The sequence below is a fragment of the Myotis daubentonii genome, chromosome 8 (genome assembly GCF_963259705.1).
Source record: "Myotis daubentonii chromosome 8, mMyoDau2.1, whole genome shotgun sequence".
In the NCBI taxonomy this organism is placed as follows: Eukaryota; Metazoa; Chordata; class Mammalia; order Chiroptera; family Vespertilionidae; genus Myotis; species Myotis daubentonii.
Window position 1 is genome coordinate 7,346,884 of NC_081847.1, and position 282,496 is coordinate 7,629,379.

Genomic DNA, 282,496 nt, shown 5'->3' on the forward strand with positions numbered 1-282,496 from the left:
ACGCATTTCAAGGATGGACAACTGAGGCTCCAAGTAGCAAAGTGCTGGGTGGAACCCTGGCAGGCGGACTTGGGAGCCCCATGCCCCATAGCAGCCTCCGAGATACCACAAGCCTCTGGCCCCAGGTCATGCCCATCGGTCCCCCGCCTGCAGGGTGCTCCTCCCAGGTGCTACTCCAGCTGATTGGGGATGGGGGACGGGGGGGGGGGGGCGGTCCTCCCCCTTTAGCTGGTGCTCACACCCCCTCCTGCCAGGGGACCTGTCACTGTCCAGGGGACCTGTTTTCTCTGGAGCCCCTGGCTGCCTACCTAGCCCCTTGGCCAGTCTTCCCTTTGACCTCACCGACCAGGCCCTGGAAGGGACTGACTGGCGTGACTGGTGACCCACAGATGATGCTGAGCAGCGGGATGCCCTGGAGACGTGGGAGCAGTGGGTGTGTGCCCTGTGGGGAGGGCGGCTGGGGATCCGGGAACCCCTGTCCGCCTAGCCTCCTCTCTGCTCTGGTTCTGAGTGGTGCTCGCTGAATGTTCCCCATGGAACTCTCCAAAGGTTCGAAATGGAGGCTCCTCTTCCCCGGGGATGCTCACCAGCACGGCCCCTTCTGGGCCCCAGTTTCCTGATCCGAAAGTAGAGCGTACAGTGGGGCTCCTTGGGGTGGGTGGGCCTCAGAGCCTCGGCGGCACTTTGCTAGGCGCGACCCCACGGTAGGTGTCTGAGCCGGTGCAGGCCCAGCGGCCCGGGCCTTATTTGGTAAGAGCCTGAGTTGGCAGCAAGCTGATGGGATGCCGGGGGCCCTGCATAGGCCGAGCCCTGCAGCCTGGCAGCCCGCTCTGCCCACCTGGCCTCCTTAGCCCACCCCTGACCCATTGGCAGACCGTGTTGGATTTGAAGGCGGGAGATGCGGGGTCAGGCCCAGGCCCGGCGGCCCCCTGGAGCCCAGCCCAGGGCCGGCGAGGGATTCCCCGGCTTTTGCCTATATATGGCCGAGGAGAGGCCGCAGCACTCAGCTAGAGGTATTGTTTTAAGAGGGTGTTTGGCATCGGGCAGTGATTCTTGGGTTCTTGTAAAACCCTGGCAGGGACATTGTTTGACAGCCTTGACAATGTGCTGGAGTCTGCAGGGGTGCACGCCCGCCCCTGGGGGCGGAAGGCATGTGACGCGTCAGCTGCCTGCTTGGCAGCTCTGGCAGCCGGGCCCCTCCTGGCCGGAGCACTGGGCAGCCTTGCTTGGGAGACAGCAGCAAGCTCGGAGCTGCTGTGCTGGGCAACCGGGCAGCACGGCCCCTTCTGGGCCCCAGTTTCCTGGTCCGAAAGTAGTGAGTACACTGGTACCCACCGTACATGGGGTCCTAGGACACAGGAGTGGGGGGTGGAGGGTGCAGTGGGGTCTCTGTCAGCAGAAGTGCCAGTCCCTGAGTCTTACTCTGTACAGTCACGGTTGCTCCTCTCATCCCTGCTGACAGATGCGGAACCTGAGGCTGGGAGAAGAAAAGGGGTTTAAGACCCTGGGCTCTGTCTCCGGGGGGCTCTCCGCAGACCAGCACTGATTCATTTATCCACTGGCCAAATGTCTAAGCTCTGCTCAGAGCCAGGCTTCGTCCTAGGCCCTGGGACACCACAGCGAACCAGCTAAGACATGACCTGTCCCCAAGACGACAAATATGCCTTCGAATTAGGTAGACAGGGAGGGCCGCTCTGTGTAGACGACTTTTAAACTAAGGCCCAAAGATGAGGAGGAGGCCGTTCCAGGAAAGGTGCTACAGGCAGAGGACACAGCACGTGCCAAGGCCCTGAGGCAGAGAGAGGTTGGTTGGGTCTAGGCCAGCCAGGCGGCCAGTATGGCTGGAGCAAAGTGAGCAGAGGGGAGCAGACAATGCAGCCAGAGATCACAGGGGCAGACTACAGGGTCCACGGGGGAGGGGTTGGGCTTTATTCTACAGGTGGCGGCAAGCTGGGTTTTGAGAAGAAATCTAATAATATAATCCTGCATGCTCTTCTGTATCAGATGTCTATGCCCGTGAGGGGAGAGGACTCGTATCCCCATTTTACAGGTGAGGAAGCTGGGGCTCTGAGAGTTAAAATGACTTTCTCGACTCTGATAGGGACAATGAGACAGTTTCAGGGGCTAGCAATCGGAATTAGTCCCAGTAACCTGCCGTCCACCGCAGGCAGCACTTGCTGGCCGATAATTAACTCCATTTGTGAAAGAACGTGGGAGACGGGTCTGGCCCGTCCTTGGTTCCTCCCGTGCCAGGTGTCTCCTGGTTATCTGAGCTGTGCTGTGCTGTGCTCAAGGCTGCAGCTTTCTACAGGATATCTGTAGCACAACAAGTCTTTCTCTGACCCGTTTTGTTCTCTTTAACCCCTTCGATATATAGAGAGAGAATCTCATTGTCCAGGCTGTTCAGGATCTGGATCTTAGAGGCCCCTGAACCAGCAGCGCTGCTTTAATTAAAGGCTCTTTCCTGAACCTCACAGTGTCCGACTGTCACTTCCGTGACAATTTCACAAATTCCACAATCCGTAACAACTCATTACTATGGGACAGGACAGGGACTCTTCACTCAGTGCTGCCTGATGTCGCAGCCAGGCCAGGTATAGGACCCCCAGGCAGCTGGGCTGAAAGGAGCAGCTCGGTGCCCTCAGGGGACTGGCCTGTCCCCTTTCACCTGCTCTCCCACCCACAGCCCACCCACACTGTCTCCTGCCGGGTGGGTGATCGACGTGCCCTGGTGTGCCCAGGCCGCTCCTGGCTTTAGCATTGGAAGTCCTGCTTCCCGGGAAACGCCTCAGTCCCGGACGGACGAAGACAGTTGGTCACTTGTGCTGCAGGTGGCCCAGCCAGGGGCTCCAGGCACCACCAGGAGCTTAGAGAGAGGGGAGTGGACAGCCAGATGCCCTTCCTTGCCAAACCCTCCCGCCTGCACGCCTGGCCCCATGCCCACCTGCGCCCAGGCCTGGAAGGAACCATGGAGAGGAAAGTAAATAACAACCTGTGTGTACCGCCTCACCCTCCCTCTGAGGAGGGCGACGCCACCTGCCCCGCACCGCCGGCTACAGCAGAACAAAGGGAGGACCAGGGCTGCCCGCCAGGAAAGCAGAGCGCGGGAGCTGGCCCGGGAACTGGCCCAGCGGGGAGGGCGAGGCCCCGGGGGGAGACTCAGAATCGCACAGCCTGCCTTTGAGTCCAGAGGCTCTGTGACCTGGAGCATCTCTGGGCCTCAGTTGTTAATCCATAAAATGGGGGGAACAATAGTTGGCAATAGCCAAGAGTGTGCCAGCTGCCAAGCTCTGTGCTCTTAGAGATGGAGAGCAGGGACCACAAGAACAGGAGCCACTGTTCCCTGAGAGCTGGTAGCACAGCAACACGCCCACCAGCCTCAGACTGCCACCGAGACGTGTCCCCTCCAGCCCCTTCCCAGAGGATCGCCAAGCCTGCCCCATGCCATGGGCCTCTCCAAAATGTCACCACCTCCTTGAGGCTGCAGGTCCCTGGAACTGTCCTCTACCCTCCCATTCCTCCAACCACGAGGCCACACACCGCTGCCCATAGGGCAGGGGTGGGCAAACTTTTTGACTCGAGGGCCACAATGGGTTCTTAAACTGGACCGGAGGGCCGGAACAAAAGCATGGATGGAGTGTTTGTGTGAACTAATATAAATTCAAAGTAAACATCATTACATAAAAGGGTACGGTCTTTTTTTTTTTTTTTTTTAGTTTTATTCATTTCAAACGGGCTGGATCCGGCCCGCGGGCCGTAGTTTGCCCATGGCTGCCCTAGGGAAACACGGGTTTGGGGCATCAGTTCAACTGCTGGCTCCGGTCAAGGAGCGTGAAGGGTGCTGGCTCTGTAGCTTGGGCCTGCCCGCCTCGAGACCAGCCACCAATGGCAGGTCCCAGAGATGGTGGCCCTCCCGCACTCTAGAACCGTGGCCAGGGCGTGCCTGCCGGGCAGCAGGCTCCCTTTACCACCCGGAAGAAGCAGAAAGAAGCCCTGGGTTTATTTTTAATCTTCAGGTCACATCCTGGTGACAGAATAGCCCCCCCCACCACCACCACCACACACACACAGCTGAACGTCACTTCTGCCTTCATGGTACAGGGCAATCGCATGGGTGGGGAGCCCCCACATGTCAGATGGGGCAGCCTGGGGTCAAGCCTCAGCTCCGCGTCCCAGCTGAGGACGGCTGGCTGCTGCACCTCCTGGTCTTCATCTGTGAGGTGGGCCCGTAAGACACACACTGGCAGAGGGGTTGTAAGAACTAAGGAGCCCCTGCCTGCTGGGCATCTCAGGTCGTGTGAGCTGCCCACAGGTGTTAGCACAGGCATCTGGGTGTTTGCTTGTTTGTTTTGTTTTATCCGCCTCCCGCTTTCAAATAGCGCCCCTATGGATGTTTCTGTCCCCGAAGACACCGGCAAAGCATTTCGCCAAAAGACAACCTGCTGGGCCCAAGGGGCGTGGGGTTCACAGCTCCTGTTTCAGTCAGACGACTGGTCTCCAGCCTGCGTCGGATCTGCCGTTTCCCCACACCCCTACCAGCACCGGCCCCACACCCCTACCAGCACCGGCCCCACACCCCTACCAGCACCGGCCCCACACCCCTACCAGCACCGGCCCCACACCCCTACCAGCACTGGGCTTTTCCCCTTCGTAATTGTGTCTCATTTCATCGGCGTGGCATAGGGCTTCTGGTCCATGTCTTTTTTGCCTACAAGGCTGGGCATTCGTCCATGTAACAGTTAACTGTCTGTTTCCTCAGGGATCCGTGGCTTGGTCCCTCCTTTGAATGCTTCTCCAGTGGCATCTGCCACGGTGTCGTGGCAGGCAGGTCCAGCAGGAAGGGAGCTGGGAGAGGATGCAGCTTGGAGAGGCAACGCAAGCCTCCGCCCCACCACCCCGCCTGCCTCCCACTCACCTGAGTGTCGTCAGAGCTTCCCCAGCTGAGGAAGTCCTTTCCCGGGACCAGGATGGCAGGCCCTGGGCCTGGGGGAGGGACAAGAGAGGAGCCAGTGGAAATGACCACATTTTTGGAGCAGCAAGCTGGTCAGTGAGGCACCAGCACCCTCCTGCCCCCCAATGTCTCATGGCTGGCCTTTTACACCCTCCAGCGGCCGGCGGAGGGGCACCTCTGACCACACTCCGCCCCCCACTCCACACCCCTCTCCCATCCGTCCGTCTCCCCGATTGAGGCCCCTCCCTGCCTTTTCGTAAATGCCCTGTTTTCTGGTTTTGCTGACAGACGTGCCTATTTCCTCCTCAGCTCCACGGTACAGGGGTCTTGCCTGTCCTGTTCGCCCTTGTCCCCCAGAGGCCAGAAGACACTCAGGACACCCGCGTCCCACGACTGAGCGAAGGAGACGGTGGGCTTCTCTCGGGTCCTGAGAAACGGATCTTGTCCACCCACGTGGCTGCAGAGGGGAGGGGCCGCCAGGGCGGCCGAGGAGGCCCTTCCGTGGGCTCAGGCCCTGCGCACCCCCACACCCACGGCCCACAGGCTCCTCAGGGCCTTTGGGAAACGGTGGAAACCCCTCCCAGGGCCGGAAGCAGCCGGACCCAGATGGGAGGGCGAGGCCAGGTCTAATTATAGAAGGCAGGGTGTGAGAGGCCCCGCTCCTCCGGTGAGAGGAAGTGGCACCCCAGCTCTGATTAACACCCACGGTTTGTTCACTCCACGTTGAGACAGTCCCCACGGCGAGAGGAAATGTGGTGAAATGAATTCAGCTGCGGGGGGAGGTGGCCCTGACGGGACAGGGGACGCTGGCTCCTGGGTGGGGATGGCCCGGAGCCTGGCTGTGCGTCACAAGGGCCTCGTCCGCTTGAGCCAGTCTCTGTGCCTTGGTTTGAAAAGAAAGGGGGCTTGGTCCAGGTTCAAAGTGGGTGTCGCATGTAGTTTCAGGTGAGTCAGGAGCTCTCCGAGCCTCAGTTTTCCCACCTGCAGAATGGACTGATGAGGACAGTGGTTCTCACAGACTCTTTGGGAGGACTCATTGAGACCCAGGTCAGCCTGGCACAGGGCAAGGCACAGGGCAAGGCTCCAGAGGTGTTCGGTGTTGTCAGATGGCTGCGCGATGGGGTGGAGGGCTGTCAAAATGAAAACGTGGGGCCCCTTGTTCAAGAGTTACCAAGTATTTTAACACACAGACAGCCGAGTGTTAAACCTGGCGAGGGGCCCTTCTGAGCCCCATGTGGCCGCCAGGCCATCCGCCCATGAGTGCCGTGGGTGGATGCCCGGGGTTGGGTGGGGGCTGCCGAACGGAAACACACCATCAGAGCACCCCTCACAGAGGGGACTGTCCACATACAAGCTGCCTAAGCCGGACACAATGTAGGGAACATCCGAGCAGGGCTCTAGCTCCCACTCCCTCTCCCACTGGGTTGGTTCTGGTGGAAATTACAGAATTTCTGTGACCTTTTATTTCTTAAAGGAGAAAAAAAGTTAGTGACAAATGCTCATGTTTCATTCTGGGTAATGCTCAATTCCAGGTACTGGTAGTAGGGGGTTCATCGATTCTCTGAAGTTTTCTGTATATTTTAAAAAGTAGGCTCCAGGCTCTGGCTGATTTGGTTCAGTGGGTAGAGTGTTGACCTGTGGACTGAGGGGTCCCGGGTTTGATTCCGGTCAGGGACATGTGCCGGGGTCACTGGCTCAATACCCAGTGTAGGGTGTGCAGGAGGCAGCCGATCAATGATGTTTCATCTCTCTCTCCCTCTCCCTTCCTCTCTGAAATCAATAAAAGTATATAAGAAGAAAAAAAAAACAGGCTCCAGTGTTTTTAAAAGCTTGAAAGCCCGAGAAACGAGCCGTTCTCGACTAAGCTCCTACGAGTCGGGGGCCTTGGGACGCAGTGTTAGCTGAGCACCCGCTCTGTGCCTGGCACCGGGCTGGGTCCCAGGAAAGAAAAAGCAGGCATTTTCCCTCCAGGTGCCCAGAGCCTGGCGAGAGGGACAGAAAACAGACCTGCACATCCTGTTTGCTGCGACCCGCTCCCAGCGACCCCAACTCTGGCCTGGGGCTGCGTGTTGCCATCTCCCCAGGGAAGCAGGACCTCGGGTGTTTTTCCCTCCTGCAGAAGGGCGGCCGTAGCCCTGCAGGAGTCAGGGTGGCACTGGCAGGTGCATTCGGGCACTGTCCTAGGTGGAGGGGAACTCCCAGGGCCCTCCCAGCCACTACTGAGCCCCTTAGATCCGTGGTCGGCAAACTGAGGCTCTCGAGCCACATGCGGCTCTTTGGCCCCTTGAGTGTGGCTCTTCCTAAGCCTTAGGAGTACCCTAATTAAGTTAATAACAATGTACCTACCTATGTAGTTTAAGATTAAAAAATTTGGCTCTCAAAAGAAATTTCAGTTGTTGTACTGTTGGTATTTGGCTCTGTTGACTAATGAGTTTGCCGACCACGGCCTTAGATGAACAAGGAGAGGCGCTGCCCTGAATTTCCCGCAGCCCCTGCGGGCAGGCGCCCAGGTCCTGGCCAGCGTGGGCGGGAAGGGCTTCAGCGGGAGCCCTTGCCCTGCTGCCGGGCTGTTCTCTCGTCACTTTGTCTCTCTTGCTTGTTTTAACTTTTTATTTTGAAATAATTTTAGACCTACAGAAAATATGCAAAGATAGTCTGAGTTTCCATGCCCCCCACCAACTCCCCCTGCTATCAATATCTTACAGCATAGCACAGCTAGCACACTGTGAGATCTTAGGTGCAACGCCATGAGCTGAACTACAGACAGCCCTTGGATCTCCTCCCTGTGTCCTTCGCGTGGCGTTTGGGCCTTGTCCCCTCAGTCTCCTGCAGCCGGGGGAGGCCCCCACACTCTCCTGGTCTTCCTTGGTCTCGCCGTGTGTGATGAGTATCAGTCAGGTATTTTGTAGATTGTACGTCAATTTGGGTTTGTCGGATGTCCTCTCACGTTTTAAAATGCAAACTTTAAACGTGTACAATTCCCTGGCTTGGAGTGCAACCGGCACCGGGATCTAGCTCCAGACATTCCCATCACCCAGAAGGAAGCCCAGGCCGGCTCCTGTTCCACTCTCGCCCCTCTTGTCCCCGGTGTCTCCGTCCCCATCTCTCTCTATCTGTGACTCCATTTCCGTTTTTTCTTTCAGTTTCTCTTTGTATCTCTGCCTCTAAGCCCCTGTTTCTCTCCCACGCATTCTATTCCTACATCTGTCCGTCTCTCCCTCTCTCCCCCTCTCTCTAACTTGCCTTCTATTTTCTCCCTTCTCATTCTATTTTGCTCTATCTCTCTGTGTGCATCTTTGTCCCTCTTTTATCCTAAAGGGGACACCGGCAATTCCCAAGAAAACAAACAAGAAGCACTGGTCAGGCAGCCTTAGCGCTCAGAGACAGCCGGGATAGGGACGATATCTGAGGGCTCCATGGTCAGGAGCCTCAGTTGGTTGGAGCATCGTCCCGTACATCAAAAGATTGTGGGTTCAATTCCCGGTCAGGGAACATTCCTACATTGTGGGTTCGAGCCCCAATGGGAACACATCCAGGAGGCAACCAACCTCTCAACCTCTCTCTCTCTCCTCTCTCTCTCTCTCTCTCTCTCTCTGTCTCTCTCTCTCTCTCTCTCTCTCTCTCTGTCTCTCCCTCCTCTCTCTCTAAAATCAATAAAAACATATCCTAGGAAGAATAGCTGAGGGCTCTGGCTAGATGAGGCAGCATGAGAGCCCTCTCAGGAGGGGATGAGGATGCCAAATCTGGAACGAAAGCAGCCGGCCTAGAAGAGCTGCTGAGAGGTGTCCAGGCAAGAGGGCAGTAGGAGCAAAGGCCCTGGGGCGGGAAGGAATCCCCGAAGCTGAGCCAGGGAGCGATGGGAAGCTGGACAGAGGTCTCTCGATGGCCAGACTCCCTTAGGGGGAGCCCACATGCCTCCCCGGGCCGGGCTCGCAGGCTCTGAGGCAGAAGCCCCAGCCGGCTCAGGACAGGGCTTGTGGTAAGTCATAGCTGAACCTCCGAGACATTTCCAGCAGCCCCGCTGGGGGCCAGGCCACAGGCTCAGCACTGGGGGCCCTGAGCTGGACCCGCCCCGCCTCTGCCTTCGAAGGATCCTGCAGTGGGAAAGCACAACCCAGGCTCAATAAACAAACAAACGTGTGTGCATTGATTTATTCAACTATTTACTCCAGAAGCACTTAATGAGCGCCTGCTGCATGCCCGAACCATAGACAGGCACGGGCAGTGCCCCGACTTCCCGGCTCAGAGTTTAGACAGAGAACAGCCTACCAGCCGCTCACCCTGACCGGCAGGGGAGAAGGCTCGCGCTCAGATGGTCACTTACACAGGGGCACGCAGCTCGTGGTGCCCACCGCATGGTGGACAAACACAGATGGCCCCGAGGAGATGACCCATGCTCACAGCAGAGCTCCTAGAGCAGAATGACATGGGTTCAAGTCCCCGCTCTGCAGGGTGTTAGCTGAGTCACCGTGAGCATATTCCTCACCCTCCCTGGGCCTCAGTTTCCCCTTCTGCACAGTGAGAGCTGAATGAGAGACTGTCGGTGCTGAGCCCCTCCCCCACACACTCAGAGAGCCCTCCTTGACCCGAGTTGAGTTCATTAGCCCCGTGACTATTGTTCTTCCAGGCTCGGGGGGGGGGGGGGGGCGGGGGGGCGGCGGGCCGGGTCAAGAGGATCCCAAGCAGGCTGGGGACCTACCAGGCATCGACACCCAGGAGTGTAGTTTAGGCAGCTGCCGGAGGGGCAGCTTTTGCAACAGCTGAATACTGGCTTGTGTCCTTAAGTCACCCAGGGCAGCAGCAGGCTAGCTGGCCAAGTCCAACAGCCTGACCCAGCCTCATTTGTGATGCAAATGGCTGGCAGTGGCTTGCTGCCAGGGCACATGGTCCTCATCCAGGGCCCTGAGCTTTTATTCTGAGAGAGCAAAGCCGGGGAAGGATGGGGCGGTGGGGGGATCCTCCAGCCTGCTCCCTTGCCATGGGGCTTCTGTGGCCATTTGCTGACTGACTCCAGATACAGTGTGACCCTAGTGGGTCCTCAGCTTGAGGTGGTGGAAAACCTGCAGGGCTGGGATCCTTGCCGGAGGCCCCGGGGAAGAATCGGCGTCCAGGCTCATGCCGATTGCGGGCTAAATGCAGATCCTTGTGGCTTCAGGACTGCGGCCTCCATTCCCTGATGACGGACGTCAGGGCGCAGGTCTTTGCTCCCAGAGCAGCGGTTCTCAACCTGTGGGTCGAGACCCCTTTGGCGGTCGCACGACCCTTTCACAGGGGTCGCCTAAGACCATCCTGCATATCAGATATTTACATTATGATTCATAACAGTAGCAACATTACAGTTATGAAGTAGCAACGAAAATAATGTTATGGTTGGGTCACAACATGAGGAACTGTATTTAAAGGGCCAGAAGGTTGAGAACCACTACCCTAGAGGATATCCACCTTCCTTCTTCTCACAGGGCCCCTTCGGCAAGAGCGGGCCAGGCCTTCTCACTCTGAATCTCTCCACCTCCCCTTCTGCTGCCTCTCTGCCTCCAGCTGAAGGCAGTTCTCTGCTTTTAACGGTGCTTATACTGAATCCAGGCGAGACCCTGCCTACGCTGAGGTTCTAACCCTCATCCATCGGCAAAGTCCCTTTTGCCCTGTCATTTAACCCGTCACAAGTGGCAGGGACAACAGCGCTCTGACTTGGTTTCCTGGTTTTCTCTCCTTGGCAAAGGAGAGCCTTTTGACTGATCTGTCCTCTGGAAAATGGCGACGTGGATGCGGTTGGCACACGCAGCTGAAAATCGCTGGCTTCACAGAAATTTTACTTGGTTTTACTTTCTGGGGGTGAAGCGCTGTATGCGAGTCCCCAGGAATGTGCCTAAGAGCCCCCAGAAAACTCCTGCCCAGCCCAGCCCCTTGGACTGTCCCCTGCCCAGGGCCATGCTTCCAAATTTGTGCACCAGCCACCAGGGGAGCATGCTTTGCTGGGACGCTGAGTAAATAAACCAATACTTACCCCAGAGCCCCACAGGCGGCCACTCGGCTCAGGGACAGATATGGTCAAACTTGAATTCCTCCGCCCTTGGAGGAGGGCCAGGCTGCCCAGGAGGAGCCGGGCGGGAGGCATCCCATCCCACACTCCCACGGGTGACTCTAATGATCCCAGAGGGCTCGGGTGGGGAGGGAGGTCACCCAGCCGCCTGTCCCCCTCATCAGTCTAGGTGGCCTCCTCCCCCTGGGCCTGGAGTCCTGCAGGCCTTTCCCAGGTCAGCGCCAAGCCTGTGCCCAGGGCACCCACCTCTTCCTCCGCGTGCATTCTCCCATGAAGATGCAGCCCTCGCTGCCTCAGATGACTTCTCAGCCTGGAAGCTCTTTTCATTAGAACTCTTTGGAATTCATATGTTCAGCAAGTATTAAAGTGCCCCTGCTCTGTGCCCGGCACTGGGCACCATGGCTGGGTACCATCAAGGATAAGGATGGGTATGACACGCTTCTGCCCCTCCCAGCTCACAGTCCAGGATGGGAGACAGGAAAATGCATCGAGAAGTACAAAACCTAATAGATGCTTTGAAGGAGGCAGGTGAGCAGGGTGCAGAGGGGAGGCGGCCTGGAGGCAGCAGAGACGGGCACACGGCCTGCATGTCTGCAGGAAGGCACTGTAAGCAGAGGGCACCAGCCTGGGTCTCAGACAAGCATGGCTCTGCAGAGAGGCAGCAGAGAGGTGGCAGGACAAGCTCACCCAGCCATGGAGGCCGTGGCAAGGACCTGGCATTTAATTCTAGGGCAATGGGGAGCCACAGAGGCTACTATGCCTGGAGCAGCACATTCTGAGTTCCCTTTTTAGAGGATGGAGTGAGTTGCCATAGTCAAGAGACTGGAGGCAGCAAGAACAGCCTCTGGACCCCACCCGGCTCAGGCCCATCAGAGACGCCAGGAGACCGTATACCAGGCCCGAATGAGGAAAACACCCACCCTGCTCGCATTTGGCTGTGTCCACACAACTGCAACATGGAACACGCGCCAAACATCATTTCCCAGCTTTTACTGCTCAGCTGTAAACCACAGAGAGCTGTGCTGAGAGAAGCTGAACTCCTGTAGCCCACTACTGCTCCTGCCTGCTCTGTTTCCTTCCTGCCGCGTCTTATACGCATATGGAGGTGATTTAACACAGTCCTCTTATTTTGAAAATTTCCCCCCAGCAGTGTTAATTTTATAATTTAGGGGGGAAAAAACCACCTTTATATTTAATTTCTCTAAAAATGCCCCACCAGGGGCCAGGGAACAGGGGAGCCAGTAGGAGGCCCCAGTAGCTCCGAGTTGTCTTGATGCATCCAGTTCAGCTGTCTGGGGGGCAGGCTGTGGGGGTTCCCCCCCTTGATCTCCAGGCTGCTGTGCACCCCAGTGTGTACACAGGTTTGGGGTAGAGCAGGCGAGAGAGTGGGGCTGATAAGCAGAGCCGGGCACTTATCAGGCCCCGCAGGAGGCCCGGGAGGTATCTGGAAGGCCAGGTGCCCACCCCGTGCCATGCCCCATGCAGACACCCAGCCCAGAGCACGCTGAGCAGCTGCCTGGCTATTTTCACTGTATCTGGATGGTCCCCAACCCCAGGGGGTTCCCGGTTGGGTGTTTATGTCTCTGGGGGACAAACACAGTGTGACTCAGCAGCTGAGGCGAGCTGGCTTGGGGTGAGGGAGGTGGTGGGGGTGGAGCCCTGAGCCGAGGCCCTGGGGAAGGGCAGCAGGCGGCCTCCAGATTCGGGATTCTCGGGTCCACATTCTGACTCCAGCTCTCTGGACGTGGGAAGGGGCTGAGCCTCCCCAGCCTCCGTTTTTCCATCCGTGAACTGGACTCAATCAACCTCCCACCAGTTGCTGGGAGCATTCAGGGAAAGAATAGACATAAAGCCACAGAAAGCACCCCATAAATGCCGGTTTCATGAGCTGACATTTAGCTCCAGGGGTGAGAGACTAAAGCAAGCGGGGTGGTGATTGTCCTGTTTGGCTGGAAACACGGGGTCCTTCACCCACAGGTGGACCCGGGTGGGTTTCACAGGAATGAGGGTGGCTTTCTCACCTCCACCCTCACTTCCTTGCCCAGCTTTCCCTCTGGGCCCTGCGGGCCACCTCTCCTCGGGGGCTCAGGAATAGTGACTCCCTTCCTTGGGGTCGCCATTCCTCCATTTGTGCAATGGGGACACAGTGTTCCCCCTCACAGATAGCGGAGGCCACCCTGAGAAATGCTGGGCACAGTGCCTGCTTGGGCCAGTGCCAAGCTAAAGCCTGTGGTCATTGTCGAAGTCTATGACGACTGCTGCAGCGACTGGTGGCTGCCTCCGGTGCTCACTGGCAAGGGCGACGTTGGAAGCTCTCTCCTGGCCTCACCACCATCCAGCGCCCTCAATCCCAGGCCCCAGGAGGATGTTTTTTTGAGGCCTCAAGGCATGTCCCAGAGGCTGCCACCGGCCGATAGCGACAGGAAATGGGCTGGCCGAGAGTGGCCCTCCAGATAACCCTGGCAGCACCCGCAACCCCCTCCCCGCCCCCAAACCCTTATCAGTTGCAGCAAATTTCTCTTCTGAGCCAGGAGCCCCACGAGGACCTCCCTGACCCTTGCCAGTGTTTGCAAACTGAGGCCCAGCCGGCAGGAGAGGACAGGCAGGGCAGGGCGGGCAAGGGTCCCAGTAAAGAGGGAACCCTGCCTGGCAGGACCTCACCTGCCTTGACACGGAGAACCCCGACCCTTCCTAGGCAGGGGCTGGGAGCCTGGACCACTGAAGTGGGGGTTTGCAAATCCCAAAGTCAAAGTGACTGGAAAAGGCCCCAGGAGGCCCCTGGAGGGTCCCCGGACATGGTACAGGGAAGGTCCCAGGTCCACCACGAACCCCTCCCGCCTCAGGGTGACTCCATCTCACTTCAATGCCAAGGGCTGACCACGTGGAGTTGTCGTGGGGTCAGACTCGGTTGCCCAGCTCTGCGTGGCTGCTCCACTCTCCAGGAGTCCCTCTGCCCCGTTCCAGGTGGACACCGCAGTGACTCTGGTCTCGGTCCCCTCTCTCCGTTCCAGGCCCCAGCCTCTCCAGGGTCAGATCTGCACAGCACACTCCAACCTGAATGGATGGTCCCAAAACTCCCACTTGTGTCCTCTGCTAGAAATCTCTGATGCCCACTGGCCATCGGCTGAACCAAGTTCAGAATGTTTGCAGGCCTCAGCTTCTCTGCTGGGCCTGGCACGGCACTAGATTCAGGGGAACATGGCAGAAACCCCCACCCTTCTGGAGTCAGTGTTTCAATGAGGTGAGGGGCACAGAGACAGATGAGGACACAAATTAAAGGGAGGCTCAGTTCTGTTGCCTGAACCGAGGCCTGGTCAGAGGAGGCTTCTGGAACAAAGAAACTTTTGCGCTGCAAGCTGAAGGAGTTCAGCTGGTGAAAGCTAGAGGATTCAACAGCAAGTGCAAAGGCCCTGGGGTGAGTTGTGCCAGGTGTGGGCAGAAGGCAACAAGGCCAGGGCCTCACAGGCCACAGGGACCACTTTGGCTTTTCCTTTAAGGACAACGGGGAGCCCCGGAGGGCTCTGAGCTGGGGGAGATGTGGATGTGAGGGAGAGAGGGAATTCAGAGCAGCTTGAATCTCTCTGGCTTGGCCACTGTGTGAAAGGGGAGTGAGACGGCGACAGATTGCATGTTATGGGGCCCAGCCCTGTTCTGCAGGGTCAGGGGAGAACAAGCGTGATGCCTGGACAGTGACCACCCCCAAGTAGGTCATACCCAGGACCTCTGAGCCTCTGCTCAGACTGACCTTAACAGGAGCGCCCATTCCATTCCCGGAGATCACTTGGAACCCTCACCCTGCAGTCCAGCTGCCATCCCCTCCCCGTCCCCCAGGTTCAGGGGACTTCCCACTGACAGAATCAGTCACACTGCACTGAGCTTGCCAGTGGCATCTGTGTGCTGCTATCCCTCCCCAGACTGCGCTCACAGCAGACTGTCCTCTGGGTCTCCGCTGTCTCCCCAGCTCCAGCAACCACCTCCTAAAGTTCATCTACCTCTTCCCCTCACTGCTCCTTCTCCAGCTACCCTGGCCTCCTTGTCCTGTTCACCCTACCCCAGGACCTTTGCACTTGCTGTGCCCTCTGCCTAGAATCCAGTCATTCTCCATCACCTGTGATATTTCCTTCACAGTGTGAGCGGTATTTGAAATTACTCCATTTGCATGTCTGTTGTGTCTATCCCACCAGACTGTTTAAAACTATCCCCAATGCTCTGCATGTGACCCAGCACACATTTCTTAGAATGAATGAATGAGCAATTTAAAAAAGTGACTGAATTAATATCCTCTCCAGCCTTAACACCTCCTCTGTGTGGCCTCTGCGATTTCCCCAGCACTGAGTGGGGCTCCAGCTAAGTTCTGGGAGATGCTGGGTCTATCCCCAGGTTGGGGCTCCTCAGCCCCAGACCAAGACCTGCCTTCCTAACTCTGACCTTGTGCCCCATCTGGCTGCCAGCACCCACCTGCTTCCTCTCAGCAGCCCTTACTCAGCGCCTTCCTTAGGTCTCTGGGGGGGGGCTGTCTCCCTATTCCATGGGGTTCTGCTGGAGCCATCAATCACAACACTGAGCCATGGCCCTCCGGGCCCTGCTCTGAGCACGCGCCTTCACTGAGCCAGTGTGCTCTCCTGGGATTTTAGGCGACCGCTGAGCGGGGAAGCACCTGGGGGAGGGGTGGGTTCCTTCCTGCCTCAGCGGGTGGTAATGGGGGCTGTGTCTGTCCCAGCACTCTGGATGCCTGCAGGCCGGCTCAGGAGACACTCTATGAACCCGTCAAAGTCCCGGCCAGGACGGTCCCGGGTGTGACTGCCACCACACGGCCCTGACTTGCTCAGGACCACTCTATGCAGGGAATCGAAGGCGCCCACGTCGAGAATTATTACAGACCAGCTTCTCTTTAAAGAAAACGAGTTTTATTTTTATAATCAGAACATTCTAATAAAAATATTATTATAACATTAGCTACCGGTATTTCCTGGGACTTGACTGCGGACCAAGCGCACCGCAAAGCGCTTGCCTGCGCCAGTCAGCCCTGAGGCCTCCCGCTTCCCTGAGGTAGGTCTGAAGGAATACCCCCAGCGCCCCCTAACCTTCTGTCCACTCTCCCCAAACCCCCTCGGCCAGGCTGCCCCTCACCTCCCCCTCCCGCCTCCTCAGGAGCCGTCACTGCGTGCTGGGCCTCTCGCCTCCCTCTGCACTGAGCCCAAGGCAGGCAGTACGTGTCAGGCTGGTCTCACCCAGGCGGGGGTGCAACAGGGGACCAAGGAGAGAGGGTGGGGGCGCTCTCAGCCAGCATCACCTAGGGCCCCCTCCCTCTGTCCCTGCAGGGGCAGCAGGGGTGGAGACAGGCTTCTGAGACAACTTACTGTCGCTGAGAGAGACCTGAAGACGCCCGCCCTCCGAGGGACTCCTGGTGCTCCAGCGACAGACACTTTTTCAAACAGAAATGCTGTCCGGCTCCTTGGGCGGAGCCATGGACATAAGTGAGTCTCAAAGTCAAAAACAGGTTCCGCTTTCCTGGGGGCAGGAGCCTCCGCTGAAAAAATAAACTGAAGTTCTGAAACATCTTAGTAGCAAAACAAGGACGGTAAGGAAAAGGCTGCAGTGCCCGGCGGGCTGGGGAGCGGCCGGCTGGTGGCCCTGCTGCACTGAGCCCCGGGGCCTGCGGAAGAGCCCGTGCCGTCACCAGAAACGAGAATTCCACGAGGCGGCTTCCCGCACACGGTCTCCCGCGTTCACAGCTTGTGCGGATGGAGCAACAATAAACAGTCAATTCACGTGCTCCTTCAGGTTTCCCTGGAGTAAGGCATCTCTGAGCAGGACAGTTTCCGCAGAGCCCGAAGGGTGCCCGGGCTCTGTGGAGGGTGGGGAGGCGTCACGGATGCTGAGGAGATGCCGGGAGACCTCAGCCCGGAGCTCGGGCGGGAGGGAGGGGAGGAGGGAGGTGAAGGGAGAAGGCAGGTGTGTGCGCGGGGAGGTCCGGCTGCATCTTCTAGAGCTCCCGCCCACTCTTTCTCTCAAAGTCCTCCCTCGAGATGTGTGGGGGCCTGGATTTAAAGGGATTTGGTCTCCAGGCCATCCTGGGTGCAGGTGGGGGTCCTGCGGGATCCCAGAGGCACAGGTGCTGGTGTGCACCCCGAGCTCGGCCGGCCACTTGCCTGGTGGGTGTGGGTGACGGGCCTCGAGGGGGCAGTGGCCTCATTGCATCCTGTCGGGCTGCAGCTGCGGAGGCTGGTACTGCACAAAGGTGGTGCCCGTGGGGGCCGAGGCCGAGAGGCCAGGGGGCACGGCAGCCGGGTAGCTATAGCCCACGAAGCTGGTGACGGAGGCAGGCGAGGCGGCGTACGGGTACTGGTCGTAGGTGGCTGGTGGGTACTGGGTATAGGCTGGGCTGGCCGGCGTGTACTCAAGGAACGGCGAGGACAGAGATGGGACGGGGGCAGCCGGGATCACCACGCTGGGCTGGACGATGGCTTGAGGGTAGATGTAGTGGGGGGTCAGCCTGTGGGGCCAAACAGAGGGGGTTGAGGTGGGACCCGGAGAGCCGGGTGCCGCTGTGTCCCTGTCCCCAGTCTATTTTTCTGTGGCTGGAACACGTCAACTGTGCAGGCCGGTGCCCTGGCTGTGCCTGCCACCCTCCCCTCCTCCAAGTTTGTATGCAAACATGCCCACTTCAGTGGTCCTTTCCCAGGCACCCCTCCCAACCCTGCACCCCACAGGACCACCAACATGATTGGGGGACCCTGTTGGAAAGTGATTTAGAATCCTAGGAGGGTGACAGCAGGCATCGAGGCCAGCTCGGGCCCTTCTGCGCATGGTACCATGTGACTGCCCAGGCTGCCGGCCCAGGAAGCCCGCCCTATATTCGCAGTCTTCCCTGTTCACCTTCCCAGCATCTGCCCCCACAACGCACACCTATAGTGCGCCGATTTACCACGCCTCCCTCCCTCCCCACCAGTGTTAGCTCCCCTGGGGGTGCTCATTCCTTTCATGGACGGCGGGCCTGGCTCCCAGGAGCCCAGTGAGTGCAGGGTGGATGGATACATAAACGCGGGAGGAAAAGCGTGCAGCAATGACGATGGTGAGGTTCGGGAAGGAGCAGCCAACAGCCTGGCGCTGCACTGCCCAGCACCCCTGACCTGTGGTGACCGTGAGGTCCAGCCCTCAGGTCAGCCTTCGCATTGGTACCTCATTTTACAACAGAAACACGGAGCTCAGTAGCTGGCCCATGGCCCCATGGCGACGGAGAGGAGGGGCCGAGACCCCCAGACCCTCTTAACTGCCATGCTGGTCCCACCAAGGCCTCGCCACTGCACACCCGGCCTTCCAGGGTAGGGATCAACTCAGTAGGTCGCAGATGAGAAACTGAGGCTAGGAAAGGCAGTATCAGCACGTGCTCACTCTGCCAACCAGCCGCTGGGCTGCCCTGGGTAAGTGGCTGAGCCGCTCTGAGCCTCACAGCTCATTGGACACAGAGGGGCCTCATGGGGTAGACAATGAGGCTGTAGGCATCTCCTCCTCCTCCTCCACCTCCACCTCCTCCACACACCAGCACAAGTTACACAGGACAGGGCCACCAAGGGGGTGAGGTGGGACCCCAACTTCCTTGCACTGTGAGATGGGCTCGGGATCCCTGCCCTGCCCCTGCTCCAAAGAGAAGCTGCTTTGAAAAGAGAAGGGAAATGTTCCCTTGGATGCTCTCGTGCACCTGGCACGGGCAGAAACAGAGACAGCGGCCTGGAGGGCAACTGGGCAGCAAGCGGGCCACCCAGGGCGTGTGCTCCGTCCCCTGGGCAGGCTCCCTCCGCACCCAAGAGAAGCCCTCACTCCGCAATGAAGACAGACGCACTCAGTACAGCACAGCAGCACCCACAGAACTGACGAAAAAAAACAGAAAAGCCCAAGCATCGTGCCCCGCGGACAAGGCAGTCCAATGTCCCCCAGACCACTCCGCACGTGGCAGGGAGATGAGCCCCTGCTCAGCCCACGCCTCTCCCCTCCATGTCAGGACAGAGAGCCGAGCGGCAGAGCAGAGCTGCTGTATATGAAAAAGGGAGGGATTTACGCTAAATGGTGAAAGTGTTTATGCTAAAAACACAAACATGTGTTTATACACATGCTAAGGACAGGTGAGGCTGTACCGCACGAAGCTACCATTTTCATGGGTGCACGAGCTGGCTGACAGCAGCTTTACACGGTATTATGTTCTGATGCGCTGGAAAGGGCTTCAGGATCACACGTGGGTTTGAACATCCTTAGAAGGCGAATGGACTCACGCGTGCCATCAGGAATAAAGCACACGAGTCATGACAGCCCGGAGGTAGAAACATCCCAAGTGTCTGTGCACTGGAGTGGGAGGGGGGTAAGCAGGCTGTGGTGGCTCAGGCCACGGAATATTATTTGGCCACAAAAAGGAATGCCGTGCTGACGCTGCTACAATGTTGGATGAACCCTGAGGACACTGCTGGGTGAAACCAGCCAAACAAAAGGCCACACACTGTGCGATTCTATCAACAGGAAACACCTACAACAGGCGAATCCAGAGCGGGAGGGAGCCTGGGCTGCGGGGCTGCGGGGCTGCGGGGCTGCGGGGCTGCGGGAGGTGCAGGGGAGGGCTGCAGGGGTTGCTCAGGGTCTCCTGGGGGTGAGGGGGATTCCGGATTACACACAGTGGTGATGGCTGCCCACCTTTGTAAAGGGGCTTAACGCCTTCAAATGAGATTCGCGGTCAGGTGGACGTCACCACCTAGAGCACATAGGTAGGGGCACCCTGAGCAGGAGCCAGCATCGGGGGTCAGTGCTGCTGGACGCGGCGTGGGCAGAGCTGACGCGAATGACAGCGCTGGGGGCCCCCGGACCAGCAGCAAACACCTGAGGGATGAGAGTCTGGGGCACACCTGGCTCCATGCCCCAGGTGCGCCCAGATCCCTGGTCTGGGCCACGATGCCGGCTTCCCCCCAATCCTTTCAGAAGCCTCTGCTGCCCACCCCATGGGAACGAGAACCTTGAACAGAGCCAGGCTGGGTTCGAATCCCACCTCGGCTCTCACCTGCCAAGGCTGTGCTCTGGGCCAGGATGTGGTGCTGAGCAGACCGTACAACCGCTGGCCTCTTGGGGCCTGGCTTCCAGGAGGGGAAGAGTCACAACAACACGCCAACCCGTGAGCCAGTCCTGAGACTCAGGGGAGGCTTTTTGGAAGGGCGACTGCACAGAGCTGGAGCTCCATGGCCTCTCCCTCACCGAATCCCAGTGAGCAGCTGGAGGGGTGAGCTCCAAAGCCCTCAGGCACTCACCTCTCCAGACAGGTGAGGGGCTCTGCGGCCCTCAGGCCTCCTGGGAAGGAGCAAACAGACACAGGATAGAGCATGCCGTGGGGCAGTGCCCACCAGGCCACCGTCCTGGCCGTCATCAGTGTGGTGCCACCCACCACAGGAATCCACACCCACCTTCCAGGACCTTGGAACACTCCTTAACTTGAGGTTATGGAAGCTTTGAGCCCAGAACTTCTCCAGGCACAGGCAGCGATGGCCCTACCCCAACATCCCACGTACTGGCTAAAAGCATGGATCCTCACAGCCTGAAGGTGGATGGGTGGGTCCAGGACCCTGCAACTGACAGCCCCCAAAGACTCTACCACGCACCGCACTCAGGAACCACTGCCTAGACCAGGGCCTCACACTGTCCACAGCAGAAGTACCTGGGGCTTTACAATGACAGGTTCATGGCCACACCTGTCTCAAGGTACGGCCGGCTCAGGCAGCTGTCACACCAGGTTTCAACCCCCCTTCCCCCCACCAGTGTCAGGACCAGAGCTCTGCCCCGGCGACCGGAGCTGCCCTGCTGGCGGCACTCAGACACCATCAGGGTGAACAATGTTCAAGTTGGGGAGGAAAGGGACCCCGTTTCCTGTCCCTTGGGGATACTGTCTGCATGTATTTACCTGCTTCCCTCAGGTGCTCTGCCCCACCACTCAGTATGTGAAACCCCAAGGCAACTTACAAAGCTTTTCACAGCCATGGAAAAGGTGCTGTTGTTATCCCATTTCCAAGAGAGACAAACTGAGGCTCAAAGAGAGGCCTGAGTGACTGTGCAGTCCCACAGCCAGGGCACAGCAAAGCAGAGTCTGCCCCCACCCGCCCGCCGCCTGGTACCTAGGCCCACAAGCACTGGCGGCAGGCTGGGGTGCGGACCCAGACCCACTCCGGGGCCCACCCAGACGGGAGCGGCCTGGGCACCACGAGCACCTGTCCAAGACACGGCCTTCCTGGTGGTTCTGTCCGGCTGCACGGAGGCCAGGACACAACAGAAGACAAGCCGAGGGGAGGGGCGAGGAGGCGGCAGAGCCCGCCAGGCAGGCCCCCCACCGCCCCGCAGCTGTGCACGGGGCAGTCAGGGGCTCTTCCTGTCTGTGGAATGGGTCCTGAGGAGGATGGCCTAGAGTTCGCTGTGAGCACCAAGACCCTCCCCTGGGACAGCGGTTCTCAGCACAGTGCCTGCCCTCAGGGGACATGGCCACATCGGGGACATTCTGGCTGTCGCGTTGGTGTGCTGCTGGCATCCAGTGGGTGGAAGCCAGGGGTGCTGCCAACATCTGCACTTCCCAGGCCGGCCCGCCCGAGAATTCCCTAGCACCACAGAGAGGCGAGACCCTGCAGGAGACTACAAAGCCACGGCAAATACAAGGACTTCTCACCTCCATGACCACAGGCCAGACAACCACAGCCTCCCAACACTCAAAGCAAAACTCGCAGTGAAAAGCACTCGGCCACAGTCCGGAGGACCCGTTTTCTGAATGCAAAGCTACCTCCAAAAGTAAAAATAAAAAAGGCAAATGGGCTGGTTTCACTTTTTTCTGCTCTCTGGAGACGTGACCTCAGGCCCTGCCAGGCCTCCGGGCACCCCAGGCTCGCTGGGGCCATCAGACAATAGGCAAGTGCGAGGGGTGGCGGGCCGAGATGCCCTTCCTGGGACCCCGCCAGGCCCTGGCACAGCATCTCCACCAGAACCTGCTCTTCACCCAAAAGGGCACCCACACCAGCCTCCCCTCACCGCCAAGACCAACCCGACCTTCCGCCCATCTGCTCAGGCCCAAAGCTCTGGAATCTTCTCGGATTCCTCTTTCTCTGACATATCCCTTAAAATGTATTCAGAATCCCACCCTTCTCACCCCTGCGCTGTTCGGAGCAGCCGCCATGGCCGCGAGCCTGATGTGTTACTTGGACCCCCTCCACTCTAGCCTGGCGCCCAGCGCACCCAGCCGCCAGAGGGGCACTGTACAGACCAAGTGACCCGGCCTCATCGCTCAGGGCCACCTTGGCACTCAGAGTAAATCCCAAAAGCTCCCCCGGGCCCCATGGCCACCCTGCTGGGCCCTGCACACCCATCTCCCACTTCCTCCCCTGCCTGGGGCTCCTTTCTCCCCACAGCGCCTGCTGCCAGCAGAGACACGATTATTCCCTTTTCCGTTCGTCCCCATCCCCAGGACCACTCTGCGGCAGAATGCTCTGTAACCACAGCAGGGAACCAACCGTCTCACGCGTACGGAGCCCCCAGCCTGGCACAGAGCCAGGGGGTACCTGCTGAATGAACTGGCTGACTGAGCGCCCGGCTTCCTTCCTGCACCACACGGGAGGGGTCGGGAGGATGACCGGACGCCCCAGCACGCTGCAGAGCACCTGTCACGTCTGCATGGCAGATGGGGAAACTGAGGCTCAACAGGAAAGTCACGAGGACAAGGAAGTCAAGAGGGGCCTCCAGACTCGTCACCCAGCTGTGGCATGAAGGGGCTGGCCCACCCAGCCCACTCCCCCTTTGCGGGCATGTGGAGCCTGCACCAGCCTGTCTGTGGCCTGGCCTCCCCCTGGGCTGAGGCTTGTGGACGAGGCTCTCCAGCCAGAGAAGGGGCTCTCTTGCCGGACCAGTGGGGCGGGCGAGGGGCTCCTCCTCCCAGAGGATGGTGGAGCTGCTTTCTGTTAGGGCAGACAGGGACAAACAGCAGGTGTGCACGGGCCACACGGGCCACCCGCCGCCCCCGTTCACTCCAGTGAGTGACAAACAGGAAGTGCCAGTCACCCAGACACCCTGAAAGTAACAACAAGCCACGTGATGCCCCACAGCGGGGAGAGGGCACAGACCTCCTCCCAGCACCCTCAGCTCCTGGCTCTGACCTCACTTCCTTCTGTGCCCTCAAGGCACTGACTCCCCAACGCACGGCCCCTCCCCGCCCCCAGCTTTATTTACTTCATATTATGAAATAGTCAAAGACTCCCAAGAAGTTGCAAAAATAGTACAGAGAGGTCCCCGGATGTGAGGTCTTATAACCCAGTGCGTTACCTAAGCCAGGAACCAACACACACGACTATTAACCAGGCTCCAGGCCTGGTGGGGTTTCACCAGTTTTTGACGTGTCCTGGTGTGTAAGTCCCACACTGTCACACAGCCCATGCAGGGCTGTGCCAGGCCAAGAGGAACGCCCTGCGCAGCTGCACCCCCAGGAGCTCTCGGGCCCTCGCGTGCCCTGCTGGCTTTGTGAGTCTGGCTACCCCATTGGAGTGAGCCCCTGCGACGGGGACCGGGTCTTTCTTATTCTAAGTGTCCGGGCACAGGGCCTGGTATACAAGAGGCGTTCAACAAGCACTCAATGAATGAACGATTCTGGGAACAGCCCTGTGCGTGCGGCCCAGGCCCGAGTGCTCCACATCTCCGTCACCCCCGGCCCCTCTCCTGTCCTGGTGGTGGGGAGCTCCATGCAGACCCTGCACATGCACATTCGCGGCTGCAGGTCTCCATGTGGGCAGCCCCCACACAGAGATGCAGGGCCCCTACACTACAGGCCAGGTGGTCTGTGCAATGCCTGGGAGAAGGTCCCATGGGGTTGTCAGTCCCAGGGAGTCTGGGTTTGTCCAAGGCTGGCCAGAGGGAGGGGCTGGGCCTCATGGAAGGAACCAGGGTGCCGGAGCCCCTAACTTAGGGCCCCCACACCCACACTGTGAGAGCTTAGGCAAGTTTCTCCTCTGGTGCCTGCACTGAGGCTGGAGTGACACCCTGTCAAGGGCTGCCGTGCGACTCGTCACTGACAAATCCCAGGCCTTCCCATGGGCCAGGCCCCCATTGACCGCTCAGCACACAGGCGCTCACTCGGCTGGGAGGCATTCCCACCAGCCAAACGGGGAGAAGAACCCAGAGAGAAGGGGCTGGCCTGGCCTCGAACCCAGGCAGACCCCAGGGTCCTCGCTCCAGCACCCAGCACACCTGACACCCAGCTGCCCCAAGACTCCCTCTTGTCATCTGGGCCCCCAGGGCCTGGCCCCACGCCTGGCACAGAGCAGGGCTCACGGAAAACGGGTGTGGGGTCCACAGCATGGCCCTCTTAAGAATGGGGCGGGTAGGCTGTGCCCAGGGAAGCAGCTGGCCCTTCAAAAATAACCCGGGGGGCGTTCCAAGTGCAGGCAGGCCCAGGACCAGCCTCAGATCCTGGCAGGCCTTAGGCCCAAGCGTGAACAAACACCATTGGACACCAGGAGGCCCCTTCCAGGCCAGACCCAAGGCTCTCCAAACTGCTCTGACCCTCACTCCTGCCTGCAGCTGGCTGACTGTCCCACCAGCCAGCAAAGGGACGCGCTCCTGCCTTGATCAAGCCACTCATCACCTGGCCTCGGCCCCGTATGTGGGTACGTGAAGGAAATGCAGTCGGCGAGTCAGGTCCTGAAAGAGCCCAACAACCTACTTCTTTGGTGACTCTTCCCACACTGACATGTACGGCCCCGCCAGGGGAGGAATTCCAGAAGCCTTGCCCAAAAGCGGGGCCGAGGGATCCTTCGAGTGTCCGGGCCTATGGGGACCAGGAAGTCCAGCCAGGCAGGGGAGGGGTTAACCGGTTTACAAACTGAGCTGCCCGGGCTCCGGCTCCCACAGTGCCCTCAGCCAACAACAGGCCTGGCCTCGCTGCCAGCCCGGAGCTGACAAAACTGACCGCTGAGTCAGGCCCGGCCACACTCCCAAGCCCGATTGTTTGCAAAGACAAAAGGGACGCTGACAGACCAACTCCCGGCTGGGCAGGCGGGCACTGGGAGAGGCAGCTGACCCCGCAGCCCAGCCGGCTGCCTCTCCTGGGTAACGCACCCAAGGGCCTCCCCCAGGCCTGGACCTCACTGAGGCCTGGTCGGGGGGAGGCGGCGAGATTCTGAGAGACTTCAGTCCCCCCGCCGATGGACAGTCCTTCTAATCCCTTGTCCCTGTTTGGGTGTCCACCCCCTGGCAACCAACAAATAGCTGGAGGCCTCTTCCCCGTCGTCACAGGTATTAAATGGCCAGCCAGCAGGTTCAGTTACAAAACATTGTCACCAGAGGTGGGGAACGCCTGGCGGCAAGATCTGTGACCGACCCCAACTACCTTCACAGGGGTGACGCTCTGGGGACCCCAAGGGGCACGGTCAGGCATCCCTCTCATCCCCCACCCCCACCCGAGAACAGGGGTTGAGAATGTGGATTCTAGAGCTGGCCTGGGTTCAAATCCTGCCACTCCAGCCACCCTAGACCGGTTGTTAACCTTTCCTCAACCTTTCCTCAACCTTTCTTTGCCCCGGTTTCCCTATCTGTGAAGAGAGGATGTATCAATCCCCATTTCAGAGGGCAGGCGTGAGGACAGGAGAGACGTGGCAGGAGCACCCAGCCCCACGTGCCGGCACCGTGTCAGAGGAAGCTGGAGGCTCAGGAAGAGGACATCACTTGCCAAGACGGATCCAGCTGGTAAGTGACAGAATCAGGATTTGAACGTGGGTCTGCAGGATCCAGAGACCAGGCACCGACAGTTACTAGAGTCCCAGAGACAGCTGCGATGGATCAGACTTGGGTGGGGAAGGCATTGTTGCATTTTAAGCAGGAAAGAGCTGCATGTGCCCGAGGCTCACGCCCTGATCTTTGTGCAGCTGGCCCTGCCCCGGGGCACCTGGTGTGGATCCCGGGAACACAGCCAGGGCTATGAAAATGAGGAACGCCCTCCTCGTGTGGCCTGAACCCCAGAGAGGAAGAACCTGGGGTGATGGCAGGAAGACTGAGGTGTCTCCAAAACCCTTCCAAGACAGCTGCAGACCTTTACGCAGGAAACCCAGAACCACCTGTTCTCGGCCACCCTCCAGGCTCCCCCCCAGGAGGGCAGACTGAAGCTGAGCTCACACACATGTGCAATCCACACCGAAACCACGTGCAGGCACCCCCGAGTCTGGGCACGGAGCAGTTCCTCCGTCATCTGGCTGACCTGCGCAGTCCACTGGAGCCTGGCTGTATCCCTGCTCTGGTCCTTGGTCCACACGGCCTGCCCCAGTGCGCCTGGATGCTCCTCAGGCTGTGCCGCTCTCCAGGGCAGGGGCACACACGAATGCGCACAACTGGTCTCTAATAGCCTAAGAAGTGCTAATGTTCTAAAAGGAGCTGCCTGTTTTGCAACGGTCCTCCCGCCTCCCACAAAGAAACAACCTCCCAACCCCAACAACAAGCTCCCTGCACGGGGCGCACAGCCGACATCAATCACGGGGCTGGAAAGTCAGACGGCATAGCAAGCTCCTTTGTGCCCCTGAAGTGTGCATGTCCTTCCCCAAGCAGCTGCCAGGCTTTATATGTTCTAAGAAAAAAAGCGAAGTGGGGGCGGGGGGGGGGTGCTTTTTTGGACAGAGGAGGGTGGGACACACTGCTCCAAAGCATGTCAGACAAAAGGCCCACCGGCCAGCCCACTGGGGCCAGGGACATCTGGCCTGATCCTGGCTCACCTGCTCCAGCTTCACAAACCTCGGACCCCAGCTGGCAGTGACCTGCTGCCACCATCTGTTGGGCACTTGGAGGTCAGAGGGGCTCCCCGAGAAGAGCCCAGCTTGCCAGTTCCTAAGAACATTAGCAATACTTCCAGAGACTCACCGCCCCAAGCCACACGGTCCTCACGCCGGCACTCACAGCAATCAGAGGTGCTGCTCCTGTCCCCATCGCGGTGAGGACACAGGCAGAGGCGCCTCTGTCAGCTGCTGGAGGCCACGCCGCTCGTAAGGGGGAAGCCGGGATCTGAACCCAGGCTGCAGGCTCCAGCCCATGCTCCCCACTCTGAGGTGTGGCCTCTGCCAGGGGTGGAGAACTGAAACCAGTCTTCTCTCAGTTCTCCCAGCTTGTCCCCACCCTCTCCCACCCCAAAAACACAATCATGTTTCTGAAAAGTTGGAGATGACCAATGGTTCTCTAGACACAGAAAGGGGGCTGCTGATGGCACAACCAAGGCAGTGGGGTTGGCGGTCCTAGGATGAAATGGGCACCCACACTGGGAGGCCCAGGAAACCCCCCACCCCCGTCTCCAGCCAGCCAGTCCACTCACCCATAGGTCCGCTGGATCAAGGTGGGGTGCAGCTGCTGTACCCCGATGGCAAAACCTACAACGAGACCAGTTAGGGGTTAGGCCAGCCGTGGGCAAACTACGTTTGAAATGAATAAAACTATTGAAAAAAAAGACCGTACCCTTTTATGTAATGATGTTTACTTTGAATTTATACTAGTTCACACAAACACTCCATCCATGTTTTTGTTCCGGCCCTCCGGTCCAGTTTAAGAACCTATTGTGGCCCTCGAGTCAAAAAGTTTGCCCACCCCTGGGCTAGGCCTTACCGGGGATGCAGAACAACCCAGCCATACAAGTCCAACCAAAAAGGATAATCCACTTCCTTGCCCCTCCCAGGCTACCCCCACGTGAACACCAAAGCTCCCAGCCAAACAGGTCAAGGGACCTGGGGGGTAGCAGCCTCTAGGCTTTGGTCCTTCTGACCTCAGGTCCCAGAGACCAACTTCCTGTCTCCTGAGAGGACAGCTAACAACGGGGTGACGCACCCTCCTCACCCTGTCCTACAGGCACATGCAGCTAGACCGGCTAGATGCAGGGGTCCAGCTCCCAAGCTAGGGGATGACTGTCCTGTGATGGCTCTGCAGGCACATGACACCGACTGCCACTCCTGGGGCGGGCAGAGCAGGGCAGGTCAGGGGGGGTGTCACTAGGCAGATACCCATGCTGAATATAGCAGCTGACAAAAGCCTGGGAAGGGAAACAGCCTCTCACCAGAATGGAGGCTCCTCGGCTTGGCGCCCAGATAGGCCAGGTTCACGTTGGCCTTGCGGCCGTCGATGTTGGGGTTCGGGTCTTTGCAAGCCCTCTCCGCTGCCGCCCGGTCGGCCATCGTCACCTGGAGAAGCAGAGGCGTCAGAGGCTTCCCCTGTAGGGTGCAGGGCAGCGGGCTCCACCCCCCACCCCCGTGACCCCACACCTGGGGCCCTCCCACAAAGCTGCCCCCTGGGTTCCAGCTCCTCCCTCCAAGTTCAAGTGCGAGGGGCAGCTTGGGCTCCAAGGACAGAAACAACCCCCAGAGAGAGGCAGGGGCCTATCTATCCATTTCCCATGGCAGGGGTCTGGGGACACGTCGTTAGGAGGACGAACTGTTCACTTAAATTGATGCTCCCGGGTGGCGGCCCAGGGGACGGTTGGAAACTATGGGGGGAGGGGCGCCAAAGGGCTCAAAGCGCCCGGGGAGGCTCCGCTTCTCCCTGGCTAGCTGCTCCAGAAAGTCCCGAGAACAGTCGTCTGACCCCCAAACCTCGCCACAAACTCCGAAGTTCTAACTGAACACAGCGGGTCCCCTTTTAAGCCGGGCGTGGGGTGGGGGCAGGTAGACCCAGCCGCGGGTAGTGGGGGCGGAACCGGCTGGCGCGTGAACCGCCGCCCCCGGAGTCCGAGAGGGGGCAGCAGGTGCCGGCGCCGGCTGAGGGCGCCCCGAGCGGCCGCGGGGCGGCTGGGCGTGCGCCCGCCGGTGGACTCAGCGCCCCGGGCCAAGATAAGTGCAGGTTGGGGTGCGCGCCCGGCCGCGGGGGCCACTTACGAAGCCGTAGCCGCGGGACTTGCCCGTCTGACGGTCGGTGATGACCACGGCCTCCTCGATGTCCCCGAAGCCCTCGAAGTACTTCCTGAGCGAGGCGTCGGTGGTGTGGTAGGGCAGGCCGCCCACGAAGATCTTGGTGAACGTGGTGTCCTTCTGAGAGCCGTGCATGGCGCCGGGGGCGGCCGGGGGCCGCGGGAAGCCCGCGCTCGGGGCGCACGGCGCGGGCTGCAGCAGCATGGGGGGCGCCCTGCGGCCTACGGACCCCGGCCGCGCGGGGGTGCGCTCATGGGCGACGGCGCGGGGAGAGCTGGGCAGCAGGGGCGCCTCCGGGCCGGTCCACTCGAGGGCCGCTCCCGCCGTGCACGCCGCGCTAAGCTGCGCCGCGCTCCAGCCGGCGCTGCGGGCACTCTGCGCCCCGGCGCCTGCCCCCGGGCTTTGTAGCCGGCTCCGCCCCCAGGCAGCCTCGGGCCCGCCCCCGTCCGGCCCCTGGCGCGCGGGGTCCGCCGGGAAGCGTAGTCCGGGCCCCGCCCCGCCGCGCCCGGAGCGCAGGGGGAAGCATTGGGGTGGGGTCTGACGCCGCGGGAGCCCGCGCATCCGGACGTTTCCGGAGGTCCTACTACGTGCCCGCGTGGTTCCAGGCCTCTGCCCTCGTGGAACGCAGAATCTAATGAATTAGATATGGGCAATTATTAGACCATGGTTACTGAGTCAATATTTATCCCATTGCTACTAGAGTACAGCGACATATGCTAAAGGTGAAATGATTTTTTAAAAAATCTATAGATATAATTCATTCGACAAATATTAATCAGGACATGGGGGCTGCAGGGATGCACAAAACACACTCTAGCCCCACGGAGCATCTATGACTAAGACAATCCAACAAGTAAAAATATACAATATATAATCTGGAAAGAAATAAATCAGGTTGCTGCTGCAGGAGGGGCTCGAGTGGTCCCGGAGGCCCCCCTCCACAGAAGGTGATGGGTCAGGGGAGGTAGTTGTGGGCTCGTCAGAAGTCTGTCCCCAGCCAAAACCGGTTTGGCTCAGTGGATAGAGCGTCGGCCTGCGGACTGAAAGGTCTCAGGTTCGATTCCGGTCAAGGGCATGTACCTGGGTTGCGGGCACATCCCCAGTAGGAGATGTGCAGGAGGCAGCTGATCGATGTTTCTAACTCTCTATCTCTCTCCCTTCCTCTCTGTAAAAAAATCAATAAAATATATTTGAAAAAAAAAAAAAAAAGTCTGTCCCCAACCTCTGCTGCTGTCAGAGATTCCTCCTTGTGTGTGGGCCACCCTTGGAAGAGAACAAGCAGAGGCTGTCCACCTTGCCTTTGTTCCTGTCTCCCACAGAAACAGGCCCATCAGGCAGGTTGGCTACAGAGTTTGCAGAGTTCAAAGTTATTAGGAAATTCACATTTGATGGGAGAGCACTTAACCAAGTGTGGGGCCTTTCTGAGCAACCAGCCGTGGGGCTGTGCAGGTCACTGCCCTCAAAGCTGGCCCTGGCACCAACTTCCCCTACCAGTAGGTCACACCATGATGCCAGGCCAGCTCTGGGGGCCTCAGACCTTCTGCATGTCCGGGCACCATTGTGACCCCTGTACTGTTGGGAACTGGAACTCGAAGTGGGGTCACTTCTGGCCCCAAACCTATGGACTTCTCTCTGGACAATGGGACACAGTCTGGGGTCTGTGGGGACACTAGTGACACCAGGCAGGCTGAAGAGGAAGGGATGCAGGCGAAATGTTTGCCAGTTATTGAGGCTGTGTTTGAACCCAGGTCCACTCAAACCTGTCTCAAGCCCTTGGACTCCCTCACCCCAAGATCCACTGGCAGCCACTGAAGTCTGATCCCTCCTTCCCAAGCCCCTGGCCCTAACCGCCTTCCACTGGGTATGGAACCCTGTCTTCAAAGAGCCTACAGGGAACACACTTTTCTGTGTCAACTCATTTCCCCCTTCTCTTGTCACTCACTGTCCCTCCGACTCGCTGGGCACAACACTGCCTCCAGGCCTTTGCCACATCACCTGGCAAGCAGAGGGCCCTCGGGAAATACATGAGTGAACGCACAACGGAGTGAAGGAGGCGAGGAGAGCTCTCAACCGGGAAAGGGCCCCTCCGACCGCCCTTTTTGAAAACTTTGATTACAGTGTGACTGGCACTTTTCCTCCCTGGCTGCTGGAAAATCAGCCACCATCCGTGAACGACACAGTAACGATCGAGTCCAGGAAGTTCGTGAACAGACGACTTCGGGGAAAACAAATGGCCATTGCCGTCCTTTGCCCTGGGAAGGTAGCAGTCCAGTACCTAAGACAGAAATTCAGGGGAAACTAGCCTAAACGCAGTATAAGACCACGCCGAAGTCACCTCTGCATCTGGGTTCAGAACCCATTTTGGTGGTGGCAAGACAAACTGGCTTTGTGATTCCTTGGATTAGGAACTGAAGCACGAACCCACACACGGACTCACAAGACATGGCCTGTATGAAAAGAAGACTCAGGAAACAGAGGAAGGAACGCAAGAACAGAATGAATAAAGTCAGGGATCTGCGAAGCCAGTGATGGAGCAGGCAAAGAAAAAAGAGTAAAGATTCTCCCGTGACTTCATCTGTGGCGACTGTGCAGATTTTTCGCGAGAGGATTAATACACTAAGAACTTTTAACAAATAAAATAAAGTGTGACCTACACTTGTTGCGCCAGGGAGGACGGCCACTGCTCGATCACGTGATCTTTTGCAAGCTGGGTTCTTTCGCTGGGCCTCAGTTTCCCCTTTTGTGCCAGACAGGTTCTGAAGCCTCGGCCAGGAAGGGCTGGGGCAGGAGCCGCGGCGCCCTTGGCACACTCCCGGGCGGGGGGTGGGGCGCGGGCGGCGGCGACCCCGGAACTACAACTCCCAGCGCCGCCCGCGCCGGCCCCACCCTGCCCCCCTGCAGCCGGGGAGGTGCTCCCGCGGGGCGCGCGGCTACGGGCGCGCGGGCGTCTGTGGAGCACGTGCTGGCGCCGGGGTCCGGAGGTGTCCGCCAAGGTCCCGGCCCTGGGCGGCCGCCAGTGCGGGGCCACAGGGTCAGAAAGCGGGAAGCACGGGGCTCGGCGGGATGTCGGTCCAGCTCCGGGCGGTGGGCTCCCTGCGTGCACCTCGCCGCCCGCCCCGCCCGGAAGTCGCGGGGTATAGGGGGAGGTGGGGGCTGCAGTGTCTTAAGAAGCGGATGCCCAGGTACGGGTTCGTTAACCCATTCATCCCCTGATCCCTTAAGCTTCGGCATCGTCAGCCTCTCCGACTGTCCGGTAGCCCCACGGCCCCAAGTGTCACCAACTTCTCCCTGAGCCATTTATTTACCCAATTCATACTTAATTTAACGAATGGGCTATCATGGGCTGGCAGGCAGGCGGGCTTCTGGGCCCCAGGGATACTGCACGTAGGAAACAAACGCGCCTGCCCGCTTCCCGCAGCGAGCTCACATTTCAGGAGGAGAAAGAATGAATTAAGTTGAATATTGCATTTAGGCAAGTTTTCCAGGCAGTTGCTGAGAAGGGACCAAGGAAGAGGGGAGAAGGGACAGGTGTACTTAGCTTCTTGAAAGGCCCCTGGGAAATGGTGAGAACCAGAGCCATGAGAGTAAAGGGAACAGCAGAGGGAACAGGAAAGATGAAGGCTCTGCGGTGGGAGATACAGCCACCAACATTTATCGGCTACTTTCGAGTGCTGGGCGCTTGCATGTGGCTAATTCTCACCACTGGGAGTAATGGAGGCCAGTTGCCTTGGAGTGCCCGATTTGGGCCAGGCCCTTGTCTGGGTTACTTACTGAGATTAGGTGGTTTAATCGCAAAACAGCCTTTGTGGTCGGTGGTACTCTTAGCCCAGTTTTAAGCTCAGAGTGGCTTCCCCAAGGCCACCAAGGGTAGTAACAGACCGGCCAATCCATGATGCCAGTTTGTCCCGCCCACGGCCTTTAAGGAGGCCTTGTCTCCCCACTTGCCGGTGGGACCTCAGAGAGGTTAAGTGATGTGAGACCCAAGCGGAAATCCGTTGGGCTTCTGTGAAAGCGTCCAATTTCTTCTAAAAGAAACCGTTGCAGCTGGGATTAGCCCCTCATGCTCCTGCTGCTCTGAAGGCGGGTGGCATGTCTGGAGCTGGGCAGCCTCTGCCACATGAGGCAGAGTCCAGGAGACTCACAGACACCAGTCCTGATCCCACTAAACACAGGCCATTTGGCAACGTCTGGAGATATTTTTGGTTGTCAATAGGGAAGGAATGGTATTGGCATCTAGGATGCGGAGGCCAGGGAAGCTGCTAAATATCCTACAGGACACAGGATGCCCCACCACAAAGACCTATCTGGCCCCAAACGTCAACAATGTCAACAATGCTGAGACTGAGAAACGTGTGCTAAACTGATGCCAACGACGAGGCGCCTTGTTATGGATGAAGAAACCCCTGAGGAGTCCTCCTTCCGCTCCCCAGCCCTGGAGGCCCGGTGGTTTGGGCGGTCAGCCTGGAGGGTGATCTTGGTCCTGTCATTTGTGACATTGGGCTGGGCTCTCCCTCTAAAGCCCCAGCCCCTTCCTCACAGGGCGACCAGGTGCCTTCTGCATTGGGGGCTTGGGAGGGCTGGGGGGGGGGGAGAGCACAGGCGGAGTCGCTGGGGGCCAGCACCCAGAAACTGTGTCTGCCCTATACACATACTGCCCTTCGTCCCCCGCGGACGGTGTGCCGGGCTCCCAGCTCTGGGTGTGGCAGATGGAACAGCCCCGTCCCCTGCCTGCTGCCCACACGGGATGTCTGACACTGAGTCCCACTGCACAGACTTTGTCCCTGTCCCCATGGGGAGAGCCTGGACTCAGGACCCTGCTCTGGAAGGTTGGCCTTTGTCTGAGACAGTGCCTGGAGGCAGGTGTGTGTGTGTGTGTGTGTGTGTGAGAGAGAGAGAGAGAGAGAGAGAGAGAGCATTTGCCATGGGTTGAAAAGTGTCCTCCAAAAAGTAGGTTCAAGTCCTAACCCCTGGTAGCCATGGATGTGACTTTATTTGAAAACAGTTTTTGTAATATAATCAACTTAAGACGAAGTAATATTGAATTAGTATGGGCCTAATCCAAGGACTGTAGTTTGTATAAGAAGGCCACATGAAGAAAAGGACACACAGGGAGAACGCCATGTAACAACAGAGCGGAGGCTGGAGTGATGCAGCTACAAGCCAAGGCAGGTCATGGTGCTGCCACACCAGGAGCTGAGAAAGGCCTGGGACAGGCCCTCTCCTCCTGGTGCCGTCAGGAGGAGCACAGCCTGGCCGACACCTGGAGTTTGGACTTCTGGTCTCCAGAACTGTGGCAGAACCAAGTCCTGATGTCAAGCCACCCAGATCAGGGTCATTTGCTGCATTAGACCCAGGAGGCTAACGCTGGTGGGAGAAGAGCAGGACAGAGCCCTGGGCAGAGGGAACCACTGCTCAGCCTGGAAAGGGGTCCAGCTAAGGACCCTTCCACTTAAAACATCCCCCCGCCCCCGGTTTAATTCCATTCCCGGGCTCTCTACCCCATCCCGCCTTCCCCGGAGCCCTCCTGCCTGCTCCTGCATCAGGGCCTTTGGCTCAGCCAGCGGCCAGGCCAGGTTCCACAATCCCCACCTGCATCTCCTAGGCACCATCTGGCTGCATCTCCAGGATGGTCTGTCTCCCCACTAACTGTCAGGTCAGGGAGGATGGGCTGCCGATGGCTTTCACTGCGTGTTCCCGGTGCCCGGCACATGGAAGCGCTCAGTAGATGGGTGCTGAGTGAATGAATGAACTGAAAAGCACCTTCCAGAAAACTGACATTGGGCGAAGCCCGCCTCTCTTACGGGAGACGTGAGCAATGCGGGGCTCCTGTGGATTTAAGCCAGAGCGGCCGCCTCTTCGTCTCAGAGCTAGGCTGCAGGCGGGTCCCATCATCCCCACCTGCACCCTCCTCACCAAACCAGAGGCCGGAGGAGCCTCCACTAAAACATCACCATAGCAGAGAAGAAGCGCGAGAGGCGTGGGGCCGGCAGGCTTTCCCACGGCAGCCCGCCGTTTCAGCTCTGCAGGGACCTGCCTCCTACGTTCCCTTCTGCTGCTCCGTTAGGAGGTAAACATCACTGACCTTCTGTGCCGGCAGCGCTGGGCTGGCTGAGAGGGCGGAGGGCAGGCCAAGACCAGACAGCCCTGCGTTTGTGCCCTGCACCTGTCACACGTGTTAGCGACATCCTCTCGGGGCCTCAGCTGCCTCAGCTATAAAATGGGCATAATGACAGTCACTTCTTCACAGGGCTTTTGTGGAGATGAAACTAGACAGTACACAGAAAGTGCTGAGCGCGCCTGGCGGCGCGGAGCTCGGTAATGCAGAGCCCGCAGTTTTCATGTTTTTACTGGAGCGCATCTGCTTCAGCCTGCACAGCCGCTGCGCAGGTGGGGAGGTGGCAGCCTCGCCAGCCCTCCCACACGTGCTGTCAGAGGTTCAGTGGCTCAAATCCCTTCCTTCCCCACCTCCCCAAACCAGGGCCGAAGGGCCCAGCGCCGTCACACTGAGAAAAGCCGCCAGAGCTGATAGGATTACAAACGCAGGTCCTGATCCAAAGGCTACAGGCTGTTCAGTTCTGGCCACTCCACAGGGAGGCAGGGGTGTTGGGAAGCCCCTTTGCCCAGTACATGTGCGACTAATACCTGGGCTTCGAAAAGTCTGTGACCCAGCGCCTGTCCCTGCGTTGGAGGGAGGGCGGCCATCTGCCGGCCGGTCTTCCTGTGCGCGCTGCTGAGACCCTGCCCCAGCAGGTGCAGCCTGGCCGGCGAGTCAGACCCCCGGGAGCCTGGTAGTGTTTCTGAAGGCTCCTGTAGACACAGCGTGGGCATGGAATGTGTCCCGAGGTGGGGAAGGAGGTGGGACAGCACGTTACACCGGGGAATACTGTGTTAGCTTGGGCTGCTGTAACAAAAGACCCCAGACGGGGCAGCTTCCACAACAGAATTTACCTCCTCACACAGTTTGGGAGGCCAGAAGTCTAAGATCAAGGTGTTGGGAAGGTCACGCTGCATGAAATCCGAGCAGGTAAAGAGCCTCTGGCACCAGGAGCTGCGAATCTTACAGTGGGAAGTGCCGATCATCAAGACATTTTTCTCAGAAAATACCAGCTTCCATTGCTACAAAGGCCAACCCAGGAGCCAGGAAGATCCACGCAGGAAGGAAAACAAAGGGAGGGAAATGATGGCAAACTTGGTGCATGAGGAGGTGCCCGAGGTCAGGAGCGGCCAGGGCTCGACCTGCAGGGGAAAGGTGGCCAGTCGTGGCCAGAAGTCCGGGTCAGAGTAAGGAAAAGCCAGCCTCTCCCAGCCCCCAGGCAGCCCAGTGGAATCGTGTTGGAGTGATATGGACACAGTATGACAGGCAATCGGGCCACATCTGACCACGGAGACTCACACATAGGAAGAGGCCCACACTGGCTGGTGGTAGAGAAGAGAGAGATGTGCGGGCACTGCCATGGCCCTGATGACCCAAAGGGCAGCGTGGATTTGGACAGTTTCTCCTTAGTACTTTGTCCGCTTCCTCCCCCGCCCCCTCTCCTGCCCCGCACCCATGGGGAGAACCTACAAGAATGCATGCCAGTTATTTTTTTAAGGGGCTGACTTACTTTAAGCAAATGTGCAAGGTTTTTATTTGCTTTGTAAACAGTCCTCACCTTAAAAAGTGTTTCTCAATACACTGAGGCGAAATTCACAATAGACTTACATACAATAGGCTATAGAATGATTTACTCTGTTGTATTTGCCTTGTGGTAACACCACCTATTATAATAAAAACTCTCAAAACTGCAGTCACAGGGTTCTCCCACCTTCTCCTGCCTCCTGTGCCCAGCTCTGTGCGATGGGGAGCCTTACTTATAGCAGGAAGTCCTGCAGCGCGGAGTTGCTGGCAGCCTCTGGCTGTCCCCAGCACCTCTCCAGGACATAGGTGGCTTGTGTTGAACTACCTTTCTAAGCGCTGCCCGGACAGACTTCCACCAGGAGCTCTGGACCCAAGGTCTGGGGCTTATATAGGGGGCTTGTCTAAAGGTCTCCAAGAGAGAGGGAGGGAGAGGAAATTGGCTTCAAAGTATAAAAACAAGAATCCCAAACGGACCAGTTTCATTAAACGTCTACAAATGCAGTATGTAGATCTCACTAGTGTTCGAACACATTCAATACATTTGAAAACAATTTGTCACGTAACACTTTTGAGAAATTCCCCAGTATTCAAGGTGACTGTTAATAAATCATTGTCAAGTGTAGAAGTTGCCAAATAATTTCAGAAGTAAAACATGAAAAAATCTGCAGAGAATGTGCCTGTATGGTGGGATGAGGGTGCATGTTAGTATTTGATGTGATGAGTGCAGAACCTTCAAACGCCAGGCCTAGGGCAGCAAGGTCCCAGGGAGAGGTCCTGCCAGCCAGTGCAGCTGCACATCTAGTAGCCATGGTTACAAAAGTATGATCAGGTGAATTCATTTTATTATTCAAAATATCACTCTCTTCTTTTATACCAAGTCTTTGAAGTCTGCTGTGCATTTTACATTTACTTACACCTCAATTCCCACGTAAGCCTAGAGCTTCAAATTAAAACTCGGCTTAAAATAGCCATTTGCCATCAATCCCCATCTGGGGCGATTTGGGTTTCATCATCTTTCCCAAACCAGGGGCAGGAACCGTGCTAAAGGGTGAGCGGGTGTTCCGTGTCTCCTACACCACCAGCAACCAGGCCTCCAGGTCCAAGAAGGAAACCAACGGGGACATTAACTTCTTAAGTAGGAAAATCAGGACTCTGGCCTCTGAAATATTGTTGCTTTCTGCTTTCCCAAAGGCCATCAATTTTTCTAAAGATAAAAATGTATTATTTTAAAGAATATTCTTCTCACAGGATAAATAATCCCTCCATTTCACTTTCCAAGTATCTTACAAACTCAGTAACAAGAGCAAGCCGGGAGCCTACATTCATTTCCTCTAATAAAGTCCCTGAAATTGAATACAGAACCTGTCCCCCAATAGCGGTATTGAAGTCATTGGCGCCACCTGCTGGCTGCACCAAAGCACAGCATCCCTCTTGGGGAATCCTCTTAGATGTGGTGCCCATCCGCATTTCTCAGGAGGGGACAGCAAGGACTCTGCAGTCAGCGGGCACCCACAACGCCCCACCAAATCCCACCCTGGCATCCTTTCGTCCAGGGTCCAAGGCCATGACAGATGGGGTCAGGCAGGCGGGACTCAGCACACCCCCAACGGAGGTGGGCTCAGACACATGCTGCACCCCAGAGGGCAGACTCGAAGACACGCATGCTCACACAGAACACCGTTTCCACGCAGTTACCAGGAACAGTCAGACGTGCACCTTCCTGTGGACAGCTCCTACATCCCTAATGATACGTTTCAGCATCGTCTCAGTACGTCGTCCATCCCACCAGTTCACGTCCACTCAGTAACCGAGAAAGCCTATTACCACGGATGGGAAAAAGCCTGGAGGACCAGACGGAAAAGGCAAGTGAAAGCAGAATCCAGGGGCTAGGCTAATGTCCACTATAAAACCTTCTCAGCTCTTCTGTATGTTGAAAATTCATTTTTATTTATTTTTATTTTTATTGACTTGAGAGAGGAAGCGAGAGGGAGATAGAAACATCAATGATGAGAATCATTGATCAGCTATCTCCTGCATGCCCCCCACTGGGGATCAAGCCTGCAACCCGGGCATGTGCCCTTGACTGGAATAGAACCTGAGATCCTTCAGTCCACAGGCCAACACTCTATCCACTGAGCCAAACCAGCTAGGGCTGTATGTTAAAAATTCTTACAGTAAAATGGGGTAAGCGTGGGGAGCACTAATGTGTCTTCGCCATGAGCTTTATAGACCCCCTTTTTATTAACTGGGTATACAGATTTTAAATGGCAGAATGATGACATTTCTTAGAGTCAAGATTACTTATTTCTTTTTGAATAGAAGATGCCATTAAATTTACCAGTAGTTACTGAGCACCTACTGAATGTAACATACGTACTAGCGTCTGCAGGGACAGGGAGGTTTAAGGCAGAGAGTTCCTCAAGGCTCCGTTTTTTTGTTTGTTTTTAGAGCAAGAGACAACGGGTGGAGAGCTCCCTGGGTTTTTGAGGAAACATGAAAACAAATATCTTAGAAGTTTAATGATTTCAACAAAAACCTCCTGGTTGACCATCAGCAAATAAGTGGTAATCTTTTACGTTCCTGGTGGGCAACAGCGGCAAACTCACTCCCGGTTCCTGGCAGCCCAAGTCCAACCTTGGACTTGTGCAAATGTTTCCAATTTACCAGTTACAAAAACTACCCCCTTGGCAATGTGGCAAGGTCCAGTCTTGGAAAAGAGCACTTCCGAAAGCTCATGGCTTAGACTCATTATTTTGCGGCCATGTTCAGCTTTGGCTCGTAGAGAATGTGGGCGTGGGGCTAAGCGAAAGCTGTAAATCTACTCCACTCCCGTGAAAGGGGCTCCTGAGCTAACCAAGCTCGACTCCCTCACTGCCATCTTTTCCACCTCTGTCTCCCGTCCAGAAAGCCACAGGGCTAATTCATAAAAGGGAAAATGAGATGCAAAAGATTAACTTGAAAATTCAAGTTTCCTTTTCTAGTGCGCATGCCTTTTTCTCTCGCAAAAAATCACTTTTCAGGGTAAGACAGAGCTGAAGAGTTAATGGATCCGAATTCATTTGTGCTCCACGTAGCAAAGAACTTAAACGGAGGGCAGATAGTCTCTTCCAGTAGAAAATTTTATTGTCATTGCTTTTGGTGAGTAGGCAAACACATTGCTTACATGATGACACTAGATTTCCACACTCAGCAAGTTAGTTTACACACCAGCCCCAGACAGTAAAGTGTAAGAAGCATTTGGGATCACAGGGTAAAAACACAATAAGCTCCACAGTCAAACATCAACTTGAATTTCATTTGGTACTTACCAATCAGGAATTGTAAATTACACGAAATAAAAAAGCAGCACCCCATAACTATCACTAGGGCATGAGTAAAGAGCACTGCCCTTGCAGGGAAGTGGGGTTCTAACTTGGCCACACACACAGCACCCACTCGGGCTTTGCCTAAAAAGGCCCGTCCCTCAGTCTCCAGGACAGCTGCCCAGCAGAGGAAAAGCACTGGGATGTTAAAGACGGGAGCGGAAGGACAAGGAAAGCGCATAGCAACTCTGCTGGCCATGCTGGCAGGACTGTTGCTAGACATTCCACTTGGTAGAAGGCATTCGCAGCCCAGGATTCCCACCTTTCCCAAGTTTTGAGATCCTGGCATTTCCCAAAGGGCGTCGGAAGTCACAAATCAAAACCCACAACGATGCTGAACAGGAATGATCACTTCAGAGCTCACTGGGCGCTCTCTGGGCAAGGGAGGAGGTGGACAAAGGGAGCTCGGCAGGCAGTCTTTAAAATGTTTTATTACAAAGTACAGTACAGTGTTTGTAAAACATGGCCCAGTGTCTCTAGAACACACTGCTGAACTGAGCACTGCAGACCAGGGGCCCGCACGACTCTACCTCGGTAATGGCCTCGGTCCCCGGAGTCAGAGGACTCCTGTAACAGGCAGTGGAATGGAGAGACCCACAGTCACTGCGGCCCGGGGCCCAAATGCTAACCCAGGACACTGTCTCCCCAGGGGCAGAATCCACACCCACGGCTCACACCCACCCAAGCCGGCCCGACCCGCACACATCGGGCCGAGCAGAGAGCGGCTCCGGCCACAGGCGTCTCCACTACTTCTTGTTCCTGGGCTTGAGCTCCTCGGCCGCGTTCCGCAGGAAGATGTAGTTTTTCTTCTGAGGATTATAGAACTCATGGCCCTGATGGGGACACACAACAATCTTATTAGGAGGAAGCAGAAGTTAGCACTCTGTGGGCGCTCCTCACGCCGGGCCCAGCGCTCCGTGCATGAAGCACAGCCTCTGGGGAAGGAATGGAGAGAAAAGCCAACTGTTCAACAGGAACCTCCGTCCGCGGAGGAGGCTGGGACTTGGTGGGATTTGCCTTCCATGTCCACCTGGAGGAACCACCCTGTACATGCTTGTCTTGTAGGTGCCGAGACGCTAAGCTGCCACCCCTGCAATAAGCCAAGATGGCCAGGCTGGTGTGGCTCAGTGTCCACCTATGAACCAGGAGGTCACGATTCGATTCCCAGTCAGGGCATTTGCCCAGGTTGTAGGCTCGATCCCCAGTGTGGGATGTGCAGGAGGCAGCCGATCAATGATTTTCTCTCATCATTGATGTTTCTCTCTCCCTCCCCCTTCCTCTCTAAAATCAATAAAAATATATTTTTAAAAAAGCCAAGATGACCACCCTCAGAGAGCAAGGCCCCGGGAGGGCGGTGGACAATTAGCTCCGACGTGCGGTTTCATGCAAGAGGTCCTCTCATCCATGACCTCACCGGGACAAGGGCTTGGCCCAGGGCGAGCTGCCCAGACCCAGAAGGAAGGGAAGTGGAAGTGGTCAGTGTGCCTGCCGTGCGTGGAGGGGTGCGGCGGGCTGGGAACGCTCACCTTGGACCAGTCGTAGCTGGAAGCGTAGGCAAATATGTTTCCGTTGTGATTGAAGCAGCAAGCCGATATGGGCTGATCTAACTGTTCCGAAGTTTTCAGTTTTGTTCTAGCATCTTTGTCCCAGAAGCTGAATCTACCATCAGATCCCACCGTGGCAAGGGTGCCATGCACAGGATGGAACGCGATTCCATTGACCTGCAGGGGTCGACACGCACAATTAGAGGTGGACGGAGGAGAAACCTGCTTTCGCCAGCTCGTGCTTCCTGCTTGGAGCTGCTGCGCCTGGTCACAAGGACAACTAGCCATGCTCCCTGAGCCACCGCCAGCCCAGGACCGATCGTGGCTCTTGTTACCACACAAGTCAACAGAAGGTAACCAGTGCGCAGCTAGTGACCCAAGGCACGGCCTCAGAAAACGCTCTTCTTTCTCAGCAAACAGCAATTTCTCAGTATAAGTCAAGTGTATCCACTGTCTACCAGCACCTTGAAGGGGGGGTACGCTCCCTCAGCAGCCCTGAGCTTGCATTCGGAAGTAAAGTCAGAGGATGAAGACAGTCAACATGTTCACAAAAACAGAAAACAGCCCCACGGAGGCAGCTGTTTCCCTCGAGCCGTGAGCCCCACATCGTCTTTAATACTATAATGACTCAGCCACCCACCTCCCTGTCTGGTTTCTAGGCGCATTCCGTTCTCAAGGTTAAGTTTCCAAAAACGTACCGCATAGATGTCCTGAGGAGCTGAAGTGTTGGTTCCGTTAGATCGGTGACATTTAAAGGTAAAGTTATCTTTGGCACTGAAAAACAAAGGCCCCAGTTAAGTTTCCCTTTTTCAGAAAAAGTCTTGGTTGAAAATGCACCACCGACTGAGCCCACTCACGGGTTTGGGGGGTTGATGTAGTGGATGGCCACTCTGCCCTCGATGCTTCCCAGCGCGAACCCCGTCGGCTTGTTCTGCTTGTCTTTAAAGATGGCCACACATCGGTGCTGTAGTTTGAAAAAACAAGACAAGCACATCCTCACAGTGTAAAATAAAACATTTCATATATTCCTCCAGTAAGCACTATTTTCTGACTTTCTTCTGAAGAAACCGCAGGCCATGTGCTTTGATCCAGTTGCTCGTTCTCTGCCACCCCCGAGGCCTGGCCGCCACTCCAGCAACGCTCACGACCCTCAGGACCCCATCTGACCCTTCTCTGGTGCTGGCCTCTCATGGGGAGGGAGGAAGACATGTCAGTGTGATTCTTAGCCCAGCACTGCCTGGTGGGCGCCCTTCATCGTGACCCAATGTTCTGTGCCTCTGCCCCTCACTGGAAAAGGGAAGCAGTAACCACCTGGCTATCACTGGGGACCAAGGGTCCAGTGGGACAGTGGCCGAGCCAGCGCTTTCTAAACCAGAAAGGGCAATGCCGAAGCAAGTCACTGCACCTGACCCAACCCTGCATCTGGGGACCCAAAGGAGCAGGGCTGGGCACCTCTGGGTCTTCCCTTCCTCCTACTACTCATGACAACCTGGCCTAACCCAGAGGACCACCCACCCTGGCCAAGCTGGACACTTTAGCTTCTGCGGAGGTCAGCAGGTACGGCCCTGAGCAGCATGAGATGATGGGAAAGAGCAGTTTGTTATTGTGATGATGCAGAACACACAAATGCCCCACAAAAATGGAAAGTGAATGCTGGTTCCCTTTTGGTGCCATTTGCTCTTTAACCCTTTGTATGCCATAAGGTTCTGTAGACGCAAGCGGCAGACCTCCACACACGCCATGCGTGTCCATAAAAAAAAATGTTTTCCCTAAGTGGCAGCCCTGACCAACATTAAAATCATTTTTCGTGAGAATTTTCAGCTGAAAATATTCAAGAACACCCAAATTGTGAGTAATATATTTATTTTTATAATGTTCATTGCAAATTGATTTTTTAAAATTCAAACTATCGTGGCATGTGGGGATGGTTTCCGTTTTGGATGCGTGGCAGTTAACTGGTTAAAAACAAATGAACAAAATAGCAACCCCATTACTTCTGTGAGTAAAAAAAGTTAACAAAAAGAGACAAAGGTCTGTAAGTACTTAGAGGACAGGAGGAACCACAGCTGGTCAAGCGGTACCCCTGCCTGCCCCACCAGCTCGGCACAGGGTCTAATGCCCGCACACAGACGGCAACCACACAACTGGGGTACGATTTACAAGAACACATCTGCACAGTGACCCGGGGAAGACAGGCGGCATTCCTCAACAAGTGAATGAGCAGGCGCCTGCAAGTGAAGCCAGACCAGACTAGGTTGTACCAAGGAGTTTGAATTTACCCAAAGGGCAACGAATGTCAGTTAGGGGGTTGAAGCCAGGGCACCGCAGGGTCATATGTGCCGAGGTAGAGTCCGCACACTCAGGTACAGAGGATGGACTGAAGGACCGAAACTCTTCTTGTCACTCAACTGGTTAGGGAGAGGGGTCCAGGTGGTGGGGTCAAAACAAAGTTTGTTTCCTAGGATGAGTGAGGCTTGTTGTATGCTCATGTTGCACTAAGCATACGCGGGGGAGAGACGGAAGGTACAGGAAGGAGCTGGCTGATCAGTGGCTGGAGGTTCCCGAGAAGGCCGCAGGGCACGGGTCCTGCCCTGAAACCGGCCCTGTCTCCACCTGACAGTTGGGGATGGGCAGGAAAAGGTGCAGGCAGGTTTCTGGATTCACAGGAGGAAGATAAGGAAGCTCCCAACCACCAGCTTGTTTTCTGAGTAGAAGCTGATCTGAGCCTGAGACAAAGGGGAAAAGAGAGGGAGAGGGGACCCAAGAGAGTGAAGATCTAAGAGCCCGTGGCTAGTGGAAGACAGCAGGAGACAAAAACCTAAGCAGCATCTGGGCATGACAAAGGCACTGTGGAAGGTGGAAGCTATGAGCTTACCATGGAGCCAGTCCACTGGGAAGTGCAGTTTTATTCAGTAGCACCCAGCTATCAGGGGGAAGTTTAGGGGAGACAGGTAAGCTGGGCTCATCCAGCAAAGAAGAGTTTTCACTCGCTAGACATTTGTTTCCTTAAATTGACTCCCTTTGAAAATACTTACAGGTGTTTAAAACCATACGCGGGCACAGGATGGGTCTAAACCCCGGCTTCTTGATCTGACTTCCGACTCACCTGATGTTTCAGGGGAGATTCTATCCTCCTGAATTCAGAAGGCTGGTTCTCTAACTGATAGACTATCAGTCCCCTCTCCGCAGTTGCCACCACAGCCATAGGATAGATCTGGGGAATGGCAGAGAGCAGAAACGTGACTGAGCAGAGGCAGGACTAAACAGAGGACTGTGCTTTTAAAAGAAGTCCACTGCCCCCCACCCCAGGAGTGTGCTGTCTTTATACCCAAATATTATATCAAAGTTTTTTACAGTCATAAAAATAAGTCTGAATTTTTTCTAAGTTTAAAACCCAATGATATCAACATGCTTTAAGAAAACATAAAATCACATTTGGATAAAATCATTTTTTAAAAGACTAGTTTCTTTAAAACTATCCTATATAATAAAAGGCTAATATGCAAATTGTCCCTTCGACTGGGAGTTCAAACAGGGGGCAGGGCTGGCCGTACAACTGCCCACGGCCCCGCCTCGATCGGGCGGACCGCACCTATGCACGAATTCGTGCACTGTGCTCCCGGGCCTCTAGTAAAATATATGAATATTTAGAAAATATACTTAGGAGTAGAGAAGAAATAAAAATCACCTATGGCTCTTCAAATAGTAACAGTCGTTAATGTTATGACAGTTTTACTCCAGTCTTTTTTCTGAGCATTATACATGTATGCATGTGAATGTATGTTTCTATATAATCCGTATCATTAACTCAAAGTGTGTATTCTAAGAATACTAATGACTGTCTAATATTCTCTCAAATAAACCTACCCCAGGGATCACTTAACCATGTCTGTCTTGCTTGCCCTTTAGATCACTTTCCATGTTTCACAGTTTTATAACAACAGAGACCATGTGCAACCTTCTTGTTCTCATGACAAATTTCTGTAAGTGGACTTGCTGGGCAGTTGGTACAAAGCTTGAAGACTGATGACTAAAAGGATGGAGAAAGTTCTTCATTTTCTCACCCACAGAGACAGTCCCCACAAATCTAAAACACAGAGTTACTGCCCGCTTTCCTACAGCCACACGATAAAGGTCATACCCTGATGGCACATAGCTCTCTGCATATATTCAAATGACAAGTGACCAAAAACCTGACACCCACTATTTAGTAATTCTGGAACAAATGCAGCACAAGATTCAGATTTAAGATGACTGAGGCAATCTGGACTATATCCCCCTCTAATTGCAAGATGTCATAAGGTCAGAAAAGCTTTTCTCTTTTAAAAGGAAATATATATAAAGTTAGAAACGCCTTACCATGTCGGCACAATAACACCTCTCAGGGAGCTGCAAAACCATCATGGGATTTGATGATCGTGTATCCCAAAACTAAAAGAAAAAAAGCCAGAAAGCGACTATTCAGAGCTAAAGCCCAAACACTGTAAGAACAATGAATGCATGTTGACCTGGTTGGGCCACAGGGCCCCTCAGCGGAGTGTACCTTCAAAGTCTTATCCCAGCTCCCGGTCATCACGCAGTTGTAGTTCGGGGCTTTGATCCAATGAATGGTTTTCACAGGAGCATCATGCTTTCAACAAGACAGAACCAAAACAGATGAAGGTAAATGTAACTAGTGCTAACAGCTTTAGTTCTGAAAATCCAAAGAGAAGGAATTAATTTAAATATTGAGGTCAAACCAAACAAAAACTGAAGGGTATTTTAGCCCTTCACCATGACCAAAACATTCAAGTAACGTAAGAGCCCATGTCTCCCTTCCATTCGCATGAACTTAATTGGATTTTACCCACAATTAGCTAGCATGTGAGAGTGAGGGAGTCCCTCCCGGGAAATCATCAGAAATAGCTAGTAGGGGACTCCACCAAGGTTTTATTTACTTACTGAGGTGACACAAACTGAGAGATCAGGAGCTGCCTCTTGCACACAGCACTGTGGCCCGAGTGCGGAACACCTTCCTGACACCATCTCAGTGTCCTCACAGGTTCCTGGCTCTAGGTTCTCTCATCCTCGTCGCTTCCACCTTTCTTAGCAGACTTCACACAAGAGCCTGCCTTGTCCCTAGTGGACTACAAAGCTCTGGGGCGTGTGGAAGCATCTCCTCACCGTTGTACCTCCCGCTGACAGTACCTGGCATACATCAGGTATCGGATAAATGCTGGCCCAATGAACGAGTGAGCATATGTAGCTGGTAAAAGACAAGCCACCCACGGGTGCTGAGTGTCAAGCGAGTGAATGTTGAGGGTCACCTGTCACATGTGTCCTTTACATATTTAACATCACTAACTCCTCATGACGCTCTCATCTACACATACATGGGAGACCCTTCACAGAGCATCTGTGGAGCACGAGTAAGAATGGTCACAAACGGTCTGTTGTGCTAACCAGGGGGTTTCTGTCTAAAGCCTAAGTGAGTTGGTACAGTCAAACCGCATCTTTTCTGTAAGAGAATTCTAGAAATGGAATTCTAGAACTTGCAGAGGGCAAGCTCTCCTTACCTGTGCGATCTGTATTGCTTGGTTACTGTTAAGGTCCCACATTTTGGCAGTTTTATCACATGAAGCCGTAAAAACTTTGCTCCCATCCTACAATAAACGGGAGAGAACCTGTCATGCTAAGAAAAAGAAAATCTCTGTCTATATGTATAATTAGAAGGGGCTGACTGTATTCAGGCAGGTTTTGCTCTGAAATTTTTACTTTTCCAATTATATGGGGCCACTATACTATAGACGACAATGTCATATACAAAACACATTTTCAGCTCCATTTTTATTATTGATTTATTTTTTATAAGACATGCTATGTACACAGGATGAACAAATTCAAAGGCACAGTGAGGACTCTGCCTCTCCCACTGACCCAGCTCTCCTCTCAGAGGCAGCCAGGGCCCTGACACGTCCTCCAGGAACAGACAGCGTAGCTGGTATCTGTGTCAGTTAACCAGGAGCCACTTACACTTTTTTCTTATTTTAATCAATTTCAAGCCTTCACGAAAGTTGCAAGAATAAAACAATGAACACCCATAAACCCTCCACTTAGATCCACCAATTACAAAAATTTGCCGTATTTCCTTCTTCTTTTTATATACACATATGTCTATACTCATTACTACTTTTGTTCAGCTCCATATCTAATAGGATTCCAAAGGGCATGCCGTAAAACGACACTAATGTTCAATAATCAGTGGTCCTATGTCAATTACAGGATATCTTAAAAAATAGCAGTTCTTGTAAATGGTTTTTAAAATATTCACATACAGAACTCAAAGTAGGCCATTCAAGTATGAAGCACAAGATAATTTTTACTGCTTGGCTGGCAAGGCTAAGTGATTGAACTTTGACCTAGGAGCCAGGAGGTCATGGTTCGATTCCCAGTCAGGGAACATGCCAGGTTACAGGCTCGATCCCCAGTGCGGGGCGTGCAGGAGGCAGCTGATCAATGATTCTCCCTTATCATTAATGTTTCTATCTCTCTCGCCTGCTCCCTTCCTCTCTGAAATTAAAATATACATACAGCTCTAACTGGTTTGGCTCAGTGGATAGAGCGTCAGCCTGCAGACTGAAGGGTCCCAAGTTCGATTCCGGTCAAGGGCATGTACCTTGGTTGCGGGCACATCCCCAGTGGGGGGTGTGCAGGAGGCAGCTGATTGATGTTTCTCTCTCATCAATGTTTCTTACTCTCTATCCCTTTCCCTTCTTCTCTGTAAAAAATCACTAAAATATATTTTAAAAAAATACACACACACACACACTAGCATGCAGTGGTGGGGTCCTTAGGCCTGGCCTGCGGACATCCCCTGAGGGGTCCCAGAATGCAAGAGGGTGCAGGTCAGGCTGAGGGACCCCACCGGTGCATGATCGGGGCTGGGGAGGGACCACGGGAGGGCTCCAAGGAGTGTCTGGCCCATGTCACCCAATGTTGCCCAGTCCCCATTGGGCCCGGCCAACCAGGGAGTGACCGCGGGAGGGCTCCAGGGCATGTCTGGCCCATCTCACCCACTCCCCATTGGCCGGACCCCAGCAGCAAGCCAACCTACCAGTCGGAGTGTCTGCCCCATGGTGGTCAGTGCGTGTCATAGCTACCAGTTGAACGGTCATTTAGGCTTTTATATATATAGATATGTCCTATATATGTAAAAGCCTAATATGCTAAGTGTCCGGTCATCCAGTCAACCAATCAAAGCGTAATGTGCTAATGATATGCTAAGGCCACTCAACCACTCTCTATGACAATCACTGGCCACCAGGGGGCAGACACTCCAACTGGTAGGTTAGCTTGCTGCTGGGGTCCGGCTGATCGGGACTGAGCGAGAAGATCGGGACAGAGCGAGATGGGCTGGACACGCCCTGGAGCCCTCCTGCACCCCTCCCTGGCCCTAATTGTGCACCAGTGGGGTCCCTCGGCCTGGCCTGAGCCTTCTCACAATCCGGGCTGAGGGACAGCACCCCCCCCCCGAGTGCACGAATTTTGTGCACCGGGCCTCTAGTATATATACATAAAAGGTAATTTTTACTAAAAAGAGAAAGCACTAATTGGAAAGTCTAGACCAGTGGTTGGCAAATTTTGTCTTAAAGTGCTGGCTATTTGTTTAGTAAATATTTCAGTCTTTGTAGTTCACCGTTGCAGCTCCTTAGCTCTGCTGCTGCTGCAGCATGAAAGCAGCTGCCACACCACATAATGAATGAGTGTGGCTGTGTTCTGACAGAACTGTTTACAAACACAGGCAACGGCCCCATTTGGCCACAGTTGGCTATTCTGTTGTAATTATTATCTTCATTTCATATGGGAGCACCATGCAGATAAAGCAGCTGTCACAAACGTTCGCTACCTGAAATTCTCATCTGTTTCTATGTTGGTCCTAAGAGGTCACGAGTCCCGCGAGCACAGGACCTGCCGACCTTGCCTCCTCTGAGTGCCACTACATCTTGGTGCTCCGGCGTGCTAGAGGGCCTGGTCACTATATGCTGAATTAAATGCTATTCTCTGTTTAGTTATTATTATCTTTATTTGATATGTGAGGAAACAGACACAGACATTATGTATCTTGCCACAGTAAAAAAGCTGGAGGAGATAAAGACAAAATTTGAACCTACGCCTGAACGAGACAATGCTCACAGCTCACTTTTCCTTTAAAATTCAGCTCAATTCTTGCCTCTTTAGTGACACATTCACAGCACCCTTTCAAATTCTTTAGGCTCCCTGTGTTCACACCCACCCCAACCAAGACATCCTGCCTCTAGAACAGCTCACTGTCAGAACTCCTCACTCCGAGGTTTGAGTCCTCCACGAGATGAGGCACAACTTGGGAAAGGGAACGGACTGCATCATTTGGTAAATGCCAACAGCCACTCAGTAACATCTGGGCAGCAGAATTCCTGTCAGTTACCTCTACTCCTTACCACACTTAAAAGAAAGTTTACAATTCTGAACCATTACCCAATCAGTTAAGAAAGACAGGCAGCCGACACCAGTTTGGCTCAGTGGATAGAGCGTCGGCCTGCGGACTGAAAGGTCTCAGGTTCGATTCCGGTCAAGGGCATGTACCTTGGTTGCGGGCACATGCCCAGTAGGAGGTGTGCAGGAGGCAGCTGATCGATGTTTCTCTCTCACCGATGTTTCTAACTCTCTCTCTCTCCCCCTTCCTCTCTGTAAGAAAAAAAAACAAACAGAAAAATAAAAACAAACAGGCAAATTAACTTAGAAATAATTATATCTGTAACAAAGTCATCACTTTTCAGAATGTTGCATCTACCTATTGGCACATCTATCAATTTCCTACTCAGTCAGGCCCCTCTGTTTTCTTTGTACCGGTGTAGCCACCAGGCAGGAGAGGGAGAAGGGCTGGGCTGTCAGCTCTCCCCCGCCCCCTGCTACTCCTTCATCCAGGGGGCAGGCCCTCCACAGCTGCAGCTCTCTCTGTGCCTTGCCACCTATCCTTCACCTTCATTCAGTTCTCCTCAATTAATAGCAACAACAAACAACAACAACAACAACCTTGAACACGCTTGCTTATGTAGCTGATAGTCAGGATCTGGGAGGGAAAGGGAATCCCAAAAAAACCAAATGTCTTCAAATGTCTAATAACAGAAAAGATTTTATTTTCTAGATAGTAAATTTCTAATTTTAAAACAACCCAAGCTCATGGAATATTTAGAAGTAGGAAAGGCCTCAAGAAAAATCCTCTGTTCAAGGTAACATGTCAATAAAACAATGGATTTTTTATGCAACAAAGCTTTCATAGAGATTAACTAAAGCCAACAATGATAACATCAGGAACATCAATAAATTACTATATTTACACTCAGAAATCTGTAATTCCTTCAATGTGTACACATACCCATTATTTGTGTTTGGGGTTATATAAAAACAGAAACATACAAACATTCTGAATACACTACTTATGTAGAAGAAAACATGAAAAATCGAATGACACTTACATCACTCCAGCAGACGTCGAGGACAGGCCCTGTGTGCATCTGCTGGGCTTTAGGAATAGTCTGTCCACTGTCCTGAACTTCCCAGCAGCGAACCTATGGTAGTAAGACATGTTAATGCAAACATAACAATTTATGATAAATTATATGCATTTAAAACTAATAACTAATGGAGTACAAAATATATATGGACTTTGATCAATCTACTTATTAAAATCTTAGAATAAAGTAATTGAAAAGTATACACAAGTAGTTACTTTCCTATTCCTAATCCATTTAAACATACAAATTCGTTTGCTTCCACCTAAAACCGCAGACAGTTTTCTCAACATAGCTATGAGCTACATCTGTCTTCTAAGGCAGAATGTCATCATTACCATTCAGAGAATCAAAACCAAAGTGGAAACTTAACCTTTCTTCTCTGAATACTTCACTTTGACTTTTTATATCATTTTCCCCAGTTACAAAAGTAATGCATTTACTTAGAGATTTTGTAAATATGACAAAACAAAAATCACCCTCATCCCATGGACAACTAGTTGGCAGCTGTGTGCTTTCAGTCTTTCTAGGCACACGTATTTTCTTCGAAAAACGAGGCTGCAGAGTATCTTCATTTTTGTAATTGCAGTTCCCCTCAACTGCATTAGTTGCCAATAAACATTCTTACATTTTTTTGGCAGAGAATCAACTGAAGTCTTTCTAGAAACTCCATGTAAAAACCAAACCTGCTCAACCTTGACAACCTCCTCCCCAACTACTTTCCTCCCCTCATCCCCTCACTGCCTGCTTCCCTGTTGCAGAAACCTTTTCAAAAGCTTTAAAAATGGCATCCCATCATTCCGACATATCATAAATTACCATTACTATTAGATAGTGCAATTCTAAAGTTTTCCTGCATGAAGGCCCTCAAGGGTCTACGCTTAGATCCTCCTCAGGCCCCAGGGGAATCGCTGAGAAGGATTGCTTAAGAACTGTACCAACACACACACCTACCAGCACACCACCTAAGGCTTCAGCTTAGTGTTGTCAGCACCAAGTGTAATTCCTTTAACCTTCTTATTTTTGTTAATTTGATAGAAAAACAAGTCAATTGTGTAAATGCGTGTTTACCTATTTTAGGTGTGGCTGAGTGGTTGAAGTTTAATGGATCACTTGAACCTCTTTGTGAAGTACCTCTTCATCCCCTTTGCTTATTTTTCTACCAGTTTTATTCCTTTTTGTATGCTATGATTTTGTCTCTTTTTTGTACACAACAGGTAAGTACAAGGCCTCTGCAGAAGCTGCGCTCTATCTAAAGTTAAGAGAAGTTGCCATGTGCTGAAGAACATGCTCAGGAAGCCTAGGTGCACGGTCGTGGACAACACGCACCCCCAACGAACACCAGCTGATCTGGGAATACACTTCCAGATTCTGACCTGAGCCAGCTGTGTAATTGTGCTTCAACAAAACTCAGTGTACCAAGAACTGACGTCTGCCCACTCAGAAGGGTTTACACCAGTGGTTCCCAACGTGGGGCACATGCCCCACAGGGGGGCAATCAAGAATGAGTAATTAACAGTAAATTTTTTGCATTTCTTATGGTTCTAGGGCCTCATATACAGTATATCTATAATAATAATAAAAGCGTAATATGCTAATTAGACCGGACGTTCTTCCAGGTGAAGTCAGGGCTGCGAGGGAAGCCTGGGTCCCGGGTGCCAGAGGGAAGCCGGTGCCGGCAGCCAGGGGAAGGAAGGCCTACTCTTGCAGGAATTTTGTGCATCAGGCCTCTAGTAAATATATGTTGTGACATACTTATGCATTTCAGTTATTATGTCTTGAAACTTTATTTGCTATTATTTTCATATTACTTCATATTTTTTTTAACAATTTCTTAGTGATTTCTTCCTCAGTACTTAAACTGTCCTTTTGGTCTTTTCTTTTTCTTTTCCACGGAAGCCATGCTCTTTGGACGCTTGTTTAGACCAAGTTAATGGCCTTTTAGGCTTCCTCCACAGGAACAGAAGTCATTTTTTAATAATAAGAATTACATGTCGCAGGGGGGCAGCAGGATTTCAGAGATGCTCAGGTGGGGCATGGCCAAAAAAAGGGTGGGAACCACTGGTTGATACCTTTCGGACCTCACGGACCACTGGTTGGCAACCACTGATCTAATTTATCTAAAATTTATTTATTTAAATACAGAAAATTGTAAAAACAGGAGAGTTCCCATCACTCCACACCCAGTTTCCTTCTTACATTTGTCAACATGGATAAGTCTTAACTGAGCTTCAACCGCTTGGGAGAGGATGGAGCCAAAAGGAAAGCTAATTCCACCCATTCAAAGAGGCATGACATACAGAACACACACATAAGGAGCACTTACATCGTTAGCCCACGATCCTGCAATAAGAAAGTTCCCTGGCAAGGTTGGTGGGCTAAAAGATAGACAACCAATGCTATCATCAGGAGAGGAGGTCACTTCAATATCCTGGTGGGGGAAAGGTCAACGTTAAAATGTATGCATCATCCCAGTTTCCTTCAAAATTGCTTTCTTTCTCACTGAACCTCAGGGTGGAATTCCCTTGTGCTCAAGAACTAATGGAATCAGACCTGTCTTACTTTGCTCAAAAAGGGTGATGAGAAAGAAGCCAGTGAAGGCACCAGCACAACCACGTTTCCAGATGAGGGCCCACCATCTTGCCCTTAAGTGCTGATCACAGCTACTGCCTGCCCTCCCTCCCTCCCTGCAGAGATTCTGATTCAACAGTGTAGGCCAGGCCCCAGGTGATTCTGGTGACTGGGGCAGTGAGGGGGACAGGACAGCAGGTCCCTATGCTCCAATGTTTGAGAAAGCAACCCGACAAATTTTCAGAGCTTCCACCCCAAAGGAGGCCCCCCACTATCAGTTTCTCCTGCTGCCACTGCTGTGGGAGACCCTGCCCTGCCCTCTTCAGGACAACTCCAGGATGTCCAATGTGGTACCTTCATAGGGTTGTGGTTATCTGTAGTTGTGCTGCCAAACATGCTGGTCCCACCAGTTCCAAAACCAGAGGTTGTTCCAAACAGACTCATTTTGGCTCTAAAACAAATAATGGAAAATGTTAAGGACAGGTCCTTTTTTAAGTTATAAATACCACCGAGAGGCAATGCAAAGCTAATTAAGGTGCAGAAGGGAAACAAAGAGTACATGGCTTGATGCTAGGTCTCTCTCTATTGAAGAGATCTAAATATGTGAGAGTGCTTTTTAAAAATAAACTTCCTATTTTAGATTTATAGACACTGTAAAGACAGGAGAGTTCCTATACACCCACAGCCAGTTTCCTTACACTTGTCACTACGGATAAACCAACGCTGACACATCCCCAGTGCTTCAGTCCCAGCTAGAACTCAACTTGCTCAGGCTTTACAGCGACGCCGCGCTGAGCACCAGGATACAACCGCAAACCAGCAGCAGGTCCCCTCTTCCCGGTTCCCACTGAGTGAGAATCCACTTTCTTACTAATCTCTGCTCGTTGGTTTAGGTCAAGATCTCCATGTGAAGTTACTTAGATAAGCAACCAGTCCTGGCTGCGATTTCTTTGTAGGAGTTTTTCAAAGTAATCCACTTTGGTCTACGTGAGCACCAGCCTCGCATATGGGTGGATATCTGCCAGCAAGAATCTCCCATTACGAGTTTTTTTAGTAAACTCACCAGGTGTTGGACCCTGCTCTCACCAGGCCTTACTTTCCTGCTTTATAAATACAAAATACTTTCTCCAGGAGTACTCTGAGGATCACACTGGGCAGTACCTCAGACTTAGTGGGTACAATGAACTACTTTCCTTTGCAAGGAGAAAGTCTGTGGACTGTAACTCCCTGGTGACTCACGCGTGCTGAAGCCACTTTTTCAATTCTGTCATCGGCTAGCAAAATTTTAAGCCACGAAGCCTACCATGTCAGTCACCTCTCCCAAAGGAGTCAGGGAGCTGAGTGGCATACTTGCCAACAAGGGTAACATCTCTAAAAAAAAGACAACACAGAACGGGAAACTACTAGGCATTTTGGAAAGACATTTGCGTTTCCCCAGCTCCATGAACAATAAGCAGGCGCAGACATGCTGGGTAAAAGCAACAGCTCAGAAAGCAACTTGGCGAGAGGCCGTGGAGCGAGCGGCTACCGCTGCCTGACGTGGAACGCCAGTTACCTGCACGGGCGAACAAAGCCGTGGCCAGGCTGCTGCCATCGAGCCCAGGAACTAGCCATATCGCTTTGGCCGTGTTATTTAACCTTGACTTTCTCATCCATAATACAGTCACTGACATCCATTTCATAGGGTTATGACAACCCAGTGAGCACACACAGGGCCTGAAACTTGACTCCCGTTCCCTCCCCCGCTTCAACCATCAAGATGGGAGAGAACACTCCTGCCATTAGGAAGGAGCACAGGCCATTCCAGTACGTGTTGGCCTTTGTGGACCACGTGGTATGCAGGACACTGGGAGCCCTGAGTCCAGAAGGCACCCGCCCGCCTTCACCTCCCCCACCGCCCCCCACACTGCCCTCCTCCCGCTCTGCACCCACACGCTCCCTGCCGGCTTCCTTTCTGCCCCCGATGGCGTGCTCGCCCCTCGCCGTGGCTGGGGTAACTCCCCCTCCCCCCAACCTCCAGCTGTCTGTCAAAAGGTGCCCCTGGGGAACTTTGTGAGGGGACGGGATGTTCTAAAACGGCACCGAGGTGGTGTTTGCACAACTATATTAAAGTCCCCAAGCTCATCAACAGGTACACACAGGTCTAACTTACAATAAAGCTCTCAAACCTATGTTTTTTAAGAAAGGTCACCTCCTCGGGGGCCTCTCTGCCTTCCTAATTTAACATCGCCAACCTCCGATCACCGCCCCCCCCCCCGTGCCCCCTTCCCGTCCCCGTTTCCTTCATAACACCTGTCACGACCTGGGATGTCTTTGCAATCAACCTCTGTCCCAGGAGAATGCCAGCTGCAACGCGCGGAGACCTGTCTGCGTTCTTGCCTCGCACACACCTGGCGCTCAGCACAGGGCCTGGCCGGGGCAGAGTGTGAGTGTGACCAACACCTGGCGGAGGAAGATAGAAACAAAAGACTTCGTTTCAGAGTGGTAAGCGCAACGGGGCAATGAGGCAGGCTGACGCGGGGTCTAAAGGTGATGGCCTTGGGTAGCAGCGCCGTCAGGCAAGGTCTCTGAGGGGGTGCAATGCGTTTGACGAGAAGCCAGGGTCGTGCAGGGAGGGGCGGGGGCGACTGACGCTGCCTTCAACTCTGTGGCCCTGCCCGTGCCTCAGTTTCCCCACCAGAGACATGAGGGGGTTAGACGCGAGGTGACCGCCGCGGCCCCTTCCAGCTATGACGTCACTCCCTGGATCACTAGGGGGGCTTTTCAACAGGCCGGCTCGTCGCGGGCGCCCTGGGCCGGGGAGTGGGGGCCCGGCCTCGGCGGCGCCATGGCGGCGGTAACGAGGGGAAGCGGCACGGGGACTACCTGAGAGTCGCACGGCGGCGAGACGCCGGCTGCAGGGACCGGAGGGACTCGGGAGCTTGCGACCCCGCTCCGGCACGAAGGGGGCAGGGGCGAGGTGGCGCGAACAAGAATGCTGGGAGCCCGGGATCTCCCACGCCGGCGGAGGAAACTGCCCCTAGAGCTGTGGGGACGTCGTGCGTGCGCACCCGAGCCACTTCCTGTATCGCCCGGAAGGCAAGAGATAAAAGGCTCCTCCTCCCGCCAGGCGACGACACATGCGCACAAACGCCATTGACGCTGCGAGGAGATCCTCGTGCCAGCAGCTGGCGGATTGGTGGAAAGTTCCTGTGCCGAATCAAGTAACCTAGCGACCTCTGTTAAGCCCGCCTCCGGCCGGTGGAGGGTAGTGTTTTCTCCTGTGAGTTAAAAGTCAGGCACAGTTCTGATTGCCGTCCAAGGCCATCCTCCCAGAAACGGATGGGACTCTGCGCGGGTTCCTGCCATGACTTCCCAGTTTGCGAGAGGGTATCCTGAGCCGTCCTAGCTCTCTGGACTTCAATTTCCAGCTGCAAAATGTCTAACTGAATTCAGGGCTGTTCTTAATTTGGTTCAAGTGAAGTAATACACGTGGAAGGCTTTGGGTAAATGTAAGGTTCCATAAGAATGTTAAGGGGCTGTTATGACACCGGTGCCAACTGTGAATTTTTCAGCTGCTTTTCTTCCCCTTTCAGGGATGTCCAAAGTCGGGGGGCCGGGGGAGGGGGCGATGAGACCTTGTTATAAAATGCACTTTCAGACAGTACATGGTGGCCCCAAGAACCCACATTTCTAGCAAATGCCCAGCTGGGGTTTCGGGACCTTGCACTTCAGTCCAGTACCAAGGATCGAGACATGAGATCAAGTATTCAGAATCCCTTCAGGGAACTTGAGAAAGCTTTGATGCCTGGGCCTCATGTTCGGATTCTGATTTAGTTGCTCTGGGGTGGAACTGAAGGAATTAATTTTTTTTTTAAAAAGCTCCCAAGTGATTCTAAGATGCAGCCAGATTGAGAACCTCTCCTCTAGATAATAATAGTTCTTTTGAGCACTAGATGTCCCCTCTCCTGTCATTTCCCGAGCAGCCCTATAAGGTCGGTATTCTAACAATCCTCATTTTACAGAAAAGGGAAATGTGGCCGAGAGAGGTGACGTGACTTGTCAGAGACGACACAGCTGTTAAGCAGTAGAGCCAATGATGTCTACCCTGTGCCTAACTCTTCTACCTACAAAACGTCAGAACCTTCTCCAAGTCCTCCCTCTTCAACCACACCTTTCCTCATTCTTTCCCAAATGAATCATCTTGTTCCAGCTCTCTTTAAACTCAGAGCCTTCTCAAAGCTCAGTGCTTCTATTTGGCCTAGCAAAACTGTATTTGCCTTGTCCAGCTTCCTAGGTCTTAAACATTGTGTCTTGCTCCCATGTACATCTTTTGCAGCACCAAGCACAGTATCTTACATACATTCAGTGTTAATATTTGTTGAATGATATTGTTCTGCTAGTATGTACAAAGAATCTTCCATAAGTATAATACTGGTAGATCCAGCATACTTTAAAAATCTTTCTGCTACTTAGGGTTCTTTTTTTATTATTAATCCTCACCCCAGGATATTTTTTTCCATTGCTTTTTAAAGAGAGTGGAAAGAAAGGGAGGAAAGGGGGGGAGGGGGGGGGGAGAAACATTGATGTGAAAGGGACACATCCATTGGTTACACATCCTGCATGAGCTTCAACTGGGCCAGAATCCAACCTGCAACTCAGGTCCATGCCCTTGACCTTGACTGAGAATTGAACGCATTGTCCTTCAGTGCTCAGGCAGACACATCACTGAGCCATACCAGCCAGGGCTACTTAGGATTCTAATTGACAAATTACTTTTGCACAGACTCTCAGTGGAGCAACAGCAGCAGCATGCTCACCAAAATATAATAGTAACTACTTTCCTTGACTCTTCCTAAAAGGTATTATTCAGCCACATACTTTTTATGAAATATCTCATTAAGTCATCCCAATGACTCTATAGGATAGATATTGTTATCCCATTTTAAGGTTGATAAAACCAAGGCCAAGAAAAGAAAAAAAAAAGTAAACAACAAAAAAAACCAAGGCCAGGTGCTAACTTGTCCCAGCCACTGAGGCAGTGAGTAGAAGTGGATGTGGGATCCAAGCAGCCTGCTTCCCAAATCTGACTCTGCACCTCCAGAGGGCAGGTTGTGGGGAGTATCACACTTTCCCTCCTTAGAAACAAGGGGGTCACCACCGTTTACACCCAGGGGTATGATTACTGAGCCATAGATTATAAGTGAAAAGTTAGTTAAAGTAAACAATAATTAAAATTAAGTTTTGGTCATGGCTATCATTCACACTGGTAAACCTTTTACACAGGGATAGTATGAATGACTGCAGTTTATATTCCATTGCCATGTGAATAAAATTGGAGTATGTTTGTAATTTTGTGTTAGTTCCTTTGTATTTGAAGTGATCTTTAATTCTTAAATTTTAATTAAAAATTTTAACGTTTAAGCTTTTGTAAATAGCTCAGTTGCAAAGAGGCACACGTTACGTGTAGCTTTACAAGGAATTAGGGGCATCCAAAGCTGGAGATAAGAAATGGATCCCTGCCAAATACTCAGTGTCACACACAACTCCTCCCAGTTTTCCCCAACCTCTTCTGTTGTGTCTCAGACTTTCACCCCATCCCTTAAAACAATGACTTGAAGAATGTTTTAAAGAAATGCGGTAGGATTTGAGAGAACTGTAGAGCGTAGGCCAGCAGAGGGCGACACAGGATTGTTTCCTTGGGGTGTATACCTTTACTGGTCAACAGAGGTAATGTTTCTCAATACTTTCTACAAAAAAATTCCATTGAAAATATTTTTTAGTGTACAGGCACATGTGGCTTAGCTTTGAAAGCATTTTCTTTTCAGCACCACTGAACAGGTATCTATATCAAACAGTTCAACTAGACACTCATTTAAGGAAGTATTTTTTTTTTTGGCCTATTTTGTAGAAAGTGCAATCATGGTTTCTGAAATAATTTAGCATCATCAATGATGACAGTTAAATTTCCCAGAAACGTGAAACTTTCATTTACTAGGGTGATTATGAGCCTTCAAGGAAAAAAGATTCTCTGAACATCTTTTTGTTACACAAGTTTTTATTACTTTAATTATAAACAGATTCCAATTCAAATGTTCTTCTTGATTAAAATTATGGAAATATTTAAAATAAATGCAGTAGATGATGGTAGAGGGGATGTCTGTTGTCAGTTGCCATTTAAAAAAGCTACCTATTTTACAATAATCCTTTTTGGAAACAAATCTTAAGAATTAGAATTCTAGATCAGAGGTTGCCAGTTGGTGGTCCACGGACCACTGGTGATCCATGAGGTCCAAAAGGTTGGCGACCGCTGGTTTAAGGAAACCTTTGGAGCTGTGGTCACCAACCGGTGGTCCACGGACCACTGGTGGTCCATGAGATCCAAAAAGTTGGCAATTGCTGTTCTAGATGATTCCCAAATAGCTATTAACATTAATTTTTCATCTGTATCTAATAAAGATGGATAATGATGCCAAATTATGGTGTATTTTTCTCTTTCCATTTTCACTTCCCAAATAAAGATCATTATTTTTAATCCTCACCTGAAGAGAAGTTTTCATTGATTTTAGAGAAAGGAAGTGGGGAGGAGAGAGAGAGAAACATCTGTGTGAGAGGGCAACGTCAGTTGCCTCCTGCATGAGCTCTGACCAGGAATCGAGCCTGCAACCTTTTGGTGTATGGGACAACATTCCAACCAGTTGAACCACCCAGCCAGGGCAGTAAAGATTATTTTAAGTAAATTTCCAATCATAAACTTGAGATGAATGTAGTTATCCAGACTGAATATATCTGCAAGCCTTTTTCAATTTTACTTTTGAATTTTAATAACTAGTGTAGATTTTCTCATTCCTTCCCATTTTGACAGTATATACTGATCCAGAGATTCTGAGGCTTAACCATGTATTTCTAAGGTAATAATCTTCTTTACAAAAAGTGAAGTTTAATGATATAATTAAATGTTAGCCGAAGATATATGGTTTGAATCCAAAGAAAAATATTATGATTTATAAAATTTTTTCCTAGAATTTTTAATAGTCTCACAAAGCAAGTCAACAGTATATCAGAATGTTCTCAAAATGAAATATTTAGTTCTGATGTGACCAGGGAATATAATAAAATTGTTAACACCACAGGCTTGGCATGGGGGGGCCTTGATTTGACATCAAACCAGCAATAATAATTGTAGACCTTTCCCAAGCAGTGTGCACGCCTGGCCACATGGAGCACTTTACGTGTGCCAGTGTCATGGTTAAAGCATGAGTTCTGGAGCCAGACCCTCTGGGTTAAGTCCAAGCTCTACTGCTGAGCAGTTGTGACCTTGGTGAAGTTAATTAACCTCTCTGTGCCTTTGTCGTCTTATCTGTAAAATAAGGATGATAAGAAAGCTACCTAGCTTACAGGATTCCCATGACCATGACATTAATGTTTATAAAGCAACTAGAAAAATACCTGGCACAGAATGTGTTATGGGAGGTATTTTCTTTTATTATTATCGTACCTTATTTAACTGTTACTAGAACCTCTGGAGTAGGACCACCTTTCTGGGTGTGCAACCTGTGCAGTCACACAGGCCCTGTGCTCTGAAAGGCCCCATATATGGCTTAATCATCTGCTACTTTTATCTTGAAATTCTTAATAACTTTTGAAGATGGGACCCTACGCTTATATTTAGCATTGGGCCCTGCATATTCTGTCACTGGTCCTACTCTTGAGGTAAACAGGATTATTGTCCCATTCAGCCATGTTCTGTCTACGTGGCTTTGGACAAGCAACATCCTCAGTGTTCTCATCTATAAACTACAGGTGTAATAGGTTCTTGGGAAAGTTAAATAGGATAATGTGTAAGCAGTGACTGGTGGGTATAAATTCTTAGAAATGGTATCTGTTATTAACACTAGAGGCCCGGTGCACAACAATTTGTGCACTCGGGGCAGGGGGAGGGGACCCTCAGCCCAGCCTGTGCCCTCTCGCAGTCTGGGACCCCTCGGGGGATGACCACCTGCTGGCTTAGGCCTGCTCCCTGGGGGATTGGGCCTAAGCTGGCAATCAGACATCCCTCTGGCAGCCCGGAAGCCCTCGGGGGATGTCCACTTGCCAGCGGGGAGCAGACCTAAGCTGCAGTCAGACATCCTTAGCGCTGCTGAGGAGGCAGGAGAGGCTCCCACCACCACTGCTGTACTGGCAGCCATCAGCCTGGCTTGTGGCTGAGCAGAGCTCCCCCATGTGGGAGCGCACTGACCACCAGAGGGCAGCTTCTGCATTGAGTGTCTGCCCCCTGGTGGTCAGTGTGTGTCATAGTGACCAGTCATTCCCAGTCTTTCTGCTATTAGGGTCAGTTTGCATATTACCCTTTTACTATATAGGATAGAGGCCTGGTGCATGGGTGGGGGCCGGCTGGTTTGCCCTGAAGGGTCTCCCGGATCAGGGTGGGGGTCCCGTTTGGGTGCCTGGCCAGCCTGGGTGAGGGGCTGATGGCTGTTTGCAGCTGGTCACACTCCCTTCAGGGTGGGGGTCCCCACTGGGGTGCCTGGCCAGTCAGGGTGAGGGGCTGAGGGCCATTTTCAGGCTGGCCAGCAACTGAAGCTCCCAGCCTCTCTTTTTTTCTTTTTTTTTAATTCTGGGATTTATTTACCTTCTATAATTAAAACGTTGTTGCCGTCACTTGAGCTGAGAGCAGGCTCCTGCTCGCTCCAGCTCTGAGGCCACGGCCTGCTGAAAGCAGGTATCTGGGGTTTGTTTAGCTTCTATAATTGAAACTCTGTTGCTTTTGGAGCTCAGAGCCAGGCCGGGGCAGGTGGGGAACCTTGGCTTCCTCCATCACTGGAGCAAGCAAGCCTCCTGCTCGCTTCAGCTGCGTAGCCGCTGGCCGCCATCTTGGTTGGATTAATTTGCATATCATGCTGATTAGCCAATGGGAGGTGTAGCGAAGGTATGGTCAATTACCATGTTTGTCTATTATTAGATAGGATTCACCTTGGTAAAATAAACAGCCCAACATTTCTGTACTTCTATAAATACATATTCTTGCTCACAATTACAAGGAACTTCTCAGTGCAGTTAACAGTTTATTGAAAGTACAGAATAAAATCGTAAAACTCATCTAGAAAAATTAAGATAGGTTTACAAGGGTGAAAGATCATATCTTGACTGTTACAGAAGGGCCTTATTAAAATTTTAGACTTCTGTAAATATTAAAACTGGATAAGTTTTTTGTTCTATAAACTTAGAGTAGAGAATTTAGCTGACTTGAACTTGGGTGAGAACTGATAAACCCTTGAGAACATTTAAAAATACATATTATTAATAAAAAGTATGCTCAAAAACAAAATAAAGCACTGAAGACTACACACACCCAAATATTTATTCACAATAAATTGTACTAATTTCACAAGTGGATGAATGAGGTCTGACCCCTAAACTATGAAAACAAAGGGAAATGTAACTAAGAAGAAACTGCTGTAAAACCCTTCCAAATTTAGGTTATTATTAATTTTTGTTGCTAATAAAATCCTTTAACATTAGTTTATTGTAGACAGTAAATCAAATATATATTTTAAAATATATCTTTATTGATTCCAGAGAGGAAGGGAGAGGGAGAGACAGAAACATCCTGCATGTCTCACATTGGGGATTGAGCCCGCAACCCGGGCATGTGCCCCGATTGAGAATTGAACTACGACCTCCTGGTTCACAGGTTGATACTCAACCACCAAGCAGCCGGACAAATAAAATATTTTTGTACACTTTGATTACATGTATAACATATTTTTTCAAATAAAATTTAAAAATCAAAATAACATGTTTTTTTTTTTAATAATTTAGAACATAGGATAGAAATCAGTCTCTATAGAAAAAGGTAAGATGAAGCCTTCTAAAGAAAATTAGAATATAGCATTTGTTGAATATACAATTCAACAAAAAATATACGAATGAAAAATTATTTTACATCTATGAAATTAAGAATATATGTTTTTTGGAGAAACAAGATGGTGGCGTTGGTAAATGCAGGTACTCATTACCTCCCCAACCACATCAAAATTACAACTAAAATAAGGAATAACTATCATTCAGAACCACCTGGAAGCTGGATGAATGGAAGTCCTACAACTAGAGAAGTAAAGAAAAACACACATTGAGGCTGGTAGGAGGGGCAGAAGCGTGGAACGGGCTGGTCTAACACCCATGTGTGCTATTTTTTAAATTGGGAGGGAAATCATCCCTGTGGAGGTTGCCAGTGAGGAGCAAGGGGTCCCAGCCTCACACCAGACCCCCAACCCAGGATCCCAGAGCTGGGAAGAAAAGTCACATAACTTCAGGATGTATAAACCAGCGGGGCTTGTGGCTGTGTGACATGCAGGCTGCGGAGACCAGGTGTCCCTCTTAAAGGGCAAATGCACGAACTTACTTGGACTCAATCTCTCTGAGCTCCAGTGCCAGGAAGCGTTGGGGGACCCAGACACATATGGGGAGGAACTGGACTGTTTGGCATTGTTGCAGAACCTCAGGGGTGGCTTTCTCCCAGACAAGGGTGCTCACAGGGCCATTGTTCCTATGTTCCTTGTTATAGGGCTGATTGGCAGGCATATCTGAGTCTCCATCAGCCTGGCTCATACTGTTTGCTCCACTGTGGTGATTCCCTGAGACCCCATCCCATCCAATTTGCAGCCCCACCCAAGCTATTTGCAGCAGCTTTTCCATATGAATGGCCTGTCCTGGCTTAGGCTTCAGACTTTGCTAAAACAAACACAGGGAAGCAGCCAAAATGCAGACAAAAAGAAACGTCACAAATGAAAGAAATGGAAGAAAGCAAACTACTAGATACAGAATTCAAAACCACAGTTATAAAGTTACTCAAGGATCTTCATGAGAGCTTCAAGGGACTTAGTGAGACTTTCAAGGATCTTAGTGAGAATATCAAAGACATGAACAAGAACCAATCAGAAATTAAGCATTCATTAACTGAAATAAAGAATAATTTACAGGGATTCAATAGTAGAGGATTTCAGGAATCAAATCAATAATTTGAAATATGAGGAAGCAAAAAACACCCAATCAGAAGAGCAAAAAGAAAAAAGAATCCAAAAATATGAAGAAAGTGTAAGGAGCCTCTGGGACAACTTCAAGTGTACCAACACTCACATTATGGGGATGCCAGAAGGATAAGAGAAAGAACAAGATATTGAAAACCTATTTGAAGAAATAATGACAGAAAACTTCCCCTACCTGGTGAAAGAAATAGATTTACAAGTCCAGGAATTGCAGAGTCCCAAACAAAAGGAACCCAAAAAAGGTCCATACCAAGACACATCATAATTAAAATGCAAAGGGTTAAAGACAAAGAATCTTAAAAGCAGCAAGAGAAAAGCAGTTAGTTACCTACAAAGGAGTGCCCATATGACTATCAGCTGATTTCTCAACAGAAACTTTGCAGGCCAGAAGGGAGTGGCAAGAAATATTCAAAGTGATGAACAGCAAGGACCTACTACCAAGATTATTCTATCCAGCAAAGCTATCAATTAGAATTGAAGGTCAGATAAAGAGCTTCACAGACAAGAAAAAGCTAGAGGAGTTTATTACCACCAAACCAGTATTATATTAGGAGGAGAAGGAGAAGGAGAAAGGAGGAGGAGTAAGAGGAAGAGGAGGAGGTGGAAGAGGAGGGGGAGGAGGAGGAGGAAGAGGAAGAGAAAAAATATGAATAAAATGGCAATGAATACATATCAACATTTGAATCTAAAAATCAAAATAAATGAGCAAGACATCTAATGAACAAAATATCTCATATTATGGGGGTGCCAGAAGGAGAAGAGAGAGAACAAGGTAACCTGTGAATAAAATAGAATCAGGAGCATGGAAACATGGAACAGACTGACGAATCTCCGAAGGAAGGGGGTGTAGGAAGAGGGTAACAAAAGAACTTATCTGCATATATGCATTACCTATGGACACAGACAATAGAGTGGTGAAGGCTTAGGGCGGGGTGGGAACCTGGTGGAGGGGGGTAATGGGGGGAAAAAAGGGACATCTGTAATACTCTCAAACAATAAAGATTTTTTACAAAAGAAAAATGTTTTTTTTCTCACAACAGTATTCTACTGAAAAAAACTTAGAATCCTCTTAAAATTGTAAGATATATTCTGATACATTTTTATATCCACCCTCCAAATTTTAATTTGTTAGGTAAGTATACTCTGGAAAGATAATCTGATGATAGGAAGGTCAAAGCTTGAATTTCTGCCTTCATTTTAGAGTCTGCCATTATTTCCATCTGTCAATAAAAGTAAAATATAGTCATACCAGAGTTCTTTGCTACAGTTCTGGCAACTCAACAAATTGGTAAATCTAGACTTGTTTTATTCTCCAAAACTATGGACAATAGTCTTTAGAGTCAGCCAGAATATTCTAGAGCTGCAACAACTAAGAATATGAAGGGACTAACCAGTATGGATGCCTTCAATAACCAGGAAAAGTCTGGCGTCTTTCTAACTACTTTCTCTTTTTTCCTTTCATAAACTATGATACAGCCATAAACAATGGGTACATAACTATGATGAGGATAAAAATAGACCAGCTCCACTGAGGTGATCTTATCTATTAGCATCCATGATTTGATGTTTCAACAATCATGTATTATCAAACAATACCCACCTTAGTTGTTGGTTACATGGATTTCAAGGAGGATGTTTTCAAAATATTGTGTGAATGACTGCTACTATAGTAAAAGGCAATCAAACATAAAGCACTCGAATTTAAAAACAACAACATACTTCTTTTCTCCAAAATGGTTGGCAAGTAACATAAGGTCTCTTCAGGATACTGTCAAGTTTCATTTGGTCCCGTTTTGTCAATGGAATTAAAGTATCTTTAGGTATATTTAACCTAGAAAAAAACAGATGAAAAAAAATTAGTAAAAAAATAGTATTCCTATCACTTGAAGGTCATGTTTCATTCATATTTACTGTACTATTCCAAGAAATTCAGAAATTATGGATAAGAAAATTAATACAGATACACCCTTTAAGTCCAAAATTTTGGGGTTCTGGCATGTCCTAGACCAAGAAGTGATCAAGTTCACGGTGGAAGTCTGTTCTAAGTTGTTGGTTTTCTTCATGCCATACTCACAGGATGATAGGAAGGCAAACATTGGTTATAAAACAAATGATGCCCTGCTGTTATGGTCTCAGTGGTTAGAGTATGGCCTGAGCACTGAAGGGTTGAGGGTTAGGGCACATAACTGGGTTGCAGGTTTGATCCCTGGTTCCAGTAAGGGTGCATGTGGGAGGCAATCAATGGATGTGTCTCTCAGACACATTGATGTTTCTCTCTCTCTCTCTCTCTCTCTCTCTCTCTCTCTCTCTCTCTCTCTCTCTCTCCCCCTCCCTCCCCTTCTACTCTCTCTAAAAAAATCAGTGGAAAAAATATCCTTGGGTGAGGATTAACAAAAAAACAAACATCCTGGCTGTGGTGGCTCAGTGGTTGAGTGTCAACCTGTGAACCAGGAGGTCACAGTTCAATTTCTGGTCAGAGCATGTGCCTGGTTGCAGGCTAGGTCCCCAGTGTGGGGCATGCACGAGGCAGCCGATCAATGACTCTCTCTCATCATTGATGTTTCTATCTTTCTCTCCCTTTATCTCTAAAATTAATAAAAATATTAAAACAAACAAACAATAAATGACGATAGCACTAACATCACATATATGCACACCAAGGCAGCTCCAGAGCGCCACAGTTTTGAGCAGTGAGGTCCAATACGTGTGCCACAGTGAGACTCACTGTGGGATTTTAGTTTCCACTGAGTACTTGATTCTTTGTAATCACTGAGAATTTTCTGGTCCATGGAAGTTAATCATTTTTCACTTATGTGCAATGTATGCACACACATACAGGCACACCTACCTAGTTTTAAATTAAAAAAAGTAAAATACAATTTTATCTTGCTATGTGTTTAAAAAAATAGACCATGAGAGGTCTGGATTTGTGGTGTGGACTACTTTTGAAGTCATAAATCCTGGATTTCCTGGGAGAGCTCCAGTCGTTTTCAATGTCCCCATAATTATGACCACTTGCCAGTGGCAGCTCATGGAAAGGGTGACAATTTGATTGAAAGGAGGCCTAGAGGATTTCCCTTGAAGCCATGTTTGTGTAGCTACTACACTGTTTTTATCTCTGATTGTACATTTACTTGGAGTGACTTTTGACGGCACTAAAGGAATTATGAGTCACAGCAAGTTCTTCTCCAAGCCCTCCACCTTAATACTTATCAGATCATTTGTCCTAAATTTGTGTTAGAAATAATATCCATACAAATACATCTCCTTCCTAAGGGATTTGGACCATGACATAATACACTAAACTGAACAGAACTTTGATTCACTAGAGTGTAAATATTCAAAGATCAAAAATTAAATGTTTTCTCTTGTGCCCTTGTTTTATAACAAGTGGCAATCACCCAAAACCTGTTCATATTCCATATTTAGAAAACAAGTGCCCATAACCAAAGTTCACTCACTGTTTAAAGAAATCCAATCCACGTTAAAGTTCATTCTCACTGGCCAATTATAGTAATAATTAAATATTTTAAAATATCCCATTAGCAGAAATGAATAGTGATTGTCTTATGCTGAGGGACAGGTGGGATTATACTCTCCAGGGAAAGCAAAATCATTAACCCATCCAGAGGGCAGTCAAAGCCTGGAAAGTGTGCATACCCTTTGACCCAGCCATCCTGGGAATTCAGCCTGTGGGACTCATTAAAGCTGGAGGCAAAGATTCAGTTACAAGAGGGTCCATCACAGCGCTATCAGAAGAGATTTGGAAACAACCCAAATCTCTGACTTTGAGGGATTGGCTGAGCAAGCACATGTAGAATGTGAACTCAGTAATGTAAGACATTAAACTGAGGCTGGGGAAGAGAAATGTATTTATTGATAGGGAAAAGTGATCTCAGCGTGTTGTGTGAGAAAAGGAGATTACAAGGTAATATTAGAGTTTGAGTCCATTTTTGTGAAAAGCTATAATTATGCACAGAAAATAATCTACAAGGGTAAAGCTGTTCACCTGTAGGTGATTTTTATCTTGTTAGTGAATATTTTTTTCTATAATGAATGTATATATTAGACGTGATAAACGAGGTTCTCAAACTGTATGAATTCTAAAATTGAAGTTTTTTATGACATTAAAAATTTAAATCTATGATAAAACTGATTCATGTCAAATGATGTTGTCAGTGATGACCATTTAACCAGATTCAATGTCTTATGCTTTCTAAGTATAATAAATTTCAAAATATTTTAATAGTAAAGGCAAAACAAAAAATGTTTTCTAGCTAGCTGAAGGTTCAATTAACCAAATTAAGTTGGGCAGTTTAGTAGATGAAACAGAAACATTGATGAATTTAATTCATAATTATATAGTACTTAGTCCCAGTGAACAATGTAAATAAAAGGCATTAAGGACTTTTCCCTTGTAGTGTGACTTTTGAGGCTTATTGTGACATGTTACAATGAGTCATTATTTTAAAGATCCCAGTTTTACAAACCCATCTAACCTTTTTATATCTGAAGGGAGGAGACCAAGCCATCTAATAGCTGGGACTGTGAGATTATGTGCTTCAAAAGACATAGACTAAAATAAAGAGCAAAAGTGCATTAGGTAAAGCTAAATTTCAGAGAACTAGCATACTCATTTTGCAGCCAAATTTTTTACTTAGCAATAACGAATACTAAAGGCTTCACTCCTCAGAGCCCGCAGAAGTGAGAAAATCACTGAAGCTTCGCTGAAGGGTTTCAAACTGCTCTGTAGTATTTCTGGATTGATTTTCTATAAAGTAAAGCTACAAAGGGATCCCCTGACCTGCACTTATTACTGTGTTACTCTGATTTCATATGTCAGCACCTTGCTCCCACATCCTTTTCATCTGCTCTAGACAGACGTCAGGGACACGACACTCACGGAGCGCACCAGTGGCTCCCAAACTCGACTATGCGTCAGAACCACTTGGAGGGGCCACCCCCAGAGACACGGATTCAGTGGATTCAGTAGGTCTGGAGAGGGGCTGAGATTTGCATTTCTAACAAGTTCCCGAATGACACTGATGATTCACTAGTGTGGTCCAGGGCCACAATTTGAAAACCACTGGTGTATGATAGTTCAGACTCTAGTGGTGAAATTGGTCCTTACGGCAGGGGAAAGGGAACTGGCTAGGTCCGAATTCAAGGCTACATATAATGTTCAGAGTATTCTTTGCGATCAGACATGTTGTTACCCTGAGGCCCAAGGTTACTTTAGCAGCCAGGAGAGTGGATAGTAATGCCTCCTGTCCACAGCTAATCACACTCTGTCATCTGTGGTTGCACTGGTCATGCTGGAAGCTGGAATCACAGCCACAGAAACAGACTGGCCCTAGACCAGGACAGTAGCTCCCCTGGAAACTAGTGAGGGAGCGCCACTTACTAGGGCTGATAAGTAAATGCAGAAATAACCCCAATGAATATAAAATACCTTAATAGTGAAACTAAAACAGCAACTTTTCTCTACTTACCATAGATCCGTACTTATAAATGCACATTATTTCTATGCCTGTTAAAAGAGTTAACTTTAAAATTAGACTTTTTGTCTATTATAGGTTAGATAATTTGCACTCTCAAATTATGTCTAACATCTGAAAATTTTATTTTTGTGGACATTACCAAAGAAGAATTTATTGTTCAGTTTAATATGGCTAAAATAGCAATACATCACCTCAAATGATAACAGTCATTAAGTTTAATCTAATAATCATATTCTTTAAAAATATTTATGGGCCCTAACTGGTTTGGCTCAATGGATAGAGCATCGGCCTGCGGACTGAAGGGTCCCAGGTTCGATTCCGGTCAAGGGCATGTACCCTGGTTGTGGGCACATCCCCAGTAGGGGGTGTGCAGGAGGCAGTTGATCGATGTTTCTCTCTCATGGATGTTTCTAACTCTCTATACCTCTCCCTTCCTCTCTGTAAAAAATCAATAAAAATATAAAAAAAAATTATGGAAGAGTTCTAAGAGCAAAACAACACAAAACTACAAATATGATTTAATTCTAACTGTTTCAAAATATAAACCATAAATCACCGTGTGGATCAGCATCTACAAGAGTGAAAATGGGGATGTGAAATGTGTCCCACAGCTTCTTGACTAAAAGTCTGGTGTTCAGATCAGGCACTCCCTTCCCCTAAAAGCAAGATAAAAATTATGCATTTTAATTACAGTAGAATGGAATCTATAAAACAATATCCTTATCTTACCAATCATGTAAAAGTTAGATTCCTCACCTTAAATTTCAGATGGTGGAAGATTAGTGTTGACTGTGAAAAATGCACAATATGTACAACAGGGTGAAAAAGCCCATATACATTCATACCTTTGATTCAGTTACTCCAGTCCTCGGAAATATTTCAGTAGAAACAGGAATAATGAAAATTCTACATACTTGACGGTGTTCACTGCAGTGTAATTTAAAATGACAAAAATACTATAAATAGCCAAAATATCTAACAGGGACATGGAGAGGCAGCATTGCACAGTGGTGATATATGTACCAGGTGCGGGGCCAGCAGCCTGGGCTGGCATCTCGGCTCTGCCACTTTGTAGTATGAACCTGAGTAAGTCCTCAAACCTCTGCGGCTTAGGGCTCTGTAACACCTTACAAGGTTATAGAAATTATTTAGTAACTATAAAGCACTTAGGAGAGAACCTGTCTAAACTTTAGGATTTAATAAACCTAAGTGGTGGAATAATATGAAGTTATTAAATACTGTAGGAAAGTAGCTTACTAAGCATTGCAATAGTGTTAAGAGAGAAAAGCAGGAAACCAAAGGGGTCAGAGCGGGAAGATAGTAGAGAGATACTAGGATGTGCTTCCCATTGGACAGCTTTGCGTTTGAATTCCCTCTGCCATTCACTGGGGGGGGACATCGGGCCAGTTTCTTACGTTTCATTGAGCTGTGGCTTTATTTATAAAATTTGGGTAAACATGCCTGCCACACAGAGTTGCTGCACTATATCAATGTGAGCTGGACTGTCGGAATCCGAGTTCTGGTTTTAACCAGCCATAGCCTTGTGGTGAATACCCTCCTGCATCCCAGTGACCTGATATTAAAATGGGGATGACTAGAATACCTACCTCACAGAGCGGCTGAGAGACTTTACAAGTTGCTATGTGACAGATAGCGAAAGTGGACTCTATGTTAAGTACTCAGTAGGATCACTTAGTAGATAGTAGCGTATTTTTATTCTTTTCTTTGGGAAAAGAAAACAGGGGTGTGTGGTGGAGAAGTCAAAGAGTACCACAGGGCATCCAGTGAAAAATGACCCCTTCCTAGCCTGACCGCCCATTTCAGCTCCCCTCTTCACAGGCAACCACTATGGGTCCACCTGTGGGTGTTACCTGGGCGCATACATTCTAGTCCTTGTAAGCTCTACCACCACTATTATATTATCTTTTCAACCCAGATGTGACAGAGCCGTGCTTTCCGTGCGCCTCCTAAGCAGTAGGACCAGATGTGAACGGGGACCCAGGCCACTTCAGCTTTCTTTGTCTGCAGTGGATTGGCTTCCAGGCAGCCCAGGAGGTGTGAAAGGGGAAGGGGGCGGGGCCAAAGAGAGCACCACAGAACACCCCTAGCAAGAGATCACTCCCGGGGTTTAAATACAACCTCTATTATTTATGAGGTCCTAGTCTGCATTTTCCATCTCCACTTTCAACTAGGTACCACTAGGATTCCCTATCATCTCGTATTTCTAAAACTACACTCAAAATTTTTCTTCCACAAAGAACTGAGCCTTCCTACCACTTGTCCTGTGGCTGTCTATTGATAATGTGGCTTCCATACATCACATCAGGGTCACTTTGACTCATTCCTCTATCCTGTGGTCACCAATTCCTTTTGAATTGGCATTAGAAATGCCCTTTGTTTCAGTCCTTTCTCCTTAACCATATCTTACTCCTGACGGCCTCCTGACAGGCTCCCTGACTCCAGAGCTCTCTGTCTCCATCTAGTTCAGCGGTTCTCAATCGGTGGGTTGCGACCCCTTTGGCGGTCGAACGACCCTTTCACAGGGGTTGCCTAAGACCATCCTGCATATCAGATATTTACATTACGATTCATAACAGTAGCAACATTACAGTTGTGAAATAGCAATGAAAATAATTTTATGGTTGGGTCACAACATGAGGAACTGTATTTAAAGGGCCAGAAGGTTGAGAACCACTGATGTAGTTGATGAAGCTGCCACAAGAATCCTCATCATATCCTTTCTCACCAACCCCAAACCTTCTGTTTGGATGCCACTAAGTCAGGATGCCTCCTTGGGTGTGGCCAGGCCTCCCAAGCCTCCCTACAGCTGCCTGACATCCTGCTTCCACAAACACAGCTCACAAACATCACAATTATTGTTAATCTAATAAGCCAGAATAATTTTGAATAGATGAGCTTTTTTCCCTTTATAAACCTAGGTTTTTATAAAGTAGGAGAAAGCCGGGACAGCAGAGGGGAACCTGATCTATTTTGTTATTCTGTCATCATTCCACCTACCCACACCCCAAACTTCCTTTATTCTAATCTCTTTCTTTCTTACTCCAGCCCATATCATCCATCAAGTTTTACAAACTCCTCCCACATTACCCTGTAGCAGGAAGTTTACTACCCTTTGCTAACTGATGTCGGTAGTTCCCTGTGTGTTAACTCAATGTAGTCTCTTGTGTTCTTTGCTGTTCTTTAAACATTCAGCTTTTTTTAAAAAGCAGGTTCCTTTTGACTGACTTGATGAAATCACTTGGTACACAAACCTGTATTAGGAAAACGAGGAGTAGCCCTTGTCCATTCAACCCTGCCCCAAGCTCCGCTGTTACTGTATTACAGTTGAGACAAGTAGCCCTTGTCAAGCAGCATCATACTGATAAGAGAATGTTGTCCAAGCTGTATAGATGACATCATAAACCCCTCTTATCAATCACCAAAATACTATGCTAATCTTGGAATTGTAGTAAAGGCATATAATATACCGTAACCATGATGCATGGAGACATTCTGTTGCAAAAGTTGTCATCTAGCAGTCGCTGAAATGTTGCATCTTTTTCTACAATTAGTAGAAATTTCCCATTTGTAATTAAATCTGCGAAGTTAAGGCAAATTTAAGGAAAGAGTATTTCATTTAACCAGTAACTAATAATGGTGCCTACAGATCAATTCAACAGCAGCTAGAGGTGTAGTATTTTTATTTTACCTTGAAATATGTAACATATCTATTCATATACATAGTTGTCTGTCTCTCGTACTAATGGTGAGTTCCTAAAAGAATCCTATAGAAGGGACCATGGAGTGTTCATCTTGACCACTATAGGGTCGCTTGTTGGTTATACATCAGAAAGCTTGATTTACCAAAGTAACGAATGCATAAACATTCTAGAAGTTTAAATAGTTTTCCCATTCAAAGGATACTCCGAATTCCTTGAATATTAGATGGCACAGCAACAGCCTACATTAACAAAACAAGACAGTTTTTTAGATACAAAGAAAGTATAACTACATTTTAAAATTTATCACAAAAATCCAATATTTTCATTTAAAGAAAATATATCTGTCATCAGAAGTTTACACCTCAGTAAGAAAACAATAGGAAACAGATTTATTCTTCAGTAAGAAAACAGACATGATCCAAACTACTTTCCAGAATTTCTTGGAAACTTTGGGGATATGTGCCTTCAAGGGCAGAAATGGATGAAGGAAAGACTTCCTGACGCAGGTTCTCATAGGCATCAGCTTCCTCCTTTCCAAACTGGTGAGCTGGCCCTTTCAAACTGCTGTGCTTGTTTAGTGTTGCGGGCCTTCTATGCACCAGAGCCGAGCAAAATAGTTTAGGTTTAAATAAATTAATTTCAGAACCAGAAAACTTTATGAAGATTACCTAAATAACCATGCTAAAAGGGTCAAGTCACACTCTACCTCACAACAACAGTACGTTTTTGAAAGAAATGTGTACATTTATTTCAATGACATTTAACAAATGACATATTTTAAAACTATACCTATTCATATACCTATTCATCCTTCAGTTTTATTTTGTTTTTTGTTTTGTTAATCCTTACCCAAGAATATTTTGTCCATTGATTTTTGGGGAGAGTAGAAAAAAGGGAGGGAGGAAAGGAGGGGAGGGGGAACAGCCGGGAGGAGAGAGAGAAAGGGAGAGAGAGAAGGAGAGGGAGAGGGAGGGAGCGAGGGGGAAAGAGAGAGAAACATCAATGTGAAACAGACACATGGATTGGTTGCCTCCAGCAGGTGACCCAACCAGGGCTGGGATCAAATCTATGCCCTTGACTGGAATCAAACCCTAGAACCTTTGGTGTGTTGTGGGCTGACACTCTAACCACCGAGCGAGCAACACTAGCCATGGCCTTCGGTTTTATTTTAAAATCTTAAGCTCCAAATTACATAACAAGCAGGAAATAAAATACATTTCTAAAACAAGGGATCTGAAAGGGCGTTAAAGTATGTGAAAACATTACAGATACTTACTGTTGCACAGCTACAATTTACTTTGGTGCCATCTTCCTCTATATACCCTAAATTGCCAGCAATTAAACCCTTTGATGTAGATAACTAAAAAAAAAAAAAATTTGAAAACGTTTTTATGACTGTATTTTATGCTTCAAAGTATGTACATTCCTCGTGTATACCTAAAGTATATGTATTTTTACCTCAGATTGTACTTTAAGAGATAAAGGAAAAATATGTCAGAGTATTTAGGATTGAAAAACATTTGGTAATTCATCTATTTTGGTTCATTCATCCAAGGAAAAACATTGAGACTAGATATTTAAATTTATAGTGAGAAAAATATAGTATCAAAATTTATCAAAAGAAGGCACAGATCACATTTATTTTTTTATTACAATTTTTATACAAACATTTTGTCTTAAAATAAGATGCTTTGTCCGGCTGGTATGGCTCAGTGGTTGAGTGTCAACCTATGAACCAGGAGGTCATGGCTGGATTCTGGGTCAGGGCACATGCCTGGGTTGGGGGCTCAATCCTCAGTAGGGGGCATGCAGGAGGATTCTCTCTCATCATTGATGTTTTTTTGTCTCTCTCCCTCTCCCTTCCTCTCTGAAATCAATAAAAATATATTTTAAAAAAAGATGTTTTGTATTAAATGGTACTTACTATATGTAAACACCTCCTCGGCACTTTTAACATACAGGAAATGTCATTGATGATGCTGTCCACAACAGTCTGGTTACCAAAGAGCTGGCTGTCAGTGTAATATATGTCTCTATAACAATTTTAAAAACATTTTTTAATTAACCATATTCCCTTTGAATATAACAAGGATTGGAGTATTATTTAAAGAAAGCTTTAACTGGATGAAACACACATATAAAGGAAGTAATCTATTACCTATACTCTAGTTTGACGTAACTTTTCAAAACATATAATGAAAGTCAATTTAAGTCTCACATTGCATTTTAAAAAGTAATTTACCAGAAAGTATACTTACCTTTTGGTTGCGTAAGTGTTGCTCTGCACTAATTTATAAATCATGGACAATATTTTAAGAATTAGAGCTGGAAAAAAAAGATGCAATAAACAAGTTACTCATCATTTCTCTGACTAATTCAAAACATTTAACTGTCGCCAGTTACTTTCCATAACATTACAAAAAGTAATCTTTCCAAAACAGAAGTGTTAAATACAGAATATAATTGCCTGAAGAATCAGATAAAATTAATTGCTCAATGAACAGCAAAACTGAGAGAATACTTTTCCACTGAGTCATGTACCTTGAAAATTTATTTTGGAATTACAATTAACTTCCATGGTTAATGACAATGTAAAATTCTATACATTTATTTCAAGTACAAGGATGGTCTATGAAAGAAGAAGTAAAATTATTTAACTAGGAATAATGAAAATCCTTAAGATAACCAAATCCATTTAATCCTAAAAGCTAAGAAAGATTAACTTACCAAAATTTTTAACTGATTTTAGTGAATCACTTTTGATTTTTCTTGTGGCACAAGGAGATACCATGTGAAGACCCACAGAATCTTCAAATCTGTCATTTTGTTTAAAGGGAATAAAAAGAATTAATTTCCGAATACCAAACAATATACACTTAATGGCCTCGTCTGCATATAATTTAAATTCACATTTCTTTGTAATGTAAGCACTAAAGCTTTAGGATAATCTGATTATAAGCTTAAATAATTCCAGGTGATAATTGGGTAACTGGTCTTGTGACATATAGAGGCACTAAAAAAAAGTGTTTAAACTAAATGAATTATAGACCTTTGATTATGATGTGTGTGTGTCTGTGAATTTCTTTCCTGGGAAGACATTTAGTGTATGTGAACTACTTTCAAATATTTCACAATTTTATTAGCGTTTTGATAATTTTAACAATTTATTCATTTAATAATGTTACTCAATTTAATAAGTTTTGAAGTATTTAATTTCTGATTTACCTCCAAAGTTACATTAAATGAAATGATTTATATTAGGTTGTTAAATTGAACTACCAAGCCTGTCCTAAAGGGGGCAGAAAGCATCAGGCAAATAGGCCAGTTGTCAGGGGGCTTCTTACTTTGTAAAATATGATTCAAAAGCTTACATTTTATATTAATTATATTAATTATAAAATAATAGTGACACTGGGCCTCAAAATTACTTTTATTCTGTTTCTGTAACTCACTGATAACTATTTTGGTAGTGTTTTTCATTACTTAGTGGAAAGATTTTACAGGCTGAGGAACTCAAAAAAAACAAACTATGTATCTAAGTTCCAGGATTTCAATAAAGCTCTTCGCTGATTTTACCCACTGGGACACATGCCTTAGCAGGGGAAGATCTGTTGGGAGAAAGAGCCTTTGAAACATGCTCTATGTTGAGGACACATTTATTTTGGTCTCTGTATCAGGACTAGTTGTAGGTCCCCTGCACAAGTGGTTTACTTTCTCAATATAGATGAGAATTGCCCCCTTCGAGTGCTGGGAAGCTTAGATCTCAGTTTGGAGCCTATTTTTAGCAGAACTGTAAGACTTTATCATATGCATTTTGAACTCTAACCTCTTTCAGAGCTCCATTCTTTCTTCCTAGCATTATTTTCCTTTTGCCTTATCTTTCACTCCTACTTCTAGTTTATATAACCTGTCTAAATGGTATGTATTTTGTAAACTTCCTCATATCCTCTTTGGCATGGTAAAAGCAACAAAAAAATGAAATCTGACTAGACCTCTAACTTCAATAAATTCAAATAATGACATTTACAAATTTTAAAATGCAAAATGCCCACTTTATATTTTCCCAGCTTGATCTGTTGTCTATCGTGAATGCAGGTGCTTCGTTTCTTGCCAAGCTTGTGATTACGTCTTGGATAACCTTTTCTATAGATGCAAGAACCTCAGAACTGAAACAATAAACACACTATGATTCAATCTTACTTCTAAATTACGCCTTTACAATATGTAACATTTCCCCAGATCAACATGGAAATCATTTTTTGTTTCATTGGTTGTTTTTGAAGACTAGTTAACCCATGTCAATAATGACATCTCTCACTAAATTCTAATGTCAGTACTGCATTCAAACAACAACATTACTTATAGTGGTTACTTAAGAGAAACTTCATTTGCTTGTAATTTTACTTTACAAACAATTACCTACTGAAGTAATATCTCGCTTTTAGATTAACGACTAGACAATACAACTTATAAATATACTATAGGCCCGGTGCACAAATTCATGCTTGGGTGGGGTCCAGCCTGCTCGCCCGGATCAGGGCCAATCGGGCTGGGCTGGGGGGAGGGGACACAGGCGTTTGGCCGGCTGGCTGGCCCCGCCCCCTGGTCAAACTTCCAGTTGAACTCCCAGTAGATCTGGTTGAGGGGACAACTTGCATGTTAGCCTTTTATTATATAGGATTTTAATCTACTTTTCATGTTAACTTACTTAAATACAAATTCATTGGCTTAAAATAATACTGTTTCAATTAAAAATGATGTCATATTGACTTTGATTTTAAATTTTCCCCCCAAAACGGCAGTGCAAAAGTATTTCAAAAGAAACAACGTCTTTTTGTAGCATATTTCCCTAATTGATCTCGTGCCTTAGGTCAGCCCATTTGAATTTCAGTGATACTAAGAAGAAGAAAAAGTTTAATCACTACTACAGAAAGACTTGGCAACTCTTACGCCACTTTACAGCAAACTTTACAGCAGTTTTCTGCCAGCTGACTTTTAATTTCACACACCATCAGCTTCAAAAAAACGCTGTTCAGTTACAAGCACAGTTAGCATATTGCCTAGGATGGCAAATAAAATCTAGCCAATGGGCAAAATGTAGATAATTATAATTTCCACAGGAACTTGCTGTCTTCTGAAACGCAAGTATCAGAAAATAAATTTTAAAACATTTAATATTTTCTAATCTCGACAGGTAAAAACTGACTCAAATATCTCATTAATTTTTTCCAGTTTGCAAAAAATGTTGCAGGACAATACTGTGACCAACTCTGAGATACAATCAGATTAAATTACATCTTAAATGTAAACAAGGGACTTCACTCCCTACTTCCCCTCATCCTCATAAATTCTCCCCTCAAACTAAATCCTTATGTAAAAAATGGTTTGCTTGTGGGTTTTTCTTTCTTTCTTATCTTGTGTGTGTGTGTGTGTGTGTGTGTGTTTGATAGTTGGTTTGGCTTACCAAAAAACCCCACAAAAAACAAAAAAAACACCAGCCATTTGCTTGGGCTGAAAAACTGCCGATAAACCAGAAAAGCAGATCAAGGAAGCAAAACAACAGCGCATTTGAAGTAAAAGTTGGCAATAACAAACATATTTTCTGTAGTTAATTCCAAGTTGGGTGGCTGCAGGATCGCTTTAATTGATCTTATCAGCACCATACTCTGAGCTTTATTGATATTAAAATCATTTAAAATATGTGTCCTGTCTTCACTTCCAAGAAAACTGTCGTTTTGCTATAAAACACTTAAAACGTGTTGGCTTCCTTGTTCACTTTTATAAAACACACTTAGAGTGAGAATTCACATTTATTTTCTCTCACTTGCTTTGAGAAAGAAAATCCTGAAAACGGAGGTGAAAATGTTTATCCCCCCCAAGTTTTCTTTCTTAACTGTGCCCTGAACTTCCCGACCCAGAGGATCTCGGGAGACCCGGAAGCCCAGTGGGGGTGCTCCCAGAAGGGTCCAGAGTGGGAACATTCTAGAAGGCTTGGGGGGGGGGGGGGAGCGTGGTCACTAGGCTTTGGGAGTCCAAAATAAGAATTAAAAGCTGAAAAGGGAAGGAGCGCTAAGGAAGGCGCCTTCTCGGGGTTCTGGGCTGGCCGCAGGCCAAGGCCCGCCCCCGCGGCCTCAATACCGGAGAGGCAGCCTTTGGCCTAAATGGGAAAGACCGGAAGGTGGAACGGGGCATTTCCCTACAGAGCACCTCGCGCCCCCGGCAGGCCATGGAACCTTCTCGCTTTCCACGTCTCCAGCGCATGCGCCCCAGCAGAACCCTTGTACCTGGAGGCCAGGTGGGTCCCCCTGCCTGAGGTCTCCCCGCCACCTCTCTTCAGGGCGGCCAGCAGGGAAGCCCTATGCTGGTCCAAAACCTCGAAAAACGAGGCCTCCGGCCCCATGGGCGCAAAGGCCATGAAGACGGACGCCACTGAAAATCCCCAGGTGCACGAATCCAGCTGGGCCCCAAATGGCTCCTCCCTGCCTGGGCAGCGCGCGCGCTTGAGGCTGGCCCTTTCATGCGCTTCCGGGTCGAGGCCTCCTGCACATGCGCACACTTTACGCCCCCCCCCCCCCCCCCCGGCGGGCTGTACGGCACATGCGCATAGCACCCGCCTTTGAGTGGCCTGCGCCGGCCTGCAGGACAGTCAGGCCCGGCCACACCCGAGGTGGGGAGTGCTGGGTCCTTCCTGGAGCGCCGTCTGGCAAGCAGCGGGGACCAGCAAGGTATGCTTGGGATGTTGGACCTAGATTTCATTGAAATCGTTGTGTGGGTTTTTGTTGTTTTGTTGGCCTGTTTAGGGAAATAGTACCAGAGATTTGTCATTATGGCACATAGTTATGGCAGCTCAGCTGTGTGGCAGATGCAGTGCTAGGCCCCGGGCTCAGCTGTGCGCAGAGCAAACCACGTTCCTGCCCTCAGGACGCCGATGTAGGAAGCGCGGGCTTGCAGAGCCCGGTTCACCCAGCCTCTCTCTGTTGTCTCCTGACCACCCGGAAGGTTCCTCCTGGGCCCAGGGCAGTTTGTTGTTGTTATTGTTGTTTTTAATATAGTTTATTGATTTTTTTACCGAGAGGAAGGGAGAGGGATAGAGAGTTACAAACATCGATGAGAGAGGAACATCATCAGCTGTCTTCTGCACACTCCCCACTGGGAATGTGCCCGAAACCAAGGTACATGCCCTTGATCGGAATCGAACCTGGGACCCTTCAGTCCGGAGGCCGACGCTCTATCCAAGGAGCCAAACCGGTCAGGGCGCCCAGGGCAGGTTTGAAGGTGAGGGTAAAGTGAGGTCCCCAAGTGCAGGCAGGACTGGGTCAACATTTAGCGGATTAAAATACGGGACACAGATAATTTCGAATCCCAGATCAACACCAAATACTTTCGTTTTCTTTTTTTTTTTAGGGTAACTAGATCTCATGTAATTTCTAGGACATGCTTTTTATTAAAAAAATGTTTTTATTGCTTTCAAAGAGATGAAGGGAGAGGTAGAGAAAGGTAAAAACATCAGTGATGAGAGAGAATCATTGATGGCTACCTCCTGCAAGCCCCCCACTGGGGATTGAGCCCACAACCGGGACATGTGCCCTGACGAGGAATGAAACCGGGACCTCCTGAGTCATGGATGGACGCTCAAACACTGAGCCACACGGGCTGGGCTCCGGGACATACTTTTACAGATAATGTATTGTTCTGAAATTCAAATTTAGCTGACCTGGGGCATTCCATCTAGCAGTCCTGCCATCAGACGCCTTGCACACTGGGCGACCTGCGCCTTTCTCCCTGCCCTCACCGGGCACAGGAGAGGGATTTTGAAGTCTCAGGGAAGGAGTCCTTTGTCTGGGGGATGACATCCTTGAGAGAGGACCGTGGGCAGAGACCCTGGAGCAAGTTGGCTCCCAGGCTTGTGGGGGCCTGGTCCTGCCTGGCGGGGGCCTGGGGACTTTGCCCCAGAAAAGCCACCGACGGCAGGCCCACTAAAATACCTAGTCTGTTTTCTCAGTTCCTAGTTATTGGGTAGTTTTGAAACCTGCTTTTTCATCATCAATAATGGCCTTCCTCTGTTCATAATGATGGCTGCCTGCCAGTGCCAAGCGCTGTGCCAAGGGCCTTTGTTATCCCATGTACTTGCTCACCATGTACCCCGTGCGAGGAAATGTTCGGTACTGAGGGCACAGCTGTGAACAAGGCAGGCAGAGTCCTGCCCTTCGAGGTGGGGGTGGGGGGGGCCTGGGATTAGTAGATAAACACGGAATAAAGAAGTGATAGGATCAGAAGTAGATTTACATTAACAATCCTAAGCTGTATACATTTTTATCTCCATTTCACAGATGAAGAAACTGAGGCATGGAGAGGTTGAGCCATTTGTGCAAGATTGTACCACAGTAAGTGATGGAGCCAAGAGGCAAATTTGGACTCCAAATTTGAGCTCTTACTGCTGGGATAGGAGGCACTGCAGATGGTCTGGTTGGGAACACATCATAATATTGTGCAGGTTTCTGGTGTTGGGATAATGAAAGGGCCTGAGTTGGGTGGGGGCACAGGGAGGAGATAAAAAACATTGGCCTCCGTGTTTTCATCTTTCAGATGAGGGCATTGCAACAGGTGGGCTCTCCTTTATTATCGTCAATGAGGAACAATGAGGCTCTCCTTTGAAGGGAGAGGCCAAGTCAATGACATCTGCGAGATTTGTTCTCTGGGAGGTGCTTTTTTCCTGGGACCAGAACCATCCGTCCACTTGTCTCTCTCTCTCATGAAGACAGACCCTTCAGTATCACATGTCACTACACTCAGCTAGGAACCAGTGGCCTCACTAAATCTGCCATGAAATGAAAGGGCCTGAGCTGGGTGGGGGCACAGGGAGGAGATTAAAACAGTGAAGGGAATAGATGCATCATAAACCTGGCATTCCTGCAGGAGAAACCACAAGGTGCGGACTTGAAAGGTTCCCACTGTGGCAGGGCGAAGTTGGAGGCGTCAGCGCATCCTCCCAGGCAGCTGTGGCTCTGCCTCCAGGTATCCAGCCCACTCAGGTAACTTGCATGCACGGTGTGTGCACTCCCTCCACATCAAAGTCAGCCGCCCCCGGCTCTGAGAGGAAACCAGAAAAACATATTCCACCCCTAGCAACAGACTGCAGCTGAAACCGGCAGATGCCACTTTGCAGCGCACGATACTGAGTTTTTTCTTCCTGTGGACCAACCACTGTCCCTGCTGCAGCCACTCACTGCTCTACCTTGATCTGTCCCCTCTGGACTTGGCAATCCTTCAGATCCTGAAGTTGTTCCTTTTTGTCCTGGGCCTTTGCACTTGCTCTTCCCTTAGCAGCTTGGAATGCTTTCTCCTTTTTCTCTCCCTGCTCTCTGCCTCCCTCCCCACATCCAGCCTGGCTCATTCTCCTGTGTCCTTCAGATCCCGTCTCCCTGGACCTCCCCTAAGGAAGTCTTGACCCCCTGGTTTCCCCTGTCTCAACATGTCTTCATTCCTCTACCCCGTCAGCCCCAGGAGGGCAGGAGCTGACTCATCCTCTGCTCCATAGGCCCACTGCGCTTGCACACTCGAGGCACTCAGTGGTATTTGTTGAATGAATGAATGATTCCCATGGGGTTATCTTTGTTCTCTATTTCTAATATTCCAGGCATCTTTCTACAATGCCTGAAGAAACATAATTTTTTATATGAATAAGACCCTACTCTACATCTTCTGATATTGCTGCCCCTGGTCATAATAGTGACTGCAGTTTGCTGACCCTGGGCCAACACTGCACACATAAAAATCTCATTTACTCCCCCTCCCCATTCTACAGGGGAGAAAGCTGAGGCTCTGAGAACTAGAAATACAATTGCTGAGTGTTCTAGAGATGCAAATGACAGCACTGACAGTTTCTCTGCTCTCAGTTCCCATATGGTATTGCCTCAAAGTCAGAGTAATTTAGTGTTGATGAATTAATTTGCCCATGTTTCATAGCCAGTGATTATATAGCTGGGCATATGATGTAAAGCAGATCAATTAGAGAAAGTTAAATTGAATTTTAATAAGATCACCTAAATATTTGTAAGCCTGTAGGTCATCTTACTGATGAAGGTATATTTGTTTGTTTTTATAGAGGAATTGCTATGCTGCATCATCATGGACCCATCACCAGTTTCCATGACTGGAAACTCCTAGTCAAACCTTTCCATCTATATCTATCCCCTTTCTTGCCCTCCCTTAAAAAAAGGGGACTCTTTTAAAAATAGCCATAATCCCATTATCATGCTGAAACATATGTTCACAATCATCTCTTAATATCATCAGATATTCCATCATTGTTGAAATATCCCTAATTAATTCATGAATTGTTTTTATAGGTTGTTCTTTCAAAGTGCAGATAAGGTCCACCCATTCATGGCTGTTAATTGATAAGTCTCTTGAATTCTACAGGTTCCTCTCTTTTCTTTCCTTGCAATTTATTTTTTAAAATATATTTTTATTGATTTCAGAGAGGAAGAGAGAGGGAGAAATAGATAGACACATCAATGATGAGAGAGAATCATTGATCAGCTGCCTCCCAAATGCCCTATAGTAGGGACCCAGCCCACAACCTGGGCATGTGCTCTGACCAGGAATCGAACTGTGACCTCCTGGTTCATAGGTTGACGTTCAACCACTAAGCCATGCTGGCTGGGCCTTTCCTTGCATTTATTTGTTAAAGGCACTGAGTCATTTGTCCTAGAGGGTTTTGTGTGATTATGAGTTTATGGATTGCCCAGCCAGTATTGCACAGTGGTTGAACGTCGACCTATGAACCAAGAGGTCACGGTTCGATTCCTGGTCAGGGCACATGCCTAGGTTGCAGGCTCGATCCCCAGTGTGGGGCATGCAGGAAGCAGCCAATAAGTGATTCTCTCTCATCATTGATGTGTCGATTTCTCTTTCCCTTCCCCTTCCTTCCTGAAATCAATAAAAAAATATATTTTTTAAAAAGAGTTTATGGATTTTGCCCTGGCCTATGTGGCTAAGTGGGTTGAGCATTATCCCGTGCACCGAGAGGTCGCTGGTTTGATTCCAGGTCAGGGCACATATCTATGTTGCAGGCTTGATCCCAGTAGGGGGCGTGCAGTAGGCAACCGATGAAGTTTCTCTCTTTCCCTCTCCCTTCCTTCCTCTCTCTAAAATCAATAAGAACATATTTAAAACTTAAAAAAAGATGGCTGGCCAGTGTGGCTCAGTGATTGAGCATCGACTTATGAACCAGGAGGTCATGGTTCCATTCACAGTCAGGGTACATGTCCAGGTTGCAGGCTCAATCCCCATTAGGGAGCATGCAGGAGGCAGTGAATCAATGATTCTCTCTCATCATTGATGTTTCTCTCTCTCTCTCCCTTCCTCTCTGAAATCAATAAAATATATATCAATATATATAAAAGCCTAAGCAACCGTCCAACTGTTTGACCGTCTGACCGGTAGCTATGATATGCACTGACCACCAGGGGGCAGATGCTCAATGCAGGAGCTGCTGAGCTGAGGTGACTTGGCAGCTGTGGTTCTTGGATGACGCACCCAGAACCAGAGAGGAGGGAGCCTCATTCTGGGGTGCGTCACCTAAGAACCACCCTTTCGCAATCCGGGATCCCTCAGAGGATGTTAGAGAGTCGGTTTTGGCCCGATCCCCGCAGGCCAGGCCGAAGGTCCCTATTGGTGCATGAATCCGTAGATATGGCCTCTAGTCTATAATAAAAGTGCAATATGCTAATGAGACTGGACAGCCAAACAACCTTCCGGATGTCCTTCTGGACATCCTTCCTGACAAAGCTGCAGGGGCCAAGGCAGAGGCAGTTAGGGGCAATCAGGCAGTCAAGTGAGCAGTTAGGGGCAATCAGGCAGGCAGGTGATTGGTTAGGATTGCGAGAGGGTGCAGGCCGGGCTGAGAGACCACCCCGTACACGAATTTCATGCACTGGGCCTCTAGTATATATATAAAGGAATTTGTGGATTGCAACCCTGTAGTATCATCTAACATGTTTTCCCATTCCTGGTAGTTCCTGTAAATTGGTGGTTAGATAGGGGCTTGACTGTTTCTGGTTTGATTTTTTTTCTTTAGTAAAAATATTTCATAGGTGGTGTGAAATATTCATGACCTCCAGTAGAACCCTCCAGGACTTCTACAGCTGGGGCCTCCAAGTGGAGAAGTTCTGAGTAAGCCTGAGCCTCTCATTAGCAGAAGGAGAAGCCAAGCCCTGGAAGTTCAATGGTGTTCACCAAAACCCCAGCATAGAAAACCAGCCCAGAGGAGGAAATCTGGGGAGAGCTTTAGAGTTGTCCTATGGATTTGCAGGGAAGGTCCCTTCTCTGATTGCTAGCACACTGGGTGGCTTCTTGCCACCAGCCTGAGTCATCCTCTCTGCTTTTTATTTCTCTTTTCCTCACATCCCAACTGGGCTGCTAATTGCCTCGTCACACCCCTTCTTTGTTAGAATTGTTAAAGCAGTGACCTGGAGACACCCTACCACAACTGTCTTCCAGGCCTGCTCCAGTGTCTAGTCTCTACTTTATTTGAAAAATCAGTTGACACTAAATAGAGACTTGATTTAATTGAAGGAGACTTGAAAATATTGCAGTTCATTCTTGTCCTCCCCTCTGCTGCTGCTTTTTCTTCTTTTCTTGTTTGTTTTCCATTTTAAAAACTTCTTGGCAACTGGTTTTGATAGAAAGAGACCTTTTACAAAAGACCAGAAGGCATATCTGATACCCAAAGTCAAGGTGATAAAAAGTCCTAAAGTGTTTCCCCTCCTTTTCCCAATCGTTACTGGGCACAGGCACACAGCAGAGGGCTTTCTGATTTACATAGTGACAAAGTTGTGATTCTTCCAGCGCACAGGGACAAGCACCGTTCTAGTGCCCAGGGCTCTTCTTGGCACCGGAGGTTCAATAGAGAGCAAGACCACCAAGTGCCCACACACAGATGGAGAAGTCAGATTATAAAGAAAAACTACATACATGACACGAATTCAATGAATTTAAGGATGTGTTTCAGGGAGAAAGAATGCAGGTATTAGGAGAGCAAGTGAGTGAGTGGACAGAAACAGCAAAGAAGGTGGACAGAAGTCTGAATAATGAGGAAGAGCCAGACACGGGATGGTGTGTGTGTGTGTGGGGGGGGGAGGACGGGGGACGGGGGAAGCACATGCACAGGTCCTGAGGAGGATGTGCTTGGAGAGTTTAAAGATCAGAGAGCAGGCCAGTGCTGCAGAGGGCGTGGGTACAACAAGGTGGTCAGAGAGGACAAGGGCAAGGGCCACCCTGGGGCCTATCAGCCAGGAGGAGGAATTAGGACTATATTCTAAGGCAGATTCCAACTGGGGCAATTTCATCCTCACAGGACATTTGGCAATGTTTGGGGACATTTTTGGCTGTCACAACATGGTGGCAGGGAGAGCTATTGACATCTAGTGGGTAGAGGTCATTGCTGTTAAACATCTTATAGTGCACAGGGAAGCCCCATAGCAGAAAGTGAGCTGATCCCAAATGTTTACCAGTAAAGTGCCAAGGCTAGGAAAGCCTGGTGTAAAGGCAGCAGGAGGCCATCAGAGAATTTGAAGCAAGGGAATGATGTAATCTGTGCTAAAAAAGGAGAATGGATGGCAGGGAGTGACTGGGGAAAGGAAATCCATTTGTTCAGTTGACAGTGCATCAGGGCACTGCCCTCAAAGCTGGAGAGAAGGCAAATGTTTTGAAATTCTTTTTATTAAAGTAAGCTATGGTCAAACATGTTTTGGAAATGCTGTATACTACATTAAGATAAGCAATCTAGCATGAATTTCAGAGCAAGACTACCTGGGTTCACATCTTGGCTTTGCCACTTTCTTTTTTTTTTTTTTTAAATATATTTAATTGATTTTTTACAGAGAGGAAGGGAGAGAGATAGAGAGTTAGAAACATCAATGAGAGAAACACCGATCAGCTGCCTCCTGCACACCTCCTACTGGGGATGTGCCCACAACCAAGGTACATGCCCTTGACTGGAATCGAACCCGGGACCCTCCAGTCCACAGGCCAACGCTCCATCCACTGAGCCAAACCAGTTGCAGCGGCTTTGCCACTTTCTAGCTGCATCGTTGTCTCTGTGTCTCACTATCGTCATTTGTGAAATGGGGCTACTCATAGTGTTAGTGTGAGGAGTGAATGAGTTAATATATGCCTGTCACATTGTGAATACTCAATAAGCATTATCCATTATCAAAATACGTTCCTCTCAGGAGTTTTACCATGCATTGCTACAAATTGAAGGCTCTGAGAAGTCAGAAAAGATATTACTGATTTACTTATTGATGTGAACTTGCTTAACCTGCATTCGCCAAACCTGTATTTATTTTTTCATGAATACAACTCACAAACACTCAGAAAATCAGATCCCTAGAACACATTTTAAAAACAGCTTTATTGATAGCTGCAGAGTAAGTGGATGCTTCATGGACATGCTTCCAGGACCAAACTGGAATTACAACTAAAATACAGAAAAACTTTCTGAATAATCAACGGAAGACTTGCTAGAGAGAACCTGGATAACCGAGGATGAGGATGGAAAGTGGAGACCGCATAGAGACTGGTAGGAGGGGTAGAGGCACAAAAGGGCTGGCCAGGCTCCCACAGACAGCAACTGAAGTTCTGGAGAGATACCTCAGCTGTGGGGGGTTGCCACTGAGAACTCTGGGGTCTGTTCCCCAGCAGAGAGCACCAGATCTGAGAAGGATAATCACATAACATCTGGCTGTGAAAAGCAGCAGGGTTGCTGTCTGCCAGGGAGAGACAGCTGGAAATGCAGACACCCTCTTAAAGGGCCAACACACAAAATTCCTTATGGAGCCACTCACCTTGTGCTCCGGCAGAGGGAAGGCAGAGTGGACTGGAGCTGTGTGAGCAAAAGTCAGGCTCTGGGGCTCTGGGGTCAGAGCTCAGAAAGCAAACACCCTGGTTCCCTGTACTGAGTCATTCCCTCACACTGCGGAGGTCTTTCTGACACAGACAGTTGCTATACAGGTGGCTTTGCCTTGGGAGAAGACAGTTGATTCATTCTATTGGAAAACCCTCTTGCCCCGTGGTGCTGAGTTGCTCAGGCCCATTAAGAGACTGAAAATAACAATTAGCCTCTAGGAAGAAGTAATTTCCTCACCCTGTTGAAAAAAACTCTTGCCACACCTGTGGACACCTGCCTGAGGGCAATTCAAGATGGCATTCTATCAGTCTATAGGCAGAGGTGGCCTCTGGAGGATTTGAGTCTCTGCCTGACCTAATTAGTCAGAAACAGCATTTGACACTGTCCTCCACCAGAGTTTGAGAGGTGTAGCAGATCTACTTAATACTAAATCACAAACCCAAAAAGGCAGCCAAAATGAGGAGACAAAGAAACAACCCCCAAATGAAAGAACAAGAGAATTCTCCAGAAAAAGAAATGAAATGGAGATAAGAAATTTATCTGATATGGCGTTCAGAATAAGATGGTAAAGATGCTCAACAGCATGAGAAAATATATAGTAACTATGAAAACATAAATAGAGAATGACGTAGCACAAATAAAGAACACATTGGAAGGAATACATAGCAGATTAGGGGAAGCAGAGGATCAAATCAGTGAATTAGAAGACAGGGTTGAAAAAAATCACTCAATCAGAGAACCAAAAAGAAAAAACAAAAACAGGAGGACAGCATAAGGGAGCTGTGGGACAACATGAAACTTAACAATATTCGAATAGCAGGTATGCCAGAAGAGGCAGAAAGGGAGAAGGGACAGAAAACATATTTGAAGAAATAATGGCAGAAAACTTTCCTAACCTGGTAAAGAAAAAGGTCACATAAGTTCAGGAGGCACAGAGAACCCCAAGCAAGAAGAACGCAAATAGGCCCACACCCAGATACATCATAATGAAAATGCCAGAAATTAAAGACAAAGAGAGAATCTAAAAGGCAGCAAGAGAAAAGCAAACTGTTACCTTCAAAGGAGCTCCCATAAGGCTGACACCTGATTTCTCATCAGAAACTCTACAGGCCAGAAAGCAATGGCATGAACTACTCAAGGTAATGGAAAGCAAGGATCTGAAACCAAGATTACACTATCCAACAAGGCTATCATTCAAAATAGATGGTCAAATATAGAGTTTCCTGGACAAAAAAGGCTAAAGGAGTACATCACCACCAAGCCAGCATTACAAGAAACATTAAAGAGACTGCTATAATAGGAGAAGTAATAGAGAAACCTAGGCATACAGAATTAAAATGGCAATAAGTAAGTACCTATCAATAATAACCTTAAATGTAAATGGATTAAATGCTCCCATAGGGTAGCTGAATGGATACAAAAACATGACCCTACTATATGTTGTCTACAGGAGATCCACCTCAGAACAAAAGAGACACACACACACAGGATGAGAGTGAAGGGATGGAAAAAAATTTTCCATGCTGATGGAGAAGAGAAAAAAGCTGGAGTAGCAATACTCATATCTAAAAAAATAGACCAAAATGAAAGCCATCACAAGAGACAACAAAGATCACTACATAATACTAAAGAGATCCAACAAGAGGATATAACCCTAAACATATATGCACCCAATATGGGAGCACCTAAATGTATTTTTTAAAAAAAACTTCTAGATGACTTTAAGGAGAGATCAACAACAATATAGTCATAGAAGAACTAACACCTATACTCCTCAAACTATTTCAGAAAATCCAAGAGGAAGGAACACTTTCAAGCTCTTTTTATGAGGACATCATTATCCTAATTCCAAAACCAGATAAAGGCACTACAAGAAAGAGAATTACAGGCCAATATCCCTGATGAACATAGATGCCAAAATTCTCAACAAAACATTAGCAAATTGGATCCAGCAATATATTAAAAAGATCATACACCACGACCAAGTGGGATTTATTCCAGGGATGCAAGGCTGGTACAATATTTGCAAATCAATAAACATAATACATCACATAAATAAATTGAAAGACAAAAATCACATGATCATATTAATAGATGCAGAAAAAGCATTTAACAAAATCCAACACCCATTTATGATAAAAACTCTCAGAAAAGTGGGAATAGAGGGAGCATATCTCAGCATGATAAAGGCCATATATGAAAAACCTACAGCGAATGTCATACTCAATGGACAAAAACTAAAATCATTTCCTCTAAGAACAGGAATAAGACAGGGATGTCCATTTTCACCATTCTTATTCAACCTAGTACTGAAAGCGATCAGACAAGAAAAAGAAAGAAAAGGCATCCAAATTGGGAAGGAGGAAATAAAACTCTCATTATTTGCACATGACATGATATTATACATAGAAAACCCTAAAGACCCCACCAAAAAACTCCTATATTTAAGAAATGAATTTGCCAATGTAGCAGGATACAAAATCAATTCCCAAAAATTGATGGCTTTTTTATACACCAACTAGAGGCCCAGTGCACGAATTCATGCACAGGTGGGGTTCCTCAGGGTGACCTGCGTGGATAGGGCCCCAGCTCATGCCCCCAGGCTTGCAGCCCCGCAGCCCCACCTGACACCCTGCTGTGGCCTGGCACTACCCCCTCACCTGCTCCACCATCTCCCCTGTGGGATGATTTGATTGGGCCAGGCCCCCTGCCCAGCTCCCTCAGTGCCTGGGAGCTGGGCGACAGTCCTATCCCCCGCCATCACTGTTGGTTGGTGTGTGTGGGTAGATCAGCTGGGTGATCTGGCCCCCTGTTCTCACCCGCCTTAGCCTGGTACTGCCCGCTGACTTACCATTCCGCCACAGTCCTGCTCTCACTGGGGCCCTTGGGGGCTGGCAGCGCCTCCACTGTTGCCTGCTGCCAGTGCCACGTTGCTGACACCGGCCATGTTCCGCACCGTCCCCTGGTGATCAGTGTACATCATAGTGAGCGGTCAAACTCTCAGTTGAACAATTTGCATATTAGGCTTTTATTATATAGGATAGGATAATGAATTCTCAGAAAGAGAAACTAAACAAACTATCCCATTTACCATTGCAACAACAAAATTAAGATACTTAGAAATAAACAACCAAGGAGGCAAAAGACCTGTACTCAAAAAAATATAGGACATTGAAAAAAGAGAAAATATAAACAAGTGGAAGAATATACTGTGTTCATGGATTTGTAGAATCAACATTAAAATGTCCATACACCCAGGGTAATCTACTGATCCAATGCAATCCTCATTAAAATACCAATAGCATATTTCACAGATCTAGAAAAAATACTCCAAAAATTTATGTGGTATCAAAAATGAGCCCAAATAGCTGCAGCAATCTTGAGAAAGAAAAACAGAGGAATCACAATACCAGATTTCAAGTTATACTACAAAGCCACCGTAATCGAAACAGCCTGGTGCTGGCACAATAACAGGCATTTAGATCAATGGAACAGAACAGAGACCCCAGAAATTGACCCAAGCCATTACACTCAATATTTGGCAAAGAAGGCAAGAGCACACAATGGAGTCAAGACAGTCTCTTCAATAAATGATGTTGGGAAAATTGGAAGGCTACCATCAACAAATGACAAGTGCTGGTGAGGATGTGGAGAAAAGGGAACCCTAGTACACTGCTGGTGGGAATGCAGACTGGTACAACTATTATGGAAAACAGTGTGGAGTTTCCTCAAAAAATTAAAATGAAACTGATACTTGACCCAGTGATCCCACTTCTAGGAATATATCCTAAGAACCCTGAAACACCACTCAGAAAGAATGTATGCACCCCTATGTTCATAGCAGCACAATTTACAATAGCTAAGATCTGTAAACAGCTCAAGTGCCCATCAGTAGATGAGTGGATAAAAAAGCTGTGGCACATTTACACCAAGCATGTCAAACTCAAAGGCTAACACAGGCCAAATAAACAAGGTTTAAGTTTATGTGGGCTGCAAAAAAACAAAAGCTTCAATTTTCATAGAAACGTAGGTTTATTTCGATAGAGACATGCTGAATACAAGGGGCTGAAATAAATGAGTAATCATTAACAAAATAACATTTTAATAAAAATTAACATTTTTCCTGAACATTAACTTACCAGTCATTAGCAAATGTTATAGTTCATTATTAATAACTAGGGGCCCAGTGCACGAAATTCATGCACTGGGGGGTGTTGGTCCCTCAGCCCAGCCTGCCCCCTCTCACATACTGGGAGCCCTCAGGGGATGTCCTACTCCCTGCTCCCCTTGGGAAGCGGGCCTAAGCCACAGTCTGGCCTCCCTTTGTGGGAGGCCACCGGGCTGATCAGGGGAAGGCTCCACCCCCATCACCCCGCTGCTGCAGCCACTGCCAGTCACTGCAGCCACCAAGGTGTTTTCATCAACACGGACTCCAGTCCCTTCACCATGAAAAAATGACAACTTTCTTTATGCATTTTCAAGATGTGTCTTTCATAGATATGACATTTCTTCATTTATTTTTTATCCTCATCTGAGGATATGTTTCCATTGATTTTTAGAGAATGTGGAAGAGAAAGGGAAAGACAGAAACATCAAAGTTAGAGGAACACTTTGATTGGTTGCCTCCTGCATGAGCCCTGACCTGGGCCCCAGCCAGCAAGGAGCCTGCAACCTAGGTACATGCCCTTGGTCAGAATTGAACCCAGACCCTGCAGTCAGCAGGCCAAGGCATTATTTACTGAGCCAAACCGGCTAGGGCAGGATATGACGTTTCTTAGCCCTCCAGCAGCGGACCTTCGTTTTTCTCTCCAGGAGTGTGGTAGAAAAACCTAGATCACCTTCTTGGATTCTTATTACCCAAGTTACTAAGAATATTACCAGTGGCATATAGGGAGCTTAGCCAATGAATGGTCAGAAAAGGTGTTTCCTCTGTAGTTCACACTGATCCCCAGCTCGGCCCCTGCCCAGGACTCAGGCCTCTGGCCGGGTGTTATGCCTGGGCAGGGGACCCCCAGCCCGCTCTGATGGCCGGCTTCGCCCCTTCCCAGGCCTCAGGCCTCTAGCTGGGGCATTAGGCCTGGGCAGGGGACCGCCAGCCCTCTCTGATCGCAGGCTCCACCCCTGCCCAGGCCAGGGGTACATTAGGCCGGGGCAGGGGACCCCCAGCCTGCTCCAATCGCCGACTTCGCCCCTGCCCAGACCTCAGGCCTCTGGCCGGGGCATTAGGCTTGGGCCAGGGACCCCCAGCCCCATGTGATTGCCGGCTCCACCCCTGCCCAGACCTCAGGCCTAGGCTGGGGCATTAGGCCTGGGCAGGGGACCCCCAGCCCGCTCTGATTGCCTACCCAGGCCTAAGGCCTCTGGCTAGGGTGTTAGGCCTGGGAAGAGGACCCCCAGCCTGCTCTGATCACAGGCTCCGCCCCTACACCGGACAGAGGGGTGTTAGACCGGGCCAGGGGACCCCCAGCCTGCTCTGATAGCCTGCCCAGGCCTCAGGCCTCTGGCCAGGGCATTAGGCCTGGGCAGGGGACCCCCAGCCTGCTCCAATCCCAGGCTCCGCCCCTGCCCAGGCTTTAAGCCTCTGGCCGAGCCTTAGGCCTGGGCAGGGGCACCCGCTGCTCTGATTGCAGGCTCAGGCCCTTCCTAGGCTGCTCAGGGCCCACATGGGGCCTACCTCGGAGTGACCTGGGTGCCCTATGACGTTTCCAGACCCAGGCCACTGGTGCTAGTATGCAAATTAACCACCATCTTAGTTGGGTTGATTTGCATATTCACTCCTGATGGGCTGGTGGGTGTGGCTGGTGGGTGTAGTGGAAGTATGGTCAATTTGCATGTTTCTCTTTTATTAGATTGGACTAGAGGCCTGGTGCACAAAATTTGTGCACCAGGGATGGGTGGGGTGGTCTCTTAGCCCAGCCTGTGCCCTCTCGCAGGCCGGGACCCCTCCCTCCTTACCGCCCACCTGCTTGCTGCTTCCTACCGCTCGGCTTGCTGCTCCTTAGTGCTGCTGCAAAGGCCTTGGGTCTGCTGGGTGCCGGGCCTGCGGGTTTGTGTCTCTGATACCCCCAGCAGCCCCAGCACCTTGATGGCGGGGCTTGGGGCTGCGGATCTGTGTCTTCGAACAGGGTCCCAGCAGCCCCAGCGCCGAGGTGGTGGGCCTTGGGGCTGCTGGGTGCCAAGCCTGCAGATTTATGTTTCTGATTCTGCCCCTAACATCCCCAGCACCGTGATGGCGGGGTTTGGGTCTGCTATGCTGGGGCTGCTATGTGCCTGGCCTGCGGGTTTGTGTCTCTGATCCTCCCAGCAGCCCTGGCACCGTGATGGCAGGGCTTGGGGCTGCTGGGTGCCAGGCCTGCTGGTTTGTGTCTCCGATCAAGCCCCCAGCAGCCCCAGCACCGCCTCAGCAGGGCTTGGGGCTGCTGGGTGCCGGGCTCCCCTGCGTGTTTGTGTCTCTAATCCGGCCCCCAGAAGCCCCAGCACTGCCTAAATAACTTAAGGGAAACTTTATTTAGTCTTCTTTTAAAAGCAATCTAGTTTAAAAATGAGTTGCAGTTAAGAGAGAACAAAGAACATGGTACCTAAGAGTGAGATAGACAGACAGGAGAGGCTGGGCACTGGTCAGGGGCTTACATGCCAACTGTTCTCCACCTGGGAAATGATGTAAAATCAGTTTCTTTAGTTTTCTGCTCAATGGTCTTCTCCAGCGAGTGGAGTGGCATCTGCTCGCTTCTCCTTGGGGCCTGGCTTGGTGGTCGCCTTGGGGTCTGGCTGCGCTCCAGCGGGCTCCACACAGGCCTGCCTGCTCCGCCTGGCCCTGTTCACACGTTGCTACCCCCAAGTCTTCCTTGGGCGCAGCCCCGGTCCATCACCTCCTCCTGTGTCTCGCACCGCTTCCACAGGCCGAGAAAAAGGCCCACACGGAGTTCAGGTCTGCAAGGAGCTGGTCCTCTGCTTTCAGAACCTTTGGGATCTCCACTTGCAATTGTTCCCTTCCATGACCTTCCTTCGCTACCTCCGGCATCTTCCCGGAGCACCGCATGCCTGCCCTCCAGCAGCAGGTTGTCTTTGTGTGGCTTTCAGGGCAGCCTTCAGGGCCTGGTGGCCCTTCTGCTTTGGGCGCCCGGCCTGAGGCCCACCCGGGAAAGCGGGTGGCTCCCCAGCAAATCATGCTGCACCAGGTGCACGTGCGCCCGCCCGCACCCTCCAGGCCTGCGCGGCTCCACGCTGTGCTCAGGGCCTGGGAGTTAAGCAGCAGGGTGGTCCTGAAGCGGTAGAGCTGGGCCAGCATCAGCTTCCTGTGCTGGGCAGAGATCCCGGGGGGCGGCTCAGGCCGGACCCTGGGGGAGGTCCCTGAGGGCAGCTCTCTGCTCCTCCTGGAGGGCCCTTCGGGCTCCCCAGCCAGGCAGGTGGTCCTGCCCTCCATCTCTGATGGCTGGGAGCCACTGCCAGGGCTTGGTGCGCCCCCGCAATTCCAGCGGGGCCCAGCTTCGTGAGGGGAGCCCCGAGTCCTAGTGCCGGTGGCTGTGGCAGCCAAGCAGAGTTCCGACAGGCTGCGGCTGGGGGCTGGGGGCGCCCCCTGGGTGGCGGCCCCTGCCAGCAGCTGCAGGAGGCTGGCCTCAGATTTGGACTTGAGCAGGTGGGGCAGGCGGGGCAGCAGCTGGACAGGGGTTGTGGCGGCGGAGGCGGGGTGAGGGCGGGGGTGAAGGGGCCTGTGGTAAATCTAGGGGCCCAGGCGCTGGCTCCACCACAGGGGCTGGGGTCGCAAAGTCTTGCAAGGAGGTGGGGGAGAGGGTGCTGTTGGCGGAGTCCATGGAGCAGGAGCGGCCGTCCCCGGGGCCCAGGGCCAGCAATTCGCTGGTCGGTGTGACAGATGAGGCGGTGGTACCGAGGGACATCTCATCCGACTGGGTGCTGAAGGGGCCGCCCTCAAACTTGGGAGAGGAGAGCTTCTCCCTGGGCTCCAGCACCACCACAGCCAGGGTCTCCGTGGAGTCGACCGAGGCGCAGTGCTGGGAGTCCAGGCTGTTGCTGCTTTTGTGCAGGATGGTGGTGGAGCTGGCGGCGGAAGTGCTCCTCTCCCGACCCTCCTCTTCCTCCTCATCTTCCTCCTCATCCTCCTGCTCCTCCTCCTCCTCCAGGCCCTGCAGGTGCTTCTGGCTGCCCGCATGCTCCTGCGCATGCAGCTGCTGCAACTGGTTCTGGGCATTGTAGATGGAGTCCACCCAGCCCCGGCACAGAGCCTGCCCGCTGGCCTGGATCGTGTAGGCCCCCATGGCGCTGTGGAACTCGTTCAGGTAGATGAGGAGGAAGGAGCCAGGGTCCCGCGGCTCCCGGCACGTGATCTCATCCACCAGCAGCGGTGGCCTGATGACCCGGGTACCCTCAGCCTTCTTCACTGCCTCGGTCACTGAGAGCAGGTCCGTGAAGAGGAAGCAGTACATCCATCTTGCTGTCCTTTCCCTCCTTCATCCTCAGGCTGCCCTCCAACAGCAGCTGATGTGTCCCCTCCAGGGAGGCACCAGGGATGGGCGCGGTCAGGTCCCGGTGCAGTAATCCCTTCAGGAGCTTGCTACCCTCCACCACCTTGTAGGAGTCGATGCGGCTCACCACGGCTGCCAGCTGCTGCCGCTCCTGTCGGTGCCGCATGTACGCGTTCACGTGGTGGATGAAGCGCTCCACGGAGCTGATCATGGTGATGACGGCCTCCTTGGCACATGGCTCATCTGTCTTCCTCAGCACCGACTTGAGCAGCAGCGGGTACTTGGTGAGCCGCCGGTGGGGCTTGGCGAGCATGTCTCTCAGCTTCAGCCGCTGGCACGTCACGTAGGCCCGGAAGGGGTCGTTGTCGCGCAGCAGGCTGCGCATGTACTCCATGCAGCCCTCCTCCATGCAGTACCGGATGTAGGGCTTGAAGAGGGAGCCGAACATCTTGAAGCCTTTGAGGAGGTCCCGGGCTGCAGCAGCCCCCGCGTGCGCCGCTCCTTCTCCACCATCGGCGCCATCACGCTGCCCCACAGCCCGGGGTGCAGGCGCGCCATCTCGGGGATGTTGCTGAACAGGAGCGGGGCGTGGAGGTGTTGGGACTCTCCCCAGGGCGACCCTTCATCCGGGAGTCCCTGCAGCTCCATTCACCCCCTGGCCAGCGGGGAGCGCCCTCGGTGGGTCCACTGCTCTGGGTGCTGGGGAGGAGGAGGCTGCGGAGGGCAAGGCCCTGAAGCAGGAGGAGGCCCCGGAAGGCGGGCGGCTCCCCAGCAAGTCCCACTGCACCATGCCCCCACCCGTGCCCTCCAGGCCTGCGCGGCTCCACGCTGTGCTCAGGGCCTGGGCAGCGCTCCAGGAGCGGGGCGTGGAGGTGTCAGGACTCCTCCTCAGGGCGACCCTTCACCCGGGAGTCCCCGCCACTTCATTCACCCCCTCGGCCAGCGGGGAGTGCCCTCGGTGGGGTCCGCTGCTCTGGGCACTGGGGAGGAGGAGGCAGCTGATGGTGAGGCCCTGAAGCAGGAGGAAGCCGTGGAAGGCAGGCAAGGAGCCCAGGACTCATGGCGCGCCTGCCGCCACCCCGTGTCCTGCTGGGGCCTGCACCCAGGAGTGCCATGGCTGCAGCAGGGCCACCGGCTGGGCTTGGAGGTGAGTCCTCCGCGCACAGGCCCAGCGGCCTGCCTGGTGTGGGTGGGGGTTTCGGGTCACCTTGAGGGAGGCTCCGGCCTTTCTCTGCTCCTCTCCTGGTGGAGCGGCGGGACTCCAGCGCTGTGGTCAGAGGAGCCGCCTTCCAGCCCCCAGGCCGCTTCTCAGAGTTGGAAGTTGCGCCATTGGCCTCTGCCTAGGATGGGACCTCTGCACCCCCAGGGTGCATAACACACAGGGCTCCCATCAGGCTTCACTGCTCCACCGGGAGCCTGGGGGCCATTAGGCTTCGCTCCGCCGCTTGGAGCCTACGCATGCAAATTAACCACCATCTTTCTTGGTGGTTAATTTGCATATCATGCTGATTAGCCAATGGGAGGCGTAGCGAAGGTACAGTCAATTATCCTTTTTGTCTATTATTAGATTAGATGATGTATAACAGATATTGTAAAAATTTAAGTTATGAGATTTTTATTAAGCCATGTTTTACATACTGTTACATTGGCTGGGCTGCAAAAATACTGGTTGTGGGCTGCATGTGACCCACGGCCCGTGAGTTTGACATGCTTGATTTACACCATGGAATGCTCTGCAGCAGTAAGAATGAAGAATCTCTTACCCTTTGAGACAATATGGAGGGACCTGGAGAGTATCATGCTGAGTGAAATAAGTCAGTCAGAGAAAGACAAGTATCACATGATCTCACTCATATGTGAAATCTAAGTAACAAAATAAACTGATGAACAGAGTGGATCCAGAGACATGGAAGCATGGAGCAGAGTTCAGAATCTCGGTGGGGAAGGGCAGGAGGGTGGAATATTATAAGCCAAAGTCCTTGTATGCATATATGTATGGCCCATGGACACAGACAAAGGGGTGGTGAAGGTCTCAGGCGAGGGGTGGGGGCGGGCTGGATGGGGCCAATGGGGGGAAAAGGGGACATATGTAATACTTTCAACAATAAAGAATTATTAAAAAATAAAAATATCCTGGACTGTTTGGCTCAGTGGATAGAGTGTCAGCCTGCTGACTGAAGGGCCTCAGGTTTGATTCCAGGTCAGGGCACATGCCCAGGTTATGGGTTTGATCCTCAGTAGGGGATGTGCAGGAGGCAGCCAATCAATGATTCTCTCTCATCATTGATGTTTCTATCTCTCTTTCCCTCTCCCTTCCTCTTAGAATCAATAAAAATATTTTTAAAAAATAAATTTAAAAATAAATAAAAACAGCTTTATCGAGATATAATGCACATGTCCCAAAACTCACCCTTTTAAATTATACAAATCAATGGTTTTTATTATATTCACTAAGATGTGCAACCATTATCACAATCTTAATTTAGAACATTTTTGTCCCCCAAGAAGTAACCTTGTACCTGTTAGCAGTCACGTCTCATCCTCTCTTTACCACAGCCCCCTTCAACCACTGATCTGCTTTCTGTCTTTATAGAATTTCCTATTGTGGACAATTCATGCCAATGAAATCATATGACATGTGACGTTTTGTGACTGACTTCTTTCACTTAGCATCATGTTTTCAAGGTTCATCCACATTGTAATATGTATCCATGTTTAGTTCCTTTTTATGGTCAAGTAATAGTCTACTGTATGGATATACCACATTTTATTTATCCATTCATTAGTTGATGTATACTTAGGTTGTTTCCACTTTCATGAATAATGCTGCTGTGAACATACATATACTGATTTTTTTCGTGGATATTTGTTTTTATATTCCTTGAGTATGTACTTGGTAGTGAATCTGGGTCATGTGTGGTAGCTCTGTGTTTAGTGTTTTGCAGGAGACAATACTCTTTAAGATGTGTTGATGATGTCATTTTGTCTGCCCTGTCATTTTCCTTTTTTCCTCTTTCATCTCCCCCACTCTCCCTTCCCTATCCTCTGCCCAGAGTGCAAATCAGAACTTTGCCACTTCCCAGTTGTGTGATCTCGAGTAAGCAATTTGCACATTGCCAAGCCTTCATTCTTCCCCCTAAGGTGAGGAGAAAAATGAGGTGAAATTATTTTTGTAAAGTGCTTCCTTAAGTGTATGGCAGTCAGTCAGTTGATGCTGTATTATTGCTGGTTGTATCTGTGAGTCTGTGTTGTAATACCCTTTTGATATAAGGATTATATATTGATAGGTGTGTAGACCAATTGCAAACAGTGTTGTGATGAAGATTCCTTACTTGTTTCCTCGGTAGGACAGAGGGCATGGACATCTTCACTTTGCTAGACTTTGCCAAAGGAATCTCTAAAGTGATTGCAGTGATATGTGCTCCCAAGAAAGTCCCTGTCACACCCACCCTTGTCAACCCTTGATAATGTCAGTGTTTTTTACTTTTTTGCCTATCTGAGGGTGTAAAAGGTGTCATCTTATGGTTCTGATTTGGGAGCCAGGCACTTTACCTGGATTATTTCATTTAGTTCAAACAGACACCCTTTGAGATAGTCCTAATATTCTCCCTGTGCTACAGATGAAGAATCTGGCTTTGAGAGGTAAAGGGGTGGGCCCATTGGATATGAACTTGGGCCATCTGGCTCCATGCGTGAGCTCTCAGTCTTAGCTTTACTCTGCCTCCCATGGAGCCTGGGGCTGGCAGATAAACATGAGAAAGACCTCAGGGTGACTGTTTAAGACCATTAAGAAATTTAAGAAACATGTTCATCCTTTCATTCAACAAATATTTATTGAACATCTACTCTATGCCAGGCTCTACAAACAAAATAAAGTCCCTGTCCCTGGGGCTTATAGTCCAGCAGGGGAGACAGTCTTTATTTAATCTGTAATCACACATAAACACTATGAAGAAAAATAAAGCAGGTTAAGGGGCTGGACAGCGATGGGGGCGATGTTTCTGTTGGATGGTCAGTGGAGGCTACTCAAGGACAGGGCATTTGTAAGGAGACCTAAATGAAGCAAGGGGGTGATTCAAGAGGCCACTTGCAGCCAGAGCTTTCTTGGAGGAGGGAACAGCATGTACAAGGCTTTGAGGGGGAGCCTGATTGGAATGTTTGTGGAACAAGGAAGCTGCGGTGAGCAGAATTCTAAAGCTGACCCCCCAAATCCTCACTCTTTGGTTATTCCCAGTTATGAATCTAGGTGCTTCTGTAAAGGGACTCTGAATTTGTAATTCAAGTCCCCAGTCCGTTAACCTTAAGATGCAAAAAAGAGGCAGGTGTGCCTAACCTAATTAGGTAAGCCTTTTAAGATCAGGGAGTTCTCTCTGGTTGTAATCATGAGAAATATTTGATGTGCCATTGCTGGTTAGAGATAACAAAGGGAGCCATGTGACAAAGTGGCCTGGAGGAGCTGAGAGATGCTTCCCCCCCATCCCCCTGCCACCTGTTGGGCTGAAAGCCACCAAGGAAATGGGGACTACAGTCGTATAACCACAAGGAACTGAATTCTAACCAATACAGAAATGAGCTCAGAAGAGAGCCCTCAGCTCCAGATAAAAGCACAGCTGGCTAATACCTTGATTCCAGCCTAAGATACAGCCATGCTGCGCTGGACTTCCAACCTACAGAACTGTGAGCTAATAAATAGGTGCCATTCTTAACTGCTACATTGAATAATTTATTGATACAGAGGCCATGTGGCTAGAACAGAGGATAAAAGAGGGAAAAAGTGCAAATGAGGCCTAAGAGGTAATGAACCAGATCCTACAGGCCATGTAGGCTGTGGGGAAGACTTGGCATTTATGGAGAGGGACACAAAACCATCATAAGCATGTGACTCTCAGACCTTCTTGCCCTCTGCTCTCACACTTGCCTTCTCTCGTTCTCCATCCTGCCCAGTGTTCATTCTGCCACCACACCCCACTTCCTCCTATTGATCTGCTGATGTGTGCATGTGAATTCGTTAGAACCCTGTTGATTGTGAGTGATAGGAAACCACAGAAACTATTTGATTCCCAAATCCATGGACTTCAGGCTTGGCTGGATCTAGGAGCTCAATTATTACTTTCAGAAATCTGTATCTTTCTATCCATCCACGTTGCTTTCTTTTGTGTTGTTTTATTCTCAGGCAGGCTCCCTCCAATGGTGGCTAAGATGATCACCAACAGTGTGAGCTCACATCCTGCCATCTTAGCAATATGAACAGGGAGACCTCACTTTTTCTAAAAGTTCCCCTCAAAGTCATGGGATGACCCACATTGGTCCACCTTGGATCATATGACTGCTGCTGAGCCAATTGTAAAGGCCAGAGGAAGTAGAGGAAATTCAGTGGTCAGGGCTCAGCAATGGACCTGTTCCTGGCTGTGGGTGCAGGGTGGGGGCTGGAAGCAGGGGGCTTCAGGCCTACCTTGAAATTCCCTGGACTGAGAAAAGGGAGGGATGGACCTTTGGGGCTCATTAGGGGGTCACTAGGGTGCTGTGAGCAGCAAAAGAGGGAACAGATGCTGGTGGGGCAAATGGGTACTATGGGTGCCATGGGTGCCTGCAGCAAAGTTACAGCCTCTGCCTGGAGATTCCAGAGCCTGACACTCTTCTGCTCAGACCATCGGGCCCTCATGTTGCCCTCATCGTCTCTGCATCCTATTAGATCTTGGCGCTGGCAGTGGGAGTTGTGGAAATACCGCAGAACACTGCCTCTTCCCTGGTTGTTTACTGGAGAAATAAATAGAGAGACTCAGCTGAACAGATGCTTGCATCAGCAGAACAGTCCTGGGAGGCTCATGCAAGAGTCATCTTCATAAACAGACAGACACCGACAAGAGCAGCTTGCAAAGTCTCTCCAAGGCCCAAACAAACGAAGACCTGCAGCCAAACTTGAGGCCAGCTGGAAGGTCCCTAGCCAGGGAGGAGGAGCACCCTGGGGTGGGGGAGGGTTGAACAGGATGCTCAGCCCCTTGCCCGTGTGGAGGGTGGGGTGGGCACCCTTGCTGCACCTTCTCCTTGGTACTTTTTAAAGGCAGTATTAGACACAGGAATGGGAGGGAGGACAGATGTGCTGGTTGGTTTGGGACCATCCCCTCCCCACACACTTATAATCATTGTGCTTGTCCTTACAATGGCCTGCAAGGACATTATAAGTCTCCCTCTTCCCTCCAGCAAACACCTCTAACTCCATCTCCTGATACCCTCCTGCTGGGGGAGCTGCTCCAGCCACTCGGCCTTCTTGCTGTTGCTGAAATACACCTGCCCAGGGTCTTTGCACCATTCATTTTCTCTGCCTGCATACTCTTCCCACACATTGTCCTGTGGCTTGCTCCCCCGTTTCCTTGGCACTTCTGAGACAAAGGACTTTGGTGTCAGGCTCAATTATGCTGCAGTAACAAACAGCCCCAGCTCTCCATGTCTGGGCACAACGAAGGTTCATCTCTCCTTCATGCTACACACATAATGTCATCAATGGGAGGCTCTGATGGTCACTCAGAGGCCCAGGCTGACCGAGGCTCCATCTCTATCTGTGTTCTCATGGTTGCGGTTGCGGTGGCAGTGGCCGTAGGAAGGGATGTGGTGAATTACTTAGTGGCAGTGGCTACACTCAGAAGTGCCACCTATCACTTACATTCACATTTTGTCAGCCAAAAGTTGCATAAGTGGGAGTTGTCCCATAGTCCCTGTGTGGAGGTAGCAGCAAATGAAGCAGTATTTTCTCTATCCCATGCACTGTTTTCTTCTAACGACCTTTAAAACCATGCACACCTGCTCTGGGACTGTTTTGTTAATCCTGCCTGTAGAGGTGGTGCTGGAGGCTGGACAACCTCTTGAACTGAATTATTTCATTACCATTTAGCATCCCTGCCGGGTCCCAGGACTCAGGTTTATTCACCAGTGCCTGCTTTCCTATTGAGCAAGTGTGTTTCGTTAGGAAACACTACCATCAATTCAGACCTTCTCAGTTAACTCATTAGCATGTTGTCCAGACAAGGTAAATTCAGGAAAATAAATGGTAGGGAGGCAGACTGTGGGTCTGGAGTCATTCCAGGTCTGCCACCTATGATGTTGGTATATTCTTCCTTCTTCTGTGCCTTCATTTGTTCCTTGTAAAGGATGGGTTAGCATTTTAGAAGATGCTATCGACTGCCTCCCTCCCCCAGTTCTCCTTGCTGGCAAAGCCCAACTCCCACCATGGAAGATGAACCCTCCAGCTAGCTCCTTTCTAGGGAACCATGGGGCTCAGTGGAGGGCTTATGCCTCAGTCCTGGTAGGCGACACCTGCAGGCCTTTGTGCCATCAGCTTAAGGAAAAGGCATCCCTCCCTAATGAAGAGAGCAGGACAGGAGTGCACACTGCCCACAAGGATGTTGTCACATCTGCAGGACGCCGGGAGCTGCAGCAGTGTCTGTGATCATGAGGGGACAGGCTAGCCTGCAGCAGCTGGGGAGCAAGAAGATGGAAAGGGCCTGGGTCCTTGAAGAGGTCACAGGGACACTGATCCCAATGGGGACCGCCTACTAGTAGACATGGGATTTGGGTAGAAAAAGCCACTTTCCTCATGGTTCAATCCACTTTTAATTGACTGCCCTGTGATCTGCTATCAGACATACGTATTCTGACACAATAGTAGTCCCTGTTTCATAGGTTTGCTGTGAGAAATACGATAACAATGTCAAGCCCTTGGCACAGAACCTAGTACCTACAAGCACTTGATAAATGTCTGCCCTCTGACTCCTAGAACATGGAAGCTCTTCAACACAGCAACTGCAGTAAGGCTCTCGGTAATGAGAGGCGCTCGCCGAGCACATACTCCATCTGAGGTTCTGGTTGGTATTCGGTGCCTGCTGTCTCACTGAGTCCTCGTAAAGGTCATTGGAGGTTGGGGCTCTTATTATCTCCATTTTATGTAGCAGGAAACTGAGGTTCAAGAGGTTACAGAACTTCCCCAGGTTCCCCGGCAAGAAAGTGATGGACTTGGGACTTGGATGCAGGCCTGTCTCCCAAGCTGCAGGCCTTCTCCCCTGCTCAAGACCACTGCTCCTGGGACAGGAACCCTACCTACCATTGCACGTCCCAGCTGGAAGCACTTAGGTTCGATCAGCAAACCCTGTAGAGTGATGCTACCCTCTGCCCCTGGTGATCCCGGCTCAGGGCCCTCATGTTGTCTCCTCCCTCTGTCGTGGTTGGTCCTGATCCGCTCCCCAGGAAAGCAGGGAAGAGCCAACACCCCTGGCTCAGATGCCTCACAACTGAAATGAGAAAGTCCTTGTCAGGATGGATTTCTTCTGGGGATGGCCAGGCCAGCCATGCGCCAGCTGCTGAGGCCGAGGACAGGTGTGATCATCAGGGCCTCGGCCATGACAGCTGACACTTCTTTGGTTCCCTGGCTTGGGGGCCTGTTGTTTGCCTACCAAATCTGAGTTGATTGGGGGAGTTTTGATAATTTTTATAACTTTGGGCTTCCCTCCCACGTTTCTGTCACCCCCTTCTTCAGAGGCCCACGTCAGTGCAAGCCCTCCATTGCTGGGACTTCACATGGTGTAGCCCCTGCCCTCTGTGGGGGTCTTCTCATCCGGCCAGCCCACAGGCGAGGTGCTGGTCAGGTGGAGGTGGCCCTGCTGGCCTTTGCTATCCTGCTTGGCCATCGCCCTACTTAACAGAATTCCACAGATTGTGGGAAACCCTGGGCCAGAAATTGCTGTTCTGTTTGCTTGTAAATGCGATCGCTGGCGCTCTCTTCAGATTTCCTTGGCCAACCTCAACCTGGACACTGCAGCTGATTCCCTCGGAGTGCTAGAACTGGACACTAATGAAGTCACCACCGAGCTCCCTGGGGGCTTCAGAGAAGGGAGGGAAGCTGGGAGGCCGCAGCTGAGTTCCGTCAGCCTGCACATCACGCCCCCGGCAGGACACGGCTCGTGCGCCTGACTCAGTGTCAGGAGATGATTGCACACAGATCTGTCTTCTTGTCCTTCTCACCCAGTTGTCTGCAACTCTGAAATACCCACCCTCCTTCCCATGATTTGCAACCAGGGAAGCTGTCCATATTGTCATGTGCTTGTAAATTCCTATCTCAATTGGCTTCTCACTCTGTGTCCAGTGGCTGCAACTGGGGGGACAGCATCTCCATTTTGACCCCATTGAACATTCCATCTTGGGGTTCTAGATTCTTACGTGCCGGTCGCAGATGAATCACGCTGGGTTTTAGATTTGTGCTGATCTTTTTGCCACTCACCCAAGAATAGGCTTCAAGAGGCCTCCTCCCAGGTCCGCTAAAGGGGCAGGTCAGGTGCGTGTGGGACAGTCTCTGCTGGGGGCCTGGTTCCTGTCTTCACACTGTGCCTTAGGCTCTGGAAGCCAGTGTGAGGGGTGTGGTAGAATGTCCCTACCCCCTGGACTATCCTCATCAACCATCTCCCTATTGCCATTTCAGAACCCCTATTATAACTTTTACTGCTGCTATTTAATAGGACCAAGGTGTAAGAAAGGTACAAATATATTCCCTTTGGGACTTTTCTCACTGCCCCTCCCATTCTAAAAATTCCACATTTTAAAACAAACTATAAATCATTTCAGCTCTTGTTCATCTCTCTTGCCTTGGGCAACTTTCTTTTTCTTCATATCACCCTCTAATATTATATCCGCTGCGGTATCTGACCCTCAGTTTGCTGCCTGTCTCCCCGACTGGAAGCACCAGGAGGACAGAGGCCTTGCAGCTCTTTTGGCTGCTTCATTCCCAGTGTCTGGTATAGTACCCTGGGCATTGTAGGAACTCAGCCAGTATTTGACCAGCTGCATACATTTATTAAATAGTAATTAGGGGATGTCCCATGATGTGTGTGGTGTACCGTGCGGGACACAAATACTGATTAAGTGCTACAGTTTATGGACTGCTGTGTCCGGTGTGTGTTCCAACTCAATTATTGAGTTGAACTGCGGGGCATGTGGTCAGAAAGCTGGGCTCCCCTGGCCAACCACCTGGGTTCAATTCTGTCCCTGGCACTTGTTAGGTCTGTGATCTTGGGCAGATTCCTCAGCCCTTCTGTGTCGATTTCCTCATCTGTAAAACGGGGTAATAGGTAATAGTAGCACCTGCAGCACCTGTCATTGCGATGTCACCCAGATTGAATGAGGCACTGATGTGCCACATGACAAGGATGCAGGCCCAGCAAAGGCAGCATTACCAATCTTGACAGCAGCCCTCCTAAGCAGGAACCTTAGGGTCCCCACTTATCTGATTAGGAAACTGAGCAAGCTTGTAAGCAGACAGCCAAACAAGACCCTCCCTTGCCCTCAAGGAGTTTGCAGTTTAATATGGGGGAGGAGACAGCTGCACAGGTAACTGCCAAGCATTGCATTGCACTTAAAAAAAAGTTCCCTACTGGCAACCTGCTTCATTTCCACCACTCAGATCCTATTCCTTACAGAAGGAGTGGTTCCAAAGCCTACACCCAGCTCCTAAAACTGTATTTCCTGACTTCCAGAATGCCTTGGACTGACTTCCATGTCCTTCCAAGAAAATTCCCAGTTATGCAAGGACATGAGCTGGGGCGTGACCGCAGTGTCATGTGGTGGTAAGCGTTTTACACAACTAGCAGGAAATTTGAAAAGTGCCTGGGAATGGAAAAAGCTGTCATAATGCACATCCTAACCCAGTAGCATCCCCAGTGGTGGTTTAGGGCGAGTTTGCTATTCCGTTCATTCCCAGGCTACATTCAGTTATGAAGTTCCCTGGCTTCCTCCACCTACTACCCATTCATTGACCGAGTTCGATTTCTTCTTTTTTAAACAAAATATTTTTATTGATTTCAGAGAGGGAGAGTGATAGAAACATCAGTGATGAGAGAATCATTGATTGGCTGCCTCCTGCACACCCACACTGGGGATTGAGTCTGCAACCCGGGCATATGCCCTGACTGGGAATTGAACCATGACCTCCCCCTGGTTCATAGGTCGACGTTCAACCACTGAACCATGCTGGCCTGGCAAGGTCCATTTCTGCTTTAAGAGTGCTGAGCCCAGAACGGAGAAGACAGCATAGTTTCTGTGTGCCTCTATTCCTTAGGCTGTGATGAAATGTCCCCTGCAAGAGGAGGCTGCTACCGCCTCACCTAAGAGAAGCTCCACGCCCTGCGTAGCAAGCTGAAACCTGCCTTAGACTCGGCCCATGAGGGGTAGTAATCACCTAGCCCTGGCCTTTGAGTTGCCGATGGTGGTATTTATATTCTTAAAACCTGGCTGCGCAGGCGGGCGTCTCACTGGGGTAGGCCTCATTTGATCTTGGTCACATTCTGTTGGTCAGAAGCAAGTCATAGGCCAGCCCACACTCTAGGAGAAGAAATCACACACAGGTGTGACTATCAGAAGCTGGGCATCCTTGGGGGCATCCAGAGCCAGCCATCCACACCCCAGCATTTAAGACTTAGGTTAAACAAAAGGATGAGTTTCTTGGTTAAGTATTGTTAAACTTGGGAACCAGGAGGCACAAGGCTCTAGGAGGAGTTTTAGAAACAAAAGGTTTTCATGCATCCTGTTGCTCCCCTGAGCGGGGACTGTCTGCTGAGGGCTCTCAAGGTCTTCCCCAGCCCTGTGCACCCTGTGGATCTCACACAAACAAATGGCCAGATATTTCTTCAGCAAAACGGGTTTATTTGGGAAAAACAAAGAATTGCAATTCAGAACATTTGATCTAATGGTGAACCAAGTGCAAATCCAGAGAAACAAAGGAGAGAAAACTTATTAAGGAGAAGAGGAAGTTGGGAGAGCTGTGATTAAGAGTTGTTCCTGCCCTGCTGGTTAGAGGTTAGAGCGTTGGCCTGGCACTAAAGGGTCTCAGGTTCTATTCTCAGTCAAGGGCACATACCTGGGTTGCAGGGCCCATCCCCAGCCCAGGTCAGATCGTGTGCAGGAGGCAACCAAGCCATGTGTCTCTCTTGCATCAATGTCTCTCTCTCTCTCTCTCTCTCTCTCTCTCTCTCTCTCTCTCTCTTTCTCCCTCTCCATCCTCCTCCCCCTCCCTCCCTTCGACTCTCTAAAAATCAATGGAAAAAATATCCTTGGGTGGACTCCCTCATTAACATAGGGTGTGAGAGCTCCCCCTATAGGCCTTCCCAACTCTAAGGAAAATGAGATTTCTGTCTGCTGATCTTCACATCCCAAATGAACATTGTCAGGCTGATACAAATCCAGGACAAGGTGACCTATGTCAGAGTCTCCACTGTGGCACCTCTCTCCTCTCAACCTCCAGTGAAATGCAAAGAATTTACTAATTGTTCTCTATCAGCACAACAATTGATTTTCCTCACATGAAAGTCTGAATCTGGCTTAGTTGGCAGATGGCATTTTTTTCATTTTCATTTCATGTGCTCTTTTGAGTCACAAGATAAAAAATAGACTTTATGAGAGAAACCAAGATGGCAGCATAGGTTAACACCGGAGATTGCTGCCTCGAACAACCACTTCAAAAAACAACTAAAAGAACAGACATCATCCAGAACCACAGGAAGGCTGGCTGAGTGGAAATTCTACAACTAGGAGGAAAGAGAATATCATACCCAGACCCAGAGGAGGCGCAGTGCTGAAGTGAAATACTCAGGTGCGGAGTGCACGCAGAGCGGGCTGGAGGTGGAGGGCGCGGTTGATGTTTTCAATCAGGAGGGAGTTTCAGACTCTGAGCTCCAGATCCAGGCGAGTCTCTGGGGACCCAGACTCAAACGGGAGAAGCGGGACTGTCTGGCTTTGGTCGGAATTCGAAGGCAGCTTTCTCTCCGAGGTTTGCAGCAGTTGCTGGGACTCTGAGAGGCAGAGCCCCTAGGGACGGAACTGAGAGCAGCCATAACTGCTCGCTCCGCCCGCCCTGTAGATCCCCTGGGACCCGTCCCGCCCAAGCCCTGCGCAGAGCCATTTGCCGGATAGCCTCAGGCAAACGCTAGATTAGCACCGCCCTAGAGATCCAACACAGAAGCTCTCCCACTGCAGACACAGCTGACTCTCATAGCCAGTTAGCCTGGAGGTCAAATCACCCCCGGTATTGCTGACAACAATCAAGGCCTAACTACAACAAGACTGTGCACAAAGACCACTAGGGGGTGCACCAAGAAAGCATAAAAAATGCGGAGACAAAGAAACAGGACAAAACTGTTAATGGAGGATATTGAGTTCAGAACCACACTTTTAAGGTCTCTTAAGAACTGTCTAGAAGCCGCCGATAAATGTGGTGAGATCCTCAAGAAATCTAATGAGACCCTCAATGTTATGATAAAGAACCAACTAGAAATTAAGCATACACGGACTGAAATAACGAATACTATACAGACTCCCAACAGCAGACCAAAGGAGCGCAAGAATCAAGGCAAAGATTTGAAATGCGAAGAAGCAAAAAACACCCAACCAGAAAAGCAAAATGAAAAAAGAATCCAAAAATACGAAGATAGTGTAAGGAGCCTCTGGGACAGCTTCAAGCGTACCAACATCAGAATTATAGGGGTGCCAGAAGATGAGAGAGAGCAAGATATTGAAAACCTATTTGAAGAAATAATGACAGAAAACCTCCCCCACCTGGTGAAAGAAATAGACTTACAGGTCCAGGAAGCGCAGAGAACCCCAAACAAAAGGAATCCAAAGAGGACCACACCAAGACACATCATAATTAAAATGCCAAAAGCAAAAGACAAAGAGAGAATCTTAAAAGCAGCAAGAGAAATAAACTCAGTTACCTACAAGGGAATACCCATACGACTGTCAGCTGATTTCTCAACAGAAACTTTGCAGGCCAGAAGGGAATGGCAAGAAATATTCAAAGTGATGAATACCAAGAACCTACAACCAAGATTACTTTATCCAGCAAAGCTATCATTCAGAACTGAAGGTCAGATAAAGAGCTTCACAGATAAGGAAAAGCTAAAGGAGTTCATCACCACCAAACCAATATTATATGAAATGCTGAAAGGTATCCTTTAAGAAGAGGAAGAAGAAGAAAAAGGTAAAGATACAAATTATGAACAACAAACATGCATCTATCAACAAGTGAATCTAAGAATCAAGTGAATAAATAATCTGGTGATCATAATAGAATCAGGGACATAGAAAGGGAATGGACTGACTATTCTTGGTGGGGAAAGGGGTGTGGGAGATGCGGGAAGAGACTGGACAAAAATCGTGCACCTATGGATGAGGACAGTGGGTAGGGAGTGAGGGCGGAGGGTGGGGTGGGAACTGGGAGGAGGGGAGTTATGGGGGGGAAAAAGAGGAACAAATGTAATAATCTGAACAATAAAGATTTAATTAAAAAAAATTTTTTGTATAGATTTAATACAAATTAAATTATTAGCCTATGTTGGGGAAAAAAATAGACTTTATGATTAGTTAGCTCAGTGGTCGGCAAACCATGGCTCGTGAGCCACATGCGGCTCTTTGGCCCCTTGAGTGTGGCTCTTCCACAAAATACCACGTGCGGGCGCGCATGTACAGTACAGTGCGATTGAAACTTCGTGGCCCATGCGCAGAAGTCGGTTTTCGGCCTGGGCGAGTCTATTTTGAAGAAGTGGTGTTGGAAGAAGTGGGAGGTGTAGGTCAGTCAGTTGGGCGAAGGGAGACGCGGCATGGGGGAGGCACGCGCGATTCATGCACGAGTTGAGGATGGGAGAGTTGGAAGGGGTCAACCTCAGCAAACATACCTCAATCAGATTGAGGACGTTTTTAGCAAAGGCCAGCTTAGGAGTACCCTAATTAAGTTAATAACAATGTACCTACCTATATAGTTTAAGTTTAAAAAATTTGGCTCTCAAAAGAAATTTCAATCGTTGTACTGTTGATATTTGGCTCTGTTGACTAATGAGTTTGCCGACCACTGAGTTAGCTTATTAAGAGATGTCAGCATGAGTAATTACGGGAACACTCCGTAAGAGGCTGCTTCATAAGAAAGTCTAAACTCTTTCTTTTATTATGAAAATTTTCAGATATAGGAGACTGGAAAAATTGTACAGAGAACACCCATATCCCCATGGCCTAGGTTCTATAGTTAGCATTTTTCTAAACTTTGCTTTTGTCATATCTATCTTTCCATCATTCTCTCCACCCATCACTCCATGTAATTTTTTTGGAATTATTTCAAAGTAATTTGCAGACATTAACATAAGGAAGTCCAAGTTTAAATGTTATTGTAAGAAGTTTTAGATAAATGCTGAAATTTACTAGGGTAGTAGATCAAGGTTCTATAGGATTAGTGTGGAGAGTTATATCATTCACTCATTTACATTTTCTTAAATCCTCACTTGAGGATATGCTTATTGCTTTTAGAGAGAGAGGAAAGGAGAGAGAGAGAGAGACAGAGAGAAAGAAACATTGATGTGAGAGGGAAACATTGATTGGTTGCCTCCCATACACTCCCCAACTGGGAATCCAACCTGAAATCTAGGTATGTGCCCTGACTGGGGGTCGAACCTGAAACCTTCTCATGTATAGGATGATGCTCCAACCAACTGAGCTACCCCCCCCCTCCCCAGGGCTCCCTCACTTACATTTTTGTAAATGTGTTGTCATTGTCTTCTAGGACAAGTCTATATCCCAACTCGTTCAACAGCACATCTACCAGACTTTAGACACAGGAGTTGAAAGCACATGACAAAAATTGTCATTCACATTCATCGGTTCACTCGTTCACTCCTTTAGAAATACTGGCAGAGATGTGGTTCCCTTCAGGTGCCAGGCACTGTTTGAAGTACCAGCAGGCATCCCCGGACTTGAGCAGTTGAACAGTGTGTCGTATGCAGAAGATGCTTGATAAATACAGGGTGTCCCCCCAAAATGTATGTACACTTTGAATAAGTATTAACTTCAGTGGGTTAAATCTGAAAAGAAAGAAACATCAATTGAGCTATCAGATATGAAAGTGTGTATTCATTTTTTTGGGACGCCCTGTATTTTTTGGGCAAAATGAATCTCCGAAGAACTTGCATCAGTGACATGCTTGGATGTCAGTTGGTTTATTTATTGTTTTGTGTTGTGATGGTTTCAAAATATAATGAGTAGAAACTCCAGCTTTCACAATTTGTAAAAAGGCTAACTTGTACAAAAAGATGTACACGTTACAAATTTGTAAATTCTGCCATTTACCATTTGCATGATTTGGATAAATTATTTAAATTTCTGAGCCTCAGGTTCTTCACTTATACTGTAAAGAGGGAATAATAACGTAATCCACAGGCTTGTTCAGGAGATAAAGCGAGCCTTATGAAGTGCTTTGCACACAGGCCTGCCTATAGACAGCCTGTGATAACACTCGCTTTAAATATACCTTATAGCCTGGACAGCTCTGTGCCATCTCATGAGTTCTGAATGGCCTGGAGAGAAAGTGTGTCCGAGGGAGAGGAAGGAAAGGAAGATTAGGACCCCTTTCACCTTCTGTCCCTGTCTGCTCTTTCCTCTCTCACCTTGAAGCAGCCCTATCACAAGGTAGAAGAGCCTTGTTAGCTCAGAGCCCAACTCTCCCTGGTCTGAGCAGCCAGTAGGCCTTTCTAGGTGGCCAGTGGGCTGACACAGGCACTGCAGGTCTTATTCCTTGCCTGCCTGCCCCTCTGAATAGCAAAGCATATCCTAGCCCGGTGCACAGATCACCTACGTCAAAGTCACACTCGATGCACCAAGGTTCCTTTTGCAGAGTTCTGTGACAGCCCTTTCCAGGTCACTGCAGTGGAATTTGACCCTGGAGCCAGGCTCCCTCCTTTCAGAGTCAGACTATTACACGGGTCATTCACCCCCTCTGAGCGGCTCAGTCTGTGCTGTCCTCTGAGGAATGCAGTTACGGCTGCTCTCAGGTCAACGTGTCTTTATTATTATATTGTTCTTTTTAGATTACAGAAATCCCATATTCTCATTGGAAAAATATTAAAACATAAATGTAAAAAGAAAATCCCTTTTCCCAGAAATGAGTAGTTTGTGAAAATACCTTTAGAATTTTTTTGGCATATCCTGACAGTATTTTTTTAAATAAAAATGGAATAACTTTATGTATATTGTTTAATCTATTTTTTTTTAACTTTAGGCACATCTTAAACATGATTTCAAATCAAGTCATTCTGTTTTAACACCTGCAGAGTCTGTTTATAGTACATTTCTCCTCTCCTGTGGGTAGATACCCAGGTGGTTTCTAATTCTTTGTTATTACACGTACTTGTGCATATATTGCATGGCACTTGAGGAATCATAAATTAACATTGGAATTAGAAAAGTAGAATCACTGGGTCAAATAATAGATATGATATTAACCAAGCACTTACCAGGCCCTAGGCATTGTCTAAAGTGCTTTCCGCTTATTACTTAATGTAATCCTAACAGCAATCTCTGGAACAGACAGTTATTCTGTTTACAGGTGTGGAAACTGAGGCACAGAGATGCAGTAATTGAGGTCACACAGCTGGTAAAAAGTGTGTTTTAAATTTGGAGTCATATTCCATTATTGACCTCTAGTAAGATGGGATCCACGTGCTCCTGCCCACGAGCCCCGTCTCTCTTCTCTCCAGCAGCAGGGCCCCGAGGACCAGAGCTCTCGGCCTCGGAGCCCTCACCTATTGTAATCTTTACAACCACCGCAAGGCAGGAGCTCCTACTGCCCACTTTACTGATGGGGAAAACCAAGGCCCCATAGAGGTTAAATGCTGGTTCAGGGGGATTTGGGATTTTGACATCTGTTTAATTTTCAAATGAAAGAAAATTTACATGGAAATGGTCTTAAGAATTCCATGGCCACCCAAGGGGTTCCTGGGCTGCTCAGGTGACCTTCTCCCCAGTCATTTCCTGCATATGTCGATGGTTGATTTGGTGTCATCAGTGGATGGCAGTGATAGTGCCATTGGAGGTCCGGGGGTAGGGGTAGGGGTGACTGGGATGATCTGGGCACAGTGTTCAGCAGAGTTCCTCCTCAGGGTGAGGCTTTGATGTCCCGTAGCAGGAAGGGGGTGGGGGCAGAGAATGCTGCAAAGGTGAAGAAGCAAGATGGGAGTGACCCTTCCCCTTCCAGGTGACATCAAGGTGGGCCCCTCTGGCAGTTTCTAGCACTTCTAGGGCAGCCACCTTTGTGCCTCCCCATTGGGGCCCCCCCACTGCACACTGGCCTGGACTCCTCAGCCTCCCTTTGTGGCCTGAAGACACCCACCTCCAGGTGAGGCCTATCAGTGGTTCACATCTCAGTGTCAATTGCTTTACTCAGCCAATTAGATCAGCACCTTGTCTCCCAGATGCCCAGACTTCCCCTTGGGGCTTATCAGGAAGGAGACAAACTTGTTTCTGAGGGAAGGTAGCCCCAGGCAGAGTGGGGGTGACTAAGCGGTGAATGTAGAGACAGCTCCTTCGGGAACTCCCGGGGGAAGAGAGTGGACTTGAACCTGGGGGAGGGACGATTTCCTGGCCACTTAGGAAGGTGGTTGGGATGGTTGGGGGGATAGAGAGGGGGCTGAGGAAGATGCTGGACTTGGGGGTGGCCTGGAGGAGTTGGGGGATGGCTTGCCCCTCTCCCCCCAGTGGCCTGTGAAGCCATCAAGTGACAAGACCACTACCTTTACTACATCAGAAAGGCCTATGGCTGTCCCAGCTAGAATGTAACCCCATCCCTGGGAACGGGTCCTATGCACCCAGCTTTGTGGATTCTATGTGGCTTCTCTTGGGCATGTCTTCACCCACTGCCTGCCTACTCCCTCTCTTGGAGTGAAGACAGCAAGCTGTGGGGCCAGGCACCCCACATCCCCTGCACCATTCAGTGCAAACTGCTTGCTCAGCACAGTGGACCTGGAGCCCACAAACCTTCCCCTCATGTCTCCCCTCAAGTCCCCACACACCCCAGCGCCAGCTGCACTGCCGGCCTTGTCACTTGAGGGCTTAGCACAAGCTGTTCCTTCCTCCTGGAATTCCTTTTCCCTGGGGATAAGGTAGGGCTACCCTTTCCTGTGGCCACATTCCCTAACTTACCCTCTCACTCTGGGTGGAGCCCAGCTGCTGAATTTGTGAATTTGTTAAAAGACGCCGGTGCTTTGAGTGTGAGATGTTGCCAGGGAGGGGGGAGGGGAGAGCAGGGTGAGTGACAACCAGAACTCTACTGTTTGTGCAACTTTGCTGCAACTCTAAAATTACTTCCAAATCGAGAAAAGGCACCCTTCCTCCCAGCAGAGCTAGTGGACTTGATTTCAGGCCCCACCTGTCCCATGGGTGGGGCAACCTGTGTGACCGGACCTACTGGTCCTGTGGGTCAAGGTGTCTCCTTTGTCAGTCCTCCAGCCCCGTGTGGCCCCACTAACGCAAGGCATGGCCTGATGGAGAAGCTGCTCAAAAGGCACACAGGTTGACACGCCGATAACCCCAGTGTGGGCTTCTCAGAACTTGAGCACAATCAGTTTGCCCCTAACCTGCTGTTTGAAACCACTTTGCAGTGTCTCTGTTAGCGTCCTCTGAAGCATGTGCCTGTGGTGCCTGTGTTTACTGAGGACGTGTGCCCAGCTGGACAGGGGCGGGAGGAAGCCAAGTTTGGGGGTGGCTTCAGGCACAACACCAGGCTCAGGTTCCACAAAGCCAGGCTCAGGATCCCGCAGGGAGCAAGGGACTGTGAATGGCACTCAGGCCGGGCGGGGCTTTCGGTCACTGGCTAAGCCTCTAAGGGCTGCGGCATCCGCATCCAGGTGCTCCCTGCTTCCTACTCCTGCAGGTGGAGCAGCAGCCCAGGGCTCCTCTGAAAAGAGCAGCTGGGAGGAGAGCACCGAACAGAAAGGGGTCTTAGGAGGCCTGGGCAGCTGCTGGCACTTGCAGTCAAGAGGACTGGAGGACAGTAGTCGGGAAGGGAAGGTGGGTGTAAAGCGGGGGCAGCAGGAATGTGCTGGAACCCATGGGCCTGAGCTGGAGCCCACCAGGACGCACTGGACCTGTGCCCACTCCTGTTCTCTCTGACCATGGTGACGAGGGTCCCGCAGCCACGGGGCGCTTCTCCAGGAGCTGAACACATGTTTTGTTTGGGAGTCAAAGCTGATGGAGGAGCCGGGGGAGGGGTCAGTGGCAGGCCTGGTTGTCACCTGGTGCCGGAGCTGTCAGCCAGCAGGTGAGCGATGTGTGTGAGCCGCAGCATTCTGTGGCTCCACCTGCTCTCCAAATCTCACACAGGAATCTTCCTTATGGGGCCCCCTATTATGGGTTGGGTTGTGCCCCCCGAAAGATACTTCGAAGCCCTAAGACCAGATCTCAGAGTGACTTCATTTAGAAATACGTTGATGTGGATGCATGTAATTAGTAGAGGTGAAAAGATGAAGTCACATAAGAGGGGCTCCTAGTTCATTAGGATCGGTGGCCTTAGGAGAGGGACGTTCGGACTCAGGCACATGGAAGGAAGACAAGGGATGTGGAAATGGAGGCAGAGACTGGAGCGATGCCACCTTAAGCCAAGGAACACCTGGGGCCACCAGAAGCTGGAAGAGGTAGGAGCACAGCCCTGCCCACACCTTCATGTTGGACCCCTGGCCTCCAGACCGTGAGATAATACATTTCTGTCACTTTAAGCCATCTTAGTCCTTGGTCCCCTGTTATAGCAGCCCCAGGAAATGAGTGCCACCCTCCTCGCACACCCACAGAGAAGGGGGTTCTGGGAAATGTGACCTGGCCACGTTGGTACAGAGAACCCCCAGCCTCCTAGATGAATGGCACCTCCTCACAGAGGACCCCTGGGCCAGGCTCTGCCCAGCCCCTTCCTGTGGCTCACCATAGCACCATCCAGCCCTGTGCCGGGTCACTGGCTCCCCCGGGAGCCCTTTCCCTCTGTGGAGATGAGGGTGCCACCATCTGGCTCCTCTGTGGTTGCCCAGGTCTAGAGAAGTGCCGGCCACATGAGAGGCCTTTGTGTAACTGACAGAGAGGGCAGGGGGTGGCAGGAAGAGGGGAGTGCCCATCCTGGGGCTGGCACTGCAGCCAAGGTGGACAGGAGTGGGGGCCCAGTGGGTGGGAGCTGGGCCCCCTCCAACCAGACCGGCACTGGTGCGCAGACATTTCTCTGGGCTCAGAGAACCAGCTGTTCTTCCTCGCTCCTGTGGGACAGAGGCCCCAGCCCTGGCTGACTGTTCATTTATCAAGACGCTAATAACCTCCGAGATGATTGACGGTTTGGAGGGACACCAGCCTGCAGTGGTGGAGCTGATAAGAGTTTATTGCCTACTTAACCATTTAATTCAAACAAAAAAGAAAAGCCTGGTTGCACAAAAGGTGATGAGTGTGTCTGTTAAAACCCTCTATTAAAATGATTCATTAACATGACACAGAGCCCCCTGGGTCTCCTGACCCAACTGAGGTTGGACTGTCTCACCAGACCAGTGCTTTTGGGTGGGGGGGAGGGGGAGGCTGCAGGAATCCATGAGTTGCTTCTTCTCTGCTGGGGGCTGGGGCTGAGGGCATGTCTGCACAGGTTGCAGCTGGGCTGCTTGGTGGGATTTGGTGTGTTTTTTAAGAACCCTGACCCCTGTTCACCTCTGACAGCAACGCCGCAGGCTGTATTGTGGAGGGAGTAGCGGTAGAAGAACCTCAGAGGTTTCCTCAGAGTCTTATTAAATCATTTCTAAGCAGCAAAGGGGCCAGGGTTGTGCTGTCCAGTGGTGGTATTAGGCCGCTCAGCAGTGGGCACAGAGGAGCGGATACCACACCTTTAACCAATAGAAATGTGTCAGGAAGTGACTACAGTGGAGTGATGGACAGCTGGGCTGCAGAAGTGGAGAGGGCTTTGTTGCACTGGCCTTAAAACTGAACCTATTCCTAGAGTTGTGAAGGTTAAGTGAGAGAATCCTAGCAAAGTTCTTGGGTGAATTCATGGGCAGAGCTTGGCACACTGCCTGGCACAAAGCAAATGCCAGTAGAGTAAATCTGGGGCTGTCTTCAGACCGTGTCGAGAAATTCCTGTTTCTGTAAAGACACGTAGTGCTCTCCAGTACCAGCCAGCCTCTGCGGTTCTGCTGCCTTGTTACTGTTGTTGGTTTTGTTTTTTAATATAGATAACATTTATCCAGTACTCCCTTGTCTTTCTCCCTTCATTCCCACCACAGCCCCATGGGCATGCACTGCCATTAGCTCCATTTTCCAGATGAGGAAAGTTGAGACTTAGGGTTAAATGACTCATCTGTGATCACATGACCAATAAGCAAGATGAGTGCTCAATATGAACCCTAATCTGTGTGAATTGTTTTTTTGTTGGCATTTAGAGATGTGTCTTGCCAGCTGGGAGAGGCGGAAAATGGGCAAATGTTTCCTAAGAAATCCCTTACCAGAAACTCATACCCTTTATCTCATTGAATCACTTCAAAGTAGGTATTTTGTTAGTCTTGATTTATAGCTGCTTGCTCACAGAGTGTTAGTCCTCGGTACAAGGAGTGACTCTGGGGAGGCAGGCAGCTTTGGAGGCCAATCACATTTGGATTCAGCTTCACTAGGGAGCTGTGTGACCCAAGATAAGTTACATAACCTCTCTATGCCTCAGCTTCTCCCTCAGTAATCCTGACACCTGCCTCCTAGGGTGGTTTGAGTTTCATGACTTGGTGTCTCCATGAGGGGCTCACAGTCAGGGCTTGGTTTTTGTTTCCCATGAATATTTGGCAGCAGTGGCTGGATTTTGGCAACGCTAGTCTCTCTGCCATTGCTCAGTGCATTGCAATGGTCCACTGGAAACCGTCCACATTGGTCTGACCCCACTGATAACTACTCCCTGCAGCACACCTCCCAAGCCCTCTTTTATTTGAAGATGAAGTTCATATTTATACTATCTGCTAGAGGTGTGTCTGAGAGCAAACATTTTTTAGAAAGTACTTTAAAAGCCTGGAATTCAAAACCCTCCAATCTTTGAAGCTACAGCCAGCTGAAAAAATTGTAGTCAACCGTAGTCAGTCCTGTTTATCAGGAAGAGAAAAAAGATTCGCTCCAAACAAAGCCACTGACCAGGGAGAGGGAAAATATGAGAAGTATTTGGTCAAACGCTTCATTAGCTTTGAGCTTGCCTCTGAGCAGCTTAACCAGCAAGGCCTCTCACCCACTGGGGGCTCCGCACCCCCCTCCCAGCAAGTTATTAAGTTGAAAATAATTAAGGTTGCCAAGCGATTTCACCCCTTGTGAAACTGCTAGAAAGGAATCCTGTCATTGTTTAATTAAAAAATGAAGAGAAAGAAGAGAAGGAAAAGAAGGAAGGAAGGAAGGAAGGAAGGAAGGAAGGAAGGAAGGAAGGAAGGAAGGAAGGAAGGAAGGAAGGAAGGAAGGAGAGGGAGCGAGAGGGGATGAAGGGAGGGAGGGAGGGAGGGAGGAAAGAGGTAGGGGGAAGGGAAGAAAGGAAAACATGTGATATGTTTGGAGGATGGGGTTCCCCTGGGGGCTAGGTAGGAACCTATCTTGTCACTGAAGGAGTTCTGCTCAGCTGGAAAGTGGTCCCTGCCATGGTCCTCCCCCTACTGCCCACCTTCTCCTTGCTGGCACCTCTGTTTTGGCAGATTCCTCCTTCCTGCACCCAGGGGAGAACAAAGGGATTCTGAAGTTCTCTTGGTATCATATGCCAACTTCTTTAAAGGCCCAAAGTATCCCAGTTAGAACACTGAACAGAAGTTTTAGATTTAAGACTGGCTCCAGTGTTTCCTGGTTGTGTGGCCTGGGGACGGTCCCTGGCTTTTGCTTGACATGATTTCACTTAGGTACAAGATCAGTAATATACTTGTCCTGCCTACCTATTTAGACCTATGAAACTGCCATTTTATTTTTTATTATTTTTTTATTTCAGTTTTTATTAATTTCAGAAAGGAAGGGAAAGGGAGAGATAGAAACATCAAAGATGAGAGAATCATTGATCAGCTGCCTCCTGCATGCCCCCCACTGGGGATCGAGCCCACAACCTGGGCATGTGCCCTTGACCGGAATCGAACCTGGGACCTTGTAGTCCACAGGCCGACACTCTATCCACTAAGCCAACCTGGCTAGGGTGAAACTGCCACTTTAGTAGGTCAGAAATTGTTGAGAATCATCTATATATATGAAAGGCTAATATAAGTGTCCTTCCGACCAGTTGCTATGACACACACTGACCACCAGGATGTAGACGCTCAATACAGGAGATGCCATGACATGCACTGGCTATTTACAGAGAAACGGCACTCGGACCTGGCACCCACAAAGCAACACTTGGCTTCCCCCAAGTGGGACACAGGTCTCACCACCACCCCGGAGCAACAGCTCACCAAACCGCAGCCAATGCTGCTGAGACCCCATGGCACAAAATGTGGCCCACAGCCCAGCCCAGCCCAGAAACAGTCACTGTGGGCCCCGGGTAATGATGTCACGTAGCAATGCCCGGCTTCCTCTCCCTAGCAGCTAGCCTCCTTGGAGTTTCTTCAGCTCAGGAACACAACTTGCTTTATAGCCAGGTGCAAACATTTTACACTGTAACCAAATGTCTGTGAAGCGTTTTCCCATGCCTCATTTCATTTGATCCTCACAGAAGGCCTGGAGTAGGTAGATAGGAGACTCAGTGGAATCCATTTTCTTCTCATTAGCCAGAAAATGGATATTTAGAAAGCTTAGAAACTTGACCTGACTGAAAAAAACTAAGACATGGTGGACCTTGAAAATGACTTTAGGTTTTCTCATTGCGCAGAATATAGTCAAACCACTGCTGCAGTTAAATATTTTACCCTTTGTTCTCCCTGCGTGATCTACAATGATAATGTGCTTCATGTTGATATTTACTGCTGTGTTGCTGACAATTACCTGAAAGAGAAGTTGGGGTGCTTTACTGGGCTGGAAAAGGTTTAGCTAAATCAGAAAGCAGGTCTAATTAAGCAAGTTAATTCTCTATACATAAAAGGCTAAATTGACTCACGCATGTGCAATACATATAAAGCTCTTGCTTGTGCCAATCACATGCATGTGTTTTGATCTGCCGTTGTTGATCTTGAATTTGATTGACACTTCTGTTATAGAGAAAGGGTGAATGTCGATATTAAAATACTTTTCTAATTAATTTCCTTTCATTGTGCACGAATCTGTGCACCAGGACTCTAGTAATCCCATAAGGTTCTTCTACTTGAATCAGTTGAAAGAATGTGGGAGTGTATTGAGTGATTGTTGTACTAATAAAAGACATTAACTCATTCTACGAGGAGTCACTGTCTCCAGGATGCTGGCCCTGGGCTAAGTTGACATGTACTGTAGATACTGCTTCATTCTTGCAATAACATCCTTGCAAAACTGCCCTTATTTTTGTAGATAAGGAAACGGATGCTCACATGGCCAAACTTACATACCCGAGCACATTTAACTAGAATGCGCAGCCATCAGGATTTGAGCCCAGGCAGCCTGGCTTCAGAATTCAGACCCTTCACTGTTAATTAATCAGTAGTCAATTATTTAAATTAATCCATTCACTCAGTAAGTACTTACTTAGTTTTGTTTTAAATGAGCCATTCACTCTTCTAGGCATTAGGAATATAGCGATAAGGGAGATAAAGTCCCTGCTCCCATGGAAAGAAAAATACAGCACACAGCAGATGAGTAAAAGGTATTATAGATAATGGTATTATCAGAAGGGAAGATAAGGGGGTGGAAAGGCTTTAATATAAGGAGAAATATATATTTGGTCTTTATCCCCCATTCCTGGCACAGAGCTCCTAAAACCTTTGGAATTTCCTGAGTAATAGGGGTGATGGGAGCATCTTTTGTTCTAATATTTGGTCTTTGCCTCTGGTTCCTGACACAGAGCTTCTAAATCCTTTGGAATTTTGTGAGTGATAGGAAACTATTTTCTTCTAATGAGGCAACTCTTGGCAGATTCCTAAATAGCTTCATTATGGGGGTAGGTCGTAGGAAAGACCAAATCTTGATTAGAAGCTTGGAACTTTCAGTCCCATCCCCCAGTCTTAGTGAAGGAAAGGACCGGAGCTTGAGATAATAATTGATCATACCTATGTGATGAAACCTCTGTAAAAAACCCTGAATTATGATGTTCAGGGAGCTTCTTGGTTGGTGAACACATCACTTACTGGGGTGGTGGTGCTCCCCAACTTTACAGAAACAGAAGCTTCTCATTTAGGTACCTTTTCTATGTACCTCTTCATCTGGCTGTTCATTTGTATTTTTTATAATATCCTTTGTAATAAACCAGTGAATGTGAGTAGTTCTTCCCCTGAGTTCTGTGAGCCATCATAGCAGATTATTGAACTTGAGGAAGCGTGGGGATCATGGAAACCCCCAATTAACAGCTAGTTGCTCAGAAGTACCAGAGGCCCAGGACTTGCAATTGGCATCTAATGTTGGGCAGTCTTTAGGGATGGAGCCCTTAACCTATGGGGTTTCTGTTAGCTCCTGGTAGTTAGTGTCAGAATTAAATTGGTATCCAGAGAGTTGGAGAATTGATCAGTGTGGGACAAAACCCACACAAATTTGAAGTAGAAACAGATCATAGTTGGTGTCAGAAGTGGGATTTGTTAGAACAGCCCTGGCTCATAGAAACATGTGACTTGAGAAGAGAAAGGATGAAAGGGCAGAACATGAGGGACTTTTGATTCTTGGGTGGCCATGTGGTCATCCCTGGTGTGGAGCAGCAGCTGTGCTGTGATCTTCTACAAAGATAAAGTTACCAATGGGATTAAGGGCTGGGTCCAACTCTTAGGGAGTTGGTTTACTAGATGCATAAAGAAGTGCAGCCTGATAAGAAAATGAAAGCATCCTATCTGATAAAGAGGGAATATGCTAATTGACACTCACACCATCTCAAAGATGGCAGCACCCACAGCCAATAAAGAGGAAATATGCTAATTGACTGCCCCACCCTCAAAGATGGTGGTGCCCACAGCCAATAGGAGGGGATATGCTAATTGACTGCCCCACCCTCAAAGATGGCAGCACCCCATAGCCAGTAAGGAGGGAATATACTAATTGACGCCATGCCCTCAAAGATGGCGGTGTCCACAGCCACAAGATGGTGGCGCCCAGTCCCCTCAGCCCTGCCGGGGTGTCAGGTGTGCCGGCCGCTCTGTGTGCCTGCCTCTGGAGCCCCCCAGTCCCCTCAGCCCCCCAGCTGCCCAGGGCCGGCCCAAGGCACAGGCAAGCCTCGGATGGCAGCTGCCTCGCCACGCAGGGCCGCCCAAGGCTCAGGTAACCAGGGCCAGCTGAGGCTTGCACGGCTGGCAGTGGTAGCAGCAGAAGTGTGATGGGGTGTTGCCTTCCCCTGATTGCTGGACCATAAAGATAGCCAACATCTTCCCAGGGCCAGGCAGTGAGTGAGAGAGCAGTTTACATCCATGATGGCATTTCAGTCTTGGTAAGAATCCTAGGAGAAAGGAACTCTAATTATTTTCCTTTTACAAATGGGACAACCCAAGGTTCAGAGAAGGGAGTCAGGTTACTCAAGGTCACAGAGCTGGCAGAGCCAAGACTCAAACCTTGGGACTTGGATCCCATGTTTCACCCTCTTCTTCTCTGTTCAGAGTTCTCTATCAGCTCCTTCTCATTACTTCTTGGAGGAAAAGAAACATGACTAATAAATCAATATGTCAAATCATAAGCACGCTCTGCCTCCAGACAGTCCCCTGTGATAGAAGCAGGTGTGTTTTTTGGGAGGAGGTGCGCACGAGAGAGACGTGATGAAAGTCCACAATTTTCCCCACGAAGTCCGCATGACCTTTAATTACTTACAGATTTAATGGAATATCATTCCACATGATTTATTCCACTGAAAGATTGATTAGTAATACAACTTGAATTGTATTCCATTTCCCATGCAATTTAAGATGATTTAGTGCCAAATAAAGACTACCCAAAGCCCTTGCTTCAAAGAGCCGCAGTCCTCTTGCTGTTGTAATGCATCACGAAGAGAGAAACTATGCCTCCCTCCACCAGTCAGAAAGCAACTCCATCTTTCCGAACCTCCAACTGAACGAGCATCCAGTTGCTTCCAATCTGGGATGGGTGGGAACCCTACCGGGTTTCTCAACCTCGGCACTACGGACATTTGGGTCGGATCCTTCTCTGTTGTGTTCTGTGAGCTGTAGGATGTTGATCAGCACCCTTGGTCTCTACCCTCCAGATATGAATAGCACCCCCCTCGCAAGTTGTGACAACTAAAAATGTCCTCGGATATTGACACATGTTCCCAGGGTGGCAGGAGAGCCCCTGGCTGAGAACCCGTGATGTAGACTTCCACTAATACAGGGGAACCAAAATATGTTCTTTAGAAAAGAACAAATCAGCACATTTAAAAATCTCACTTGCATGTGTACAGTTAAAAGTGTGTATGTGAGGGGACTTTCCCCAAGGGAAAAATTACAGCTTTTGTTTTCTTATCTCTTAATCCGTGTTGTTACCTGGACAACATCCTACATGTGCCACCTGGGAGACCCTCAGAGGATGAAGACTGTGGGCGTCGGGTTTCTAACGGGGTGTTGAGCAGGCAGCACATTGTGCCCTGTGACTGGTTGGTACATTTCAGTCCGTTTCTCCCTTCTACCTTCCAGATTTGGCACGAACCAAAGGGGCTCCCGAGACTTCCAGATGAAAAGCAGAGTGGCCAGAAATGTGGCTCCCTTAATGCAGCCCGAGTTCTCGGGTCAGGGGAGCACACGTCATTCCATTTAGTGGATTTGCTTTACCAGCTTCTGGGTTTTCAGGTTTTAGGAACCCCTGTCCCTTCAGGATGATGTTGGATGTTACTCTGCATGTGTGCGTGTGCATGTGTGTGCGTGCGTGTGCATGTGTGTGTGTGTGTAACACTTTGCAGGCGCTAATTACGGAAATTTGTGGGACAGTCCTGCTCTGGCCCACACCTCCCTTTTCTATCTCAGACAACAAATAAAATAGCCCCGTTCTCCTTTGCGGCAGGACCACCAAGGCTGAGCAAAGGGCGGCCAGCCCCTCCCGAGGGTCCCCCGTGCTCTGCTCCACTTGGCTCTTTCAAGGACGTCTCAATGAGTGGCCTTGTTGAGACTTCCACTAAGGCCCGGCCTAGAAGGGACCATTAAAAACAGTTTAATCCGAACAAAAGAAGTTCTGTTCTTATTGTCCCCCTGGTTGCCGGTTGGGTGTAGCAGCTGAAAATCTATCTGCACCGGCAGCAAACCTGGGCCCCGGGCCGCACAGCTCACCCTCGCAGAGATTCTGGATGGACCCTTAGAGCAGATAATTTACAGCTGAAGCAAAACACAGAGAGAGAGGCCCTTCTCTTTGGCACAAATGTTTCCTATTAAAAGCCTTCGAAGCCCCTGGTAACTGGAGCTCTCTTCGTCCCGCACAAGCTCAAGGTGATGGTATTTACGCACACACAGTCCCTTAGAAGAGCTCCTGGCCTGGGTGCTGGTCCCGTCTGCGAGGAACAGTGTGCAATTGGACTAAGAAAAAGCACACGGAGCCAGAAACCTGTGAAAGGGGGGTGTCTTGGGGTTGATTTTAAATGCCTGCCCTGGAAGCTTTGTGGTTGGAGATTTTCTGCTGCTGAGAAGCTCCAAACAGGCAGGGGCATTTGTGGTGAACCTCCAGAACCTTCCAGAAACAGAGATAATCACCCCAAAGCAGAGCTGTTTGTGTGTCATGGAGGAAGGGACGTTGTGGCAATCTTTCTGGGACATCAAATGAGTTCAGTGCCATCGATTCTTTGGAATAGACCACCTAAAAGAAGTTATTTAAAAATGTTTGTTTTTTAAAAACCAGTTTTTAATTTTTTTTCTGTACTGGCAAAGATGAAATTTCTAGGGTTGGCCAGGTTCAGAAGCTCATTTGTTTGACCTCTGGCTTCCTCGGCCGGATTTTCAGAATGGTGCGCCCATGGGGCTGTGAACTGTTGTTGTGTGGGGACTAATGCAGTTCGGGACCATTTTCATTCAGACTCCCGAGGAGATCTAAACAAAAGCAGTCAAAGGAACAGGTTGGGGGGAAATGTGCTTGCTGAGGCTCAAGGAGGACCCTCACATGCGAACACCCAAGAACTAGCCAGAAAGCTCTATGGGAACAATTAGACAGAAGCATTACTGGGTTACAGCAAATAAAAACCCCAGAGAGAATTTAGTCCCAGATTGATGTCACCAGTTTTCCTCTCCTGGTGCCCAGCAACCAGGGGACGCCAGGGGCCTGTCTTCTTTATCCCCAGAGGAATTTTTAAGTGCCACCTGGGAAATGTAGATCATGAGGCTGACATGGAGACCAACACTAGAGCTTAGCTACCATTTCTTAAGGAATTATATGGCACTTTCCACGGATTATCTCCTTGATTCTTCCTGGCAACATGAGGGAGAGAGCAGAGAAAGGATTCTGGCCATTTTCTAGGTGAGGAAATGGAAACTCAAGAAGGTTCTGTGGGTTGTGCACGCTCACCTGGTGAGTCAGCGGCAGGTTCTGCTCAGCCTGCCTGGCGGCCTGAGATTCTGCCGCTGGTGCTGCTGCTGCTGCTGGCCCACCCTCCGCACACGCGCGCGGCGCAGATGTAATGCAGGAGTCGGTGAAACATTTGCTGTGAAGAGTCAGAGTGTAAATATTTTTGACTCTGCAGACTCTATGCTCTCTGTCATAGCCATTTGGCTCTGCCACTGCGGAATGAGAGCAGCCATAGGTAACCGGGAACAAGTGGCTGTTGCTGTGTCCAAGCAAACCTCATTAATTGATTAGATGACCGAATGTGGCCTGTGGCCATAAGTTGCTGAGCCCTGATCTAGTGGATACTAACTCTCTGTGCCTCACAAGGATGTTGGCAAGATGAATTGAATTAAGCCTGTGATAGATATGCTGAGGCAGATGCTGCTGGTGGTGATCCATCCTCCCCTCCTTCCTTCGTATTAGAATCAACATTGTTCTAGTTAAAAATTCCCACTGATTAGCCTCCCTTCAGCTAAGGTGCCTAAGGTGACTGATGAGATGTGTTGACATTAGCCAGGAAAGGCTATTGTTTCACCTTGTGCTTCCTCTTCCTTCCCTCATCCTGCCTAGAAGAGGCAGTGATGCCTGGAGCTGGAGCAGTCACACTGCAACTGCGAGGAAGCAAGACTGCGGGCTAAGGACAGCAGAGCAGGGAGCTTAAGAGGAGAAAGGTGCTTGCATTCTTTTCTGAGAAGCTGCATTAGCCATGGACTTCCTACCTGCATACTTCCTGCACCGTCCCCCCCCACCCCCCGACCCCAACCCCCACCCCCACCCCCACCCCCGCTTTGGTCAAGCTATTATGGACAAGTTTCTGTTACGTTATAGCCAAACTCTATCCTGCCAATTTAAATACTGAGTCCAGGGCTGGGCACCTACTGAGTACCTAATAAGTGATTATTACTTAGTGTTAGAAATATCAGAAGTGAGATCTCCAACCTTCTTGGGCATCTTAGATGATGGGTAGCATGTCAAGGTGGCATGTTTTGGCATGGAATCAATTTTAATGCCTATTTTCCCAGCAATTAGGAGGCTGGGCAAAGAAGTGAAAAGAACAACATCTTAATACTTTTCTGCCATAGTATTTTTTCACACTGTCATGATTGTGGCTGTCTCTTCTTCCCCGAAAGACATAGATAACCTTATTTATCCCCATGCCCTGGTACCGGGACCTGAAATTCAGCCATCACACCCTTGGAGAGGCTTGGGGGTGGAGCCTTCTCACCCCCTGTGATGGTTAATTTTGTGCCACCTTCGTCATATTCTATTGGTTGGAAGTAAGTTACAGGTCTCTCCCATGCTTAAGGGGGAGGGATGACATGGGTGTGAAATCAGGAGGTGGGAATCTTAGGGGAGTCATAGAGTCTCTGCCACAATGGCATTCAAAGCCCTCCGTGACATGGGTGCTGATCGGATCTCTGAGCTAAGATTCTAACTTTCCGTCTCTTCTCTACTGCTCCAAACACAGGGACCTCAGGCTGCTCCTCAAACAGCAAGCAGGTCCTGCCTCGGGGCCTTCGCACTTCCTGTTCCTGTGACCTAGAATGCTTTCTCCAGTGACGTGAGCAGCCCCTCCCCACTGCCTCCAGGGGCCTCACCTGATCACAGTGGCTGACGTAGCACCTTGTCTCTCTGAACCCCTGTCTGACAGCCTGTTACTACGGAAGCTCCACAAGCCCATGTTGTTTGCTCCTATGCCCTCCACTGTCAGAACAGTGCCTGCCTGGCATGTGGCTGTGCTCAGTAAATACCTGTGGCATGAAGACAGGATGGACCTAGCAGGAGGAACCCTTCCCCTTGAAGACAGGAGTTTAGAATGAAGGGTAGGAACAAAGACAGGGAAAAGCAAACCAAGACACAAGCAAAACCCTTTGGCAAATGACATCATTTCCTGACTCACCTCCTACTCCGTGCCAGGTGCAGTCGTGAGTGAATAAGGCAGGTGTGCTTGCCCATCGGCAGGCAGCCTTTAGTGAGGAGCTGGAGAGGAGACCCGGAATGGCACTGAAGTGACACAGTTAGGCTGTGAGAGGAGACGTGCAGGAAGACGTGTGGGGCTCTGCGAACTCCTCTGTCAACCAGGGATTTATTGAGCACTGACTGTGCAGAGTCCCGACACAGAGAGCATAGAACGGTGGTACAGAGCATTCTCTCTGGGACCTCCCAAACCAATGGGCACGTGGCATCCAGTGCTGAGGATCTGCCAACAGCCAAGCAAGGGTGGAGTTTGGAGGGTGGAGTGATAAGTGCTGGTTCCCAGGGCATCTGGCTGCAGAGCCCCAGCTCAGCTGGATGCTTGATCAGACTTGGTGCTGGCATCTGCTGGTGTGCCCACTCTGTATCCCACCCCCCTTTTTTTCCGTTGACAGCAATCCCCTGTTTTGGAGCTACTGCTCCTGCCCCACAACATGAGTCTCAGGTGAGGCTGACTCGGGGTGAGCAGGTGGCCTATCCAGGAAATCCAGGTGTTCCATCCCTGGTCCAGGAAGTGAGCCAAGAGCTGGATGTCCTCTCTCAGGCGTGAGTGGAAGGAAGAAGTTCACCATCTCCCTCAGGGTCACCCCCTGACACTGTACGTCTGGAGCAGTCAGCCACCGAGTCCCCTTGTCCTGCAGAAGAAGCCTGTCGGTGGCAGGAAATAATGAAGCCAACATTCACACAGATGCCAAATTGAAAGATGGAGACAGAGAGCACCAGAACCATGGAGAAGAGGTCACCCTGTGAGCCCCGGGCCCAGCACTGCCCAGATGGACCCCGCCTGAGGACTCCCATGCTGACTTGGGCTTGTATCGCTAGCACTGGAGAGGTCCCTGACTTAACTCTAATTAGTGGCTGAGAAGTCCTGCCGGGAAGAAACCTGTTTAACTTTCTTGAGCTCATCATTTCTTAAACCTACTTGACCAGGAAGTCCTTTTTCCATGCAAACATTTTAATGACCAGGGAGAAAGAGAAAGGGCGTTCCAGGAGTTGGATCAGCAGAGGCGTGGAGGTGATATTTGCAACATCAAACGCATCTAGAAAACGGGGCTTCAAGGAGGCTGCTTGACACCAGACAGACAGAACAGCGCAGATCCTCAACCCTTCCTGTCTGCTGGAGGGCTCGGCTCCTGCGGCAGATCTGTGTCCACATGGAGCCAGTTTCACAAATGACTTCTCTGAGTCACGTTCTGTTGTTTTATCTATAAAAATTCTGCCTCGGAGACAGACCCTCTTTTTAAACACAGGCTGGTTTTATCTGCTTGGCCTGTTTACTGATTGATGCCAAGAAGGCTTTCTCAAGTCCCAGATGCCTTGAACTAACCTCCAGGGAAAGGGGACCCACAGTGTGGCCACACTCAGTCGATTTTTTTCTTCTCCTTCAAAAATGGAAATGAAAGAACCAAATGTCTGCAAATTAAATTTTCTGGTTATAAAGAGGCTTTTGAACCCCTGTAAATCATCCTTTTGTTTTTGTGGTTCCCACCTCCCACCCCCAGCAAATTCCCACGAGGCATTTGAGAATCAAGAATATTACCCCACAAAAACAAAACCAGGGCCATAGTGCAAAGATGTGGAGGGTCATGGGGAGCCACAGATTATGGCATTGGAGGAGGGGTGGGAGGAGGTTGGCTTGAGGTGTTGGTAGCTTCTACCCTTCATTGGAGCCTTAAGGCAAAAAACCTCGGACTTGCTATCTGAACAGCAGCTACAGGAAGAGGTCTGGGACTGAGGTGACCACAATCTTTGCAACCTCTTTGATGTCTGGGAACATTATGCTTCCTGGCTTTGCAACTGCAGATAGTTTACTGAGAGCAGACTCTTTAGAGGTGGCTGGGGAAGGGTCTGACTGATGAGGATGCTGAGCTTCAGACCAGGAGAAATGGACCAGCACCCAGCAACACCCATTGTCTGGACCGCTCAGGGACAGGGGCCCAGGTTGGAAATTTGGGCTGAGTTCTATTGGCTATAAGAATTAGGTACCTCGTCAAGCCTCCCCAAGAAATGGGGTGGTATCATAAAGGCATCTGCAGCCGGGGATCTGGGAACCATCAGGCCTTGGGAAAAGCTGGAGTTAGAAGGTCGAGTAGCCTAGGTGCCCTGGGGACTCACCTCAGGGCCTTTGCACTTATGGATGCCTTCACTAAGAACACCTTTCTGTGTTTGTCACATGCCTGGCTTCTCAGATGTCATCTTTTCAGAGATTCTTCCCCACCTGCTGCTCTCAGCCTCTCTTGTCTTTCTTTTCCTCTGTGGCACTTGTTACTCATTCTTGTTTCTCATTTGTCTCCTACACCCAGAACATAAGGGATTTGGAATGTCTTTCCACCGCTGCTTCCTCAAGGCCTGATAGACTGCTACCTGGTAGAAACTAGGAAAATATATATGAATGAATCAAGGAATAAATAAAAGCCCAGGCTTGCCAGGTACAGCTTCTCAGGGTGTGTACCGCACAACTCCGAAGACCACCACTCTCAAAGGCTAGGGTGGGCATGGTGATGCAAGGGTTTGTAGAGCACAGTCTGTGACACTGGACTCCGTGGCCTTCAGCTGCCTTATAACCATCTTGCTCATCATCTATCATGGCCATGCTGGCTGCACTTTCTACCTCTTGACCCAGCCTTACTCCAATTTTCTCACAATGAGCCTCATTTTCTCAGAATCTTCTACTTCAGATACCAGGAGAATGACTGTGATAAATCTGGCTAGTTGTCTTGCTCTAAGCCATGTCATTGTCACTCTCACCAGCTTGAAATGGTGGCCTTCAGGTGACCTTCTCTAGTATAATCATCTCCATCTCAGGAGGGGACTAGGTTGCCTATGGCAGGCACCCATGTTTATCACCTGTCCTGCCCAAGCCCATGAAGTACTTTACGTGACATCCCAGCAAGGCAGCGCCACTGTTATACCTGTTTTACAGGTGAGGAAATGGGCTTGGAGACTGACATCCGGCTGTTTGTGTTCATATTTGACTCCATTGTTTTCTCATAGTGTAACCCTGGGAAAATTGCTTAATCTCTCTGAACCTCAGTTTCCTCATCTGTAAAATGGGCATAAAGATAATGACTTCAAATGAGCTATGAGGATTAAATGGGGTCATGAAAACAGCCTCCCTGGAGACCTAGAGTATTAGCTATGTTGATATCATGTCTGCGAGTGTGTTTTCCTTCACAGAAAAAGTACTTGACATCGAAGCTTGCACACACTCTAAGCCAGTGGTTCTCAACCTTCCTAATGCCGCGACCCTTTAATACAGTTCCTCATGTTGTGGTGACCCCCAATTTCATTGTTACAAATTGAACATAATTAAACATAGTGATTAATCACGAAAACAGTATGTAATTATATATGTGTTTTCCGATGTCTTAGGTGACCCCTGTGAAAGGGTCGTTCGACCCCCAAAGGGGTCGCGACCCACAGGTTGAGAACCGCTGCTCTAAGCACTAGATAAAAATGGGAAAAGCTGGCTTTTAGGGTTTGTGTCCCTGGGACTTGTAGTCTGGGGCCATGAGTCCTTGAGGAAGAAAAGGAAACCACACTTGAATACTTGAACGGTGGCCATTCTAGTCTGTGTCCAACTGTCAAGGCCGTCATGCCACCTGATCTCCCCAGTGAGGTGGGGCTATGTGATGAGCCGTCACTCAGCACCTCGATGACAGGGTGCCAGTGACAATCCCAGCTCCTGATTCTGAGTCAGACAGAAACCACGGTGTCTGTCAGGGAGTTCACTCAGCAAGTATTTGTTGAGTGTCTACTACATACTAGATACTATTCTGGGCTCTATTTACAGTAGTGAACAAAGCAGATCAAGATCCATGCCTGCACTGCAGTGGGGCAGCGAGACAATGAACAATAAACACGAAACTAGGTGACATTTCAGGTGGTGGTACGTGTTAGAGAGAAAAAGGTAACATGGCCAGGAGGGTAGGAAAGGGGAGACATTGAGATTTCGGTAGGGTGGCTAGAGAAGGCTTCAATGGTGAAATAACATTTGAGCAAAGATTTGGAGGGAGTCATGTGGGTATCGGCAGATGAGCCTTCCAGGCAGATGGAAGAGCAAGTGCAAAGGCTCTAAGGTGGGCATTTAACTACAAGGCAGAACCTAGGACCAAGGTGATGATTCTTGCTTCACCCAGAAGAGCCCTTTAGTGTAGGATTGCCAGGTATTAAAATACAGGGTGCCCAGTTAAATTCGCATTTCAGATAAACAATGACTAATTTTTAAATACAAGCGTGTCCCAAGTGGGGGACAATTAGTCATTGTTTATCTGAAATTCGAATTTAGCTGGGTGTTCTGTATTTTTATTTGCTAATTCTGGCAACCTTACTCAGTGGTCAGTCATCATGTGAGCTCTGGAAATAAAAGCTGTGGGCAGGCTTTATGGAAAGGTGTGGCTGGAAGGAACAAGGGAGTCAGAATCAGGTTGCCCAGGCTCTGGAGGTTGGCATTTCCTCCCTTAGCTATGTTGTCTTGGCCAAGTTCTTTGACCTCCGTGCCTCCGTCTCTTCATCTGTAAAATGGGAGACATAGTAGGGCTGCTGGACCATTCAAGATACCCTGCAATGTGCTCAACAGCAGGTGTTCATTCATGCTAACCTAACTCTTACCAGTCTTCCCATCCTATGTAAGATGAGCTCAAATCTGTTCTACTTCCCCCAATTTTTTTTTTACATGAGTCAGGACTAACCTATTTAATGAGGTTTTCCTAAGGGGGAGACAATAAAGATAAAACCCAAAGTAAAACAAGGAATAATTTTTTTAAAAGGGCATTAACACATGAGGGAAGCAAGAGAAGAAAGGGTCCAATTTTGCGGGGCGGAGGCTGGTCTTTTCAACCTGTCACTCAGTGATCCTTTCATAGTGAATTAAATGGAAATGTGTGAAGGCACCAACCTCGGGGCTTCTTTGGTTCTGGTCAGGGAAGGCCGAGGTGTCCTCCAAACCCAACAGAGCCCTCTGTAAGGCCGGGGTAAACCCGTTTCACAGAATCTGACTGGTAGATGGGTTTTCTTTGGTCTGATGGTTAAAAAACAAACTGAGTGATTTGCCAACAAATACACATTGAAAGCTGTCACACACAAACCCGGATTCCCAGCTTCTCTTGAAAATTAGAACTGTCTGGTGACATTGGCCATCCAATTCCTGGAGGGCAGCACCCATGGGAAGGTGGTTTCCGGTCCCCCTGCCCTCACACCCCGGTCCCTACGTTTCCATATCGTATCTGGGCCTCGTGTCCCTCCCACCTGTCATTGTGTCAGTGTTCAAGGTCCCCGTTAGTGGAATTAATACGAAGGCTATTCCTTGGGCCTCCTGTCTCGGGTCCTGTGTCTCTGTATGTTATCTGGCCAGTGCCTGTAGACACTTTAAGTGCATAAAGAAGGAATGAAAGAGGAGCTCAGAGGTACTCTGGGGATTTATCAGTACTGATAAGGCACCCACTGTGTGCCAGGCCTCTTCTGGCCCTGGGAAACACAGACAGGACCAAGACAAACCCTCCCTTTTGGTGTGCACCTGGGTTTATGGACTCAGGCCCTTGGACCAGACGGTCTGCATTAGAATTCTGATTTCACCACTCAGTCTCCAGCAGTGTGGCTGTGAGCAGGTTCCCTCACGTATGTGAGTTTCAAGTTCCTTATCTGTAAACTGGGGATAATAATAATGAATATTTTACAGGACCATCACTTGGACTAGCTGGCAGATAGTTAAGCTGTACGTTGGAGCCTCAATCAATTGGTTGTAACTTCAGGAATGTAAAGCCTTGCTCTTCCACAGCCAGTCCTTGGACCAGCAGCATCCACAACTCTGGACCTGGGTCAAAGTGCAGAATTGCAAACCCCTCTCAACCGGCTGTGGGGAAAGCTGCATTTTGACAGCTCCCTGGGAATTCACCTGCATAGTCAGGATGGAGAAGTATTGCCTTAGGATCAAACAAATGGGGAAAGGTCTTTTCCCAGGCTACTAAACCACCAGATGGCTGAGAGCCTGGGCTGTGTGGACGGATGTGGCTTGGGATAACGGTTTCATCAGAGATGAGATGTGTGGCTTTGCGCATGTCACTCTCCGAATCTCAGGTCCCTTCTCTGTGGCACAAAAAGCAGAACAGGCTCCTGCACGCTGGAGGGTGATGTAGGCTAAGGTTGCACGGGGCTAGGCAGGTGCTGAGTGGACAGGAAATGCTTTGGACTCATCAGCCACCCTCATTCATGTCTGGGAAGGAGGAAAGGGCTCCCTCCAAAGCTGAACCAAGAGTAGTAATGCTCAAAATCAAACCAGATTTCCTCCAGTCAGGAAGAAAGAACAGTAGTAAACAAAACCGCAGCTTCTCCCCAGCCTGGGCCATGCAAATCCCGCCTTGGCCATCAGCTTGCTCTGGAGTGTGTGTGTCTCTGTGTGTGTGTGTGTGTGTGTGTGTGTGTCTGTGTTTTCCATTTGGAACTGTGGCTACTGCCACGTGTACTTGAGACTGATTGAAGTTGTTTAGTATCCTACTCCTCTGTTTAAAAAATTGTGACAAGAAAGCCCCAGAGTGAGCGAGCAAGCAGCCTGCATCTGCAGCACAGTGAAAGATTTGCCTGGAGAGCACCATTTCATTACAGGTGTGCTAAAACCATTTCCTCTCCAGGGTGGATCTCTTTGCAGACAAGGGTTTTAAAGTCTGTGTGTGAGGAGGCTGCTGGCTTCCTATTCCCTGCTGAGGTCTGAGGCCCAGGTCAGCAGGCCTTGGCCAGGGGGGTGGACAGAGGGGCAGCCCACGGGCTGCCTGTGGGGAGCCCCAGGCCAGCTGAGCTTCCTCCGGGCAGATGGTATAAGAGTTCTGCCGATGAAGATGAGGCCCCTGCCTCCTGCTGAATGTGTGTGTCAGCAGAATTCTTTTCTTCTTTTTATTGCCTTTGAGACATATGCTGACTTGGTCAAAATCGCTTAGGCAAGATGTGACTGATGATGTATGAAATGAAAACTCCTTGCCCAGTGCTGGGAGGCCAGCGAGAGAGGGGTGTGGACACTCGCTCGGGGCGGGCCAGACACAATAACGCCCCTCACATTTCCAGGCCATCTTTCATCCAGGGGAGCGGGCCCCAGGTGTGGAGCAGACTGGGGCAGATCTGGTTACAGCCCAGGAGCCCAGTGCTGGGTGCCTGTGCTTGGGGAACCACAACTGGGGGTGAGTGGGTGGGTGGGAGACTGGCTGCTGGGGGAAATGGGATAGGCCCCGGGAGCTCCTGGGCCCTGGATGGCATGGGGGTGGTGGGAGCTGCTGGGGAACAATGAGAGGATGGAATGTAAGGATCTTCCTTTCACCTCTCATTCCACTTGCCTGCTCTGCCCGCTCGCTCACTCAAGCTGGATCTCCCAGAGTCAGGATAAATGTGCTTTTCTCTGCTTGGCCAAAAAGCGGACCGTATGAAACATTTGTTGTTATTCTTAAACTTAGGAGACTTTCCTGTGAACATACTTTCCTTTTCTTACTGATGCTGGCTAACGTTTATCAAGTGCTTTCTCTGTGCCCCAGGCCCTTATAAAGTCCCTTACGTGTATTGAATTAAGTTCTGAATCCACACGCCAATTCTAGGAGACAGGCAGTATTACCTCCCCCCGCCCCCGCCAATTATACAGATGGGGGAACTGAGGCCCGCAATTGCAAGTGGCATGGCTGGAGTGTGAAACAGGTGGGAAGGCTGCTGTCTCCCACCCAAGACTTTCTCTAAACAATTGTGAAGCCTTTGCTATGGCCTCAGCCCTCAGAGCAGCATCTGATATAATCCCAGCCAGATATTTCCTGCCTGCATGTTTGCATTCATTCATTCAGCAAGCATTCACTGAGGGGTTGGTGATTTCTTGGGGACTCCTTTGGGAGGGAAAGGGGGGAAAATAAAGAGCCCACCCCTTCCCCAGCATGGGTCACAGGAAAGGTAAGGCTAAATAGGGGGCTGTGGGAGTTCAGAGGAAACCTTATCTCAGGTATGGAGAGCATGTTGTCTCTTCATCATGTGTGAGAAAAGATGGCTTCTCAGAGGAAGGATGGTGGGGCAAGGGGACTGGGAGATGCCTTAGCCTGGCACCTGCACAGTCAGCCCTCAGTCCACCATGCTCTTCGGTATTGGCTGTGCTTATCACTATTCATTCAGCAGGTACTTATTGAACACTTCTGTGTTCCAGGCTCATGTGGGCTCGTGAGATACACAGAGGGGAGACTATAATCCTTCCTTCAGGGCCTTCACAGGATTGAAGGGGGACAGGACAGATGCTGACCCATCAGCTGTCATATGCAAATTGGTAGTAACAGTACCTGGCACCCTCACCCCAGCCTCAATTGCTGGTTAAAATCTCCCCAAAAGGTTTGATAGTGGATTAAAAGCAGAGAAGGCTGCTGCAGAAGCATAGCATTTTAGACTTTGAAAGAAGCAAGCACCTTCATCCCAGCTGGCATTGGAGGTGGCCAGGCAGTGGCGTCAGCTTTGCCCCTGGAAGGCCAGCCCTGGGAGGTACCAGCAGCTCGGTGGCCTGGTTTCTGCTGCTTGCTCTACAGGGCCTGTGCACCTGCTGGTCACGCTGCTTGGGATGCCTTCCCGGGGAAACCTTTCTCTCTCATCTTCCTGGGACTCGGGTCAATGGCAACTCTTCCAGGAGATCCTGTTCCCACCTCCTACCATGTCACCTTGTTTATTTCATCCTGTCACTTACCACAGGCTGAAATGGTCTGGGTTGCACACTCTCCAATGAACACGGCACCCCAGCCGGCACTCTTCCCCCTGCCTCAGTAGGCCTCATCCTCCACACTGCCTACCCTTGACCCTCCTGCGTGCCCCACTCCCCCGGGCTCCAGCAGTCAGGCACACCGCCCCCTTCCCTGAGAGAATCCATGGACAAGCACAGCCTCCTGCCCTACCCCAAACTGTACTTAGGTTCTTGCTTTGTCTCCCCTGGCCTGAAAGCCAGCTCCGTGATGGAGGCCACTGTGTGGACTCACTGCTGCACTCTCCAGCCCAGCACCGTGCCTGGCACCGGGACGGTCCGCATGACTTCCAGGGTGCAGTACAAAATGAAAAGGCCGGGGGCGGGGGGAGCTTTGTTCATAGGTTATAGAGAATTGTAACATGGCAACAGCAGAGCCCAGCGTGGAGCCCTTCTGATTGTGGGGGCCTGGGCACCTACACGGGTTGCAAACTCATGAAGCCCACCCTGCCTGACACCCAGGAAGTGCTCAACAAACTGTGCTGAGGGAAAGAGTGATGGATGAAGGGCAGGTGGAGGGTGCCTTTCAGAGTGCTTTGACTGACAGGTGGGCAGAAGCTCAGCCCTGGGCGTTGGATTCAGGGTTCCTTCTATCTCAGCCTGGGTGGGCCTGTGCAGCAGGGCCTGCCTGTGGGATATGAATGGCTAGGACCTGCAGCCTTGCCTACTCTTCTCTTTGCCTGGCTCTGGCCTCTCCTATGTCCACCCATGTGGGCCGGCAGGCTGCCATCTTTTCCAAAAGTCCCAAAGGGATTCCTGGCAGAAGCACCTCTGCTCCAGAAAAGAGACAAGACCAGGTTCCTTTGTACCAGGTCTTGGGGCTTTCTGCTGCCCAAGGTGAGGCTTAGCCGGGCACCCTCCCAAAGGAAACCCCATCCCCAAATTCAGCCCTTCACCCTTCATCCCAAAGGCCCTGAGCTGACATTCTGTCCCTCACAAGGACACCACTGGTTTGCAGGTTTGCCTCTGGGGCAGCCCCAGGAGGGAAGGAGGCAAGCTGAACTTTGCCCCACATTTCTCACTGCCACTCTGGGCAAAGACTTATATACAGTAGGTCCTCCCTCTTACGTCGGAGATCCGCTCCTATGCTCCTACGGTGCAACCTAACACGATTTTCACTGTAAGTTGGAACCCACCTATATAAGCACCTACGTCACTCACATAGAGTGCATGAACAGCAGTAATGAAGTGAAACATTAAAAATATTAAAAGGAAGATAACAATTCCTGACCTTTACTTGTGGTAAATAAATAATAAAAAACAAAGTACATATGTACATACGTCGAAATGACAGACCTTCTTTTTTAAAAATAAATAAATGGGAGATGGCAACGTAACCATACACTGAGTCCGACGTAACCGGAGGACTGTCTGTATTTTGATCCCATATTTATTGATCAAGAAACCAAGGCTCTGAAGAGCATCAATTCACTTAAGGTCCCATGGCAGCTTCTGAGTTGTCTGGGGAGCCTGTTCCCGTGGGAACCTGCCTCTCAGTGGGTGGCTCGCTGTAGTGTTTGTGGGATGAACAAATGAGGGGAGGGGAGAAGGGAGACCAGTGAGATCCAGGCACAGACCCTCAGAGGTGAACTCGATGCAAACTGGATGCCAGGCAGGGGCTGAGGGGAAGGTTGGACAGTGGTGGGCCGGGTACCTGGTCTCAGGCAGAGGTAGGGCTAGAAACAAACAGAGCCCAAAGGGGGAGGAATTCTCCAGCTCACACAATTTCACTTATTCATTTAACAAATGAATGTGCAGCCACAGTGGCTGCCGGGCCCTAAGTTCAAGGTACTGTGGGTGCATGGCCACCAAGAACAGCACCCGCCTGGGCCCCCAGAGTGATTCATTTCCAGTCGGGGAGGCAAGACAATAAAGAAAGCATGAATAACTCAGTCATTCCAGATGGTGGGAGGAGTTAAAGAAAATAAAACAAGTGTGTGGGAATGAGCAGGGCAGTGACCTTAGCTATCTGTGCTGGTCTCTGGGAGGAAGTGGCACCTGGAGGAGGGCCAGCTAAGTACTGATGAAGGTAGTGGGGGAGGAATCAGGGTAGGAGGGAATTCTAGGCAGAGGGAATGGCAAGAGCAAAGATAAAGGTGACCAGTTGGAGAGACAGACACCTGAGGGGTCAGAGTGGAGTACATGGGACAGAGCATCTAAGGGGCTGGCGGATCCCTCCCGGGAGCCTTCACAGACCAGCGCACCATCCACACTCCCCCAGCTGCTTCCACCGCGGTCTGAATCCCACGGTCCCGCTCAGACTGCCAGTGCGGAGCGGGGAGGGCCAGCCTGGATTCTTTCCTCCGCACCCCCGTGGCGCCGGGCCGGGCGCTGGGAACCCCGGGGGCACTCAGTAAATATTTGTAGAGCGCTCCAGAAGGAATGAATGAACCCATTGGGCGCAGCTGGGGGGGAGGGCGGGGCCGAGGGCAGGTGGGAGGCCGCGGGCGCGGGAGGGGCCCCTGGAAGCCCGTCCTCCTCCACCTCCTCCTCCTCTCAGGCCCCAGCGCGTACCACTCTGGGGCTCCCGAGGCGGCTTCTCGAGCGATCAAGGGCACGCAGGCCCCGGAGAGCGACCTGGGGCCCCTGCTCTCGGCGCTGGAGTTGGAAAGAGGGTGGTTCGCCACCGCCCGAGGGCTAGAGCGCAAGAGGAGCGGGAAAAAAAAAGGAGCGCTCGCCTGCCGCCTCCCCGGCGCTCACTCACCCGGCTCCTAGGGTTGCTGGCTGCTCCTCCCACCCGCGCCCGCCTCCTTGCTCGCTCCTCGCTCGAGCCGGTTTCCAAGCCGTTCGGTGCGCCCGGGCGAGTGCGGGGCGAGGGGCCCCAGGGCCAGCACCGAGCCGGGGGAGGGGATCCGGGCAGAGAACAGGGGGGCGGGGAGGGGCCATGTCCGGCGCGGGCGCCGCGGGACCCGTTTGCTGCAAGTGACCGAGCGGCGTGGACCGCCGCCTGCTCCCCTCCGCCACCTGGGGCGGCGCGGGCCCCGGTGCCGGGTGCCCGGAGCCCCGGTCGCGCGTAGAGCCGGCGCGATGCACGTGCGCTCGCTGCGCGCCGCGGCGCCTCACAGCTTCGTGGCGCTCTGGGCGCCCCTGTTCTTGCTGCGCTCCGCCCTGGCCGACTTCAGCCTGGACAACGAGGTGCACTCCAGCTTCATCCACCGGAGCCTCCGCAGCCAGGAGCGGCGGGAGATGCAGCGCGAGATCCTCTCCATCTTGGGCTTGCCCCATCGCCCGCGCCCCCACCTTCAGGGCAAGCACAACTCGGCGCCCATGTTCATGCTGGACCTATACAATGCCATGGCGGTGGAGGAGGGCGGCGGGCCCGACGGCCAGGGCTTCTCCTATCCCTACAAGGCGGTCTTCAGCACACAGGGCCCCCCTCTAGCCAGCCTGCAAGATAGCCACTTCCTCACCGACGCCGACATGGTCATGAGCTTCGTCAACCTAGGTGAGTGAGAGCAGGACGGTCAGAAGGCGTTTTGGGACTGGGAGGAGAGGGGGTCACTTCTTACATCCACCCCACCCATCTTTCCACTCTTGGCCTTTTGCAAATCGTAGTTCCTGGCCAAGGTTCTCCTACCCCAGCGTCCTTGTGGACCCCACGCTGTGCGCGCCAGGTGGGGCGAGCCAGGCTCTTTTGGCCTGTGGGAGTTTTGGGGGAGAGACGGACTGGTCCGAAAACCCCTCCGGGTTAAGTTGGCGGCCGTACCTCTGGGGCTGGAGGCGCCAGGCGGGCCGCGGCCAGTTCAAAGCGCGGGGCTCGGTCATGTGAGCTGTGCCGGGCCGGCGCGTCCCGCGCTACCTGGATTTAAAGGGCCCTGCTCGGCGAAGCTGCCCTCCCGCCCTTTCTGGGCCCCTTTCAGCCCTGCGTGGCCCTGGCATCGCGGGCGTCGCGCCCCCTTCCTCGCCTTGGCAAGTCCTACCCTACCTGTCCGCTCGCGGTGCGCCCGCCCTAGCACGCTGCGCGCCCTGAGCGCCTCGGGGCCCTTCTCCCCGCCGCCAGGCGCTCCCTCGCTTTCAGTTCTGGCTGGAGCTGGGGAAGAAACGTTGCCATTGCGAGCTTTCTATTTTAAATATTTAATGATAGGTCCCGGGCGGGCAGAATCCATTTTCAGCGTTTATCACATGTGGTGTGTAAACCACGGCTTTCGGCGATTGGATGGCGCGGGATCTCCGAGCAGACGCTGCCCGGGGCGGCTGGGGGACCCGGCTCCGGACTGGAGCCCTAGGGCCCGGGAGACCCGAGGCTGGAGCTGAGGCTGCGGCGGGGCGCCGCCTCCTCCATCTGTGCACGCACACTCCCCAGACTTGCTCAAACTCACCCCCGGCAGCGCTCTGTAGGGCTGATGATCAAATATTTGGTTTCCGAGATAACACGCCCCGAGAGCGCTGTTTCCTGAGCCGCTTTCATTCTACACGTGTAACTTGCTGTGAAAATCCGAACCGAGTCAAGACAGCAAACTCACGCCCAGGGGCGCTGTGTCAACATGGAAATAATGATACTCAAGCCCCCCGCCGGGCACTGGGGGCGTGGATGGAGGGCTCAGGAAAGCCCGGTTCAACCTTAATGCTTCCCCCTTTAGATAAGGTCCCCGGGGTTCCCGGAATACCATTGTCTGTCCTAAATAACAGCCAAAAGTCAAACAGTGAAACGAGTCTCGGCCAGCAAGGGGTGGGAGGTTTGGATGCCAAAATAATTTCAAGAAAGTTTAAATTCTATTAGGCATCCTGTTAGAATGCGGCAGCTGCATATGTCCTCATTTAAGACAACCTCCAAGATGTATGAGGTGGAAAAAAGCAAGGTGCAGATCAGTGGGGTTACATAATGTGCTTGTATATCATCCCTTCTCACTGGAAGAAGACGCCAGGAACTAGTAATGGATTTTACTGGGGGGGTGGGGGGGAGGGGTGGGCAGGACTGGGGCTGGGGTTTAGGGAGTATGAGCCGAGGTTTGATCTTTCATTGTCTGCACTTGTGTCTGTGTGATTTTTAAAAAATGGGTATTTATGACCTATACCAGAAACTAAAGAAGAAATTCCAAATACAAGTAAATAAGTAAATGAAAGCAGAGCTCTGTAGCTGTTCTGAGGTTGGGGTTAACCAGGCTCCTTGCTCTGGCTGGGATTTATGGCATCCCATTCTGTGTTCTGTTGGGTACCCGTGACTCCCAGTGAATACAGCAGGTCCCAGCGGCTGCCTTCAGAGCCTGGCTAAGGTCATTAAAAAGGTATTTGTAAGCCCTGGCTTTGCAAATGCCATGCAAAAAGTACTCAGTTAGCAGGGCCAGACCTGGGCACCCCACCCCCTCCATTGGAGAAGGACTAGGTTGCCAACTGGGTGCCCCTGGGGATCTTGGGGCAGGGCTGTTCGCTCCCCTTGAAGGTGGGAGCGTGCTGGAGCTTGTTTGGGAAGGCCAGGCCTGGGTGGTTTTCCTCCTCTGCTTGTACACACACCTTTCAACCCCCTTAGTCCCATTTCTTTCATCTTGAAAGGACAAAGACCGGCTTGTCTGAGCCTCCTAATCGCCGGGCTGGCTTTGGGGTTTGTGGGACAGTCCTGACTTTCTCAGGTCCTGCTTTCGGGAACATCACTCCAGATTAGATGGCAGCGTCGCTTTTTAACAGGGTGCACTGACCTTGTTTTCTTTCTCTCTCTGTCCCTAAAACTTGAGGACATTAGTTGGGTGAAGACCCGGACTGCAGTTTGGCAAGACTCTTCTGTCCACGCTTCTAAGGTTGACCTATTTCTGCTCAGCACAGGAATAAACTGCCCTTCCATTCTGTTGTGGTCCTGGAATTCCTCCCCAGGAGCCGCTTGGGGGTGGTAGTGGGGTTGGGGGTGGGGGTGAGGGTGGAGGGGGCAGCATGTAGGAAACGTGCCAGGAAGCTGAGTTTGCTGAGAAAGCACATGATTTCCCTTGGATTGCAAATCATATTGATCGGTAACCTACAGAGTTTTCTAAAGGTGTGTTTAGTCTCACACTTCACCTAAGAGTGAGAAGATGTCACATCCATATCAAACCTCTGCTGGTTACCATGCAGGGGGCCTTGGGAGGCCCTTGGTGGAGATGGTGAGAGGAGGCTGACTCTTCACCGCCCGCCTCCCTGCACTGATCCCTCGCTGTCCTGCAGGGCCCCGGAGACCTCTGCCTGGATTCTGAAGGCTTTTGCAGACCTGGTGCATTTGTTCTTCCTTCTCTGTGTAGCCAAATTGGCTTTTGTTCCTATAAGTCCTCGGAATTCAAGCTCTTTGCCAGGCTGATTGGGATCTAAACTAGAGAGGGAACTAGAGGAGAATTTATGACAAAACCAGGTGCTAAGAATGAGGACTTCAGACCGCACCTTATGACAAAGACCAGCCTGAACAATAATGCCCAGTGCGATGCTGGTTGAGCCCGGCGGACTGAGACTCCCATCTTCCCAACCTGGGCCCCTTAAGTTCAAAGGCGAGATTTGTAAACTGGTTTGGATTAACAAGCCCCCAGCCCCTCTGTGTAGACTTAATTTTTGGAATTCAAAACAGGCTACCCTCTCTTAAATAGTCCCCAGGCAATGTGAACTCTCTAGACAAATCCCCAGATATCTTGGCCCCTCCCCCCAGCCCCTTTCTTTCTGGAATCTTCTAAAGAAGCCGGCTGGCATGAGGGGTGTGCAATGCATGTTTATCTCTGGTTCCAGCCTATGAAGCAACCAACTTCGTTTAATCTTTGAAGCTAAGTTAAAAAAAAAGAGAGAGAAAGTTGGAAACCTATCATTATTGGACCCCATGTATAGAAGTGGCTTTTGTGAATGCAGCGAAGAGCAGCAAGAGGCCTTGCTGTTTGACTTTTCCTTTGTACCATCTGGCTATCCTTTTTGTTGACAAGTGTTTGGCATTAAGAGCTCTCCTTTTGCCCCTTAAGAACAGGCCCTACCACTGTAGAGCATTAGAAAAAGATTCTGTTACAGTTTAAAAATTTCCTTCAGGGAGTGCTCCGGGAAGGGAGCAGGCTGCAGGCGGTGCAGCTGTAACCTGGCTTGTGTTAAGATTTGGAAGGGGCTGTTCCACATTCCAGCACTCGGAGCTCCGGCCCTCACTGGGAAGCAGCCAGAGGTTAATATAGATGTCACCCAGGCTTTCCCTTCCTTCATTCTTTCTTTCTGCAGAGAGTCTTCACTCGAGGAGTGCACCAACAGCTGTGTTTTTAGTAACCCTTTCAAAATCACTTCTTTTAAACCTCATTTTCCTGCTTCTATAAATCAAAAATCTTTTCCCCCCTCCCTTCTCCCTAGGATATATGTGACCCAGATTTGAACTTTTTTTGATCTTTGTATTTCTCTTCTGGAACCGAAGCAGGTTAAGGCAGAGCCCTGGATGCCAGCTTGGGTGGCTATTTTTAGTTTTTATTCCAGGCTTGTCATTCGGTCGGGGAGTGGCCCGTGGAAGGGGTAAAGGAGGTGGCCCCAGATACGAATGGATTCCCGGGCAGCCCAGGGACGATGCTCTGAGTGCACGGAGAGAAGAAACTGCTTCTGGGATGCAGCTCCTGCGAGCCCCAGCTCGGGGCCTTCTGTCGGGGAGCAGGCGCTCAGCCTCCGCTGAGATAAACACAGCTGGCGCTCGGGCCCTGACCACCGGCATGCCTGCGCTGTGAGCGCGCATCACATGGCCGTGAACTCAGAGACAAGTGATGACTTCATTCCAGGGAGAGTCCATCTGAGTTGATTGATCACCCCTATTACTTTAATTTTCTCCCCCTATTGGGTAAGGTCATTTTTGGCCCATGGCAAGAATCAGAGTGTCCTGACACTCCCCAGCCCCCACCCTTCCCCAGCCTGCCCATCCGTTTAACCAGCTGCGTGTTTTGAATGGAGAGTCCTTTGCACCACATGTCTCGCCATGTTCACTTTTTCACAATCACTCTGCGGACCTGGCTGGGGGCAGTTTTTGTGGCGAGTTGCTGCCACGCTTCTGCTTAATGCATTCTGGCAGTGTCACCGGGGTTAGGGCACAGGCAGGGATGTGTGGGACCTGTCATGTATTGTCAGAAGGAATGTGAGGATTAGCCTTTAAAGTGTGGTGGTGGGAGAGCCCTGCAGCTGTGTACACTTATTATAAAAGATCTAAGTCCCACCGGTAAAATCAATATATTGAATTGCATGACCCTCTGCTTTTAATTAGTTTAAACCAAACGTGCCGGTGTCATTTGCCTCCTCTCGCCTTCATGGGGTGAGGAAATACCAATATTTACATAGAAACTGTTAATGTGTGGTGAAAATGATAACACATTTAGCTTTACACACCCAAATTGCCTCGACTTGATGGATCCCAGATCAGCACGGAGTTGTGGGGTGAGGTCACAGGGCCAGGGAGCAGGGCGGTGGGTGACATCAGGGAGGGCGGCTTAGAGCCTGGATGCCGGATGCAGGTGGGTATGGCTGCGGGTGAAGTGCCTGAGGATGCTAGTCTTTCAAGAAACTAGCCGACTCTTTCATTGTCAGACAGACACGCTGAGAGTCACTTGCGCTGTATCTAAAATCTTTTCCCTTAAGGGTTCTTGCAAAATGGGGAAGCGGGCCCTCGCCTCTCCGGTGGTTGGGAGTCTGTCCTCCTGGCCCGCGGGGTCCCTGGCAGGGCAGCTCAGGGCACAGGGCTTCATTGATATTCGAGCTCCAGATGCCTCGCTCCCCAGTTGCAGGAACAGGTTATAGGAAGGGTTCCCGAACTGCACACCATCCCACGCCCCATTGCGGGGATTACGTGAACCGCCCAGTACGAGCCGTGTGCTCAGCTCCACATTCTGGGTTTTGCAGCAAATGGCATTTGACAAATAATATCGGACAAATATGTGATTCGGTATTTCTTAATATGGAACAGATATTTCATAGCTAACCTTCACCAGTGAAAAATTGCGCGGACCCAGTGGAAAATGGCAGCGCCGGTGAATACCAGGGCTGAGCCCGTGCTATCCGCTCCCCAGCGGGCGTGTTGATGATTGGGGGGACGTGGGGAGCGCAGGGAGTTTGACACTTACTTATGTGAAACCCCGAGTAGCATGTGCGATGCCGTCCTTTCAACATTTGCGTTGGAAGGCATTGTGGGGAGCCGCGCAAAGCCTTTGCTGATCCGCGTGGAGTGGATTGAATTAATGACAACTCAGAGAGCACCAGTTTTAGGGTAATTGCTTTATTGTTTTGGAGCCAGGGTGCTTATAATCCGGTTCCTGTACAAACATGTTAACGTGTGTTAATGCATTTCCAAACCAGAGCCTCTCAGCACAACCCTGCTTTTCATTAATTGATGTCGGTAGCATGGTACAGTATTTCAAAGGGCTGGCCAAGTCTAAACTGTGTTTCCAATTTCCTTCCTTTCCTGTGTTTGGAATGCCAATGTTAATTTGTTCCCATGCCGGCGCAGGGCTGCCAACTGCGGCTTTCTATAAAGGGCTTCACAGTGAAGGCTTCCAGCCCTTGCTGATGCTTGGGGCTGCCTGGCCAAGTTTCCTGACACTTTGCAGCTAATTCTGTATGATATATGGAGTGGGGGTTGGGGGGCTTTACTGCCATGTAACGGAAGTTCTCGGTGACAGCAGAGGGTGTGACTTGGCAAGGGAGAATGGCACGGCATCCGCAGTGGTTCTCTTTCGACGCAGCTTAAACCCATGTGTCTGTTTCCACTCGGGTTGCATGTTGCCTGTGTGACCTTGAGCAAGTTACTTAACATCTCTGAGTTTGTGTCCTTGTTTTTTGTTTGTTTGTTTTTGTTAATCCTCCCCCGAGGATATTTTTCCATTGACTTTTAGAGGGAGTATAAGGGAGAGGGAGAGACGCAATGAGAGAAACTGTAGATGTGAGGGAGACACATTGATTGGTTGCCTCCTGCATGCGCCCCGACCAGGGCTGGGGATCGAGCCTGCAACTGAGGTATGTGTGCCCTTGATCAGAATGGAACCCGGGACCCTTCAATCCTCAGGCCGACGCTCTATCCATTGAACCAACCAGCTAGGGCCAAATTTCACTTTTTAAGTACTTAATCTTATAACAAATACCGAGATCAAGCCACCCATGTTATCTTAAAGATGTCAAGAGGATGGCCCCAAATGAATGCACGTTTCCCTCCTCTTTCAGGGACCAGTGAGATTTGAATGAGCACATCAAACTTATATGAGGATAAGGAGAATGTAATGCTAGATCTTTCTCTCCATTTTAGCATTGATGGCTATTTAAAATTTTTACTGCTTGGGAAACTGAAACTTGAGTGAGTGCTGACCATAAAGGAACTCTTTGTACTGTCTTGCAACTTTTCCCTAAATCAAAAATTATTCCAAAATAAAAAGCTTTAATTTCAAAAAACCACATTACTGAAGTATTTCTTCCCACCCCTTTCTGGAAAATGGTCAAAGTACAAATTGTCTTTTCCTTCAAGGGAGTGACAAGCCCAAAGCATTCATTAGCGGAACAGCACAACTTCCCCACTTTTTATGGCAGCAGGTGCAAGGCTGCCCCTCCCCCGCTACGGTCAGGCTGCGACAAAGCCCTGCATGGGTTCAGGGCCTTTAGAAGCCTCTGGAGACCAGAGGATGCAGAGCCCTCCTCTAGGGCCTGAGACGAGGGGTGGCCTTTCTCACTCAAGGCTCCCCATAAATTCCCTCCAGCTCCTTCTACACTGTTTGAAAAATTGACTTAGCGAGTATTAGGTTTCCCTGCATCTTTGAGGTCACGTGTTATTCTTTCACATCTTTATCTCCCCGGAGTAGCTTTCAAGTTTCCATCTTTTGTTGTCAGGCTTAATTAAATTTGGCTGTGAATAAAAAATTGCACTGTTTCCAAAATCGAGGACTTGCATGTTTTTAAGCATTGGAGTTAGGCCTGTACTGTCTTGTAACACCAGCCTCTGTCTTGCTTTCATGTAGTTAAAAAAAAAAAAAATCTAAGCATGTAGCATGACAGGCGGCCTCCGATGGTCCTTTAATGGTCCCCGTGCTCATCTGCCCAGCAGTTTAACACACACACAAAGGCAGGCGAGTTACTCTGTGGTTTCCATGACTTGTGTTTTGGCCTTTGATAAAGGGCTTTTTTCTTGACTGTTTTTACAGACATTGTTAGGCGCCTGCCCTAGCACTGCCTTGCAGATTCTCATGGAGAGGAGAGGCCCAAACAGTGGCTGTGTGTGTATGTGAATGAGGTGAAAATGTCCTAAGAAACATTTGCTAAATATTTTTAACTTGCATCCCCACTAATACATTTTTTAAAATACAATTTACATTTTAAAATGTGATTTACTTAAAAATTTTTTATTGATTGTAGAGAGTGAGAGGAAGGGGGGGAGAGAGAGAGAGAGAGAGAGAGAGAGAGGGGGGAGAGAGAGAGAGAGAGAGAGAGAGAGAGGGAGAGAAACATCAATCTGTTGTTATACTTATTCATGCATTTATTGGTTGATTCTTGTATGTGATTCAAGGTTTTGAACTCAAAACCTTGGCTTATCTGGATGATATTCTAACCAACTGAGTTACCCAGGCAGGTCCCCACTAATAAATTTTTAACTGCATACCCTAAATAGGAATAAATCATGTAACTATTGGTTTAGGATAGCTTGTACTATATAAAACAAAGATTGAAACAGAAATTTAACTAGGAGGCACTAAGGATAAAAACAATCCAAAATTATTTTTTAATTGAATTTATTGGGGTGACCCTACTTAACAAAATTATACATAATTCTATAACACCTCATGTATACACTGTAATTGTGTGTTCACCACCCCAAGTCAAATCTCCATCCATCACCATTTTTCCCCTCCTACCCAGCAATCCAAAATTCTCATGTTACCTAATATACATTTTAACTAACTGATCATGAACACAAATATTTTGATTTTGGTTAATGAGACAAATTTAACTAATTTTGCTATCACTAAAATTTTCAGTGTGATGTAATTTGATCTTCATGGTTCAGCAGTTTGGGATCAGTGAGCTAAAGGTCTGGTCCCAAGTTTTGATCATTTTAATCCTTCATTTGTCTAGTCAACATAAATAGATGTATTATGTCGTAATAAAGAACCCCGCCATCTCAGGAGTTTAAAACTTACTAGGTTTGTTGTTCTCTTATATTAAGTTATGGCTCCAAGCTTCCCAGGTTGATGGAGCTGTCCCTCTTCTGAATGTCACTATGCTGTGCCAGAGGAAAAAGATTATGGGAGTTGTGCCTGGGGTTTTAAAATCTCCACCAGCAAGTGACCCAACACTTGTGCTCTCATTTCATTGGTCAGAGCTAGTCACATGGTCAAACCTGACCCAAGGTGAGTAGGAGGTTACAATTGCACCCCTTGCTTGGAGAGGGGAGCACCAGAAAGAGCCTGGGAAATGGCACTAGTGACCACCACCCATCACAGGTGAAGGCTGCCACTGGGTAAATTGGTGGACATGAACAAGTGAGTTGTTGGCTGTGCTACTGAGAGAAGATCCTTATCTTTAATCTCATCCTCCAGCTATGCAGATTGTTGTTGGGGCTCAGCTAGTGCATTTCCCTCCCCCCGATGTCCGTCAGTTGTTGAAATCTGCGTAGTTGTAGTTGTAATGTGTGTGCCCCCCCCCCCCGTATCCCGATAGATCCCTCTTACCCTCCCAAGTGCCTGCACCCCATTTTGGAGACCATTGTTTGTGGAAGCTTCCGCGTCACTGAGGTATTCACGTGGTTCAGCAAGAATAACCACTTCTCTCCAGTCCCACTTGTAAAATGACTCACCTCTTGAGGATTTGTCTTTCAGCAAAAGCAAGCTTTAGCTTTAGTTCGTGGGGTTCACTACCCAGAGAACTACGGAGCCGGACTCTGGTCCGGGCTGGAGGGTGCTGGGCCCGGCTGGCGCGAATGTGGCCAAGGGCTGCGCTTCTTCCTGGGGCTCCTGGTCCAGGCAGGACCGTGCAGGGCTGAATCTAGAGACTGAATGCAGAGACTCCTTCATTATCTGAATGCCTCGCGGGAGTAAGTCCCAGTGGTGAAGTGGGAGGGCTGAGCGGAGACCTTTCTGCAGTAGTAACGGTGGGTTGGCCTTTGACCCCAGCTCTTGCTGAAAGAAGAAAGGCATTGCCCTCTGCTCCTGCCCTGTGGGGGTATGCGAATGGGGTAGGGGCCACAGGGGAGTAGTCTTGAGACCCAAAAAGACGCTGAGCCCTTGATCTCAACTTTGTGGTTTGGAGCTCTGAAGAGTAAGAGAAAGATGAGCAGGTCAGACCTTTCCGTTCCTTTAACCACCTGCTTCTGATAACCGCCCTCTCCTTGGTCTCTGGGGCTTAAACATCATGGTCAGGACAGAGGGCCCCGAGTGCCATGTACTGGGCTCCCACACGGGGAAATTCCAGAGGCAGCCAGAGACGGATATTTTAACAGCCAGACCTCAAGGCACTGTGCCACCTGTACCAGAATAAGTATTGCATGTTGTTTGTAATAGCACAAAATCGCCAACACTCAGGGGATTGGAGAAATAGATTTGTAGTAAATTCACTTCTCCATTTGTAATAAACTGGAAGGGCATGCAAGGACTTTTTTTTTAATGTATTAACATAGACTCAGAGTGTCCAGGGAGAAAGCAATTTGCAGAAGGATGTTTAGGGTCTGAACACACACACACACACACACACACACACACACACACGGGGCCCCACATAATACTGGGTATGGTTTGTGGGTTCATACAGATGAACCCATGGAAACATGTGCAGCAGGACTCACCCCAGCTGCCTGCAGGAGGCAGGAAAGGGATGGAGTGGGGGAGACATTTGAAATAAACTCCGACTGCTCCTGTCAAGGTCTCTCTAACAACAAGAAGCCCCTGGGAAGTGCAGGGCAGGAGCCTGGACAAGAACATCAGGGGAAAGCTGGGGCAATCCTAAAAAATCCAGATTTGGTTCATAGTGACGCGCCGGTGTTAATATCTTTGCTTTGGCAAGGCTCCCCAGGGTACACTGGGGAGAACTGGGCGAGAGTGAACTCTGTACTATCTTTGCAGTTTTTCTGTAAATCTGAAGTTATTCTAAAATAAGGTTTATTTAGAAGAAAGGAAAAAAGCACCCACTCCTAGGAACTTTGGTCCACTCTTAGCTGTGGTACGGGCTGTTTGTGACAGTTTTCTCTGTTCTTTGTGATGACATTTCCCCAAGCCCCAACGAACCAGACACCCTCCTGCTGGGGGGAGGTGGCTGCCGGTGCCCTGCTTCTGGGCTGGGATCCCAGTGCCGGTCCTAGAGTGTGTTCAGGGTGCCGTACCCCAAAGGCCAGCCACATACCAGTCCCCAGCCGGCCAGCCCGCTCCGCAGCGCCCTGAGACCTTTAAAACCCCACGTCTGTTCAGAAGAAGCCCTGTACAAAGCAGTCATTGGTTTATGGGCATGAAAGGGGGGGCCGGGGGTCGCTGTAGGCCTTTCAGTTTTCCTCTTGGTCCTGAACTTTGTAAAATGCCCCCCACCATCTTCCCCCTTCTCAGGTTCCATTTTCTGCCGGATTTGACCTAACATTTGCTGAGAGAGAAGCCCTTAAAAATGGCAGTGGGGCCTCCAAACCTTCCAGGGCTAGTAAATGTTTATAGGGTAGAGGCCCCGGTTGGTCATTTCCTTTAGGAGGAAACAATAAATGAAGCTACTTGCATATACCTAGTCAAACCCTGAGCACCTCGTTGTCTTAATACAGTATACTGGGGGGAGGGGGTCCAGAAGTCTCTGGGTGTCTTGTGACTCACACCCTAGAGCTTGAAGTGCCCCTTTCAGGTGCCCCTTTTAGGGCCTTCCTGTGTATTTGGGGATGGTAAGCCGCATCCTGGCCTCTGCCCACCAGATGCCAGTGGCGCCCTCCCTCAAGCTGCCAGACAGGGCCAAATGTCGCCCTGGGCGCCCGATCTCCCCCGCAGCCCCTCGTGGAAAATCACTGGTGTAGGGTAACTTCTCTCCAACTCGGAAACTGATTTGAGAGCCTTTGCTCAGACCCACTGGCCCATGGCGGCGAGCGGAGAAAGCAGCGTTTGTAGATGAGGGGTTGTTTTCCGGTTGAGAGGAAGCGAGATTGCGATCAAAACGTGAGCCCTCTTCTGGGAACAGAGCTCTGCCTGCCTTGGAAACTCCCTGGAGACAAAAATGGAGGCAAATCTAAAGATTGGCATCATCTCCTGGGAATCAGAGCATTTCTACAGCGCCTTTCGCCCCAGGACGCCAAAAGACTACCAAACACACTCTGAAAACTGGGCCCTCTTTTTTATCCTCCCCCAACCGCCCTCAGGAGGAAATAGGGGGAAAACCCCTCTCTTACCTGCTCCCCTCTCTGGGCAGGTAACTTGTTGGGGTGAAGGGGATGGGTGGGCAGAGAAGCTGCTTAGAGCCGGGGAGCCCGGGCCGGTCCAGCCTGCTGTCTGTTTCTGTACAGCCTGTGTGAGAGAGAGTGTTTTTACATCTTTTTAAGGATGGCAGATAATCAAAAGAAATACATTTCATAACATGTGAAAATGAGCTGAAATGCCAGTCTCAGGTTCTGCAAAGCTTTATGGAACACGCGCATCGTTTGTGTGGCCTCTGGGTGCGTTCACACGTCAAGGACAGGTGAGTTGTCCCAAAGGCTAGAATGTCCCGTATGTGGCCCAGCATGGAGGTTGGCCGACCCCTGCTTTCGGCGGCCTAAGCCCTCTACCCGGGGAAGGGGCTTCATCTGCCCCCTTTGCCCCTCTGCAGTGACACGCACATGCCCTCTGTCCTCCTGCATGTCCACAGAAGCTTCCAGTCTGAGGAAACTGATTTAAACAGAAACCTCCTCTGAGACATCTCTGCGCCTGTAACATGGGGCGTGTGCTATGGACCCCGTAGACGCCATGGAGCACTTTGCACGGCTGGCTCTTCCTCAACTGGCTTCGTCCCAGCAGCCCCCACCCATGTTGTGTTTGCAAAACATTCTCCTGAAACATGCCAGGTGGTAGTTAAGACTGGCTCGGGTCAGACCATGTGAGTCTACATCCCACCTCTGCTCCTTGTCAGCTTCGTGGCCTGGGGCAGGGTAGTGAGCTCTGGGTGCCATTTCCTCCTCCGGGTTCATTTCCCCTGCCTCCTGGGCTTCTGGGAGGATCCCCTGTGCAGAGGCAAGAGGAGAGCTGAGCACAGTGCCCGCAGGGCACCAGGCTGCTGGCAGAGACACTGCCACTTGCCAGGCCCAAACGTGGGCCACTGAAGCTGGCCTGCCCATGTGGGTCTCAGTGCAGCTGTTGGCATCCTGGGGTGGGGGTTGGGATGCGCTGCCCCTTACTCCGGGACCAGAGCAGGGATTTGGGCCAGGCTGATAGCCGTGCTGATGTGGGAAGCCCTGCTGTGTTGACTGGGCTCGTGACAAAGGAGGAAGCTGGTTTTCTTACTACAAATCCTGCCCTTCTAGAATGCTGCCTCATGCTGCTGAACATCCGTGTTCAACAACGCAGGGTTTAAGGCCGGGGTGGGCAAACTTTTTGACTCGAGGGCCACAATGGGTTCTTAAACTGGACCGGAGGGCCGGAACAAAAGCATGGATGGAGTGTTTGTGTGAACTAATATAAATTGAAAGTAAACATCATTACATAAAAGGGTACGGTCTTTTATTTCAATAGTTGTATTCATTTCAAACGGGCCGGATCCGGCCCGCGGGCCGTAGTTTGCCCACGGCTGGTTTAAGGAAACAGCCAACCGTCAGGACCTCTGTGTGCCTGCCAGATTAGAGCACAGACAACCCCGCAGATTCAGACACTTGACTGTGGGCTGGCCTACTTTTAAAAACAATCCATCAGTCACAGTGACTTGTTCTCTGTCTCCCTCTTTCCTGAACTCTGATGGTCAGACCTCGTAGGGTAGCATTTCTGACGCCCTGCCAGCCCCCCCCCCCACTGTTTTCATATGGACAACTGACATTTCCTCATGTTAATCGAAGACCCACCCATGCCAGTCATTCATCAAATAGCGTGATTCCCACATTTGTTTGTATGTGTGAGGAAACAGAGACCCAGGGATGACATGTCACTTGCCCAGTTTTGTGGACATCAGGTGTAGCTTTGAGTCCCAAGTCACTGGTGCGTGACCTCAGGCAAGTCACTGCAGGTACCTAAATGCTCTGGGCCTTGGTCAGTCGGCTCAGGCTGCTGTAACAAAACACCCTCGCTGGGTGGGCTAACCAACAGACGTCTATTTCTCGCCCTGGGGGCTGGAAGTCCAAGATCTGGGTCCCAGCAGCCAGTTCCATTTCTCTCCCTGGCTTGCAGACACCTTCTTGCATGTATCCTCACGTGGGAGAGAGAGAGGGGGGCTCTAATCTCCTCCTCTTCTTAAAAGGGCACTAATTCCGTCCTTCAGGGTCCACCCTCATGACCTCATCTCAACCCAGGAGTATCTCCCAAAGGCCTCATTTCCCTCTAATGTGGTCTGGTCAGGGCAGCTGGGATTAATGAGATAATGGTAGGGAGTTCTCGTAAAGGGAGGTTCCTTTTGAGGCCCCACCTGGCTGCAGAGTCTTCTCTAGGCCCTTCTGTGATCGTGACAATGACTCTTGCCTGATGTCCCGATAGTGTGCCAGTTGCAAATCGCTGGGGATGCCCGGAAGTCCCTCCTCAGTCCGGTTTGGGCCTATCCATTTCCCTAAGTAGCTTTGCTTTAAAGAATTACGTTTATGTTATTTACTCAGCTCCTATGATAGATTTTGACAAGAGGCCTGGGCACCTGAAAAAAAAAAAGTGTGATGTACAGTTGTCCCTTCTGTGGGGGTAGGATAGAAAATGGGACAGTGAAAATTGCCTTTGACATCCCTTAGGATGCTGTCCTGTTGGGCATAGACCAGGGGTGGGCAAACTTTTTGACTCGAGGGCCACAATGGGTTCTTAAACTGGACCGGAGGGCTGGAACAAAAGCATGGATGGAGTGTTTGTGTGAACTAATATAAATTCAAAGTAAACATCATTACATAAAAGGGTACGGTCTCTTTTTTTTTTAGTTTTATTCATTTCAAACAGGCCGGATCCGGCCTGCGGGCTGTAGTTTGCCCAGGGCTGGCATAGACACTTCCTGTCTCTGGTAAGTCCTTGTAGCTGGTTTCTCTTCCAGCATTGGGGCAGATTACTGCTGCTTCTTTTATTGCACGTGAGATTAAATAATTGGCTTACATTTAGGGCCCATATTATACCAAAACATTTATCTTTAAGCACTAGCACCACCCTCAGGGACAGGAGATGCTGCTAGATATATACCTCCTAAGGCCTGCTCCCCGCTTCTGTGGAGAGGAATGACGCCTCATTTAGAACTTGTTCTCAGTCACAGAACACCTGCCTAAGCACTAAAAATGTGTCATTCTCTCCCATAACAAGTCTTCAGGGAGGTGATTCCCAGCTTGGATTAACAGCCCAGTGATACCATCCAGGTATCCATGACCTTTCCATCTTCCCTCCATCATGCTGAAATTCCTCATGGTTGCAAGGTGGCTGCCACAGCCCCAGACATCACTTCCTCATACAGTCTCACAATTAAGGCAGGAGAAAGGGGAAGGGTCCAATGACCTATCTATGCTTGACTATCTCTTGCTTTCCTAGAAGTTCTTTAGAAGACCTCTCCTTAAGTCCCAAACTGGTGCATAAGGCCAGGTCTTGCTCCAAGGAAAGATGGGAAGGTTTGGAACTGTCCTATGGCCACGGGGGCGGGAGGTGGGTGAGGGAAAGTGTGCTGGAAGTGGTTGCTGGGCAGCCACATTCAGATGGTACATTGTTCCTCTCTCTCTTTGTTGTTGTCCTCTACGTGGTCTGTAGCTGGATTTATAGAAGTTATTTGCACATGTGATTTGGCTCAACTATACGCCCAGATAAATAGAGTCCCTATTCCAGTTTCCAAAGTGTCCAGAGAAGTGTGCCACTATGAATATGTGAGGAGGTCGGTGGCGTGTCCTCTGCAGTCCACGCAGAGACTTTAGTTTCTCTTTAAGCTCAATTCTGTAACAAGTTACAACTTTAACCCTAACTTTGAAGCATTGGGACTCCAGCCAAGGGCCAGTTGTTTGCTGAAAACAAACTATATTTTATCTATAGAGCCCTCCTGATGGCCGTAGATAAGAGGCAGAAGTTCTTGGAAATGACCCGAGCAGGTCAGGATTCATTGTCTCCTGGGAGAAAGCCGCGGCCCGGGTGGGACTTGGTCTGACTTCTGCTTGGGGGACAGGTGGCTCCTGTTTCCCCGTGGGGAGAGGATGAACAGATCAACATACTCAAGGCATTTTAAGAATCTGTGTCATTGCTCGCCAAGGGTGGCGAGCTGCTTGGCGGAAAGGCCTGCCCTGGTCGCGCCTTGCAGGTGCACTGACAGCTGGGAGCACTTTCCCAGTGAGCGGTCCTGGGCACGTGGGTTACCTAGGTCTGTTTGCAAGAGACACTCAAGTGGGAGCGTCTGCTTCTCCTTAGGCCCGCTGGTTGGAAGAGATGGTGGGGGCGGGGGGAAGACGCTGTTCTCAGTGGTTGTTTCTGGGCAGTGTGAGTTTGGTGTGAACCAAAGTACATGTAGCAGAATTCTTTGGTTGTAGGCAAAAGAAATATGTTCAAACTAGTTTAAGGAGGAAAAACAAAAGGGAATCAACGCATCCCAAGCCTTGGGAAAGGACTCATCAGCAACTAGACGGTCCTTAGGGAATCCACGTTATTCTCTCCACATCCCTCAACTCTGTACTGACAGCTTCCCTCTTAGCTCTCGCTTCGCTGGCTCCTCCGCTGCCCTGCCTGTTGGGAGAAAGGTGGCCGTCCACACCCACTTAGTTACACTGGCTGGCCGGCCACAGACTCGCTTTCCCAGCTTCCCTAGCAGGTTCGGATGACCACAGCTGCTGTTCCAACCAGTGAGACACGAGAGGGAGTCTGCTAGGGGTAGAGGGGGGTGGGAGGTGGTTCTGAAAAATATGTTGCTTCCTGGTGAGTGACAGCTGAGCAAACAGAACTCTCTATCCTTTCCCCCTTTCCTGCCTTGACTGGTTCTGTGATGTTTGGAGCCATGGCAGACATCTTGGGACCATGAGGCAGCAAGCCTAAGGGTTAAATGTCAATGTGCGGACAATAATAGAGCAAAAAGGTAGAAGAAACTTGAGTTTTTGATGACATGGTTGAGCTACTGTACCCAACTAGAGCTCCTGGAGAGAGACTCTTAGGCAGCTCAAATCACACACTCACTCGTGAGTCAGCTGGGTCGAAGGGAGATCATGCTACATAAACAAGGTTGCTGGAAGTCAGCCTCCGGCCCCTGGTAGCTGGGTAGGGTGGAGCGGCTATACTTACTATTCAATTATAGTTATGTTAGCCATTATAATGATAACTAGAGGCCCAGTGCATGAAATTTGTGCACTTTGGGGGGGTCCCCTCAGCATGGCCTGCAACCACTCATAGTCCGGGAGCCCTCAGGGGATGTCCAACTGCCAGCTTAGGCCTGCTCCCTGCAACATCCTTAGCACTGTCCTGCCACCACCGCTGCGCTTGCCAGCCATGAGCCCGGCTTCAGGCTGAGCAGCGCTCTCCCTTGGGAGCACACTGACCACCAGGGGGCAGCTCCTGCGTTGAGCATCTGCCCCATAGGGCTCACTGCGCATCATAGCAAACGGTTATTCTGCCGTTCGGTTGATTTGCATATTAGCCTTTTATTATATAGAACTAGAGGCCTGGTGCACAAAAATTTGTGCACTCGGGGGGGGGGGTCCCTCAGCCCGGCCTGTGCCCTCTCACAGTCTGGGACCCCTTGGGAGATAACGACCTGCTAGCTTAGGCCTGCTCCCAGGTGGCAGAGGGCAGGCCCAATCCCTAGGTGCAGCCCCTGGTTGGGCTCAGAGCAGGGCCCGTCAGGGGGGTTGGGGTGCCGCCCCTGTCATGCACAGAGCAGGGCGGATCAGGAGGTTGTGATGCCACCCTCAGTCACACTCAGGGTAGGGCTGATTTGGGGGTTGGGGCACCGCCCCCTGTCACACTCAAGGCAGGGTCGATGGGCAGGTTGCGGCGCCACCCCCTGTCATGCACAGAGCAGGGCCCATCAGGGGGGTTGGGGTTCCATACCCTGTCACACACAGAGCAGGGCCGATCAGGGGGTTGGAGCGCCGCACCCTGTCACACACAGAGCTGCAGGGCGATCAGGGGGTTGGGGAGCTCCCCCCTGTCACTCACAGAGTAGGGCCGATAGGGGAGTTGGGGCACCGCCCCCTGTTACACACAGAGCAGGGCGGATCAGGAGGTTGGGGCGCCGCACCCTGTCACACTCAGGGCAGGGCCGATGGGGAGGTTATGGCTCTACCCTGTCACACACAGAGCAGGGCCGATCAGGGGGTTGGGGCACCGCAGCCTGTCACACACAGAGCCGCAGGGCAATCAGGGGGTTGGGGAGCTCCCCCATATCAGGCACAGAGCAGGGCTGATCAGGGGGTTTGGGCGCTGCCCCCTGTCACGCTGATCCCGGTGCTGGGAGGCATATTACCCTTTTACTATATAGGATAGAGGCCTGGTGCACGGTTGGGGGTCCCCACTGGGGTGCCTGGCCAGCCTGGATGAGGGGATGATGGCTGTTTGCAGCTGGTCACACACCCTTCAGGGTGGGGGTCCCCAGTGGGGTGCCTGGCCAGTCTGGGTGAGGGGCTGAGGGCTGTTTTCAGGCTGGCGGGTGACTGAAGCTCCCAACCGCTCCTTTTTGTCTTTTTTTTTTTTTTTTATTCTGGGCCAGCTTTAGCTCTGAGGCTCCAGCTCTTAGGCCTCTGCTGCTGAAAGCAGGTTTCTGGCCTTTGTTTACCTTCTGTATTTGAAACAATGTTGCGATCTTGCTGGCTGAAGCCTGGCGACTAAAGCAGGTTTCTGGGGTTTTGTTTAGCTTCTATATTTGTAACATAGTTGCTTAGAGTTGCAGCTCAGAGGCCTGCAGCGGCAGGCGGGGAACGTTGGAGTCCTCTGTCACTGAAGCAAGCAAGCCTCATGTTTGCTTCCAGCTGCCTGGCTGCCGGCCACCATCTTGGCTGGCAGTTAATTTGCATATCGCCCTGATTAGCCAATGGGAAGGGTAGCAGTCGTACTCTAATTACCATGTTTCTCTTTTATTAGATAGGATAATAATAATTTCCATGACAACCATTCAGTTGAGGGCTATTATCACACTCCCCTCCCGCCCCCCCCACCCCCCCCATTTTACAGACCAGAAGATGGAGCACAGAGATGTGAGTAGCTGGCCCAGAGTAGCTGGCCAGAGAGTGTATTTGAATTTGGAGGTTTAGTGATCCCTCCCTCTTAGACTTGATCCTGAACTGCTCCTCAGTGAGAATGGGTTTGGAGCAGGTGAGTAAACAGCCTCTAATGAGGGCAGCAGAAGCCTCCTAAAGGTTTGACAACTCTGTGCTTTGAGCACAACATCCCAGTTCTTTGACTGTCAGTGTTTCTGAACCCAAGATGTCTTAAAATTGATAAGGCGGTGGCGTCTCGCCCCCAAAGGGATTGCACCTGCTATGAAAGAGGAACTGTGGCGACAAAGATGCCTTGGGTAGGACTGGACATGGAGAAAGCCAGCCAAGATTCATCGTTAATAAAACTGTTTATTAAAGCGCAATGTATGTACAAGCCATGCACGAATCAAGAATAGTTAGGGATTTTTGCAAAGTGCACACATCTGGGTAAACAGTGCCTAGATCAAGAAACAGAGCATGACCAGCTCCCAGAACCCCCTCACCACCTCACCCAAGGGTGACCATTGTCCCATCTTCTAATGGCCTAGATCAGTCTCGACTGTTTTCAACTTTATGTAAGTTTCCCTGTACAGGAATTCTCTTAAATCACTAATCACTTCCAATGATTCAGAAAGATGACCTCATTTAGAACCAGAAGTCTGCTTGCAACTCTACTAGTGACATTCAGCAGGGGACCCAGAATGTAATTTCAAAACAAATCGTTGGCTTGATCTCGGATTCTGCTTCCTCTACCAGAAGCAGGTTCGAAGGACAACAGTGCAATTTTGAGGGTGTTTTGGTAGTTCACCTTGGGAGTTTGAAGTGCAGGTTGTTAAAATGTGAATGTGAAATGAACGAGGCTCTTGGAGACTCTTACTTTGAAAGGGAGACAGGAGCCCGACATGAAGGAAATGCAGAACAGTCTCCTCCTTTGCTGCACCTGCACCGCCAAGGCCTAATGAGTTTAGGTTGATGGAACCCAGACCCCAGGAAGGATTATAAATTCTCATTTGATTTGATTTGCCTCTAAAGTACCTTAAACCAGCTGCGCCTGCCCAGCTGACCGAGGCCGCTCTGGCTGCTTTGGGGGGAGGTCTGGGCAGGCACCCTCCTGTCCTTCTCCCCACCCCCTGGCTGCTCCCAGGGCCCCATGAGTGCTAGCCTCTGTCTCCTTAAATCCTCACAATAGCCCAATTGCCTGGGGCCTATTAATGCCCCCTTTTATTGGGGGAGGGGCCTGAACCTCCCAGAGGTGGGTTACCTTGTCCTGAGTCACTGGTGGTAATTGGCAGAGCCTGTGTTCAAACCCAGGCTGTAGGTCCCCCCCCCCCACTCCCCCTGCCACTCCCCCCTCCCCCCGCCCCGTCCCTCTCTGCCCAATCGTTACTACTTCTGGAGCTGAGTGAGGCCAAGACGGGGTTTTGTCCTCCTGAGGGAGCCTGTAGGGTATGTTTCCAAAGTCTCTTCACTAAGGTGCTTGAGAACCTGCCCGGTGCCAGGCAAGGGGAGTGTGGTCGATGGTGTGGTGGAGAACACAGCAATAGTCACCATCATTCTGGACCTTCTGTGTGCCAGCACGCCCCAGGCCTCCTCGATGCTGGCATTCTCAAGGTGGGGTTCTGGACTGGCCCCACCCTCCTGAATTGGAAATGCTGGGAGACAACCCACCAAAGTCAGCATTGTTATCCTCCTCCTCCTGTTTACAGATGAGAGCAACTCGTTAGCACCATGGGCAGTCGAGTGGGGACCCACACCCCAGCCTGTGTTTGTGCCCTCGTTCAGGTCTTACTCTCTTGGAGTTGAAACCTAGAAGACAGTTAATACACAGGTCAACGGCCCAATCACCAAAATACTGAGAGCGTTACGTTCTAGGAAGGAAATGAAAGGGGCTGTGACCTCTGAGCTGTGCCCGGCTCAGCCCTGGGAAGGGGCCACGGTGGCCTGACCGAGAGCAAAGCCCCGCCCTGCGCTCCTGACCTTGTCGGGTCTGATGATTACCCAGTGTGATGTCACTCCCCCAGTGGCCAGCTCCGACCTGGCCCTGTGACTGAGCAGGGCGCCTCATGCCTGTGTCACAGTCAGAACCCAGAGCCACGGAGCCAGCAGTGTCCACCCTGGGCACAGTCCGGAGTGAGCTTCTCCTTTCTTCTGTGGACTTTCTCTCTCAGAGGAAAAAGCTGCTCGTCGGTGTCTGAGAACATCTTCGAGAGGCTCGTTGGCAATAAGGCTTTTCTGTCATCTTTATGTCAGTGCGTTTCTTCATGTCAGTGCGTTGACGTCGCAGAGCGGGGCTGAAAGGCAGGGCTTTCTGTGATGCAGAAAGTGTTCCATATCTGCTGTCCAGGACGGGAGCCACTGGCCACATGCGGCCACTTCGCTTTAAATTAATTACGCTGAAATAGATGTGGATGTCGAGTTCCCAGCCACACCGGCCACATTTCCAGTGCTCAGGAGACACATGTGGTTAGTGGCTGCCGTGGTGGACAGCACAGATGTAGGATTCAAATTTAGAAGTATTTGGTTGAACCATATGTAGGTCAGAATTGGTAGGATCTTGGCAACTTTATAGGGAACAGCCTAATAGAAGAGAAAGGGGACTTCAGACCTATTCAACCCATCCCTTTGTTATAGGAGGAAAAACTGAAGGCCAGGGAGCCTGTGGTCCCACCCCGCTAGCTGAGAGGGTTTCGGACTCCCTTGAGGTTTATCTGTGAGCTCAGGGATTCCCATCTCAGTGTGGCTGACAGTGGTGCTGTCCTATGCAGTGCAGGCAGTTAGCAGCGTCTCTGGCCTCTGCCCACAGCAGCCAGGAGCACACATGAAATGAATCCAGGCATTATCCCATGTCCCCTGGTGGGAGAGGGGAGGAAAAATTGCCCCTGGTTGACAATTGCTAGTTTAGCTGAAAATAGTAACTAGTTTCATTCTTTTCCCTCATTTTTAATTAGCCAAGGATGGGATTGGGACCCAGAGATCCCTGGGGGCAGAGTTCCTCCCTCTGAGCAGATGGGGCGCCCATGGGTGAAGGGTGGCACCCTCGGTTTATGTCGGAAACATTGACATACACTTACAGCCTACTTTTCTTTTCAGCTCTGCGAGCGTCTGGGTCTTTTTAGGCAAACAACTGGCTTCAGCCCTGGAGATAATTAAACCCATCTTTCCTCCCTCTCCCCACCCCATCGCCTAAACCCTTTGGTCCGTTCAGTTCACAATGATAACATTGTTCGAGCAATACTGCACACATGTTGACACTGAAGTGTTTAATCTTGCGGTACAGTAATGCTCTCTGCCCCTCCCCCGTCTGTGCGGCCTGCAAAGCCGAGGACAAAAAGCCCTGCTGCCAGGGGTCTGGCCACGCACCTGCATCTCGGGACTCAGCCCCCGCCTCTGACAAGGACGCCGTGTCTCTGAAGACCCCCTCGCTGGGACGCCAGGTGGTCTTGCTGGCAGCCCAAGCATTTGGTGGAAAGTTCGAGAGTTGAAGCGGCAGTTCAGGGGCCGGGGAGACAATGCCTCTTGTGTGCCCTCCACCAGGCAGAGCCCTGCCCCCCTATTTGGGGGGCTAGGGAGGTGTGATGGGGAGGTGGGCTAATGCTACAGAATCTTTAAGCTGTCAACCTCGCGCAAGGGTGACTCTGGCGTTGGGCCAGAGCAACAGTTACACACCAGAGAGGGACGTGAGGGCGACGCAGTCTGCAGTCTCTGGGTTTGGTTTTTAAGGAGATTAATGTTGTGACCACAGCCCTGGCCCGTGGGGCTCAGTTGGCTGGAGTTTTGTCCCATGTGTCCAGGGTTGTGGGTTTGATTTCTGGTCAGGGCACATACCCAAGTTGGGCCTTCAGCCCTCAGTCGGGGCATGTGCAGGAGGCAGCTGATTGATGTTTCTCTCTCAGATCGATGTTTCTCTCTCTCCCTCTCCCTCTCTTTCTCAAATCAATAAAAACATACCCTCTGTGCCTGTGCTCATAAAATACTTGGTGCCATCTCATAGCTTAGTGGCATCTTTGGGGGCAGATTTAGAAAGTGTTGTGACTATGTTGTGTGTGCCAAGGTTTGGTATACTTCAGAGCTATCCTTATTTAATTGTCTTTATAGCTACAAGGTCAAGGTGGTTCCCAGCTTGAGGGAGAGAGTGTGGCCAAGAGCTGCAAACCATACAGGTATTCAGAGCAGCTGTATGGCTGCGGGCAAGTGACTTTATATCTCCTAGTCTCAATGTTCTCATCTGCAAAATGGACATGATGTGTGTGCTACCTGTTAGCGGGGGTGTTATAAAGATTAGATGAGATGATGTGTGTGACATGGGCTGTGGCTTCCAGGCCCGTGGGAAGGCTTCTGACGTGGGGGCTGTCCACCTCTCACCCATTCGGATGGCTGCTGTCAGAAGAAAACATGAGAGAATAACAAGCGTAGGTCAGGGTGCAGAGCACTTGTGTGCTGTTGGGGGGCATATAAAATGAAGCCGCCTCCATGGAAAACAGTGTGATAGTTCCTCAAAAAATTAAAAATAGAATGACCACATAACCTAGCAATTCCACTGGAGCTATATCAGCGGTTCTCAACCTGTGGGTCGCGACCCCTTTGGGGGTTGAACGACCCTTTCACAGGGGTTGCCTAAGACCATTGGAAAATACATATATAATTACATATTGTTTTTGTGATTAACCACTATGCTTTAATTATGTTCCATTTGTAACAATCAAAATACATCCTGCATAGCAGATATTTACATTACAGTTCATAACAGTAGCAAAATTACAGTTATGAAGTAGCAACCAAAATAATTTTATGGTTGGGGGTCACCACAACATGAGGAACTGTATTAAAGGGTCACGGCATTAGGAAGGTTGAGAACCACTGATCTATATCCAAAAGAATTAAAGGTAGGGTTTCAACGAGATATTTGCACACCCATGTTCATAGCAGCGCTATTCACAGTAGCCCATAGGTGGAAGCCACCCCAGGGTCCATGGGTCCATGGCTGGATGGCTGGATGGACGAAGCATGGCCCATCCACAAATGGAATAGTGCTCAGCTTTGGAAAGGAATTCTGACACATGCTACCACCTGGGTGAACCTTGAAGACATTATGCTGAGTGAAATAAGTCGGCCACAAAAGAACAGATATTGTATGATTCCATTTACATGAGGCACTTAGAGTAGTCAACCCCATAGAGATGGAAAGGAGAATGATGGTTCCTGGGGCTGGGGTGACGGGGAACGGGGACTTGTTTAATGGGGACAGACTTTCAGTTTTGCAAGAGTAAGAGTTCTGGATATTGGTTGCACCACACCGTGAATGTGCGTGATGCTACTGAACTGAACGCTTAAGAATGGTTAAGACAGTTGATTTGGTTTGGGGGTTAGATAGGTAACTGCTGCCATCTAACTGGGCTTTTCACCAGCTTCTGTCCTATAGCAGAACAGCTGGGGGTCCCACCACACCCACCATGGGGCGCTCCAGAAATACCCGTTGATTGAGTACACAGGGTGCAAGGAGACATGAAGTATTTGCTTGGCAGCATCTATCGTTTTAGACTTGTATGCGACGCTCCCTTCTCTGGGCTCGGGGCCGACGCCCCTCCTGCAGGAGCTACTGTGCACGCAGCGCATCCACATCGTGTCGTGGAGACATTTCCTCTGCGAGGAGCTATGTCTGCTCTGTTCCGAGAGCGCCTACTTTATGGCAGGCCTGGCCGGCTTTCACACTCCTTCCTCTTGCCGCCTAAACCTGTGAGTGAGTGAAGAGCCATCATCCAATTTCACATCCCAGAGCCTCGGGCCGAACATCACCTCCCCAGCAGCCTTGAGACATCAGCTCCTGTGAAAGAACCTTCTGGATGAATTGTGTTCCTGTAGGAAAAAGGGAGGGGTCTGGGTGGGAAGAGTCGGAGTGAAATGGGGGTTGGGGGTCCAGGCAGTCAAGGGTCCTTCAGAACTCATGGTTGTGCTGTGGGCTCCGGTGGTTCTGGTTCCCAGAGCCTCGTTCTCACGGAAGGGATTCAGGGTGTGTCCCAGCCACAGCCGGGGCCTCGGTCCAGGCTGAGCTCACAGAGACCAGACTCCGAGTGAGGAGCCGAGCGCTAACGCTGGACTTGCAGTTCTTACCTGGAAAGCGTGCCTGTGCTCATAAAATACTTGGTGCCATCTCATAGCTTAGCGGCATCTTTGGGGGCAGACCACATGTCCGGAGGTTAACCAGGCCTTTTCTGAAAACCACACAGTTTTGGAAGGAGCTGCTGGGCGAGGAAGCTGGTTATTTAACCATTTATCGACTCTCCCTCGCCGCGGCCAGAAGAGCGGCTTCTACACTCCAGGCCTCTCGTCCACAAGTGGCCGCGTCTTGCTCTTCAGGTGTCTTTTCTGCCCGGAGGTGCCCAGGGGGGCTACTGCCTGGGGTCTGCGAGCTGCCGATGACCAATCCAGTGACTGGTCTCCCGGCCCTTTATGTCTGGATCTGGCCGCCATCTGGTCATCTTACTTTGCTGTCCGCAGTCCTGCTCCTTCCCCGGCCAAGTTCTTCCGGTGGCGTGTTCTCCGCCTCCCATGCAGCCCTGGAGGTCAGGCCATGGCTGTGCTTGTCTTTCTCATTGTGCATGTTTTTCCATAAAACTTGACGGTAAGCCCAGTTCCGTAGCCCCAAACTTGAACTTTCGTGCCAGGGTTTCGGACCTTTCTCTTCTCAAGTGTTCAGTTTTTTACTTGGGTTGCTCACAGGTCACTCAAGTCTAACCTTCTGCAACTACCCATGTTTTCTTCCCCCCTACTTGCCCTGCAGAGCCGTCCCTACAATATTTACATCTACTGGGGGCATTACTGCCTACTAGGCATTCCAGCTAGCAGGGTACGTCCCTGGTCTAGTCCTCGCCCTTCAAACGCTTACATCTGATCAGTGTTGTCTTCTGTCCATCCCCCTAGCTTCATTTCCTGTCCATTCCGTCTCTCTGTAGTCCGGAGCAGGGATGAAAAGCATGCCATTTTCTCGGGCAGCCAGGATTCGTAGTGGCTGCCCCAGTACCAGGTGGAAGCAAAGAATGCTGTGATTGTTTAATGGTGCCTATCTTGGGTGCAGGAAGGGAGAGAGGATGTGCATGTTGGACATGCGTCATTGCTAGCCCAGACCCTCCTCTGAGCTCCCTGTGTATGTTCTCACCTCTGTTCTCACAGTATTGCCAGTCCTCTCGCTAAACTAGTTTTGATCAAGGCTCTATCCAGCACAACAATGAACCAAACCAATCATGATTGAGGGGGGTCAATGATTGACTCCTTAGCGTGGCATCCAAGAACCTTCTCGATGAGGAACTAACTTGCCTGTTTCTTGTTATTCCCAGCAGACTTCTTACCACTCAACACGCTGTCTCTCAGGCCTTCAAGCATGCTGTTCCCTCTGTCGGCCATGCCCTTCTTGTTCTCTGGGGTTGGCCAACCTCAATTCTTCCTTAACTTCCTGAACATTCTTCCATTCCACACCTTTCCTGGGAAGAAGTCCCACCTACCTCATACCAGATACCTAGACAAAGGCACCAGGATATGCTAAAACCAACGAAGCCAACTGTCTCTTTAGGATGATGTCTCACTTGGCTCCGTAGACTGTTCCCCCCAGATTCTTGCCATGGAGACAGTGAGAGGCACATACTAAAGCTGAGCACTCAGCCCTCTGACCCAGCAATCCCGCTTCTTGGAGTTTACCCAGTAGAAGTGTGTTCGCCAAAAGGCGCGTGCACGAATGCCCGTCATAGCACAACCTGTAGTGTCCCAAACTCGAAACTACCCAAACGTCCATGACAAAATAAATGGAGGCCTTTTTGCACAATGAGGTCCTACTCAGCAGTGGAAATGAATGAGCTACCACCACAAGCAGCCACATGAGGGATGGAGGCGCAGGTGAGCGGAGGCAGCAGATGCAGATGCAGAAGGGGAAGTGCCAAGCAGGCCAAGTGAGCCTGGGTGCTGGGTGTTAGGGTGGCTGCCACCCCTGGGGAGGAGGGGCTGCTGGTGATGAAATGCCATGTCCTGTTCTGGGTGTGTTCACGTCCAGAAAGTTCAGCGAACTTCATGACCACTTCTGATCTGTGTGCTTCACTGGATGTATATTATGAATATAATCACTTGCTTATAGACCAGACGGGAATTATGCCAAGAATAATGTATTCAGTCCACTAGACCAACGGAGCCTTACTGACCGCCAGGCTGTGCTGGGCACTGGGGGTTCAGGAGGGAGATAGTCATTGCCCTCTTCCTAGGGGCCTAGGGGTCATCTGCACTCGGAAATTATGCCAATCTAAATACAGCAGCTTTCATGGCAAATGGTCACCTGGAGATAACCACTGCCCATCCACTTCCTGGCGTGAGAATAACTGGGCTCGTGATTGCTTTGCTCAGAGCTGCCTTGGTTGCAAGGGCAGCGACCCAACTCCAGCTTAAGGGGACTTGTTTGAAGGATGTCCACGTACTCACAGTCGGAAGAACTGGGGAGCAGGCTGGACTTGCATGTGGCACAGAGGTCATCCCTGAGTGTCGGGGTCCTGAGAGCCGACACCCGGCGCGGGGCTTCCTGTCCCACCGGCCCCTCTGCTTTATTGACATCCTGCTACGCAGAATCCCCCTCCACGGCCAGCTTTAGGGTTCTTGTTTCAGGCTTTTATGAAAGGACTCTAGGATCTGCTCTGGGGACAATCATGAGGCTGGTTGCTGTCAGGATGGTGTTTTCTGGAATCTACTTTCTTTGGACTTACCGTTTGGTCTCAGGGATTTGAGCCCTTTTGATCTTTTCAAGATGAAAGTCTTGGTGAAAGCCTGTGAGCTCCCGTAGCCGGCGGGGGGCTGGAATGTAAAGGGCAGCAGGGGAAAGCTGGGTTTCCAGGCTCCGGGTTTTCTTAGAATGCCCAGCGATACACAAAAAGTTCCTCTATGGGCACAGGAGACAGCAATGCCAGACACTGATTGTAAAGTGCAGGTCTTGGGTAATCACCTAAGGCTTAAAAAGCTGGTGTAAAGATGTGTTTTCTGCCTAAAAGTGCATACAAGCTCCCCTCTAGACCTTAGTGGTGCCAACTAAATTGTCGCTCCCAGAAAGAACTGCCGTGGAGTCATGCCATGGCGGGGTTCCCACGTAAAGCCCAAACCTTGGCAAGACGTGACTTGGTATTTGGGTTGGACGTTGACTTATTCGCTGCTCTTTTTTAAAAAAATGACCGTTCTTTCTTTGATAAATCACAACATTATTTCAGAACATATGATGTGGGTTTTAGGGAGAACAGAATGGCAACGTGGCTCATGCCTCTCGTCTTAAAATAATCAAAGAAGGAAATTCACTCAGAAAGCCAAACCGAAGAGCCTGCAAGTGTTGCAAGAAGTTTACTTGGATACTTGATTCCTTTGCCATTTTTTAAAAAGAAGCTTTATAACCTTATTATCTTTTAAAAAAAATATATTTTATTGATTTTTTTACAGAGAGGAAGGGAGAGGGATAGAGAGTTAGAAACATGGATCAGCTGCCCTCTGCACACCCCCCAGTGGGGATGTGCCCGCAACCAATGTACATGCCCCGACCGGAATCGAACCTGGGACCCTTCAGTCCACAGGCCAACGCTCTAGCCACTGAGCCAAACTGGTTAGGGTGTAACCTTATTATCTTAACTGTCTGATATCTTCAGTGTCTTAACAGTTAAGATACATTTAATCTTATATGTTAAAAAAGTTACATATACACCTGCTACAGTGAACTTTATATTTATGATTAATTATGTATCAATGTTTCCTTTCTTCACTGGGTGTGTGGCTTTAGTAATTGTACCTGTGTCGATGTCATGCTTATTAAACGTGTCTGTATTGTTTGCTCTATTGCACTTTTCCCCCAGATAAAGTTATCTTGGTCGAACTATGTAAATACCACCCCCCCCCCCCCCACACACACACACACACTGCTTCTTCTGCACTGATGGCTGTTCTCTCAGTTCATTGTTTAGAGGTTCTGTGACATGGCCAGCACAAATTGCCAGGCATTTTCTGTTGTAAGTGCCGGTCCCTGTGGCTTCCCAACAGGGGTGCGAGAAAGGGTCATTATTATTATTACCTTGGAGGAAGGGGGCACACACAGAGGGGAATGTGCTGGCTTAGCCACACAGCTGGTAAGTGGCACAGCTGAGATGGGAACTCAGGCCACCTGGCTGCAGAGAATGTCAATGTCAAGAGTGTGGATTTTGGAGTTCAGACACTCACCTAACGTGTGACCTTGGGCAAATTACTTGACTCCCTGAGCCTCAGTTTCCTCATCTGTAAAATGGGGATCCATCCTGCCTCACGGGGTCTATCAGACTGGCACAGGCTCCTCTGTGTGAGACCATCACAGAGCAAGCACTCGTAAACACGCTTTCTCTTGTTCACTTCCGGGTTCTTCATCCATCATTATTGTAAGCTGACCATGGCTTCCAAACCCCCATTCTCTGCTCGGTTGGTCGCTGCCTGCTGATAGGAGCTGTTGGGGTGTGGTCTATCCCGGCACTGGGAGCAGGGAAACGGGGGTGGGGTGTGTGTGGGGGGGAGTCTGACTGTTCCAGGCATCGTGCTGGGCTCCTCTGCTGAATGTCGCAGCACCGTGGGCCTTTCTGGCCTTTGGAGGGTGGGCTCTGCTGGGGGAGGCGGCTGGCAACAGAGGCCTTATCTGTGCCATCTGTCAGCATGGGGGCGGGGACCGGCCTGTGGAATGCTGACCTGATATTCCTCAGGACGACGGTAACTCCAACTCCGTAATCGGGAATGTCTGAGGGCATGTTTCCAGGGGTGGCCAGAGTGGTGGGGTGGGGTGGGGTGGGGCACCTGAGCGGTCACAGTGCAGGGAGCCACAGGAAGGCAAGTTCAGGGAGCAGGAAGGGCCAGTGTCGAATGCTGCTCATGGAGGTCCAGCAAGAGGATGGCCGTGGGCGTCCTTCCCGTTTAGCTAAGGGATGGTCTTTGACTTCGCATTGGGCGCCTGGGGCGCTGTGAGGTGCGTTCCCTGGGAGCTCCCTCACAGGGGCCCAGGGTGGGGGCTGTGTGGACGCACCTGACTGCTTACTGAGGGCACAGGATTCACTCCAGGGGGGTGTGGCCTCACCCCCCCTCCTTCCCAGCCCCTGCAGAAAAGCACTGAGGAGGCCCCCAGTGTCCCCAGCCTCTGCCCATGACTTCCTAGCCAGGCTGCTGCTCCTCGGGCACCCTTAGGCACTCTCAGGTACAGCCCTCCGGGAGAACAGCATGGCAGTGACCAAGCTGAACACGCACAGTCCACTTCCTGTGTGCCCACCCAGAATCACCCAAATGCAGGTGCCTGAGGACTCCTAGCAGCACTGCTCTCCGAGCCCGGATTGCAGATCCCCAGGTGCCTGTGAATGGTAGAAGGGACATGGCCTTGGGACAGTCAGGCTGTGGGCTGGTCACAGCAGTGAGGGTGCGTGAGCATCCACAGAGATGAGGATGCATCACAGTAACCCTGGGGAGGGGAGGAGCCAGGCCAGGAGAAGGTACGGTGTTACCCCTGTGGCTGGAGAGGGGCCGAGGAGGGGCGCTGGTCACGGCTGTTTCTTGATCTGGGAGAAGCTTCCCTGGGTGGGTTCACATCTGGCTGGCGTACAGACCGTGCGTTGTGATACGATGAAAAGGTTCTGACACCAGCAGAGCAGCTCCCTTCCCAGCTGTCAGCACTGCCACGGGGATGCGCGGCCACGGCCTCCGGTGGGGGTGCACCTGGCTTTGAGTCCTGGCTCTGACTCTGCACAGGCAACTCAACACCTCGTGGGCGTCAGGTGCATCCCCTACCCACATGCAGGGGTTCATGAGCTTGAGGGGTGTCAGAGGACTGCCCCAGGGCATTCCACAGCAACAGAGTGGAGGCTGCTTGCCATGCCCCTTCCCCCCATCCCCACGTCCTGGTCCCCTCCTAGCTTCCTGGAAGCTGCCACAAAAGACCCCTCCCTCCCTCTCCGCCTTCATAGATCAGAGTCCCCATGGCCTCAGCTAATTTCAGAGAGGAAGGAAGAAGGAGAGATGGAAACATCAATGATGAGAGAATTATTGATTGGCTGCCTTCTGCACACCCCCTACTGGGGATCAGGCCCACAACCCAGGCATGTGCCCTGACTGGGAATCGAACCGTGACCTCCTGGTTCATAGGTCCATGCTCAACCACTGAGCCATGCTGGCTGGGCCCTGTGGCCATGTTTTGCCATCAGATTCAGCCTTGCCTTTTTCTTGGACCGGGTAGAAGAGAGGTGCTCTTGTGAGTGTGAAGGGGCGGGTGGGGGCGGGGGGTGGCTAAGGACAGCTGCCATCGGTTCTGGAGAGCCCTTCCCTCCGGCCAGCTCTCCCTTGGAGCCTGGGGTCCGTCCCAGAGGCTGCGGTCCAGACGCGGGGCCACTCTGTGCCCGGCCGGGATCCCCTGCCTCGAGATGTCACCTGCCCCCCCAGCCCAGGAGGGAGCAGCCCGAGGGGTGGCTCATCCCCCAGTGCCCCTGCCTCACCCCAGTGTCTTCTCAATGGAGCCCTGGGGCTGCTGGTGCCGGTGCCTCCTTCATCAAGCATCCCGTCCTTAGCTGCGGCAGCCCGAGCCCGGCCCGGCAGCTCTCGGGCCCACTGAGCTGCAGCACGCTGGTCCTGCTTCTCCTCTCTGCCACGCTGTTCCCCGCCCCTACGGGAGGTGCAGCGGGGACTGTCCCCAGGAGATGACAGATGCTGCAACCCCCCCGCCGCCTGGCCTGCGGTCGTTCTGCATCTTCCCGAACTTGTTACTCCCAGCTCCATCCCTGCTCCACTTGGCCCAGAGGATGCAGGGCCCCCTGGAACCGCAGTGCACCCCCAGGACCAGCCCTTGGGCTTATGCCATCTCGGTGTTTATCCCCTGCGAAGGGGGCATGCTCTCCTGGTCTGGCCTCACTGCCCGTGTCAGGGAGAAGCGCTGAGGTCCTTCACTTTATTTTGTCCTGAAGTCATTTTCCAAAGCCCCCGGCCATGCCATCTCTTAGAAGTCTAAGTCTGTGGTTGTAAACCTGGCTGCCGTGGAAAACGTCTGGGTGCTTTACAAAGTACCGGGCTCTGAACCCGCCCCCAGCGACACCTTGCCGCTGGTTCAGAGGGGAGAGAGTGCAGCAGCTGCTGGGGCCAGTGTGCCATCTCCCCGCCCCACTGGGGAAGCTGAGGTCTGCGAGATGGAGATTGGCCAGCACTGCAGACGGGGTCCCAGAGAGCCTGTTAGGAAACGTTTGCCAGCCCAGCCGTGGGCCAGGGCACCCCTGTTTTTGCCAAGCTCCCACAGTGGTTCTCACGTGCAGCCAGGCTGAGCACCAGGTGCTGAGGGACCCGGAGAGGCAGAGTGAGGTCGATGTTGACTAATAACAGCTCGCAGTTGTCTGGCCCTACCAGATGTTAAGCTACTTAGTGAATTAGATCACTTACCTCCGACAACAACCAAAGAAGGAGGATTATTCTCCCCATTTTTTTAGATGGAGAAACTGAAGGTACTTGGTACTTCGTCCAGGCCATTCAGCTAGTTAGTAGCTGAGCTTGGATGCACACCCAGACCTGCTCTCCGGGAACCTGAGCCTCAGGGCTGCTAGGGCCGCTGTGGTCACTGCCACCTCTCCCCGGCAGGTGGATGCAGTCACTGCCCTTGCTTCCCAAGGGGACTTCAGCCCGCAGCAGGTGGCGTGGGCTGAGCCGTCACCACCGGGGTCACTCGCAATGGGCTTAGCCAGATGCTGGCCTCTGAGCCAGGAGCGTGCGGCCAGTTACTAACGAGCTGCTGGTGCCCGTGTGTGTTCTTCCCTTCCCAGTGGAACACGACAAGGAGTTTTTCCACCCGCGCTACCACCATCGAGAGTTCCGGTTTGATCTCTCCAAGATCCCGGAAGGGGAGGCCGTGACTGCAGCCGAGTTCCGGATCTACAAGGACTACATCCGGGAGCGCTTCGACAACCAGACGTTTCGGATCAGCGTTTACCAGGTGCTGCAGGAGCACTTGGGCAGGTGGGTGCTGCGCTGACGCCGGGGAGGGACGCGAGCTTCCTCCAACTGCAGAGGAAGTGGTGGCGGCCAGAGGGTGGGGCCAGGTCCGCAGGCTCGGTCCTGGCTGCTTCCACCATGTGCAGGCCCTGGGCTGGCTCTCTTTTTTAAAGAGTGTGTATGTTGTTTTGTTTTGTTTTGTTTTGTTTTGTTTTAATGTCACTGTTTCTTAAAAATATCACAATCCGACAATCCTGTTAGGAACAGGGGATGGCCAGTAGGCCTGAGGTTGTGTGACCCCAAGTGGGTATTTAGGGGTGGTCTGGGTCTGGCCTGTGTTTAGGGGCCTGGAAGGTGGGGGATGGAGAAGAGGAAGAAACGTTTTTGAAGGTCTACCTCTCTCCCATTTGTCACTCTGAAACGCAGCACATGATGTCAGGTGACCAACCAAAGTGGCCATTTGTAATCATCTTAGGGGACAGACACCCCCAAACCCCAAATAAACAGGCAGAGAACTCTCAGCCTTCCAATGTTCAGGAGGCTAGGAACCGAACGCAGGTGTTGAAAGACTAATTTCTTGAGACCCTTTAGTTTCCAGCTCTTCTGGGAGGTAAGACGGCTGAGAGAACGGGCTGGGATGTCTGGCAAGTCCACTCTGCCGCCCCGAGGTGCCGAGCCAGGGTTGCAGACTACCCGCTGGCTGGGTTTCTGGGTGTCTCAGGTCTCAGACTTTTACCCACCTCCCCGCATACTGTTCCTTGGTAATCAGTGCAAGGAAGGTTGGTGGGCAGCTCCTTCGATGGGCAGCCTAGCATCTTCAGTTGGAATGGGGACTGTTATCACATCGGGGACTTAGGGACCATTACCACCTCGTTTGCTAAGCATCTCCCTTTCGGAGGTAGTCTTCTGAGAAAACCAAACTGATGCTTCATGCTTCTGATGTCTTGCACTCGTCACCTCATTTCATACGCACACCAGCCCCCTAAGGGAGCCCCCACACAGGGACCCTGATGGGTTTTAATTGCTGCCATGGAGGCTCTATCAGTTTATATTCCCAGAAGCCACATAGGGAAGCCTGTTTCCCCCTATACTCACCAACATGGTCTCTTATTAAACTGTTTGATCTTTGTTGGTCGGATGGACCAATGGTATCTCAGTGTGGATTAAATTTGCATTTAGAGCCCCCGTTCGAATGCAGTGCCCTAAGGTACAGGGCGTGGGCGTGGTGCAGCGGAGGCGGCAGACAGCCTTGGCAGTCACCCCTGAGTCTCCCTAAAGTACCCAGGTGCCCCTGTGCCCCCTGGTCGGCCGTGCCCTGGCTCCAGGCCCAGGCACGAGAAGCAGCACTGAGTTCCTTCTCGGGGTGGCGTGTGTTTGCTGTTCTCTGACGGATCTCCCAGGGCTCTTGAACAAGAACACGCTTGACTTTTCTCATGAAGACACACTCACTGGGGTGAGGCAGGTGCCGAGAGGCTGTTTGTCAGTAGCACTCCATCAGCCCACTTGTGCAAAGGCTGCCGGCAGCTGCTCATCCTTCTGCCTGTGTCAACCTGCTGGCACTGCGGTCCCATCATGGTGTGAGGTGGCGGCCTCCTCGACCTGCCTTAGATCCACGGGGTGGGAGGAAGGCCCCGGGGAGAGGAGAGGGCCTGACTCACTGTGGTTGGAAGAGTGGGCAGCTGTCCGAGGCTCCCTGGCAGGCAGCCAGGGCAGGTGTTCCAGGTTGCCCACCACAAGCACCGTGGCCACAGGTGATCTCTGGGGATGCCCAGCCTGGCTGTGGGCTCCTGCCTCTGAGGGCTGTGGCTTGCTGGGAGGCCAAGTCCCTTGCCGGCGAAGGTCTGTGCACCGGCTGTGTGCCGTGTGCAGGCCGAAGTCAGCAGACCCCAGTCTCTGCTCTCCGGGAGCTCACGGTGGAGCAGAGGAAGTGACGTGACAGGGGCAGAGTATGAAGGAGGGCAGGTGGGGGAGTGAGGCGGTGGGAGGGGAGGAGGGGCTGCTCTCTGTAGATTTCTAACTTTCCTTTCTGCACCGGAAAGAAGGAATCTAGTCTCTCATTCTCCAGAAGTTAACGCGGAAGCAAAACAATCCTATTATGTCATTCCCCAGGTGGGATGACCAGCTATGAAGAGTGTGGATTTGAACCCCAACACTATATACCGTGTAGTCTTGGGAGTCTTACCTCTGGGAGCTTGTTTCCTCCTCGATACAATGGGACTCATGATAGCATTAACCTCTCAGAGTTGTGAGGATAAAGGAGGTTAACATGCTTACTTATAACATAGTAAATGCTCAGTAAAGTTTTATTAATATTAGTATCATCACCACCTTCACCATCCTCACTATCACTATCACCATCATCCTCACCATCACTATCACCACCATCACCATCCTCACCATCACTATCACCACCATCGCCATCCTCACCATCACTATCACCACCATCACCATCCTCACCATCACTATCACCACCATCACCATCCCCCCCCCACCCGCCCCGCACCATCATCGGAGGGAATGCAGAGCCTTCTTAGGAAGATGCCGAGCTCCGGGTGTGGCTTTCCCTCTGCTGAATCTCTGAGTGTTCAGTCTTCATGGGGATACAAGCCTGAGCTGGTGTGGGGGTGGGGCCCCGGTTGGCATTTCCTCAATCTGGGGCAGGCATTTTCTTTAGGCTGAAGGCCTGTGGCTGACCTGATTCCCTGAGAGGATGCTACCCGGCCGCCCTGCTGTGTGGCCAGCCTGCTCCTTCCAAGGAGCCGGGCCTCCCTGCTGCCGGCCGCCCAGCTGTGCGGAGCCGGGACATCTGGCTCTCTGGCCAGCCTCGGCCTGAGCTCCAGGACAGCCCGGGGTGCCGGAGATGAGCCGGCTTGGGTTGGCCTCGGCGTCCCTCCCCTTGTGACAGCCGCTTTCCACCGAGGCCTCTTGATCGTGCGGAATCCAGATTAAGTTCCGAGCCTGAGCCAAGCTGGAGGCCTTCCCCGGGCCTCGGGCCTGCTTGCAGCGTGGCCCCGGCAGCTGGAAAGGCAGGCTGGACCGCCCCGGCAGGCTGTTGGCCGAGTGGGGCTGAGCGGCAGGGCTGGGTCAGTGGCCTTGGCCGCACTTGCTGGGAGCAGTGGGGGCCAGGGCGTCTGAGCCTTGCCCTCCTTTTCTGGACTCCCAAGCCCAGGGCCCGACCCGCTGGAGCTGCGTTGGCTCAGAGTCCATTTCCAGCTAAAGGTGAGGGTGTTTGGGGAGGGGGGTTGCACTAGTTCAAACTAGTTTACAACAGGTTTCATTCATGGAAACTAGACTGAGCATTTCCCATCCGCCCCGCCCCCCTCAGGCCCCAGGCTTACTCCTTGAAATGCAGCTCTGTCTGTAGGGGATGTGGGCGCTTTGTGGGAGACCTGGGGGGGAGAGGGGGGAACGGGGCGCAGGCCGGTCAGGGCAACACAACCCGTTCAAAGGGCACTGCCTGGGTCTACATGATGTTGGCAGCTGGATGAAAATGTCCCTTGGTCCGTCTCAGGGACTTTGGCTACCAGGAGGGTGACCTCAGCCTGGTCTCCAGGGCCAAGCCTGCGTACTCGGAGGAAGAGGGAGCTGTCCCTGCTGTGGGCTGGAGAGGGCGGTTTGCCAGCTCCCTTCAGCCGAGGCAGCCTCCAGACAATGAGGAGGGAGGAGGCGCCCCCCAGCATCCTCCCCAGGGCGCCCCAGCTCTCAGCTCCCCACAAGGGGGAGGTGTCACCGTGTCCCCGGCAGTGCCCCCACCTGTCCAGGCACTCATGCACTTGCCTCGGGTCTCAGCTTTTCCTCTGAGAAGGACGTGGCTCTCCGACCCCGGCCCAGTGGCATCCTTGCCCCTTAGCAGCTCAGCTCAGCTGCACGGCTCCCCGGGACCAGGTGAGGATGCAGTTCAGGGTCAGCTGGCTGGGGTGCCCCTGAGCCCCGGCATTTCTGACCTCCCCCGGGGATGTCCTTATGGTGAAGTCCAAGGAGAAGTTGTGTGAGTGCTGGTGAGCATTGCAGTCCCGCACCCCAGGGTGGCTCCAGGGCGGCAGTCCTCAGGTCCTCCTGGTTTCATCGGGCTGGGAAGGGTGAAGGGCTTGGTAACAAGACTGACTTTTTCTGACTTCAGTCGCCACCAGCCCCTCTGGGCAGGGGGACACGGTCACCCTCCAGAGCACATCCCACGCCTGCTCCAGTTTTATCATCATTTGTCGTGATGGACGCTCGCCGTGGTGTGTACCTTGTACGTGATCCTACGGAGACTGGTCTTCCCCACTCGCAGGTGTAGAGACTGCTCGGAGAGGGACGTAACTCACCTGAGGTCCGGCGGCGAGGAAGTGGCAGAGTTGGACTGGACCTCGGGTCTCAGATTCTGGGCTCACAGTCTTGGCCGAGACAGCGACATGGTGCTTCCTGCTTGTACTGATGTCCTTGCCTGGGGCTCGGGCAGGGCGCGTGCATCCAAGCTGTGGGCTCAGCCTTGGCCACACACGAGACTCTTGTGGGCTTTTACGGCCTGGACTTGCTGAGGCTGGCGAGGGGCTGGGCACCGGTGATTTCCTGTGTGGCCAGGGCTGTGGGCAGGTGGCTAAGAGCCCTCCCCTCTCCTCTGGGAGCCATCCATGCCCACGAGACGGAAGCAGAGAGACTCCTGATACAGCCTCTCGGTGGCCTCTTGCCCGATCTCTTAAAGGCGACTGAGCCCCAAGTGAGATCCAGGCCCTGAGCCTGGGTGGCACAGGAAAGTAGCTGGCTGAGGGTGCAGATCCCTGCGGGCTCTGGCGCTGGAGGTGTCTAGAGGCTTCTGGAGCCTTCTTTGCTGCTCCTGAAGGCCTATGTGCCTGGTCCCATGTCTCCCGGCTTCCGTCTCTCACCACTACACCTCAGCCCCGGGGCGTGAGCTCGGGTTTGGAGCCACTTTCTCAGGAGTTTCCGGTTCAGCTCCCCAGTAGCCTGGTCAAGGGCAAGGTGGGAGCAGCCGGCTGCCGGGCCGCACTGGACCGTCTGGAGGTCAGAGGGGAGCACGGCCAGAGCAGCCTGGTCAGGGAGCCTCCGCGCTCGTCCTTGTCACCTTTCTCCAGGCGCGCTCCAGACCCCAGCTGGGCGCGGCTTGAGCAGGAGGCCAGGGCCATTCACCTCTTTGGGTTCCCCACGGGGTCCTCCCGCCTGTCCAGGGGCAACGCTCTGGGAGAAGCCTGTGTCTGTGGCCCTGCCTGGCAGAGACGGAGACGCTGTGCCAGTCCAGTTGCTGCTGGTCACGGCAGCCGGCCTGCCCTCGGCATCTTGGAGCCAACTGGCCCCCGGCTCCCTGTCCTTGGCCCGAGGCCATCTGGTGGGCCTTGGTGGGTGTTTTGACCTTTGTACCTGTCATTTCCTTCCATAATCCATCCCAAACCTGGCTTCTCAGGGAGACTGTGAGCGGTGGGCGGAGTCAGTGGGGACAGACCTCATTTGCTGAGGGTTCCCGATGGGTCAGGCTGGCTCCGGCAGGTGGTAGGCGATGTCGCATTCTCACAGTCACCTGAGAAGTCCGTTTTCTCCCATTTTGTGGATGAGGTCATGGCGCAGAGCAGCCAGGTAATAGATAAAACTTGGGGAGCTGGGGCCCCACCTTTAGAATTCGGATGGAATGGTCCTGGTGTTACCTGGGCCCTGACGCACTGAGGGTTTTTAAAACTCCCCAGTGTGGGCGTGTTTCCTGCTCAGTCTGTCCCTTTGAGGATCTGGGGCCTCGGAAGAGTCACCGCCCCCCTCTGATGGGGTTGGAGACGCCTGTCCTGCCTCCCTTCTTGGTAGTGGTGGGCATGCTGGGGGGGGCAGCTGCGACTCCCCACAGAGAACGGATGGGGAGCCGCATGTCTTTCTGGGAGAGGGGGGAACTGGATGACCCCGAGGAGCAGCTCTGAGTCACTTCCTCTGTGTCTGTCCTGTCCCCATCCCTCCACGTGGACTTGACACTTACTGTGATGGGCAAGGTGGTCCCCTTGCAGACCTGCCTTGTGGAAAGGGCTGCTCCTTTTACCTCTCAATCGATTTGGCTGTCGCCTCCCCAATTCACCATGTAACCTTTGCCCCCTCTCTTTTTGGCAATGCCTCCCTTAACTGGGAGACGCGAGGGCTGCCTCCGGGAGCACCGATGATGGCTAAGGTGATTGTAGTGAGCGCTTACTATGCCGCAGGCACCCTCAGTCCTTCCCTCAGCCCCGAGGGAGCACCTTCACCCACCACACAAGGCAGTGGGCACACCACCACGTTAGGTCCAAGGAAAGGGAGCAGCCGCTACCCCGTCCCTTTTGCTTCTCTCCCTGGGCCAGGGGCACACATTTGCCCTTCCCTTCATGGCAATCCAGGATCCGTAATCGTGGGGAAATGTACTTTCCACCCAAGGAACCTGAGGCAGAGAAAACAGAAGACCTGCCCTGCTGGTCCCAGCGGTGCCGACGAATCTTTTGTCCCTAGAGCCTGGCATATAGAAGGCACTGAGCAAAACACAGGGGCGTGCATGGGTGAAAGGGCGTGGGCTTCCTGACTTGATAGACCATCCGCACGGACGCACGTCCATGCCCAGCACCGTGCAGGGCGTGGGACATGCCCAGCACATACCCATCGGCTGAGCGAGTGCCGGCCCACGAGCACTCGGCCCTGCCTCTCGCCCTCCCCGCACCTCCAGCCTGGGCCGGTCCATCCCAGCAAACTTCCTCGTGTTCTCTCGTCCCGAGCTGAAGCCCGTGAGTGCCTTGTTTGCAGTCTTTCTCCAGCATCTGAGCCCGATTTCCAAAAAGTGAAAACTGCCTGTAATTATATGACTTTTCGATCTCAGGGCACTTTCCCTGTGGTGATTATAATTATGTTATTTAGAGCTGGCGTGCCAGTGGGTGCCCGAGGCTCGGCTGGTGCGGGTCTGAAAGGACATGCTGTGTGTGTGCGCGTGGCCCCGGGCTCCCGGCCCCGGAGTGGACGTGGGAGCAGGCGTCAGTCTCGAGGGCCGGCCGTATAACTTGATCCGGGGCTTTACTCCCAAAAGCACTTCATACTTGGATCTCTGCTCGCCTATAGGAGCCTATTTTTCCAAATGTATTAACATCTGTGTTTCATATCAGGGCCTGTAATTGCTTTAGCCTTTTTGGCAGGAGACAAAGAGAATTAATATTTTTCAATTTGGTCATGAGCGGTCATCTGTAGCTGGGAAGGAAAGTGCCTGCTGGACTATGGACTCAGCACAGATGGGGGTGCAGGCTCACCAGGAGGTAATGTTTTACAAGAGTCAACCATGGTTGAGGAAGTCCTCGGTTATTTCATGTTCAGGGCAGAAGTAGGCCTCAGGGCAAATACTCGAGGCTCTTCCAAATACCTGCTTCCTTTGTCTCCCTCCCACCAGCCCTCTGGGGAGCCCCCTCCACAATACCCAGGGCTTTCCATGTTGCCCATCCAAGGATGGCAGGCGGAAAGCTGACACCTGGCCCGCATTCCAGCACGCAAGCCCTCACAGCCCATCTGGGACCCGAGGCAGGCATTGCTAATGGATTGCAGCACTCCTTCCTGCCAAACCTGGACCCGGCCTGAACCCTAATGAGCTCCATGGCGCGAGGCAGCGCTGCTAGTTGGGTGACGTTGCTGGTCTCAGGTCGGGTTTCCCTGAAGATGACCCTGGGACGAGGCTTGTGTGTGAAACTGAATGATTAGGACATGTTTCCCGATCAGGTCAGAGCATGGGGAAGTGTGCCGGGAGAGGCAGGCAGCCAGGCAAGGGGGCCGTGCCGCACAGAGCCCCCGGGAGTGCTGTAGGCTCCCTCCTTCTGCAGTGGCTGGAGACAGAGTTGCACCCCTCGCTCCAGCCAGGAGTCAAGGAGCTGACATGTGTCTACCTCCCCATCCACCCGCATTTAAGCAGGGGTCCCGACATTTAGGGTAGGGACCGCGCCTGTGCCCTGTAGGGTGGTTAGCAGCATCCCTGGCCTCCACCCACAAGGTAACAGCCAGTGTTGACAACTCAAGATGTCTCCAGACATTGTCAAAACCGGCCCGTGGTTGAGAAGCACTGGGTGGAGGAAGGGGTGTCCATCCCTGGATGCTCACAGGTGAAGGGGGGCTGGCACCTGGGCGCCAGGTGGGAGAATTGAGATGTGCACTTCTGGACGGGCCCCTGCGGAGGCTGCTGGCCCTGACCAGGTTCACCTCCCAGCCTTCTTCCTGTTGGACTGCTCACCGCTCTCCGCCTGCTAACCATCGCTCCGCCCAGCCCTGCACCTGCTCGCGGGCTCCGGGGGTCCTGTGGTCGGGGCGGTGGCTTCTTGAGTGGATCCTGGATGTAAGTGCCTGTGGAGGGACAGGACTCTGGCTCCTCCTCGGCGTCTGGTTGGGGCTCTTTAAAGAAGATACTTGGGCCCAGAGGAGGCTTCTCTTTCCCCGCGATGTTGTGAGTTGGATGTGGGCTCGACCTTTGTGTCTGAGGCGAGGCCCACAGTTCAGGGGAGTGGGAGGGAGGCCGGGGGAGTGGGAGTGAGCTTTGCATATGGGCTGAGTGAGAAAGAGGAGCCCCCGGGAACCGCGTCCACGGGTGTTACCCGTGCATGGGCCCTGACCCCTAGGGGAGGGCTCTGTGAGGCCTGGAGTCGTGATTCCTGAGCATGGAGGGACCCGCTTCGCCTCATCGCTGTCTTCTGCAGACACCACCCACAGGTCACCCGGTGAGGTCCCTGCACTGTCCGTGTGTCCCGGGAAGCAGCCCGCTGAGCTGTGCCATGCGGCAGAGGGGGCCCCGTGGTGTGGGCCCTGGTCCTACAGTGTCCTGTTTTGTCTTTTTTCCAGCCCTCCCTCTGGCTGGTGGTTCTTGGGGTCACTTCTCAGACAAAGTACTTGCATTCAAGTCCTTCACTCACAATCTGTTCCTGGCAGTCCCCGAAATGTGGTGGAAGATGAGTGTCCGCCTGAGTCAGTGGCCTGAGGCACGCGTGGCACTTGGCACAGTTCACTGAGTGGGCCGTGTCCTCAGCTCCCTTCCTGGCCGCCACTCTTGGGTTTAAGGGCCCCCAGTCAGAACGGCTCTTAGACGCCCTGTCACTCTGCGTCGAGTTGCTCGGCTCTGCCCTTTGCTCTCGGAAATCTTGAATCTGGTCATCGCGACACACGCTCCTGTCTGCAGGCTCCACTGTGAAGTTCATTTCCTCGCCCCGTCTGCCTGCACACTCCACTCTTCTGCCTCTGGTTTGGAATCTTAAAATGGCCTGTGGTTCTTTAAAAAAAAAAAAAAGGTGGGAAACAAGACCCAGCAGGATAAACTGTGCTTGTGTTGGTTTGTTTATTCCTTGGATGTGCACGAAGGGGCGAGTTACCTCCTTCTATTTTGGTCGGGAGCTGGAGGAGGAGGAAGTGGGGCACCAGGGAGCGTCTGGGAAGATGAGTCTCCCGTCCCGGGCACCACCGCCCACCTCCACCGCCGGCCACACAGCTGCCCAGCCGCCTGGGATTCCGCCGTCGCAGAGCTGTGGGTGCTCCCACAGGCCTGGCTTTCCGGGGTCCCCAGAGGCCTTGCTGTGTCGCGGCAGGCCTGTCCCAGCACTGCCATCTCCAGCGTGACTCACCTCTCATCCCTTGGGAGGTGGAAGAGAATGATGGTCTCCAGTTTCCGGAAATTCTGGGGCCAAACCCTGGAATTGTAAGCATGGGGACAAGAGCTGGTTCAAAAGTAAACCCGAGGTTGGCTTTCTTCCCCAGCTGGTCGTGTCCTCTTGGTCCCTCCGGACATGGGCCGATGGAGGAGCTGGCCCTGAGGAAGGCGTGGCCGCAATGGCCGAGGCGAACCCCAAGCATCCAGCAGCTTCCGACTGGGGGTCTCCTGGGGGTGATGATTGCACAGGCAGGCCCGTGGGAGGCGGTCTGTGGGTGTGCCTGGGAGCTGACCCGTGTCTGGCCAGTGGGCTCAGGGTGGGCAGTGGGCTGAGGCCCCGGGAATTGGAGGCAAATCCATTTCTGGAGACACTGAGTAAGTTGGGAAAACAGTCCTTCTTCCCCTTTTACTAACACAAGCTACAGAAAGTGACACCAGAAAGCCCCCTGGGCTGGTAGGAATACTCTGAGGACACCAGCACATCCGGTCAGCGTATACCTGGCAGCCGCTGTGGGCTGTGCTGTTTGCTAGGTGCTGGGCTGCAACAGCAGCGAGCAGAGCAGGACTGGGTCTTGCCCCCGAGGCGCGGAAAATCCGGTGGGGTGAGCAGAGAACCGTGAAGCAAATTTAAACACCAGCCTGAACGCTAGAAAGGAGGGCTTTAGAGGGCGTCTAATGAGGATTCGCCATCGGGGCGTCAGTGGACGCTGCCTGGAAGCTGAAGGGTGAACAGGTGCGATGGAGGTAAAAGGCAGCGGGAACGCACGTGGAAGGCCTGTGGCAGGCGGGAGGGGGACAGCTGCCAGCCTGACAGGAAGCCGGAGCACTGGGGGCCAGGTGGGAGGGGAGGGGAGTGAGAGGCGGTGTCGAGGGACCGACCGCCAGGCCATATAGGCAGGATGCCTGTGCACCCCACATGCACATCTGGAGTTATAATTGTGCTTCCTTTCTCTCACAGTTTCCCAGTTTAGACCTTCCGTTCTGCGTCTCCCTTTTTGTGGAAGACGTTAGGGATTGGGCTTTTTATCCTAAGAGAAATGAGGATTAAGGCAGGGCAGTTATCTGTTTGGATTTGAGGTTCTGGAAGCCTGTGAGGCTGCTGGGGATGGGGAGCATGAGGCAGGCAGGGGGGCAGCTCTCCTTCCACTGGGGAGACATTTGTAGGCTCCCCTGAGCCTCAGTGATGGGACCAGAGCACCGCCCCTCCAGGCATCGTGGGCTTCAGCGAGCCCGGCCTGCTGTAAGATGGTGTATCTTGAACGAGATCGGAGCGATATGGTTGTGAGAGCCTTAGTGGAGAGCGGGGGCAGCTTAGCTCCAGGGGAGAAGGCTCCCAGACAGCGAGGTCTGTTCCTACGAGGAGCCTGGAGCCTCTGGCTCTGTGTTGGCACCTTGACTGTAGCATCCCATTTAACCCACAGTCCTCACCGCACCTCCACTTACAAACAACCTTAAGGGGAGCTCGGCTTGCCCGGGATCACTCCGCTGGGATTATACTGTAACGTCCCCGGGACCCAGAGCCTGGTGCTGTGATGCCCACATCTCCCACATCCCTGACCACCCAGAGTGTGAACCAAGGGCCACCCTGGGGACCTCATCACAAAGAGGATCTTGTGCTCCACTCAGACCTCCTGATTGTTTCCTCCTGCTGGTAGGTGCCTCCGTGGTGGGGGAGAACCTTCCATTTCTCGCTGTGTTCCTCCTCCCTCCACCTCCAGCCCGTGTGCTGCACATGTACACACAAGTTCAAGAGCCTCTTTATCGCATGCCGTTGCCGGAGTAGACATTCCTTTGCAGCAGGACTTCTCAGGGTCTTTAAAGAGATACTGTGCGTTATGAATCTCTATGGAGCAATATCATGTGGCACTTTCCAACCTCATTGAAGGCAGAGCCTCTTCATTTTTATTTTTGACCCTCTCCTTTCCCTCTGTGGGATAGCCTATTAATGGGAGGCAGTTTTGAGACCTTTATCAACTCCAAACCCTTCAGACGAGGAACCTGAAACCGAGACCTTGTGGCTGCTGACCTGCTTCCCGACTTTGACCACATGGGGCTTCCTGGGCTCCGGACAGGAGTGTACTTGACTTGACCCTCCTGTGAATGCCTGGTGCTGGCGGTAGAAGGGAGGAGGGAGAGAGACAGACAGAGACAGGGTCATGGGGCGGGGAGGCCGTGGGCTGGTGACTCGTGCTCCGGCTGTGGGAGGAGGGTACCACGCTCCTGTGTGTATTTTTCCACCTTTCTCCCAAATGACTTAATTTCAGTCTTCCTGGATGTGCAGCCCTGAAGTGTGTTTAAAAACAGCTCCGACCTCCCTGACTTCATCTCCCGCCCCTGGGGCGCCAGGGACTGTTTGGGGACTTGGTACAAAGGCAGGGCACTCCCTGAAGCCTGAGGTGGGGTACTGGGACCAAGGCTGGGTCCTCTCCAGCCTGGGGCTCAGGAGGGCCCCCCCCCCCCACCTGAAGCCTCACAGCTGCCACACCCCACTTCCTTGTGTCTCCTTTGATCCCCTTCCCGGCTTCCCTGCAGGGCTGGTGTTTGCATGCTGGTCTGACTCCAGGTGCGTGGAGCTGGCTTCCCGGCCTGACTCATCCTTAGCAGCAGCACGCCTGTGTCCCCCATGACATCATGGCAGCCTGGGAGCGCTCTGGCTTCTCCATTGCTCTCTGGCTTTCTGAGGCATGTCCTCCAGGCCCGGCCGCAGTTCACAACACGTAGGGCTTTGAAGTGTCCAGCCGGTGGTTTGCCAGAGAACCACAGGTGAGGGTTGGGTGAGGGGTCCGAGCAGTAGGGAGGGAGAGTCCTCCAATCACCGTGAGGGGTGAAGCCGAGGATTTCCAGCCCCGAATGCCCTCCCCAGCCTCCCAGCCTCCCAGGACCAGCAGCGGCCTTGCAGGCTCCCGCCACCGCCCACCTCCTGCTCCTTATGCGCCTGCCCCTCTCCTTGCCACCCTCTCATCCCGCTCTGCATTCTGTCCCCTCTGCCCGAAGGCCCTCCCTGCCCTCCTGGCTGCAGTAGCCCTGCTTGTCCCCGTGGCCTCCCTCGGGGAGCGCTGCCCAAGGAATGTTCTCCCTGGACAGCCTCACGCCCCACATCCATCTGCTCGCCCAGAGGACGCCTCCCTCCCCTTCCCGCCCCTGAATTCGGGCTTCATGACCCTCATGTTGCCATGTTCTCACAGCCCCCGGACCCAGAGCTCCGGTTCCGGCTTCCACGGCACCTCTGGCTCTAGCTGTGCGCCAGGAGTGAACCCCATTCGTCCCCTCTGGCTGCTGTAACAAGTTACCACAGACATAGTGGCTTCAGGCACCCCAAGTGGACTCTCAGTTCTGTAGGCTCCTCCAGCTAATATCAAGGTGTCCCCAGAGCTGTGCTCCTCCAGGAGGCTCTGGGAAAGCTGTTCTCTTGTCTCCCCAGCTGCTAGGGGTGCCCATTCCTTGGCTCCTGGCCCCGCTAGCAATCTCATCACCCAGACTCTGCTGCTGTCCTCGCATCTCCTCTCTGAGCCCGTGTCCCTGTGATCACAGGGGCCCACTGGGTAGTGCAGGAGCGTCTTCTGTCTCAGAAACCTCACCTGAATCACCTCTCCAAGTCCCTTTGCCGTGGGAAGCAATGGACTTCCGGTTCTGGGGTGGGCTTATTATTCTGCCACGGAAGCTGAAGTGCATGTCCCTCTCTTTGATGGAGGCCTCTGGGCACTGGGCGGGTCCCATTCTGTTGGATTCTCCCTGGGGAGACTTCCTGGCTGGGGCCACCCAGGTGTCAGGTGGCTCCGTAGCCTCATGTCACTTTCCCTCTGGGCATCCTGCTCACTGACGGAGGATGCTTCCTTAACTCCTCAGCCTCGATGGTCTCATCTATAAAGTGGAGCTTGTGAGGGTAGGCAGCTCGTTGAGAGAGAAGGGTTAGGTGAGAGACTGTCGCCCAAGGCTTGCTGCACGGCAGGTGCCCAGGACGTGGTACCTGGACCACGTGGTGCCGAGGCCCCGCCAGTAGCCACACCTCCTGAAGGGACCTTGGGTGACTCTGAATGTGGCCCTTCCAAAGCCCGGTTGGCGTCTGCTCCCGAGGTGACAGGCTATGTCTGAAGGCGCCTGCCCACTTCCCTGAGGGCAGCAAGGAGAGGGGCAGGCTATGTCTGAAGGGGAGTCACGCCAGGTGGGGGCTGTGGCAGAAAGTGCTTCCATCGCCCCACCCTCTAGGAGGCCAGATTCTCACACAGCCACCAGCGGCCAGTGTTCGAGCCGAGAAGCAGCTAGGGCAGACTTTCAAGGTCCTGCCTGGCTGTGAAGGCCTGGGCCACTGGGACCCACTGGCCGGTCAAAGGGGCCATCCCCACAGTTGTGCAGCATAGGAGGGAGGAAGAATGAAACCAGGTCCTGACACTACAGGGACTGTCCCAGGTGTGAGGCAGTGCGCACTGGGTGCCCAGGTGGATTGTGTTTCTTGTGGCTCCTGCTCTGCCTGGAGTGCCCCAGGCCAGCGGAACCCCCCACTTCTGGGAGTCTCAGCCCAGGGAACCCCCCACTTCCGGGAGTCTGAGCCCAGGGAACCCCCAACTTCCCGGAGTCTCAGCCCCGGGAACCCCCCACTTCCCTGAGTCTCAGCCCTGGGAACCCCCCACTTCCCTGAGTCTCAGCCCCCCTCTGCCAGTTTCAGGGCTGGATTCCCTGAGCTGGGTGTGTCCAAGGGGTGCCATCCTGCCTCCCATGTGGGGATCTGACTGCCAGGGGAGTCAGGCCCTGAGGTCACAGCCTCTAAATAGTCTCTAAAGAGCCAGAGGGAGGGAAAGAAAGGACTTTCCACCTTCCCACACTGGAGATTTAAAAATACCCACTTTCCATCGTGGTAGAACTTTCCAGGGGAAGGTGGGCTGAGAGACGCTGATGGAAATAGCTCTGGGGGGTGTGTGGCTCCTCCTCCTCCCCGCGGTCCTCCTGGGTGTCTCTGGGAGGAGGAGCCCGCAAGCCCCAGCAGCACTCTATCCCCAAGCTGGTGGTTAAATATGAACATCCCCCGCCCCACAGAGTGGGGGTCACCAGTGGTTCGTGCCTCACAGAGAGCAGGGCTTGGGGGAACCTGGGTTTCAGGCAGGAAGAAGTGGACCTTCTGGGTCTCCCTGCTGTTTGAAGAAGGCAGGAACGCCAAGTGTGTATCCCTGCTCGCTGCCTCTGTCAGCCTGGAGGAGGGGCAAGAGCCAGGACTCCCACTTGCCCAGGTTTGTTCCACAGACCCAGCAGAACATGGAAATACGTTGCTCCCAAATGGATCTTGCTTTTTGCAGAAATAGAACTGTGCTCGCTAATTGAGACAATGTTGAATAGAGTGAATTGTTGCTGAAACTCTGTAGTTAGGGCATGTAGGCTTTTCATGTATAGATGTGTAAAACTTAAAAATATTATTAGTGCACCCAGCTGGTGTGGCTCAGTGGTTGAGCGTCAACTTATGAACCAAGAGGTCACTGGTTCCATTCCTGGTCAGGGTACATGCCCAGCTTGCAGGATCAATCCCCAGTAGGGGGCATGCAGGAGACAGCCAATTGATGATGTCTTTCTCTCATCGATGTTTCTATCTCTCTGTCCCTCTCCCTTCCTCTCTCCCTAAAGAGTTTAATTAAAACTTATTAAAAATATTCTAATATATAAAAAATATATAAAAAGCCAGGGGCCGTCACGACCAAAACAACCGGACAGATGACCGAACAGCAGGCTGCATGGGGAGACCAGGCCGGCCATGGGGGCAGTGAGGGGTAACCAGGCCGGTGGGGGGGGCAGTTAGGGGCAACCAGGCTGGCGGGGGGGGAGTTGGGGGTGACCAGGCTGGCATGGGGGGCAGTAAGGGGCGACCAGGTTGGCGGGGGGCACAGTTAGGGGTGACCAGGTTGGCAGGGGGGGCAGGTAGGGGCGACCAGGCCAGCAGAGGTGGGCGGTTGGGGCGACCAGGCCAGCAGGGGGGGCAGTAAGGGATGACCAGGTCGGCGGGGGGGGGGGGGCAGTTAGGAGCGACCAGGCCAGCAGGGGGGGCAGTTGGGGGCAACCAGGTCGGCAGGGGGCGCAATTAGGGGCGATCAGGCAGGCAGGCAGGTGAGCAGTTAGGAGCCAGCGGTCCCTGATTGTGAGAGGGATATCCAACCGCTGGTTTAGGCCCTATCCCCGGGATCAAGCCTAAACCGGCAGTCAGACATCCCCTGAGGGTTCCCGGATTGGAGAGGGTACAGGCTGGGCTTAGGGGTCCCCCCCGCCCCCTGTGCACAAATTTCGTGCACCAGGCCTCTAGTTATTAATATAATGACATCAGGCTCTATATTTTGGACTCTGTATGTTGTCTTTGTCCATTTAAAAAAATATATAGCTTTATTGAGATATATACTTGTAAAGTATACAATTCAGTAGTTTTTAGTATGTTCAGAGTTGTGCAGCAAATACCGCTATTCAAAGTTAGAATGTTTCCATCACCTCCAAAGGGAACTCTACACCCATTAACAGCCACCCTCCCCCATGTCCCTCTTCCCTGTCAGCAACTGCTCATCTTTGTGTGGATCTGCCTCTCTGGACGCTTGTGTCATGGCATCATACGACATGCGGTCCTTTGTGGTCTGACTTCTTTACTAAGATTTCAGAGTTCATGCAGGTTGCAGGATGTGTCCGTGCTTGTTCCTTGTTGTAACTAAACGATAGTCCATCTTAGGGATTTGCCATATTTTGTTTATTCATTCATCAGGTGGTGGGTTATTTGAGTTGTTGGGCTATTCTGAATAATGCTGCTATGAATATTCATGAATAGGAGTTTTACTTCTCTTGGGTAGTAAAATTACTGAGTCATATTGTAACTCTATGTTTTACCTTTTGAAAAACTGCTGTACTGTTTCCAAAGTAGCTGCACCATTTTATTTTCCTACCCACAGGGTATGAGGGTTCCAGTTTCTCCCCATCCTTGCCAACACTTACTATTATCTGTGTTTTTGGTTTTAGCCATGCTAGTGGGTATGAAGTTCTATCTTATTGTGGCTTTCATTTGCATTTCCCTAAGGTGTTGATCATCTTTTCATGTGTTCACTGGCCATTTGTATGTCTTTGGAGAAATGTCTGTTCACTTTGGCTTTACCCATTTTTGGAATCAATAGCATGCTAGTATTATGATACTAGCTTTGCAATTTGCCCTCTTCCATTTTCTTGATCAATTTACATACGAAGAAATTATCTGTTACTGATTTGGTAAATTTGGTAAAAAAAAAAAAAAATACAGTATAAAACCATCTGGAGTGTAGGGATGGGAAAGGTCTTTGATTCCTATTCCAATTTTGTAATGTATGTTGGATGACTCAAATTTTCAGTGCCCTTTCCACCAATTTTAGCGTTTTGTATTTTCCCGGAAATGTACATACTGCACATGCTGCTTTATAACCCTGTTTTCTTAGTTGCACGTTTCTCCCCTTGATTCAGCTATGTGTACGTGCACGTGTTTGGACAGCCCTGCTGTGGAGATGGTTTTCTGTTTTCCTGTTATAAACAGTGGGACTGTTGCTTGGGTTCCACCTCCACCGGGGACAAACCACCCACAACACAGTGGCTGAAACAGCAGTTATTTTATTGCTCAGGAATTCGGGCAGAGCTCAGCCGGGCGGTTCTACTCTGTAGTGTCTGCTGCGTCACTGATGAAGCGGGGAGCTTGGCTGGGCTGGGACGCCCACAGTGGCACCCCATCCAGGGGCCGGTTCCTCTCATAGACCTTCCTCCTCCATGGCCTCCGACCCCCGCCCCCTCCTAGGACCTGTCTCTTCAGCAGGATAGTCAGATTTCTTGATCTAGCGGCCGGCTTCCCAGAGGGAGCTGCTAAGCCTCTTCCATTCCAGCCCTGGACCTGGCGGGCCTCCCTTCCACTGGTCCTGTATGGGCAGCCCAGACCGCAGAGGAGGGGCAAACGGCACCCATTTGTGGTAGAGCTGCCTGTGGTGCGGTGGTAGGAGGAACTGTTCGTGGTCACACTTGGAGAAGCTCTGCAACTGTGAACATGCAGATGCACTTGTCTGATGAGTGTTGGAGTCAAGTGCCCATCCTTGAGTGGCCGTATGGTCTGTATGGATCTTTAGAAGTCACGTAACGCCTGGGCCAAGGCAGAGAGAGCCCCAGAATTCCCTGAGTCTCCCGGGGAATGACTGGTAGTAACTGTAGAGGTGCCCCAGGATCTTGGCAGCTTGTCCCCTGCTCGTCTTCACTGGACTCTCACCAGTCTCTGAAGACGGTGGTGTGACCCTCACTTGACGGGGGAGGAAACTGAGGCTCAGGAGTTAGCTGGCCTGACCCACTTGCCTTCTCCACTCCCCACCGCCTCCATCTTCCCCATGCAGTATGTGATAATAACATGCACCATGTGGGACTCAACAGCGTCCTGAGCCTCCTGTCCCTGGGTGAGGTGATGGCTTCAGGGCTCGAGTGTGAGGTCAACGATACGGTCTATCAATATGGGCTGTAGGCTTCGCCTCGGAGCCTCACTTTGCTCATTTGTAAAATGGGAACAATAATCTCACTGTTGGGGAGAGGCCGAGGCCGGAGCAAGGAAGGCCCCTAGAATTTCCGCAGCGGGAGAGAGAGAGGACGCACCTGGTTTCCTCGGGGCCCTTCACCCAAGCCTCTCCCACCTGTGCTCTCGGCGGGGCTGGGGCAGGGAGGCCATATGTTCAAGGTACATAACTGTGTCTCAAAGGGCTTGTCGGTCCTCCTGCGTGCGAGAGCCACTGTGTTCTAATGAGATGCTCCAGGTGGCAGCGAGGAATTCCCACTTCCCACCTGTCCGCCCGGACTCGGCTGCCCAGCTGGTGCATGTGGTCGTGCTCCTGTGGGCTGACTCATCCTGGCCTTCCCTCCACCAGCAGAGCCTGGGCTAGTGTCTCACTCTTCCCACCTGCACAGGTTCTTCTGTCCCCACCCGAAGTCAGGCTCTTCCCAGTGTACCTGGGACAGAGTGCAGAGTGTGGCTGGAGGAGGGAGCTGAGCGCTCACATGGCGTCAGGGCGAGTCAGCGCTGGCTGGCAGCACAGGCCCTCGGGGTCCTGCCAGCAACAGGAGAAGCTGTCGCTTGGCGAGGCCTGCACTCATCGAAGGCCCAGTTTCGTCCCTTAAGTCGCCATGTGTTCTCCTCGCCGTAAGGGCCCATCCCGATAGCTGGTCACATTTTCCTACAAAGAGCAATTCTCTAGCACAATTGCCACCCAGGCCTGTGACTTCCGTGCTGTGGTGCGGGGGTTCCCACAGGGCCCGGGAGCCGGCCGTAAGCGGGGAATTGTTTTGGTTCAGAGTGGTTTTCTTCTCTCATGGAGTTGTTGACGTCCCTCAAAGGACTCAAAACATTGAACTTTGAATCTTTATAATTAAAAAGAGATGATACTTTACATACTCGAATCTTACTATCTGGGAATGTAAAATCCATCCACCCACCCACCCATCTATCCGTCCACACATCCATCCTCCGTCCCCTACAAGGCCATTGTGACCTTACCCATTTGGCTACTGCAACATGAGGAAGAGAGAATGAAAGGGCCTCACCTCTAACACCTGGTGGCTCCTGAAGATGCTGTGTTGCCGGGAAATGAGGAGTGTCTACTGGAGTCCAATTGCCTGGGCTCGAGCCCCAACTTGGCGACTTCCTGGCTAAGTGACCTGGGCGAGTCATGGTGTTACCATGTGTTCAATGGAGTTGATAGTGTCCCTAGGACTCAGGGTTGGGAGAACTGGATGAGACAATGTGTGTAAAACCCTCGGGACAGTGCCTGGCAAAGGGGAAGTCACCCAGCAAATGTGAACTTCATGTCGTCCCTGAGATGCCCAGCGACATGGGGGTGGTGTCATTTCTGCCTTGCTGGACTGCCCCACTGGCATCCCTCTAACAACTGTGAAGGGCGAGCTTGGCTCCCAGCACCCTGTTTCCTGTGGGCCTCTCTTCATACCTCTCTCGCACCCCCTTTTCCCACCACGGCTACGAAGGGGTCTCTATGCATGGACCTCGGTCTGACGCACCCACTTTTGGGACACAACAGACGTCCTCCCGCCTCCCCCTCCCCACACAGTCCTCTTCCCCATCGGTGTCTGGCTGGGCCACCGGGCGGCTGAGCCTGCGTCTCCTCCTCTCTCGCAGGGAGTCCGACCTGTTCCTGCTTGACAGCCGCACCCTCTGGGCGTCGGAGGAGGGCTGGCTGGTGTTCGACATCACGGCCACCAGCAACCACTGGGTGGTCAACCCTCGGCACAACCTGGGCCTGCAGCTCTCCGTGGAGACCTTGGATGGTGAGTCGCAGCCACCGCCCGGTGGTCCTGATGCAGCCCGTACGGCGGGACTGACGGAGGCTCTCCGCCAAGCCCGTGCTTGTCCTCAAGGGAGCTTCGCTGCCCCCTCCCCACCAGTCCTCAGTGCCCAGCCGGTCCATCCCGACAGGAAGCAGCTGCGAGCCCCTGTGCGCGAGATGAGCACACAGCGGCTGCTGCCGGGCTGGGCCAGGCTCTGCTCTGAGTGCGGGCCACAGCAGCGGGGTCGGAGCCACAGACTCCCGGCCGTCACAGGGCCGCTGCATCCGGACCTGCACCTTGACAAGCGCCCCGGGAGCTGGCTGAGCACCTCGTCTGAAACGCCTGGCCCTACCCACCCAATGCTCATAGCCCCTCCCAGTTGTAACATCCAAAAATGTCTCCAGACTTTTCCAAATGTCCCCTGCTGAGCACAGTTGCCCCTGGTAAGGACCACTGCCCGGGGTGGTGCAAGGCATTAAGCCCCTTCCAAGAAACCCTAACCCTGGTCATAGACACTCGGAGGACCCGCTGTTGGCCTGCCCGTCCCCCAGCACCTTTCACTGCCCCCCTCCCCCCACTTGTTCTCCAAGGCGGGCGGACAGGAAGGCATGTGGGGAGCTAGGGTGGGCCTTACAGTGCCCATTTCTTCTTCCCCCAAAGTGTGTTTCTTTTTTTTTGATAAGTTTTTATTGATTTCAGAGAAGGGAGAGAGAGAGAGAGAAACATCAATGATGAGAGAGAATCATTAATCGGCTGCCTCCTGCATGTCCCCCAGTGGGGGTCGAGCCCATAGCCGGGGCATGTGCCCCAACTGGGAATTGAACCGTGACCTTCTGGTTCATAGGTTGGCGCTCAACCCCTGAGCCACGTCAGCCAGGCCACAGTGTATTTCTTATTAAGTGGAGATGGTTTTGGGGTGTTGCAGCTTCTTCCTGCACCAGTTTTAAGAAAAACCAAAACCATTTATTGTAAAATAGGTAATACGTGCCCATGGCTCAGACTTCAGAGGTTGCAGGCGTGTGCGCAGGGAAGCGTCCCCTGGGCTGCCTCCCCTCCCAGAGGCCCCGGCTGCTCTCCTGCGATTGGATCTCTCTCCAGAGATGCTGCCCGGGTACCTAAGAATTACACGTGGATTCTGCTCTCCTTTTCCATTTTCCTCCCGCTAAACGTGGCAGTGCTCAGTGTCTTCACCTTGCCCGTTTCACAACTTCTCTTGGAGGTTGGTCCTTCCAGTGACCGGAGAGCTCCCTCGGATTTCGAAGGCGGTGGTGTGTGTGTGTGTATGTGGCGTGAGCGTGTCTCTGCCTCTCACACGCGTGACTGCTTCAGAGCCTCAGCTCCTCCCCCCAGCGTGCCGGCAACGGGAGGGCCTGGGCCACTGGATTGTTCCCAGATTAATTGAGTTCATGTAGAAAGGGTTTTAAGATGTGCCTTCACATGCATCGGAACCCTGGGCCTCTTGTTACAATGCACACTCTCATTCAGCAGCGGGGTGGACCTGGGAGCCTGCATTTCCAACCGGCCCCCAGACCATGGGGGCTGCTGGTCCCTGGGCGGGGCGGTGAGTATGGAGGGCTGAGAACAGGACCTGGCTCCCAGGACACACCCAGGATGAGAGCTGGTGTTACCGCTGTTGTCACTGCTACCGAAAGCCTTGCCCCGCCCCCTGGGAGGGATGTCTGGGTGTTTTCTGGTCTTTTGCTCCGACAAATGGGGCTGCAGTGGAAAACCTCAGCGTAAACGCCATGGTCCCCCGAGTGAATGCAGCTCGAGGACCAGTGCCTGACAGTGACCCTGTGTGTGGATTTGAGAGAGAGTGTTAATTTGCCCTTCATGGGTCATTCCATCGGCACCCCAGCAGCGGTTCACGAGGGCACCTGCTTCCCCGTCTTTGTCAGCACAAGTTCTCAGACTCCTCCCTCCCTGCTAATCCGACGGATGACTGACGGGATCCTGGAGTTTGCTTAGCCATCCTCTGCCGTGTGCCTGGCCCTCCCTCTGCCGTGTGCCTGGCCCTCCCTCTGAAGTGCCTTGCTCACACCCTCTGCCCACTGTGTTTGTCAGGCCTTGGTCTTTCTCCTCTTTATGTTTTAGAGTCGTTTGGCCCTTTGTGGTTTGAGCTGCAAATGGTTTCCCAGTTCGTAGCTTTTCTTCTGACTGTGGCGAATGCTGGGTATTGCTGAGTGGATTTAGACAACGTAGCTGAACTTGATAAGCGTGTCCTTTATCGATCCCTAGGCCGCCACTTGGGCCTGGAGCTGCCCCCTCTGCCTCAGCTTCAGGAAACCAGTCCCTCTCCTAAGGCCGTGAGCCCAGGGAGGGGCCACAGAGTGTAGGACCACTCACTCCTGTCTTGTTTCCAGGCTCTTCCTTCTACTGATGGTCCCCGACCCTTCCGGCCCTCCTCCCACTGTCCACACCCGACACGAAAAAGTGGGTCCTCCCAGGCACTGGGTTTTCCATCCTTTTGCATGGGGTCAGCTCACGGTCCGCTGGGTCAGGTGCAGCCTGTGGCTTGTTTCTGTGTGGCCTGTGAGCTAAGAGTAGCCCCCGCCTTTTTAAATGGTTGAGAAAAATCAAAAGAAGGCTATTTGGTGACATTTATGTAAAATCATGTGAGACTTCTACCGCAGTGTCCATGAGTCACGCTTTGTTAGCACACAGCCACACCTTGGTTTAGGTGTAGTCTAGGGTCGCTTCTGTGCTCAAACAGCAGAGTAGAGTCGTTAGAACAGAGAGTCTACGGCACAGAAAGCTGAAAATACTTATTTTCAGAAATATAACAGAAAAAGTTTCCAACCCCTGCTGAGGATCACAGTCAGGGAAGTGTGGACCTTCCAGATGAGGGACCTGGAGTGACTCACCTGGGGTCACGTGGTAGAAACAGCAGAGCTGGGATTTGAACAAAACAGATTTCCCTGCACAACTTATCAGAGCTCTTACTTTGCTGATGTCCATTGTGAACCTCCTGCCGGGGAATACAGCACAGAGGAATGCCGCACTTCTTGGGCAATGAAATCATTCAACTTCGCTTTCTCCTTCCACGCCTCTGTGGCGCTTACTGGGGACGAGGTAAAGTGAGGCAAAGGTAGACTTGCTTTCTCTCTTCAGGGTGAGCATTTCCCTGGACTGTGGAGATTGGCGGGACCTTCCAGCTGCACCCCAGTGGTTCATGAGCTTCTAGGTTTGGTTTTTCTCCTGAGTGACACTCAGTTCAGTTCCCCTAGTGTCAGGGGTGCCATCCTCTTTCTCCCCGAGCCAGGGTCTCTGTGGCCCGTGCCCCCAGCCCTGCTCCCCCGTTGGCTGTGGAAGAGGCTCCGCACTGTCGAGGCGGCACAGCTGATGGTCAGAGTGTGGGCTCCAGAGCTGGTAGACTCCCCAGGTTCAAATCCCAGCTCTGGTGTTTCTACCACGTGACCCGGGTGAGTCACTCCATGTCCCTCATCTGGAAAGTGGGGTTCATAAGAGTTTCCGCCTCCCCGGTGGTTGTGGAGGATTAGGTGAGCTCATGCAGGTGCAGGGCTTCATTGCTCAACCTGTGGTCGCGCCTCTGCTCAGCACCAAGCAAGCGCTTTAGGCCATTCATTGTCTCCAGTCATCCTCGCCGTTCCCCAGGGGGCTGGGTGCTGCCACCACCACCCCATGGCAGTGCGGAGACTGCCGCCCTAAGATGTGGCAGGCTCTCCATCCCAGCAGCTGCCCAGGGCCCCTCTCCACCCAGGGAATGTAGCCTAGTGGTCACAAGATGCTGCCTACCGTCAGCAAGGATGAGATGCCCTGGTGCCCTGTCTCCTTCCCCCCAGATGGGCACTCAGGGGTAGGCATGGGTGCCGTCGCCCTGGGACCCGGCCGCTTATGTGGTTGCCTGGGTCAGGGAAGGGGCAGAGTTTACCAATGGGCCAGTTTGGCCAATTAGACGTGTGAATTTCTGGATCTTTTGGGAGTGAGATAAGAAGCACGTGAGCCCAGCATTTCAAAGACCACAGGCGCCTGGCTGCGAGGTTCTTTTACCCGACATGGAATTTGCCCAGCACTAGGGGGGCACCGTGAATATACAGATTCCTGGGCTCCCCCGAGGCCCCCCGGTGGCCATCCCCGAGGGTGGGCCCGGGAATCTGCCTTTTCTCACGAGCTCCTTGGGTAACGTGGGGCCTGGGTCGGCAATAACACTGGAAAAGTTGTGCCCTGTGTTTGGGGTTCCCTCATTAATAAGATGCCACCCGGCCGATTGGCTTCCTTTACAGTGCGGGTCTAAGCCTTTCCCTGTTAGCTGTCTACACTGGGTCAGACCAGCAGGGTCTTCTGGGGAGACTGTGGATTCTGGAGTTCATTTGTTGGGCAGCCTGGTGCCCACCTACTGTGTGCCAGCCTGAATGGCCTGTAGAGACAGCCTGGTCCCTGCCCTGGGACCGCTCACCAGCATTAACATAACTCCATGAGCGCCGCTGCCTGGGACAGCACCTGGACAGGCTGAGTCCCTGGGTGGTGGCACCCATGCCCAGCTCCCAGTCCCCCATCAGGGACCGGAGGAGACGGGGCACTGAGTCAGGGGTATAGCATCTAATCCTTGTCCAGACCTAGACAGCATCCTGCAGCCACTGGGCAGCGGCTAGAATAGAGCCCCACCACCTGTCAGGGCCTCAGTTTCCCCACCCGTACAATGGGCATGTTAGTGACCGTGAGGCGGGGGAGCTTGTTTCCATCCTAAGGAGGCCCCACATCACAAACCTTTTCTCAGGAGCCTCATGTTTGGCACGAGGTGAGCCCATGGCCTCCACATGTGGCCTCGGACCACCCAGGCAGCCTGTGCCTGTTCCCTCTTCCTCCAGCCATGGCCCTCTGGTTAGTCACCCCTAGGAACAGCACAGTTGGGCCCCGCTCTGGCGGTAGGGTGGGGGTGGGGGGAGACACGTGTGTGGGGGCAAGAAGCCCACAGACTCCCGGGCACCTGTGGCTCATGGAGCGCCAACTGGGAGCGTCTGCTCATCTCCAGGATGGGACCCTGCAGGAAGGAGGCTGTGTCTGCTTGTCTTCCCCTTTTATGGGGCGTGGGGAGGGGGGAGAGGGTAATGCCCATCCCTAGCACACAGGCTGCACCCCCCAAACGGGTGGGCGGGAGAGGAGAGGAGGAGGGGCACGCTGAGTGGAGAGGCTCTGACACATGTGGCCCCACTGGGGTGGGCAGCTGGGACCTGCGAAGAGGACGTTCAGGCGGGGCTGGGGCAGCCGAGCCCTCACCGCAGGCAGGGCCCAGGCCCGGCTCCTCGCAGGACCAGCGGCGGCACAGCCTGGGTCCTGCAGACGCCAGGGCTCCTCCAGGCAGCCTCTCGGCGCCTGGTCCCTCCATCGGTTCCAGGGGCTTCCTAACGGTTGGGAGGAAGACAAGAGTGAATTCATGCTGAGTGCTGAGCCCTGGGCCTGGCACCCTGTCTGTGCTCCTGTTAGGTATTATTATTTTTTAAATTTGTCTTTATTGTTGAAATGATGGTAGGTGTCCCCTTTCCCCCATTGCCCTCCTCGACCTAGATACTACTGTTGGTGGTGGTGTGTTTAATCTCACAGTGACCCTGCCCCCGTTATTGCCAGCGCCTGACAGAGGAGAACCCAAGGCCAAGGCCGAGCAGCTTGACCAAAGTCACTCAGCTCCAGGTACGCCTGTGTGTCACCCTGGCGTCTGACCCGCTCTTTGCTGAAGAGCCTTCTGAGGAATGTAGTCACCAGGGACCGGGCTAGGGGGCCTATGTGGTCAGTGTGCCCTCGCTGGGCACACGCTGGGCTGAGCAGACAGAACCAGGGACCCTGCAGCATCCTGGCCTCCGCCCGGCTGTTCTCGGCGCCTCCCCTCTCCTGGGAGAAGAGAGTTGGAAAGAGAACCCAGGAGACAGTGGGCTCCCTGTAGGACAGACTGGAGGCGCCCACGACACAGAGGTGGCCGGGGCTGCATCTGACTTGCGTGGGCTCCCCCTTCCACAAGAAATATTAAAAATCATGTTTTATGACCATGTTGGTATAAAGACAAACACAATCCTGGCTGGATTAAAAACGAAAACATTTTCTCAGACCCTAAACGGCTCATGTTTTGTCTTCTGATTTTTAAGAGACATTAAAACATTTTCACGGGCCCCTAAAAGTGCCGTGGGCCCGGGCACTGCGCCTGAAGGACACGCTGGCCCTGGGCCCCGCATCCCTGCTGAGCTTCCCTGCCCAGCACCTGCCCGTGCGCACCAGCCTCCTGCAGTCAGCAGCTCCTCGCCTGCACAGGAAGCGCATCGGTCCTACGCTGTGTCGGGGACGGTGACCGGCAGGGGCTGCGGAGGACAGAGCAAGCCTTGCGCCGTCGTGTGGCTCGCGTCCTGATAGGAGGAAGCCGAGTGTGAAGGCACCGTCTGCTGGAGGTCGGGGCCCAGGCCGTGAGGACCAGCCCGGAGTCTGAGGACGCTGCAGGAGGGCTTCTGGCTGCGTGCCAGGTCAGGACACTGGGCTTCCCCGGCTGCCTTCCGTCCCAAACCCACGGGGAGATGAAGACCGCCGTGGGCTGGGTCTCTTCCTCCTTACAGATGTGGAAGCATCTGGTCCTTGGTTCCCAAGAGGAGGACTCCAGCATCCTCTCCTAGTTTGTGGGGTTCCCCTCCTCTCCCTCAGCCACAGAAGAAATAACTTGGAGGCTCAGGAGGGCAGTGTGGACTAGCCTTACCTCTCTGATCCCGGAGGATGATCTGATAGCCTTGTTGCCCGGACTCACACTTCCTCCTGGTGGTCCTCCAGCTGCTGCCCGCCCCGCCCTGAGCTCCAGGACCAGGAGGCCACTTTTGGTCCCGCCCTGCCCACCCCTGCCTCCTGGCATCAGCTATGTGGGTGTCCCGGTGTCCGTGTGCAAAGAGCCTTTGGCTCCTCGCTCCAGGCATGGGGCACATGTGTCTCTCTCTGATCCTCCCAGATGGCATCGGATGGGATTGCCAGACATTTAAGGGGCTGAGGGCATATGCTTGATGCTCAAGCCGCAGCTGCTGCGGACGGCCGGGGAGGCGAGCCATTTGCCCGCAGCGGCCGCGGAGGATAAGCCCCGCAAAGCCAGGTTGGCGAGCAACCCGCCCCCAGCGCAGCTGCCTCCGTGGTGCCTGCTCCCTGGTGATTGCCTCACATCCTGTTTGTCCAGCAGCTGGAGGAGAGAGGAAAGACGAGGCCTGATGGCCCAGAGGCTGGGATGGGTTTGGGCGGAGCGGGCAGCGGTGGTGGGGACGGGATTGGGCAATCAAGGCCAAGCAGATGTCACAAGTGTTAACGATGAACTTGCTTGTCAGTAGGGCCTTGGCCCATCAGGAGAAGTGGCTGGAATTAATGTGTTTTGCACCATTAACGAGGAACATTCTTACGCTGTGGGCCTCAGGGCAGCTGATGGCCTTGGGCCTGGAAAACAAAGATGCCACAAGAAAACCAAGATGCCGCCCTGTCTGTGGGCGGTTGTGTCCCCTCCTTTCCATAGAGGCCCCATTTGTGCCTGGAGCCTGCTGGGTTAGGCCTGCTGATTCTGCTCTTGCCACTGGTCCCTGTTCCCAGCTCACAGGCCTGCGTCCCTGCGCCCCCTCCCACCTGGCTCACCTCCTGGGAGGCCTTGCTTCCGGTGCCTCAGAGAGCCTTCCTACCCCGGAGGCCCCGCAGGTGCCCATCCAGGCCCAGCTGATCCCTCCTCTGTGTTTCCCGAGACACCTGCTGGCCTCGGCGGCAGGTTGAGATTAAGTGCTCAGGCTCGGGTCAGCTGGGCCAGGGTGTGGACCCTGTCTCTGCCTCCTTGGTGGCGGGTCCAGGGTAGATGGCTTCGTGCTGTGACCTCACTTGACTCATCTGTAAATACGGGATCAAGAGTCCTGCCCAAGGAATGGGCTCAGCACAGCGCCGGGCTCAGAGCAAATGCTCTCAAATGGTTGTTTCTTATCTGTTGAGAACCGGTGACGGAGGGAAGCAGCTCCACCAGGAATACTGTCCTGGTGACGCATAGGCAGTGGGGTGGCTCCCCTTGTGGGGACATGCGGGTTTTCTTGACAAGCCTGGAAGCAAGTGGAGCAGGGGGTCAGCAAACACTGTCCGTACCAGCTAGTCAGCGTGCTGGGCCTGGCGGGTCAGACCTTTTCTGTCGCGGATCCTCAGCTCTGCGATGCCGTGTGAACGCCGACAGACAAGAGTGGATGGATGCCCGGCTGCAGTCCAGTGAGACCGTCTGCCGTACAGAGAACAGCCAGTGGGCCGATGGGCCCGGGGCTGCAGTGTCTGGACCCTGGGCCAGAGCATCAACAGCAGGGAAGACTTTCCTCTTGGTCTCGCATGTTGCGTGTGTTGGCGTTGGGGCCGGAGGCTCGTCACATCACAGTTGGCAAGACGGCTGCCTCCACGCCCGAGCATGCAGGAAGGAAGCAGGTGGCTGGATAAAGGGCGCTCTCTTCTTTTTAGGGCGGAAGACATTTCCAAGGAGCCTGCAGCAGCCATCCTAGACGGGGCTGCCAGTGAGGCTGGGAAGGGGCTGATGGGCCACCTTCTGGGGTGGAGGAGGACCAGGGCCAAGGGCTGGGCAGGGCGTGGGGCTGCACCCACGGCCTCTGCCTCACTGGGGCTCCCAGGGCTGGGTCCTCTCCACGCAGCTCCGAGTGGGAGCAAAACCTGTGCAGACAGCCCCCCTGGCTCTCCAGGCAGCAGGTGTGATGGTCCCGGAGCAGATGGGCACCTGAGCGTGCAGACTGGGACGTGGACCCCACAACAGACGTCACTCTGCTTCAGTCGCAGAAATGGAAACGTAGGCCACGAGCAATCCTGTGCTGGATGCTCCTCCCGACATGCGTGCAGCGCCCTGCTGTCCCGCTCCCGGAGGGACCAGCAACCTCAGCGTCCACGCCGGGGGATCCGCTCGGCAGCAAAGGCGTGAGCGCCGACACCTGCAACCTCGCGGGGGAACCTCAAGGACACAGAGACGGAAGGAAACCAACGCAAAAGACCGGGAGTCCAGGTGCATGAAAAGCCTGGGAGACGCAGAGCTAGGGGGAGAGAGCAGGTCGGGCCGGAGTGGGGGGAGGGCGTGACAGGCAGTTTGTCCGCCTCGGCACTGCTGACATTTTGGATCGTCTTTCTCTGTCGTGGTGCCGTCCGGTGCACTGCAGGGCAGTGAGCAGTGCCCGCCTCCACCCGGCGATGCCAGAAGCACCTGCCCCCAGGCTGCGGAAGACAGATGCCCTGGGGAGCAGAGCGACCTCGACCTCTGGTTCCTCACACTGAGATAGAGGCGGCAGGAGGGAGTGCTTTGGGGGCTGCTGGGCTGCTCTGTACCCCGATAGAAGTGGTGATTACAGGGATCCATACATGGGTTGGAGTGTCGTCTGGCCCTGGCCGGGTGGGTTAGTTGGTTGGAGTAAAAAAAGGTTCAATTCCAGGTCAGGGTGCATGTCAGAGGCAACTAATCGAAGTTTCTCCCTCTCTCTCCTTCCTCTCTCTAAATAATCAATAAAAACATATCCTTGGGTGAGCATTAAAAGAAAAAACCCTGACAGACCTGTGTATAAAAAGGGTCAATACTACTATAAGTTAAAACTAAAATTTAAAACACACACACACACAACCAAGCAAAACACCAGAGAGAGGCAAACCATCTACCAAAGAAGAAACCAGCTAATTCATTGCTCTGGGCCCTCTTACCGGCCAGTCAGTGGGCCAGACACCTCTCCATCACTTTCCTCCTCGTGCAGGAGGTCAGCTATAGTCATACAGCTGGTAAACCTTTCCGTCCTCTTGGCAGATAAAAGCCCCGTTAAACTCGAATGTCAGGTAAACAACTGATAACTGCTTCATATAAGTATGTCCCCCATATTCAAGCGTTATTCACTTATCTGAGATTCAAAATTAGCAGGGCATCTGTATTGTTATTTGCAAAATCTGACAACTCTATTCTTGGAGAAATCTCCAGGGTTTTAAAAAGAGATGTTATTGATTTTCTGAGAATAGGCAAGAGGGAGAGAGAGTTGGAAACATCAATGATGAGAGAGAATCATTGATCGGCTGCCTCCTGCACATCCCCTACTGGGGATCAAGCCACAACAGGCATGTGCCCTGGCCAGGAATCAAACCTTGACCACCTGGTTCATGGGTCAACGCTCAACCACCGAGCACACCAGCCGGGCAGTTTTTGTTTGTTTGTTGTTTTCAATCTATTAACCATTGGCTACAATATAAGCCTCTTTCAACTTTCCTAAAGATACAGACCTATGCTAAAATAAAATGTATGTCTTTTTTTTTTCTTTTCTTTTTTTTCATTTATTCAGCCACCTCAGTCTCTCTGCCGATTCATTCAGCTTGGCTCCCTATGCAGTTTGACTTGCCCCAGGCATTTAAATACAAATACTCGAACCGAACACTTGCACATGCGAAGTGGAGCCTGTGTATGTAACTTCATGAAATGAAAATGAGCTCCTTCCCAGCCGACCTGCAGGTCTTCACCCCTGACATGCTCTCCTGCCCTTCCCGCGGGCATTGAAGAATGCAGGAGAGCGAATGTTAAAGACATAAAATGAACTTTACAGATGAACCTAACCTCATGTTCCGTCTTCCCTCCCACTATAGTCACGCTGGCTCACGTTGGGCCTCCCCCTCAGGGCTGATCTGAGGGGCTCTTCCTCCGAGGGTCTCCTTCCCAGTGGGACCCCCAGGGCGCATAGCATCGCTGGCCTGGACACCACGCAGGAATACTTGTAAAGAGATGCATGCCTTGTTTAGGTGGCTGGCCGCTACTTCATGCCACCCCTGAATTTAATTATCTTGTCTGATAATGCCCCCCAGGGTCTCTCCGGTTTGCAGCTAAAGGCTCGACTGCAGTGACTTGTCGGCATGATGGGGGAGGGTGTATGCATGGCCCCGGCTCTCTCCCTGGGACGTTTTGCCTCCCAAGGGCACTGGAATGCGTTTTGGGAGCAGCCGGTGATGCTCCTATACACCCTACAATACCCACGCAGTCCCCGAAGGGCACATTTAGCTCCAACCCACGTGCCGGGTGGAGAAGCCCCTGTGTCCCCAGTGGCCCGTTTGGTGACCATATCTGGGCCCAGCATACAGGCCAGCGTGGCCCACGCAGGCCGGTCCGCGGCAGGTGCGGGTGCAGAGCCCCCAGAGCCCCTCCTCTTTCTGCTCCATCGCCCATTTCCCTGGCCCTGGCTGTCCTGAGGGCCCAGGAGGAGGCCAGCCCACCGTCCGCCATTGCGGGAAACGTAGGGTTACTGTATCGGGCCACGTCGTGTTTCCAGGCATTTTTATTTTGCCCTTAAAAACCTTCCAGGGGGGAACGCAAATCCTAGGAGCTTGGCTTTAATGGCTCCTTTTACAGAACTGCTCCAATTATAGATGGTGAACTCCGGGAAACCCCGCTAAAGAATGCAGGAGAGTGAACGTTAAAGGGGTTAATTTAGGGGGAAATAGTGGCGGATGGGGAGCTTGGTCTTTGAAACGCCCTCGTTGTTAAAAAACCAAAGCAAACCCCTGGTGCTGGCCTGGTCCTTGGGAGGCGGTTTCCTGCCTTCGCCGTCTGGAGGGCTCCAGGTGAAGTTAATTCCAGATGCGGATGGGCCAGGGTTCCCAGAGCAAGGGTTCCTCTGGCCTCGGACCCCGCACCCAACGCGGTGTCATGTCTGTTGTGGTTGCGCAGCCAGAGCTGGTCAGGGTTTGCCCCTTGCTTCCATGCCGGGGTCCTCGGTGGGGCGTTCGGTCTCTGGGTTCGGCTCTCTGTCCGCCTCTTGCTTTTTCTTTCTTTGGAACACCATCACCACCGGCATGACGCTATATACATGTTGGTCAGTGGCTTCATGGTTGCCAGAGCCGAGAGATCGCCCATTTTCCCATCACCCCCACCCACTGGGAGAGCACAGGACATGGCGACTGCTCCATCCGCTTCCTCCCGTTGGTCCCGGGATCCCATACCCTCCTGGGGCCCTTCCTCCTGTCCATGCTGCGCCCAGATCCTTCCTCCCGGCACTCCCGCGCAGCCTCTGCCCCGGGCCCTGATCTCTCAGTGGCTGAGATGGGCACCTGGACGCAGCCCGCACATGGCGTGTCCAGCTACACGCTCTCCCCAGGGAGCTCGTCCAGTCTCCACGCCGCCTGGCCGCAGCCCCGAGCCAGCATTTACCAGGCGCCTTCGAAGTGCAGAGCTCTGCTCGGAGGAGCAGCTGTGTGGAGTGCCAGGGCCGGGGCTTGAACTCAGGGAGGCTGGCACTGGGCTGGAGCGGGTCTTGGTCCCCAGTCTGTGTCTCCCCCAGATCAGGAGCCAAACCCAAGCTGTGATGTTCTGCTGCCACCTTCCGCCCTCCCTGTTCTCTGTGTCTCCCCTGTTCCTACCTTGCTTTCCCCCCTCCCTTCTCCCAGGTGCTCAGGCCCAGAGCGAGGAAGTCCCGTGTCTTCTGACCTTTTATATCCGCTCCCTCAGCACTTCCCTCGGTTTCCCTCTCCGGGCAGATCCAGGCTGGGCCGTCCCAGTCGAGGCGTTGTATTCTAGTTACGTGACCCTTTGGTGAACTGGGTGAAAGGTACATGGGGTTTCCCTGAAGTCTTTTGTGTGTGTGTGTGCAACTTCCTGTGAGTCAGTAATTATTTCTAAACAAGACATTACAAATAAAATAAATTCTAAAGGAGGATTTAAAAATGAACTCCTGAAGACCTGCCCCGGCCCACCTCCCCCTGGTCTCTGGCTTCTGTCCTCAGCCCCACAGTGCAATCTCCAGGGGCAGCCCGGGCCATCTTTTGCAAACAACTCAAGTTGTCCACTGCTCAGCTCTCCATCCCCGTGGTTCCCACTTCATGCAGATCATGAGGCTCCTGGGGCTTCAGTAACAAAACACCACAAACTGGGGGGCTTAGGACAACAGGACTTTAGTCTCTCCAGTCGGAGCGCAAAGTCCAAAGTCAAGGTGCCCAGGGCTGTGCTCCCTCCACAGGCCCAGGGAAGGGTCCTACCGTGCCCCCCGCTCCTGGTGGCTCCGGCGCGCCTCACTGTCCTTAGGCCACCGTGTGTGTATGTGTGTGTGTGAATGTGTGTGTGTGCATGTGTGTGTGTCTGCCTTCACATGGCCTTCTTCTCAGGACACCAGTCATCGGGTTAGAGCCCTTCCTAATCCAGTATGACCTTATCTTAACCGATTTCATAGGCACAGACGCTATTTCCAAAGGTCACCTCCTGAGGTTCTGGGACATGAACTTGGGGGGACACTATTCAACCCAGTAAACAGAGTAAGGCAGAGTGCTCGCTGGTGCCTTACGGTCCCCACCGCTTTCCTCCTGACTGCCCCCTTCTGCCCCCTCACCCCCAGGCTCTGCTCCAGCCCGGCGGCCAGTCTCCTGAACATGCCCACCTGGCTCCCACCTCCGGGCATTTGCCTTGGCAGTGCCCTCTGCCTGGAATGTCCTCTCCCCAAATATCCTCATGGCTCTCCTCCTCCCTGCTACCCGGTCTGTGCTCAGATGGCCCCTCCATGCACAGGGTGGTAGACATGAGGGCGGCTTGCAACCATCCCCACCTTCCCTGGCCCTGAGCAGGATTGCCCCACCTCTTGAGATTAGATGGATCACGTAACCTGCTGTGCCCAAGGAAATGTGAGTGGAGCTTCCTCTAGCCCGGCTGTGCCCCCTCCCGCTTCAGCTTTTACCCTGGGGTACCTGCCCACCTGCCCCACCAGGTTGCCTGCCCAGGGGACAGTTTTCTCTGCGTGGTTCCTCACTGTGCTCTCCGCTCCCAACACAACCTGGCACAGAGCCAGCGCTGAATAACATAGGCGGGTGGATGATGCAAATGCGTGAGTGAACTGCGAGGCAGGCATGCAGCCCCCCACCGCCTCTCTGTAACCGTCTCCTATGCGTTTGGCTGCTCCCGATCTAGGGCAGAGCATCAACCCCAAGTTGGCGGGCCTGATCGGGCGGCACGGGCCCCAGAACAAGCAGCCCTTCATGGTGGCCTTCTTTAAGGCCACCGAGGTCCACCTTCGCAGCGCCCGCTCTACGGGGAGCCGGCAGCGCGGCCAGAACCGCTCCAAGACGCCCAAGAACCAGGAGGCCCTGCGGATGGCCAACGTCGCAGGTACGCCGGGGGCGGGAGGGTCCACACACAGACCCCGGGACCCACGCACGGGGCCCGGCGAGGAGCCGCTCGGGAGCCACGTGTTGCACCGGTGGTGGTGGAGCCAGTGCTGCAGGAAACAGCCCACAGCCATCCTGACAGCTCACCCCGTGGCTGTCCCCCTCACGGTGGCACTCAAATGCAAGTGCCAAACTCGAGTATAACAATAGGCCAGCCGTGCCCGTTCCCAAACAGACAGAACAGTGGTAACAGCACGTGAAGGGAAGCTCTGAAACCTGTGGGGAGATGCCACACCCGCTTCCCAGGGAGGCTGCTGCCCAGGGAGCCGGGAGGATGAACAGTGGAGGACTTTGCTGCATCTTTAATTTTATTTCTTTTTTTAAAAAAATATATTTTATTGCTTTTTTTTTTACAGAGAGGAAGGAGAGGGATAGAGAGCTAGAAACATCGATGAGAGAGAAACATTGATCAGCCGCCTCCTGCACACCCCCTACTGGGGATGTGCCCGCAACCAAGGTACATGCCCTTGACCGGAATTGAACCTGGGACCCTTCAGTCCGCAGGCCGACGCTCTATCCACTGAGCCAAACCGGTTAAGGCTATTTCTTAAAGTGAAAATATTTGAAACTCCTAACGAATTTGCGTATTTGTTAAGTGCGGTCTCCCCTCTGGTGTCGCTCTCCCAGCACACTGCGCTGGTCCAGAGGCAGCGCCCAGTCTGTGGGCGGCCCTGTCGGAACGGAGCTCCTAGCTGAGCTCAGCGGTCCTGCTCCTGGGCCTGGGGTTGGTCCCAGGAAGCACAGGGGCACATGGGTGTTCAGAATACGCAAAGCAGCCACATCCCCAAGTCAGCCTTATCTCGTCAACAGCTGGTTTTGCCTCACCCAGCTGATTTTGGACTTTCTGTTCAGTTTCCTTTTCGAGGGCGAAGGGCAGTACGGGTGCTGTGGCTGGCGAAGGTTTTAGGCACAGGCTTCCCGAGCCCACAGGCCCAGATGGACCGTGCGGGGTGTGGTGGCTCCCGAGTTTGTGCACAGGGCTTTGCAGGGCTTGTGTTCTGCTAGGTGCATCCATCCTCTTCTCAAAGGAGTCTGTGATCCCCCACATTAAAATCCAGCGGACCCCCTGAATTTGTGTTGGAAACCCCCAGGCCGTGCTCTTGGGGGCTGGGGGTCCACGGTGAAAGCCAACCATGGTCTGCCCCAGGGACTCTGGTACCTCTAAGTCCTCCACACTCCATTTCCCCCAACACATCCCCGTCAGGTCTCCACTTACATAACCCCCAGGATGGGGCTCTCACTACCTCACATGCAGCTATTCTTTCTTGCCTGGATCCTGTCTCCTTCCTGTGGATTTCTTGGCCCTGTCGGAAGTTCAGCTAAACTCTGCCTGGAAGTTTGATAAGAAAAGAAATACCGAGACCTGGGCCCCACCGCAGGCTTAGTAAACCAGAATCTGTGTGTGGGTGTGCGAGTGCGAGTGTGTGAGTGTGTGTGCACATGTCCTGGGGTGCTTCGCCTCTTGTGCCGGCTGGGAGTCCTCCTGCAGGGCCACACAAGTCGACCTCTCCCAGCAGGCAGCCCCCTGTGCGCTGGAAGGAGACGTGCTCCAGCGTGCTGCCTGCTGCCCTGCCGGCCGGCCGGAAGCTCTTTCCTGCAGGCTAGCCCGCCCCCAGGCCTTGCGCTGCTCTTCACAGGCTGTGGTTTGGGGATGAGAGACTGGGGTCGCTGCCTTCCCTCCACACCCTTCTCCCCACCCACGTTTGGACCCAGCTCCCTGGTAATTAGCCACTCTCGGCAGCTGACCCGCGGGGGTGGGAGCTGAGCCCCAGCACCAGTCCTAACTCGTTAGCTGCTCAGGCGGGGGCTCCTGGCGGTGGAAGAAGCAGCGTGCCTCCTGCTCCTGCTGGCTGTTGGGGTGGGAGGGGCAGGACTGGAAGGGCAGGGGGGCTGGGGCCTACTTCTTGAGCGTCCCTTTTCTTCCCTTTCTGCACCAACATTGCCAGCTGCTCGGGTCTGAAGCCGTAGGAGGGCTCCGGGAGAAGAAAGTGCCACGACTGATTAGCCATGTCTGCCGTGAGCAGAGGAAGGACAAGTAGCAGCCTGGGTGCCACTTTCCAACCCCGTCTTAAAGCAAAGCAGCGATATTTGGCCTCATGTTGAAAGCCAAGGCCCGACAGACCAAGGCCACGAGCAGCTCATGGAGCTAGTGTGGACAGGCAGCTGTGTGTGCATGTGTGTGAGCGAGAGAGTGTGGATCAGACAGACAGACGGATCTCGATGTGTTTACCAGTCCTGAATCCGTACCCACATGCCTGCGAAGCTCACGCACTCCTGGAAAGCCCCAGTGCATCAATCCATCCTCAGAAACCTCAGAGGCTTTTGCTGGAAGATCAGTGTGGTTTGACTTCCTGCCTCTTGTTTCTTCCTGGTGGGGTGGTGATGGGGGCTTTGTCCCAGGCCTTGTCTTTACCCCTCTGGCTGGCCTCTGTGGCGAGGCTGGCGGAAGCAGGGCCCTCGGGCAGCCTCCGGCAGCAGCCTCCTGTCGGGCATGGACGGGCTTTGACTCCTTTACGGAACCCGGGCAGATGTGAGCATCTAAACCCCACCTGGGGATACAAGACACCAGAGTTGTCGGAAGGATCCGGAGGGTGCTGTGAGCTTGGACTGTGAGAGCGGGAGAGCTTGGCACCTCCGTGCGGGACTGTTGGCTGGGGGTGGAAGTGAGTTTGCAGGCCATGGGTCCTCCAGCAGCGTTTATGTGAGAAAAGCCACCCTCCAGCGCTACACCCGCCTAACGCCTGCGCTGCCCTCTCCCGCCCGCCCCCCCATCCCCCCGCCCCCGCCGCGTTCTGCTCGCCCGCAGAGAACAGCAGCACCGACCAGAGGCAGGCCTGCAAGAAGCACGAGCTGTACGTCAGCTTCCGCGACCTGGGCTGGCAGGTAAGGGGTGGCCCCGGGCTCCCCGATCGTGTTTCTCTTCTGCATCGATTAAGACCCTGGTTTCAAGTGTCCACCCAGGGCAGAGGATTTAGGGGAGGGTATGGGGGGCCTCAGGAAACCCAAGAGCAGAAATGTGGCTGTGACTCAAGCTGGAACGGCAGCCCTAGCACTTTGGACGCTGGACCCCATTCTGCATGTGAAGCCCGTTTCCACCCTGTGCTGGCTGCTCAGGGTGCCAGACCCAGCTGCCCTCCTTCCCCTCCCATGACTCACATTCCCAGGGCAGAGGCCGATGGGCCTTGCTCGGGTCCAGCACCTGTCCCTGACCCAGCGAGCTCTGCCAGGGGTGGGGTTGTGCTATGGGAACATGGCTGCCCCCCCTGGAGCCAGGCGGATGGAGGGAGGTGAAGGGCAGGGGATGAGTCACAGCTGCTCAGGGGGTCTTTGACTTGGGAGCCCCGCAGTCTGGCCCACAGGAGGAGGGTTTTGACCTGCCCACGTTTCCACGGGCCCTGGACACGGCCCTCGTGGCCCCACGCTCCTCTCCCCGCAGGACTGGATCATCGCGCCCGAGGGCTACGCCGCCTACTATTGCGAGGGGGAGTGCGCCTTCCCGCTGAACTCCTACATGAACGCCACCAACCATGCCATCGTGCAGACCCTGGTGAGTGGCCTGCACCCCAGCGGGTGGGCAGGGCAACGGGGCGCCCGGTCCTCCTGGGCTGCGCCAGGCTGGGGCGCGAGCAGGTCTCTGCCCAAGGCCACACCATGACTCTCAAGGGCCCCGTTCCCTGTAAAACAAGGTTAAGAATTCTATTTCACTACTATGTTGACATAAAGATATGTTTAATCTTTGACCCTCACGTTGACTTACTTCTCCTAATTTCAAAAGAAATTAGAACAGTTTTGTGAGTTCCTAAAGGTACAGTGGGAAGCAGTCACTGTGCCTGGTGGAGAGGTGGCTGTGGCCCCGCCTCTGTCTGGGGGCTGCTGTCCTGGTGCTCCACAGTGTCCGGTCCCCCCCACAGTGCCCGGTCCCCCCACAGTGCCTGGTCCCCCCACAGTGCCTGGTCCCCCCCCACTGCCTGGTCCCCCCACAGTGCCCGGTCCCCCCAGAGTGCCCGGTCCCCCACAGTGCCTGGTCCCCCCACAGTGCCCAGTCCCCCACAGTGCCCGGTCCCCCCCACAGTGCCTGGTACCCCCACAGTGCCCGGTCCCCCCTACAGTGCCCGATCCCCCCACAGTGCCCAGTCCCCCCACAGTGCCCAGTCCCCCCACAGTGCCCGATCCCCCCCACAGTGCCCAGTCCCCCCACAGTGCCCGGTCCCCCCACAGTGCCCAGTCCCCCCACAGTGCCCGGTCCCCCCCCAATGCCCAGTCCCCCCCACAGTGCCTGGTCCCCCCACAGTGCCTAGTCCCCCCACAGTGCCCGGTCCCACCCACAATGCCCAGTCCCCCCCCACAGTGCCTGGTCCCCCCACAGTGCCTGGTCCCCGCACAGTGCCCAGTCCCCCCCACAGTGCCCGGTCCCCCCACAGTGCCCGGTCCCCCCACAGTGCCCAGTCCCCCCCACAGTGCCCAGTCCCCCCACAGTGCCCGGTCCCCCCACAGTGCCCAGTCCCCCCCACAGTGCCTGGTCCCCCCACAGTGCCCAGTCCCCCCACAGTGCCCAGTCCCCCCACAGTGCCCAGTCCCCCCCACAGTGCCCAGTCCCCCCACAGTGCCCAGTCCCCCCCACAGTGCCCGGTCCCCCCACAGTGCCTGGTCCCCCCCACAGTGCCCGGTCCCCCCACAGTGCCCAGTCCCCCCACAGTGCCCAGTCCCCCCACAGTTCCCGGTCCCCCCCACAGTGCCTGGTCCCCCCACAGTGCCCAGTCCCCCCCACAGTGCCCAGTCCCCCCACAATGCCCGGTCCCCCCACAGTGCCCGGTCCCCCCACAGTGCCCGGTCCCCCCCACAGTGCCCGGTCCCCCCACAGTGCCCAGTCCCCCCACAGTGCCCAGTCCCCCCCACAGTGCCCAGTCCCCCCACAGTGCCTCTTCCCCTGGGTCATGGCTGAGAGTTTGTCCCCTCCCACAGCTCACATCCACCTCCTGGCCTTGAACTTCGCAGTCAGTCACTCAGGGAATTTACTATTGTTGAGGGTCTACTGTCTGTGGCCCCTGCAGGGGGAGCTGGGGACCCCGCGGGGCCAGCAGGGCCTCGTTCTCCAGGGGAGGGAACAACCAGGAAGCAAATGAGCAAAGGCCAGAGGGAGGACGAGGCAGGAAGGTGGCCCACCAGGAGATTAGGGTAATGAGATGGGCTGGGGAGCCAAGGCTGCTTTCAGGCTGACCTTCCATGGGGTCATGGAGGATGCAGTGATAGTGAGATTCTTAACAAGGCGCCCAGCACCGGTGACACAGATTACACGTTACGTTTGCTACCAAACCGACAGCAATCGCAATGAGTTAGGGACTGTCCGTTAGCTCGGAATCAGGGGCTCAAGGACCTTGGTTGTCTAGCTCCCTGCCCTGAACATTGTCTGGGCCTTTCCTGACAACTGCTCACCCTCCCTGGCTTGAATGCTCCTGATGACAGGCAGCTCACTACCCAGGCCCATCCCTCTCCCACAGCTCTGTCTGTTATGGGGCTTTGTGCCTCTTTTGTTTAGTGTCGGCCTCCCTCTTCCCTTGTCCCACCCCTTTCGCTGGGACCAGGCTCTGTCCTTAGGGGGACAGCCTCTTTGTCCAGCATTGCTTGCCCAGGGCCCCGCCCCCAACAGCAAAATCCAGAGCCCGTTTAGGATTGAAAGTCCCTGTACAGGAGATGAACAGGCCCCCAGCCTACTCTGTGGCCTGGACCTGCTCCCCCGTTCCCGGAGGTCCTGCTCCGAGGACCCAGAGGTGATGGGAGTGTCCCAGGCTGGCAGGGGCCACACCTCTACCCTCCGGCCCTGCCTCTGTGGCCTGTGACCACCCACTCAGTCCTCGTTTCATCAGAGACCTCAGGCTCAGGTGGACCCTCCGATTATTCTGAAATGAGGGTCATGTTTTCAAAGGGGGCGAATCCTTGTCATCCAGGAGCCCTAGTGAGAAACAGAGGGAGCGAGCTGACATCGGGGATTTGCTTTAAAGTGATTCCCGGGTGGAAAAGATGGGGAAGGTTCAGAGTTTAAGGCTGTGAGCAGTCATCCACAGTGCTGGCACTGGGCACTCGTGGTGTGTCGGAAACCTGGAATTTCCCCTAAAAACAAACAGAACCGAATCTCCCGCCTGTCCCGACTGTTGGCATATCTGACTGCACTGCTTTGGTTGCTGCAGTCAGTTTGTGGCCTGAGAAGAGAGGTGTTCAGTTTTCCCCAGTCCTCACTACTCCTTATTGTCTCACTCCTGGCCTCATTCACTCATCAGTGACACTCCTGTGGAAATGTAGGCGTTTGAGTTTGTTTACCCTCTGACCTTGTCCTGTGTAAGGACACAGAAGCCCTGAGTGCGAGGGGCCGAAAGCCTGAGTGACTGGCCGGCCTCGTCAGTCCCACCTTCTGGACGGCCTGCTTTCTTGTTGATGTCCGTCCACCCAAGTGTTTGCCCAAATTCCTTGCCTCTTACTTTTATTGCTCAAGAAGCAAAATAGTCCAGTGTGGCCTAGCCCTGCACCACGCAATACAGACCTATTTTACATGCAGCTCTTGAGCACTTGACATGCGCCCAGTCAGGGTTTTTTTTTTTTTTCTTTTTCTTTTTTTTAATATATTTTATTGATTTTTTACAGAGAGGAAGGGAGAGGGATAGAGAGTTAGAAAAATCGATGAGAGAGAAACACCGATCAGCTGCCTCCTGCACACGCCCCACTGGGGATGTGCCCGCAACCAAGGTACATGCCCTTGACCGAAATCGAACCTGGGACCCTTGAGTCCACAGGCCGACGCTCTATCCGCTGAGCCAAACCGGTTAGGGCAGGGGGTTTTGAAGACTTGGTACAAAAAAAGTAAAACCTCTCATTAGTGACTTTTTAATGTTAAGTATATCTTGAAATAATAATATTTTTGAAATACCAGGTTAAATTAAACATGTCATTTAAATTAACTTTACCTGTTTCTTTCCCGTCTTTTTAAATGTGGCTGTGAGAACTTTTAAAATGACAGGTGTGACTCTTGAATAGAACAGATCTAGCTCAGAGGTCAGCAACCTTTTCCTGAAAAGTGCCAGATGGTAAATGTTTTTTACTTTGAGAGTCATAGTTGCCATTGCTCCACTCTGCCCTCATCGTGAGAGTGGGGCTACGTAAACGAATGGGCGGGGATGGGTGCCAATAAAACTTTAGTCACAAAACCAGTCGGCTGGGCAGGATTTGGCCTGTGGGCTGGGCCTGGTCCAGCTCAGTGGTTGTCAACTTGGGGCGGTTTTGCCCCACAGGGATATTTAATGTCTAGCGACATGTGGGTGCCGCTGACCCTCGAGCCCAGGGGTGCTGTTAAAGGCCCACAGTGCACAGGATAGCCCTGCAAGAGAGGGCGATCTGGCCCCACGTGTCTGATCTGGCCACTGACTTCCCTTGTGTGCTGCACGTGGGTCCCTCATCTGTGAAGCTGGGATGATTACAGAACCAAGTTAGTGACGCAGAATGTGCTCAGAACCGGGCACGCTCGGTGAGTGTCCCCTCGGTCATTGTGCCCAGGCGGCGCGTGTCCCTGACACACATAGGAGGCCAGAGAGCAGGGCCTGGCCCCTTCTCACCACGCCCACGTCTCGCTGTGCGTTGCAGGTCCACTTCATCAACCCGGACACAGTGCCCAAGCCCTGCTGCGCCCCCACCCAGCTGAACGCCATCTCGGTGCTCTACTTCGACGACAGCTCCAACGTCATCCTGAAGAAATACAGGAACATGGTTGTCCGGGCCTGTGGCTGCCACTAGCCTCCTGGAAGGCAGGCCCTCTGCGGCCACCTTTTCTGGATCCTGCGACTCACCACCCAGGTCCCCGGCCCACCGTGACAAGGAGCCAGGGGACCGGCCGCCTTGTGCGAGGCCTTCCCGTCCCCCTCCCCAACGTTAATGGCGTAGGAGCGTTAAGGATTTGAGAGGCAAATGGCTTTTGATCAGTTTTTCGTTGTCATCCTATGGACAAGATCCTAGAAGCTGCTGCAAGTAAAACCTAACAGGAAAAAAATTATATCAAGAAAAACTGCCCGGCCACGGCCCTGCACTGACTCGTTCCCGGGGCAGTTAGGAGCGCCCCTCACCCAGGACCCAGCGGTGGGAGGAAGGGGCGCAGGGAGGGGTGGGCGTGTCGTGTCTGTGCTGAAGGAATGACGCGGAAGTGCCTGTAATACATGTCCCAATAAAACGAATGAATGAAAATGGTTAGGATGTTACAGATATATTTTCCTAAACAATCTGTCCGCATTTCTTGGTTTCCCCTGATTTCATAAACAGAGGCTGTGGCTGGCGGAGGGCAGGGAGGCCCCTCTCCATTCCATTTGGGTTTCGTCTGAGGTTTCCAGAGACCCAGCGTTACGTAGACTTGCCCAAACCCAAGATTTGGCTGGGAGGGGGGAGGGCAAATTCTGCTCAGAGGAAGGGGCGTGCTGATCTCGAAGGAAAAATGCATTTCGTCATTCAGCTGGGCGTGTGATGGCCCTGCGGCCCAGCAGATGTTCGCAAGTGCTCGTCCAGTTCCGCGGCTAGGACATCTGTGTGGCGCCGAGTGGAGGACGGCAGCGTGAGCACAGAGCCGGCGGCCTGACCCTGAACGCTGGCCAGCGTGGCCCTGTTTAAGGAAGCCCCCAGGAAGCCTAGCCCTCCATAGGGCTACTCCCCATCCCCCAAGGAGGCTTGTCTGTCGTGCAATGACCGCCGCTTCGCTTCTGAAGCCCGGGTTCAGTCTGGGCCATGGGCCCCTCTTCTCATGGGCAGACCCCTGCTGAGGGCTCCTGGAAGCCCAGCGGGAGCTCTGCTGGGCGGAGGGTGAGCAGGGCCAGATCTCCAGGGGAAGGACCTAGAGCCTCGGAGAGTGACGCCCTCACCGAGTGTCCCGATTGGAATGGCTCCTGGTGAGAGCCTTTCTCGCCTTGGCTGGGGGGGGGGGGGGGGGGCGGGGGGGGCCCTAAACAGTGTGCACCGCCTCCCGCTGCAGCCTAGGGCTGGGGAGCACAGGCTCTCTGTGCACAAAGACCAGCGTTATCCAGAAGGCCCTGGGACAGGCTCTGGTGGGACCGTTCCTCTGTCGTGATTAAGTTTGTTGCTGGAAACTTGGGGAAAACTTTTGTTTTTTACTTTCTTTTGCTTTTTCTTCTTCAGTAGCTTGGGCTGCAGCCGTCACTCTGGCTGGCCCGCAGGGAAGAGCCGCTGTTTCTGCTACATTTTATTTCATCTGTTGGCAGATGTGGGGGTTTTTGTGTGACCCCCTCTTGGTGCAAGTTTTCTCACCTCTGGTTCGCATCGTTTGTACAGTGAAGCGTGTAAATAGTTGTTACAGAACAAATTATTTATGTCCATCAGAAGCTCCTTTCAGACCCTCTTCCAGTCGCTTGTTTGGGACGATGAGCTTGCTTCCCTCCAACCTGCTTGTTTTCTTATTTAAGACTATGTATTAACGGTCGGGCCAATGTACCTTCAGCTGTTGCGTAGAGCAGTCCTCAGCGAAAATTCTGTATAAATAGACAAAATAAAAAGCGTTTTGACTTTGCAATAAAAGGAGACATTCGGTTCTGGTTCCTGGGCCTGTGTATGTCTGTGTGTGTTGGTTTTTTTTTCTCTCAACTCTGGTCACTGGCGTCCCCTTGGTCCGCTAGGAGCTCTCTGCCTGGCCTCCGCCATTCACACACTGTTTATCCTCCAGGCCCGGGGAGGAAGGGGCACTCCCCGATATTTGGTGCAGCTGTGTGGGGCGCTGGGCAGGAGAGATGGAGCCCAACAACAAATGTGAACTTGGTAGGCTCGACTACAAAGATCCTTCCCTGAGTTACATGTAGCACAGCTGTCAGCAGCTGTTTCAAAGAGGCAGGGGGTAAATTAGCTGTGTTTACTGCTAACATAGTTGAAAGGTTTAGTCATCCCAATAAAATAGAGGCACAAGAAAGAAAGGGAAAAAAAAGGTGGGAGGGGCGCGTACACCCAAAAGTTTTGAGCAGCACAGGCTGCAGAGCCCGCATTGTCCGGTGGTTTGGGGGCTGCTGCCAGCTCCAGGCCCCAGCTGTGGGCGGCCCACCTCAGGCCTGTGAAGCGGCCAGGGGCCACTGCCCAACCCCGCAGAGCAGCCACCCGCGTGGGACAGCCTCCTGGGTTCCTTTTCGCTTTGAAGTGCACGCTCCGGTCACCCGATGGGCATTGGAATCCCGGCCATCACTCGGCCAGGCTGCTGTCTCTTCCCTGGTGCCTCAAACAAGCGGCAGCTTTTAACAAGTTCCAGGCCCTGTGATTGCCCAACCCCTGTCATTGTCCTGATGCTCATTTGAGCTCTTGGTCTGTTTCCAGGCTCAAGACCAAAGTTGCAGACCAGGGGCCAGATGTGGCCTGCAGACGTGTCTCATTCCCTGCATGGTGTTTATACTTTTTTTTTTTTTTTTTTAAAGTGAGTTCATTTCCAACATGTTTTAGGAAATCAGAAAATTGGGGTGAGGAAAAAAAATCCCGAATTCTGGCTTCTCCTTGAGAAATTGGTAGGTCTGGCCTTTCTCCTTCCTGTGTAGAAGCTCTTGGCTGGAGGCAAAGAGCAGTTGTTGCCACAGTCTCCACTACTCCCTATTACCCCTCTCGCAAAGATGCACATGTCAGTTGCTGTGTTAAAAATTGTAGATACCTATTTATTGGTCTCTATTAAGAGTAGGAAAGTAAGAGCTTGAGAGAGCCACACATTTCAGGAAGAGCTGATGACAAACCTTTCGTTCATCCCTGGCTCATTTCCCCCATTTTACACCCAGTCAGGCTCCCACAGGCTGGTGTGTGTGTGTGGCTGCAGCGCCACAGAGGGCCTCATATTTTGGCCTCCCCTTCCCCTCTCCTGGTTTCTATCTCTCCTGCTCATTTCCATCTTAGGGCATTTTCCGTTGCTGCTGCTCTCAATCCTGCTCACAGAGCACCTGCATCAGGTAATGCTGCTCCCACCACAGGGCCTGACGTCACTGCCGGTCATGCTGAGAGGGACAAAGAGGTGAAGAAATTACTCAACACCCCCAGCTAATCACTGCTGGATCCCGGGATTTGACATTTGAACCCGAAGCCTGCGCTTACACAGAATAAAAGTTTATTTTCTCTCCCTTAAAAGAAGTCTGAAGGTCAGCCATCCAAGATCAGCGTGGCAGCTCAGCGGTGCCATTTGGGATCTAGTCCCTTCCCACCTTCGCCTCATGATCCAACGTGGCTGCTGGAGCCCCAGCCATCATATCTATAGCCCACCCTGTATGTGCCCTTTAAGCAGCCATCCCAAAGGGTAGCCACACAATATCCACGCCTCACTAGCAAACAGTCATATGGCCACACCTAGATGCAGGGGAGCCTGGGAACACAGTCTTTATTCTGGGTGGCCATGTACGTAGCCAAAACTCAGCAGCCAGGGTCCTATTGCTTTGTGGAATTTGTGAAAGCGAAGAGGTTAGCAATTAGCTATGTGTATTAGTTTTCTATGACTGCATAACAATCACCACGAACTGGCTGGCTTGAATCACCAGCTACTCATTACCCTTCACCCGTGCGGGTCAGCAGTGTGGGTAAGGTGTAGCTCGGCTCTCTGCTCATGAGCTCACAGGGCTGACATCAAGGTGTCAGCAACTGCATTGTCTTTCAAGCCCATTCAGGTTGTTGGCCAAATCTCATCCCTCGCAGATGTAGGACTGGGGTCCCCAATTCCTTGCTGGCTGTCAGCCCCGGGCTCTGTCAGCTTCTAGAGGACATTCTCACACCCTTTCCACGTGGCCCTCGCACACACGGCAGCTTGATTCTTCAGAGCCAGGAGACTCGCCTCCTTCTGTTATGGCTCACCTGACTAGGGCAGGCCCACCCAGCTAATCTCCCTTGGATGAGCTCCAAGTCCATCGATTAGGGACCTTCATTGCACCTGTGAGATCCCTTCCCCTGTGGGAGTGAAGATGGTATATTGGGCAGGAATCTTGGGGTCATCTTCGGATTCTGCTTGCACAGTAGCTAAGCTGCACTACACAGTGGGGGGTACCTGAGGGAGAGCGGACCCTGTGATCCGGCCCCAGCCCCGTGCGAGGCAGGAACACACCCATCCTCCGAGGATCCTCAGGGTTACCTCGTGCAGACATCTTCTCCTCGCCTGTGGGCCGGTTCCTCCTGGCTCAGACCCCTTCAGGACTCTGGCACCAGCCTCTCTTGGTCTTAGATGTGAGGAAATAAAAATAGAAGAGGGAAAACACAGACCTCTCCCAAGCCTTTGGAGTTGTGACAGCTGTTTGGACAGAGGCAATGTGCACCTGGGCTGGGAACACAGTGCTTCCTCCACTGGCTCTGGGTCTTGCCACCCGTCCCCGTCTCATGCACCCACCCCACCATGCAAGGCCCCGCCCCGTCTCATGCACCCACCCCACCATGCAAGGCCCCGCCCCGTCTCATGCACCCACCCCACCATGCAAGGCCCCACCCTGTCTCAGACACCCATCCCTCCATGCAAGGCTCCACCCCCGTCTCAGACACCCATCCCTCCATGCAAGGCTGGGAGCTCGGCCTGTGCTAGGTGCCTGAGCCCTGAGGCATGGCCTCACGTCACGTCACAGCACCAGCACCAGGACGAGGCTGCAGGATTGAGTAGCCCCGGGCGTGGCCAGCTTCCCAGGCGGCCGAGTACCACTCAGGGCCCGGCTCTGAGCAGCCTGGGTCTGGGTGAACGCCTGCTGCTGCAGCCCCAGATTCCGAACCTTTCAAACAAGCCCCATGACTTCATTTTGCTCTGAGCCCCTCGAATTCACTGGGGCCTGTGCCCAGTGGACAGAGCAAGGACTTTTGTGCCAGGCCCAGGGTCCGAGTGGGCCTGTGCCACAGTCACCATTCAACACGTGCACTGTGGGCACCTGCGCTCTGCAGATGGGTTCTGGGCGCGGAACACACGCCGTGACCTTGAGTGCACATCCAACCACAGGCAGAGCAGGTGAGCAGGTGAGCAGTCAGGGAAGCGGGACCATGTGGAGCTGTGGGGAGGGCCCAGGAGGAGATGGAGGTACCCCAGTCAGGGCCCAGGAGGACATGGAGGCACCCAATCAGGGCAGGGGAGGAAGGTGTGGAAAGGAGCAAGGCAGACCGGAGAGTCCCATGTACCTCCCAGGCCTGCAGGGCCGAGGGCAGAAGTCTTGGGGTTCTGCTTGCACAGTAGCTAAGCTGTACCACACAACGTGGTTAGAGAGGGTTAGCGACACACACGGCACAGAGCAGGCAAGGGCCAGGGCCAGCAGGAGACCTGTGACCAGCAAAGGCTGCTCAGCCAGAGGGGTTCTCAGATGGGACACTGACATTTGGGGCCAGATACATCTCCATGTGAGAGGTGCCCCATGCCATGTAGGGCGTATAGCCCCCCAGCCTCTACCCACTGGATGCCAGTAGTGCCTCTTGAACCACCTGTCTCCCCAGACCTTGCCACGTGTCCCCTGGGAGCACATTGCTCTCAGTGGAGAACCCTCAAATCAGACTGAGCTCAAGCCAATGGGGCAGGTGCTCTCACGCATCCTCCTGCACCTCAGCCCTCTCCTCCCCCACACGCTGCTCCAGCGGCACCCCTCCTCGCGGTTCACGCTGTTCCCCACCCCCCCGGGGCCTCCTCCCTCGGGGCCTCTGCACTGCTCTGCCCCGGCCAGGAGAGCCCTCCCTCAGCCACGTCAGGTCCTGTCCCCACACCCCCGGACCCCTGTTGGCCACAGCGGTCTCCACCTGGCCCTTCCTATCCTCATCCCTCTGCTTCTCTCTCCATGATGCTCATTGCCACCCAAAAAGCGGAATGTTTTACTTAATGGTGTGGCTGTTGTCTCCTCACCCTCCGGGGAGCAGGGGTTTGGTCTGTGTGGGTCACTGTGGGTGTCCCCAGTGCCCAGCCCAGGGCTTGGCACACAGCAGAGCTTCCTGGACAAGTCTGATGAATAAGGGTCACTACTGTTATTAACTGCAGCAGCCGTGGGGGGTCACCAGGCCACGTTTTCCTAGGTGCCCAGGATGCCTCCAGCGCAGCAGTGAGTGGCTGCTGCCTCTCACCGAGCCTGGCAGCTCTATGCCCTCCACTCTGGGGAAGGGGTGGCTAGGGGAGATGGGAACGAGGAGCTGGCCTTGCATCCTGCTCTCTTTCCCAAACTCATGTCACCATTCGATGCTACAAGCACGCCACCTAGCAACATGCTGATTCCCAGGAGAAGTCTGTGCGTTGGGTGGGGGTGAAGGTGGCGGCGGGCAATGCTGCAGACGCTGGCTGCCCTTTGCCCAGAGGCCCAGGCCCTCGTAGGTGACCCTAGATGGTGCATGTCCTAATTAAGTTATAGAAATGCTGAATAAAAATGGTTTCAGTTGTTAAGGCCAGCAGAGAAATGGAATACTTGAGCCCTGACCCTTTCTAAGCGGATCCAGACCCAGGATCTCTCCATTTTAGGAGGTTTTAGCAGAAGTCGCCTTGCCCACTCAGCCCAGCCCAGAGTTGCAGCGCCAAGGCCTGGCCCCTTACCTGGCACCACACCTCGCCTGTGGTGGGCGGTCACCCAGAGGTGCCCTGAGGGGCTGGAAATAGTCATTGCTCTGAGCACCCTCCTTCCCAGCCGCCCTTGGGGAGGGCGGTTTCCGGCTCGATGGCGCCTCTCCAGCACCCCAAGCAAGCCCTGGCCTTCGTTCGCCCCTTGTTGAGTGCGTCGATGAGGGAAAGGCTGACAGATGGCCGGGGCCCATCCCATCCGGTCCTTCTGAGTGGCCCCTAACAAAACACCATTAGTGGGGCCCAGCGGAGGGTCCTTATCTTCGCAGCGGGCCTGCTGATAACGCTGGTGGTGCTCGCAAAGCCTGGGCCAGACGGGGTGGCCACCGCAGGGTCTTTGCCTCCCATCAGCCTGGTGACCTCCGGGTATAAATAGTCCCCCGGCTCGAGGCCGATGGGCAGGTGTGGTGTCGGGGGCGGAGCTGGCGTGCCTGGTCCTGGACACCCCCTGACACTGTGCACAGACCTGCCGCTGCTGGGTCCTCAGCCGGCGGACTCACCACATACGGCTTTCCGGCTTCGCCAGCCGAGACCTCTCGTCCCTGCCGCCGGCTATGAGGCGCTCACCTTGGATGTCCTGCCCAAGCCTTTGTCACCTGCCTATGGCTCACCATCCCAATGCCGCCCTGGCTGTAACATTGACTATTCCTCCTCCCGGATTTGGAAATTAGGAACGCCAACAGGGAAAGGTGACGAACTGCCCAGAAGCCCCACCCGGGCCTCCCCGATGGAAACACCACACACGCGCACCCTCCCGTGTCCTGCAGGTAAATGTCTGCCTGGGCCTCTCCACACTCGGACTCACTCTCCGTCTGTGCCCGGTGCTGTGCCGGAAGCGGGACACGGGCAGGAAAAAAGACGGATGAGCCCCGCTCTCCCGCCTCCCGCCTCCCGCCAGACAGGGAGGACACAACCAGCCGTGGAACCAGGAACCAAGCAGGCAAGCGACACGCGCAAGCAGAGAACATGGCAACAGCAGCGGCAGCAGCCAGGGACCCGGGGGAGTTGCCGAGGGCGTGGCGCTGCCAGGGCTGCTTCAGGATGGCTCTCCGGACATGGCGCCTCAGAGAAGGTGACGTTTCAGCTGGGACAGGGCGACTAGGGGAGTCACCGTCAGCCCGGCCCCCACGGCCCCTGGAACCAGGGAAACAGGGTCAGGACTGTGTGGCCCTTCCCCGCTTTCTACTGAGCTCTGAGCGGCGGCAGGAAGGCGCACACTCGGCAAGTGGCCATTCAGAGTGATGGTCTCTGCACCTGGACAAACCCACAAACAGCATCACAGTCCCCTGCGCCCCTTTCCAGCCATCACCCTGCCCCAGGGCGACCTTGGCCTGGAAGCCTCACTCTGTAGAGTAAGCATGTCAAACTCGCGGCCTGCAGGCCGTATGCAGCCCCGCCAATATAACGGTATGTAAGAAATGTTTTAATAAAAAATTTGTAACTTAATCTTCACAATATCCTATTATACATAATCCTATATAATAAAAGGATATGCAAATCGACCAAACAGCAGAAAGACCAGTCGCTATGATGTGCACTGACCACCAGGGGGCAGACGCTCAACGCAGGAGCTGCCCCCTGGTGGTCAGTGCATTTCCACAGGGGGAGTGCTGCTCAGCCAGAATCCAGGCTCATGCTGGCAAGCACAGCGGCAGTGGTGGGAGCCTCTCCCGCCTCCATGCAACACTAAGGATGTCCGACTGTGAGAGGGCACAGGCCAGGCTGAGGGGACACCCCCCCCCCAGTGCATGAATTTTGTGCACCGGGCCTCTAGTTATTAATAACGAACTACGTTCACTAATGACGGATTACTATAATCGTGTTGCATTCATTTCCCTGACGCGCCTTACGCGCAGGCGCACCATTTCTCTCCACTAATACCAGCAGCAAATATTTTAGCAGCCGATGGCCACATCATTAGTCTTGGACTCACTTGTTTGGTGTGCGCAACAGGAAATAGTTCACTTTCGGAGAACAAGAAAAATAGGTTTATTTGAGTGACGCTTATTAATTTGTGCAGTTATTCAGTGTCTGGTAAGTTAATGTTCAAGAAAAAACATTAATTTTGTTAAAATGTTCTATTATTTTATGTTAATGATGACTCATTTATTTCAGCCATTGTATTCAGCATGTCTCTATCGAAATAAACCTACATTTCTATGAACATTGAAGCTTTTGTTTTTTTTGGCCCACTTAAACTGGAACCTTATTTATTTGGCCGGTGTTAGCCTTTGAGTTTGACATGCTTGCTGTAGATTGTTGTCTGTTCTAGAAAGTTATGCAACCAAAACAGTATGACGCGAGTTCTTGTGGGTGTGTCCCCTGTTCCTCGCATTATGTTTGTGAGGTTCCCCCCTCACGGGTTTAATTGTACTTCACTCATTTTCATTGCTGTAAACACTCCATATGTAAATGTAGCAACTGTGATGGTCCGTTCTCCATCGAAGGGCATTCGGTAGTTTCCACTTCCTGTCTCTGAGGAAATGCTGCCGTGCACGTCCATGCACGTGTCCTGGTGGACACAAAAGGTGGCCCTGTGGGCTCCACTCCGTGGGCCGGGCAGCATGGCCCAGGGCACAGGATCGGTGAGCTGCCGAACTGTTCTGTGAGGTGGTCCAACCTACATCCTCACCTTCTGAGAAAGGCCGTTTGCCCCGCGTCCTCCCAGCCTTGATACTGTCTGTCTATTTTTCTCTCGTGTATTCTGAGGAGTTATTCCATTTTGTAATTTAATTTAATTTTTTTTTGAGGAGGATCCACAACCACACAAAAGTATCTGGGGACAAGGTCAGGACCAGACAGGCAAGAGGAAAGCTCTTGGCCTGTTGCTGGTCCCTGCATGGCTGCCCTCAGGGCTGGGCGCTGCTCTGGGAGTTTCCATCATCCTGGAAGGGAGATGCTGTGATCGGCACCTAAGCTCTGTGAGGGCCACGTGTACCCAGAGGCCAGCTGTCCCCACCCACACAGAGGCTCCGGCAGGCGTAGCGAGGGCCCAGGGGACGGGAATTTGGCCAGAGAGGGTGACTGGTTAGGAGCAGGGCCCCGGTTCCCCCCACTCCACCCTTGCTCCTATCCCTGGCGCTATTTCGCCCACGAGGGTGCTACCCCTCCCCAAGTTAGGGGAGACCAGGATGACTCGACTGCCGCAGACCAGCGATCGTCTCCTGTGTCTTGGCCTCTGCCCCAGGCCTTGAACACCACCCAGGGGGGCGCCCACCACCTGAGAACCTGAATGGGAACCAGGCAAACAGCCTCTTGCCCAAACCTGTATGTGGATGAATGAAAACAAAATCAAGTGAGCTCATTGGTCACCTACCGAGCACAGCCTGAGAGAGGAGAGAGAGGACGTAGCAATTGCCTCGCTCACTGGCCACTCTGGCCGGCCGAGCCGCCTGATGGTTCAGGTGAGGCATTCCATCGCTCCGCTCCATGGGTCCTGGCTCACCTGGCCGGCAGCTCTCTGCCAAGCCGCCAACGCCGGGGCAGCTGTGGAGAGGACCGCGACGTATGGATGTATTTAGGATTTATATATAGATGGGCTGCTTCCCAAAAAAGGTCTTGTGGGAGACTTAGCAAAAAACTGAAATGCACGGAAAAGAGGAAGATTAAAAATAAAATTGGAGGGAGAGATTTTTCAGAGGCTCAGGGAGGTGGGTGGCAGTCACCTGGGCTGGGACACCACGTACATGTTCCAGGGCTGGTGGGGATCTGAGGACGATGCTGACTCCGGAGGGCGGGCCAGAGAGAAAAGAACTGGCCCCTTGCTAGGGACCAACCATCTGGTTTGCCCGAGACCGACGGGTTTCCTCGGCACGCGCACATTTCTGTGCCGACGCTGAGTAAGTCCCGGGCCACCTGGGCTGCCCTCGCCCTCGGTGACATCACTTGAGCTGCTGAACCCAGTTGTAATGAACGCAGGCCATGGATCCCTTTTATTATTATACTAATGAATTCCTTTCATTATCCCCCTGACCCCCATAGAAAACTGTCCTTTTGTTACCATTTAGCTTCCGTCTTTATTGTTCAGAGGCAAATAGTAAGTTGAACTGTAATGCAAGACTCATGGTAGAAAGCAGGTGCTCACTCTCTCTCCAGCACTGGGCCGACCCTCCATCCACATCCAGGTCGGTTTCTGTCATTTGAAATGTAATGTACTGGGCACTTGATGGGCACTTTAATCTAGGCACTAGTGCCTCTAGAACAGCGGTTCTCAACCTGTGGCTCACGGCCCCTTTGGCGGTTGAACGACCCTTTCACAGGGGTCACCTAAGACCATCCTGCATATCAGATATTTACATGACGATTCATAACAGTAGCAGAATTACAGTTATGAAGTAGCAACGAAAATAATTTTATGGTTGGGTCACAACATGAGGAACTATATTTAAAGGGCCAGAAGGTTGAGAACCACTGGTCTAGAAGAAACCACTTTCCTTTTTACCTTTTTAGCTCTTTCTTCTATTTCAAAATCGCATGCCCCGATTATTCTTTCTTGATTTCCCATTTTAGACACTATTCCTGGTCCTCTCCTACAGAAAGTGAGGGCTGGAAACCTTACCCTGCCTCCATGTACAGACCTGTCCTCCCAGCAGCTCTGAATCCATGGGTCCTGATCTGTGCTGTGATTATTACTTAGTGTTTACATATGACGGCCATGAAGGACCAGTCACCTCTCCATCAGGCAGTATCTACTGTGGCATCATTTCCTTTCTTGTCTGACCTTTCGCTTTTCCTGGAGTTTGTGATTGCCTTTAGAAGATACTCTGCTTCATTTTCCCTGTATCCACCATAGTCTTTGTTCAATTCCCCAAAAAAGCCCTAAATTTTTTCTCATCGCAAACATATTAGGTAATCCCGTGGATGCTTTTCTAGGTTTGTTTTGGTTTGGTGTGTAAGTTATTCCTCCCACTTCCTTCTCAGTGGCTTCCAGGCCTGCTGCGCCTTGGGCAGTCCCCTCACACCCTCCTGGAAGTTGTGGGTCGCCATTCCTGGACCCCACGCCTTCCTCTCATGGGTTCTGTGGTTGTGTGGCAGGTCTCCGGGAGCTGCCTGGGATGAGCTACACGGGAGGCAGCTGTGTGAACCTTCTAATGGCCGAGAACATCATGATTCTATCTCCAGCCTTCGCTGGTCAGCCCAATACAGAATCCGAGTCGAGAGTCACGTTCCTGCCAAGGCGTGGCGGCTCCCCAGGCTTGGCTCGGGCTCCCAGAGCTGCCGTATTCCCGCTATTGCGGTCAAGAAGTTCTGATTCCTGCTCACAAGTGTATGACTTTCCCCCCTTCTCTCTCTCTGAACACTTGGCGTGTCTTTTTCAACTCGTTTCTGTAAGTTGTTGAATGCTATGCTAACTTCTCCTTCCGTTCGATTTCCTCTTTCGAAAAAGCCTGCCAGTTGGAAGAGGTGGCCCAGGATGGAACCTCTAATTTTCTTATCTCTTCCTTCTAGTTTTTCATCTGCAGGTTTTTATGCCAAGTTTAGGGATATTTTTTTCACCTTTATCTCGATGCTACCGACTCTCTCGTTACAGTTTTATAAGGGCACATTCTTGCTTCTGGAAGGCTCCTCTTTATTTTAAAACGTCGCATTTTCTTCTCACTTCACAAGTGTAGTCTCTTATCGCTGGGAGGCTACTCACCGCACTTTTGTTATTGTTTTTCCCTCTGTGTGTCTTCTCTCTGCCTTGTCCTCACTGCCTGTTGCTGTGGTTTCTGGCTTGGCCATGGAGGCGGTTACCGGGGACGGAGGGTGAGGCCTCCCTGCGGCCCTTGGACGGAGGCGTCCCGTCCTCACAGCTGGCATCCCCAGCTCTGGAGGGCTCAGGGGGTGGGGTAGGGAGCCTATTTTCCAGGCCTGTGTGGCCCCCACATCCATGCTTCTCAAAGGCCCCCTTTCACTGGGCTCAGCGATTGTCCTGTCCACTTCGTTTCCCGGCTCCCGCCTGTGGGGCCTTCACCCGCCTTCACCTGCTGGTGTCCGCTCCTCTATTCCTATTGTTCTGGGGCTTTTTCCTTTAAAGACTTCGTTCATTGCCTTTTCACAGGCATGGCCAGATGGAGCAAAGAAAAACGCCACCTTCCTCCCTAGGTCCCCAGGAATAGGGGGCCGACGCGTCTCGTCCTGGTTTGTCCAGGACTTTCTCGGTTTTAAAACGGAAGTCCTGCGTCCCAGGAAACCCCTGTCCTGCCCACTCTGTCTCCTTCGCCCGTGGACTGTCTGACCCACCTGAGTGCGGACGGCCCGGGAGCGCGTCCCCACTGCCTCGCGAGGATGCAGACCCCGTTGCTCCGGGCACAGGCGTTCCGAGCGTCTGGAAAGCCCCGTATTTCTGGAAACCCCGAGGATAAACGGTGTGCATGACTGTCATTACCGAAATTGCCGGCTGCAGCAGAGACATGCGTGGCCGACGGCCTCCCCGGCCGCAGCCCCCGCCTGCACAACCTCTGTAATTATAAGAAAGCATGTTAAATGGTTCCAGTCCAAACAAGACCTGGACGTGCAGGGAGCAGGCGGCTCGTTAGGGCTGGAGATGAACGGCCCTCATGGAAGAGCCTGGAAGGACTTGCTCCCGGCCCGGGCGGGGCTGCAGGTGATGCTCTCACCGCCTCTGCTGCAGCAGGGTTTGTGGGCGGGACGGAGTCAGCAGGCCTCCCTCGGCACCCCTGCCCGCCCCAGGAGTGGGCATAAGGGAGGTCCCCTTGGATTCGGGTGACGTCCCTCCACGTTCCACCAATTAGGCGGCATCTGGATGAATGAGCCCTAATATAAAAAGACACCTGTTTCTAGGGTGCGCTGAGCTCCGCAGTCACTCACATGTCAGTAAATTCATCTACACCAACAGGGAGGGGAGCCCAGGAGGAGGCAGTCGCCGGAGGGCAGGGGGGAGGGGGCAGCACTGGAGGAGCTGGACCGGATGCTGGCCCCGCAGGGAAGTCCCAGCTCCACTCCCTTGTTGCCTGTGTCATTCGGCCTCCCTGAGCCTCAATTTCCTTATCAGTAAAATGGGTATAATGATAGCACGTACTTCACAGGGCTGTTGCGAAGAATAAAAAGAAATAGCATGTGCTCAGCGCATTGTGATAACAGGGAACACGATGAGCTCGCAGCTGTGCTCGTGCTGCTGATTTAATCATCAGGCTTGTTTCGCCATTTTTCAAGGGACCCACCTGACTATCAGGGGGAAGGATCCCCGCCCTCACGTGGGTGGCCGCCTCCTGGCAGCTTCTCCACCTGCCGCCATCCCTCCAGGCGAGGCTCCCAGCACCGCGGGACACAAGTGCTGAAGGGAAGTCTGTCAGGCTCCGTGGGCCTGACCGTGAGGGGAGCCCGACCAGGGTCGCATGGTCTCACAGCGAGTCCCACATCTGGGGTCGTGGAGGAAGGCGAGTGGGAACGTTCCTTTTCTCCATCCACTCTGGTCCAGAGATCCAGATAAACCGAGCTCTTCCCAGCCAGGTCTTTCCCTGGTGTCTCCAGGTTCAGCGCCTGCGTGACCCCTGTCCTCCAGGGACTCGGGGACCTCACCATCTCAGGGGGAGACAAGTACAAGCAGTCACACCACAGTCTGATGAGCCCCTTGTTCTTGTTGAAATGAGGGAGGAAATCAATGGGGAGCAAGAGAATGAATGAATGATGAACGAATGAATGAACTAAAACACTGATATGGGGGGGTCAGTGCAAGTTCCGTGGAAGCTTACAGGCTGAGCCAGTCCCCCCCCCCCCCCACACCCCTCCTGCTCACCAATCCCTCTGCTCCATCAATCCTCCCACTTCTATTCCACAAAATCCCGGGAGCAACCCGGTGTTTTCAGAGCATGGACAAAGGGAGAACACTGAGCAGGCGACTGTCACACCCTTCCGCGGCGGTGATCCTGGGTAGTTGGGTAGGAGAAGGAGCGTTCAAACATTTATCGATTTGTGTCTCTGTCACAAATACCTGGAAAAGTACTTTGAGGTGTTGGCTAATGTTCCTCTGCATGCCCCCATGTCTGGAACACAGGCGTGATGTTTGGAGGTGTGGCCACTGTGTTGTGGCCATGAAGTGGTAAACAAGAAGAGAAAGGGAGAAACGAGGAGAGGAGCAGAGAGACCAGAGGGTCAGAGAGGGATACACACACACACACACATACACACACACACACACACACACACACACACTGAGGGGGAGAGAGAAAGGGAGCGAGAGGGAGCGAGAGGGGGGAGAAGAGATGGCCCCACGTTGGTCCCACAACTTTGTTTGAATGTTGGCTGCTCTGAAAAGCCCCCATCAGGGCACCGCTGTCCCGGGCCCTCGGTCATCGGCCGCCTTCAGCTCCTGGCCAGGCCAGAAAGCTGTCCCTGTCCTGGGGAGGGCCCGAGGGGCCACGGCGTATGCTGTCCCACCAGGGCTGCTCTGACCTGTCCCGCTGTGGAATGCAGGAGGGAGGGTGCAGCACGAGGGAGGGCTCCCCGGCCAGTGTGTTTACTCGGGGCCCCTCCCCAGAGGACGTGGCAGAGGTTGTGTTTTCCTAAAGATGAAGAATAAACAGGGAGAAGCCAGCAGGGCAGGACCACGTGTGTGTGTATGTGTGTGTGTGTATTAGCATGTCCATGAAAGTGCCATTGCCTGTGAGCCTGCGCGTGCATGAATGTGCCTGTGAGCGTAAGCACGTGAGTGTGCACGCCTGTGTGTGGTGGTGGGGCGCTTTGCTGTGGCCATCACCACAACCTCTGTTGAGCACTTTGGAATTTGCAAAGCCCCTTTGCAAAGAGGTAACATCCATAACAACTCACGCACTTAAGGGATACAATTCAGTGTGTTCTGTATGTTCCCAGAGTTGTGCAACCATTTTTTAAAAAAATATATTTCACTGAGTTGAGAGAGAGAGAGAGAGAGAGAGAGAGAGAGAGAGAGAGAAACATTGACCAGTTGCCTCCCATACACACCCTGACTGGGGTCCAAACCCACAACCGCGGGCAGGTGCCCTGGTTGGGAATTGAACCGGCGACCTTTGGATGCATGGGAGGATGCTCCACCAACAGAGCCACGCCAGCCAGGACACCACAGCCACTTTTAGAACATTTCCATCACCCCCCAAAGAAACCTCGGCCTCATTAGGAGGCATTCCCCACCCACCTCCAGCCCCTGGCAACCACCAACCTACTTTGTGAGTCCATGGATTTTGCCATTCTGGGCATCCTATATAATAAAAGCCTAATAAGCAAATCAACCAAACAGTGGAACAACTGGTGGAACAACAGGTCACTATGATGCACACTGACCACCAGGGGCAGACGCTCAATGCAGGAGCTACCCCAGCCTGCAGGCCCCAGGCCGGCAGAGGGAGGCGATCGGAGTGGGGGGTGGGGCTGGCAAGCTGGCGGCACCAGGCCAGCCAAGGCAGGTGCCAGCCCAGGCCCCCGATCGCCCGACAGTTGCCCCACAGATCAGCCCTGATCGCAGGCCAGGCCTAGGGACCCTTACCCATGCATGAATTTCGTGCATCGGGCCTCTAAGTCGAATCATATAATCTGTGGTCTACGTCTGGCTTCTTTCATTCAGTATCGTGTTTTTGAGGTCCACCCAGGCTGTAGCATGAGACACTACTTCACTCCTTTTCATGGCTGAATAATATTCCACTGCCTGGATAGACTGTGTTTGTTTATGTATTCATCAGTCTATGGGCATTGCGTTGCTTCTGCTTTGGGCTACTGTGAGTAATGCTGCTCTAAATATTCATGGACAAGTTTTGTGTAAGCATAGCTTTTCGTTTCTCTTGGATACACACTGAGTAGAATCCCTGGGTCCTATAGCAACTGCGTGTTTTAGCTCTTGAGGACGGCCAGACTTTTCCAAGTGGGGGCACCGTTTTACATTCCTCACGGCAGCCTACGTGGCTCTGATTTCTCCACATCCTCACCAACACTTGTCATACTCCCCCGTTTTTATTCAGGCCATTGCAATGGGTACAGAGTGCTGTCTCATTTGATTTTGCATTTTTCTGATGAGTAATGATGTTAGGCATCTTTTCATGTGCTTATTGGCCACTCGTACATCTTTTTGGAGAAAGATCTATTCAGAATGTTTGCCTGTGGTTTTTGTTGTTGTTAATCCTCACCAAAGGATTTTTTTTCCCATTGATTTTTAGAGAGAGTGGAAAGTAGGGGGAGAAGGAGGTAGGGGGGAGAGAGAGAGAGAGAGAGAGAGAGAGAGAGAGAGAGAGAGAGAGAGAAACATCGATGTGAGAGAGACATCGATTAGTTGTACCCTTCACCCACCCAGACCAGGACTGAAGATTGAACCTGCAACCCAGGTACATGTCCTTGACCGGGAACCGAACCTGCAATCCCTTCAGTGTGTGGGCCGGCACTCTGTCCACTGAGCCACCCTGGCCAGGGCTGCCTGTGTTTTAATTGGGTTCTTTGTCTTTTTATTAGCAAAGCACTTCCATAGCACACACCCTGCTGCTCATCACCGAGCCTGGCCAGGTGCCAGCTTTCCTGTGTTGTCATCCCCTCTTATAGACGATGTGCCGGCCCCATGCACAATGGAAATGTTGGCTCTTTGTTCAGGAAGCACGAAACAGGTGAGGACGCTGTGTACACCCAGCTCTCTCACCCGGAACGTCACCCCAGTCTCATCGACTGTAGTAGCAACAGCTAACATTTGGCTCCTGGTTGCTATGTGCAGGGCTGTGCTAGACCCTGGCCCTGCAGAAGGAGCACGGGCATGGCTGCCGTCACATACTTTACAGGTGAGAAATGGAGGCTCGGGACCTGCATGGCTAGCGGTGCTGGGACAGGAGCAAGGCAGCTCCCAGAGGGACAGCTCTGAGCCCACCTTGGTGGGGACCCTGGGGACAGTGTGGAGCTGGCACTTCAGAGAGGCGAGGGTCCTTACCCACCAGCTCTGTCCAGAGCAGCGCGGGCGCTCTGGGGCGCAAACTCCCAGGACGCTCGCTATGTGCCATGCGTCCTGCTAAACACATTAGATCCTTCCAACCTGAAGGTAGGCACCATTACTCTAATGATAGATGAGGAAGCTGAGGCCTGGGGAGGCTTAAGAACTTGCAAACGGTTATAACGCTTGTGACTGGTTGAGCTGGGATTTGAACCCAGGCCCACTGGGTCCAGAGCCCATGCTCCAACCGCAGGGCCTGTCGCTGGAGCTGCGACCCTGCCGTGGCCCCGCTGGCTGACGCCCCAAGTTCTCTGCTCTGAGACTCAGGGAACACACGTTCTCAGCGCCATCCCAGACCTGGGCCGCCCAGCACCGCCTCCACCACCCGCCCTGGCCCAGGCCCCGTGCCTGCGAAGGCGGTGGCTCTGTGGGGCCTGGGTTTTTATCACGGCGCTGTACATGCCCTGGGTCCCCTCCCACTCCGGCCTGGGCGCCCACCACTTTGATGTGGTTCCCGCTTCCCGTCCTGCATCTGGCCTGCACATGGAGGGTGGATCTGAGCCTCCTCCTCCTCCCCCTGCCGCCCTGCCCCCCCCCCCCCCCCCCCCGGCCCTGTCCCCTCTGCTGTCCTCCACAGCCGCCCTGATCCCAACATCTTCCAGGTTCTGCCCTCCCACTCTGGCCTCTGCCTTCAGAGGGGCTGGGCGTCAGGGCTTGGAGGCAGCTCCTGAGGTCCCGGCACCAGCCTGCTCTCCAGGGGAAGAGAAGAGAGCCCCCAAGCGCCCCACCCAGTGCCCCACACGCTCCCCACTGCCCAGAAGCCAGCATCTAATGGGCAGCATCCCCACAGTGGGACTGCCAGCACCCGGCTCTAACTGTGTTTACATATTTTGGAAAGCACCCTGCAAATGTGGGGCGGGAAGGGGGGCATGAGTCTCTAGGGACAACTGAGGCTCACACCCAGGCATCCGCAGATCGCAGATCAGTGGCCCTCTCTCCATTTCATGGGGCCGGTGGTGGAAGCACCCAGAGATCCCACAAGAGGGCTGGGCGACCGTGGGTGGTCCGCATGGGTGCATTCTGGACACCCAACTGTCTGGTTTGAGCCCAGCCCACACTCTCAGGCTGCGTGACCATACCCCTCAGGATCTTCCACTCTGAATATGTCTAGGGCACTGGTGGCCTCACAGGACTGCTTGAAGATTAAATTCAACTTATGTGCCAAGCACCCAGACGTAGTCAACACTCAGGAAATGTAGTATTATATATAAATTTAAAACAAACATGGGCCTCTGGGCTGATTTGTGACTTACTTTTTAAACTGAACTAATGGAGTTTTATAAATGGCTTGGATTGCAAATTCCAGCCTTGGCAATTGGGAGCTGTGTGACTTTGGGCAAGTCACTTAGCCTCTCTGTGCTTCAGTCTCCACATCTATGAAAAGGGAATAAAAACAGTACGTAGATCAAAGGGTTGTTGTGAGAATTAAATCAGTTAATAGAAAATGCTTTGCCCAGTTTCCGGCATAAAATAAGCTCTTTGGACAAGTTGATTATTTTCTTCACTAGAGGCCCAGTACATGGATTCATGCATCAGTGGGGTCCCTCTGCCTGGCATGTGCCCTCTCGCAATCTGAGACCCCTCAGGGGATATCAGACTGCTGGTTTCAGCCTGATCCCTGCAGGCCAGGCTGAGGAACCCAACCGGTGAGCAAATCCATACACCAGGCCTTTAGTATGCATATAAGATCTTTGGTTAATCTCTTCCTGTCCTCCCCCTCCCCCCTCCCTCTGAGATTCATCAGTCTGTTCCATGTTTCCATGCCTGTGTGTTGAGTGTCTGCCCTCTGGTGGTCAGTGCATGTCATAGCTACCGGTCAAACAGTTCCTTAGGCTTTTATTAAAAATTTTTATTAAAAATTTGTGCACTCTGGGGAAAGGGGGGGTCCCTCAGCCCGGCCTGTGCCCTCTCGCAGTCTGGGACCCCTCGGGAGATAACGACCCACTGGCTTAGGCCTGCTCCCGGGTGGCAGAGGGCAGGCCCAATCCCTAGGTGCAGCCCCTGGTCGGGCTCAGAGCAGGGCCGATTGGGGAGTTGGGGTGCCGCCCCTGTCACTCACAGAGCAGGGCCCATCAGGGGGGTTGGGGCTCCGTACCCTGTCACGCACAGAGCAGGGTCTATCAGGGGGTTGGGGAGCTCCCCCCGTCACGCACAGAGCAGGGCCCATCAGGGGGTTGGGGAGCCCCCCCGTCACACACAGAGCTGCAGGGCGATCAGGGGGTTGGGGAGCTCCCCCCTGTCACTCACAGAGTAGGGCTGATAGGGGAGTTGGGGCACCGCCCCCTGTCACACACAGAACAGGGCGGATCAGGGGGTTGGGGTGCCGCACCCTGTCACACTCAGGGCAGGGCCGATGGGGAGGTTATGGCTCTACCCCGTCACACACAGAGCAGGGCCCGTGGGGGGCGGGGGGGGTTGGGGCGCCGCACCCTGTCACACACAGAGCCACAGGGCGATCAGGGGGTTTGGGTGCTGCCCCCGTCACACTGATCCCGGTGCCGGGAGGCCTTGCGGCTCCGCTGATCCTGGTGCTGGGAGGCATATTACCTTTTTACTATATAGGATAGAGGCCTGGCGCACGAGTGGGAGCCGGCTGGTTTGCCCTGAAGGGTGTCCTGGATCAGGGTGGGGGTCCCCACTGGGGTGCCTGGCCAGTCTGCGTGAGGGGCTGAGGGCTGTTTTCAGGCTGGTGGGTGACGGAAGCTCCCAACCGCTCCTTTTTTTCTTTTCTTTTTTTAATTCTGGGCCAGCTTTAGCTCTGAGGCTCCAGCTCTTAGGCCTCCGCTGCTGAAAGCAGGTATCTGGTTTGTTTCGGTTCTATAATTGAAACAATGTATAACTCCAGCTTGGAGATCCCGGGCTCACTGAAAGCAGGTTTCTAGGGTTTTGTTTAGCTTCTATATTTGTTACAATGTTTCTTAAACTGCAAGCTCAGAGGCCGGCAAGGCAGGCGGGGAACGTTGGTTTCCTACGTCACCAAAGCAAGCAAGCCTCATGTTAGTTTCAAGCTGCCTGGCTGCCGGCCGCCATCTTGGCTGGCAGTTAATTTGTATATCGCCCTGATTAGCCAATGGGAAGGGTAGCGGTCGTACACTAATTACCATGTTTTTCTTTTATTAGATAGGACTAGAGGCCTGGTGCATGAAATTCATGCACTGGAGGAGGGGTGTCCCTCAACCCTGCACACTCTCCAATCTGGTACCCCTTGGGGGATGTCTGACTGCTGGTTTAGGCCCAATTCTACAGGATCGGGCCTAAACCGGCAGTTGGACATCCCTCTCACAATCTGGGACTGCTGGCTCCCAACCACTCGCTTGCCTGCCTGCCTGATTGCCCCTAACTGCTTCTGCCTGCCAGCCTGATCACCCCCTAACCATTCCTCTGCCGGCCTGATCAACACCTAACTGCTCCCCTGCTGGCCCAATTGCCCCCAACTGCCCTCCCCTGCAGGCCTGGTTGCCCCCAACTACCTTCCCCTGCCAGCCATCTTGTGACCACATGAGGGTGGCCATCTTGTGTGAGGGTGTTATGGTCAATTTGCATATTACCTCTTTATGATATAGGATAGATGATTTCTCCATGGAATGAATATGCAATTTATTTAGTTCAATTTTCACTAAATAGCTTGCCCAGAGCTGAGATTTGAAATCAAGGCCTGTCTGTATAACACCAACACCCAGCAGCTAATCAAGGTGAGGCCTGGATGCTTTTCAGGTTGGGACAAAAACCTAGGAGCAGCACACTTTACAAACGCCGGAATTCCTAGCAATGAAGAGCCTCAGATACGGCGTCTGAGTTCTAGCCCGGCTCCACCTTTAGCCAAATGATCTCAGTTCAATCACTCCAAGTCTCTAAACCTCAGTTTCCCTATCTACAAAATGGGGATAAGGAAAATATCTACTCATAGGATTATTGTGGATTAAGTGGATATGGATATGAAAGCAAAGAGTATATGGTAAATAAACCTCTCTGAGGTCAGAAAGAGCTGGCGTGGACACCCCAGTCAGCCACTTCCCTGCTAACCAGCGAGTCAGTTCACCTATGGGCCTCAGTTTCCTCATCTAAAAACTGGGAAGTGTCCTGGCCGGCGTGGCCCAGTTGGTCCCGGGTCATCTATGCACCCTCAGGAAGTCACTGGTTCAATTCCCAGTGAAGGCACATGCCCAGGTCACAGGCTTGATCCCCAGCAGGGGGCGTGCAGGAGGCAGCCAATCGATTTTCTCTCCCTTTCCCCCCTTCTCTCTGAAATCAGTAAAATAAACAACATAAAAATAAATAAAAAATGGGAGGCAAAAGCAGTTTTCCTGAGAATTAAACATAAGCCAGATGGTGTTGCCTTAGCCTGGAAGCTGATGTCCTTGGCTCAGGGCCGCCAGCACCGCTGGCCAAGCCTCAGCACCTGCCGAGGGCACGAAGCCTCCCGGATGCTCAGCCCCGCCCTCAGAGCCCCACACTGCTGTCTGGGGAGCCGGGCAGCCCTAGGCCGCGAGGACCGGCCTCCCTTTCCACGCTGATGGAGCCTGCGTGTCGCTTGGTTGGTGTGTTGTGCCACCCCTGCACGAACTGATGAAAATAACCCAGAGGTAAGAGCTGCTTAAAGCATGTGAGCCATGACCGTGTGTGCGTGTTTTAATATACTCGCTTTAAAAAACAGCTTGGCACGCTGCCAGGAGCACACATTACTTTTGTAATGAAATAAAATTAAGCCGGGAAAAGATGTGTAAAAGGAATGCGATTGTGGGCAAGTTTACGCAGTGACTCAGTTTTCTCATCTGTAAAGTGGGCTGGAAGCCCTGACACAGTTACCTTGTGACCCAGGGATGCCCCTCCTGGAAAATACACCCAAGAGAACTGACAGTGTTCAAACAAAAGCACATACACAAGCGGTCGTGGCAGCCTTAGTCACCACAGCCACAGAGCGGAAACAGCCCGAACAGCGAAACAGATAGACAGCACAGCGTGGCCTGTCCACGTGACGGAATATTATTCAGCCGGAAAAACGAAGGGCGTCTGACACTCGCTGCAACGTGAGGAACCTTAACACCGTGTTGCCCAGGGAAGGAAGCCAGGCACGAAAGGCCACAGACTATGTGATTCCGTTTACAGGAAATGTCCAGAACTGGCAAATCCAGAGAGACAGGAAACACACGCGTGCTGCCCGGGCTGGGGAGGGGCGGGGAGTGGCTCCTAATGGGCATGCGGGTTGGTGTTTTTGAGAGATAGGGGTGCTGGTTGCGCGGCATCATGAATGCATTAAAAGCCGCTGCGTTGCACACTTTTAAATGGCTTAAGTGGTGAATTCTGTTCTACGGATTTTATCTTAATAAAAAACAAACAATACCTGCCCCGGGGAGTCAGGCCTGGCATGTAACAAGAACCAACGGTGTTTACGGGAAGTGCGTGCCGAGGCCTGCTCGGTTCTAGAACGGCCGCCTCGCCTGAGCCTGAACTCCCCGCTCCAGCCAGTGCGCTGCGGCCCGCAGGCCGGGCTGGAAGCTGCAGAAGCCTCCCCCTGAACCCCCAGCCCGCTTTACGAGGCACCCGAGGACTAAAGGGAAGTGAGGGCCAAACGGGGACACTGCAGGGGAAGGACCTGCAGGAAAGGGGGGAGCCTGGAGCAGCCTGCGCCTCCTTTCTTCATGAAGACCAGCTCGGGGAAAATGAAAGTCACGTGTGGCATTTCCCCCCATTAATGATGCAAGTCGTTAAAGTGTGTCCCATAGAAAATAGAGGATCCCACAGCGCGGACCACATACTGTTAGAGAGGGTGGGCTTGGGAACCAGATGGCTGGGCGTCAATGCCCCTGATGAATAAAGTCCATTTTCAGATGAAGAAACTGATCCCCAACTCTCCCCAAGGCTCCGAATGAGTTCACTCCAGACTAAGTCAGGAAGAGCCCCTGTCCCAGCTGGTCAGCGGGGCTTCTCTCTGAGGCTCCTGTCCCCCATCACTCGGCTCCGCACCCTCAATCTGGCTGTGATTACGAGTGGCTGCCACCCACCCACAGTCTAGCAAACGTGGAACAGCTGTGCCACAGGAAATCGCCTCCAGCTCAACCCCGATGCCGCGGGGATGTCTCTCGTTAACGTCAATAGGCTTTTAACATTCATTTTTTTCTCTTTGTGCAAAATACCTATCATTAATTCTGACTTGCGAGATCAAACAGTTAACAACGTGTTGATCCTAGCTTGCTTTCAAGTGATGTATTGTACCGTTTGGGAGACTTATGGGCGGTTGCTACTTTTTTTGACAAACACATCCCAGTCCACGAGAGGGGGGCGCACAGCATCCCGGGGAAGGAAGCAATTAACAGCCCCACACCGAGGGGTCCGCGCACCATTGCGTCATACGTTTTATTGAACACTGCCTTTTTCTTGTGTGTTCTGGGGGATTATTTTTTTTCTCAACCAAAGGAAATGAGCCTCTCTCATCCATCACTCCGAGCAGCATCAGAGGCAGAGTGGAAAATAAAAAGGCTTCATTGAGCATCACTGAGCTTTGCCTCCCCTGCCTGTTGCCATGACCGCAGGCTGTTTTGTGAATGGACTTTTCTTTCTTTAGGTTGTGGCCCCTGCCTTTCCAGGGAGGAGCCCATGGCTTCTCAGCACACCGTACGCCAGACAGCTATCTTCCAGGCAAGGACACATGCTCCATGTGTCCAGGCTCCAAATGGGAGTATAAGTCAGCGACACAGTCAGGTAGAAGACACAAGGAGCGCTGGCTGGTGTTGCTCAGTGGTTGGAGCATTGTCCCGTGCATTGAAGGGGTACAGGTTCAATTCCCGGTCAGGGCGGGTTCAATATCCAGTTGGGGTGCTTGTGTGAGGCATCCAATCGAGGTTTCTCTCTCTCCCTCCCTCTCTGTAGAATCAATGAAAGAACATATCCTGGAGTGAGGATATTTTTTAAAAAGACACTAAGGAGTGGTGGGGACTGTGGCAAACTGCAGAACCCATGCCTAGCCTGCAGGGGTTGCCACTACTCAGAGCCACACACACAATGGCTACTTTGGGACCATTTTCAAGAGAAGCTGGAAGTGTGTGTGTGTGTGTGTGTGTGTGTGTGTGTGAACTTAAAAATACTACACAGGCCAAAAGGTCACCAGTTTAAAAGCCGTGCTCTCTGGCTGAGCCTCCTAAACCAGATCATGTTTAACCTCTAGAACAAATCAGTGGGTGAAGGAGTCAAGCCCCAGAAGAAATGAGGTGCATCCTTGGGGAATGTTCATTTTATTAGAAGTTTTTTTTTGGGGGGGGGGGCGGGAAAGTTGGTGGAATTTCACTGATAGACCATTAAAAACATCATGTTTATATTCAAACCAACTGAGGTATAGAGCAGAGTGTAAAAAACATATCAACATTAAAAATCCCGGAACTTCAAAGAAATTTTGCTTTTGCAGCAGATGGATTTGGGAAGCTCCCACTCCCCAAATCCCTACTTCATATGCTCCCTTTATTCTATGCTCAGGAGCATTTTGATGGAAAAGGTTGAGATGCCCAAGAGACTTGATTTTCTCATCTGTGAAATGGGTATAATAATTGAACCCACCTTGTGGGGTCATTTTGAAGAATGGATGAGCTAATGAGTATGAGGTTTCTGGTCTCTCCAACCTGCCACCCTTCCTCCCAATCCTCTCTCTGAAGATGCCACTCAGTCCCTTCACTGTCGCCCACTACCCTCCACAGGCACAGCAGGACATGCCACTCAAAGCTTATCCTGGATTTGCTCTTCTGTCTCCGTGAGAAATTTGTGATTTCAAACTGCCTTAGACCGAATGGGCGCTTGTCCTGCGTCTCGCAATCTCCGTGGCTGGTTTCCTGTATCTGAGCATCTTCTGTTTCCAGCTGTTGCAGCTCTGGCTTCCTCTGGGATGTAGACACGTACGTCCGCAGCTCCCCTCGGCTCCTTCCCGGCCTAGGTGTAGGCTGACACACAGTAGGAGCTCATCAAAATTTGGTGGGAATAAAAGCATGCCAAATGAGCTCCCCAAACAGGCCATCTGCTTTAGTGAAATCATTTCTGGCAGAATTTTGATGAGATTCAAGGATGTTGAGTGATTTATGGAGCTGTTAAACATACCCTAAATCAATCTCACTCTTTTTTTTTTTTAAAGGGTGGGGGTGGAGAAGTGACATCCTTTGGGGAAAAATAAAGTCTCTGAGCTCGAATTTGCAACCTGGGGCCTGACATTGCACAGAAAACGGCCAGGGCTGTAACGCGAAGCCAGCCAGTCGACTGGAGTATGACAGTTTTAATGTTCCCCAAACCTTGCAAAATGTGCATCCAATTAACCACTACTGAAGGGCCTTATTTATAAAATAATACTTTTGTGGTCAGGTTGCACTTTTTCCATTCATTTCTGGAGCGTGGGGCTCAAGTTGCAGCCTCCTCCTGTGATTAATAGACAAGCGTGGGGTTCCTGCTGCAGCCGCGGCGCTGGGTGCGGTCGGTCAGAGCACATTTCCACGGGGAACCCAAACCCGGAGACTTCTCTTCTGGTGGCCTCTCGGTGACACGGGGTGAGGGGTTGTAAGAAGTGCGGGGGGAGGGGGGTGGCTGGGGGGGGGCTGGGGGGAGGAAGAGGAAAAGTTGAGAGGAATGAATGGGCTCAGGGCGTGTGATCCGGGCGTCGACACAGCCCTCGGCACGCTAAAGGGACCTCTGACGGATGCTGTGGCCTGCGGGAAACAGCTCGCTGGCCCACTCTGGGGTCTGGTTTCCTCTCATAAAGCCCACTTTATCCCTGTTCGTGCACGTGCCACCTCACGATAGTGGCAGCGAGTCTGGTGGGTGGAGAGTTAGAATCTGGAGCCGGTAGGAAAGTCAGGGGTGGGCAGGAGCAGGCGTTGACACGCGTTCTCTGCCAGGGGCCAGGCTATGAATATGTTCACCTCCCTCCTGCCTTTGCAGCTGAGGACAGCGTGTAAACAAACAGGCGTGGCTACGTTCCAGTGAAACTTCATTTACACAGACAGACGGTGGGTCAGAGTGGCCCTGGGCCCGCGTTTGCCAGTCCTGGTTCAGCCCACTGGGAACCCAGACACCCCAAACTGAAGCCAGCTGCTCCTGGGTGCACCTGGGGAGTGTCGGCAGGTGCCGGCATGGGAGCTGCTGGGGTTTCATTCCCAGGAAGTGTGAAGACCAGGGGGTTCGGGGGGCCCGGCAGCAACTTGCTGGAGTCGTCTTCATGAATCCCTCCACCACCTCCCTTTGGACATAGACAGTTTTCCAGGTCAGTGGATACACGGTATTAACACCCGTTTACACGGTGCAGACATGGCCCTTGAAGGCGCAAGCCGTGCCGTTCGACGTGCATCTCCTGCTTGCCTCCATCACAGGGAGACCTGCAATGTCTGTATCTTACTGGTTCCTGAAAGTTCTCTCCCGCCCCAGCTGAGGGAGTGTGCCCCGCCCACCTGCTCCTCTGTCCCTGTGAGTGCAGCCTGCATGGCTCCAAGCCCAGCCCCTGGGAGACGGGCTGCACTCACGGGGAGGGAGCGGCTGGCAGGACCTTGCAGGGAAGGGCCCGTGGCTCCGGAAACTGCTTGTCTCTGGTCGGAAGGGGACATGTGCACAGAGATTTCCCAAGCGCAGTGTAATGCCTTTGCTTTTCCGGGTGGGAGTGAAAGTGACCCCACGAAGCTCACAGCTCTCCTCAGGCCTGGAATACGTGTGGCCTCAGGCAGGGCTGGGAATGTCCGGCCCTGGGCGGATAGGGCCGAGGAATCGTTCCATCTGGCCCTGCCAAGGCATGAGGGTGAGTTAGTTCAATGTTTGCCCACATATAGCAGGCTCATTTCTAAGCTGATAATTTTGTATGGTCCGCGAATGACATCATAAGTACCCAATGGCCCTTGTCCTGCTCCAGGGGGATGACCAAGAGAGCGTGTTTAAGGGAATAACGCCTTTGGGGTACAGGTTGGCACCAGTCTTCCTTGTGCTGGTGTCATGAAGAGTCCTGGATGGGTGTGGAGCTGACATCTCCCTGTGAGCGTGCCCTGTGTGTGCCCCGCCTTGAACCTCCCAGGACAAAATCCTGGTCCTCCTGCTCCCGCCTGCTCGGCACAGCTTCCCAGGACTGCAGAGAAAGAGCCCCTGGGCCCCCGGAAGTTCCTCTCACAAGCTCTTGTACCCAAAGACCATGAGCACCCAGCTGGGCGACCCTCCTCCCTTCCTCCCTTCCCTCCTCCCTTCCTCCCTTCCCTCCTCCCTTCCTCCCTTCCCTCCTCCCTTCCTCCCTTCCCTCCTTTCTTCCTCCCTTCCTTCCTTCCTTCCCTTCCTCCCTTCTTTCCTTCCTTCCTTCCTTCCTTCCTTCCTTCCTTCCTTCCTTCCCTTCCTCCCTTCCTCCCTTCCTCCCTTCCTGCCGGGAGCTGGTCCATCCTTGCTGTTTCAAGGGACCTGGCATATATGGCATACTGTTCTTAATATGTTTGCTCACCTTCTTGGGGCTGTGTTTTAACCAAGGTCACCTCTCCGAGAAAGGTTGAATCCCCAGGTAGGGATTTTCCCCTGAAGTTAGGGAGGGAATAAAACCCCTCAACTAAGTGCCAGGCGGGTAATTAATCCCTTTAACTACGAACAATCATGCTTAAACTACATAATCTTTTCTCCCTGGAATGGAGATAAGAAACGCCCTAACCTTTGTAATAGAGATTGATAGGATTGAATCAACTGGTATAAATACAGTTGTAACAAGACAGAAACACACAGAACTTAGAACACAGAACTCAGGAGACAGAATTCAGAAGACAGAACTCAGAACACAGGGCTTGGAAGACAGGACCAAGAGAGACAGAGCCTAGGCACAGAACCTACACAGAAAGTTCTCTAGAGACAGAAGAACTTCACTGGAGAGAGCATGCCGGAGGATCCTGGAGAGGGACTGGCCTCGGAGCCTAGAGACAGAGCCTAGCGGGAGAACATGGCAAGGGATCCTGGACTGAACCTGACTGCAGAGGTTGGCAAGAGAGCCTGACTAGAACCTGGCGACTGAACCTGGCTAGAGGAACCTGGCTATGATGATCACCCGAAGGCTGCCTCCGTGTCATTCCTTCTTCGCCGACTCCGTCCACACCTTTGGGGACCCTGGGGTTGGACCCCGGCAAATGGCGCCCGAACAGGGACCCTTAGGTAAGCCCCCCATTCCCCTAGGCAAGCGCCCCGCACTCGGGACGGATAGGACTCCACCATAGGAAGAGGGTGGATAGTCTTCACCGACTCCGTCCACACCTTTGGGAACACCTGGAAAAGGATTCCCCTAGGTAAGCCCCCCCCCATTGAGAACCCCCACACTCGGGACGGATAGGACTCCACCAGGGTGCTACAGACCCCCCTATAGAGGATAAGTAGGGTAAGAAGGTGGATAGTACAGAACTTAGTTTGAGAAGATGTGCCATACTGAGTCCAAAGAAAGAAGACTCTGTATTGATCTTTAGATTAAGAAGATGTGCCATACTGAGTCTAAAGAAATAAGACTCTGTATTGATCTTTTAACACTTATGCTTGCTAGCAGAGGAATTAAGGTTACTCCCAGTCAGATGGAACATTTTATACAAGAAATACGTCCATGCTTTTCTGAGGAAGGAAAGGTGCCAGAAAGGTAAATGTAGAGGCATGGGAGAAGGTAGGCCCAAGGAGCCTTATCCTTAACCCCACTGCAGCCTTTCTACCCTGGGAAAGTGCAGGATTGGCAAGCTCTCCCTGGGATGATAGATCAGGACTCAGGTAATAGCGGAAAGCGCCAATCCTACTCTTAAAATGGATATAAGAGAGCATTTGAGGTTTTTCTTTTTAATGCTTGCTTTTAAAAAATAAAAAAGGGGGAATTTGCCGGGAGCCGGTCCATCCTTGCTGTTTCAAGGGACCTGGCATATATGGCATACGGTTCTTAATATGTTTGCTCACCTTCTTGGCACTGTGTTTTAACCAAGGTCACCTCTCCGAGAAAGGTTGAATCCCCAGGTGGGGATTTTCCCCTGAAGTTAGGGAGGGAATAAAACCCCTCAACTAAGTGCCAGGCGGGTAATTAATCACTTTAACTACAAACAATCATGCTTAAGCTGCATAATCTTTTCTCCCTGGAATGGAGACAAGAAACACCCTAACCTTTGTAATAGAGATTGATAGGATTGAATCAACTGGTATAAATACAGATGTAACAAGACAGAAACACTCAGAACTTAGAACACAGAATTCAGAAGACAGAAGAAGACAGAACTCAGAACACAGAACTTCAGACACAGAACTTAGAACACAGGGCTTGGAAGACAGGACCAAGAGAGACAGAGCCTAGGCACAGAACCTACACAGAGCATTCTCTAGAGACAGAAGAACTTCGCTGGCGAGAGCATGCCGGAGGATCCTGGACAGGGACTGGCCTCGGAGCCTGGAGGCGGAGCCTGGCAAGAGAGCATGGCAGGGGATCCTGGACTGAACCTGACTGTGGAGATTGGCAGGAGAGCCTGATTAGAACCTGGTGACTGGACCTGCCTGGAGAACCTGGCTGGAGATCCTGGCTAGGCTGCTGATCAACTGAACACTGTCTCCGTGTCATTCCTTCTTCACCGACTCCGTCCACACCTTTGGGGACCCCTGGACCTGCTGGGGTTGGACCCCAGCACCTTCCCTCCTTCCTTCCTTCCTTCCTTCCTTCCTTCCTTCCTTCCTTCCTTCCTCCCTTCCTTCCTTCCCTTCCTCCCTTCCTTCCTTCCATCCTTCCCTCCTTTTTTCCTTCCCTCCTTCCTTCCCTTCCTTCCTTCCTCCCTTCCTCCCTCCCTTCCTTCCCTCCTTCCTTCCTTCCTTCCTTCCTTCCTTCCTTCCTTCCCTTCCTCCCTTCCTTCCTTCCTTCCTTCCCTCCTTTTTTCCTTCCTTCCTTCCTTCCTTCCTTCCTTCCTTCCTTCCTTCCTTTCTTCCTTCCTTCCCTTCCTCCCTTCCTTCCTTCCTTCCTTCCCTCCTTTTTTCCTTCCTTCCTTCCTTCCTTCCTTCCTTCCTTCCTTCCTTCCTTCCCTCCCTCCCTCCCTCCCTCCCTCCCTCCCTCCCTCCCTCCCTCCCTCCTTCCTTCCTTCCTTCCTTCTTTCCTTCCTTCCTTCCTTCCTTCCTTCCTTCCTTCCCTCCTTTTTTCCTTTCCTTCCTTCCTTCCTCCCTCCCTCCCTCCCTCCCTCCCTCCCTCCCTCCCTCCCTTCCTCCATTCCCTAATTTCCACGATGCCAAGTTCGCTGGTGACCCTGGGTATCCCAAGTCCAAGGTAGAAGTTGTTCTGCCCGCTCACTCATTCCGTTGATCAGTAATTGATTGGTTATGTGCTGGGTGCATCTCAGCGGCTGCAGGCTGCAGGCTGCAGAGGAGTGGAGCCGACTGCATGGCAGCCATGACTTCCTGGGCCAGGGGGCAGAGGACACACAGAATCTGCCTCCAGCACAATATTCAAGGCGATGCAGCCAATAAACAGAACGGTGGGGTCCGAGGGCAGCGGGAGGGGCCGGGTTATTTGGGAAGGGTGCTCAGCCAGGGAGGGAGCCGGGGCGCACCGCCCTTCCAACAGCCTTCCTCACCCCCACGTGCTTCCTGAGCAGCCATCCGCCAGGCACCCTGAGGTCAGCACGGCGTGCCCAGACAAGGACCGTGCGCGTGGGGCTGTCCTTCCAGAGCAGGGGTTCCGACTCGGGGGCCTGTGGTTCTCTGGGGAACAGTCCCATGCCTTGGAGGTGTTTAGTGGCATCCCTGGCCTCTACCCACCAGATGTGACCGCAGCATCCACTTCCGGGCTGTGACAGCCAAAATGTCCGCAGACATCGCCACCTGTGCCCTGGGTGAGGCGCAAACACCCCAGGAGCACCTGCTCTAGGCCGTCATGGCCTCCCTCAAACTTGCAGGAAGTTGTAGGTTTCTGAGCGGGCGATCTGCCTGGGGGAGGCCCTGGGAGGCCATGTACAGGGAGCGAGGGCGGCAGATGGGATGCGGACCCCCTGGTGATGTGGAGCAGCAGGGACTCCGGTGGGCCCAGGGGGCTCTGCAGCCGGGATGCTCCTGAGGAGGGTCCTGCCCGGAGCCAGGGCTGGCCTGCGAGCCCCACCACCTGCGCAGGGACACGCGCGCAGCGTCCTGAGCTGGGGGTGGAGCTGTGACTGCCTTCAACCAAGGGCAAGTCCCAGAGAGGCTCCGTGAGAGCTGAGGCCACTGAGTCCTCCAGCAGCCGGGGAGGGGAACGAAGGCCGGGCGGGCCAGAGGGGGCAGGGGTGAGCATCACCGCATCGGACAGCGACTGTCTAAGCTAGTGATGGCGAACCTATGACACGCGAACTCATTTTTTTGGTTGATTTTTCTTTGTTAAATGGCATTTAAATATATAAAATAAATACCAAAAAATATAAATCTTTGTTTTACTATGGTTGCAAATATCAAAAAATTTCTATATGTGACACGGCACCAGAGTTAAGTTAGGGTTTTTCAAAATGCTGACACGCTGAGCTCAAAAGGTTCGCCATCACTGGTCTAGGCCCTGACTGTGCCGTGGGCGCCTGGGTTGGCACAGGGAGGTCTTTTGCGTGCAAGCAAAGCACCAGGGACGTCCCATTTCATCTCAGGGCTACTTTGGAGCATCCCGGCCCCAAAACAGCCCTGACGTTTCTGCACTGGGAGGTGATGTACTTTATAAAAGTGGGGGTGGAGCCTGGCCGGGGTGGCTCAGCTGGTGGAGCGTCATCCAATCACTGAAAGGTTACCCGTTCCATCCCTGGTCAGGGCATATGCCTGGGTTCTGGGTTTGACACCTGGTTGGGGCAGGGAAGGTAATGGATTAACGTTTCTCTCACATCAATGTTTCTCTCTCCCTTCCTCTCTCTAAGCATGTCCTCGGATGAGGTTTCAAAAAATGGAGACAAAATTGATGTAACATAAATGAACCATTTTAAAGCGTGTGATTCAGTGGCATTTAGTAAATTAACAACGGTGAGCAAACATCACCTCTATCTAGTTCCAGACATTTCCATCACCCCCAAAGGAAACCGGCCCCGGGAGCAGGCAGGCCAACCCCTCCACCTGCCCAGCCCCCGGCCTGCTTCCTGTCTGTGCGGACTGGCCTCATCTGGACACTTCACATGAGTGGGATCACACACCCTGTGACTGTGTGTGGCTCTGTGTGCTGATGTGGATGTGAGTGCTGCCAGGAAGGTAGTGCCAGGAAGGTGTTGGGTCTTTGCTGGAGAGCAGGAATCCCCTTCCTGAGGACCCGCCCCAGCATCTCTGGTCTTTCTCACATGCAGCCCTGAGGATGCCCTCAGGCTACGAAGTTCTGAACAACGGCTTCATTTTGTAGCCCATCGGCTAATTTGACACTTTATTTTTTGCTTTCGATGAAGCCACGATTTTGAAAGCTACCTAATCCCGGCAGGAGGAAGGCCCCCCGGGTGGTGGGATCTCAGACAGGCTCTCCCAACAGGGAGAGCTACTCAGCTTGCAGACCTGCCTGAAGCAGGCCCCAGGCAGGGGCCTGGAGCCCGGCCCGCCCACTTGTAGACCAGCTTCTAAATGACAGGTTTCAAATTTCCCTTCCCCACTTGGGGATGGGGGAGGACTAGTCACTTTTACAACCCTGGAACACGAATAATGTTTCTCTTGGAGGATTTTCTCATTCCCAAGACCATTTCCCTGAGATCCAAGTTCAAAGAATTGTATTTCTTAAACCCGCAGAGCCCACTTAATGTTCACTCGCGCCTGAGGGCTCCCCCTTTTACTCTTCCTGGTTGGGAGCGTTCCCTCCCCACCCCCACAGCCACTGCAGCTCCCTGATTCCTTGTTTCTCTCTTTGGATCATCCCAATGAAACGGATTCTGGGTCCTGGACTGGCTTTCTCTCCTTTGTGTGAAAGCTGGTCTCCTTTCTCTCTCTCTCTCTCTCTCTAGTCTGTGTGCCATTGAAACATCTTTTGCCTACTTTTTTTCTGCATTGGCTGCAATCTTTAGAGTGTTTTACAAAGTTCTGATATGTGAATGTCCATGGTTTGTTTAAGAGTCAGATTTTTAAAAATAGGGTTTGCCCATGATCAGGTCCTACTGACATAGTGGACATCTATGAAGTCTAAATCGAATTTTTATGATAGTGGTTATTTCAGGCACAGCTCTGGGACAGGCTGTAAGTTGAATGACCTTGGATAAGTTATTGAATCTTCCTGAGCCTCAAATTCACCCCAAAATAAGGATAATCATAATACCTATTTGTGGCAAAATCTGCTAATGATCTCTCCCGATGTTTCTCCCCTTCTCCCCTAGCAAGAATCTTGATTCTTACCTGGACCTGTAACCAGCTGGAATGAAAACTTATTTTGCAGCTTTTTCAAAAATACCAAAACCACATGACTACGCTCTGTTAAAAGGGGCATAAACGGATATGCTCGTGCAACTTCTAGAAAGTGCCCTTAGGGAGGAAGTGAGCCCTTTTTTGTTTCTTCTTCCTTCTTGCTGGCGGAATATTATGTGTTGGCTGGCGCTCCAGCAGCCACCTGGGGCCATGGAGGTGCCCTGGGAATGGAGGCCATGCATGTTAGAAGAGGGAAGGGGTGGGGGCTCACTAATCCCAGCCTTGCACTGCTTATCTTTGAATTTTCTTTGAACCACTGAAAGCTTCTGTTTTCTGTCATTTACAGTGGACTTGATCTAACTGATACATTAAGATCAAGAGATTGTTGTGAAGGTTGAGTGAGTTGAGAGATGGTTAACAGCTTTAAAATGCGTAGTATGTGGTCCAGGGCAGAGTGCGCCCTCGGGTGTAAGGTGGGTGTTACTTTTTATTATTCCTTTAAGCAAATGTAAGATCACATTGAGTTGTTACATTTCTCCCGAGAGAAACCCAAGCTGACTTGCTTGTAGGACATCAGTCTGTGACGCTCTGATGCGTGACATGCCCCCCGACCCATTGGACCTGGACCCCATATCCCATACTCCACGGCCCTACTGGCTGCCAGAGAACACATAACGCGGCCAGTCAGACTTGGACTTCAGATCCACAACAAATCGTGTTAAAGTCTGAACATATCCCAACTGTTACGTGCAACATATTTTCACTAAGACATTATTGGTTGTTGATTAATGTTGGTTAAATTCACCTTCACTGGGAGTCCTAAGTCTGGCAACCCAGACCCCATCCTCCCTCACTGACTGGCGTGGGGATTGTCAGGGAGCAGGCCCTGAGGAAGCAGACCTGGGGCGAAATACTGTACAGGAAGCTCACTGGGAGTGTTTGGGGTGAACAGGTACGTGGGGGAGGTGGGCCGTGGGCCAGTCACAGCAGAGGCCTCCACTGACCCCTGGGAGGTCTGAGCTGGGCTGGCCTACAAAGTGGTCATGAATGAGGGCAATGGGCCTGGATTTTTGCCTTCTGTCCGGCCAGCGATTGGAGCAGGCCACCCAAGGAGGGGCCTGGCCGTGGGCGTTGTAGCTGTCGGAGGCCAAAGGCATTTCCTGGAGAGGGACTCACCTGAGGATGACCAGCCATCAATACCTGGTGGCCCTGAAGGGGCGATCCCAGTGGCACATGATGGCACCCCCTGAGGCCTAGGTGACTTTCTCAAAGAAGCCCGATGGCCCAGCCGGGACACCTGTGTCCAGCAGAGACAGGCAGTGCTGCTGGTGATGGCCAAGCACCCAGTTTATCTCAGGAAGCTCCAAAAGGAACACCAAATGAGAAAGCCCTTGGCTGACTGCAATGGTGACGCTGCAGAGCAGGGACAGGGCAAAGCCCCATTCCACGTGGGAAACTGTGCCCAGCACTTGGGGTTCACCTGGAACCCCCAAGTAGGGATTCCTCCTGGGAGGCTGCCTCTGGAGGTGACCGCTGAGCGTCTTGCTTCCCCAAGCATCCGCAAGACAGACCCCATCATTGGAGGCACCCCAAAGGGCCCTCTGCCCCTGTGCCCCAAAAGGAATCAGCGCTGTAGCCCTAATGACATCTGGGTCCCACAGGCCACCTCAGAGCAGAGTCTCCCGTAAAGAAACACAGTCCAGGGACCAGAAGTTCTTCAAGGAATTCCGACCTTCAGCAGCATCTCAAAAGGATCATCAGTGAGCACTTACTTCACAGCCATGACCTCATTTCTCCAGTTCTTTCCCTTGTCGGCCTCCCAATCCCCTGGTGCCCTCGGCTGGCCTGGAGCCCCTCACCTACCCACCGCCCAACTGTCACAGTCCCTCGCTCCCATGATCTTCATTCTGCCGGTCGCTGGCCTTTCTGGTAAATGGTAACTCTTTTTTCTCGCCTCTCTGGTCCTGTCTCTTGTCCCATTCTACATATATGTATATATGTATTTTATTGATTTCAGAGAGGAAGGGAAAGGGAGAAAGAGATAGAAACATCAATGATGAGAGAGAATCATTGATCAGCTGCCTCCTCCATGCCCAACACTGGGAATTGAGCCCTCAACCCAGGCATGTGCCCTTGACCAAATCAAACCCAGGACCCTTCAGTCTGCAGGCTGATGCTCTATCCACTGAGAAAACCAGTCTTGTCCCATTCTTTCACTTTCCCAAACATCTGGCAAATGTATCATTTTGAATTAATGTGGGAGGTCAGGGTGCAGCTGGGGCACAGACAATTCCACACCAATAAGTCTTACCCTCACAACAATGAGGACTTTAAAAAAAAAAACACCTACCATTTTCTCTGGTCGGGTGGCTCAGTTGACTGGCACATCGTCGCACACACCAAAAGGTTTCGATTCGATTCCTGGTCAGGGCACATACCTGGTTGCAGGTTCAATCCCAGGTTGGGACATGTACAGGAGGCCACCCATCAATGTTTCTCATCTCTCTCTCTCTCTCTCTCTCTCTCTCTCTCTCTCTCTCTCTCTCTCTCTGTCTTTCTCAAATTAATAAAAAACATAGCCATGGGTAAGGATTAAAAAGTCCGAGCATTTAATAAGCACATACCTTGTGTCAGGTGCTGACCCTAGTATGTTCCATTGAATACACCGTGAATCCTCACGCCAGACCCCTGACTTGGAGAGGGGGCTGGCCTGGAGGCCAGGGCACTGAGCTCTGAAGCCGCCCACACTCCGCCTCTCCAAGAAACACACAAAGGCCTCATGGGAATGAATTTCAGGTTGCTCTTCTGCAACCTACTTTCTTTAGAGCTCTCACCCTGGCAGGAGTGGAGGGTGAGGAGCAGGCTGTGCGTGAACGGGGCCCTGTTCCGGGCTGGAGGAGAGGGAAGTGCGGCCTCGAGGGTGGGGAAGGGCTGTGAGAGGCGTGGGCCGCAGGAGGTCCCAGCAGGGGCTTGGTGTGGAGAGAACTTCCAAGGAAGCCCCCAGTTTAGAAAAGGAACATCAGAGGCCTGGAGATGGGTGGGGTGGGGTTCAAGGGCAGAGGAGCCTTGAGCTGCATTTTCCAGGCGGCAGGTGGGGAGATGTCCCACAGGGTGAGTCCTAGTGAAATGTGAGTCAAGAAGTGGCTGCTTCTCAGCAGGGGCGGGAGAGGCCGGCTCCTCCTGGGTCTCCAGTGGGTGCTCAGACGTTCCTGAGATCAGGGCGGACGCGGACAGCCCGGAGCCTAGGCCTGCGGGAGGAAGATGTGGGGGTGACGCCGCTGTGCCTGAGGAGGACAGGCTGTCACCCATCTGAGGGGAGCCTGCCTGCAGATGGGGCCTGCAGTCCCCCCCCCCCCCCCCCCGTGCCTCCACCTCCAGCACGCGGCCTGCGAGGCCTCTAGAAATGTGGATGCGGGACCCCTGAGGAGCATGCGGGGGCGGGGGGGGGGGGGAGGAGTCCCGCACCCGGGAGAGAGGTGCTGCCCTCGCTGGCACGAGGGCCTCTGCCCCACGGGTGCAGGTGCCGCACATGCGCACCCCCTGGGGAGTGACCTTCATTTCCCGTTCATGTGGGGCTAGTCCAGGACTGTAGGAGTTTCCAGTCAGGATGCAAATTTTGCTCATTTGCCTTTCAGAGCCCCCCCACCCCCACCCCACCCCCCAGAGGCGCAGGGTTAAAGACAGCCCTGCAAACAGCAGGTCCTGCTCCAAAAACAGCGCAAGGACCATTCAGTGTATCCGGCCGGAGGGACCCAACCTGAGACGCCACAGGCACCCACAATGGGAGCATCTTTAAAAAGCAGCTGAGCCACAGGACAGCGGCCTCGCCGAAATCCGGTGCCGCGTTTGGTGGGACAGGACGACGTCGCCGAGTCCCGGAGGTCGCGCCCGTCTTAGGTCCGTGTTTACACAGTCGTCCACGATGATGTGAGTGGGAAGGCAGGTCAGTTCTGTACGACAAAAGCACTTATATGTCCAGATAGAATACAGAAAGTGTAGATAAGCAGAGACAGAGCTACCAAATGGGTGGCCAATAGAAGCAATTTAAAATTTATACCTTTATACCTTTTAGTATTTGATTCGCCTGTTTTTGCAGTGTACATGTATAATTCTTACAATCAGAGAGTAATATTTTATATTTAGCAACAAAGATACAGCAGAAGCCTGTGGGGTTTCTGAGCAACCCCCCTCCCCCTCTCCCGGCTTGGGGATCCCCTCCCTTCACTGCCTTCCTGGTCACAGCTGGCTCCCAGGAGCTATGCTCACACCATGGACCGCCTCCCACCCCTGGTGACTGCTGATTGGTCAAGGGTGGGCACAGACCCAAGCTGGCCAATCAGAGTCTCTTCCCTGAGAACTGGAACTTGCACCGACTGGGAAGAGGTGGACAGGTGGTAGCTTTGAACCATAATTTGGGTTGTGGGACGGCCACTGCCAGCACCACCGCCAATAGCAACGACGGTAGAGTTCGGGTGCTCAGAGCCCTTATATGTCCCAGATACCAAGTGCCTTTCATCTAACTCCCCGTTTTGAAGACAGGATGCTGACGCACTCCCCCAGCTCATTTCGCTGGCCCTGGTGCAGCTGGGAGCATCCCCCAGCCCTGCCCGCCCCGGCCCCCCCCCCCCCAGGTCTTTAGGAAGCAGAGTCCAGGCCTTCACTACAGAGGCCCTGGCTCAGGAGCTCCCCCTCTGGGAGGCCGTTAACTGAACACATGCAGCTCCTCACCAGGGCATTCGTGGAGGCGGCGGGAGGGGGCGCAGGTCAGGCCGAGGGTGGTGGGGTGGCAGGGCGGTGGTGCCGCTGGACCCCTCACCATGCCTGCGGTCAAAGACTCCATCATCTGCCTCCCGTTTCCCTCCTCACTCCCGGCTCAGCCGGGGCTCCTGGCTCCTCCAAGAGACACCTGGGGTCTGCCTGCCCATCTCCAAGTCCCCTGCACAGCCTGCTCCTGCCACCACCCCTCTCTCCTGGGTGACCCCAGCCATCTCCCTCGGCCTCCCTGCCTCCAGCCTCGCCAGATGAGCAGGTGCAAATGTGCCCCCGTCAGGCCCCTGAACAAACCTTCAAGGGACCCATGGTCCCCCTGAGATACAGTCCTCTGCAGGGCCCAGGGGGTGGGGGGCCTGGCCTGCCTTCCAGCTCCTGCCCAGCCCCCCCTCCTTCCCTACGCCCTGCAGCTTGCACTTCGGGAGGAGGCTGTGCTCTGTTTGGCCTCCAGGATTTCCCACACACTGTCCCCTGCAGGGAACCTGGGCCAGGCCAGAGACTCACCACAGTCGAGCGTTTACCTGAGCCAAGCCCAGTTCTGAGCGCTTCCCATTCATGGTCCCGTTAAACCCTCACAACGCCTCCATCACGTCCAGGGGGGATTTCAGGAAACGAGGGCTCCAGTGCTGGTGGGAGGGGCCCGGCAGCCTGGCTCCAGGCTCCTCGGAGCCCAGCTGAGACTCTACATCGGCAGCTCCGAGTGGGCGGGCGAAACGCGAGCCGCACCTGGGGATTCTCATGGGCGCCGCCACGCAGAGGGCCCAGGGCTGGGTGTCTGGGCTGCCGCCAGGCCCTGTTTTCTCCTGGCCTCAGTTTCCCCTTCTGTAAAATGGGAGTTGAAAACGCTGCCTCGCTGCCACGGTTGAGCGGAGGGAACGTGGCCTCACGCAGCTGGAATGCTCCACGCCTGGCACGTAGGAAGTCAAGCTCCTGGCACATGGTTACCACGGTGGGGCGGAGGGCGCCCCAGAGCGCGGCCACCTGGAAGCTGTCTCAGGGGCCGTCCTGTTCTTTCTGGGACTTGCTTTGGTCCCACGGGTCCCCTCAATTGAAGCTCCCGTTTTCTGAACGTTTTTTTCTCGGTTGGGGGAGGGGCTGTCTGTGGGAGCGGAGGACCCCCGACCCTCAAAGCCCACCCCCACTTGCCCCCTTGTCCCAGGCGCAGCACCAGGGTGGGAGTCGCAGCCTTGGAGCCGGGCGGCGGCGTGCCTTTCGGGGCCCAGCTCCTCCTCTGCGGGCCCGGGAGGCTGCGGTGACGAGGAGAGGAGATGACACGGGCGGAGGGTCCAGCCGATGCCCCGTGGGGCTGCGGTGGGTGCTGCCTGTGCTGTGAGGTCACCCGCCGCCCTCGAGGTGGGTGGCCCCGGGCACAGTCGAGGCTGCTGTTGATAGAGGAGATGAGTCCTCGTTTCCAGGGCGTGTCCCCTAGTCTCTGGAACCAGAATTGGAACCAGAACACAGCTTTCTCGCTGCTGCGGGCGAGGCTCTCCCAGCCTGCGGGGTGGCCCAGCCTGCTGTCAGTTACAGCGAATATTCCCGGTGCTCCTACGTGTGCCTTCCGCCCCCAACACCTTTCCATGGGTGAGCAGCAGGCACTTACATCCCAGAGCCCGGAGTGGCAGGTGGGGGCCAGGTGGCGGCACTGGAGCGGCCTGTGAGGAGCCACAGTGTCATGTGCGTCGGAACGGCCCTCGGGCCCCTCAGACGCCCGCCGCCCTGGGCCTCTCCCAGCTCAGCATTTCCACCTCCCGCGCCAGAGACCCGAAGTCTGTTTCCCAAACTGCCGCCCCCCAGTGGCCCTGAGGTTCTGTGGGGACTGGGAGGGACACTGAGATCACGGGGAGGGGCTGGCCCCACGGTCGGCCAAAGGCCTCGCCCCAAGCAGCTCTGGGGACTGACCGCAGGGCCTTGTCAGCTCACGTACTCATTAAGCCGGGTTGAACCAAAGGTCGGATTTTACTGCAAATCTAGAGAGATCCTCCCTGGCCGGCCTGCTCGGGACCCAGCTCTGCGAGGGGGCGGGGGCTCTCCTGGCGTTTCTATAGGAGCCTCCGTGCTGGTGGGTGGAAGGGCAGAGGAGAGCCCAGGAGCCCTCCGGTCCCTTTGAGTTGGCAGCAAGCGGGCAGCAGGGGCCAGAAGCCTCGGGCGCGGGGGAGGCTGGAGCTGGCGGGGCCGTGGCTGTCTGTTCTCGGCTCCTGGAGGCAGGTTTGCCCTGCAAAGGTGACCAGGGCTGGAAGGAGCGGGGAACCCAGGGCTGCTGCCCAAAGACCTCGCCAGCGGGGGAGTTTCCCCCATGGTCAGACGTGGGGTGATGCTAGAAGCGTCCCACAGAAGAGGGGGACCTGGGCAGGTCCTCACATCTCCAGCCTCATCAGTGGAGACCACCCCAGGTCAGCAGCACTCTGCAGTGGCCTCCACACCCCTGGGAATGATGAGGGTGCTGCGAGAAGTGTCTGCGTTGGGGTGGTTTGTTACGCCACAGTGTGTAACCGACAGGCAGCCCCTCTCCCCTTTCCTTTGGTCAACACCCCCATCTGGACTGGTCCCTCTTCCCATCCCACCCTCCTTTGTCATTGCTTGTTTACTTGTCTGTCTGCCACCTCAGAGTGCACCCTCCATGGGGACAGGGACGGGACCTGTCTCCTTCAGGGCCAGGGTATTTCAGGCATTTAGTAAGTACAGGCTGCGTGGATTAATGAACGAGTTGGTGAGCACTTACTTGGTTTGATGCTTATGTCCCATATTGGACGGTAACCCCCACAGGGGGGGCCCTGTGTGTCTTTGTCTCCATCACACCCTCGTGGTAAGTTCAGTGCCTAGCACATAGTAGATGCTTCATACGTGTTCATTGAATGAATGAACGAATTTGTGTGTGTGCCACACTGTAGGCAAGCTAGAGAAGGCAAGGAGTGTGTGTGTGTGTGTGTGTGTGTGTGTGTGTGTGCATGTTCCGACCCACTGCAAGCCCCAGTTTGTAACCTAAAGCAAATTTTCACTGGATGGTCTGGATAAAGGAGCAGGCGGCAGAGGAGTGCATGGAATGACCCTTGGGGTAGGTGGAATAATGGCCTAATCCCATGAAGGCGTGACCTCACATGGCAAAGGGGACTTTGCAGATGTGACTAAGACCTTGAGATGGCAAGGCTGTCCTGGATTCCCCGGGCGGGCTCCATGCAACCACAGGACCCTTCTAGGAGGCTGGCAGAAGGGTCAGAGGCAGAATGGAAATTGGAAGATGCTCTGCAGTTGGCATTGAAAGCGGAGGAAGGGGCCATGAGCCAAGGAGTGTGGGCAGCCCCCAGAGCCGAGGTCCTCAAACTTTTTAAACAGGGGGCCAGTTCACTGTCCCTCAGACATTCCACACATGCGCACTGCGGGCCTGGGACGAGTCGGCTGCTAAGCAGGACAGGCAGCGGCGGCAAAAACACCCGGCGGGCCGGATAAATGTTGTGGGCGAGCCGCATGTGGCCCGCGGGCCGTAGTTTGAGGACCCCTGCCCTAGAGTTTGGAGGAGGCAGGAAACCCATGCTCCCTGGAGCCTCCAGAGAGAAACCGGCTCCAACACCTTAATTTTAGTCCAAGGAGACCCCTTTTCTGACCTCCAGGACTGTATGGAAATAAGTTATGTTTTAAGCCACGAGGTTTGTGGTAATTTGTTACAGCAGCCGGAGGAAGCACCTACAACCTGTAACCATTTCTTCAGTAGAAGTTACTCAGGTGCCTCCCAGGTTCTGCTGAGGGTGAGTGCAGCTTTCAGGGGCCTCTTAGAAGGGCCTCGTATACCACCTGCTGCAAGGAAGCAAGCCTGGACGCTCCCCTGAGGGCTGGGGAGGAACGGGGAGATGATTGTTGAGATGAAATATTGCAGTAGAGAGATGGAAGAAATCTGAGCATGTGGGATTGTCCCTGCAGGCAATTCCTGGCTGGCTTTGGTGCCCAGTGGGGCATCTCTGGACCCGCAAAGGAACACACATTTGCAGAAGGCAAACCTCTGTGATGGTTGATTGCACAAAGTGTAATTCCGACTCTGCCATGGATTTTAAAATGTTTCTCTGTCCAGCATCTGTTCCCCTCCATCTGGAAACGACTCTGGGATTTTCTTTGGGAAACAACTCTTACCCCAGCTTCAGTCCACATCCAGGCGTGGTCCCATGACACAGGATCAGCCAATCAGGGGATTCTATCCACCCCTTTGGCTACAGGGATTGGTTCAGGGATGAGGATGTAACCCAGGTTTATCCAATCAGAGCCAACATGGGCCCTTCTGGATTAGCTCTGGGGTAAAGAGAATCACTCTTCCTGTTGGGGACTTTGGGGGGACAGCATGAAGCCTGGGGTGCTGGCAGCCACCCTGCCATTCCAGGGGAGAGTCTGCATGAGAATGTGAAAGGAAAGCAGTACTGACAGGTGGAGGGAAATACACTAGACAGAAAGGATGACATTGTCAGAGCCCCTGGATCAAGCCATACCTGAATCAGTATCCTTCCAGCTCTTCCAACAGTCCTTCCTGCTCCTCTCTAACGGATGTGAGTAGGGTTTTCTGTTGCTCTCAGCCAAGAAGTCCTCATTGATACAGAACCACATGCAGAGCTAAAAGGACTCTTCCATTCCATTAGGTGTGAGGCCCTCTTCCATTTTGCACTTGGAGCAACAAAACCCAGAGAGGCCATGACACCTGCAGGTGGTCACACAGTGCTTTGTGCCCAAGTCAGGACTGGACCTGGGGATGTAGAGTTCCAATTTAGGGCTCCATCCTCGACCCTGAGGTGAGGAGGGCCCGTCGGCCTTGTATTCACGCCCCCCCCCCCTCCCCAGCACCCTTTCCATGGATGCCCACGAGCCTGAGAAGCACTGGGAGGCAGAGGTCAGGGTTTCCAGGCAGTCAGGCTGGATTCCCAGGAGGTGGGCCTTGATCTCTCTGAGGTCTGAGCCACTTGGCCAACGTGTATTGAGCTGCTGCGGTCATCCAGGCGCTGTGCTGGGCAGTGGAACCCAGGGCATGGAGAGGAAGAGGCCCTGTGAGAGGGAGCTTGGGGATGTTTCCGACAGGTGCACTCCTGCTGGGGTAGGTAGGCTATTCTGCAAGTCAGGGAGAAGCACTTTACATACAAGATAGAGACAGACTCATTACCATGAAAAATGAGTTTACAAAAGAGGAGAAAGTGGATGTCAAGTGCTCCCCTGGCTGTGCACTCAAGACCCAGTACAGCCACGGGACCCGGTACAGCTGAGGGGACCCAGTACAGCTGCGGGGACCCAGTACAACCGAGGGGACCCAGGACAACCGAGGGGACCCAGTACAGTCACGGGGACCCAGTACAGCTGAGGAGACCCAGTACAGTCACGGGGACCCAGTACAGCTGAGGAGACCCAGTACAGTCACGGGGACCCAGTACAGCTGAGGGGACCCAGTATAGCTGTGGGGACCCAGTATAGCCAAGGGGACCCAGGACAACTGAGGGGACCCCGTACAGTTGAGGGGACCCCGTGCAGTCGCAGGACTGAGTACAGTCGCCCGCACTGGCCGTTGCTGTCAGCGGCTCCTCGGGTCCCAGCTGTTTTGGATTAGCTGTGTCATGACTCCCTTCCCTGGGCTGAGATCACCGAGGAGGGACCACAGCTCAGAGCCCACGCCTGGGAGCTTTGAAATGCCGCCGCCGAGCTGACAAACGGAGCGGCCCTAAAATCATAGCGAGGGAGGTCAGCCACGGGGCGCCTGCCAGCGCCCGACACCACCTGGACCTCTTGGCAAGCGCAGGCTGGAGACGCGGGAACAACCAGCTCCCCATCCTCGCCTGCTGACCCTCACACCCTGCCTCGCAGCCCGGGGTCCGGGACAGGCCCAGCCGGAGCCCGGGAGGGCAGGGGCCGTGGCTGGGCCCACCCTGTTCTGTCATTGTCCCTCTGCTGGCCTGATCCTCCGGCGAGGCCAGGGGTGATGGGAATCAAAGTGTGGGCTTCGACTCCCAAGGCTGGGAGAGGATTAAGCATCCAACCTGTGACATAGAGAAGCGAGACGTGCCAGGGAGGCCCCTCTGAGGAGATGACATTCTTGAGCACGAGCTAGAAGAATAGGCTCGGTCAGGCGGATATTTGGAGAAACAAACCCCGGGTGGAGAGAACAGCTGTGCAAAGGCCCTGGGGCGAGAACGTGCCTGCTGTGTTCCAGGCTCCGCCTGGCTGGGCCCAGAGGGCAGGAGGTGGGTCAGAGACGCAGCCAGGAAGTTGGAACATGACAACGAGGGCCCAAGAGTAGGACGATGGAGTTTATTCCGAGTAAGATGGGACCCGGGCCCTATAGAGGGAGTGAGAGGCACAGGGCGTGTTATAAACAAGCTCTCGCCCGCGTTGGAGTCACCCACGCTTCCTTCCCGCCTCTGAGTTTTCCGCCTCAGGAAACAACACTGGGATTTGCTTTTCCTTCTTCTAACAACATAAAGGGCTGACGAGTGAGAAGGGGCCGTTCCCTTGGCAGGACCCACGGACATCTGAGCGTATCTGTGCAGGGATCGCCTGCCGGAAACTCGAGACCAGGGCCCGGGCCACGCATCAGATGGACGCTGCGGTGTGTCAGCGCGATACGCGTCCGTATTTGCCAACACGGGGGGAAATGCTGGTTCTTGTGATCCAGGATTTACACAGGGCGCTCCTGCAGGTGTCACCTTTCTCCCCTGCCCATCCCAGCGGGCATCTCAAATTCCGCTCCCAACAAAGCGCTCCCTGTTGGCAGTCAGTCCTCAAAGGGAGGGCTTTGTTCCAGGCTAAAGAACCTCATTCAACGGCGCTGGCAAGGCGCTGCCGTTCCCCGTGCCAGCTCCGCCTGGTATTTCCAGCTCTGACCGGGCCTTCACTTGAGAGCTTCGGTTGGCCTTGTTTTCCACCTCTTGCCGGGAGAGCTCCCGGTCACGTGGCATATTTGTTGAGCAGGTATTGTAGGGGAAGGAGGGGAATTAGAGCAGTGGCCAGGAGTTGAGGTAGGGCAGGGCAGCGGGGAGAGGTTTCTGGATATACAGGGAGGGGCGGAGGTGAGGGGTGGGGAAAGGGGAGATTTCTGGGGAAAGTGGGGGTGCTGGGTCTTCTGTGAGCTCCCTCCCAGCTCAATGGCTACATGAAAGAATCCCCTTTTTTATTTGTTTGCAACGCTGCGTAACAGATTGCCACAAACAACGCCTGTTTGTTCGCGCCTCCTGTGCAGGACAGACGTGTAGGAGGAGTGGGCCCCGTTCTCTGCTCAAGGCTGACTTCAAGGTGTTGCCGGCCTAATGATGGCAATGCTGGTGCCTCTGTGACGCCCTCGGCCTGTTCCTGAAGGTCACAAGATACAATACTTTTGTACTGAGGTGAAATTCACATCACATCACATGAAACATTTTACAGCGGACAAGTCGGTGACATTTAGTAAATTCACGACATTGTGCAACCACCCCCACCCCCCCTGTCTCGTTCCAAAACATGTCATCTCCCCAAAAGGACACTCTGTGCCCGGGAAGCAGTAACTGCCCATCCCCCCCTCCCCCGCCTCCTCCCAGGCCCTGGCAGCCACCAATCTGCCTCCAGTCTCCATGGATTCCCCTTTGCTGGGCATTGTGCACCTGGTCCCTTCCACTGAGCAGCATATTTTGGAGGCTGGTCCATGTGGCAGCAGGTGGCAGAGCGCCTCCCTGTGCACGGCTGAGTAATTCCCCCGGCGTCTACCACCGGTGTGTATCCGCTCCCCCGTTCCTGGACATTCGGCTGCTTCCTCCACCTGCTGGCTGCTGTGAACAGCGCTGCTCTCACGCGCGTGCGCACGTGTTCGCTTGCGTACCTGTTCTCAGTGCTTTCCGGGTGTGCCCTGAAGGGGAATGGCTAGGTCATGGCGGTTCTCTGTTTAACTTTTTGAGACCCACCAGACTGGTTTCGGCTGCACCATTTTACATGCCCACCAGCAATGCACAAGTTCCCAGTTCTCCACGTCCCTGCCAACCCTTGTCATTTTCCAGTTTTCAAAAACGAGAGCCATCCTACTGGGTGGGACTTTGTGGCTTCGATTTGCATTTCCCTGATGATGTGGAGCACCTTTTCATGTGCATGTTGGGCACCTGTAGGTCTTCTTTGGAGAAATGTCAAGTCCTTGGCTCGAGGTTTAAAGGCAGGTGCTGCAGGCCGGCGGGGGGGGGGGGAGGAGAGATGTGGAGGGGGGGTCGGGGCGAGGGGTTCAGAGCCCAGTCTCTAGCCTGTCCTTCTCCATGGCTCTCATCTTTATCATTTTATAAGAGGTTCTTAGTCCCATTTTGCAGCTTGAAACACTTGCCCAGAACCCCGTATCAGTCAGGGTCCAATCAGAGCAGCAGAACCAGGAGGAGACACCTAATAAGGGTTTGTTTATTGGAAAGGCTTGGCTTAGGCGGCCGTGGGGTGGGTTGGGCAGCCCGGAATCCATGGGGCAGGAGGGCAGGAGGGGCTGGAACTCGGGCAGCGGCCGAAGCTCCTGTCCACAGGTGGGATTTCTTCAGGAAAGCCCTGCTCTTCGGGCCTTTCAACTGATGGGACCAGGCCCACCAGATCCTCTGGACCCTCCTTTGCTGATTGGGGACTTGAATCTCTTCTGTAAAACACCCCCTCACTCACAGAACCTAGAAGTGTGGTTGATTGGATAACTGGCGGCGGGGCCTTCGCTGAGTTGACACATAAATTGACCATCAGACCCCCATCCAGCAAGGGGTGGAGCTGAGGCTGAACCGCGGCCTGACGGCAGCTGATTTTGATCATCATGAATAATTAGTTCATCCTACCTGCAGCCCAGGAGACAGGGAGCCTCTCCACCTTGCCAGTGAGGAGAGCTGGGCCCAGGCTTACACCTTGCCTCCCGGACAACACTCCAGAAACACTACTTTGAAGAATGAATTTGTTTTGCTCAATTCCAGCACCTGCTCACCCCCCAGAGGTCCGGCCCTCACCACCAGGAGCTGCCACTTGATCTGAGCAATGGGGACTTTTATTCTGGTGAGGGAACCTGGAGCAGGAGGAAGTTTTGTGGAGGAAAATGAGGGCTGCAGCCCAGACCAGGGTGCGGATGGAGCTCTGTGAGGGCTGATGGGGTCTGTGGTGGAGGCTCACAGTCAACAGAGACCCGGGGTCTCTGCCTCCTGTCTCCCTGATCACTCGCGGGGCCCCAGTGGGGAGGGCCTCCCTCCCGCAGATAGTTATCGGGGTGGCGCGTTGTCACTTAGCGCCTGGTGTCCTCAAGCAGAGGAAATGCGCCCTCCTGCCCTGGTGTCCCCTCCGGCCACCTGGCAGCGTGGGCCCGGGGGCGCGGGGGCTGCTCCCCGCAGTTAGCCGGACGACTGGCTCATGAAACCGAATATGAGGGAGACTTTATGGGGGGCTTTTCTGTTTCCAACAAATTCCAGGGCATGATTTTACAGTCCCTGCTTCCAGGCCGCCGTGCCCCTACCCCAAATCAGCAGAAGGGAAGGACGGGCGGGAACTTCCACAGAAGGTGGGGTCACAGGGCCGCAGGGGGTGGCCGGTGAGGAGCAGGCGGAGGCAGGGAAGCGGGGTGGGGCTGCCTCGGGGGTCAGGCCTGAGCCCTTCCGTGGGGAGTCCTGTCAGGTGACTCCAGCCAGTGTCCTCGGACCACCATGGGCCCCTCCGTCCTCCACCGAGACCCTGGACGCGGTCCACATCGAAGGGAAACCGGAGAGGCCACGGCACGAGGGACTTCAGGTCCCCGGGCGCTGCCTGCTCTGCACTGGCTGGCGCCGGCAGCCTGGCTGCAGAGACACGGAAACACGCGTGGAGATGCGCAAGGTGGGACCAAGTGGGAGACGGTACAGGGACAGACAGACACGGGAACAGAGAGATGCTGAGAAGTGGGGACTCAGACACACAGCAACATGCATGGAGGAATAGAGAGGGACGAAGGGACAGAGAAGTGCCCACGACAGACAGCACAGGGACAGAGACATGGAGAGATGCCACAGCAGAGATGGGGCACAGAGGTAACAGAGAGACAGAGAGAGGAAGATGATGAAGACAGTGGAGAGTGAGGCTGGGAGCAAGGGGCACAGGGGCAGAGAGCTCAGCACCGTCTCACCTCCAGATCCCAGGACACCAGTCCATTCTCACCTCCAGATCCGACCTGGGACACCAGTCCATTTTCAGCTCCAGATCCCACCCGGGACACCAGTCCATTCTCAGCTCCAGACCCCACCCGGGACACCAGTCCATTCTCACCTCCAGAACTGATTGGGACAATCAGTCCATGGGCTGAAGGCACCAGTTTCTGGGAATTCATGACAGCAGCCTGAGCGACTCCACAGACACAGCGACTGAGGGAGATGATACGGCCACATGCTCGGTGCTGGGACACTGCATGCTGGGCAGCTACCCTGTGTAGTGTTCTGTTCTTTGCTGTGTGCTGTGCTGTGTGGTGTTGTGCTGTGTGGTGTGCTGTGCTGTGTGGTGTTGTGCTGTGTGGTGTGGTGTGCTGTGCTGTGTGCTGTGCTGTGTGGTGTGCTGGGTGGTGTGCTGTTCTGTGTGGTGTGCTGTGTGGTGTGCTGTGTGGAGTTTTGTGCTGTGTGGTGTGCTGAGCTTTGTGCTGTGCTGTGTGGTGTGCTGTGCTATGTGGTGTGCTGTGTGGTGTGCTGTGCTGTGTGGTGTGCTGTGCCGTGTGGTGTGCTGTGCCGTGTGCTGTGCTGTGCCGTGTGGTGTTCTGTGCCGTGTGCTGTGCTGTGTGGTGTGCTGTGCTGTGTGGTGTGCTGTGCTGTGTGGTGTTCTGTGCCGTGTGCTGTGCTGTGTGGTGTTCTGTGCTGTGTGGTGTGCTGTGCTGTGTGGTGTGCTGTGCTGTGTGGTGTTCTGTGCCGTGTGCTGTGCCGTGTGGTGTTCTGTGCCGTGTGCTGTGCTGTGTGGTGTTCTGTGCCGTGTGGTGTGCTGTGCCGTGTGGTGTTCTGTGCCGTGTGCTGTGCTGTGTGGTGTTCTGTGCTGTGTGGTGTGCTGTGCTGTGTGGTGTGCTGTGCTGTGTGCTGTTCTGTGCTGTGTGCTGTGCTGTGCTGTGTGCTGTGCTGTGCTGTGTGGTGTGCTCTGCTGTGTGGTGTGCTGTGGTGTGCTGTGTGCTGTGCTCTGCTGTGTGGTGTGCTGTGCCGTGTGGTGTGCTGTGCCGTGTGGTGTGCTGTGCTGTGTGGTGTGCTGTGCTGTGTGCTGTGCTGTGTGGTGTGATATGCTGGGTGGTGTGCTGTGCTGTGTGGTGTGCTGTGCTGTGTGGTGTGCTATGCTGTGTGCTGTGCTGTGTGGTGTGCTGTGCTGTGTGGTGTGCTATGCTGTGTGCTGTGCTGTGCTGTGTGGTGTGCTGTGCTGTGTGGTTTGCTATGCTGTGTGCTGTGCTGTGTGGTGTGCTGTGCTGTGTGGTGTGCTATGCTGTGTGCTGTGCTGTGCTGTGTGGTGTGCTGTGCTGTGTGGTGTGCTGTGCTGTGTGGTGTGCTATGCTGTGTGCTGTGCTGTGTGGTGTGCTGTGCTGTGTGGTGTGCTATGCTGTGTGCTGTGCTGTGCTGTGTGGTGTGCTGTGCTGTGTGGTGTGCTGTGCTGTGTGGTGTGCTGTGTGGTGTTCTGTGCTGTGTGCTGTGCTATGCTGTGCTGTGCTGTGTCCTGTGCTGTGCTGTGTGCTGTGCTGTGCTGTGTGGTGTGCTGTGCTGTGTACTGTGCTGTGCTGTGTCCTGTGCTGTGCTGTGTGCTGTGCTGTGTGGTGTGCTGTGCTGTGTGCTGTGCTGTGTGGTGTGCTGTGCTGTGTCCTGTGCTGTGCTTTGTGGTGTGCTGTGCTGTGTGCTATGCTGTGCTGTCCTGTGTGCTGTGCTGTGCTGTGTGCTGTGCTGTGTGGTGTGCTGTGCTGTGTGCTGTGCTGTGCTGTGTCCTGTGCTGTGCTTTGTGGTGTGCTGTGCTGTGTGCTATGCTGTGCTGTGCTGTGTGCTGTGCTGTGCTGTGTGCTGTGCTGTGTCCTGTGCTGTGCTGTGTGCTATGCTGTGCTGTGCTGTGCTGTGTGCTGTGCTGTGTGCTGTGCTGTGCTGTGTCCTGTGCTGTGCTTTGTGCTGTGCTGTGCTGTGTGCTGTGCTGTGCCGTGTGGTGTGGTGTGCTGTGCTGTGCTGTGCTGTGTGGTGTGTTGTGCTGTGCTGTGTGGTGTTGTGCTGTGTGGTGTGCTGTGCTGTGCTGTGCTTTGTAGTGTGCTGTGTGGTGTGGTGTGCTGTGCTGTGTGGTGTGCTGTGCTGTGTGGTGTGCTGTGCTGTGTGCTGTGCTGTGTGGTGTGCTGTGCTGTGTGGTGTGCTGTGCTGTGTGGTATTGTGCTGTGTGGTGTGCTGTGCTGTGTGGTGTGCTGTGTGGTGTGCTGTGCTGTGTGGTGTGCTGTGCTGTGTGGTGTTGTGCTGTGTGGTGTGCTGTGCTGTGTGCTGTGTGGTGTGCTGTGCTGTGTGGTGTGCTGTGCTGTGCTGTGTGGTGTTCTGTGCTGTGTGGTGTGCTGTGCTGTGTGTTGTGCTGTGCTGTGTGGTGTGCTGTGCTGTGTGGTGTGCTGTGCTCTGTGGTGTGCTGTGCTGTGCTGTGTGGTGTGCTGTGCTGTGTGCTGTGCTGTGCTGTGTGGTGTGCTGTGTGGTGTGCTGTGCTGTGTGCTGTGCTGTGCTGTGTGGTGTGCTGTGCGGTGCTGTGTGGTGTGCTGTGCTGTGTGCTGTGCTGTGTGGTGTGCTGTGCTGTGCTGTGTGGTGTGCTGTGCTGTGTGCTGTGCTGTGTGCTGTGCTGTGTGGTGTTCTGTGCTGTGTGGTGTTGTGCTGTGCTGTGCTGTGTGGTGTGCTGTGCTGTGTGGTGTGCTGTGCTCTGTGGTGTGCTGTGCTGTGTGCTGTGCTGTGCTGTGTGGTGTGCTGTGCTGTGCTGTGTGGTGTGCTGTGCTGTGTGGTGTGCTGTGCTGTGCTGTGTGGTGTGCTGTGCTGTGTGCTGTGCTTTGTGGTGTGCTGTGCTGTGTGGTGTTCTGTGCTGTGTGGTGTTGTGCTGTGTGGTGTTGTGCTGTGTGGTGTGCTGTGCTGTGTGGTGTGCTGTGTGGTGTGCTGTGCTGTGTGGTGCTGTGCTCTGTGGTGTGCTGTGCTGTGCTGTGTGGTGTGCTGTGCTGTGTGCTGTGCTGTGCTGTGTGGTGTGCTGTGCTGTTCTGTGCTGTGTGGTGTGCTGTGCTGTGTGGTGTTCTGTGCTGTGCTGTGTGGTGTGCTGTGCTGTGTGGTGTGCTGTGCTGTGCTGTGTGGTGTGCTGTGTGGTGTGCTGTGCTGTGTGGTGTGCTGTGCTGTGCTGTGTGCTGTGCTGTGCTGTGTGGTGTTCTGTGCTGTGCTGTGTGGTGTTCTCTGCTGTGTGGTGTGCTGTGCTGTGTGGTGTGCTGTGCTGTGTGGTGTGCTGTGCTGTGTGGTGTGCTGTGCTCTGTGTTGTGCTGTGCTGTGTGGTGTGCTGTGCTGTGCTCTGTGGTGTGCTGTGCTCTGTGGTGTGCTGTGCTGTGTGGTGTGCTGTGTGGTGTGCTGTGCTGTGTGGTGTGCTGTGCTGTGTGGTGTGCTGTGCTCTGTGTTGTGCTGTGCTGTGTGGTGTGCTGTGCTGTGTGGTGTGCTGTGTGGTGTGCTGTGCTGTGTGGTGTGCTGTGCTGTGCTGTGTGCTGTGCTGTGCTGTGTGGTGTTCTGTGCTGTGCTGTGTGGTGTTCTGTGCTGTGTGGTGTGCTGTGCTCTGTGGTGTGCTGTGCTCTGTGGTGTTCTGTGCTCTGTGTTGTGCTGTGCTGTGTGGTGTGCTGTGCTGTGTGGTGTGCTGTGCTCTGTGTTGTGCTGTGCTCTGTGTTGTGCTGTGCTGTGTGTTGTGCTGTGCTGTGTGTTGTGCTGTGCTGTGTGGTGTGCTGTGCTCTGTGGTGTGCTGTGCTCTGTGTTGTGCTGTGCTGTGTGGTGTGCTGTGCTGTGTGGTGTGCTGTGCTCTGTGGTGTGCTGTGCTGTGTGCTGTGCTGTGTGGTGTGCTGTGCTCTGTGTTGTGCTGTGCTGTGTGGTGTGCTGTGCTGTGTGGTGTGCTGTGCTGTGCTGTGTGGTGTGCTGTGTGGTGTGCTGTGCTGTGTGGTGTGCTGTGCTGTGCTGTGTGCTGTGCTGTGCTGTGTGGTGTTCTGTGCTGTGCTGTGTGGTGTTCTGTGCTGTGTGGTGTGCTGTGCTGTGTGGTGTGCTGTGCTCTGTGGTGTGCTGTGCTCTGTGTTGTGCTGTGCTGTGTGGTGTGCTGTGCTGTGTGGTGTGCTGTGCTCTGTGTTGTGCTGTGCTCTGTGTTGTGCTGTGCTGTGTGTTGTGCTGTGCTGTGTGGTGTGCTGTGCTGTGTGTTGTGCTGTGCTGTGTGGTGTGCTGTGCTGTGTGGTGTGCTGTGCTCTGTGGTGTGCTGTGCTGTGTGGTGTGCTGTGTGGTGTGCTGTGCTGTGTGGTGTGCTGTGCTCTGTGGTGTGCTGTGCTGTGTGCTGTGCTGTGCTCTGTGGTGTGCTGTGCTGTGTGCTGTGCTGTGCTGTGTGCTGTGCTGTGTTGTGCTCTGTGTTGTGCTGTGCTGTGTGGTGTGCTGTGCTCTGTGGTGTGCTGTGCTGTGTGCTGTGCTGTGCTGTGTGGTGTTCTGTGCTGTGTGGTGTGCTGTCCTGTGTTGTTGCTGTGACTCAGAGACACTGATTCTTATCAGTGAGTAAGTCCTGTAAGTTCTCTGTGCCTCAGTTTCCTTCCCTGAAAGGAGGACTGTAACAGTCTCTCCCTCTCTCCTAGGGGTCCTGTGAGGATTAAATGAGTGACAGACACTGGCCAGTCCCTGGCCCTGGTCCACCCTCCTGGCCCTTGTGGCAGGTCTAAGGATCTGTGTTCACCAGTCAAGCCAGGGCCAGACACCGAGGCAGGGCCCAGGCCAGGCTGGAGGGGAGCAGACTCCTGCCCGCCTTGGTGGGGTCGGCCTGAGTGAGGTGCTGGTCCTGGAAGGAGCGTGTGTGAGGGTGAGTGTGTGAGCAAATGTGTGGGGATACGTGAGTGAGCTGAGGGCAAGTGTGAGTGTGGGTATGAATGTGTGTGAGCGTGAGCATGCCTGTGTGTGTCTGTGACTGCCTGTGAGAGTCCAGGACGGGGCCCAGCAAGCACAGTCACCCCCTGGTGGATGTGTAGAGTCCTCTCTACCAGTAACAGGAAACCTACTGGAAAATCCCTACTTAGTCTTTGCAGGCCACTGTTAACTTTATACTTGCTCCAGGATTTACAACACACAGATAGTAATAGTAATAAAACAACAACAACAACAACAACAACACAGCAACCATTCATAGAACAAGCCCGCAGACTACTCCCTCATTCAGCCAGCATTATTCATTGAGTGCCTACTATGTGTCGGGTGGCACAACACCTACAAGACAATGAGACTCATTCCCATTTTACAGATGAGGAAACTGATTCTCAGGGAAGTTACTGTCTTCGCACGGCTATACCCGCGGGTCCAGGATGTCACCCCTTAGCTTATGCTCTCGCCATGCTGCTCCTGTGGGTGCCCCACAAGCCTCCTGGCCCTGCCCCCGCTGTGCTCCCCTGGGGACCCACCCTCAGGGCCCTGAGCACAGCACTGCAGATGCTCACGCCCTGCCTGCCGCCCCTACAGGGCCGTGAATCTGGGGGGTCTCTATCCCCAGCTCCTATCCCACTGCTGTATATGTGGCTCTTAAATGGCTGGATGAGGAAAAGCTCTCCCCGCTCCCTGTGAATGGCTCCCCACCTCCTGGTCCGTAAACCCCCTCCCCCAGAAAGCCCTCCTTGGTGCCCGCCTGCCCCCAGCTCTAGGATCCCCCTGTGCCCAGCCCATCACACTGCACATGCCTGCCTCCCTCACCAGACTGTCTAGTTCACTATTGTTTGCCTAGCACATAGAGGTGCTTAGTAAATATATATTTGATATTAAATTGAGAGAATGGACACAAGAATGAATGAATGAATGAATGAGTAGAGGCTTTCTATGAGGCGAGGAGGTGAGTGCTGAGAGAGGAGCTAAGAGCTTTGACTGACAGGGAAGGAACAATAAGGACAGCCCTGGTGACCTTCCTTGCCCTGCCCTGCAGATGTCCAGGAGCAGCTGACCTGGGCCCAGCCTTAGATCAAGCCAGGCAGAGGCTTCCACAGGACTCAGAGCCAGAGGCCCAGGTTCAAGCCCCCGCTTCACCACTCACCAGTGTGCACCTGGAGGAGGAGGCACCTGGGTGTCCGTTCCCTGTGGCTCCTCAACCTGGGGTGCCCTCCCTTACAGGTGCATTTGCTGCCCTCTGGTGGCCACAAGGAGGTCTGCTGGGCTCCCTGGAGGCTGCCTCTCCCTGGTCCTCCTGGTTGATTGGGGGGATTCCTCTAGGCCCCCACCCCCCACCTTGGAGTGGGCTCAGGCATGTGCCCCTATGAGCTACTGTTAGCGCTGTAAAGAGGGGAGGCCGTTTCCTAGGTTGAGGTGTAATGATCACGACTCAGGGGTTCTTCTGGTCTCACTGTCCCAGGAGTCCCATAGCTGGCTGTCACTCACTGTCATTCTAGGGCCGCGCAGACCCGTGCACCAGCCCTGGCCCTGCCCCTTCCTCACTGTGTGCCCTTGGACAAATTACTTAACCTCTCTGAGTGCCCATCTTTTCTTCTGAGAAATGGGACTACAATCTACCTTGCCGTGTTGGAGCTAATATGACACTGAACATTTTTGAGCATATACAACAGTGTACAAGAGCCTGGACTGGATACGTTATCACTGTATTAAATCTCAATCGATCTTCCCAAATCTCCTCCAGAACCTCAGGAAGGAAGCACTACTGTGACCTCCATTTACAGAGGAGGAAGCCGAGCCTCGGAGAGGCCAGGGCACCTGCCCAGGCGGGTGCGGCCCCAGCGGAGAAGCAGGATAGAAATCTGGGTCTGTCTAAACCCACCGCGTTTCTTTTGCTCCATGTCCCTTGGCCTCTGGTCCCAGCAGAAGTCCACAGTGGCCAATGCACATGTTCTTGATTGTTTTTCAACAAAATAAAGGAAAATACATGAGTTAATGAAAGCGTTTTGTGTTGGCAGTCCTCTCTCCGAACAGGGCGTGGCTGTGATGGTTAAAAGGCTCTGGAGGGCGCAGAGTTGGGGGCCCAGCCTTTGATGCTTGTGCATCTTGTCCAGCCCCACGCCTCAATTTGCAGCCCTCAGCGAAGAGACACCCCTGGGCTCTGAAGCCCCAAGAAAATACGACCATGGACTCCCTCCCCCCCGACCCCCCATGCCACATGTTGCACAACTCTCCTTTGGAGTTTACTGGCAGCTCTTTCTGTGTTTCAGAAAGCTCCTAAAACCAGTCGACTTTGGGTCATTTGCCGTTTGTGAACAGGAGCAGTGTTTTGATTCTAATTAGTAAACCACAAACCCCGCTGGCAGCCTCTCTTCTGGGGGGTCCAATGGCATAAAATTCACTAGGAAATTCTGGAAGGGAACAGAACACTCTAGGGCAGCGGTTCTCAACCTGTGGGTCCGACCCTTTGGGGGTCGAACGACCCTTTCACAGGGGTCGCCTAAGACCATCGGAAAACACATATATAATTACATATTGTTTTTGTGATTAATCACAATGCTTTAATTATGTCCAATTTGTAACAATGAAATTGGGGGTCACCACAACATGAGGAACTGTATTAAAGGGACTTGGCACTAGGAAGGTTGAGAACTGCTGCTCTAGCGCCTATTTTGTACCAGGTGCTTTTGGTCTATCACCTCCTTTAGTCCTTGCAACAGCAGCAAAAGGGTTTACCCTGTTACAGATGGGGAGCTGAGCCTCAGCCCCAAAGACACGCAGCTCACAGCTCCTCTGAGGCAAAGCTGGGTTTGCACCGGGCACCACTGGGGTCCTGCCCAAACCGTCCCGCCCTCCTCCCACCTCTCCCCCACTGTCCGGTATCAATCTCCATCCACTTAAACCAGAGGATGCGAAGGACCTCTGTGAGGACCATCTAGTGAACCCCGTAGGCAAACCATCTTTCGCACAGTAGCATGAAAGTGGCCATCGACAAGACTGAGGTGCACGGGGGCGGCTATTGACAAACGTGAATGGATTTGGCCTCCAGGCTCTCGTTTGCCCATCCCTTGTTTCAGCCAATCAGGGCACTTGGTTCTCCTGGCCAAGTGTTGGTAGGAAGGGGTTTGGGCTATGGTTTTGGCCCATAAGCCTCACGGGGATGTTGCTGAAGGGATTCTGGGAATGGGTTTCTTTAGTCTTAAAAATAAAAAAGACATTAGATGGAAACCTTTCTTCTCTGTATTCGGATGCAGCTTGTGAGGGGGTGAGGGCTGGAGCCAGTGCAGCCCTCTTGTGCTTGAGGAGATCAGCCTGAAGACCGGAGCTGACCTATGGAAGGCAGAAGAACCCGGGTCTCTGCTGGTGCTGAAAGTCCCTGAGGGAGCAATCTGGCATTGCCCACCCCTCTGGACTCGTGATGTGAAATTATGAAGATTTGTTTCAAAGCACCTCCGGCAGACATTTTAGTTTCTTTATAGTTAAAAGTCTCTCCTAACTGATACGCTGTCCAAAGTTCATTCTTTTCCTACTTCCCAACATGGTTTTCCTGGCCTGACTGGGTTTCTTTCATACGGTGTCGAGTAGAAGATACACCAATCTGCTTCATGCCCGAGGAACATGAGCTGCGGGCTGTGAGCTGGCCCCGCACGCACAAACCGCAGGTGCTGACCTGTGCGGCCATGGACGGCTTCCCAGTGGGATTTCATTTAGGCGACGTTTGCCTCACAAAGCCAGCTCTGAGGCATTTACGTCTCAACCCCAGAGCAGGTGTGTTCCTGACCACTGGGAGGCCCGGCCAGCTGCCTCCCAAACCCTGGGCAGCAGGCAGGGGGCCGGGAGCTCACTGGGAACCAGGGTGCACACGGGTGTCTGTGGAAGAAGCCGGCAGCGAGGCTGGAGCGCGGTATCGCCTGCTGGGTGCTTCCACCACAGACTCGGACCAGGCGGTAAGGACAGGCAGCCCTAGGAGGTCAGGGATGCCTGCCTGGAGGAGGAGGCAGCCCACAAGTCCCGGGGGAGGGGGGTATTGCTAGGAGGCAATGGTGAGGGCGATGCTTCGTGGCTAGTGCAAAGGCCACATATGCCGATGAGACAGCCGAGATTTCTCCTAGAAGTTATGTTCTGACGCCAAGATGTGCATTCTGTTAGCACAGTTGCTGAAAACCTCTGTAAGCGCCCACAAGTAAAAACAGCCACAGAGCTGTGTTCACACCGGAGCCAGACCCGTGTTGCTTGACCTGGGCCCTGTGGGCCTCTGCTGGCTGGCGGGAGGTGAGGTGGGGCTGGCAGGACCCCTGCAGGCGACCCCCTGGTGGATGCACACTGAGGGATGGATGTGACAATAAACCCAGGACTCCCACCAGCTGCCCCGGGGACATGCCAGCCCTTCCTCGTGTACAAAAGAACCACTTCCCACGGTTCATTAAGGGTTTTATGTCCCCTTTTTATTAAAATTGAAAACAAAATGCGTCAAAGAAAGGCTGAAAACAAGAAAGAGCCCCTCCCCGAAGCCGCAGGATGGCCCGATTGCCTGACTAGCTGAGGCCCCCAGCAGGGACTGCACCCAGATCGGAGGGAGGGCGGGTGCAAACTGAATCCAGGCTTTGCACGCTGAAGGCTGCGTCCCCGAGTGCCCCCATCCGGGCTCCGAGCCCTGGGAAACGGCGCTGCGGGCCTCACCAGCCGCCCAAGGCCTGCAGGCTCCACCCCCACCAACCTGCCTCCCTGCACCCACTGGAGCAGCCTGTGGTGGGGCCCCCGTGTGCCCCCTCGTGGCCTCCCAGGCGGGTGGATGTGCCTGCTTGGGGTGGCTTTGCCCTCCCCGTGTTGAGGCCTGTGGAGTCCAGCTCACACCCAGCACATGTTCCCAGCGGTTGGGAAGCTGCCCCCCCACCCAAGGCCACCCAGATGCCAGTGGCTTCGCTTGTCCCCGTGTCTGACGCCAGAAACGCTTGGCGTCCTGCGTTTCTCCAGGCTGGTTCCCACCCACAGCCCAGCTCTGCTCCTCAGGCTTCCCCTCTCCATCACTCCTTGGAACGAGGAGGCACCCCCCTTTAAAGGGCCCTATCTGATGGTCCTCAGGCTGTGGGAGTTGTCTGTCAATCAACAAGCATTTAATTGACTCTGTGAAAGGCATTGTGGGGAGCATGACTGATGTGACAGAAAACAGGGGACTGTGTTCATTTCCTGGGGCCTCCGTAACCAATTCCCACAAACTGAGTGGCTTAAAGCTACAGCCGGTTCTCTCATGTCCTCAAGGCCAAGTCCAAAACCAAGGGGTCAGCAGGGCCATGCTCCCTCCATAGGCTCCAGGGGAGGATCTTTCTGAGTCTTTTCCACCTGCTGGGGGCTCCTGGCTTTCCTTGGCTTGTGGCCACATCACTCCCATCTCGGCCTCCATCGTCACATGGCCTCCTCCTCCTCCTGTTTCCCTCTCCCCTGTGTGTCTCTCATAAGGACACTTGTCCCTGGATTTAGGGCCCACCTGGATAATCCAGGACGATCTCATCTCGGTAGCCTTAACTTAATCACATCTGCAAAGACCTTTTTCCAAATAAGGTCCCATTCACGGGCTCCAGAGATTAGGGCATGGACATACCTTTTGGGGGCCACCATTCGACCCCCTAAGAGCTGTAATTATCTTTACTGCAAACAGAGGAGAGCAGAACGACCTGGACAGACTGGATGCGCGGTCAAGCAGTTATGAGTGAGACACATGCGAGCCAGATGCCACGCAGCCATCGGACCCCCTGCCTGTCCTCTTCAGAGGAGTTCACGCCACCAAAGATGAAGATCAGCTTCAAGGAGGCCCCAGAGACACGGGCACGAAAGGCATCGCCTGGGCCTGGACCAGCTCCTGGATGGGAGAGAGTTGCTGTAAAAGCAGCATCTCTCCCTCGACGGCTGCATCGGCTGCCTCGCTGGCGCCTCCCTGGACTCTCCATTCTCATCTTCACGTGGGGTCAGAGTGGCCACAGTCACTCCTGCTTGAAGTCCTCCAGTAGCTTCTCATTGTCTAGGACAAAATCGCAACCCCTTCCCCAGCCTCCAAGTCCTGCGCCATTGTTTCTCTCTGCCCAGCATCTTCCTTCCTGGTCCCGGGGACCCTCATCCCAGCTACACAGACGTGCCCAGGCCTCAGCTCCCCGGCTCCTTCCCATCACAGGGCCTTTGCACATGCCTCCCCCTCTGCCTAGAGTGCTTTTCTTCCAGATGCCCACACGCCATCTCCTGGCTGTTTAAGTCTCACAGTCTAAATGTCTGCCTCCAGGAAGCCTTCCCTGACTACCTGGTCCACGCCGTCCCCCTCACAGCCACTCTTCCCCGCAGGCCTTCGTCCTGCTGGCTTCCCAGCCCGTCGTGAAACGTACGCCTGCCCTGTGTGTTTGCGTCCGTCCCCCAGCTCCCGCGGGCTCCACGGGAGCAGTGTGAGAGTGACACCCTGGGGCAGGGCCGTGAGCACAGATGGACGTGGTGCTTAGCTGACCTCCGAGATCTCACAGGGCAGACCGCCTCCCTGAAGCCAGCCGCCGGGGCACCATTGCTTTCATGGGCCAAGGAGGTCCACCATCTTGTGTTCTTAAGAGAAGCCAGCGGGTTGGATGCTAGAGCCACAGAACCACCCGGCTGGTTTTTAGCGTGTGACCCGAAGCACAGAATGGGCACCCCAAGTTCAGTTCCACGGGGTCAGGGCTGGGGGGCAGGGGCAGGTAGAGTGCAGGGAAGTGTTGTCTTACTAGTATATTTTTTATTTCTTTTTAAAAAATCACTAGATGTCCTAACTGGGCCTCTTTCCTGCCTCCCTCCCTCTCTCTCTCCCTCCCTCCCTTCATGTATTCACCCATTTGCTTTCTCACTTGTTCATTCATTCATTCATTCTTAACATCAATAGATATCATGTGGGATGGTGTCAGGAGCTGTACAATGGAATGTTCAGGTGAGGAAGAGGAAGAGGCCCTGGCTGGGTGGCTCAGTTGGTTAGCGCGTCATCCTCATATACCAAGGTTGTGGGTTTGATCCCCGGTCAGGGCACATACAAGATCAACCAATGAATGCATATATAAGTGGAACAACAAATCAATGTTTCTCTCTCTCTGTCTCTCTCTCTAAAAAAAAAATCAATACCATACGGAGAACTCCGTGTGCAGCCCTCAGGGGGATGAGCCAGGTCAGGCGAGGTCACATAGGGTCCTGCAGGGCGGGTCCGGGGTCAGCATCTGCCCCCATCCCCATACAGGATGGTGCTGTCTCCGTTACAGGACTTCGGATAATTTCCATTTTCTTCTTTGTGTTTTTGGGAGCATTCTCTAAGTGTGTAATATTTTATTTAAAACCTGCTTTTCGTTAAACCATGTGTATTTAGAAATAGTGTCAGAGGGAAGGATTCGCCAGTGGCCCCTTAACCTCCTGTCCTGTCATCCCCGGAACATGCTCCCAGCAAGCATCCTCTCCACCACCGGCCTCCCTCCGCTGGTGCTTCCAACGTCCATCCCAGGCCACCCCACCCCACCCCACTCCAACACTGGGCCCTGGGGGGTGGAGGGGGTGGATAAAGGACGCTCAGTAGCCAATGGGGATGCCCAGGGCTTCTGGTCCATCTCCGCACCCCAGGCCCGGAGTCAGGTCCATCTCCGCACCCCAGGCCCGGAGTCTGGTCCATCTCTGCACCCCAGGCCCGGAGTCTGGTCCATCTCCTCACCCCAGGCCCGGAGTCTGGTCCATCTCTGCACCCCAGGCCCGGAGTCTGGTCCATCTCCGCACCCCAGGCCCGGAGTCTGGTCCATCTCCGCGCCCCAGGCCTGGAGTCTGGTCCATCTCCGCGCCCCAGGCCTGGAGTCAGGTCCATCTCCGCACCCCAGGCCTGGAGTCTGGCCCATCTCCTCACCCCAGGCCCGGAGTCTGGCCCATCTCGTCACCCCAGGCCTGGAGTCAGGTCCATCTCCGCACCCCAGGCCCGGAGTCTGGTCCATCTCCTCACCCCAGGCCTGGAGTCTGGTCCATCTCCTCACCCCAGGCCCGGAGTCAGGTCCATCTCCGCGCCCCAGGCCTGGAGTCTGGTCCATCTCCTCACCCCAGGCCTGGAGTCTGGTCCATCTCCGCGCCCCAGGCCCGGAGTCTGGTCTATCTCCGCACCCCAGGCCTGGAGTCAGGTCCATCTCCGCACCCCACGTCTGGAGTCTGGTACATCTCCGCACCCCAGGCCTGGAGTCTGGTCCATCTCCGCACCCCAGGCTTGGAGTCTGGTCCATCTCCGCACCCCAGGCCTGGAGTCAGGTCCATCTCCGCACCCCAGGCCTGGAGTCTGGTCCATCTCCGCACCCCAGGCCTGGAGTATGGTCCATCTCCGCACCCCAGGCCTGGAGTCTGGTCCATCTCCGCACCCCAGGCCTGGAGTCTGGTCCATCTCCGCACCCCAGGCCTGGAGTCAGGTCCATCTCCGCACCCCAGGCCCGGAGTCTGGTCCATCTCCGCACCCCAGGGCCTCGAGGTCCTGGCTATGGACGAGCCAAGGTCTTGGCGGCACTGCTGTGACTCAAGCGCCAGGGACGGTCCCTACATGCTGCTGTCTCCCCTGCTGCTTCTCGGGTAGTAACTCCCTCCCTGGGGCAACAAGACCCGGAGGGCGACTTGGCTGACATGCACTAACCAGAGGTCAAAGGTCACCCCAAATTCCTTTGTGGGGCCCTGGAGCAGGTTCAGTCCTGTAAACTGCCAAGCTGCCCCACAGAGGCAGGTTGAGAAGTTTCTCTTCATCTGAGGGCAAGGCGGTGGCATGGGGGTGGGGCTGGAAGAAAGCGCCAGTCTCCTGCGGGGCAGCTGGAAGGTCGGGTCCCAGCCTGGGGAGGCAGCGGGCGGGGTGCCGGGAGCCCATGAAAACAGTGGCCGGGGGCTGGCTCCAGCGTTGATTAATGTATTAAGTACCGGGCGTTCTGGGCCAGGAAGAGACTAAACAAAATCTGGTTTTCCTCTGTGAGCCGACTGCCTCTGTTCCCCAAGAGTCTCGCCTTCAGGTGCACTTCCCCAGGGCCCGCCCGCGGGCCGCTGGCCTGGCCCAGAGGGTCTGGCCCTTGACCCTGGTCTGGGGTCACTGGGAAGGACAGGGTGGATGCTGCATCCACTGTCCACCGCGCAGAGAGGAGGTGAGGCTGATGGGGGGCTGGGCAGTGAGAGGCGACTCAGGACAAAACCCCGGGACATCTGCCTTGAGAGCCGCAGGAGAAAGGAAGGTTCCCCCAAAACAACCGAGGAACGGGGTGGCCGAGCGCTGCGTTCTGCCCGGAATGTGTAGCGTTTGAATCAGAAAAAACAATTACGATACAGACGTTATGGCACAGTCCTATTTTTTTGTGTAAAACTATTTTTAAAGTATTTAGCAGAAGATAAAGAACAATGATAGATTTTTCACATTAATTTTTTCACTGTCAACACAACCCAAGAAAACATTAATGAGTTAGAGGAGAATGAGAAGGGCTTTGGGATTCCAGCGCGCAGAGCGCCAGTGCCCAGCGTGGTGGTTCCTTCGCAGGAAGAAACCTGTGGTGCGATTCCTACGAGGCAGCCAGCGAAGGAGGAAAACCAGGGGATCACCTTGACAGCCGTCGAAAGGAATTCCACACATTCAGCATCCAGTCCTGTCTTTAAAGGAAACCTTTACAACCAGAGAAGCGAGTGGAGATTTCATATAAGTAAGTGTTTCCAAACAGCACTGAATGGGGAACAAACTCTGGCCCGCATGGGTCAAGGCCTGGCCAGTAATTCAGAGGAAAAGTCCCCAAACACCTCTGGTCACTACCAGGCAGAGGTGTCCCCAGGCCCCAGCGCCCACCTGCAGGACTGGGATGAAGACCTGGGGGCTCAGTCTGACCCAAGGCTGAGTCCTAGGGCCTCACCCCTCCCTGGGTCCACACCTACTGAGAGGCCCCAGAGCCCCGGGGTGGACGGAGGCCAAGCGTCCCCAGCGGGCAGGGCACAGAGAGGCCTGACTGACCGACAGACACCCCTGCCTCCTGGGCCAGATGGGGGAGGGGTGGGTGGCAGCAGTGATGTCTCTCCAGAGGGGAAGCCCCAGCCTGTAGCCCGGGTGGCTGTCGGGCAGTGCACTTGCCTGAGCAACCTGCCCTGGAGCCCCCTCACCCAGAGAAGGGGGCACCTCCCCCAGCGTCGGGGCGGCGTGTGCCCCCCTTCTCCCAGGCAGCACAAGCAGAGGGCGTTTCTTTGCTGGCCTCCCGTGTGGTGCAGACAGAACTTGGACCAGGAGAAAGGGCCCAGGGGTCTGTGGGTGGCGGGCTAAGGGGACCCAGCGGCACCAGGTGGGCGCGGGGTCCTGGGGGAGTGTAGGACCATGGCCCCCGCCTGAGGGCTGTCCTTGCTGGACGCTGTAATTCCACAGCCAGGGAGAGCGGCGAGGCCCCACCGGCGACTTTCCGAGGGCAACCAGGCCTCCGTCTGTGGGCTGAGAAAAAGAGCTGGAAAGGAGGTTGGCTCGGGTGAAAAAAATCATTTTCAGAATTCTCTTTGGCCACCCTGCCACCCCTCCCCCAGCCCAGGTGGAAATTCATGGGGCATCCGCACTGTCTCCCCCACCCACTGGTACCTCCATGTCCCAGGTCTGGGGGCCCCAGGCCATGCAAGCTGAAGAAATGCTTACCAATCCTGCAAAGCTGATTAGAGGTGACACCCAGGCATGGTTGCCATAGCTACACCCACCCACCTCAGCTGTGCAAGCCCTTGAGGTTTCTTCTCACTCAGCAGACTCGGTGAGCATGGTGGGTGTCTGCCCGGCTTCCTCACCCCTTCTTGTTGTTGCAGATTCTACCCTCTGCCCTTCCCCCCAGGTTGCCAGGGAGGGAAGCCTGGCACAGTGGGAAGTGGCCCGGAGGATAAACTCCGCTGACAAAAGAAAAGCAGAGATGGAGCGAGATGAATTTCTGACAGCATTGTTCAAACGCCTGGATTCAGCCGTGCCTGAAGTCCACTCCTGGACTTCCAACCAGGTGAGCCCACGGATCTGACTTCTGCTTAAGCCAGTATGAGCTGTGCTCCTGTTATTAACGGAAAGACTTGCAACTAGTACACTAGGCCACAGGCAAATCGCCTTCCTCTTTGGAGCACCTTGTGTGTGCCAAGCCCTCTCTGTCAGCCGAGACATAAACTCCACAATTCTGGTTATTCCAGAGATAACAGCGACCCCCCCCCCCCCCCCAACAGCCTGTAAGCTCACAAGTGAGCATGTCAGTCCCATGGAGGCCGGCAGGACACACAAGACTCCAGCCAGTGCCCCCCCCCCCCCCCCCCCCCCGCCAAAGCCAGGTCCCAGTAGACAGTTCACCGGCCTGAAGCCAAATCATGGAGCACGGTTTTTCTGAAGGCTACATTTAGGCTGCATTCCTAACGCCTAAGTATTTCTACTCTGCAAATGCCTTCCTTTCGTATTTTTACCCGGAAATGCCTCCTTTTTTCTGACTAAAAGGTTGGCCCCACCGCACCCCCAACATTTTTGGTGTTTGCCTTGGAAATGTCCCCGCTGTGTGGACCCCAGCATCTGAGAAGAGCTGTCCCAATAGGGAGGCTCTTTTGGGAAGAGAATGGGCTGATTTTCGCGGCCAGCAGAGGGGGCCCCAGGAGTGCCTAATGCCCTTGGCTGGGCCCCACACAAATTTGGCTCTTCCCTCTCTCAGCCCCTGGGGACGCCCTTAGTTAGCCGGGAGATTGGGGAGACTCACCTGGTGAGGGTTCCTTTTGACATTTTGAACTCTGAAGTGTCTGCCTGTGTGAAAGCCTCCTTGCTTTGACTCGGTGGTTCGTCAGCTGCATGTTAAAATTCACACCGCAGGCTGTCGAAAGCAAAAAATGAAAATGTCCAGAAATTCTGACTCTGCCGGCCAGGGCTGGGGCCCCGCATCAGCCCCGTCTCCTCCCCGCACGCCTCCCCCGTTCTGATTCTACTGGCGAGAACGCCTACCAGGCAAACTGGCGATGGAAGATGGTTGTTCATAGTTTTTACAAAGTGTTTTGTTTGGGTTCGGGTTTGTTTACCTGCCCGGGCAAGAGTCTGCATCCCATTCTTAGCGGACAGATTTCAGCAGAGCGAGTAGGAGCCGAGCCTTCCGGGGGAGGCAGGAGGGCTGGGGGCAGCGCCGTCCCTCTGACACGTGGGAAGTGGCACAGCGGTCTTGGGCCTCTGCAGACGGCGCCCCATTTTCCTGACTCGCCTCTGTCTTAGGCAGACCCACCTGGGAGCCTAGGGCCAGGCCGCGGGCCAGGCTGCAGCGAGAGCGGTTAGAGGCGCTGCCTTTTCCAAACTCCCATGTGATGGCCGTCCAGACGGCTTGCAAAGGTGTTTCCGAATAATAATCTGCTCAACAAAAGCAGTTTAGGCAAGGCGACAGAAACCCCAAATGAGTCACAA

The 282,496-nt window shown here is 52.8% G+C and overlaps 5 protein-coding genes and 2 long non-coding RNA genes across 16 annotated transcripts in view; 2 read left to right on the top strand and 5 right to left on the bottom strand.

The window, feature by feature from the left end:
• The window catches only part of LOC132239211 (uncharacterized), a 10,072-nt gene extending 4,909 nt beyond the window's left edge, over positions 1–5,163 (bottom strand). Inside the window, exons 1-2 of the long non-coding RNA XR_009454002.1 lie at positions 4,916–5,163; positions 1,423–1,477 (exon numbers count right to left, since the gene is read on the bottom strand). This is a non-coding gene — a long non-coding RNA (uncharacterized LOC132239211). The remainder of the gene's footprint in view (positions 1–1,422; positions 1,478–4,915) is intronic.
• Positions 5,164–15,876: 10,713 nt separating this feature from the next.
• Positions 15,877–29,331, bottom strand: RBM38 (RNA binding motif protein 38). 2 transcript variants are annotated; one of them, XM_059705219.1, is made up of 4 exons: positions 28,886–29,320; positions 28,072–28,195; positions 27,340–27,394; positions 15,877–17,487 (listed from the first exon to the last, which is right to left on the bottom strand). In XM_059705219.1, exons 1-4 carry the CDS (start codon positions 29,120–29,122, stop codon positions 17,184–17,186), a joined length of 720 nt encoding a protein of 239 aa, XP_059561202.1. In that variant the 5' UTR covers positions 29,123–29,320; the 3' UTR covers positions 15,877–17,183. The 2 variants fall into 2 exon arrangements, with proteins under 2 accessions (XP_059561202.1, XP_059561203.1); XM_059705220.1 differs by lacking the exon at positions 27,340–27,394 and having other exon boundaries at positions 17,349–17,487; positions 28,886–29,331.
• A 10,306-nt stretch (positions 29,332–39,637) lies between these two features.
• RAE1 (ribonucleic acid export 1) lies at positions 39,638–56,615 on the bottom strand. 8 transcript variants are annotated; one of them, XM_059705223.1, is made up of 13 exons: positions 56,409–56,614; positions 55,934–55,985; positions 53,898–53,994; positions 53,299–53,403; positions 50,937–51,029; positions 46,998–47,084; positions 45,986–46,072; positions 45,802–45,873; positions 44,549–44,656; positions 42,300–42,406; positions 42,141–42,216; positions 41,425–41,619; positions 39,638–40,731 (listed from the first exon to the last, which is right to left on the bottom strand). In XM_059705223.1, the coding sequence occupies exons 3-13, from the start codon at positions 53,985–53,987 to the stop codon at positions 40,645–40,647; spliced, it is 1,107 nt and encodes a 368-aa protein (XP_059561206.1). In that variant the 5' UTR covers positions 53,988–53,994; positions 55,934–55,985; positions 56,409–56,614; the 3' UTR covers positions 39,638–40,644. The 8 variants fall into 8 exon arrangements, with proteins under 8 accessions (XP_059561206.1, XP_059561204.1, XP_059561205.1 ...); XM_059705221.1 differs by having other exon boundaries at positions 55,846–55,985; XM_059705222.1 differs by having other exon boundaries at positions 55,836–55,985.
• A 9,055-nt stretch (positions 56,616–65,670) lies between these two features.
• SPO11 (SPO11 initiator of meiotic double strand breaks) lies at positions 65,671–80,208 on the bottom strand. 2 transcript variants are annotated; one of them, XM_059707523.1, is made up of 13 exons: positions 80,078–80,208; positions 77,846–77,959; positions 76,521–76,609; positions 76,052–76,118; positions 75,718–75,826; positions 75,070–75,153; positions 73,996–74,032; positions 73,560–73,669; positions 70,628–70,727; positions 70,063–70,100; positions 69,070–69,146; positions 66,290–66,401; positions 65,671–65,790 (listed from the first exon to the last, which is right to left on the bottom strand). In XM_059707523.1, exons 1-13 carry the CDS (start codon positions 80,206–80,208, stop codon positions 65,671–65,673), a joined length of 1,188 nt encoding a protein of 395 aa, XP_059563506.1. The 2 variants fall into 2 exon arrangements, with proteins under 2 accessions (XP_059563506.1, XP_059563507.1); XM_059707524.1 differs by lacking the exon at positions 77,846–77,959.
• Positions 80,209–95,572: 15,364 nt separating this feature from the next.
• Positions 95,573–97,835, bottom strand: LOC132240132 (pleckstrin homology domain-containing family G member 5-like). The gene is given in 4 exon segments (XM_059707490.1): positions 95,573–96,376; positions 96,378–97,146; positions 97,148–97,658; positions 97,661–97,835. Coding segments are annotated over 4 exon segments (2,259 nt in total).
• Positions 97,836–111,997: 14,162 nt separating this feature from the next.
• On the top strand, positions 111,998–218,079 carry LOC132239216 (uncharacterized). The gene is made up of 2 exons (XR_009454003.1): positions 111,998–112,072; positions 217,369–218,079. It is a non-coding gene; the product is annotated as an uncharacterized LOC132239216 (long non-coding RNA).
• On the top strand, positions 141,190–216,721 carry BMP7 (bone morphogenetic protein 7). The gene is made up of 7 exons (XM_059705230.1): positions 141,190–141,760; positions 174,298–174,490; positions 194,200–194,348; positions 208,246–208,443; positions 211,309–211,385; positions 211,939–212,049; positions 216,132–216,721. Exons 1-7 carry the CDS (start codon positions 141,343–141,345, stop codon positions 216,279–216,281), a joined length of 1,296 nt encoding a protein of 431 aa, XP_059561213.1. The 5' UTR covers positions 141,190–141,342; the 3' UTR covers positions 216,282–216,721.
• Positions 218,080–282,496: the final 64,417 nt, after the last annotated feature.

Excerpts from the sequence above, each read along its gene's own strand:
- RBM38 (XM_059705219.1), bottom strand. The coding sequence starts at position 29,122 with ATGCTGCTGCAGCCCGCGCCGTGCGCCCCGAGCGCGGGCTTCCCGCGG. Across the intron at positions 27,395-28,071 it reads GCCGAGGAGCCTCCATTCTG|GTTTTGCCATCGGGGTACAG; the intron begins GTGAGAGGCTGT and ends GTCTCGTTGTAG. Across the intron at positions 17,488-27,339 it reads TTGATCCAGCGGACCTATGG|GCTGACCCCCCACTACATCT; the intron begins GTGAGTGGACTG and ends TTGGCCCCACAG.
- RAE1 (XM_059705225.1), bottom strand. The coding sequence starts at position 53,987 with ATGAGTCTGTTTGGAACAACCTCTGGTTTTGGAACTGGTGGGACCAGC. Across the intron at positions 51,030-53,298 it reads CAGGATCGTGGGCTAACGAT|GTTCGCTGCTGGGAAGTTCA; the intron begins GTAAGTGCTCCT and ends TTACTACCATAG. Across the intron at positions 42,217-42,299 it reads TACATCAACCCCCCAAACCC|TGCCAAAGATAACTTTACCT; the intron begins GTGAGTGGGCTC and ends TTTGTTTTTCAG.
- SPO11 (XM_059707523.1), bottom strand. The coding sequence starts at position 80,208 with ATGGCCTTTGCGCCCATGGGGCCGGAGGCCTCGTTTTTCGAGGTTTTG. Across the intron at positions 77,960-80,077 it reads GGGACCCACCTGGCCTCCAG|TTCTGAGGTTCTTGCATCTA; the intron begins GTACAAGGGTTC and ends TTATTGTTTCAG. Across the intron at positions 75,154-75,717 it reads CGAGGAGGTGTTTACATATA|TTATCTACATCAAAGGGTTT; the intron begins GTAAGTACCATT and ends TTTTTTTTTTAG.
- BMP7 (XM_059705230.1), top strand. The coding sequence starts at position 141,343 with ATGCACGTGCGCTCGCTGCGCGCCGCGGCGCCTCACAGCTTCGTGGCG. Across the intron at positions 194,349-208,245 it reads CTCCGTGGAGACCTTGGATG|GGCAGAGCATCAACCCCAAG; the intron begins GTGAGTCGCAGC and ends CTCCCGATCTAG. Across the intron at positions 212,050-216,131 it reads ATGCCATCGTGCAGACCCTG|GTCCACTTCATCAACCCGGA; the intron begins GTGAGTGGCCTG and ends TGTGCGTTGCAG.